General features: G+C 41.9%; 7 protein-coding genes and 1 non-coding gene across 19 annotated transcripts; 6 read left to right on the forward strand and 2 right to left on the reverse strand.

The window, feature by feature from the left end:
- Positions 1–11174: 11174 nt before the first annotated feature.
- Positions 11175–29796, forward strand: LRP11 (LDL receptor related protein 11). Of its 2 annotated transcripts, none has more exons than XM_040058937.1 (7): positions 11175–11712; positions 16555–16721; positions 19189–19330; positions 21370–21495; positions 22196–22405; positions 27832–27933; positions 28206–29796. In XM_040058937.1, the coding sequence occupies exons 1-7, from the start codon at positions 11190–11192 to the stop codon at positions 28358–28360; spliced, it is 1425 nt and encodes a 474-aa protein (XP_039914871.1). In that variant the 5' UTR covers positions 11175–11189; the 3' UTR covers positions 28361–29796. The 2 variants fall into 2 exon arrangements, with proteins under 2 accessions (XP_039914871.1, XP_039914870.1); XM_040058936.1 differs by having other exon boundaries at positions 11190–11712; positions 16558–16721.
- A 5717-nt stretch (positions 29797–35513) lies between these two features.
- Positions 35514–86301, reverse strand: PCMT1 (protein-L-isoaspartate (D-aspartate) O-methyltransferase). 6 transcript variants are annotated; one of them, XM_040057780.1, is made up of 9 exons: positions 86118–86301; positions 81296–81402; positions 58956–59060; positions 57777–57808; positions 55936–56040; positions 52624–52744; positions 47845–47930; positions 46081–46250; positions 35514–37734 (listed from the first exon to the last, which is right to left on the reverse strand). In XM_040057780.1, exons 3-9 carry the CDS (start codon positions 59020–59022, stop codon positions 37722–37724), a joined length of 594 nt encoding a protein of 197 aa, XP_039913714.1. In that variant the 5' UTR covers positions 59023–59060; positions 81296–81402; positions 86118–86301; the 3' UTR covers positions 35514–37721. The 6 variants fall into 6 exon arrangements, with proteins under 6 accessions (XP_039913714.1, XP_039913720.1, XP_039913712.1 ...); XM_040057786.2 differs by lacking the exons at positions 81296–81402; positions 86118–86301 and adding an exon at positions 71149–71339; XM_040057778.2 differs by lacking the exons at positions 81296–81402; positions 86118–86301 and adding an exon at positions 71149–71339 and having other exon boundaries at positions 46034–46250.
- NUP43 (nucleoporin 43) lies at positions 77740–85918 on the forward strand. The gene is made up of 8 exons (XM_040057777.2): positions 77740–77874; positions 78258–78380; positions 78660–78737; positions 79640–79817; positions 80471–80606; positions 81493–81644; positions 83486–83608; positions 84845–85918. Exons 1-8 carry the CDS (start codon positions 77755–77757, stop codon positions 85057–85059), a joined length of 1125 nt encoding a protein of 374 aa, XP_039913711.1. The 5' UTR covers positions 77740–77754; the 3' UTR covers positions 85060–85918.
- A 466-nt stretch (positions 86302–86767) lies between the features above and the next one.
- LATS1 (large tumor suppressor kinase 1) lies at positions 86768–108022 on the forward strand. Of its 3 annotated transcripts, none has more exons than XM_040058413.1 (8): positions 86768–86820; positions 90690–91195; positions 93299–93449; positions 95237–96765; positions 101117–101699; positions 102389–102571; positions 102823–102929; positions 103893–108022. In XM_040058413.1, the coding sequence occupies exons 2-8, from the start codon at positions 90845–90847 to the stop codon at positions 104406–104408; spliced, it is 3420 nt and encodes a 1139-aa protein (XP_039914347.1). In that variant the 5' UTR covers positions 86768–86820; positions 90690–90844; the 3' UTR covers positions 104409–108022. The 3 variants fall into 3 exon arrangements, with proteins under 3 accessions (XP_039914347.1, XP_039914348.1, XP_039914349.1); XM_040058414.1 differs by having other exon boundaries at positions 95240–96765; XM_040058415.1 differs by having other exon boundaries at positions 93299–93434; positions 95240–96765.
- A 1890-nt stretch (positions 108023–109912) lies between these two features.
- Positions 109913–109983, forward strand: TRNAG-GCC (transfer RNA glycine (anticodon GCC)). The gene has a single exon. It is a non-coding gene; the product is annotated as a tRNA-Gly (tRNA).
- A 239-nt stretch (positions 109984–110222) lies between these two features.
- KATNA1 (katanin catalytic subunit A1) lies at positions 110223–129456 on the forward strand. 4 transcript variants are annotated; one of them, XM_040059884.2, is made up of 13 exons: positions 110231–110337; positions 110791–111515; positions 112402–112505; positions 116217–116391; positions 117091–117248; positions 118047–118230; positions 120087–120208; positions 121588–121693; positions 122018–122176; positions 123277–123403; positions 124922–125056; positions 125319–125445; positions 129120–129456. In XM_040059884.2, exons 3-13 carry the CDS (start codon positions 112498–112500, stop codon positions 129316–129318), a joined length of 1500 nt encoding a protein of 499 aa, XP_039915818.1. In that variant the 5' UTR covers positions 110231–110337; positions 110791–111515; positions 112402–112497; the 3' UTR covers positions 129319–129456. The 4 variants fall into 4 exon arrangements, with proteins under 4 accessions (XP_039915819.1, XP_039915818.1, XP_039915821.1 ...); XM_040059887.2 differs by lacking the exon at positions 112402–112505; XM_040059885.2 differs by lacking the exons at positions 110791–111515; positions 112402–112505 and having other exon boundaries at positions 110223–110337.
- Positions 129457–132655: 3199 nt separating this feature from the next.
- On the reverse strand, positions 132656–151630 carry GINM1 (glycosylated integral membrane protein 1). The gene is made up of 8 exons (XM_040060397.2): positions 151364–151630; positions 142676–142735; positions 142403–142499; positions 139509–139660; positions 137184–137340; positions 136296–136426; positions 135415–135578; positions 132656–133599 (listed from the first exon to the last, which is right to left on the reverse strand). The coding sequence occupies exons 1-8, from the start codon at positions 151469–151471 to the stop codon at positions 133491–133493; spliced, it is 978 nt and encodes a 325-aa protein (XP_039916331.1). The 5' UTR covers positions 151472–151630; the 3' UTR covers positions 132656–133490.
- Positions 151631–173496: 21866 nt separating this feature from the next.
- On the forward strand, positions 173497–236031 carry FNDC1 (fibronectin type III domain containing 1). Its single transcript, XM_040060268.2, has 20 exons — positions 173497–173572; positions 196384–196593; positions 196981–197079; positions 198847–198961; positions 200063–200250; positions 200907–201014; positions 203217–203405; positions 204183–206519; positions 208253–208368; positions 210131–210242; positions 211235–211618; positions 216737–216802; positions 218671–218832; positions 220850–221080; positions 221471–221579; positions 228606–228685; positions 230373–230402; positions 232083–232244; positions 232947–233069; positions 234512–236031. The coding sequence occupies exons 1-20, from the start codon at positions 173497–173499 to the stop codon at positions 234625–234627; spliced, it is 5013 nt and encodes a 1670-aa protein (XP_039916202.2). The 3' UTR covers positions 234628–236031.
- Positions 236032–287363: the final 51332 nt, after the last annotated feature.

Consider the following 287363-nt stretch of genomic DNA (forward strand, 5'->3'; position numbering starts at 1 on the left):
CAAGAACAGCAGTGAGATTTTTTTTTTTTAGGATGTCAATGATATGAAAGGAATTCACTTAGAGAGAAAGTCATGCCATTTTTCAAAAGCTCTTGGATGTGGAAGTTGTTTAAGCAGGTGTTCCCTTTATTCTTTTTGTCTAAAAAGTGTTATATCCCGTAATACCAAAATAATAACACCCCCTTAGATAAATAAAATTCTATTAAATTCTAATGATAAATTATAATGATAAATGCTATTTCTCAAATTCTAAAGCTGAAGTGTTATGTAGGCATGATCCTGCTGTCTCTGGTTTTGAAGAGGCAGCCTGGATTAGCACGGCTACCTGGATGTTGAAAGGCCATGAGCTAGCTGGGGCACAGCAGGGTGATGGTTGGGCAATATATTGTGAGCATTTGGCAGCTTTATTACAGGAGAAAATTATACTGGGTATTCATGAAGGCTATTGCTAAGCTCTTGAAGCAATACGCAGATTAATAAATAATTGAAACAGCCTAAAGGAATAGGAGGATAAATTTGCTGTAATCAAGGGACACATGGTGCAAAAAAAGGCAGGATCCCAAACTCCATTAAGAATAGGTGCATGACTAAGTGGTATCTTGACCAAAGGCAATGCCAGCCTATGGGTAGGTGTGTTATAGTCACTAAACAGCCTACGGGAGCTTAAGCAATTTTTAAATTGTATAATTGTGTAATACATCTGCCATTCCTTTCTGTGTCAGACCAATGCAGAGACAAAGAGAGAATATCCAGAGGAATACCAAGACATAGTGGAGTCAGATCCCAGGTTTTAAACAGTCTTTACCTTGAGATAATACTCCATCTCATGACACACTGAATATGGAGTAACACCGAAGAAATGATCCTTGGACTCAAAGTTTCAACGACAACTCATAGAAGGGGAGTAAGCAAAGCTGAAATGCCCTATTAATACCATAGCTGACAAAACAACAGTAAAGTCTTTCCCTCTTTGCCATGTATGTTGTAACTAAAATATTAACTGGCTAATGGCACTATTCTTGAAAAAAAGATTACATTATTATTATTATTTTTGAGGAGGATGCTTACTCACAAAAATTGTATTTCCACTAAGGAGAGGACAGTTTTGCTGTAGGAGCTTAAAATTTTTCTATGAAGTACGGAAATTACCTAAATATATTTCACCTAGTTTTTTCTTGAAAATAGGAACTGAGTAACAATTACATAAATAAAATATTATGACACTGTGGTTAAATTGCTAATTCATATAAGCATTAAATTACATTATGCTTCTCCCCCTTTTCTTGGTGAAAAAAAGAAGAGTAAACATATTGTTGCCTCCTCTGGATTAAAAAAGTTGATGACAAAAATGGAAAAATTAAGGAATTAGAGGAGAGATCTTTTTTAACAACATTAAATGAAGCATATAAACTTTCGTGAGAGCTATTCAAAAATACCAGAAAACCCTATAGCACATACCATTATCACTTTAATCTACCTCTCAAATAAACTGTCAATCCCACACACTATCCAAACTTTCCATACCATCTGGCAGGAAGTTTATACAGAACCTGAGAAAATTCCTCAGATTCCAGTCTGGACGGACCCAACAGTGTGATTTGTGAGGGTGACCTAACTAAGCAACACATTTGAATCTTTGTCCCACACATAGCCAAATTTCTTAGCTCTCGGAGAATTTCATTTTTTATTTAGAGAAAGGAGAATGGAAAAGAAAAGGTATGCATTCCAGTATTTATCGAAATATTAGAAATCTGAACACTTGTAGACTGTATATTGGCAGAGAGAAGAGGTTGGAGTCTGGCCCAGCTGGAAGAGATCCAGCAAGATCTACTCTACAAGATTTACTTAAATAAGAACAAAAAAAAATCAGTAGGTTTGTCAAAATTACCTTTTGCAGTGTGTGCATGCTTTACAATCAAACAATAATGAAGACGTTCTACAGTCAGGTAGCTCCATAATATCCTATAGCAATGCCTCAGTATCTCTGCTGAATGTGGTATGAGTTCCAGTCAGGAGTACGAGTTAAGAGCAAAAGACATCTCACTCAGCTAACATTAGTCCAGTGACACAGGCTCAGGATTTGTCCTTTGGCTTTTCTGTAGTTTCCAGACATGTAAAAATATGGACAGGCTTTCAACTCCAGAAGTGCCAAGCATGTATGCACTACACAATAACCTGACTGTGCAGGGAAAGCCTTTTAAAATGGCTTCATGATTCAAATCGAATACACTGTATACTGTGTATTACACCACTTCTAATCTCAGTTTCCCAGTTTCAGGTATAAATAACTTCTGTACAATATTGGCAATGGGAAAACCACCTAGGTGAAAATATACTGCGTAATGTATTTAAATTGTTCTGTCACCGTCCTTTACACTGGCTAAAGCACTGTCTGGTTTAAGTAAGAAAGTAGTATCTTCATGAAATAGAATCATAGAATGATAGAATGTTTTGGGTTTGAAAGGACCCTGAAGTTCATCTCGTTCCAAACTTTCTGTCACGAGCAGGGACAACTTCCACAGACCAGGTTGCTCAAAGTCCCGTCCAACATGGCCATGAAAACTGCCAGGGATGGTGCATCAGTAAGTTTCCTGGGAAACCTGTTCTAGGGCTTCACCATCCTCACAGTAAGGAATTTCTTTCTATTATCCAACCTAAATTTCCCTTCTTTCAGTTTGAACCCTTTACTCCTCATTCTATCACTGCAGTTCCTGATGGAGGGTCCCTCTCCAGCTTCCTTGTAGGCCTCCTTCAGATACTGGAAGGCTGCTATGAGGTTTCCACTCTCTTCTCCAGTCTGAATAGCCCCAACTTTCTCAGCCTGTCTTCATAGAGGAGTTGCACTAGTGCCCTTATCAACTTTGTGGCCCTCCTTTGGATTCACTCCAACAGTTTCATGTCTTTCTTATGCTGGGGGCATCAGAGCTGGATGCAGTACTACAGGTGAGGTTTCATGAGAGCATAGTCAAGGGAGAAAATCATCTCCCTTGACTTGCTGCCCACACTCCTTCTGATGCAGCCCAGGATATATATATATATATATATATATATGGATATATGGATATGTGTGTGTGTGTGTGTATGTATATATATACACACACATACACACATACATATACATATGCATATATATATATACACACACATACAAACATGAAAAATCAGTATTGATTAAGTCCAAGTATTTTCTTTTTCTCACTCTGAAAGAAACACAAGAAGGGACAAACTGATTTGGTCAAACCATTAATCTGTTGGAACCTTTCATGTCCTGACATAATTGAGTTTCTGGGGAGTTGTTTCTGAGGATCTGAAATAAATGGTTAGCTCAGATAAGAAGTGTAGAAACTGAGAAAATTGTTGTTATCCCAATATTTCAAGTCCACCTTTGAAATAATAAAAGGTATTCATGTGCATTTAAAAAGTATTTTTCAATAATATTACCAGCCAGTTCTAGAAATTGTAATATGCAATAGCTCACATATGTATTCAAGCTATGGGTTTTTATTAAATAATAATGAAATCTGAAGTGTTGGGAACACTTTGAAACTTACATTCCCTGAAACAAAGTCTATATCACATTTAGGACCTTTTTTTGGTTAATGCAACCAGTGATTTCATTGCACAATTACCCTGGGTAGTCTGTATCAAAATGCAGATATTCTCCCACCACAGTGTATATACTGTGAGAATGCTTAAAATACAGATGACTGAGATAATATGACTGGGATTTTTTATGCTGACACCCTGTGTGTTATTTGCCTAGCCCAGTTTGTCACCTGTGAGGAAAAATATGCATCCTTGGAGGCACATACTGGAGAACAGTAAGAAGAACATTGGAGGATTATTTGCATTCAAGTAATTTTGCCTCAAACTTCCACACAAAATCTGTGATTTGCAGCCCTGTTTAAAGAAAATTCCACTCTCTCATCTGTCTAAGTTAATTTAAGAGCCCTCCTGCTTTGAAGTCCAGAAAGACTTTTTTAATGAAGATAGAAGTTAAATGCTTGGGATAAAACTCATATAAGTGCTCCAATTAATAGGCCAGTTTTGACACACCTAAAACCTGTTTCTCCACTGCTAGCAAAGCAGAAACACCACTACACATGCCACTGATTTCACCTGGCGAGATTTGTGTGTGTGTGACCTACAAGGCAACTGCTAGAATTGTACAGGCAGAGTGCTTAAAAAAACCCCCACAGATATCCAAAGAGAAATCAAAGGCAAACACAGTCAGAACAACAGCAAAAGAGGAACTGAGTAGTAGTGAGTGAGAAAACCGACAACAATATTTTTAATTGCATCACTTAATTATTCAACACAATGACCTCAAAGTGTGTTATTAATATTAATTAATTTTTCTATTGAAACACTCTCTTTTATAGATGTCTATTAGCATTTCCAATTTGCAAATAAGAGATGCAGGTTTTGAATCTTACCCAAACAACTAAAGTCAGGAGAAGATTTTTGTCGGAGCTGGGAGGACAAGCTACGTGATCTGCTCTCCAAGACAGAGAGAGGATCTACCCATCTTTTTTGTATACCTTCAGACTAAGAAAAAATGTTGTGCTTCCAGCTATCATGAGTTCATTTTTTATGCCTGCAACAGAAAAATACATTGGGCCCTACATCTTTGAAAAAATACTAGCTAGGCAAACCAATGTGACAAGGCTATAAACTATCCCTTCAATTTTTAAAAATTAAGTGAAAACCTAAGAACAGTCTTCTATTATTTTTGAACAAGGTTCAGAATTCCTTTACATGGATTTTATTGTCTTTCCTCCTAATCATGGCTGCTTGCACTTAAGACAGTAGAAGGATAGGAAAGCATCAACTCGGGTGACTGACTGAACCAAACTGCACATTATTCCAGTGCTAGCCATTTATTAAACCAGCCAATGCACTCTCAGTGTTAAGAGACAAAGCTTTATCCAAGAAATTGCTTTAGAAATGTCGCTGAGAGATCTATTAGCTGTAACACAATGGGTAAAATTATATGCAACGATTACTACACTCATTACCATTATTTAACAGCCCAGAAAAAAGAACAGAAAACAGAGAAGTCTGGAAGAAAATGGAAGTATATTTGAGATTACAAGGAGTTCTGTCTTTTGCAATGGAGGTCAAAAGGAAGCCTTAAAAAGAATGGAGTGGAGAAAGCTGATTCCTCTCAGTATAGATCAAGCTGTCCAGTCAGCTCATGATTTTTACTGTCAGCAGTAAAGAAAACATTATCATCATTATATTTCTGTTTTCCTGTAGAATCAAGATACAAAGGCTCTACTGGCATTACAAAATATTCCCAAAGAGTTTGGAAACTGCCAAAAAGGAAGAAGTGCTGAGAAGTTCAAAACAATTCATGTAAGAGGAGCATACTAAATGATAGAGTTCATAAATTAAGAATTTCATATAAAACTGCTCCTAGTGACCAATTCTTTGGTTTCTTTTTGTCCTTTCTATGAAAATCGTGAGGGATCACTTACAGAAAAGGGAATGTTGGTAGTTACATCCAATGTCTTTGCTAATTCAGTGGCATCTGCAGAGCCCGCTATTATTTTGCAACCTGTTTCAAAATCTTGACATTATTGATCAATGTCAAGGCTGCCACCCAGCTCCCATTGACTCACTAATCATGAGCATATTACCCAACTGATTTTTATCAACATGCTGTGCTGCAGAAGAATCCATGGCTAAAATAACAAAGAGTAATTTTTTTCAGCTAGATATTTTCCTTCTGGGAAGCGATCCTTGGTAGTTTTATGCATATCAAAACTTTACGCATGTCAAAAAAACATCTCCAAAACCCCAAGCATAAAGGATTTGGGCTGTCAGTTCTGTATGTTCACACAGTACATGAAATAGTTTTCCACACTTTCAATATGTAGCAGTAATTTTTTTCAATGACTGATGGACACAGCTTATACAAATCTTCGTTTGGCTAACACCTTGGAGTACAAGTTGTTCTGCTACAGTACGAATACAGTGTCTTCAAAGGTGATAATATGCTGACTGTAAAAAATGCATAGTATTGAGTCATCTTCCTTCTCTCAACTGTTCCTCTCTTAATGACACTGTTTGCAAGGCAAATTAATTTTTCTGCTCCTAGCTTAACCTGGGCTCTGGCTGTTAAATTAGGTTTTTGTTGTTTGTAAATCATTGGTAACCTATTTCTACAGAACTGGCTGAAATTCTGGGTAAAAATCTGCAGCTCTAATCCTAACTAACCATTTCCCAGAGAACTACTTTATTTTATATATTTGTTTGTTTGTTTGTTTGTTTGTTTGTTTAAATAACTTTCCTTCATCCCTCAGACTGTGGTTTTACCGGTTTAATGCCCCAAGAAGCAGCTGCCACCGCTGTTGCACTGACGAGAAGAATGCTGAAGGAGTATTTGGTGTATTCCAGTTGAAAAGAAATGTGTTTTTCCAAGATCCAGCAAAGATATGTGACAAGAGTGGTATTATTCTGTCAGAAATACTGGGATTTATTTGCTTAGCTTTGCCCTACCTCTCTTTTTACCCTGCCTGATTTCAATTTTGGTGAAAGAGTCAGTTCACCCTAGTAATGACTTAGGAGAAGGCAGCAAGGAGCATGATGATTATGTGACCTCTTCTCAAGGGGAATTTCACCTTACACCAGTTAATAAACACTGCCAACTTCACTTTACAGAAATGGCTCCCCTCTTCTCACCCCTACCCATCCTTGTTCTCTAAAAGGAGGTGGGTTTGTTATTTTTTTGGAATATTTATCTCAGCAGCAGAGCCTCAGTGCTTTTGCCGTCAGAGTATTTGTGCTGATACCACGTGGTGCCTGGCTAATGCTGTGCAGTCAATTATGCAGTATCTGGGCAGAGAAGCAATCGCAGCACGTATGAGCGTAGTGTTAAAGCAATCACCTGATGTCTCAGCCCCATCCTTACTTCTGCTGCTAGAGGGGAAGGGTCTCTAAAATGCCACCTCCTGCTTTTTTTTTAGTCTCTGACTCCTTCCCAGTTTTGTAGTAAAATACATGCTTTGTGTTAGGCACAAATGCAGTCAGGCATACAAAAAGGAGGGGGGTTGTTAATAATATTCCACTTTATCCATCAGGAGAGCTCTCATTTTTAGTACACTGGTATTTAATACAGCAGTAGAAAGACAAGCACAATTATACACATGCATACACATTCCAAAGACAGGGTTTGGATATTTTTGTCTCCTTTTGGAGAGCAAGGAAAATGTTTACCATACTTGGACTAAAACCAAGCTGGAACCAGTCATACCTTTTTAATTTGCATCACCATGGGATGTTAACAAAATCAATATGATATGAAGCACTTTCACGATCACATTTATGTTTTTCATTCAGAAATTTGAAAAAGTATTCCTCCTGCTGTTTTCATAACACTAGTACCACAGCAGTATACATTTGCTTGAGAAGGATGTGAAATACAAAAAAACAAAACACAAAAACTGAGTTAAATACCTGAGTTAATTCCTTTGCCTCCACTTTAACATTTACCACCCTATCTTCTGTTATTTATGCAGAAGTCCTCTTACTCTCACGGTCAGAAACCTGAATTGTCAAGCTGCAAAGAAAAGGTTATCACTTCAATTCATTCGTGGGCAAATTGCTCAAACTCAGCTGTCAATCAACAGTCCACTCCAGGATCTGAGCTGATTTGTATCTATCATGGGTGTTTACTCGACAGAATCTCACAAGCAAACTGGAGCAGAGAAAATGTATCTAATGATAACATCATGCCGACAACACATTTTCTGCAGATAACATTTGCATTATGTGTTTACTGTTTGCAGAGCATCTGGAACACATCAAATGAAAAGGAGCACATATTCCAACCAAAAAAAACCCAACCAACCAAAAACCCCCCAAAAACCAAACAAACCTGAAAAACATGACTCCCTAGGAAAGCACTTCAGATGAGGAAACCTAGATATAACTTTGCCTTTTGCCTTTTCTCCCTGCTCCCTTTCTACATATTCCATTTCTTTTTCATCCTACTCCATCCCTTTCTGTCCCCTGCTTTTTAAATTCCTGTTAATTGGTTACTTTGGAAAAAATCAACTAGAGGAAGAGAAAAGCAGATGCACTCAGACTTTATTCCCATAGTTTCAGCTATTTTATGAATTTTGAATATGAATAGAGATTGAAACGAATCAACAGATGGTTGGAAACGTGAATATTCATGAATTCTGAAATCCTGTATTGCTTTGCCAGGTATTGTTTGGATGTAAAGAATATATGTGTAGTCTAATCTCTACTTTTGGAAAAGAAATCTAGGAGTCTCTTTAGCTGGCCCATGCCTGATGAAGTGGACATTTTGGACAATAAACTGTGGTACATGCATGTATCCTTTGAAAAAGGAAAAGAAAAAGTAAAACCTGACAAATATCTTTCTGAATTTTTAATGCCATCTACATGTAAATCAGCCATCCCAAAATTTCAATTTGATGAGAAACAAGAATAAAATATAAAATATTTTTAGTGTTACTATAAACTAAATATTAGTTTTGATTTGCAATTCCACAACCCAAAGAAAAGCTGAGGCACTCACAACAATGAATTAGTAAAGAAATGTGAAATTAAGTATAAGTAGTTATGAATCTAAGATTTCCCTCAGGCAGACATTGATGTTTTGAAGCAATCTGTTTTTTATAAGTAATAAGATGCTGCCACCTTCTGAAAAAAGTTCAGCATGGCTACAAATGCCATCCTCACAAGGCCAGGAAAACAACCTACATATTCTGAGCCAAGAAAATTAGGCAACAAACGAAGTTCTGCTCCTGCATCAATTAAAAAAAAAAAAAAAAAAAAAAAAAAATCTGGTGCACTTAGAAAATATAGCACAAGAAGCTAATCTGAGGGTTGTGTCAACATTTCCATGTAAAAATGTAAGCATGTCATCCTTATCCTGACTTAGGAAGATGTTCTGATATCCTACTAACTTTCAAACAAGTAAATGTAACACTGAACGAAGACAATGTGACCTCCCTTTGGCCAAATCCTTCTTTATCTTTTAAATGTTCACCTACTTGACGAAGAGTCTACTCTCCTTGGAGATACCTTCCAACCACAGCTTCCTCACTATAAAGCATTAGAAAGCGATCACTTTTCTTTGTATTTTCTGCAAGAACCTGCCACTTCAGCGTCACCACCACTGACAACCAGGGATCAGCTTTCTGGTAGAACTGGATACAACAAGGATGGTGGGATGAGTGATCCTCTGTGCCCTGTAAATGGGCCTCCACTAACAAATGCTGGAAGTGTGCTGATCCAGAAGGGGAAATTTCTGCTCAAACAGAGTAATTACAAATCTTTGATGGTTTTGAGAAGGGATGACCTGGTACATTTTTTCCTCTGCCAACTTCAATGTGCGCCATGCTGGCGTGAGCTTTATTTTGGTTTATATTCTGGAAGAAAAAGTAGTATCAGAGGGTACAAGAACAGAGCAGCAGCAAAAAAGTGTCACCTCTAGCAAATCAGTGCTTCACAGTCAGTATCTCTGTTATGAATAGATTGATCAACCCCCCAAAATATTCCTAAAAATAAAATTGTGGCATATTTGCCTGATTTTCAAAGCAAATGAGGATTATATCAACATACTGTCTAGCTCCTCCATCTTCCTATAATCTTGGAATGTATTGATCAGTTTCAACTAAAATTGACGGGAAATTGAAAGTGTCAAAAACATCATTTGTAGAAATTTAGAAAACCCATAGAGCACATAGCCAGAGAAAATCAATCTTCAACAGTTGCACTGCTGACAGGCCAACATGCTTCAATGAATCACTGAACTACATTTCTGTGATTTGGGAGAGGAGGAGGAGAAATCATAATCCAAACTACAAGCTGCATGTGAATTTTCTGGGCTCCCATGATGGCAGAATATTGAAGTGGATTTGTTTTGGAGGCAGTTCTGAGTTATACTGGGAACATGGCCTAAAACAAGCCAAAAATAGGAAGGAGTACAAAGATGTCTTAAAACCATTCCTAATATGTCCTTTTTTTTGCTACTTATTCTAAGGATCCTGACATAATGATATTTTTGATGCAGCTATTAAGCTTTTTCCAGTAATTTAAGAAATGAATGAGTCTGCTTAAAGATGCTTGGAAGAATGAACCAAATGAAAATGAAAACACAGAGCTATCATTTGACCCGTTATGAGATACCTTAGTGCATAGCTCAAAACCCATCACCACCTCTATACATTTACTGGCAAGTTTGTCTTTCAGTGCTTGTAGACAGCTCTCAATGTGCCATTCTAGCACTTCGAAGCTCCATACATCTGACAAAAAATAACAAAGCAGCTGTTTTGAAGGAGGGCTGATTTTCAGGGATAATACTGTTATTAATTTGTGTTACAGAAACAGCAAGTACTTCTCTGAAACTCATTTGGCAAAGACTTCAGAGACTTGCATGGGGAGTTTTCACCATTGTTTTGGGTGTTTAAATCCTATCTGGGATGATTTTTTTTTTTTTTTTTTTTTTTTTTTTTTTTTTTTTTGCAGGTCAAGAGGTCACAGCTCTGCACATTATGCTTTTGACTACTGGCTTTCTTTTTTTCATAATTTCTGAACAGAAATGCCATGCCTGGGATGGAGTCTTTCACAATTTCTTTTTTGTCTCTTTGTTTGTTTCCTCAGGTTCACAGAACCACCAGCAGTTTCAGTGACCACCACTCAATCCCGATTATTTGCAGCTGCCATCTCCCCGTGTGGAGTCATAGAATCGTCGAAATACAGAATGTTAAGAGCTTCCACAGAATGGAAGGGACCTTAAAGGTCACCTAATCCCAATCCCCCTGCCATGGATTGGGACGCCTTCAACTAGATTGTGCAAGGCCTTATCCAACCTGGCCTTGAACGCTTTCAGGGATGGGGCATCCGCAGCTTCTCTGGGCAACCCGCATCAGTTTCTCCTCGCGCTCACAGCAAAGAATTTCTTTCTAATACACATCTTAAATTTCCCCTCTTTCCGTTTGCAGCGCTTACTCCTCCTATCCCTGCGGCTCCTGAAGGGATGTCCCTCTGGGGGGCGGTCCCGGGGCGGGGCCGGCCGGAGCTGTTCGGGGCCGCGGGTGCTGAGCGCGGCCGCTCCGCCTGGTGAGCCGGGCGGGGCCGGCGCCTCCCCGCGCCGCGCTCGCTGGGGGTGCCCCGGGGAGCCGCTCCCGCCGCCGCCGCCGCCCGGGGCCATGGCGGCGCTGGTGCTGCTGCTGCTGGCGGCGCTGGGCGGGCGGGCCGTGCTGCCGGGCGGGCGCTGCGCGGCGCCGCTGGCCGACCTGCGCTCGCAGATCTCGGGCGTGGAGACGCTGCTGGAGGAGTTCCGCCGGCAGCTGCGGCAGGAGGAGCCGGGACCGCCGGCCGCGGCGGGCGGCGGAGGGGGCGGCGGGGAGCGGTGCGGGGGAAGCGGCGGCTTCTCCGCCAGGCCCGACTCCATCATCCGCACCAAGGACTCCATCGCGGCCGGCGCCACCTTCCTGCGGGCTCCCGGCGCCGTGTCGGGCTGGCGGCAGTGTCTGGACGCCTGCTGCGCCGAGCCGCGCTGCACGCTGGCCGTGGTGCAGGGGCCCGCCCGCCCGCGGGGCACGGCGGCCGAGCCGAGCTGCTACCTCTTCGACTGCACGCACCGCGGCCGCCCCGTCTGCCGCTTCGCTCCGCACCGCGGCTTCAGCTCCTACAGCCGCCGCACCGCCGGCGTCGCTCCGCCGCCCACGGGTAAGCGGCTCTCGCGGCGGGAAGGGCGGCACGGAGATGGCGGCGCTCGGCGCGGGGGCGGCAGGGCCGCGGAGCCGCCGCCCGACGGGAGCGGGCGCGTCCGTGCGGCTGCCCCGGCGCCGGGAACCCGCTCCCGGGTCGTGGGGCGTCGCCGGAGGGAGGACGGGACGAGGAGGGCCGGGCTGCGCCGTGCCATTCGGCGGGGTTCCCTCGGCCGGGAGAGGCGGCCCGGCCGTGCCGAGGGAACCTTACCAACGTGTATAAATACCTGACGGGGGGGGTGGTTCCAAGAGGATGCTTCCAGGCTCTTCTTGGTGGTGGCCGGCAATAGGACACGAGGCAATGAACAGAAACTGATGCACAGGGTGTCCCAGCTGAGCGTGAGGAAGAACTTCCTTACCGTGCGGGTAACCGCGCACTGCAGCAGGCTGTGCAGAGAAGTTGTGGGGTCTCCCTCACTGGAGATACTCGAAACCATCTGGACACAATCCTGTGCCGTGTGCTGTGGGACAACCGTGCTTCAGCAGGGAGGTCGGACCATATGACTCACTGCGGTTCTTCCTGACCTGAACCATTCTGTGAGGGCTTTGGGGGCGTTTGGGTTTGGGGAAAGCCATCCCTCAATACCTCTGCCTCTGCAGAGTCCCTGACGGGCATTGTGCCAGCCAGCTGGTGGCTGGGAGCCAGAGAGTGGGACGTGCATGTTCACAGGGGAACCAGAGAAGTCCCAGCTCCCCAGGAACTGTGCATATTGGGCACCTTGGAAAGCACAAAGTGCTGGTCCCAGCTATGCCATAACCTGGTGTGTAGCTTGAGAGCCAGCATATGCCCTTCTTGAGGCTGCTGTCCAAATGTCGTTGCCTAAGACAGCTTCTTACTCACTTAAATCAAGATTTTTCGTGCTTAAGAGCTCGAGAGCTAGACTGAAGAAGACAAGGATACCTCACCAGTAGCCCAGACGCAGCAAGGACATTCTCCACAAGCACCTCTGGAAACCAGGCCACATCAAAAGCAGCAGTTTGTTCAACTCTGAAGCATATTTAAGAACAATACAATCCAGAGCAAGCAGCTGTCGATGAAAACAAATCTGGATTTCTAAATTTGGAGTCTGTTTCCCAGGACCTGATTCAAAGAATTTATTTGCCTTTCCCTACCTCCTGTTGTTAAACAGTCTCCTCTTAACTAATTTTGACTTAATTTCATTGTCTCTGTTGACAATACTTTCCCAAATGTCATCTGCATCTTACTCAGCGATAGATCTCATCAGAAGTAAATTAGTCACTGCATGCAACATGAAAAAGTGTTGGTGTGGGTGAAAACAGTGCCCAGATGTGCCTGCTCTTACTGCTTTCTTGGGAGGGGAGACCTCAGGCTTGAGGTCCATTCAGTGCAGCATGTTTCATGAGAACGTCAATGGGAATCCCCATGAATGAAATGTGAGAGAGCAGGGGCTCGATTTCTAGAGGCATTATGATGCCTAGGTATTTTTTGCAAAGTGCATGGGCAGGTAAATTAGAGAGCTATAAGGAAGGCAACAGAAATGAGGCAAGCTTAAGGTGCCAGAAAAACCCAAGGTGTGATTTTGACATTTTCAACCGGAGTAGTATTAATTTTACAGTGTTATTTATGTAGCAGCTTCGGGGTAATTATATTTCATAAGCCTGTATGCACTTGCATGAGAGAAGGCTTAAAATGAGATTTTACGTCAAAGTCATACAGAATTAGTCTTTGTCTTGAACTGCCTTAATTCCGTTAAAACCTGGAACTAATTTAGAGTGCAACATAAATAGTATATTGTACAAATGATTCTCTGTCTATTAGAAATATTTCTTGAATTCCTTGAGTTCTTGAATTCTGGAGTTCTTAAACTTTGCCTTTTTGGCAGCTTTTCTGACTATCAGCACTGGATTTGCAAGGCAGTTCCAGTTCCTAGTCTGCAAATTTTAGTGTCCTGTTGGTTTTATTTAAAAGTCTGCCTTGTGAGTGATGGTGGTATTGGAAACAGGGGTTTATGATTTCTTAATGCAATTACACTGGAGCTGAAGCAAAGCCACAAAGGAGAATGAACTTTTATTCAAACATCTGTCATATGTGACACAGACCAGGAGAGATAAAATTAAGATTGAGTTATTTTGCTCTGATGTTTTGTTACCAGTGCATTCTTGATTTACATTGAAAAAATGATCTGCACAACAGGATGATGAAGGCACATCTCTTTTCCCTTCTGTCATGAATGAGTTTAGGAAATTTAGGAAAGAAGTTTTCATTTCAAGATTTTTTTCCATGAGGGGATCACATTTTAGCTGCTCCTTTTTTTTTCCTTTCAGAGTACTTTGTTCTTGAGTCTCCCACTGTTTTCTTTCTGATGATACCAAACCAACATTTACCCACAGATGTGGTGCCCTCATAATTCCAAAATATTTCTGTGCATTGGGATACAGTGATCTCTAAGATCACTAGAGGTGAGCAATGGGAGGATTCAACATCAAGGTTAACTAATACCAAACACATTCAGGAGCTGGCAATGAAATAACCTTTTGTAACAAAGCCTTCATTCAGAAAACTAACTGGAGGCTTTGTTAGTGGCAGGACAAGTCTATAGAAAGGATGGAAGAAGCAGAATAAATAAAGTGCAGGATAAAAAAAAAAGCCTATTGTGTTCACTCCCAAAGGGGAAAGTGCTTCACCCCTTCTTCTAGAAAGCAGCCAGCTCAAGCATCTCAGAGTGTTGACCTGGTATTTCAGTTCCATACTGCTTACTTGCGTTCAGCTTAAATGAAAATTGAAAACAGAAGTTAAGAGATGATTTTTCTGCTGACCTGTGTCTGATAGTGCTTTATTCCCATGAGTGATGGTTGCAAGTGCCTCCGTGGAGTATGCCTCCAATGAGTTTGCCTCCTTGTTTATTTATGCTGACTTCTTATTCCCCAGATGTGGAGGTGTTTAACTCTCTAAGGATCATGTATCCCATTGCTTAAAACTTTGCTGTGGAAAAATAATCTTCAGCTCAATAGGCTGTCTCCTCCCATGCAATATGTCTCTATCAGGCCAAATTTTCCTTTTTGCCATAGATTTACCTTTCTGAAGATCATCTGGTGGCTTACAAGCAAAGGGTGGTGCCTCCATCCTTTGGGACCAGAGGTCTGTGTGGTCCCTGACTCATCTTTAACAAAGGGCTGGCGTGAATTTCTGTGCCTGACTCAACGTGAAGTGGTCCTTCCCTTGCAACTCTTGCTGCTGGAGTATAAAGTTAGTCCAGGAAGAGAGTATCCTTATTGCTTAGGGGAAGTGGGGCTTGCCTCTGCCCCTGCAGGGCATTGATCAAGACATTCAAACCAGACAGGTGACATGAAACTCCTTTCCAAGATAGTAGCAGAAGACTGAGCTGTGCTTTTTGAGACCCAGGTCAGTCTCTTTTTGACTGTTACTTGTAAAGTAAGTAATTGTGTGAAAACTGTATGTAACTCATTTATATTAAATGAAAGTTGCCCTGGCACCATAGTGATGGTGGTTATTAACAGTGACTTTTGGGTTTGGGGGTTTTTTTGCACTTGGGTGTTGCTTTTTTAAACAAAGTTGGTTTAAGAAGCAATTAGGCAAAGCCTTCTTGTCATCAGATGAGCAAGAACCATTTCATAGTTTCTATTATTAGACCTGGTTTTAGTTATTTGTATGTTTTCCTAACTTTAGGCATTTGCCTTCAAATTTTCTATGCCTGACCTACTGCTGAAAAAAACAAGAAATAAGAATTTGGCTGTTCAGTCAGAGATAAACAGTTGTCCCACTCCTCCCATGAGTTCCAAGGCTTCAAGCACATTCATGATACTGTTGAAGAGCATGTGCAAGGAAGATTCCCCACACTGATGGGAAAGTACCTTTCCTCTGCCCACACGGAGTGCAGTTACAACCTTAATTTCAGTGACTGCTCTTTGGAGCACAACACCAATATCCTTTACAGGGTATCCTTTGCAGAGGCTGAAGAGCAGAGAGCACCCTGGCACTTCAGGGTGCCCAGAGAAGGACTGAAACTTGAGCGGGGAACTGTAGAAGGATACACTCTTGTGGCCAAAGTTGTCAAACACTGACTTGTAGAACCAGTTTTTTATCCCTCTCTCTTCCCTGCCTGAAGGTTGCAGAATAAGTGACTTAAACTATTTCTGACAAGGCTGTGCACCTAACAGAACCTGACTTTTGTTAGTCTAACCCAAAAGCTTGTGGTCTGATTAGCTCTCACAATTTTAATCAATAAGGATTATACTTTGAATATAGCAAAATGCTATAAATCCTAAATATTCTGAAAATCAAGCTTTCAAAGTCTCAAATGAGGCACTTAAAATTGGTGGTCTCCAATGATTTTTAATCATCATGTGCACTGCTTCATCAGGGTGCCACCTTATGCTAAATAAGTCTTTCATTCCTATAATGATGTATTATAAATTGGGACTATTGAATTATGCAGAGTACTATAAAAGGTATAAAAAAGGTGCTGTAACTGCCATCTGTATGTAAGTCATATTTAAACCTATTTTCCTGAGTTCGGATTTAAAAGTACACTGATGCTAATAATCCTGTTTGTTGTATTGCTGAAACATTCAGGTATCTAGAGAGGTTTTCTATGCCATGTGCTTCTAACGTTAATTCCTGAAGACACCATAGGACAATTAACTAAAATTGAAGCAGATACTACTTCACTTAACAAAGTGTGTGCTAATGAACACGTTCCTCTTTCAGGACGTTGCACAGAGGTGAAACTTGACCTTAACTAAGAAAAAAAAGTGGTCTATATAAATAATCACTCAGTCGCGCCTCACAAATAACTGATCTTCTGTGTTTTAATTGAAGAAGAAGAAGAATACGATGAGCCTCCGCAGTGTAAGGCGGGCCAAGACATTGTGCTGCAGTCACCGGTGGACTGGGTGCTTTTGGATGGCCGAGAAAGCTCCGACGACCGTGGAATTGTGCACTACGAGTGGACACTGCTGCAGGGCGACGCATCGCTTGAAATGCAGGTACGTGTGCAGTACTTGTGGCCAGTTACTTCCAGATCGTTGTGTTCAAGTTTTAAATGTACAGCTAAAAATATTAAATATATTCAAATCTGTCTACCAGGCACCAAAATTAGGATGCCTGTACAACTCGAACTTCTATTTCACGGAAATGTAGAGCAGCCCAGGTTGAAAAGGACCACAAAAAATCGTCTGGTCCAACCGTATGTGGAACAAGGAGCCTCGATGAGATTATTTTATCCGTCCAATCCCATCTGGAAGACTTCCAGTGAAGGAGACTACACTGTGTTCCTGGGTAGCTCCAGTGATTATTTCTAGTGGCTTACACAGTTAATCTCTATCCTGGGTGGCATGGGGCAGCCAGCAGCAAACAACCGTATTTGAGCTCTGCTTCATTTGTACTTGCTGCACTTGGTTTTCAGCTTCTGCCACCCCAGTTAAGAGACCTCTCAGTAATTCAGTTACAAAAAATAGTAAGGGATTTTCACCAACAGTCTCCTGTCAGTGCTTATGGAGGAGGTACAAAGAAACATGGTGAAGACCTTAGGAGATATTTTTTCCATACATTTTCTGCTGCCCTTTGGTTTCAAATTAAAATTACCCATGAAGAGAGGCATTCTTCATTTTAGTCTTTTTTGTGAATGCTCCAGGATCAGCAAGTCCACAGGTTCTACTCATAGTCTGTTCACAGCCCACGACATCCAGGACACACTGGGAACACCACCTAGAGCAAGAAGGATATGTAGAAGTGTGAACCAAAATGAAGCTTTAATAATAGTTGCTAGATATCATCTAGATAAAAGGAACACTTTGTTATCAAAGACTTGTTAATTTGACCCCTTGCAGCATTATTTTCTTCAAAGAGCAATTAAATGCTTTTTAAATTAATCTCTGATTTAGTAACATAGAGTAAAACAAAAATTATAATTTAATAAAAACATTTAAAGTTTATATTTTTAATATTACTCAAAGTCACTTTATAAAATAGAGATAAATCTTATATCCATTCAAACTTGTAAAGTTCACATGAACCTTGGTGGCTTCTTTGTATTTGTTAACAGAAGATGAATTTGACACACATTTATACTTTAATAAATACTTTTCCATTGTGTTGAAGTGAGCAGGGATTTCTCCTACAGATATGTACCCTGGTGATTAGTCATGATAATTTTAATTTTAGAGTTGAATTAAGAACTGTGATTTTTTTTCTTGTGCATTCTTCAGTTGATTTCTTTAGTGCTTTGGTTACTGCCCTGAAGTTACTGGATTTTGTGGCATTTATTCTTTGAGAATAATGTATGAATCCACAGCTACGGGGGAGAATGGGAGTGTGTTTAAATAAGATAAAAGGCAGCTGCTGCATTGCTCTCAGGTAGCAAAGAATAAATAGAAGGCAGAGGATGGGGGAAGGACTACTATAAAGAGATCTTATCATATTGTCAAAGGAAGCCTTTTTTTTTTTTTTTTTTTTTTTCCTATTTCGACCAATTATTTCTTTTTTAGATAATTTGCTTCTCTGATTGATACCCCCCCCTCTGTAGCTGCACAGCTCCTGGACACTTAGGGACAGTAATGGGTTGGGGTTTTTTAAAATGCTGATTATCTGTTTTGAGCCAAGGTTTCTGTGTAAAGAGCTACAGGCCAGTATTCTTCAGGGGATCATGAAAATATAAAGGAAAGCACAAAGGTCACTGGGAGGAGTGGTGGAGTATTCAGAAGTCAGTGGTATTTCTCTGTCTCTGCACTGGGAAGAGACTTGGGCTCCATAGCTCATGAGTTCTAAATACCACATTTGCTATCCCAACAGTCATAGTGAACAACAGCAGGTGTTTTTAGAGCATAATAATTTCTTTAACACACTAAAGAATAAAATTCTAAGGGGTCATACGCTCCATCAGGAGTACTCAACCGTGATCAGATAACAGGATACATTCACGTAAATACAAAAGGAAAGAAATTTCAGTTGGGACATTTTCTCACTGAGAGAAAAAAAATGTGTTTATCAATATACTCTTCCATAATAGAAGGTCCTGGACTCTTAAGACCATATCAATCAAAAATTCTTGTTCTCTTTCAGGCATGAAAATTTATTTCTGTGGATCCATTTTATTTTGTCTACAGACTAACTTGATAAAGAGTACAAGGCAAATATTTTACTGCCTATCCTCTAAAATTACATATCTAATTACTCAAAAATTGAGTTAAATGTGTGTTCTCCATTTGTGTGCTGAGATCCACAGCTCCAGGTAACTGAGTAGATCATGAAAACACTACCTGAATGTTGTGGGTTGTTTTACAAATGGATGCAAAAAAAAAAAAAAAAAAAGAAAAAGAAATTGTTCCATGCTGAAATCCATGCTTGTCTAGACTGCAGGAAGCATTTAATCTGCATGATGAGCTCCTTATTCCTGGAAGGTCATGGATTGATCCATTGTACCAATATGTTTTTTTACCCTGTGCCTTTACTCAGGTACCACAGCCAGGAACGCTGAAACTGTCCCACCTTCAGGAGGGCGGGTATATTTTCCAGCTAACAGTGACAGACACTGCAGGTCAGCGGAGCTCTGACAACGTCTCTGTGACCATTCTGCCCATGATTCATTCTGCAGCAGGTGAGAAAATGTCTGGAGCTGTTGCCTCTGGGACACCCAGGGTATGGTATTCAGAACAGAGCAAGGGTCTTGATAAAGGTAAAAATGCTATTCTCCATTTTCAGTGTTTTATTTTGCCCTTGTTCATTACATAATGACATCTCTTTCAGCTTTGAATCACTCTTTCAAAGTGAGGAAACAAGCAAGCAGGTATCATTTGCCTGTTAGAGCAATAGTACTTTCAGACACTGAGTATTTCCCCTTCTATTTCTAATAAGCCTGCAGGGTTGGAAGAGTGAAATATTGACACATATCAGATGCATTGTAGCAGTCAGATAATGTGGGCAATGTGACAGGGCTTGTGCTATAGGGAAGACCCAGTTAAAATTACTTAATAGTGTGTTTGAGGCACACTAATAATAATACTGACCTGCATCTGTAGTCTGAAAGCTGGCATGGTTTTTTGTTTTAATGTGTTTAAGTTTTTGTGTTTGATGGTTGTTATTGAAGCCTTATGCTACTGGGGAAGCTGAAACTGGAACTGACTCTGAGCTTCAGAAACATGTCAAAAGCATAAAAGGTAGAAAGTAAGTTGGATTTCAGTGGCTGTCAGTCCTGCTCTTAAATGTAATAACTTCTAATTACATTGTAATTAACAAGTTGTTAGTGCAGATCTGCTGCTCGGGCACAAAGTAAAAGTTAAATAGCATTATCACCATGTTCAGCAGAACCAGTGAAAATCTTGCTCTGCACCAGCACAATATCTCTGTGTGAGAGGGTAGTGGCAATAAAGTGTTATTACAAAAAAATCTGCTTAATTACTGCCTGTGTTCCAGTAATGGATGATAGAGTTGTGTTCATTAATGTTTCATTCAGCTAAAGCAGCCAGAGAGGTTTGCTGGTTTGTTTATTTGCTGCTGTGGGTATCTGGGGTATCTTTTGTGTGGAGCACGTAGGGAATTTGCTGTCTTTTTTATTTTTCTAATTCCCCAGCTACATTAGCAATTCAAGTGCTACTGCTATAGCTAAACCAGTTCCTGATGCCTTAATACATGCAAGAACATTGCTATTACTAGTGCTGAAGTTCAGGAGATGCATTTTCAGATTTTAGATGTTCTACACAGTTGTCTGCACTCCTGGCATCCTTCCCTTAGCGTGGTGCAGCGTTTGGTACACAGCAGGATAACAACCAAAGGCTGTGACTCCCTTATGCAAATTGATTTGCTCTTACAACACTAATCAGGCACTGAACTGGATAGTGCTTTACAAAGTGATGAACTGCACTGCTCTTGTAAAGACAAAAGCACAGATGTAAACACTTGATAATTACAGAATCAGAATGGGTTTCAGGAAAGCTTTGAGTATGCAGAATGGAACATCCAGGGATACTCTCCATTTCCAGGGGAATCCAAATGTTAAAGCAGGCAGCAGCCAGTTCTTTCTGGTGAAAGTAATTTGTGAGAACGTGACCTTGTCCTGTTCTAATCTGTGCTGTATTGAAGTCACTGAATTGTCGATGTCAAGAAATGACAAGCATTCTTTAAGTATTTTAATTAGGTTGCAGACAATATCTCATAAATGATCCCATATTGTCCAAACGTGTGCATGTAAAACAATGTATTGGTGTTGAATGGATATGCAGTAGGAATTATGTGTTGGAGGGATGCAGTTACAGCCACAGAGATTTAATTTATTTATTTTCAGGGCTGTTCTGCATCTTTTAAGCCTAGGAAGATCTCCTTTCAGCTTAGGCCAGCAGAATTCAAAGCGCTGTAAGGGTGCTGCACAAGGTGTAAGGTGCAACAGCCTCCAGGTTGAGTATTCCTGTAATAAAGAGATTGCCAGGGTAGAGATGAAGGTGCCAGGAACAGCCATTGCCCGTATTTGCTTCTGTGTCAATATGATGTCACGCAGCTGAGTCTGGACTTTCTGCCTTGTTCACGGTGCTTCTTGGCATAGCCTGGTTTTGCTTTTTCCTCCGTGCTGCAGATTTTAGGCACTGATTCAGTATTTGCCTCTTGGATTTCTCTTTTGGTAATTTGGGAATTGTTTCTCAACAGCCTGTGTTGGGGTTTGCTCTCGCTACCAGTTTATCTGTGATGATGGCTGCTGCATTGACATCACGTTTGCGTGTGACGGTGTGAGACAGTGTCCTGATGGATCAGACGAGACTTTCTGCCAGAATCGTAAGTGTGCCAGGCCACAGTGGCACAGTAGACTGTGAAAGTAATCACAGCCTCAGTGACCAAAGGGGCAGGATGGCGCTTCTGTGGCCTCTCTCCCTGTGAGCAAGCAGTTTGGTCCCAGCCTTTCACTGGAATTAGCAAATGGGAAGGTTTAATATCCACATACTCAGGTGTTCAAAAAATTTATTTAAAGCATATTAAAACTGTCAATGGTCCCTAAGTGACAGGTTTTGCATTCAGCAGCTAAAAGATCGGTTTTGCCCTTGCACGATGATTCTGGAAATAGGATCCATGGTCTCTGTCTGAAAGGGTGTCTCAGAGGTACCCTTCACAGTGCTGTTAGACACCTTGCAAGAATCTGAAACACCATGGACACACAAGGGAACCTGTTGATTCGCCATCATGCTGTTTGTTTTTGTTAGTCATCCCTCAGCATGTGCCCATGCTCAGCTAAGTGAACAACACCCATCAGAGGGTGAATGGCCACAGTGTTTAACCACTCTTTCATTATATTTTAGTCACTGGATTCCACTGCAGAGGTCATGGGTGCATCCTTGCAAGCGTTAGGTATCTGTGACTGATATTTCATACGTGTGAACCTGAGGAAGTTGGTTACTCTGCCTCAAGGCCCCTCTTTGACAGACTTCCTTAAGAACCATTCCCTTCAAAGTTGTACAAAAACTTTTGTTTCTGTTAACAGTCAGCTCAGGTCGGAAGACGGTGACACATGAGGCTCTTGGCACTACCCAGCAAAAGACTGCAGGACTGACTGAAAACACAGAGAAAAACTCTGCAGAGAACACCCTGAAAGCCACTGCCAGAAATCAACCACTTCTCCCAGTGGATGCAGATATGTCTAACCAATCGCTTTCTCAGGGACCAAAGAAACAAATCAGTGGATTTGTTCCAGGTAAGAATTGAATCAGGTTCAATAAATCATTCTTCTTAAAGAAAGGAAGTGTCTTGCCCCTTAAATTGAATTTAATTTTTTGTGCCTGGCTAAGAGGAAAAAAAAATTAAAATGTAAATAAATACAAAAGAAACCTGTAATAATGAAGTTCTAAGTAGGTTTTGATTTATTATTGTCAAGTCTGTTTTTTACTAGGTGCAAAAAGAAAGTTAAAATGTGGGAATGCTAGGGAAATAATACAGTCTAAACATCAAAATGTGCAGTGAACTAAATAAAAATTCTGCCACAGGTTTAGCTGTGTAGGCTGATGTATTAAGGCTCTTTAAATCTGCAGGAGAGTACATCAGGAGAACGTAACAAAGTGCTGTTCAACTTGGGTGAGAGTAATTGGTTTGCTCCTGGTGCTAAGCATTACCTCTCTCTTTTTTTTTTTTTTTTTTTTTTTTTTTTTTTTTTTTTTTTTTTTTTTTTTTTTTTTTTTTTTCCTGAACTCCGTCTCCAGAGCAGGAGAAGTCTTCTATCACTGTAGAAAAGTCTCAGGCTTTGGTAACAAGCTACCTCAGGTGTCCATGTACAGGTCCCCAGTATTGTTCTGCACAGCGGCTGCAGGCCTGTAGTGAGTCATTGTGTGATGTTACAGATGTTACAGACAGAGCCCCAGCCTTGGCCTTGGTAAAGTTACAGAAGCTGAAATGAAATTGATGTGTCTTTTATGGTTCATGCTGATGAATTAAAATGATCTGAAATGGCAATTATATGAAAGCAAAACTGTGTGCACAGAGTCTAAAATCAGTACAAACCCCCCACTTTTATTTCTTCATGGTTTACACTGATTCGTGTGCCCCAAAGACACAGCTATTTATAACCAGATTTCTTTTCCAGTTACAACAGAGCAGTGCCTCAGTGCCCTCTGCTGTCGACTCTGAAAAGGGCACTGCCCTCGTTGGCACCTGGGCGTTCCTTCAAGGTGCTTGTACTTCATCTGTGGAGTGCAGAAGGAGTGAAAACTCTGCAAAGGGAACACTCCGTGAGCACTCTGCAAAGGGAGTGAAAACAATGTTCTCAAGAATTTGATGGCTTCAGTGAATGTGTGGGGGGACTGACAGCAAAATCCTGTCCCAAATGTTTTCCCCTTTTCTGGCAGTATAGATCACCTCTACATGATTCCTCAGTGCTGACTAAAATTCTGAAGTCTGCTTCACTCACATAATCTTGAGTGACACCTGATATGGGGCCACCCAAATAAACATCAGACTTCCAAAGGACTTTGCAGGCTCCAGTGGGAGGTCAGCTGCTAAGTAGGTCTCAAAAATCATTTGGCTTGTGAATCCCGGCGTAAAACCAGAACTGAGGTCACCATCTTCAGCAACTGATAATCAAGGGTTATAACTGGAAGTACACTGCAGAAGCATTTTTGCATAATCATTTTCTGTGTTTACCCATTGCACAGTAACTTACTTGCACCAGTTTTGCTCCAAAGGTAGCCTTTTGCATAGCAGTACACAAGCAAAAAGATTCTTAGAAAACTAAACAAGTGTGGTGGGGGTTCAATGATTAGTGTACTACCAGTACACTACCACACTGTTCTAATCTTCTAATTTTCAACAGGCAAGATTTCAAGCTGTTTTATTTCTTATTTCTTACGGGTTTAATATTTTTCTTTTGACAGGGCTCAGTCAAAATTTGATTTTAGGTGCTTAATAATTTCCTCATGGAATAGAACTCAGGAGCCCAATACTTCTAACCAAAAAAGCAGCAAACAGCTCAGTGAGGTTTAAAATCACCTATGGATCAATTCCAGTTAGGGTGCATGCGGTGGGACCTGAAGAGGTGCTAGGCACATGCTAGGTACGTGGGTCTGAAGGGCAGCTGCCAAACACTGCTCTGCCAAAACCTGTTCTGAGCTGCTGTCTTCTCCTGCAGACACTGAAACTTCATAGAGTCCCATGCTGTGTGCTAATGATTCACAGAGGTCCAGAGAGGCTCAAGTCCTGCCCCACTGGGAAACACCACAGTCTTTATGGAGTTGAAGAGACAGGCATCTAACCTATTCCTTAAAATCCAACCAGATCCATTAATTAGACTTCCTTCCACCACTGCCATCTCAAGCAGGTTACAGACCAAATCTAATAATTACGTGATACAAAAATGAGAGGCACAGAAATGCTCCATGAAGCTCATCTGGAAATGTGTCCAGGAGGGCAATAATGCTAGATGCATTTTTGAGGAGAGGTAAGCAATGTTGAGCAGAAATCATACCAGCAGCCTCAAAAGTTCAGCAGCTCCACTGGCAGAAATCCTGTTCTGGGAGGGATTTCTGTCTCCTGCTGCTAGTAGCAAGGTAGAACCTCTGCCTCTGAATCACTGTAAAGGTCTTTGTTGGACTAAGGCAATCATGTTCTTGTTGGCCTGGAGCTGACATTGCAAACATCCAGGCTTCTTGTATACTATTTTACATAAATTTTGAAAATAAGCTTTAGTGGTTTTAATGTCACTGTGGTGAAAACTGTCTACTTAAGGTACATATTAGGGGATATGACTTTACAGAGGCAGCACAGGTTCCAGCTTTTCACTTGCAAGTGTTCCGTTCAGGGCCGCATTTTTCTTAATTCTCAGCTGACAGTTTCAGATCATCATGGAAAAACAATCCAGGAAGGAAAATGTAATGCTCTTAAATCCAGTGACTGCAAGGCAGAATAAGTGGTTTTACCTCCTGGAGACAGCATGTGGCACGTTCCAACTGGCTGCTAGACTTGATGCTTGATACAGGAGCTTTCAGTTGACTTTTAAAGAAGAGAAGTTTTTCCCAAGACATTCTGGGACTGGAGAGTTCATTTGTTTTCTTTTTTACATTTGTTTTTTTATTAGTCGTGGCTAAAGTACCGGTAAAGACCTGTCCCTTCTGCTACTTATCTCTCCATAAACAGCTTTCATCTCAGAGAATTCAATAAAGATGTCTAATAAAGGGACTTCTTTGTCAAGTACGACCATATTTATCTTTTTTCCTTTTCTCCAAAGGAGCTGGGCTAAATTGTAATGTTTTGGACTGTGAGATAGCTCCTGGTAGCAGATATATGAGCTGTCTACCTATGAGTGTGATACTAGGGGAACTTTTTTCCAGAATCCATTTTCTCTTAATAGTCTCTCTGTTCCAAATTTTGTTTAATCTTCCTTACAGTGGCCCTTCATGCTTTGCTCTGACTTGATACAAACTTTTTAAGGATTTACAGTGAAGTATGAAAATATGCAAGTCCAAGTTAATGACTGTTTAAAACTTCCGCCTGACCTAACAGGGGATCTATTCACAGTTAAGAGAGAAGAGAAGAAGAAAAAAAAAAAAAAAAAGAAGAAAAAAAAAAATCATTGATTGTTTACAATGGGTAAATCTTGTTCTGCACTCCTGCCTTTTCAATGGGATTCCTCTACAGCACGGCAAGTCCAGGGGAACAAACACCAAGTCTGACTTTGAGATAACCCCCTCACATACTCAGGGCACTGAATCTTCCACAACAGACTCATGGTCTACTTTTGTCCAAGCTAAAAGGCCAGACATTTTCTTTCAAAGTCGGGAGTGGATGGAGGAAGAGGCATTTGATGTCAATAAAAGAGTCCTTTCTCTCTCTGCAGACGTGTCTCCATGGTAGTGAAGTTTCCCAGACTGCATCTCCTGCAAAAGCCAGCGCAGCATTTCTGCATGGCTGCCTCCAAATAGCCCCAGTGTCCTCCAGGGAAACTCTTAATCCCAGCTGCATATTCTGGCACTCCTGAACTTGCAGATGAATATAGGAAACATTCAGCAGCAGCACAGCACTCTGGAGTGAGCAGTGGGCTGGTTTCTAAGCTGCAGTGGCCAGTAGCAGAGAGGGTCACGCAGACGGGTTGAATTCACGAGCAGCCTGAAGATTTGCACTCTCCAGCACTGCCAACCCAAGTGTATAAATCACCATAACAGCTTTGCATTCCCCTGGCACAGGGTCTCTGCCTCTCCCAAGCTGCCCGTGCAGTGCTGTTCTGGGCTGGGATTACAACATTTGACTCAGTGCCCAGGCCCTAGTCATGTTTTTACTGTGGAGGCACCCACTGCAGTAGCCGTAACCTAGATCTGTAATTTAGGGTAATTGAAAGGGCTGTAAATGGCAATTTCCTCGGAGCAGACTAAAAAATCAAGAGAAAGTGAAAACCAAATTAAACCCATGTAAAATGCCTTATTCCAGGCTGCCAAACTTCTTTGTGGAAATTACTCTTTGTGTTCTAGAGATAACAGATAAGATACTGAGCAGCACTGACTCTGATAGTCTCTCCAGTAATGTAAGAACAGCCACAATTCCTAGCAAAACCCTACGAGGTTTATTGAAAGGATTCCATTCTTTCTACCCTTCCAAAAATTTTCTGCTAAACTTCTCTCCATATTTGCCAAATTTCTTTACAAGCAGTTGACTTAAATATTCCCTTTACTTAAATGCCAGGGAAACAAATTTCTAAAGCAGGCATTTATATGCAGGCTGGAGCAGCTCTTAAAAAGAGCTGATGTCTTTTGGGTATTTCCAAAATAAAGACAAATATTCATTTAGTTTAATTCTGGAAAAAGAGAAGCAGAAAACAGCTGCTGGTTTTGGTGCCAGTTACATTCAGGTGCTCTTGCACATCTCTGATACCATACGGATATTTTAAGGCCAGTACATTTACTCTTAGAATTTTTTCAAGCCCACTTTACATGCCAGGACAACATCAGGAGCCCAATGAGGAGAGGGCCATGGGTTGTTTCTGCAGGTAAATTTAGTGTTTGTGCACCCTCAGCCAAAATGGCAGGGCAATAAACCTGCAGTCTGGGAGGCTGCGTTCTGCCTTGCAGTGGGGACATTAGCATGGACTTCCATGACAGTACCAGTGAAACAATTCAAGCTTTATTTAGCAGTCGTGTGCATTTGCTGCTGCCACTGCCAGGGACTCCTTCTGCAGCTCTTCAGAGCTGCTGGTGGTGGGTGGGACTTAGACACAGTGCACGTTCCAACCTAATTGACTTAAACACTTCCTTAGCACCCACCACTATATGTAATTCCAATGACAACATTTCACATTCATATTCTACAGATCTTGTAGCATAGTGTGTTTCTGCTAGCTGTGTCACAGTTCTGAAGGCTGCCAGCAAATGTATCACAGCACAGTCAAAGTGCCCTTGCTTTTGGTCGAGATGCATTGTGGTTTGGTATTTTACCCAGTTTTGGGTAAAATTGAATCTAAATTTTAGCTTTAGCTTCACAGTGAAACATTTCAAAAAAGTCAAGTTATACAGTCAAATTTCTTAAACTGTACTTTTGGGGTTTTTTCCCCCTAAGTTTAAGCACTTCACATTATTTAATACTAGTGGATAAGACTTCTGGGTAACTGAACTACAGTATTAATTTATCTTGCTTGATTTTGTGCAGATAACAGTTCCTCAGGGAAAAGAATAGATGATAAAAATGGGGATGGCATAATGATGCCAAAGAGAGATCAGCTTGGAGGCGGTCGCCCAGTCCCAGAAACAGGTAAGAACAACCATGTGAATTAATTTTGAATTACGTCAGTTTTTCAGCCAGGTGCTATAGATAGAGATAAAGTGGTCAAGAATTGAATAATGTACTTACATATTCTGAACTGGCCCTAACACGATCGTACAGTTTAGTTTCATAGTATGAGTTGTCCCAATTACTATCAGCTAGTGACAGGCTAGCTGTATTTTTAGAGAAAAAATTCAGGTTTTCCCTACCAGCATCTCACTGTGTTAAATAAAATGTAATTTCTCTTAACCTCGTTGTAGGTGCTGTGTTACCCTTAGCCTTAGGCTTGGCAATCACTGCTTTGCTGCTGCTCATGGTCGCTTGCAGACTGCGCTTAGTGAAACAGAAGCTCAAAAAAGCTCGACCCATTACATCTGAAGAGTCCGATTACCTCATCAATGGGATGTATCTCTAAAAACTGGATTTGGGTCAGTTGTTTTCTCCCCTTTCTCCTGTGTCCATGAATTTCTGCCTCTATTAAAGGACCAAAACCCTTAGTTTATTTTCAAGTGTAGAAGAAGCCTATGAGATGAAGAACATACTCTTCCCCTTCTGTAATAATATAAAAAGTGGGTAGATGTCCTTGCTCAGAAAATAAGAAACGTTCAGGCTCCAGAGAGTAGCTCCAGTCGATTGTTGTGCAGAAGACACTGCAAGGTGAGGAGACCCCAAGCTGGATGTGCGGTGCCCTTGCCCTCCCCACAGCAGCTGGGGCCTCAGCCAGGCCTCAGTGCACCCCAGGGCCCTGGAGCAGCCAGGGCTCCACAGCCCAGCTGTGTTGGCCGAGGTGTGGGGGAAGCCTGTGCCACCTTGCTCTTGTCAGGGCTGCCACCACTGCGGGGACCGGGAGGCTCCAGCCAACACATTCCTTCACTGTCCAGCAGAGACCAGTTGTGTTCTTTCCCCCTGATGCACTGGGAGGATTTTCGTGAAAGAATGTGTCTTGCTTTGTTAATTAAAAGCAATTGCTATCCAAGCACCAGCTTTTGCAAAGAAAATTGGGACTTAAGGAAGAAAGCATCTTATTTTCACTCTGTTTAAGCCTCTGTGCTGCTAGCAGACAGCCATGCTTGCTAAATGCTGAAATGAAAAAATGCAGCTCCTCAGCGGATGAGCTTGGACTTGCCAGCGCTCAACAGCAGTTGTGTACTGCTGCCTAAAGAAGCTGTGGATGCCCCATGGCTGGCAATGTTCAAGGCCAGGCTTGATGGAGCCCTGAGCAACCTGGTCTAGTGGAAGGTGTCCCTGCCCATGGCAGGGGGCCTGGAGCTAAATGATCTTTAAGGTCCTTTCCAACCCAAACCCCTCTATGATTCTGCATACAATCCCAGAGCTGTGTCTCTCCCCAGAGCTCAGGGCTTGTTCAGGCTTTTCCACACCCAGCCTCCCACAGCGTGAGAACACAGCACACAGCAGTTTCTACCTGAGATGCCAGAGTATAGGATTCCTGCTGGTTATCCCCTAGCTCCCTGCAAAGCTTGAAAGCTTCGGTGATCTGCCCTAACCCTAGAAAAATTCTCATAGAATTAGAGCAAGTAATTGATACGTGTGAGTGAACTGCAGATGTGTTACCAGTAAAATGTGTACAGTACATGTTATATATACATATATACACACACCCACACACACTGTGCTGTCTGTCTTGTCTGGCTGTCCAAGGATGTCACATTCCTCATGGATCTCAATAAAACCAGAGTCAAATGAGGCATGCAGCATTTTGTATGTCGTCTTTTTGTACTTCAGTAACTTTGAGTCAGCAAGAATATTGCCATGGTATACAAATAGTTCTTCAAGTAATTTGTTCTTGATTACTTTATGTAAAATAGCTCTAATAAACCAATTCTATTCTTATATTTATTGCATTGTCTTTCGTTTCCATTGGCAGCTCAATTTTGTGCTACAAGACTGCATCACAAGAGCAGACAGAAGTACATTTCTCCTTTCTGTGAAACAGCCTTATAAGAAGCTGGAATGTGTATTCCAGTGCGTGGCGAGTTGTTGAGATACTTGTTTCAGGGAGTCAGAGAAGGACAGGGCATCCACCTGTGTGAGCTGTCTCTCGAGCAGTGCTTGAGCTGAGCAGGACAGCAGTTGTAGAGAGCTGTGCCAGCCACTCGGGGAATCTGGTTGCTAGGGTTTGTGCCACATGAGGCAAAGTCTGTTCGTACTTCAGTGTTACTGTGGGTCCAGTACGGCCTCTCTTCCATCCCAGCCTCCAGCAGACATGGCAAATAGTGCAAGACCCAAAAGACCATATTTTAAATACAGCCTTCTAGGGAAGACTCAGTGCCCATTTGGTTGGGGTCTTATTTTCCACCATTGAAATTTGCGCTGGGTTTTAATTAAATACCTAAATGTCCTTCACCACCTTACCAAAGCAGCAAGAAAAGTGGTCTTTTCTCTCTCTGCCCACTGTGCTCCTGTTAACAAAACCCGTTACCCTGGCACACAGCCAGCAGCGGAACGAAAGCTTTGGTTTTGTTCTGCTGTGCAGAACAACAGCAAGATCTGGCACAAGGCACAAGCCAGCCAGTACAGCCGTGGTGCAAGAGCTCAGCTTTGCAACCACTTTACCCAACAGCAGGCTTTGTTTCTGTGCTGCTGCTGGCTGAATAAACCTTGACGGATTTTGCATCTGACAGCTGCGAATGAACGCCTCCAAGCAGAGAGCAGCAGACAGCAAGCACGGTGCAGGAGTCTGGCTAATGCTGCGTTAGTGCCACAGTCATCCCAGGGACTCTTCTTTCTGCAAGGGGAGGTGGTGACAGTCGCTGCTCTGCGGGCCACCAGCCTGAGGCCTGTTACTTCCCAGGTGACAGCAAACTCCGCGGCTGGAGTGAAATAAAACAGTTTTCACCTTACCAGAGAGAGCTTGGGGGCATTGTCAGCTGGATGGAGAGCAAGACAAAGTGAGCAAAGTAACGGACTGGCTTGGCAGCACCTGCAATTAACACACACACTGGTCGCAATACCACGTTTGCATCTAATAGCTTTCATGTTATTTGATTTTAAATAAGTCATAATGAACTACTGAGCTACAGCACATCGGGGAATAGCAGAAAATACTGTCAACATGCTCAGGATGCCTTTCCCCTTCTCCCCAGGCAGCTCCCAGCCACTGCCTCCTGCTGACACCACTTCTCTAGCCCCTTCCCAGCCACTCCCTAGGTTGGGGCTCTCCCTCTGATGTCAAAGGAGGGCTCAGAGCAGGCAGCACTTCTAGCTCATCTTCATGGCTGCTTTGCTAAAACTGCATTCATGGCCTCTCACGCAGAGCTGGGGAGTTTTTACAGTCACAGATCACAGAATATTCTGAGTCGAAAACGGACCTACAAATGTTTATCGTGTAGCAGAAGTGAGACACTCTGTGTGAAGGTCATCGCTATTTGAAGTCTGTCAGATCTGTTTTTCCTGTCCTGAACGCTGACATTTGTCTATCTACATATCTGTGAATATGCTCAGTCCATCTATTCTTACCAGTATTTTAGGTAAGCAGGTAATACTGACTAGCCTGTCTGCATAGCTCTGTGGATGTTGCTCCTCTGTGTATTAGGAGAGGTCATTAAAATTTATTTTGTCAGTGTATTTTAATGTTGATCGAGATTCTTACTTTACTTAGACTGTTTTTTAAAACTGTTTTGCCATTCAGAGAGCTTAAGGGTACAAATTACTTCAGAGTAGCAAACAATACAATACTTACCCAGGTTTGATCCATATTTAGAAGTAAGGGTGGGGGTTTTTTTCCATAATATGAGCTGCCTGCTGCCCACTTTTGCAGGGGATCCTAGCATAAACATCTTGCTGTAATCATTCCATAGCACTGTAGGATAATAGCAGGGGCAGTTCCAAGAGCACATTTGCAAAACAAAAAGGCTGAAATAGGTCAGTGTGATGCTCCATTTGCTTTTCAAATCCTAGATAAAGCATACGAGTTTCAATCCCAAACTGCACAGAGCCAGTCAGAGACAGGAACCAATAGCAACACAAACACGCCACCCCATAACAAAGGGAGAGCCTTTCAAGTAAGCCCTAACAGAATCCACAGTCATGCATCACCGAGGTCTGTGCTGGCTGTTTTCATGTGCATCAGGAATTGAGGTTTTTCAGTTTCTAATGGCAAAAGCTAAAAGAGTAAGAGCAAAGGGAAAAGCTAGAGAAGATTCAGAGAGCACGGGATGGGCATAAGGACCAGACAGAGGCAGTAATTAATATGAAAAAGAGCCCATGACACAATCAGTCTGAGCTGAGTGACAGGGAAACATGCTGTAAACAGAGAATATTTAAAGGGGGAAAAAATGTGTAAAAATTACTCTGCTCTATATTTAGCAAGGAATAGTTACTTAAAACAACTGAAAAAGTGAGCTGCACTCTGCACCGGAGCCCACAAGAAAGAAACACAAAGAAAGAGAAATCTAGAATGACTGGATCATCACACTTCAAAAAAAGTTTTTAATTTTTTAAAATAAAAATTTTAATTTTTGCAGTTATTAGGCTCCAGGCGAACACTTATAAACCAATGTAAATTAATGGAAAGTGTATTTTGAGCAAGCTGGCAGAAACCAGACACAGCAGAAAGATTTGGTGAAGGACTGAGAGTCACCACTTCCTTGGCCAACAGAAATAGAATCCTGTTCTAAAGAGGGCAGAGCAAGACATTTTAACATAGTTCTTAAAACTACCAGATCCTAATGCACTAAAGAGATGCATTTAAGATTTCTACACTCAAACCAAATGACTGGACAACACAGATATAGAGGGAGCAGGGAACTTGAATGACTACAGGACTGTAAAGGACTTGAAAGCAGGCAGCCCAGTAGAGAATTGGGCCTATAGGGAAAGCATCCCTGAAGGCTAATTCCATGCCCCAGAGATGACTGTCCTGAGGCTGCCTCTATATCCAGAGGAGAGGAGCTTCTCTAGAGCTCTGAACAGAGCAGTAGCCTTGGCAGGTGCTCTGAATCACCCGTTTTCCTAACCAGAGGCTTTCGAGAGTGTCCTCCTAGTCCATAAGGCATCTGCAATAAAAGTTACTGATTTATCTCAGATGCCACTTCTCCATTATAGCTGAAAAAGGATTTGGCAGAACATAACAAACAAGAAACATGACTTGTTCATAGTACAAACACATAAAATGCAAACGTAAGCCCAAACATGGCTGAAAAAAGGACTCCAGCTTCTCAGAAGCATTAGGGAATATTTTCAAAAGCATCTACCAGGTCAGTTGCTCAGAAGCATATGATGAAAATGGCTGGACTACAAAGAAACCTTAGAGAATCAAAGTGAGATCTCAGAGTAACTCCATCAGCAGTCTATGCAAATAGTCTGTTGTTGCTAAAAAGGTTTTGCTAAAAGCCATGGGATTGTCTCAAGTTCTAAATTTGGTATGATGAGACACAAAGTGAGTTATTTTAATTTCTCCTTCCTGAAGCTTTCAGGCAATTCTCAATGGGCAGCTGGATCTCCTCCATATATACTTCAGCAATAGCTATGTCCAGTCAATTCATAATTTAAAGAAATATGATTTTAGTTCCCAAGCACATCCTGCTGAGCATCTCCTTAACACCCTGCCAAGAGCATGAGAGAACAGTAACAGCATTTAATAGGAAAGTTCAGAGTCTATCAGCTGCATCATGAATTTGTGCTGTGTACCTGGAACAGAAAGCAGCCCGGTATGTCAAGGATGAAGTGTGGGAGGTAAATAGGCCAGGCAGAGGGAAGTTTACATCACCTCTGCCAGCATAAGGCCAAGTTTTAGTTCATGCTTATTTCCTCAGACCTGGCTGAAGCATGGAACCCCAAACATTGCCAGATGGGGGGGTCTGAGCACACAAGTGTGTGTTCTTTACAGTAAAGGCGAAATGGGTTTATGATAGCTTAAGAGTGTCTGTGCACTTACAACAACTGGTCTGCAGTTCACAACCTTTCACAGTTAAAACCAGATGGACAAAACTCAAACAGACCCAACAAAGGCAAAACGTATGAACCCATAAAACCAACTTAAACTCCATGCTTGAAGCACAAACATTAAAAAAAAAAAAAAAAAAAAAAAAAAAAAAAAAAAAAAAAAGGCAACTTAAACCACATTCTTGAACAACAATATAACTCTAATTTACCCTTCCTGATCTATGAAGTCTGAACATCCTGAAATGCTAAAGACCAGTTTCAGAGCTCATCATCTCCTGCATCTCCCTGGGCCATCTTTGTGGCAACACTGCCCCTCTGATTTTTTTTTTTGTTTTGTTTTGTTCTTTGGTTGGTTCTGCACCATGTGCTTGTGTGACCTCACCATCTGCCTTTGTTCTGAACCAGGACCACCCCTCATTCACTTCAGCAGAACACCTCTTCCACATTGCTTGGGACAGGGATCAAGGTTCCATAAAGGTAACTATTCATCTTTTGAACTGCACCCTAATAATATGTTTAAAATCAGCTAAATAGAACCAAAGTTACAAATCATGAGCCTGGTTTGCGTTACTCATCCTTTGTAGCATGTCAAAGTTCAGAAGAAATTCTCTCATGTCCTCCTTCTGTGAACTGCATTTAAATCAAAAGCAGCACAACCTAGGGCACGTTAATGAGCAGAAGGAAGAAAACACTGCTACTGTAAGAATGGATTAACACCCTTCTTCCTGGCAGGAAGGAGAATACTAGTCCAGAGTTTTCCTCAGAGTATTTTACTTTACCTCTTTGTGCTGATGTGTTAATTCCACAGTCCCTCTACACTCTAAAATCCTGGAACTTGTCACCCTGTCACAAAAACACCGCACATGTGGAGAGGACTGCTGCCAGCTGGAAGCTCCAGAGCCTACCACACAGAGCTCCCCTAGCTGCAGGCATTATTGTCCATTTCAAACTCGATGACTACCAACCATTTCAGGAATCATCCAGGTGGTTTCATCAGCAGAGCTGGTGCACACGCGCTGTGTGCTGGTTTCCCTCCAGAAAAGGTCACGTTATGGGCTGTGGCCTCAAGCCAGCTGACCAGTCTGAACAGAAAAAGCACACAGTCATCCCTGCTACATAAACAGAAAGCATCCATCCAGCACATCAAACTCCTCTGTGGAGAACCCACAACTCTTGGTGGGTTTTCAAAATACAGGTATTGGCCTTCCAAGTCTTCTGCTGTCTGGATCCCAGAAACAACCAGATAAACAACTCAGAGTCCAGCCAATCCATTCTCCCAAGCTTTTCTGTCTTAGAGGTAATAGTAACAGCCCAGTGCAACATGACTGCCCCTCCTATAAACAGATAAAACTTTAATCCTTGCAAGTGGCAAATCACACTCTCTGAGGAAGCTGGATTCAACTATGGACAGCAGACAGAACCGTGCACCAAAACACACAGATGTGAACTAAGAGAAATTTCAAACAGCCACCAAAAACCCCACTTATATACCAGGTAGTATTAACAATTGTAACTGCTGAAATACATTAATTGACTGAAAATGGACACATAGTTCCAGTCAGTTAAGAAATCAGTATTTTTATACGTTTTCTTTTAGATATGTAAAATCCTGTTGAAGGTTAAAAAACAACAAAACCAATGACAAAATCAGACAGACACCTAGATACAGCTTCCTCTCAATTTGTTTTATTTGGCAAAGTAGCAGTTCAGACAGTTCACACAGCATTTATTCAAGCTCTTCAAGACTTCTGCATTTCAACTTGTCCTTGTCTCCAAGTTTTTACTTCAGAACCATTGCTCCATCATGGAGAAGTTTCCATTTTCGACTCCTAAATGCTCCTCCTGGATGTTCCTTTCTGTCCGAGTACTTTGACTATCATCGACCCCTTCAGTGGAATGGGTGCACTATTCTCACCAGCCTTGGTCCCTGAAGCCTTAGACCTCCTGAAGTGGTTCTCCTGCAGAAAGCTGTCAACGGGTCTCAGCTTTAACACCACTTCCAAGTCAGGCTAGCTTATTACACTGTGTCCAGAGACAGGAATTTGGGTACAGTTGAGCTCATATTTTTCATTTAACGTATTAAATTAGTGAGAAGATGTAAATAAAGCTGAACTCAAACTGAAAGATACAGCGACCAAAAGGTTGAACGTTAGCATGCATCAGTTAAGATATTTCACTTCAACACCAAGAACTAGAGTCACAGTTGATTGTGGGTTAGTACAAATTTGTCAGAAGCAAGTGGATTTTTCTGGATTGTATTTTCTAGAATACACGCTATATTACTTTCTTTAGAAGAGTTATCTTGTGCATGTGCTCCCAGGCTACAGTCAAATCAGGAGGTGGTACATTAACTTCCAAATATCTAAATAAATTAAGTCATATAGTATCTTTTACAGAGGGACAAAATGGGGCTGGCCTTCAAAAGGCAGATTATTTAAAAAGTTCCTTTCTTATATTCAGAGGCCTTTGAATTTTAACCTTTATGCTTCCATTGATTAATCCTATCACAAAATTATTGCTCTTCCACCATAGGAGGTTGTTCTGTTTGGTTTTTTTTTCCCCAGTGATCACTATGGGTTGTTTTATTCTATAATCCTTCCTATAATAATAATAAAGATAATACGCTGTTTATTTTAATTCCTGGTTGCTCAAATATGAGCAGGATGACTGAAGACACACTTCGCCCCTTTCCCAAAGCAGCCCACCTTACTGTACTGCTTCGCAATTTGCTGTTGACATTTTACAGTCCAAACCAGAAAATTTAGGGCAGAAAAAAAGGTTTATAGCCTTCCAACTATTCTATATGAAAACTGAACAAGTCCATCTACCTGTACTTAGGAGTCCAGGATTCTTTCTGCATGCAGGATGTGTTCCTTTTACAGCAATTTAGAATTCACTTTCTAAAAAGCCAGAATTTTTCCTGGGTGCCCACAGTTATAAAAATAAAAATGTTAATACAGCAAATGGCTTTGCCAAAAGCAACTTTCTTTTAGAACCAAAGGGGGTTTTAGTTTTTAATAAAGAACCTAGCAATCCGTATCTCAGGCTACTTACCCATCCTTATCTTCCACACAAGCAGAACCCCCCGCTTTTGCTTTTACTTTATTTGGCAAAGCAGCATTGCGTAAATTGTCCAGTGATCGGAACACACCTCACCTCACATTTATGGAATTAGATCCATGTGTATCACACTGAGCTATGAACCACAACAGAATTTCAAGATTACATTGATCAATTTTAGAAGGAAAGGGAAAACCAAGCCTGTTACGTCCAGCTTGAACAGCCATGTTTGATAAGAGCAGCCACCCACCTCTGATGTCTGGAAATTTAATATATACAAATGCCTGGTTTTAAGGTAAAAAAGCAGCTGATTGTATCTACTGCATGCTAGTCTATGACACCATGTCAAAAGCTTAGAAAGGAAGTTTGTCTCCTTTTAGTAGCATCTAGCAGACGTTGGAACACAGAAAACCAGGTATTACCTACGTAGTGTCGGAAGGTGCACAGAAGCAGTTTTACCAAGGGACACAGGAGCTGAGAGAAGTGAGTGTTCAAGTTCTCCCATCAAAATCAGAGTTCACAAGCTACAGGTCTTTATCTGCAGTTTTGCAGAAATTCACTTTGAACAGATGAAAGTGAAATAAAGGCATGTTAAATAAAACAGTGCCCACATAAAACTTTCCACCATTTCTTTATCAGATTTGCCTTGAGCATCTAAAAAAATAAAATAAACACCACGCTTTTCCATGCTGATAACAACAGTATAACGAAGTCCAAAACAAGCTGCAATGCTGTTGGTTTTCAAAAAGCTTTTAGAACTGGAGATGAGCAGTCCACTGTAACACTATGTTTGGGTCAAGATGATGTAGCTTTTACAATTCATCCCTGTAGAAAGAAAACACATGCAGTTATGTTTCTTCTCCCCTTGAAAATGATATTTGAAAAGTTTTGATACTGAATCAGGTTACATTTAAGTGCTCACGCACATCGGCAAGACTTCAAAAATCTCTTCAAGCATTCGAGAAAAAAAAAAGAAACACCAAAGGAAAGGCAACAGCAATCCCATATCATCTCTTACTATTAAATGACTTATTGTGAAATATGGCTCCCTCTGCTTTACATTTAATGGATCACTTGCTTTAAGGAAACTCCACACACTGCACAGCTAGTAACACAGCTACCTGCCATCCAAATTCTGCTGGCTACACACTGGAAAGCAACTGAGCCAGCTTACTAGACAGAGTGTTGGCAAAACCCATCCTCTGCAGCTGCCAAAAAGGCAAGTTTAGCTTCAGCTGCACTCAAGAACTCTCAAGAAAGTGGGAACACAATCTTGCATCCCTGACATGCAGTTTTGTACCATGTAGTTTATTTATTTCTCCTGAAGGAGCTATGATAAATCAGGAGTAGGTTATGGAAAGGCTGGGGGCAGGGCAGTGTGTGTCTCTGTGTGTGAGCTAAAAGGAGATCTAGTTAGGAGAAAGAATGCATCAGAAGTCTCTCTAAATCACTGAAAGGAATCTAGAAAATGCAGAGGTTTGTTCCTGTAGGATATTTAAAACAGATTGAAACAAGAAGCCCATAAAACCTATATTGGAACCATAAAGTTATCATATAGTACTGATTTGTTTAAGTATTTCTAAAGCATTCATTTTAATGCAAAATGCCCATCAAATCTGAAAGCTGTGCACTGTGCCATTCTGATCACAGGAAAGCTCCAAGAGAAATGTTTTGGCTCTTTTTTTTTTTTTTTTTTTTTTTTTTTTTCCCCCACAAGGCACAAGTGTTCTATAAATTCAGAGTGAGTTTGCTGCAATTTTTCTTTTAGTAGGTGCATCAGCCTCATTAGCCAAAGCAAAGTGTCAGAATTAGAAAAAACCTCAGTAATGTGATTGCTGGCTCAATACATAATAGCATTTCCAGCTATCATGCAAACTAATGCACAAAAGTCTAGTTCTACATGCACACGTACAAAACTTTTAAGTTACAAAGACATTATTATGCTCCAGGAATCATACAGCATGGAATGACAGCATGCAAAACATGTAAAAAAGCAACTGAAAAGGCTGTAGAAACTAGTGCTTAAATGACTAGTTTTCTATCTAATGCAGTTGAGATGCAAACCTTGTGATTTGTAAGTGATAAATATTTGCATTCTTTGCACTTTGCACTGCCTCCTAATAGTAAGGTACTAATCACACAGCTTTAGAGCACTGGAGTAATTACAGACAGCAGAAAAAAGCAGGAGGCAGAAGAACACATCTTGGTAGGGATAAAGAAAAATCTGTTTATAGCTAAAGGTTTGGAAGCTCTCCATATTTGCCTATCTCACAGAATGCGTATTTGCTTAATTTAAACAGAAAAAAAGAAATTAACATCTGATACCCAGTTTAAAATGCAGTGCTAGTGAATTCAGGACAAGTGTTTCATTCATCCCTAGCAATTCCAGGAGCTGCATCATCAGTTAATTTTTACAACTTCAAGAAGTGTATTTAAGTAATGACTACTCTGTTGCTGGCTTAGTCTCATTGTGGGTGTGATTTTTATCCTGATTCCTACCACACACTCACAACATTATAAAACCTTGGTTTTTTTACTGTGACAAGTAATTCTTTATCCTTCAAACCCAAGATAGATCCTCAAGAAACTATAAGCCTAAGAAACATTCTGTATTTACTCTGAAACTATTAAACACAATGATTTTACCCAGCCACAGATGTTAGCAAGGCTTTTGCCTTTTTGCTAATGCACTTAAGGTATTTAAAGCGAGGGTTTGTTTTTTCTTTTCCAAAATGATATTTCTACTTAAAACATGCAAGTATTATATGAATATATAAATTAAAATAAATTATATTAAAATGGCAATGTTTAAATTGTTAGTATTTTTCATTGCTTTAACATATTCCCGATCACTACATCCTACATGTGACATTCAAAATAAGGATTTTCATATTTTATGTTTTAGAACATTAACAGTATTAAGGGAATCGGCTTTCCTCAAGAGATTTTTCACTTGCTCTCCACTACTCATTAATCTAACAACAGCATTCCAGCCCAAACCAATCCATGATATAAGTGTTAAAAATAGACAGCATTTATTTTCTACAGATAGAAGTTGAATTTATATGTCCTTTATTGGATTGTATGTATTAGAAAGCTCCAGATCACCTGATGGGTAACAGTTGTCAGCCTTCTCCCTCATGTAGCACAGCTTGCAGACATAAATACATATTGCAAACCAGCATAAGCTGACCTGAGCTGATCCTGTATGGATCGGAAGCTCCCAAGCTATGAAATCTACCAGGTTTCAGTGAGAATCAGGATACAGGTCTATCCTCCCAGTCCTACAACAAAATCTATCCTGCTACAAAGCTTAAAAGGAGACTCAAAAGATTGCTCTTTCCATGTTAAAACTATCCTGTTGTCCTCTAGAGACACAGGGAAGATCTACCCATTTGTATTCTTTCTGGCCACAGCTGTTTGCTGTGACTCTTATACAACTCACATAATTTCTCTCCACCTTCATATATGCCCTCCTTCCAATCTGCTTACCACCTCCTGCTTAGCAAGCAGTATACACATTTAGGGTTTAAGTCACCATAGTAGTCCTTCTCAGGCCTTTGGAATTGCAGCAAGAGAACCACTCATCTGTCAACTGAGGCATCAAAGCAACTTCGCAAGCTCAAGTTAAAGCAAATTTCAGAAGTCGTTAGCTCAAAAGTACTATTCTTGCAAAAAATGGAAGAAAGTTTGAAAAACTTTGGCTTACTACTAGGGAAAACATATACATGAATATTCTATGCTTCCCATTATGAATATCCAAAAACAAACCAAGAAACGTTCTCAAAAAAAAAAAATCTAATAGGCAGCACTTCAGGTAAATGACAGAGTTTGTGAAGAAATAAAGAATCAATAATCTTATCAACAATAAATTTAGGATACAAGTAAGTCATGCAGCTTTGCAATTCCTCACCACCTCTTTAGTAGAAGGCATTCAAATTAAGTATTTGAACAAATATTTATATATCTATCTGAAGTGCGTATCTCATTCTTTTAGACCAACTTCTATTTTCTTGCCATTAGGCAGCATTTGACTTTCCCTTTTCAATATGTCATTCATCTATGAAAAATATGCTGTCATTACTGAAAGTGAAATACAGAGTGTAGCCCTTTATGAATTAGAAATACAGCATCTACTCAGTGTTTCAGTAACCCATTATTTCTCACTTTATAATTTTAAGGATGCAATATTTAGACTTGTGAAATTTTTGTCTGGAAAGGTGCTATTATAAAATGTTTACTATTTGCTATACTCAATCATAAAATTGAGCACAAATTGAAATTATAAAGGAATTTTTTCTGTAACTGACAGTATCAGATATATCGCATGCACTTTTACATAATTGCATTGGGCTTGCCTGGCAAGGTTTTGGGGTGGGGCAGGGCTGCAGGGTGGTTTCTGTGAGAAGGTGCCAGAAGCTTCCTCCATGTTCTATAGAGCCAACACCAGCTGGCCAACACTGAGCCAGTCAGGAATGGAAGCAACATCCCTGCGGTAACACATTTAAGAATGAAAAAAGCGATTGTGCAGAGAAGAGCAGGGTGAGAACATGGGAGAGGAACAGCCCTGCAGCACCCAGATGAGGGGAGGAGGGGAGGGAGCTGCTCCAGGTACGGGAGCTGAGATTCCCCTGCAGCCCTTGGTGAGACAGCTGTGCCTCTGCAGCCCAGGGAGGATCACTGGGATGCAGAGATCTACCTGCAGCCCATGGAGGAGCCCCTGCTGGAGCAGGTGGATGCCTGAGAGGAGGATGTGAACCTGTGGGAAATGTGCTGGAGCAGGGTCCTGGCAGGGGCCTGCAGACCCATGGAGAGGGGAGGTTTCGTGGTAAGACTTGTCACCCTGCGGGATACCTATGCTGGAGCAGGCTGTGCCTGCAGGACTGCACTCCAAGAACAGTGACCCACCTTGGAGCAGTTCCTCAAGAACTGCAGCCCATAGCAAGGACTCGTGTTGGAGAAGCTCATGGAGAATTGTGTCCTGTAAGAGGGACCCCACACTGGAGCAGAGCAGCAGTGGGAAGAACGTGTGATCAACTGACTGTAAACTCCAGTCCTTGCCTCCTTGCACTGCCGGGGGGCAGGAGCTAGAGCTAGGAAGGAGGGAGAAGGGGTGCAGGAAAGGTATTTTTAAGTTTTTTTTTCTACATCTCATTATCCTGCTTCGATTTTGCTTGGCAATAATTTCAGTTAATATGCCCAAGTCAAGTTTGTTGTACCCATGGTGGTAACTGGTGAGTGGTCTCTCCCTGTCTTTAACTCTTGAGTCTTCTGGTGTAGTTATTCTCTCTGTCCAGTTGTGGAGGGAGCAGCTTTGGTGAGCACCTGGCATTCAGTCAGGGTCAAACCACCACAGTAATACATAATTCTTAAATTTAACCTGAAATATTTTGTGCAGAGATTCTTTCTGCCAAAGTAAAATAAAAACTTGAACCATAATCATTATTCTGCATGGCCTGAGGCATTCCAGCAAACAATACCTGCTAATTTCAAACTCAATTGGTCAACTAGCCCATCAGGGGTACTTGAAACACTGAATAAGAGTTTCTAAGCAGAAACATATTAAAATATATCCTAATAAATACATTTTCCAAAAGAGTGTTAATCGTGGTTGATGTACAGATAAGAGGGTACAGTAACAGCCCCAGTTTAGTCAGAAAGGTCATACTGTCATTATAATTTTGTATTTTATCAGCAAGTACAAATTTAGCATGCCATTTATAAATAATTTCTAATACAATGTGTAAGACAGAAGTAGTTGTTAACATTTTTAAACAGTAGCCTGTCTGGAAATCAAATCCAAATGCAACAGAGACTCATTGCAAAGTGTTATTTACATTGTCATGCATCCACATCAGCAACAGTGTGGCCAGCAAGACAAGGTATCCCCTGGAGGTATTTAAAAGATGTGTAGAAGCGGCCCTTAGGAACATGGTTCAGTGGTGGACTTGGCAGCACTGAAAAGTCAGACCCAATGACCTTAACCATGTTTTCTATCCTAAATAATACCATGATCCTGTGACTTTTAAAATTGTCTTTCCATGCAAGTAGTAAGTGAACTGTCAGAGAGAAATAAAATTAGAGAGATACTAATTTATACAAGACCTGCCAATAAGGCAGCCATCAAGTCATGTTCCTAACTGTGCAAGACCAAGAGGCCTTCTCTCCATCCATTTTTTTTCAGTAAAACAAAAACCCAAAACAATTGATAAGTTTTATGTGAAAGGACACCCTTATCAGTATAATCACACAACTGGGCATTGACTGCTGGATCTCTGGCAAACTGCATTGTTTTCTTTTGTACCAGAGATAGGGTTCCTGTGTATACTCTACTTCTAAATGTCCCAGCGAGTCACATTTGAGAGGACTCCCAGTAGTATCACGAGATTAAAAAAATACTACTGCAACTGAACCAAAACTAGAAAGTCGTGGCCTAAATTTAAAGAAATTTAACATTATTTACAAATAAGATGCTTTATTTAGCAAATGGATTGAAATCCAAGGAATCTTTTCCTTCCAGCTACCCCAGACTTCCTTTAGCTACAAGTTCCAGTTTTACACAATGAAGCATGATAGAAAATACCTGAAAATAGGTTTGACTTCAAACACCACTTAAGAGTGTTGTGCTGCTCTGCAAAAGCACCTTGCAGCCCCATTAAAGAACATTCCAAAATGTGAATGGCTCAGCAAAAATTTAAATAGCTTCTTTCCTGCCAATTGGAAGGACTGCTAGCCTAGGAAAATGCTGCTGGCCTATCAAGTATATTTTGTGAAGGGACACCAATTCTTCCTTCAATGTGATGAAAGAGTTATCTGCATTAGGAATGAAATCACATAATGTAAACTAAAAGAATGACAAACTAAACACACAGAATTGAGGTAATCTTAAAATGATTATTGTTTAATGAATTTGATATTTATAGCAACTAATCTCCCATACACTACAGATTTTTATTACAGAAACAATTAGAGATGCTTTTTCAGAGGAGTCCCTAACTGAACTCTGCTCACAGATCTTGAGCAATTTAGAAAAGAAAAACTGAAATTTAGGAAGTGAAGAAAAAACACTTCTTTCATCTTTGATGCCAGCATAGATAGCAAATGCTGATTTATAATTAGGAATTTCCTTAGCAGCAGCTGGCTGACAATACACTTCATAGTCACCAACAAGGAAAAACAACAAAAAGAAAGATGTGATCTCCTGTAAGGTCAGCAGTACACTGACAGTTATCCTAGCAAATGGAATGGGAATTTTCTTCAGATCACAAAAAGGACAATTAAAGAAATATCAAACATTACAAGTGGACTTCTGAGATTTTCTTTAACAGAGAGTTCCAAGACTGAATGAAATTTAAATGTGCATGGCAAGATACAGCCTCTATGCCATTGCAGATGAACTTATATTTTCTGATAACACCACTGTAAATTCTTAAATTAAAAATAAATAAATAAAATCAAGAAGTGTTTCAGAAAAGCACATAAATTGGTATGAATTTCTGGGGAAAATAACCCTACAGTATGCATGACTGAAGGCTCAAACTATTAGCTCTTCCCAAGCTAGCAGACAAAATGAAATAACAAACTGCACCGAAGAGATGCAAACCCCTCAGAATTCTAGTCCTTAACACAGTACCCTACCTTCACCTGTAGCAAGGGATAAGCTATCATTCATGAAACTCTTCTTAAAGTGTTTTGTGAACACACAACTGCTACCAACAAGTCCCAATTGCTACCATAATCAGATAAAGTGGAAATGGAGGAAGATCTATGAGACCTCTCTGAGAGAAGGAAGGCTTAAGAAGACAACTATTCTTTTTTAGAACAAACAAAGCATGGGCTCCAAACTTAAATAAAACATTTGCCAGAGGAGGAAACCAAACCACAAAGGAAAGCTTCCAAAGCCTTACAAGAGGCAGGAAACCCCTGAGTACCACACTGAGGGAATACTGGCAATATTCGAGGCCAAAGCATTCATCTGCATAACAAATACAAAACATTTGAATAACAAGCACTCTTCACAAGCTTTGAACTAAGCTGTATTTCACCCAAGTTGTTTTAAGAGTAATTTGTACACGGTAGCTATATAGTAATCCAAGAAACACTGAAATGAGGTTTCACTTAGCAACATTATGCAAACTGCATTATTTGTACTTATTATGAATATTTGGATAGGTTAGATTAAGTATTCATGTATTCAAATCACAAGCTATACTCCAGAATATTAAGAGAAAAAAAGCCAAAAATCTAAATTTAGGTTATAAAGCTCAAGAGTTGTTTTCAGAGCTCAATGCACATCTCTGCACTTCACTAATGCCAATAACACATTCACAAGCACTTTTTGCCCGGAAGCAAAACAGCAGTGCTGCTTTGTTCATTCACATACTAATGCCTAGCATGGCTTAAGCTGACAGATGCATTAAGTCTATTTATTTATTACTGGCTGTTCATTTCAGCAAACTGGAAGGTTTCCTGCTTCTCGAAAGGCCTTTAGAGTTTGCTTTATTGACAAACACAAATACTGCCTCTCATCAGAGACAGATGACAGACTTTTAATAACACGTCTGAGAAAATTTTCTGAACACTACTCAACTATATTCATACTTTAAGGGAAGAAGGAATTACCTTCTTTACTTTTTGCTGCTTGGGGGCTAAAGGAAAAGTGCTTGCAAGATCATCTACATTTTTGACAAATGATTTTGCAAAGATTTTTCTTCATTTGTACTGTTTCAGAAAAATAAAAAATGAACACCCAATTACCACTAACTTAAAGGACAAAACAGTATTTATTAAGTAAAATTTTACACTTCACCTTAATTATTGAGCAAAATAGTTATAAAAAAATCATTAAAAGTGAAGTTTAACCTTAGAAAATACTGTGTTTAAAACAACAAATAAGAATCTTCAAAACACCAAAGACTAAAGAAAATATGTCCACAAAAGACAAAGTGCAACCCATGCAATATTTTTCTTCTGTTTTTAATTTAGCTCAAACTTAGCATAACCTCCTTTGGGTGATGTAGTAACGCAGACTGAGTCACTTTTCATGGTATGGAGGAGCAGAAAGCAATGACAGCAGCAAAGGCAGGCCTTGCAGTCTATCTGCTTAAAATTCACACCCTTTCACCTTGCATGTGTGTGGAAGAAGTAAGTGGAACAGAAAATCACTTCCACCTGGACCACTGCTTCTCTTTATCTGTTAAAGGCACATATATCACTCCCATCAGAGGCTTCATTTTGACACTGCCATCTTCTAGTTTGTCATACTGTTCGAGCATCTGGTTTCCCCCAGCAGGGCCAACTGGTAATATCAATCTTCCGCCAGGTTTTAACTGGTCTATAAGCTAGAACACAACACAGAAATTAGAATGTAACCAGCCACTTCAGAGAAGCTGGATCCAAAGTTTGTTACAGTAGATTAATAGCTTTGCCAATATGTATTTATCTATTTTTATGCCGTAGATAACTACTTCCATTAGGAAAAATAAAAAGTGCACTGAAAATGGGAGTATCATAGCAACACGGTACAATAACTGGTATTACAATAAAATAATTTAATTAACTGGGTAGGTTGCAGTTTTATTTTCTATATATGTGGGGGAAACACGTAAATCACAGATTATTTTTACAGCAGATTCAATCTTTTGAAACTGTTTAACTGCTCAATAGTCATTGTGCATCAGTACAGGCCCATTGCCAAAAATTCTGGGGGTAACTGACCTCCCCTTACGCCCTCAGAATAAGATTTGAGATTGGTGACTTTTTATTTTTTCTCTTCCTGGAAAAATTTTGTCTACAACACACTCACTACCCAACAGCTCCTCTCTCATTCTGTGAATGGAACAGCCTTTTATGAAACTAGTCTAAAATATATGAATATGAGTAAGATAAGTGATACATAAACATAGTATGTGAGAAACGCTTGCTATTTTTTTTCATAGTTAAAGGAGGCTAATCACAGTAGTCTCAAGAAAAATTTCATAATTCCCAGATGTCATGAAAAAAAACCTTAATCCCCATTGCTAACAAAAGTTATAATTAAGAACTGTTTCATTCACAACTAAGCTTTCAGTTACTTTTTAAATTGTCCTCTGTCAATATTTTGCTGAGAACACCCTGCACACCCCCACCAAAAAAGAAAACCAACCAAAAAATCTCAAACAACAAAACCCAAACAAATAAATCCCCCTAAAAAAAAAAAAAAAAAGTCCTAAACCCACAACCAACTTAAAAAAAAAAAAAAAAAGGCAAAAAAAAAAAGCACCACCACCACTGGTCATTGTCTGGAAATGTCCAATCTGTCTATAACACCTCAAAACCCAGACTTTCACTACCACTCACTAAGATTTAAAAACCTTAACTGGCATCTAGCATATAAAAATCATGCTATGCATTACCATGTGCCTGATGAAAGGAAGAGAAAAAAAAAAATCTTAACTGCAAAAACGGACTATATGTATGCACACTCTAAAGCCCCTAGTTACTCTTCAGCTTCTCTAGTAAGAACTGCCCTGTATCCATTCTGAAAGCTATGAACAAATGGCACTGTTTGTACTTCCAGCTGAGCATTTTACTTTTAAAAGACTCAGTGCTTTGGAACTTGGAAAGCACACTTAAATTTTGTAACTCAGTTTTTGATAAACTTGAATTATCTTATTAAACAAAAATGCTCCAGTTCACTGTTGTAATAGAGGGTTGTACATGTCATTTTAAAATATGTTTATTTAGAGCAGAGTTATTAGAACATACAGCTTTATCAAACCAACAGGAAGCCCAATTGTAACAGAGACAAAAGCCCCACACCATACAGTAATACCACACTGCCCACTGATACTCCCAGCAGTGCAAGCTACCAAGTATTTTACATACAGATGTATGCAAAGCATTCTCTACAGCTAAGATATTATGGAAACACACACACAAAACATAAAGGCTTACTGCTTGGGGCACAACCGGGGCTGCAGCTCCAACATGAATGGCATCATAGGGAGCTTCTTCTGCATATCCCATCCGTCCATCTCCCACTGCAAGAAAACACTAGTTTTTAAAACATTTTCAAAAGGACTGGAGAAAACAGCTGTTTTCCCACATCTATATGTAAAAATAAACACATTTGTAAAATAAATGCAACAAAACACCATTGTGTATACACATGCTTACAAAATATACTAAATACTATTGAAGCATCTGAAATTAGCATGGATTTATAATGAAAGTTCTTGGAAACACATAGTCCACCTAGAAAAGATACTTGAGTATTTATGTGCCCTACCAACTCCAGTGCAGCTGAGCTTCCCCCCCTCATTCACCCTCTTAGAACACACACTTTGCTTTGCCTTGTCTTCATACACACCATTTCTAAATTTAATACAAATCATAAGTCCAAAGCATTAAATGTCAGAAGCACGTATCAAAAGACTCCAAAGGTGAGGAAAAGACAAAGGAAGTGCTCCCATGGACTGTATGCCTACAACTGCACTACCGGTTGGAACAAAAGCCCACACCTATATGCATACATTAATGCACTACTGCCGTAACCTCTGCACACCCCACATTCCAGCAGATGGGCCTATTCTTCCTGCAGACAATAATCATTGACTAACACAGAGAGATAAGTCAGACTCATGGCTAAAGCTCCAGGTGGCTGCTTGGAAGATGCTAGGAGCAATTAAGGTTTTCAGAGGTTATCAGCACTGCTTCAGCTTTAGTGGAGAAATCATGGAGAAGCACCCTATCACAGATGTCTCATACCATCCCAGTTATGCAGAAGGAAAGAGTAACAGTTTGGGGTTTTTAAGCCAATGAAATGTGACACACTAAACTGGACCTCAAGTTAAGTTTTGAAAGAAGACGATGCGAATATGGCATCCACAGGAAGTCAGAGAAAGTTAGGTAGGCTCTCTCTGGAGTTATTTAGAAAAATGTAATAAATGAGGCTGAATCATCCATAAATTCATACTCTGTGATTACAGAAGATCCACTAATCAGTCAAGAAAAAAAAAACATGGAGGTTAATGAGCATAGTCCTCTGATCAGCACAAGTAATTTGGAGTTTCCCATCTTCGGGCTAAGCTTTGACTATGAAAACACCATTATGACAGGTTAATTAAAACTGAAAAGAGTCAAAAGAAGTGCTACACCCCAGACAGAAGCTGAAAATCTGTCAACTTTTTGCCTTCCAACAATTCACAAGGCAGGAAAAACACATGGTCACCACAGCAGGTTTCGTTTTGATCTCCATGATAAGGAGGGCCATCTGGATAGTAAGAACACCCTTAGGTATCCAAGACAGTGCAGGAAGCACTGGACAGCTCCTCAAAACAATTACAACTGAGGTGTTTGTCATCTTCCTTATGATGTCCTAAAAGATGACCCTGGCAAGGACTTTCTTCACCCATGCTCTTTAAGAGAGCCCATTTCCTCAGAAATTGAGAAGTCTCTTAGAGGTCAGTGACATAGCTACTCATATCACCAATTCTGACCAGCACAAGCTCCAACCAAGGGGCACAAGCAGAATCTGCCAGGCAAAAAGTACCAGTGCTTCAAGAGAACTCATCCCTAACAATCACCATTTCCACTGAGTCAGATGGCAGAAGAGGTCACCAGGAACAGAAGTTCCAGTATTTCCAGGGTGTAATCCCTCTGACTGCCAAAGTGGGTTTTACTGGAACAACCACCTCAACGCAGTCAAGTATATAATTTATACTATATTTTAGTAGCACTGTACAACTCTTCTAAAGAAGCAGCAATGATGTGTTTGTTACTGTATCAAGCTGCTGTTCCACCAGAGATGGCAATGGAGAAACACTTCAGCTTATTCATACAGATACTGCTAAAAATTATGTTAAGTTACACAAGGAAGCAGATCCTCAGTCCCTGGGGTGCAAAGCAGGCATTAGAAGCAGTGATCTACCGTACTGCTGGCAAAAGAAGGGACTTCCAAGTTGAAGAAGCAGCTGTGAAAGAAACTGCTGTCACTTCTGAAGAAGAATACATGTACTCTGAGACATAAATGTCCCTAGTGCACTCTCCAGAGAAATCTAAGTGTGACTTTTGCCCATCGTATCACTTTACTGACAGTAGTAAAACAGACCCAAAACCAACTAACCCCTTTGCTCTTAGAATGAATAGCTAACATCTTCAAAAACAGCACACACCCAATCGGGGGGGGGGGGGTGGGAATCATGCTCCTTCATATACATCAAGCACAGCATGGTGCTTCCCTTTTTAAATCCATAAAAATTCTCATGGTTACAGAAGAAATATATCCATCCACAATGGCAACACACTTTTAGATAAACAGATTTAAAAAACAGTGAAGTTGGCATTCATATACTCAATGTCATTCAAATTATTCTGTTATTCAATGTCCAAGGGGAAAGAGCAGCCCAAATTTTCTGCTTGTGTTTACATCCTGAATAATGTCACCTATCCTACTCACACCTCCAGTTACATGCAGCCTGTCATTGAAATAATTGTGGTGGTGGGTGGCAGGTGGTGATGAGGAAAACCCTTTTTAATAGAAGGGGTTCTGTAGCTTGTTTATAAATCTAGACCTGATCTGCTGATCACCATACTCAGGCCTTCAGTGCCTCTATGCAGACCTGTTTCACACAGAGTTGTAGCAAGAGCACAGAAACAGAAGAAAATTACTTCCCTCAGTCATTTAGAATCCCTCATCCCTGCTGGCTATGGCTGCATCAGCAAATAGTGCAGTACAATAGAAGCAGATTTGTACAGCAAAAGTTTTTGCTGAGAACTTGGCATCCATGTAACATAGTGTTTCAGGATAACCGCCTCAGCCTAGATCTAAGATTAGATTATTGTCTTAATATCCACATAGCTAACATATTTGTTTGCTTCTTGGAACACATAATCTTGTCTAGTTTCATCCAAAAGGAATCAAATTTTGTGCTTTCCAGGAGTACTCTCATGTGAGCCAAAGAGTGGCAAGTAGAAGCACTTGAGAGATTCACCTCAAAGGCTTTCTCCTGATACTAAGAAACAAAACAAAAATCAAGCTATTAAAAAAAAAAAAAGAAAAAAAAGAAAAAAGAAACAAACAAAAAAAAAAACACCCTAAAAACAAAAACAAACCCACAAGCTAACAAAGACATGTTAATCCAAGTATACCTATTCCCAGCTTCTTGGTGCAGTTCTACTGAGACACCACAAAATAACTTTGGTGTTCCTCATATGCAATTATGGTATATGTGAGATATGACAAAGCAGAGTAGAATGTCTGAAGCACACTGTGAAAAGCCAGCAACTGACCCACCTGGTCTTATTTCATACAGCTCCCATCATCAGTCAACTGGTTTTCACAACCTTTTTTTGTTTGTGTTTTTCGGAGGGGGGTGGTTTGGGTGGGGTTTTCTATTTCTCTCTTTTTGTTTTAAACAGCTGTCTGGATTCTTGCTCCACATTAAAGAGCTCTCAGGAATCCAGCACAGCTGAACCATTCTTCTCCAGCTAATTCACAGAAGTGTTACTTGTCCATCTCTACTTTTTTAAAACGTACCTCACAACAAAAATCTATTCACAAGTCTTTTAGTCACCCTGCTATATAGTCAAAATCAATATAGATAATGATGTTTACTTAGAATACTAGACTTGCAAGAGCACCAGAGTTTGTTTCAGGAATGACCAGAAGAATACGTCAAAATTGCTTTAGTACAGCAACAATGGAAATTATTCCCTCATTCCCCCTCTACAGCCCTAGCAGCCTAACTTCTTTACCAAGAAGTTTTGAGACATAAGTGTTCTCAGCAAGATACATTGCATTTTATACATTCATACATGTTGATAAACTTATTTTAGAAACATTTGGGAAAGCCCCTCATTTATACAAAAAGACCAAGAATCAAAATAGCAATTAAGCTAAAAGACAAACATCACATAATAATCATTTTCCAAGTCTTCCTCTAAGAAGCCTCAAAAAGCATCCAGACCTTCAACTTCTTTTTTAAACTTAATGAATAGAATGACACTTTTCTCCTGCCAGCCTTGCGTCTTCTAAGAAAAACAAACAATAACCAAACAAAAAATCCCCCCCAATTTTTTTTTTTTTTTTTTTTTTTTTTTTTTTTTTTTTTTACTAAAAGCCCATTATTTAAAATAATTCACTGTCCTTGTATCATTTAGGCATTATTTCCTCTCAGTAACTCTAACTGAATTAGAGTATTTGGTCTCAATCACTTCTCTAATATACAACTACTGCCAATTTTAAAAACAAGTGAGATAAACTTCAGTGGTGCATACTGCCACTCTAGTACTTTTTCCACTTGAATCTTTGCATGCAGCTTTCCCAATTACTTTATCAGAAGCGTGAAGGCTTTGTTAAAGCACCTAAATTTAGACAACAGGGTATTTATTCAAGAACAGTTGTGAATTCAACCCAAATTTTAAATAGCAAATATAACATGACAGACCTTCAGCATGTATTTTCACCAAAAAACCACTTCCCTGTTAACCTTTTCTAGAAGAATGAGTGCATAGTCTTTGAGATCATCAGAAATCATATTCTGAAAACTGGGGGAAGATACTGTTTTTCAAAGGCCTAAAGACAATTTAGATTTTCAAGTTTTCATTTGGCTTCTCTTTCTTGGGTTTAACTTCTTAAATTAAAACTTTTAATAACATCCAATTCAGTCATTTTCAACCAGCTGCTAGAAAGAATATCAGTTTAATTAGTAAGTATATCAGTCTGATGCTCACCAATCAGTTTCACTCTTCCTGAAGACAGCAATGTGGGATCGTCTTTTTTGACATTATTTATTGAGTCATCTACTAGTTCTTTGATATGATCAATTCCTACAACTTGTCCTTTGGGACCAACCTGGAATAAAAATATACAGTTGAACAATTTCTGCTAGTTTTATTTACAGAATGAGTACTCATACTTCCTGATATCATTTCTCTAATATAAAAACAGCAAAGTGGAAGTATATTTTCCCAATGTTATTAAAACTACCATTAGAAATGACAAATCCTGACTGCTAGAAGCACCTGATGATTAAAGTGTGTCTGCACAATTTACTAAATACTTGTTACAGTGATCTTTTTGAGATGGTATTCAGTTGTGTTATATTGTTAATGGAGGTTTCTTCTTGAAATTTTTAGAAATTAAATTTGATCATATTTGTTTTCATTACCTGCAATAACATGTAACAATGTCAAGGACACAGACTAGAACTGATCTCCTTTCACACTGAACAAAACTAACTAAGGATTAAGGTTTTTCTAGAGAAGACATTACTTCAAGGATTAAATCATGATTTTTATTCAAAATCATCTCAAGAGTCCTATTCTTTCAGAAGCAAATGTTGCAATTACCAGTCAGGGACAAAATACCTTCCACTCACCCTTGCATTCATGAATCTACTTTCAGATTTACAGCTCCCCTCCACAGGAAGAGAGGAACTTCTGAGAGTTCTTAACTCAAAAAAGGTCACAAAAATCTCTGTACTCTGAGAAAGTGAAAAAAAGTCTACTAATAAAAACTTCTCCGTTACAGGTATTTCTTCCAGAATTTTGTCTTCAGCCCAGAAAGAAACATTCAAAACCAACCCAAATCTTAAAAATTCTGACCACTTTTAGCAGGATTCAGCTCAGAGAACACAATAGCAGAGTAAGTCCTAGCAGCAGCCCATGTTGTCTAACAACTTTGAACACATCTGAACACATTGTTTCTGTATCTTACATTTTAATATTGTAAAGACATGGAAAATTAGTAACTTGTTATCATGGGAAATTCTTTTGTTTGTTTTGTTATACACAAGTCCTATGTTAAAAATATTAAAAGAGCTTTGTTGTGTTTGAGTGAAAGAGCACCACCCCAGCCTTTGAAATAGGGCAAAACACAGAGCAAGCTCTCACTATGACAGCCATGGGTTGCTGTTCAGAGGAATGCCTGGCAGTCAGTTGTACTATAAGCTGGCAAAGATCCAGTATTTTCCAAACAATAATGTCACAGAAATGAAAATTCAGCAAAATGGTGAGAGCATGAAATAGCCTGATAAAGTAAGAGAACCTCATGGTGCATGTGACAGCCCATTATGCAATTTCTGAGCCCTCACCAATTACCTCTGTCTATTACCCCGGAACTGTGAAGCGCATGCCAACAGAAAGATGGCACAGTTTTTGGGATCTCCATGTTAGGAATAAAAATATATCCCAGTACTGACAGGATGAAAACTGTAATTCATTTAATTTGCCAGCAACCCTTGGAAGTAAATAAACTTAATTTTGCAAGCTATGTAGATAAGCTTATCACAGAAGTTTAACATGAAAATTCAAAGAATAATCTTAAAGATACTGTACTAGTCTAAGTAAAGATAAAGCTTTCCCAGAGGTACCACAAATGAGATTATCATCATAAGAGTAAAGTTGTCATCTATGCGCACTGAGGCACCTGTGCCACAAATGTGAGCTTCTAATTCTAGATCTCAAGTAGACTGACAAGCAACATCAGCATAGTCACAAAAAGCACATCCCCAACTGAATTTTGGTGGCAAAACACTATACTATTAATTCCCATAATATACTTCTTTTGAGGTTTTGTTACTGTTGCAGTGCTATCAAGTAGAATGAAAGCACTTAATTTTTCATGACACATGTCTTTAAGCCATTCCAATGCAAACCACCAAGGAAGATTCATAAGAGGCACAGGACATTCATATGGCAATAAAAAGATAAGAGGGATTAACTTCAGGAAATTTGGAAAGGGATTTCCTTTTTGTGCTGATTCTGACTTCTCCACAGCTGTTTTAGTAAAAAAAAGTGCACCAAAATTTAGCACATCCTGTTCAAAATGGCTATTCCTTTATGCATTCATAACGGACTGGCATTCCCATGCTAGCATTTGATTACTGACTTCACAGACCAAAAATAATAGGTAGTTGTTGAATTAAGTGCCATTTAAGATTTCCTCTAAACTGCAGTTTGGTTAACTTATGTCAGCTAATTTCTTTTTTTTTTTTTAAATTTTGCAGCTAACACTTAGAAACCTAAATACTTTTGCCAGTACATTGCCCAGTCCTAGACATTCTGAGCTAATTCTTAACACAGAAACAGAGGTGGTTGTAGACTCAGACTGGTGCTTGAAAACAGAAAACTAAGTAGCAAAGAAACCTAAATGAGAAATTATGATATGTTTCAACACATTTCAAATTAACTTTGCAAGAAGACAAAACAAAAAATCTAATTGGCAGTTTAATGAAGGTCCCTACTAATCATAAAGCAATTATAAAGCCCTGGAACAGAGAAAGAAGAACTGATTATATTCCTCTTCATGAATCAGTCTAACAATACAATAGCTACAGCCACTTAAACCCAAAATTTTTCATCTTTTTCCCCGATGTAAGATAGGGAAGAACACAGAAAATTCCTTAGGTACAGGATGAGTAACACAACTGAGATTAAGTTACATGGCAAAGACGTAAAATTCAAATTGATATCTAACTTATAAAAAGTTAAATGGACACCTATAGTAATGCTTCTGCAATATAACAAGAAAAGAAAGCAATTAAATTCAAAGACAATTTACATATATATATATATACACACACAAGATTTTTTTCCTGTGGAAATAGGATTGTTTTATGCTTCGCTAAGCTCTCATCATTAACAGGAATCCATGATAATTCATCACAATGAGAACAGTCACAGCTACACAAGGTAACAAAAACGGAACTGTTCAAGACAAACATCTTCTTCCTTCAAGACATAAAGCAACAACTAAAATTCAAACATTAAAAAAAAAACCAACCCAAAACAATCCAAAAACCCTAAGCTTCCTCTCTAGGCAGTTTCTTCACCATTACACAATTTACTGGACCATTTAACTTGAACATCTACAACCAGCAACCATAAGAAATGGGTACCAATCACACCCAGGAGAGTAAGTTATTTTCTGTATAATATACTTCAGTCCATTACAAAGCATGCTTTTTTTTTTCCCCTGTAATTCAGAGTTACACTCGACTTCAAGCAGTGTTGATGATCAAGTGATTAAACTAAATAACTCACCATTCGCGAAAAGCATGCTGTAAGAATTCCACTTCCAGATCCTACATCAAGTGCTTTGGCTCCTTCGTGTAACTGATCAGACAGAAGTTCAAGTGCATATGCATGCTAAGAGAAGACAGAGAGAAACTTTCCAATTATTTTAAGTGCCTGTTTTACTCAATATATATTAATTTCTTCAGAGATTTTGGGAATTATCCTGAGCATTTGTGTAAGAAATTTCAGAATCATTTCTATTACAAAAAATATGGGGAAAGGAGTTAACTACATTATATAATCATTGTTATTTCATTAGCTTCAACAAAGTTCATGAGTGTATTTTTTTTTTTTAATAACATCCATAAACAAAGCCCCATCTGACCATTCAAGCTTCTAGCACAGGCTCTATTTATATATTGGGAAAGACATTATAAACCAGTTTATTTCTCCTCATGTCTGGTGACTTACTATTCTGGCAGTATATGGCCAATAAAGAATTTAGTTTATCATTATACTATATGCATTGGAATAAGCTGGTACAAAAGCTAGCTAGGAAGAAGGCAGCTCTAGAGCATCAAGAAAAATGGTTATTAAAACTACCTCCTGTATTACCTGAACACTTACTGAACGAAAGAATAGGAAAAATAAGTTGTCTCTTACAAAGGCAGATAGCCAGGCTCATGTATGAAATGCAGTACACTGTAGACACACTTGATGACTTTTGCTTTGCTACGTGGTGGACCAGTGCACAAACTAAGCTTAGGCTCCACACTAAAAAACAATTTGTTCTTTCATGCTTTAGAGATAGCCATTACCACACTCTCTCAGCTTAATCCATCCCACCCAGAAAACACAAATTATTAGAGTGCTTTCTGTTAGAACATTCCTTGTTAATATTTGCTTAGAGGATATATTCCATTTTTGCTCTAATACTTCATATACTACTAGCACTAAGCATTGGAAAAATAATGACTTAAGGGACTTAAAATTTTGAAGCATAACATTACTTATTTTTCCCCTTAGCAATAGTATATTTTTCTGTCTTTTCTTGAATAATATCATTAACATCTCTATACAAAACTCCTGATTTTTTTTGTATTGATAACTAGGTAAATTCTAAGCCAACTACACAGTTTTTAGTCAAGAGAAGCAGACTTTTACTATTTTTTGACACTTTCCAAACATCACAAAGACAAAATACATGCTTCCATCCACCTTTTATATCAAATAAAGATACACAGAAAACTTCTATCTGGTTTAGATGTACGCAATGAAATCCCAACTGGAACACTCACCCTGGTCTCAAACCACTTGGCAAAAACCCCTGCAACTCAAGTACAATGCATCTTTTTTCCGGTCCAGAGATTTAAAGGCATTACAGCAGTACCATACTACAGGAATCACTGTCTTTCACTCCTGAATTCTTATGATTTTATAAACTACAGAGTAATTTACAATGGAAGGATCTCTGGAAATCTTCTGGTCCAGACCTCTTTCAATACAGGGGCATTTTAAATTAGGCTGCTTAGAACCCTGTTCAGTGAGCTTCTTTGTATATCAAAGAACAGAATTTCCACAAGCTGCAAAGCCTGTTTCAGTAGCTAATTATTCTCAATTTTTTTTTTAACTCTAGAAACTAATCAGAATTTCCTATGTTGCATTTTTTGCCCACTACCCCTCATCCTATTGCTGTACATCTGCAAGAAAATTCTTGATCCATCTTTTTTACTTCCTCCCCGTAGGCAGTTCACCAAAGTGTCACTGCAATCAACTGCTCATTAAATTTACTATGGCAAATACTTTATTTCAAAAGCACCTGGATGTTTATAAAATCACTATACTAATCACCTAGGTTTAAAGCTTACCATATGTGGAGCACTGATTGTTGCCTGGAAACCTGTAAAACAAGAGAGTGGAAGATGTTCACTGTTGTTCAGACAGCAACCTTACAATCTTTATTACCTCGACTGTAGAGTGCAACACCTTCACTGTCACCCCCATTCAGGGTACAACATGCACAGCCCAGAAGTTACACAGGTACTCTACATCAGAAGTGAGTTACAGTACATCAGCTGAAAGCTACACTGTGTCAACTCTCAACAGGAAAAAAAATAATTTTATCCTTGATCTCAGCTACAATCTCCACTTTGTCACTATACATGGAATGAATATCACATATTGAGGAAGTAGGTTTAATTCAGAAGAGTAATGTCTCCCAGAATAATGGGAGACATTACTGTATTACATTACTGGTCCTTTTTCACTCAACCCCTATGTATAAACCTGAATTTGTTAGTTTGAGTTTCATGTAGTGGGGACCACAGAACATCTGGAGAACAACCTCCTGTATTCTCCAAAGAGCAAATGGGGACAAACACCTATAAGAATGGGAGGAACACTCACCTATATTTGTTTTTGTAAAGATACATACTCAAAGGCTTATGTATCTTAAAGTATTTTTTAATTTTACTCTACAGCTAACAAAATCCTAATAAAATTCACTCACCACGTACTACTAAAGCAAGGAAAAAGAAATAGGTAGATACATAGCTCATTCTCTTGTCTTGGAAAGATAAAGCTGGGACCAGGATGGAAAACAACTGTCCTATCAGTAGACCTTCCCATTCAAAGCCTATCATTAAAGATTTCACATAATGATTTAAGAAACTTTCCATTGGTCCCAACTGAAAAATTTCTGTAAAGATAGGGAATGTTTCTACCATAAACTGGATGCAAATTATCTTTAAGTATTTACATCAGTTGCACCATCATAAGCTGCTGTGGTTTGAAAAATAAACACATATTTACACATACTAATATGGCTGAAAAACATCTCTCTTCCTGATGTATCCAAATATGCCAACTGCATTCCACAAGAAACTGAAGCTTAGTTAAAAGGTACACAATAAATTGATGAAGAACTAAACAACCTTCCAAACTAAAAAAAAAAAAAACTTTTTCACATTCTTAACACATAAATTACAAAAGCAGTCAAAGTAACACAAATGAAAACAATCTCAATCACTTTTGCAAGATGCTCTTACCTATAGACTGTGGAGAGTCCATGTAAGGGTTGTATTTTGCATAGTGGCAACGGTCTGTAGCCAGCATTACTTCAAATACCTTGTCTGTTTTGATTATTCCATTTTCTATAAACAAAAAAATATATAAAAATGAAGGGATTGTTTCTCTTCTGCAGAGCAGGAGTCTGTGAAATGTGTTAACATATTCATAGCATTGTGAGAAATCATGTGCCTTACACAGATCTCTAACACTCTTACCCTCATCATACTGCCCATGGCAGGGGTTGGACTACATCATCTTTAAAGGTCCCTTCCAGCCCAAACCCTTCTGTGATACTAAAATTAAAATTAAATCTGGGGTCCAGAGATCAAACAATGCTTAAGCCAGTGAATGTTGAACAAGACTTTCCCTGCAGTTACAAATCCTTTTCTGAAACCATTGGCAAAGATCGATGCCATAGGAAAACTCAACTTCATGCACACCTTTGATAAATCCTAAAAATACAGTCAGTAAGACATTAGTGTTACTATATACACCAAACAAGATATACTTCATATTTCTAAGAAGCTATAAAAGTAATTATTGAAAAATATTCAAAAGCAAGTTGGAAATGTGAGGTTGAAGCATCATCGCTCAGTACTTTAGTTTCCAGATCTGTTTGTCTTGCATTAGCAAAGAAAAAAAACCACCTTTTGTAAAGAAACTCCCACGGAATCTGAATTCTTATGACGGGGCAGACTGAGGCAAAAAAGTTTTCATATAAAAAAACCCTCTGAATATTTTTACACTTTTCAAAATAAAATACAAATGCACATGCATGTAAAATGTCAGAAGCAGCCATTTTTCCTTGCTGTTTTACTGCAGGCTTTTAAAACATCGATAATTTTTCTGATGTTTTGAAGAGCCCATTCAAGAATAATGTAAAATTTTGGAAAACAAATGCAAGAAATTAACTAATTACTTGCATTAGAAGATGATATAAACTACAAATAACTGACATTTCAATGATGGATTACTTCATTAACTTCTTTCTTTAAATAAGGATTTATTTGCAAAATTATACTTTGAAAGAAAAAAAAAAAAAAGATCATTTGAGCACCATTAATATCTAATCCAAAACATGAAAATCAGATTATGGAACTTCTGTAAGATTGTCCTGAAGTTGCACCAGTGAGTTTTTTTGAAGTACCACCAACAAAACATACCTGTGCCCAGGACTGGGCTGACTTCTGCAGAGACTTTCCTGACTGTTTACTGGGTACTCCCAACTACACCTATCAATCATGGGATTTTCTTGTCTTTTTTTCTTATCTACAATCTATGTCCAGAATTAATTATCCTATGTAACACAGAATTAAATTCAGAAAGGAAAATAACTCCTCAGATCATATTCCTTTTTGGTCTGAAGACAAAGTGTCACATAGAACTGCAAAAGGAATATACTATTACTATGGTAAATTTTCAGGAAAGCAATCCCTTTTAAAAAATATTATTTTTAAAAAATATTTCTGTATCTGGTAAGTTGCAGAAAAAGCATACACTCCACTTACAGTCCCTACACGTTAGACATATCCTGTTCTTTTACTTCATTTTGAACGGAATACTACAGCAGCTCCAGTTAGAGGAAATTCATTTCAATCCAAGGTTTTAAATCCGAGCCAGTAGGCATTTGTGGCAGTTCATAAGTTTACTTACTGAGCAAAACTGTACCCAAAAGAAAACAAACAAATCAATCCATTAATACATTGGCACTAACAACAGAGTATAGTAAGGAGAAAAAAAAGTTTTCCCTGACCGCTAGAAATTAGTTGGATTGGTTGTATAGCAGCTCTGTGACCAAAGCATAGAAACAAAAAAAAAATTATCAAACTTTTACTCTTAGAATCTCATTAGGAATCACTAAGAAGTTAGTATCTCCAAATCAAATGTACTTTAAAAAAAGGATAGTAAGCAAGGCTGATTATAACAAAAGTGAAGAGATAAAAGCTCTTGGGGGCTGAAGGGACGCAAAAAAGCAATAGCTGAGAAGCATTCACAAAGGTCTAAAATAGTGGTTTATTTCTTTACATGCAGATAAATGCATATATTCTAGAACTATAGTTAGCCACCTGCTCTTTCCTTTCATGTCTTGTGGAATAAACACGCAGATAACAAAAAGAATAAGCTTCCAGCTTGGAAATGCAACTGCAGGGGCCTATGATAAGGCCAAGAACCTTCTCTAATTTCACAAAACTTAGCTACAGTAAAAGTACACACAATGATGAAATAAGATGCTTACGCTGACAGGCAAATTACAAAAAAACCCTGAAAACAGAAACTACTAATATTCTACAGATTTTGAGCATTCCTTCAGCTCTCATTCATCAAACAAGCATGAAATTTGCTGACTGTTGTACTGTCTTTGATTATGGTCATCTTTTTCATCAGTAAGTAAGAACTGAAGAAAGTTATCCATACTCAAGAGTCCTCAGCAGAATCTGTGAGAGAAGCTGAATCTGCTGTCAACCGTTTATTTCAATTATTGAATAACGCTCCATCCTCATTAAAAAAAAAAAAAAAAAAAAACAAACAAACAAAAAAAAAACCACCCTCTCAGTTATCCCCCCCATAGATTAAGTCTGCTTCTCAAATTTGTTTATTCCACAACAGAAACAACATCAAATTTTTGGTGGGCAATAAGAAAAACAATCAAGCCCTAAACAGTAAGGTGAATACTGACTTAGTTGTAATTTTTATTGTGTTGATAACACTAAGGTTTTTTTTCTTAGTCTCACAGCTGAATATAGAGACACACAGCAACTGTAATGTACCAAACTCCAAAAAAGTCCTTTCTTTCCTGCAATAGTCAGTCCCAAAATGAACAGCTGCCAGGATCTTAATTCTGTCTGAAAGGTGTCTCTACTGAATTCTCAATTAAGTCCAGAAAACAAGAATATTCCCTAAAGAAGCCAATAATAGAAGCTTTTTTGCAAAATGACATTATAATTTAATGTCATCTCTACCAAAAAAATCCAAAATATATTAACTATTAATAAAATGCTAACTAAAACCATTCTCTAAATCTTAGAACAAAGCTGCATATTGCAAGAAAATAATTCAAAATTAAATGCATAGTAGAATATCCTTTCCAATTATAATATGCAGAGAAAACTCTCCTTGAGGACACTGTTGGATTTCAAGACCGATAATCAGTTTGCACTGCAAACAAATCAGGAATTAAAGTGTTTACAAGGAAAGGATAACACACAAACACACTGACAGCTTGAAATAAAGAGCAAACTCAAATAAAACAGAGTTATATCAGCACAACTTCCAAGCTTCAAAGGGCTGAAGCTGAAAAGTAAGAACAGTGGAGCACTGCCTGCCAAGTTCAAGAGTTACTCTGTGCAGAGGCTGAGGCAATGACAACTTGACATAATTGGAGCATGTTTTGAAAACTCTCTCTGGTCTGCCTCTTTTCCACAAATAACACCATGAAAACAGGAAAAGAGCTCAGAGCAGTCCTTGGACTTGAAGGTGGGAATACACCACTGTTGAATGTAACCTGGGAAACTGGGCAGCTAGCTGTCGGAGAGCAAGGAAAGAAGAGTCTGAAAAAGCACCATGGACGTGAAACAAGTAAACAGTCTATCTTTTTATTTTGTATTTTATTTAGCAACAAATGCTCAACCGAAGTGCTTATGTTTCAAAGAATTCCCTACTTCACTGATGGTATCCTGACTGTTGATCAAACACATTTCTAACCAAACCATAAAATACCAGCAACATTTATACCAATACTGACTTCCAGATCAGAAAAGAGGATGCGTCATTGCCACATGATCCAGCACACAAGCTTACTACACAAACCATTACACCTACTCAAACTCCTCCTGTGGCTGAGTTTATGTATTAAAAAAACGTTCTTGCAAATCCCAAAACCATTTACCGTGCAACTACTTCAGCATCCACATAATTGAACTTGGATTACTTTCTCCATATACATGAAGAATACTTCACTTAGAAAGATGAATTTTCAGCAAAACAGTGGTATTTTTAAATCGTACAAAGGTCTTAAGGCATGATGCAAAGCACGTACAGGTTTATGTTACAGAAGATTCATTCATGTAAATTAAAATGACTGATGTGACAAATCATAGAATGTTAGAAGAACCCTTAAAAGTCAGCTAGTTCCTTCTTATGTTGGGGGGCCCCAGAGCTGGATGCAGCGCTCCAGCTGCGGTCGCACCAAAGCAGAGCTGAGGGGCAGAATTGCCTCCCTTATCCCGATGGCCACGTCGCTTTTGATGCAGGACAGTTTGCTCTCCACAAACTTGCAGAGGGTGCACTCGATCCCACTGTCAATGTTAATGACAAAGATGTTAAACAACACCAGTCCAAGTGCCAAACCCTAAGGAACACCACTCATCACGGTCTATACTTGAACATAGAGTTTTGACCACAACTCTTCTGAATGCCACCAGCCAGCCTTATCTATCAAATGGTCCATCCCTCTGCTCTTACATGCCTCTCACTTTTAAAGACAGGGATATAGTCAAGGACAGTGTCAAATGACAGTCTCCATCTGACCCATGAAAACCAGCTAGCAGCTTTCCAGAGAATAGGCTGCAAGAGAACCACATCTTGATTTGCAAGCAATGTGAAGATTGTTGGTTTTAAGCACCTGATCAACTGACATTTAAAACCAGGGTAATTTGTTTGAACAGAAGAAAAAAATATGGGAAAGAATGTGGTTCACTTAATATAATTTTATTCAAGTAATGAGCATAGGAAGATTTCACTGTAAGCCAGGAACACAAAGACTTAGAACAAGAAGTGATGCATCAGCACCCTAGGATCCAATATTGGACACTGACCCAAAACATACAAAGCTTTTTGTGCTAAAGAAATTGAAAGTAGGTGTTCATAAACAAGTGTTTCTTGTACCACTCATACACGCAAACTTCTTGTGCTTTGCTGATAAGAGCTATCTGCTTCAAACATTCAGCTGCCCATCTACTGTCACTGTAGATTCACAATATCCAAACATTATCCAAACAGGATGCTGCATTCAGCTCACTGGAAGGAATCACTTGAGAGTCTATCGTTCAGAGACACAATGACAGAAAGACTGAGGAAAGCAAGAGTCCATCAGAGCTAATCTTACAGTCCAGAATTGAAAGACAAATATCAACTCCCATGAAAATTCTGAAGTAACAGAAACTAAAAATAATGAGAGTAATAATAGTAATAATAATAATAAATATTCAAGTATCATTTAAATGCTACTCAAAACCTGCACAGGTAAAACATGGGAATCATAAGCTAGGCTCAACACAACAAATTAGTATACAGCCTCAAGCTTCAGTTAAATACAAGCTTACCTATCAGCATCTCACTTTTACTTTAAGGCAGTATTCCTTCCTATTTAATTAGAATCACCTTCAAAACCCCATCCACTTTGGTGTAACATGTAAGAGTTTTCTATTAATTTTCATGGATCTGAAAGCCTGCAGTTAACTAATTTAGACATTTTTACCCCAGCTGTATTGCCCTCTCCTACTGTAGGCCAATATTGCAAAGCTGGTATTAACAATTTTCTTCTCCAGGGGAGGAGAAAGGCCTGCTAACACAACCTTCCAGCACACAGATTTATACAGAGGTTCTCTGTAATGTACTCACATTTATAATAATGGTTATGTTGATTTTATCTAAATCTGTATCAGCACCTGAATGAATAAGCTTTGAGGAGTTCACAAAAGAACAAAGTAACTTTAAGGTTGGTTTCAGCATGCAAAAACACAGAACTTCATCTTCCAACGAACTTTAACACCCGTGTGCAGATGAGGGAGACTTTAACGTCCGAGCACTCCTCAATCCCCCAACTTTGAGAGGGCTGAATTTCACTTACACATCACATGGAAAGTCAAAACTAAAGGGCTCAATACAAACTGGCAATGACCATCAGTAATAATGAAAAAGATGTTGCAGAGGTTTAAGATAAACTTAGCTGGATCAGACAGATAGACAGGGAACTCTCTTCACAGTAAAGCTTGAGGCAAAACTACTTACAGCTTTAGATCTGAAAGAAGGCAGATGGTGCACATCTCACACCTTACTGAGCAGATTCCATGCAACCACTCTGCAGCTTTCAGAAAAGGCAGTGCTGTTAAGACCAGCAGCTAGATCACATGAAGAGTTTGTTATTATGAAGGTACTAGTACTACACAGAAGTTGAGGAAAATCAGAAGATCAGCAAAATATAACCCTGACTCTTGGGACAAAAATGACAAAGAGCTGTCCTACTAGCAGAAATTAGGAAGAATTTCTAAAGCTGTATTTCAACAGTGCAAGCATTTAAAACTATTTTGTGCTGAAGTCCACTATTGAAGTATTCAGGTTCTGAAGTCTTAAAATATAACTCACAAGTCAGCCAGTCCAGGAGAAGTCCACAGTTTACTGATCTCAAGCTTTGAGTTCCCTCAGTTTTTGCCAAATGTTAGCAATTTAAATTAAACATTAAAACATTAACAAAATTAACCTAATAAAAATGAATAAAATTATTTATTTGAAGTGTTATGTAGCACTAAGGAACGTGACTTCACATAAACAATCACTCAAAAGAACATGAACATTATATAGTTCTGTCTATGCTTTCCAGTAGCTCTTAGTGATCTCTTGATAATACATCAGGATGAAAGAAACTAGCATTGAAAGAAAAGTTTAAAGTTATACTGAAGCTAAACCATAGGAGATTCCCTCTTTTTAAAATGCATGCATGCAGCAGTAATCACCTGTTTTGGACACATTTGCAGTATCATTTCCATTTTGCTATGGATTACTAGGCAGCTTCAGACAACCAGGAAAAAATCATATCATGCTATTATATTCACTACAAAAAAAAAAAGAGAAAAAAGTATCTCCAGTCAAGCAAAAGAAGTAAACATTTTTAATTAAAATTATTTATTAAGAGTTAAAAAAATTTGTAATGTAAATAATCAGAAACAAAATGCCCTCTTTTTTTCCTGAATGATCAAGGACTTGGATTTTGATGCACTGAATTTTGGGAGTTTCTGGGAAAGTATGGGTATGTTTTTAACATTACATTGAAACCCTGTCTATCATTAAGGGAAAAAAACCCATGACACCAACAAAGAAACAGTTAAGAACACAATCTTAATTTACACACCAATAACATATGATAAATGTTCTTAAATTTAGTTTGGGTTTTTTCTTTCTGTTATCATTTCCTGTTATCTGGGATATTTAGTTGTCTTGATGCACTTGAAAGCCCGCCTCTTAAAAGATCAAGGGTGTAGAAATTTCTTCAAATCATTTCACTGATAAGGGCGAGTCATTTAAAAACACTTAAATCTTACTTAAAAATAAAAAAGTTTCACAACAGCAATTATTCAAATCACTCGCTAACAGGTTTTTTTTTTTTTAAATCTCAAAGCTCCAAAAAACAGTATCACAGATTTCAAGTCTGCCACCTGAGACATGAACTAAATTTAAGAAATTTTAGATATTCTTAAATTAACATATCAGTGGATGCGTTAATTTTTAATTGAAAAAAATAGTTCACTTTCTAACCGTTTCAGTACCTGGTCATAAGTTACAATGCTTACTCACTGAAGCCTCAGCACATTTATGATGGAGGAAAGGGTGGTCACTGAATGCATACAACAGGCAGCACAAGTGTTTGTACAGGGGAGTCATTAAATTTGGTCTAAATTTCCATTATCATTTCCCCTTTTCATGTTCATCCAAGTTACATTACTCTTCCTTAAGCAAAATTTTATATAGAATAGTTTTGGATAAAACAAGAGAAAAGATGTGACAGGGGAAAACAAACAAAACAAAACTAATGTTTATTGCTTGCAGAACCTAGCTTAGGCTTACTATATCCAACGCTTTCCCATTCATGGCAGTTCCCAAAGAGAATTGTCCTCAGCAACCAGAAACCTGCACCAAAGGTGCAGATTCATTGCAGATAACCTTCATCATGATAATACGTGCCAAGATGACATTTTTAATTATTTAACAACTAAATTATTAAAACACTTGGAGAAATACCTTTAGCATGTTTAAAAATAGAATTCTCAGACCTCGATAGTATTTGAATATATACTGATTTGAAGCATCATTCACACTGAAAAAATAAGAATCTGATCTTATGTGAGGCGCAAAATTGTGTGGATTCTTGTAAATTAGAGTAGCTAACTTTCGTGATACAAGTTTATTAGGTGAAGAAGGTAAAAGAACGTAGCAAGAAACAAATCCACAGATAGTTAACAACTTCAGCCAGAGCCAAGTTAATTGACCTTCACTTTCACTGAGAAATGTGGGTTCAAGAGCAGGTATACGTGATGAAACACCATTGACACAACATGATCAGAGAAATAAGCAAAGCAAGCTTGCCATATGGCAGCATGACATTGACTGGAGGAAAAAGGTGCCATAAGGAAATTTAACAAACTTGGCTTGTGAATTGGACAGGGAACCAATTTTTCTGTCCTTCAGGTGGGAAAGAAAATCTGATTTCTAAGATGTTAGCGTGTAAAGCAACAGGACTTGGCAAAAGCCCAAGCATGAAAGACAGAAGATGAAATTATCTGATAGTGACCTACCAGTGGACAGCTGAAGATCAGAGAGGGGAAAAAAGTTACAGATTTAAAATCAAAATACTTTCAACCAAGTAAGACAACAGTAAATAACTCACCAATTCTTTTCCTCCTTCCTTAGCACCTCTGTATGACAGATTCATAATAATAATTTTAAAAAAACCCACAACAAACTCCTGTCAGACTTATTTATTTAAACACAGGCAATTATTTCTGTGTTTACCATGATTTCTAACCCTACAGTAATGTGCATGTCGAGAATTTCCTAAAAATGTTGTCTGCCAAAAGATCTTCCTTTGAATATATTTTAGGGGGAGGTTTATTCAAGTTTGAAGGCACATGTTCAACTATATTCAGTTAGGAAGAAACAAGGATTTAAATAATTACTCTGTATTTATTTTGGGCTTTAATGAAGAAAGAATCATTCAGATTAAAAAAAGGCATTTTTAAAAAACAAGAAGTATTTTCAGGAATCACTGAAACAAAGCGGATGAACACCTTGTAGCAATGGCACATTGAAGGACAGCATTTTTGTTGTGAAGAACGTGTTGTAAATAAGTTTATTTTGCGTGTGTCAAATTGTGCATCTATGATGCCTCGAATTAACAGTATAAAAACATGTTTCCAATGTGACAAGAAGTTAAAAATCAAAACACAAAGCAATGTACTGCAACATTCTTCAGCCACTTCTCCCTAAGCCTGTGCTGAAAAGCACGCCAATTTCCAGGGCACTATTAGTTTGTTCCTTTTATGACAGGACAGCAAAGATAAAGCCTATAAAGAATAATTGCCTAAATCTGCATTGCAAATACCCAAAATCACTTGTCACTGCCCTAACACAATGATTGTTACCACTACAGAAAAGTTAATTCCACAGTTAAAGCAACAGTGAAGTGAGCAGTAAAGCAAATGTCATGAAATAGAGAACTTTATTGCCACCAAACAGAAGCACTAGTAACTGTCAATAACATCTTATAATGAAGAATAATCTTTATAGCTGTTTTAAAGGAAAAGAATACGTAGCCTACAGGAATCTTTCGATGATATTATTTGGAAGCAAAACCACTTTGATAACAACCCATTCTCCCCAGCCCTCATTTACCCACAACCAAGTTCACTGCTTCTTTAACCATAACAGTACAACAGCTTACAGACATTGAGGAGTTTAAATCTTGGTGTTTCACAAATCATGAGAAAGTGACCCAGTCTTGCAGCACTGCCTCCCTCACAAGCAACTCTACAAGAACGGTCAAGAGAAGAATTGTGGCATAAGGAAAGAGGCAAGAACCTCTCCACCAGGATTTGCTGCAGACGAAAGTATACTTCTAAAAAAATAACCTGAATTATTTTATTTAAGTTATACAAAATATATACTACATACACGCACATTTACTAAGTTACACGTAAGATAGACACTGGACAACATCAAATTAACCTCAACCAATCTGCATTCTTACTTTTAGCATAAAATGCTGTAAATGCTACATGGCTGTTTTTAGAGAGGGGAAAATAATTGTTGAAATATATCTGGGGGAATTGTATCACATTAAACAGTACTTTCTTCTAAATCTGCTCCCAACTCTAGCAACAAGGTATCATCTTACCTAAGGAAACCTAACTTGAAAGTTACTGTCTTAATTCAGTGCTCTGCACTGATAAAGCCTTACACCACGACAAGAGTCCCACTGAAGTTGACAACACAGTCTTGCTGCAAGATCAAAGTCCTCTGTGCTTCCACAATATTTTATTGCAAATCCACTATTTCCCTGTTTAACACCCCTCAAAACATTTTGCCATGCATATGCAAAACAGAGAGGAGGAAATTACAGATGGTAATTTTCTAGAAAATTACCACCAGTGCTTATTTTGAGGTTATAATATTGAGCGCTTCTATTTTACTTTCCTCTTCCTATACAACTATTGCTGTATACTAACTACAATGGTTTTTAGCTCTGTCATCATTATTTGCAATGCCCTAAACAGTTTCCATGTGTTGAAAAACTGTCATTGTCTTCTGCAACAAAGAAACGGGTTTTGCCCGTTTGCCTGTACCATAGACTATTCTGGCAATAACTGCTTTTGGGATGTATTTTGGAGCTTATTGTTGATTTTCTATCAGAAAGTTTTTCCCTGCTGTGTAAGACAACAGTAGTATTTCACATAAAACAGTATTTCTAGCCTTTTCAGTTGCAGTACAAAACAAAACGCATTGCAACACTTGTAACTAGAGAAGTTATTATCTATTTATTAAACAAAATTTTTACAATGAAACTCTACAATAATTAGCAGTTTTTACAGGGAAACAGAAAGTCACTTCAGCATTTATTATTCTGCTGGATATGATAGTTTTCAAAAGAAATACTAGAAAAGACCACAGGATCAGATGATCTAACATAAGCAGAGAAAAGGAAAAAGGAGAAAACAACAAGGGTGATTCTCCTATGACACCAGAATAACGAGGCGGCTATACAGCTGAACTTGTCTGTGGCCCTGTAGTATCACTAAAATAGGAGACAACTGCCATAGTACAGGCTCCAAATCCTTTTACGTCTAGGACACGGACTTGAGAAGAGGAAGGCAAAGCGCTAGGAGCAGACATGAGAGAGACTGTAAGTACATTTAAGAGAAGTTAATTGTATTCTAATACGAAAAATGGAAGCTCCGAATACTCCGAATGTCTCTCCGTCCTCTCAGGACCCGCAGACTTCAGGATGTACTAAAGTACATCGGCGAAGAAACGCCCGCCCAACACCTTCCACGTTCAGCACGGGGACAGCACAAACCCTCAGCGAGCACAAGGGAGCGCCCAGGGCCGGGCAGCCACCGCAAAGCTCGGCTGTCACAAGCACGACTCCGCAACCCCGACAGCTCCTCTCCTGTCCCTGCGGTCCCAGCCCCCCCCTTGGAGCGGAGCCACTCGGGACCCCTCCGAGGAGGGGGGAGGAGGGACCGCTGCCACACGCCCCTTTCACCCAACACAAACAGCCGCGGCCTCTTCCGCGCGGTTCCCAAAACCGGGCGGCTCCCGCTGCGTTGCTCAGCCCGGGCCTGAAAGACCGGAGGGCGCCCGCCGACACCACCAGTCCCGCCGCCCGGCAGCGCGGAGCGAAGACAGACGGACGCCGATCCCGGTGCGTGCGGGGGATCACGGGCCCCCCGGCACCGCCGCCGCGGCCCCGCCTCAGCTCGCACAAGGCAGACGGGGACGAGGCGGCGGGAACGGGGCCGGCGAGGGGAGGACGCGGCGAGTAGGGAACAACCTCCGGGACCGCCATCGGCGCCACCCCGCCCGCCGCATTGCCTCCCGCAACAACGGCCCGGCCCGCCCTGCGACACCGGCCGTCGCCCGGACACACACCCCTCAGCCCGAGCACCCGGGCTCGCACGGACGCACCCCCGGCCGGACACAGAGGCACGCACGTACAGACGCGGACGGACGGACAACACGGACGCAGGCGGCCGGGCGCCGGTGCCGCTCCCCGTGACAGCTGGCGGCGGGTCGGGCGGGCGCCCCGGGAGCGCGCGGACGCTAACGGTCACAGGGCGGCCGTTACCGGCCGCCCCGCAGCCCAGGGGCCCCGCCTGCCCGCGCCCCCGCCCCGGGACTCACTGCGGAGGTTGTGAATGAGCTCGGAGTGGCTGGCGCCGCCCGACTTCCAGGCCATCGCTAGGCACACTCTGCGGAGCAGGTACAGAGCCGCCTTCAGCGCCGCGACTGCGCACAGCAGCTTCCCCAGGAAGGACACAACCTCCAGCGCCGACACAGGCGCCGCCTCCTCGCCGCCTCCTCCCGCGGCCGCCGCCGCTGCGGCTGCCGCGCGCTCGCCGAGGGGAGGGGCCACGCGCCCACCGCCCCGCGCGCCCGACATGCCCCGGCCGCGGCCGCCGCCGCCGCTCCGCCGGCCGGCGCGGTCCCCCACCCGCGCATGCGCGCCCACCGCACCCAGGGCCGCGCGTGGGGAGATCTTCGCGCGCCGGGGCGGGGATGTTCGGCGGCTGCTGCCGGCCCGCGCGTTTTATTGCCGGGGCTCTGGATCCCGCGCTGGGCGGCGAGACCCCAGTCCTGCCCTCGCCTCAGAAACGGCGGCGGGGCGGGACGGGTCTGGGGGCGCGGGTATGTGAACTCAGGATCTGTTAATGAATGAGATAGCGAAACGGCGCTTCGGTGCGCACACGCTTTTGCCCCGGCCTAAGCCGCTCCTGTGACACAAGTCGGTACGCGCCGGGCACCGGAGAAGGCGGTGTCGGTACCGGCGAGCCCTCTCGCGTTGGCTGCGCCGCCAGCTCCCCGCTCCGGCCCAGCGCGCGACCCGCCGCCCTTGCGACGGAGCCAATTAGCGGCGTCTCCCGGCGCGGTGTTTTGCATGGGGCGCGCTTATTGGCCGCGGCCAGCCCGCGCGGGCCAGGCCTACGTGTTGGGGGCTGCCATTGGTCAGGTGGCGCGGGAGCTGCGCGCCCCGTGTGCGTCCCGCGTGTGTCCACGGCAGGCCGCGGTGGGGACCGGCACCCGGGAAACAACGCGAGAATTGGAGCGGGGCGGAGGGACAGGCGGAGGTGGGGAAGGCGTGCGTCTGCTGAACGGTGCCCAAGGAGTCGCGTTTCACCGGAGCATCTGCCGGTGCAATGCCGATGACGTAGGACGGAGTTACAATTTAAAACTCTTCTTAAAAGGTGTGCAAGACAATCGCTCAGAATTTAGTAAGTGCCGATGGGCCTTTATTCTATGCCAGCATAGGCCCATGGTGAAGTAGCAATCGTAAGGGAAAAGCAGCACCTTCATATCCTCCCAATAGCCTGTAACAGAACGAGGAAAAGCAGGGAATTCCCTTTCTACAGTCATGCAGTATTTCTCCCTGCTCTGAATCTCCCTTGTGATTAATTTTGCTGCCAATACTCATTTGCCACCCTATTATTTATACACCTTTCTATTGTTTAAAGGGAAAGCATATACCATCTTTGCAATTTTGGGGGACCCGCTGTAAGTTCTGTGACTTCTGCATTTGTGCTGCCTTCTAGTCCCTGCAAATGGGCACATTGCAAATTCACACACCTAGGAATAGTTTTATAGCACTTCCTTTCTTAACAAGTCACACTGGCACAGGCATTTCATCTACATGGTATCAGACAGCAGGGTTTTCAGCTCTTGGCTTTTGAAACTTGAGAATAGTGATACATAACTATGGATAGGTTGGTTCTATCCATAATAGGTTGTGTAAACATTGGGGAAAATAAGGTGTCACCCAGCAGATGTAATTTCAATTTTATATTGTTTCTTAGAAGCATTTCTGATACAAAGACACAGCCTAAGATGTCACCATGGGAGATTACACAGATCTTCTGTGAGAAAGCCCATCTTGGCTGGGAGTGTTGAACCTGTTCCAGCTCCACACAACACATCTATTTCATCCAATCATTGCTGATTCAGGTGAAGAGGTGCAGGTGGGAATCTGCTTCTCTACTTTGCAGTCAGTCCACAGCAAATCTGGCAGTTGCTCAATGCATGTACTGGGTCCTATCCATAGACTTCCCATCTGATTCCTTTAATCCTGGAGACAGATCCACTGCTTCATTCTGTGTTCTCCATCTAACTTCTCCTGAGCATGATCTGGCAACTACAGTCCTTGCAAGGCTCCCAGCCTGTCCCAGAATATAAAAGGTCTCCCTGTTACACCCAGTGGGCTGAGGGAGAAGGAAAGAAGCCATGGATTTAGAGGAATTCCCAAAGGGCAGCAAGTACAGAGAACAGACAGACATTGTAAAAGTACAGCACAGAAGTACTTAATTGTTTGAAATGCAAAAGACATTTTTTGTTGTCAGATGCAAGCAAACTGCAATGCTGTCACATAGAGAGGTTGCTGGCAAGAAAATAGCTGGCCCATGTTTAAAAGCATTCCAAGGATACTTACCCCCTTGGGAAACAAAAAAACACAACAGAAACCATTTTCATACTAACTGATGCTGCTTACCAGGACCAGCTTGAATTAGGCTCAGGCTTGTCACAGAGCGCCAAGAGCAAGCCTGAATTTCTCTTTTAGGAGTTTGCAGTCTTGCTCAGTTGCTTTCAGTCGAATGTACCTATTTGCCGTGTTCTTGACATGAATATTCCGAGAATTAAGTGTGGGCCTTCCTTAAGAATATCTGGGGTGTCTTGGATGGATACCAAGCATGTGTGAAAAAAACAGCATTTGGCTTGGCAGGCTTCCAGGAGCTCTAAAACAAGCCAAGTTGCCTTGAAGGGCCCTGGGAAACTAACATGCGCCAGTAATGGCAGAATGCACCCATTTATACCGTAAACAAATGTAGGAGTCCCTAACTCTTTCAGTTCCACAATCCCAGGCCATGAGTCCATTTTGAAAACCTATTAGGAGCACATCCATTGAGACTAAACTGAAAGCAACATAGACATTCTTTACTAGAGTAAAATACAAGCATAAATAAATAAATAAACACATAAATAAATAAACAAGTCTTCTGGCCATCATCCATCATTCGTGTGGAACCTCTCCTTTTGCTCTGATACTCAGGATTTCTGTATCCTGTTCCCCGTCACTTGTCCAAACCAGTGTGAGCACCTTGGTCCCTGGATGTCCACTGTCAATTGCAGGCACCTCCATCTTCCACATGTCCATTTCCCTAGACTCTCCCAGGAGCTGCTGCATGGACAGTCCCCTTAGGGAAAAGGCACAGGAATGCCAGCAGCCAGAGTGGGCCACCATATGAATGTTCTGACATGAAGATCCTACTAACTGTAAGCACATCGGTTTGTCCTGTGCTGCACATTCACCCACATCCCAATCCTCCAGCTGTACTTATATACATTTATATATAAACCCCTCCAAGCTACTATTTCTGTTTCATTCCTTCCCTCCCACCTCATAAGCCCATTAGATTTTTTAAAATTCTTTGAATTCAGAAAGAATTTGAAAAATTGCTCATCACTGTCTGTTCCCATCTGCTTCTGCATACCACAAGCAGAAATTTCCTTGTGAAATGTTCCTGCTGTACATTTCCGCAGTTATGTCCCAAACCCTACGCTAATTGGCTTTTACACCTACGCTCCCTCCTCTTCTTGACTCCATTCTGTTTTTTAACTTAATCACTCTCCTTCATCACATTTCTTTTCCTATAAGCTCAAGCCAGTTTGGTGTGCACCTTCCTTTTGTATTACCATTTCAGAAGTTTACATTATTTTGAACTCCACATTCATGTTTTACTAGCTCTGCACTCAAAGATGAGCTGAGAAGGACTCAGTCACATCAGTGACTTTCCTCATTAGGGAGCAGCAGAAGTGGGGCCCCTTCAGGACGGAAGGTCAGCCTTCCAGATGAGACACCATCCCACAGCGTGTAAGCAAAGCAGAGCAGGGCTGGGGACAGAAGTGGTTTTGCCATCAAGCAGAGTGACAAGTGAGGCCCCAAGTCAAGCCAGCCACCAAGTTTGGGCAACATGGCTGAGCACAGGCCCTCCTACAACACAGCTCAGGCCAAGAGCAGGGTGCCCCAGCCCAGATGGGAACCCCAGCCAAAGGCAAGACTTTTCAGTGCACTCAGGGCTGGGCCCTCTGCTGTTTCATCTGCTCTGCAGTACCCTGCACTGTAACTGTACTCAGTTCAGAATGAACTGGGCACAGATTCAGGAATTCTTACCAGCTGTAAACATTGTTTTGGCATCTTTAAACATTGTTCAATGATGATTGGAGGAAAGCAGATTATAAGCAAATCCAGTTCAGAATTAGCTTTATCCTGCCCTAGTACAACCACTGATCTACTAAGTGCCTTTTTTCTCAGGCTCCGTACCTGCTCTCAGAGACAGGCATGCTTTCAGTTTTCTTCCCTTTCACTCACACTCCTAGCTTTAGCCATATTTAAGGGTAATCCATGGATGCTCTTTGTTGTCTCAGCTGATATGTTTGGACCCAACGCTGAGAGTCAGCTTCATCTAGGCTTAACATCCTTTTTGAAATCCACAGAAGTACTAGATGAGGTGTATTTTCTCCTCGTGCTTATTTCTGCCTTTTATATACTTATTTAAAGCTGCCATTATACTGAAATTATATACTAACACAGTACACATCTTTCATAGGGATCAAGCACAGAGAATATATTTAAAGGTTTACAAAGCAGCCCTAAATCTATCACAGCTCTCACTTCCATCATATAACATGCTGCCAACATTTTCTTTAAAAAAATGTAGGACAGGGAATAAAAACTGTGACTCTTCCTCTAAGTGAAAATAAGCCTGTATGTCCAACTTACTTCCCTTAATACCTCCCAAATGCTTTTGAACAAGCAATCCTGAGCAAAGAAATTAATCATCCAAAAGCACAAGGTAAAAAAATATACACAGAAATCGCAAACTAACGAACAAAAATATTTGCCTAATAAACCTTTTCAATAATCCCAAAGTGTTTTCTCTTCAGCTTTAGCTGTCTGGTCTGTAGCTGTATTCTGAGGCTGCCTATTGATATTTCTCACAAGTGTTATAAGAATTAGCTGAGGATACCCTTGGAGTCAACAGTGACTAGCAGAACTGCTGTTAGCAGCTTAATAAAGGGTGCCAGAAGCATTTGCTACTGTAGAATGATAATGCTACTGTCATGTGCAACAAGGGTGTTTTAAGATATGCTTGCAGTATGGTGGACTACTATAGCATCCAGCTTTTGGAATATGCTCGGTGTTGGATTCTGCTGAACGTCATAATGGAAAAAAAAAAGTTAAGCACATAAAATATCACTGGCTTGGTATCACTCCTGAGAGATTACAAAACAGCATAACAGACTTGAGGAGGAACTCAAAAATGCTGTATGGAAAACTCCAACAGATGCCTTTAGCAGGAGAACTGCAGTTACACAGCGGAAAATTTCTCCAAGCCACTGTTAAGTCCATCTGACAACCTCTGAGACTTGGCAGCATTAGCTTTGGAAAAAAATGCAGCAGAAAACAAAGTTGTAAAAATCTTCATGAGAAAGTCTCTTACTGGATTGCAGTGACTGGACCAATGGTCTCATCCTCTGAAATGACAATTGACAACACAACTGTGTCAGCCTTTAATTTTACAACTAACCTCTGAACTTTTTATTGCATAGTTGTTTAGGTCTCAAGTGAAATACTAGAAAGTAAGTACATGTGAGCTCCTCTTTGATTTAACATACGATTTGGGACCCAAAAAAAAAAAAAAAATCTGCACAGGAAGGAATCTGTCAGAGCAAGGAGAGTATCACTCAGAAGTACATTATCATGGTTTAACCCCAGGCAGCAAGTACCAGGCAAATATTTGGTCACATAAGCCCCACAAACCCCCTCAGCCCACCCCAGGGGGAATGGGGAGCATAACTGGAATAAAACAAAGGTAAAAAAATGGGTTGAGATAAGAATAACTTTTCTTTTAATAATTTTAATAATTTAAATCAAAGAAGATAAATAGCCTGTCCCTGGGCAGTAATTGGTCGCTCATGGCCAATGCCCCCCAATTTATACAGTGCGTGTGATATTATTCTGTGGTATGGAATATCGCCCTGGCCAGTTTGGGTCAGCTGTCCGGGCCATGCTCCCTCCTGGCTTCTTGGCCACCTGCTCATCTGCAGGGCGAGGAATGAAAAGATCTCCACTTGCGGTAAGCGCCATTGAGCAAGAAGTAACGCATCAGCGTGCTGCAACATTATTCTCACATTAAATCCGAAACACAGCGCTGTGGCCGCTACGCAGAAGAAAATTAACTCTGCCCCAGCTGAAAGCAGGGCATACTTAAAAGCAGATCTAAACGAGAAATGCTTAGTCGTTGTGTAAGTCACTCATTTTGAGGAAACAGAAATCGGTGCATGTCGTGGAAAGGTGACCCACGGACACAACGTTCCGCTGGACGAGGCCCGGCCGAGCAGACAGGTAACACAGCGGCACGATCACTTCTCCCCGTATTTCTTTCTCTCCGGACCCGACCTGCAACCGACGCCGAGCCGATACGCGCCGGTGCAGCGGCTCGCAGGGGCCAGGCAGGGCTCAGCCCCGCCCCGGCCCGTCCCGTCCCGGTAACGGCGGGCAGCTGGCGCCCACCGGCTCCTACAAACGGCGGGGCCGCCGCCGCCACCGGCACGGCCCGCGCCCACGCGCCCCCGCGCCCCCGCGCCCCCGGCCTGTCCCTCCGCGCTCGCCGTCGCGCCGCAGCCAATCAGCGCGCGCGGCGCGGGGCGGGCGGGAGCGGGCGCGGGGCGGGCGCGGCCATGGAGGACGTGAGCGCCAAGTTCGTGTCGCAGAAGATCAGCCGGACGCGCTGGCGGCCCCTGCCCGCCGCTGCGCTCCAGCCCCCCGACATCTTCGCCACCGGCTCCTGGGACAACGAGGTACCGGCCGGGAGGGCCCGGAGGCGCGGCGCGACTTTCCCGCCGGGGCGCGGGGCGGGCGGCGGCGGCGCCCCACGCCACCTCGGTCCCCTGCGCCTCCGCCGCTTGGTGCGGGAGAGCGGGGCCGGAGCGGCCGCAAGCACTGCCAGGCTCGGCAGTCCCGCCCTTCGCTTGACCGTGCCGTGCTCGCGTCCCCAAAGAAGCCGTGGAGCCGCCCCGCCGCACGGCAGCGTTATCCCCCTGGGCAAGCGCTTCCCTCCTGCCGGCGGCGCCTTCCCTAGGAGCGGTGCGCACCCCGCAGCCTATTGCTTTCCCTGGCTGAGGCTTAGTGCTAGGTACTTTCAAAGTCATTTTCGAGTAATTGTGGTACCGTTTCCGTTCAGGATAACAGGATCTCCATTTGGTCTGCTGGCGACCTTGGAAATGCGGGCCTCAATGGTGAATATCATGGAGAACCTCACCTGCTGTGTGACATCCAGCACAACGGTGATGTTATGGATATGCAGGTAAAATAGCTGTGTTGACTCGATCTGCACTTTTTAAGGGCTTGTCACTGACTCGATCTGCACTTCTTAAGGGCTTGTCACTTAGGAGAAGTGAAATTAAACTATCAAAATGCTGAAATTGGCCAAGGAATTCTTACGAAAAAGAATAAAAACAATCAATATTGCTTTGTGGGTTTGGTTTTTTCCCCTCCACCCACCAATAATTTAGGTTACTCTACGATCAAAATTATCATCTTGGTACTAACATTGACTTCTGGCATTTGTGTTATCTCTCTCTAGTTTCTGGATCAAGAGAGAATCGTGGTTGCATCGTCAACAGGAACTGTAACTATATTCCGTCATCATCAAAATAACCAGGTATGTGACATGCACTGGCTTTAAGATGCTGTTCTCTGTAATACAGGTCACTTTGATCTTAGCATTAAAAACACCGGGCTACCAAAATCAATTCTTTTTAAAGTCTGTTAAACAAACCTTTGATTTGCACATATGAGAGAAGAAAATAGCATTTTGCACACGTGCTACATAAACTGGATTCCAGAGCAAGACAGACTGGGGTATCTCCTTGCCTGTATCCGTAACCAAACAGCCCATTCACTGAAAGCATACTTTAGGACATTGGAGTGTTTTGGAGCAGTAAGTATTAATGGACTACCACCTGCTTTATTGGAGTGTTTGCATTCTTGAACTAAATGACTCACATTCAATTCCAACAAAGTGTGAATGAATTCTCATGAGTGTCATGGGAAGGAAGATATGTAAACTCCGTAGTCTTTTGCTTTGATTATAAATCACTAGAAATAAATGCATAATTACCTTTTTATATATGTTCACAATGACGCAGTAAAGGTGAATGTCAGTTAATATTTGGTGTGGTACCTAAAATAAACTTAAGTTCCTTGCAATCAAGATCTGAATCTGACCTTTTATTTTCTAGAGGTCTTAATTCTTTTCCCCTGCCCAGGGGAAATACTGATGACATCAGCCTAGTGAAAGACATTTTACAGTCCATAGTGTTACTTTTAATTGCTATGTCATGTGAAAACAGTGGTTCAGAGAAGAAATAATTAATGTTTTGTGAAGGGTTGTGTGCTTAAGAGTTGATGAAAATTTAGATTCATATTTGTATAGGAAGCTCTCATTCCCATGAAATAGTTTGTCTTTCCTGGCACATGTTTCTGGTTTCTGAGTATTCTGGAGGCTTTGTTTTATCAGGTTCATTATTTGACACCATCATATCATGTCTGGTTACTATTTAGACGTTATCTGCCAACCACCGATGGGAGAAAGCCCATTATCACGTGGATCAAGACACGTCTTGGGGTGGAGCAGCCTGCACCGGAGTTGTCTGCAACAACCCAGAAATTGTCACTGTTGGAGAAGATGGTAGAATAAATCTCTTCAGAGCTGACCAAAAAGATGCAGTAAGAACTATAGGTATGTGAAATACCTGGTTTTTAAAATTCGTCTAGTTTGGAGGGGGTTGTTTGGTTTTCAGCTTATAATAACAAAACAAAAAAGTTAGTTCAGTATTGATTTCAGTATTCCAGGTTGAACATATTTGTTCCAGATTATTCCTATATCCCTCCAGAATTCAAATACTTGAAGCATGTTTCAGATATATTTCTATATTAATCTAAGTAATTGTAAGTTCATGGTTTTATAGTAACAGTTGGAGAGGGAAGAGAGAAAATATCTTGGAAGATGCTCTCAGGTCTTTCGGGATGGCGTTCTATGGTGTAAGCAGTGTGTTTTATTGGTTCCCAATTCAGTGACACCTTGACATTTCCCCAGCACTAAGCTGAATCCTAACATGAAGATAGAACTCTTGCACCTCGTTCAATCGTTGCAAAGGAACGCCTTGGTATTTTTGTTACTGTTTAGTGGATTTAAGAGTGCAGTACAAAGTGCATAGGTTTGTAGTCAGTTAATGCAGGAAAAAAAATCTTTAAAGTTACAGACTATGTAAAAGTCTTCTAGAGCCATAAGCAGCTGTATTCTGGTCTCTCTTAAGAGAGTTATTTTGTTGCAGTTAAGTGGAGACTAGCATTCCATAGGTTTACCTGAATGTTTTCCCTCATCTCTTGCAGACAATGCAGACAGCAGTACGCTCCATGCAGTGACTTTCCTTCGCACAACTGAGATCTTGACAGTAAATTCAATTGGACAGTTAAAAATATGGGACCTCAGACAGCAAAGAAATGAGCCATCTCAAATATTTTCTTTGTAAGACCTCCACTTTTTTACTTATTTACTGAAAAGCATGTGCTACTTTATATAATCTGGTTCAAATCTTTCCTAATAGCTCCCTAACAACAGGATGATAAATGACCGATTTTTTTTTTTTCTTTAAAGGATTTTAATTTTGGTATTTAAATAAGCAAAGGCAGACTGTTCAATGGCTGAACCACTGTTGTGACTCAACATTGTGCTTAGCAGGTCTGTTTTATGATTTAACTTTTGAAGGACTATTACACCTGTACCCTTCTCTTTTTTTGAGGAAAAAAACTTTCAATCCTTAACGCCAAACTCTTTACCTGTTTATACTTGCTTTTCTCCACAGGCCTAATGTAAGTTTTGTGGCATTTGGAATGTATTTGAATAGTAATTTGTGCCTTACAAGGTACTGTGAGAAAACAAAAGGAACTAGATTTCAATCCTGTTGTTGTCTGTGTAATAATTCCCATTGCTGTTCATAGACTGATTTTGTTAGTGCCCAGTCTCCCTTTTTAACTCTTAATATATCCTAAAACTATAATTATATCCTGCATCAGATGATGATGATGATAGATATATGTGGAGTATTATTTGCCTGCAAGGCTTCTCACTCCTGTAAAGCTGTCAGTTGCTGTGTAGATGTCCGATGTGTACCACAGGGCACAGCACCCAATTGTAGCTTCATGTTATAGCCATACCTCTGGTTTCCAGTAGATGTCATGTGCCTTCAGCCCAGGGTGGTCAGATGTTGTGGGAATTGAAGGTGCTGTTGATACTGGTACCTCACTTGTCAGCGTTCCTGATGCTGAATTAGGGATTAAGAAGGAGAAAATAGAAGCTAAGTAAAAAATTCGCATTTGGGTTATTTGGTTGTTTCGTTTTTTCCTCTTTACAGGGCAGGTGACAGAGTTCCACTGCACTGTGTGGACAGGCATCCCAATCAGCAGCATATTGTGGCCACAGGGGGCCAGGATGGAATGCTGAGTATATGGGACATCAGGCAGGGTACTATGCCAGTGTCTCTGCTAAATGCTCATGAAGCAGAAAGTAAGTATCTGAAATGGAGGGGGGAGAAGAAGGTGGCATTTTAGAGAATGATTCCTGTAAAAATAAGTTGTTGTAACCATGGTAGAAAACAATCACATACCTGCTACTTCATTGAATCATGGAATGGTTTGGGTTAGAAGGGACCTTAAAGCTCACTTACTTCCAACCTCCCCTGCCAGAGGTAGAGGCACCTTCCACTAGACCAGGTTGCTCAGAGGCCAGTCCAGCCTGGCCTTGAACATTTCAAGGATGAGGCATTCACAGCTTCTCTGGGAAACCTGTTCCAGTACCTCACCACCTTCACAGTAAAGAATTTCTTCCTAATAAGATAATCTAAACCTACCCTGTCGGTTTAAAGCCATTCCCTTTTGTCCTATCACTATATGCCCTTGTAAGAAATCCCTCACATGTCCATGTGTTTTAGCATAGCTTCTAGGAGGATTTGTTCCCTGTTTTTCCTGGGACCGAGCTGAGGCTGACAGGTTGTTAGTTCTCAGGATCATCTTTTCTACTCTTTTTAAACATGGGTTTGTGCCCATCTTTCCTTTTTTCCAGTCCCCTAGTACTTCATCTGACTGCTGTAGCCTTTCAGATATGGAGAGTGGGTTGGCAACTACATCGTCCAATTCCTTCAGGACTCCAGGATGCATTTCATAGATTTATGTACATTCAGGTTCCTTAGATGATAATGAACCTGAGCTTCTCTTACACTGGGAAGGACTTTGCTCCCCCAGACCCTGTCTTGCAGCCCACCCACTTGAGAGGTATGGGAACAGGGGTTGTCATCGAAGACTGAGGCAAGAAAGTTGAGTAGCTCAAGCTTGTCCTTGTCTGGTGTTACCAGTTTTCGAGCATTGATTACTGGGGGGTGTACACCTTGGAGCTTCCTTTTCTGGGTGACATACCTGTAGAAGCCCTTCCTGTTCTTTTCATCCCTTGCCAGATTCAGGTTCAGCTCCTTCTTGGCCTTCCACACCCTGTATCCCCAACCTTCGTCTCTATACTCTTCCCAGGATACCTCCTACTGCTCCATGTGTTTTCATCCTGTTGGCTTTCTTCTCTGTATAGGTGACCATTCTTATCCAGAAGTGAACTCTCTCTAAACTAAAAGTAGACTCAGTAAGCAATTCTTTAATGAGCTGTTAGATGAATTTCATCAGAATGGCTGTGTTTCTAGCAGGGCAGATGTATAAATAGTCATGGAAGTTGCTGCAGTGTTAGGCAGATAGAGTAAAGCAGAATGCAGATACTAACAAACTTGAAAATTTGTGGAAGAAGGGGAGATTCAGCATTCATTTGGTGTCTCCACAGTGCTGAAACAGCTCACTTTCCTGGTAACTAAGTGAACAAGACAGCAATTAATTTTATGCTGAAAAATTTGTGATTTGATGCTACAGTTAAATTAAAGAAGTAAAAATATTTCTTCATAATTAAGTTTTACTGACTTAAATGTCTCCTGCAGTTGTGGTATTTAGACACAAAATAATGTGTGTCCTGGGAAGGAATGCATGCTGTGTGCAGTTTTAAACTTCATAGCAGGGAAGATGACATGATACTATGCAGAATGCCTGAATTCAGATAAGACTTTAACAATTTTCACAGTACTGAAAATGCAACAAAATAGGATATTTTTTTTTTTTTTCCTTTTTTCTTTCCACCTGCCAGCAGAGGGAAAACTGTAGTGTATAACTTAGGATGGAGCTTTGGGTTTCCTACCCACAGACGATCAAAAATGAAAGGTTTTGATGGAGGCATGGGTTCTTGTACATGTCATACTATCCAAATGCATTGATTGAAGTACTTGAGATTTGTTCTGAAGTGGTTTTGTTTGATACTTGCAGTGTGGGAAGTTCACTTCCACCCCTCTGACCCTGATCATTTATTTACGTGTTCTGAAGATGGATCTCTTTGGCACTGGGATACTTCCACAAACGTATCTGAAAAACCATCTTTTCTTCATCAAGGTAAGGATGTTTGAAGTCCATCTGCACCGACTTTGTCAGTTGGTAACATCATTAGTCAGTGTTCTCACGTGACCCAATTAATAACACAATGCTAATAGAGAAAATTAAAAGCAGGTTTCTTTTCTTAGAAGGCAAGTCCTGATAGGCACTTGAGGAAAACTACTTATACGGCAAACAGTTGTGCAGGGTTTTTCATGATCTGGTTTGGGTTTTTTAATCTGCCACCCTCTGACCAATGTGTGAAGGGGCACATCCATTATTTCAAAGGTAGACTTTTTTCACTTAAAAGTCGTCTGTATGTAGAAAAGAAACAGGGGCAGCCTGACTAACATTATTGAGTCTCTGAGGGCGTTATACTAAGTTAGAATACAAAAATAATAGACAGGTTAATGAGATTGTAGAATTATGAATTTACAATTCAGGGTAATAATTGGAACGTCCAATAAATGAAACTGGATCCTTTTGCATAGTGGCAGGATTTTAAAGTTATGATACTGACTTTTAATAAAAGCATTTGTTTTCACATTCTAATTACAAAGACTGCTAAGTGCTTGCCACTTTAGACTGTAAATAGTGGGGAAGCTTTCAGATGTCACCTGCTGCCTTTGGCCTCAAAGTTAAGTTTTATCTATGGAAATTATAGGATGACTGATTCAAGTTGGACTCTGCATGTTTTCAAGTATATGAAGTATCAATCATTTAGCATGATTTCTGACACTTGCTAATCTTGTGCTGAATGACAATGCTAATCTTATGCTTCAATTTGAATCTAAAATGTTATGTGGAAAAAAATTCAATCAAATATATCGCTTGCTGCAGAGTAAGTAGGGGGGGAGGAGCAGTAGGGAATAAGTGTTATTGAAGCAAAGCTGAAAACCCTAAATAGAGCAAGACACTGTATAAACAGACTTGTGTTCTTTTATCCTTGCTTTAGTATCTGGATAGAGAAACTTAACAGTCTGTTCAGTGAGATAATAGCTGTTGTGATGTATTTGTCTTAAATGAGGATAGGACTGGTAGGAAATTCTTCTAATTATTTCAAGTACTTGATTTCTTAGGCTATTTTTTCCTTAATTTACCAAAGAAATGACATCTCAACTAATTTGAAAACTGACTTAAAAGTAAAATTATATTTCTGTTATGTCTGACCCATATCTACTGTGTTTCTCCAAATTTTGATAATATATAAACTAAACTGAAACTTCTTTCCTTGTCTTCCCTCTTTCCTTCTTTCAGGAGGAAGAAGCACTGCCTATCTTTCCCACACTACCATTAACCAGTCTGTAGTAAGTGCCTGGCTGAGCAATGACCCGACCAAAGACCGCATGGAAATCACCAACCTGATTCCAAATCAGACTTTGTCTGTGAATAGTTTAGATGTTCTAGGACCATGCTTGGTATATGGTACTGACGCAGAGGCTATTTATGTGAACAGACAGCTTTTTGCATGAAGTGACTGTGGTATCCCTTTGAAGTATGGAGCAGCTTGAACTACTGGGAAATGTCAGGTTCATTCTCAATGCTACTTGTTAGTCTGTTATTGGCGTGTGTGGGAGAGGCCTCAGATTGGTCCTGGTGCTGTGGAAGAAGTGAGGTACTTGACATTCTCACAGCTTGATGCTCCAGGATGGGTAACTGAGCAAGCTTACATGCCATTTCTTCCCTGCTGCCTGCTTGGTTTTGACAAGCAGGAAGGTAGTCACCAAGGGCAAAATCTTTGCTGTAAAGTGACGTCCATAATACACATGCACATAAAAACAGAAGAAAAGGTAAACCCTGGATTTTTATTTTTCCCTGTAAAGGTATTTTTCAAGTATTATTTCTAAAGCAAAGCTGTGGGCTTCATGGAAATTTTTATGCCACCTGAAAGAGATGGGGTTTTTTTTAAGCTGAGTTTTTTATATATATATATATAGGAGAACATAACTTTTAATGTTAGTTCATGAGAGTTGGAAGGAAAACTGCTAAAGCTATGAAATATGAAAGGTTCTATAGGAATCTAAGCATTCTAGCAACATTATTTTGAATTATTTACAGCTTTGTCATGGATGCTGCATGTTAAAACTTGATAATGCACCAGTAAATCTCCCAAGAGAAAAGTGGGATTTATAATTAAGAAGTCATAACTGACAGATGTGTTGGCTGTGTTTTCAAGTTTAAGAATAAGACTTTCTAAACTTGAGACATAAGTTTGTCAAAAATTCACATCTGGTGTATTGAAATCTTACCTGCTAATTTTATTATTAGCGTTGTACCTGCTTTTTGTTACAAAGAACCTTTTCTCTTTTTAATAAAAAGTTTTGCACAAGAGTAGCTGTCTGACTTACTAAAATAATTCGAATAGATGTGTTTGCAGGGACTCGCTTGAATTGAGCCTGAGTATTGAATCTGAAGGATGCAGAGAAACCTCTGTATTTGGGCAAGAACAGGTTAGTTATGAGGTGTTACGTGGCATTTCCAGCACAACCACTCAAGAGGGGCTTGGGTCTGCTTGGCAGGAACACCTTACCTGACGCACATTCCGTGTGTGTCTGGCTGCAGGAGCTGGATGGGGCTCCGGGGACAGGGCGGTCCTCCCTTTGCAGGGCAAGGTACTGAGCTGCCAGTGAGCTCCTTAGAGCAGCTTAAATTTTGCTTCGCGATTTATTTGAAACACAAATGATGGAAGTGAAATGGATCACTCCGAGTGCTAACCGCGGGGTTTTCCTTTCTCTTGGTCTGTACCGAGTCCATCGTTAGGGCATCAGCTGAAACACGAGGCTCGGCGGAGCTTTCTCCCCCTCACGGAAAGGAAACGGGAGTTTGTGGGTGGTGCTCGGCGCTGTCCCGGGCGGGGCCCGCCAGCGCGGGGGCTGCGCTGTGCGTGCTGCCGGGCGCGCAGGGGTTACAGCGCGCTGCCGCTGCCCGCCGGGGCGGGCGGGAGCCGCCGCAGCTCCATCCGGGAGCGGCAGGAGCCGCGCGAGGCAGGCCGGGATCTGCCCATATCCGGGCGGCTCCGCGGCGGGGACACTGACAAAATGGCGGCGCCGAACTGAGCGGCCCCAGGCGGCGGCGGGCGCTGGCGGAGGCACCGAGCGGGCGCTGCCGGCATCGCCGAGGGGCGGAGGAAGGGCGGAAGGAAGGAAGGAAAGGGTCGCGGCCGGTCGGCGCCGCGCGGGCGGGGCCGAGCTCCGAGTGCCCGGGGCGCCGCCGCCGCCGCCTCCTCGCCGCAGGTAGAGTCTGCCGTGCGCGGCGCCGGAGGTGGGGGGGGTCAGGGCGGTAACGGGCCCGCTCCGGCTCGGCCCCGCGCCCCGGGCCCTCTGCGGGACGCTGCCGTGGCAGGAGCGACCTCGGGGCACGGCCTGGGGCCGGCGGGGCGACAGAAGCGCAGGTGTCCCAGCGGGGCGCGTTCGGGATAGTCCTCCCGGCGGTGAAACCCTCCCGGTCTGCGTGGTCCTTGGGAGGCCGGGTCCTGCTGTCCTGCCCGCCTGAGCCAGCGCAGCCGGGCTTTGGTGCTCAGAGGCTGCCCTGATCTTGTTAGCCGTGAAGATCGCTCCGAGGTGCGCCTGAAATAACTCCTGCTGCTCCCGGGAATACGTGTACGTAGAAGAGCTGTATCCGGCTGAAGGAGATAGCAGAGCGTAGGAATGGAAACAAACCGAGCGAATGCACAATGTTCCTAGCGTTCAGCTGCCCTCTGGTTCTTTCCAGCTCTGGCTTCTCTGACCGTATGTAGTTGTGCTTATGTGCTAATTTCGGGGTCCGGTTTTCTCTTCATCCTATGAAAACTATTGGCGTCGGACATGCATCCTTTGGGAAATGGATGTTGCAGCTCAATGACTTGTTACCTGAAAGAAGAGCTTCCTACAGTTGGTCTGACCCAAGTCGCTACAAACTTACTTTTATGACTTGCAAAGTCTCTGTTACTTTATTTATTCCCAGCAGTGAAGCATTGTGATTATGTATAAAATAAGCTGTAGGTACATGAGGTACTTAAGTACATTAATATGTGTTGTTAAGTACTCAGTTGGAAATACAAGCATTGAAAGTATTTTTATAAGGAATGTTAAAGTTAGATTATAAAGCTGTGTATTTTTTTTTCCCCTCAGAAAATCACGGGAGTCATTGACAGTTGCGTGTTGCTGTTTAGAGCATCACAGACTGGTTTGGAGTTGGAAGGGACCTTAGAGATCATCTGCTTCCAACCCCTGCCTCTAGACCAGGTTGCTCCCAGCCTCATCTGGCCTGGGAGCACTTCTGAGTTTTCATTCAAGCACTTACATAAATAAGTCTAATCTTTTACGATTATAATGTAAAAAAAACCCCAAAACCGAAGTGGGCTTCTTTTCCCTTTACAGTTTGGACCTATAGAAAAAAATATGGTATTCCCATATTTTGAAAAGGAGTGGAAGATTATTTTTTTCAACTCCTTTAGGGAAGGTAATCCACAAGAATCCACAGATGCATTAACAAAGACATCATTTGAGGACACAAAACTACAAGAGGGAATAGACCTCAGTGCCATTGTATACACTTGGTGTTTGGTAGTTAGAAGTACAAATTTGAGATCCATTTCTTACTCAGCATTCTTCTTCCTTTAAAATGAGTGCCAATTCTATAAGCGGAGGTGACTTGTGAATTTTGCGCTTCATATATAAAGGTGAACTAAAGTAATTCCTGCTTTCTGGAGGACTAATTTAATTTGTTTTCTAGGAATTAAGACTTAGTTTCACATGTACATGCTGGTAACCATCAGTGCTGCCAAAAGGAATGACCAAAAAAAGTTATTTATTTGTGTAAGTTCCTTAGCTTGGTTCATGCTGTGTGGCCTTACAAACAGTTATGTTGTCAATGGTCAGTGGTAGGAGATAAATGGACTGGCTGGTTTGCATTCCTAAACCTAAACTGCTCCTAAAAATTTAAGTTAGAGTGCAGCTTTATTTTCCAAGACTGCTCCTATGTGATTTATGATTTTAGTGTTCTGTTAATTTAACCTTGATTTCTCTTAGGGGTGTTAGATTTGTCTATCTCAGCCACCTGAGGTATAACCATAAAGTGAATACTGAAATACCAGATGAAATTTGTAAAATATGTAGGTGCAAACCCCCTGCTTTCTCCTGAATTCCAGGCCTTTGGAATTTATAAAAAGCTTACTTATGGGTGTTTTGTCAAGTTCTTACTTCATTTTCTTTGGAAAAAGTTCTCTGTGGAAAAAGTATTTTCAATGTGGTCTTTAATAGAGCATGTTTGGAAATTTGTTTTGAAAGTGGCCGAAATTAAATTACATTTTAATTGCTCTCATGCTGTACTTTCTGCTGATTTCTGATTTTCTTAATACTTGGAGCAAAATTTCACTGTTAATTATTGAAATTCACTATTGTGTCTGATGATCTCTTCCTTTTTCAGTGAGCACTGAAGAATTATATGCTATTAGACTGTATTAAAAAAAAAAAAAAAAAAACAAACTACCCAACTACACTCATTTAAAGTTTCAAAACTATCACAGTGCAAAGAAGGCTTTTGGATGCAGTTATACCCCTTAAGATTTAGAAAGTTTCCTAAGAGAAATTCTTTTATTTCTAAAATGGTTCTCCAAGGAGAATGGGATTAAGTGGGTGTCCCTTGTGTTTCCTTTCACAGTCCTCATTTATGTATTACTTCCCAGCTTTTGGGTTTTATTCATATATGGGTAGCATGAGTATTTAATTCATATAGTTTGCATGTGTTTCAGAGAGTTCTTTTTCCTGTTAACTTGTCATATTCTTCCTCAATTGCTAAATCACTAATTGGTTTGTGACAATGCAGGTGTTACAGAAACAAAACCTGAATGAAGAAGGGGTGACATTTTTGTAGACTGTGTAAAATTCAGATTGTTTAATTTTTGTGTAATATGAGAAACACTTAACAACACAGTAGTAAAGGAATAGCATGAGTTGAGGTTTGACATTTTTGTTGCCTGTGAAGAAAAGACAGCACTGAAACATTTAGTTTATCTTGCACTCTTAGTAACTGATCATCCTCTGTGAAACAGTAGGGACTGAAAAGGTTTTATTCTATTATATTCTAAAGAGACAAATGCTCTGCAATTTCTTCAGTGTTACACTGTGGTTGTGTTATCCTTTGCAGTTGCAGTAGTAATTAGTGCCCAGCCTGGACACAGAGATTTGAGTTCTCTGCAGACACAGGGCTCTTTCCCTGATGAGTCAGCGCCTTCAAAATGCAAACGTTTTTTATTTGGCTTTTGGCAGAAAATTCTGTTTCCCTTACCAAATGTCATAGCTATGCTCTCAGCGAATTTGATGCTTGAGTTGTTAAATAATTTTACAGTAAAACAAAAATCTGATTAAATTTTCTTTGTTTCTCTTCCTGCTCTCATTTTCCCTTATGTAAAATAAATTTAAAAACTACTTAACTGTTGAAGACTGGATCAAGGACACTTGAGCTAAAAGACTCTGAAAGCCTCAGAATCTGAACCCTTAAACAGATTCAGGTGGCAGATGGTACAAGAAATCATAAAGTTGCATGTGACGAGCTAGGCAAGTGTTTACTTTTAACACATGTGACTGCTAGAGAATGGATATAATCACTGCAATTACATGCTCTTCCTGGTGTACTTCTCACTTCCATCTTTTTCTGGAGCTGCATGTCAGTCATTGAACAGCAAGGTTATTTGGTCCATATCCTGGCTGACTGGAAAGTAGAGTTGGCTCTTCTGGCTATGAAGGTGTAGATGAGGAGAACATAGGGGACAAATGGACACAGGAGAGAGGGCAGGCAAAGAAGCAGTGCTGGGTCAGCATGCTCCAGTGGTCCATATCTGTTCTTGAAAGCTTTGTCCACCAGACAGAGGAGTTGCTCTTTACTGTGTCCACATCCTTTGTAATTCAGGACTGTTCAGATTTGAGGCACCTAAAACATTTGTTGTTGACAGTTAAAAACCGAACATGGTTTGTGAATTAGGTTGAGTAAAGAGTGCCTGAAGAATTTGCTTGGCAGTCTTTTAATATCTGTGAAGGCTGTGCTGCATGTGAACATTTCAGTGCTACATTGTGTATTTTTTTTACTGCTCTGTTAAATGTGATTTGTTCTGTTTTGTTAACAGAATAGCAGTTTTGGGTTGTGACAGACTCCAGCACTACAGGAACCAAGGTTTCACAGTGAAGAGCCACCGCTTTCACGAATTCTGACATCAGCCAGTCTTCCTTGAATTCTGGTGTGTGCGAGTCCTTGGTGGAGTTTGCCTATATACATGTTTTCATGAAGAGAAGTGAGAAGCCAGAAGGTTATAGACAAATGAGGCCTAAAACTTTTCCTGCCAGTAATTATACTGGCAGTAGCCAGCAGATGCTACAGGAGATACGAGAGAGCCTCAGGAATTTGCCGAAACCCTCAGATGCTGCTAAAGCTGATCACAGCATGGGCAAAATGTTACCTGAAGATCCTAGACAAGGCCGAAATCCCCCCAAATTTGTAACATATCATAAGGTTTTGCAGGAGATAAGAAATTCACTTCTACCTTTTGCAAATGAAGCAACCTCAGCTGTCAAAGGAACATCAGAAGTTAATCGACAAATGCTGCAAGACTTGCAAGCTGCTGGCTTTGATGAGGTGAAGTGTTTTATTTTGAAGATTTGGTGTTCTGCTAGGTATAAACTATGAATGCATGTTGGAGGGGTTGTTGGTCAGGGAATGTTTGAACAGCATGATAAGAAAAAGCTTCAAAATCTGGTAGGTTTCTGATTAGGACACGAAACTGGTAGTAGTGGGGGATGTCGAAGAGGACTAGAAGGATTTAGAGAGACTTGGCTTTGGTTTTTTAAGCATCTTGTCCAGGTTGTTCGTATATGGTAGGTTGTTTTAATTATTTATAATTTTAGGCAGAGAGGACTGGACTCTATAGAACATGGATTTTGCCTCTGATACTTAAAGTAACTTTGGATTGTGCTCAGTTAAAATAGGTTGATAAAATATGGCCGTTCTAAGTTGAAAGGCAATACCAATATTTTGGAAATTAATCTGAAATGTGGTTTCCGAAAAGGAAAAATGAATACACTTGCAGCTCCTGCGTTTTTACTGGGATCTGCACATCAAAGTAAATCTCACTTGTTTTTATGCCTTCTTTGTAAACCAGGGTACAAAAGCATGTTTAAAAAAGAGCTAGTAAACCACTCATCATTCCAAAGGAAAAAGGCGCAGTACCACAATAGGGATTAACTTCACAGGCATGCACTGCTTGCAGTAATGACCAGCTCATGAGCTCTGCTGTCTGTGATGCTTTGGGATTTACTGAGAGATGTACGTCTACCAAGAGTGAGCTTCTCCAAAGCTACCAACTGGCTTTTCCTCAACAGCATCCCAGTGTCAAGTACTGATAGTGGCTTTTTGTGTTCCTTTCACTTGATCAAATGCACAGTCCAGACTGTGTGTCAGGAAGAATGGAAGGATTTTATAACAAGAAATGATTTTTGTAATAATTTGCTCTAGCTCTGTGGTTTGTTGTTGAGGTTGAGGAAGTTTTTTTTGTTGTTGTTACATGGGATTTTGGGGCAGGGAGGGATGTGCATTTGTTTATTTCCAAGTAGATAAGTTCTCATCTCCAATTATTTTATAGACTGAACCTGCAGCTGGTTTTTCAAATTGAAGTTTGTGGTATATGGCTGAACAATAAACTAGAAAGTTATCTTAAGTTGGTATTTTTGTTGGATCTTTTGTATCTTGAAGCCTTTTGCTCCTACCCTTTGTTCTTGGATACAACTGCAAATTCCCGTGACACTTGTGATTGTGTGGGGCTTTTTTCAGGCACGGTGCCAGCGTAAGCCCTTTCTGCCATGTGTTAACCTACAGTTGTGTTGCCACAATAGCCCATATGGCACTCATCCACACACATCACTAGCAGCAGATACAGCTGAAGGAGAAAAGTATTTTTTTGGTTGAGAAGTTTCAAAACTTATTGATTTTTTTTTTTTTTTTTTTCAAATGCTATATCACAAACATTCTGGTTATTTCCCCCTATCTCTCATGTAGGAGGTGGTATTAAGGGTTAAAGTGGAGCAGATAGATATCAATAAGTATCAGGTGTGTGTATATAGATAGATATATATATATATATATATATATATAAAACTATGTATGTGTATAATAATCAGGATAGAATGCTGTTCATTGTATTTGGGGTTTTTTTAATCCTAAATAGCTTACAGAAAATCTCTTGCTTACTATGGTTCAAGTTCAATCCTGATATGTTCTGTGTATAGTGATACTCTTTAAGACATTGAATACTTTGTATCACATAGGTGACCAAATTTTTGAGCTGAAAATACTGTATCTGCTTTTTCTAATGTCAGCTGGTCCATAACGATTGTGATGACTTCATTGTATCGGGGTTTTTTTTATTATTTATTATAAAATCCTTTTTTAAGGATTGTATGACCTAGCTGTTATTTGAATAGCAAGATCACAAGATTTACATCAAACTACAGTGCTTCAACAAGTTAACTTTTCTTCTGAACATTGAGACTGCAGTGCTCTTTTGGATGATCTCTTCTGGAGAAGACATTTTAAAATTAGTTTCAAAACAATTGAGAGAAGTCAATACTTTGGAAAATTACTTTGGTAAAATTAGTGGAGGATGTTTGGCTAAATAACCATGATTTTTTGGTATTTTTTGTGATTCTCTAGTAAATAATTTTTTGTATATAATTTTCTCTTTAGGATATGGTTATACAAGCTCTTAGACAAACTAACAACCGTAGTATAGAGGCTGCCATTGAATTTATAAGTAAAATGAGCTACCAGGATCCTCGTCGGGAACAGATGGTTGCAGCAGCAGCAAGACCTGTAAATGCAGGTATGAAACCACCAGGTAAGTGTATCCAAGGTGCCTTAGTAACTCACTGAGTGCATTTTTTTAGGTGAAAAATAGAACATGGTAAATTTTGGCTTCACATGCTCACAGTAGAACAGAGATGCTGAGATGCAGGTTTTTTGCTTTTAAAAACAGCATTTTATGTATCTGATATAATCCTGAAAGATAGGTGCCTTTGACATGAGTTTCTTAAGCGTTTTTTATAAGTGCATGGTTTTATTACTGTGCGTAAACATTTTATACAAGGAATAGCATTCAGATCTCATTTTGGTAATTTCTATTACCTTGCTGTTCTATGTTAGGTGCCACTTAGAAATCAGTGCTGAGCATTGAATTCTTTTAATATTTTGTCTCTCTTTACACACAGCCACACAACAGCATTCTATATGTGTATTTTTGTGTGGGTATGTGTCTATGTGTGTATTTATATAGCATACTACTACGATATTTGTATTTTAGGATGTTATGTTTCAGGATCCCTCTTTGCTTAACTTCCTGCTTGGTTCCGGCTTTTGTTTGTGTAGTTTTTAAGGCAGGCTTCATATTCTTAGAGATGTTGGAGGACAGACTGTGTCTTTGTTAGCAGAGTCAAAATTTTGCCTCTTGCTATTATTGCTTTCTTAACAGATGCTAGCACATTTTTTATACAACTTGATGCCTTTTTGGTAGCATGCTGCTAAAAAAAGAGTAACTTTAAAATGCAGCAGAATTACTGAACTTTTATTTAACTAAAGTTGGGTGCTGAGCTGCTAGTGCTGGAGTTAGATTTTGAATTAACAGTATAGGTGGAAGGAGGAATTAGTCAAGAGTCGCAAAGAACAGCGTTATTTTCCTTTAGTCTGTTAAGCAGGATTAATTTGTGCTTGTATGAAGTTGGTAAGTAAAGTCCACCATTTAGACATAGTTTTCATTGTTACCTGCAAAAATACAGTAATTAACACATTCTTTAAGTGAGGATGGGGTGATTTTCAGCAGTTACAGTACTGCATGTATTTACACATATCTTAGTGTTAACATTATAAAAACCACATTAAGACTGCCTGCACTATCAGTTCCTTGTATATTTTGTTTGTATGCTACAAAATTGCATCTGTGAAGTAAATATATAGCAGGGTTTTGCTCTGTAAGTTTTGCATTCATACAGTTTTAATTCTTGCCTCTCTATCTACAACACTTTTACTCAAAAAGATACAACTTTTAAAATTAAAGTACTTAGTCAAATTCTATATAAAAGAATATAAAAAGTCTGGGTGATCTGTATGCATGTAAGGGTGCGAGCCTTGATTTTACAGCATTCAGTTAAATTTTAGTTTAAGAACACTAAGTGTTTTGCAGATGTTAACTGGAAGGGATAGCAGCATAACATTTTTCTGTGCTATTACTTTTTTTGCATTTGTGCTGAACAGTCTGAGTTTCTTGTACATGTGACTAAAAATACATTGTGTGTGACTAATAATTCCGCATGTTACCATTTTTTAAATTGAATTTTGCAGTTTTACCAAAGCAAAATGCATTTTCAGAAAAATTATTTCTAAAAAATCGCTTTCTGATATTATAGTTTTATAGTTTCAATATTTTTTTTCCTCTTCTATGTACACTGAGCATATTAGCATGCTGTGGTGTGTATTACTAGAAAAAGTTTCCATATGAAGTACAGTGGATTATATTGTCAGAGAATTCAAGTCCCGTTTCTGTAGTAAGTAATACAGAAGAACAAAATATTCAAAGCAGTAAATAGGAATAATACCCAGTAATGTAAATGCTGTGTTTTCTTCTCGTGGAAGCAGGGGCTGTCCAGCAGTCAGTTAACCGCAAGCAGAGCTGGAAGGGTTCTAAGGAGTCCTTGGTTCCTCAGCGGCACGGCCCTTCCCTGGCAGAGGGTGTCGTTTATCGCTCAGAAAGCCCCAGCTCCCAGCCTGACGTAGGAAGGCCGCTATCTGGATCTGGCATTGCGGCGTTTGCTCAGGCTCACCCTGGCAATGGACAAAGAGTGAATCCCCCACCTCTACCGCAGATAAGGAGTGTCACTCCTCCTCCTCCACCTCCTCGGGGGCAGACACCCCCTCCAAGGGGAACTACTCCTCCACCTCCTTCCTGGGAGCCAAATCCTCAAACAAAGCGGTACTCTGGAAACATGGAATATGTGATCTCCCGTATTTCTCCGGTGCCACCAGGAGCGTGGCAGGATGGTTATCCGCCTCCACCTATGAATCCTCCTCCTATGAATTCATCCACACAGGGTCAGAGAGGCATGAGTGCTGTCCCCATTGGCAGGCAACCAATAATCATGCAGAGTTCTGCCAACAGCAAATTTAGTTTTCCCTCAGGAAGAGCTGGAATGCAAAATGGCAATTGTCAGGCAGAATTCATAGTTCACCAGAATGTGGTGTCTGGAAATACGGTGAGTCGCCAGCCACCCCCGTACCCAATGAATCCAACTAACAGGCAGAGTCCCACGGCGCTACAGATGCAGGCAGGAGGATCTGCTCCTCCTTCAGCGTACACCAATGGGAATCTTCCTCAGGCAATGATGGTGCCAAACAGAAATAGTCACAACCTGGAACTTTACAACACAAATGTAGCTGGAATACCCGCGTCCTGGTCGCAGCCTTCCGCTGTGCAGCCGCAGTCGTCGCCGGGCAACGGGCACGACCTGCCTACGTGGCAGCCCAGCGTTCCCGTCCGGTCAAACTCCTTCAACAACCACCACGGCAGCAGGCAGGGTCACTCCGGCAGCTCCCAGCCTTCGGCCACCACAGTGACGGCCATAACGCCAGCTCCCATTCAGCAGCCGGTGAAAAGCATGCGCGTGTTGAAACCAGAGCTGCAGACTGCCTTGGCGCCCACTCACCCTTCCTGGATGCCGCAGCCCGTGCAAACCGTGCAGACCATGCCCTTCTCCGACAGTCCCTCTACCAATATGGCAGTTATGTCTCCTGTGGCAGAGGCTCCAAATTACCAGGGTCCCCCACCGCCTTACCCTAAACACTTGTTACATCAGAGTCCTTCTGTCAATCTGTATGAGGCAGGACCCAAGCTCAACAAGGAGGAGCCACCTCCTTTACCCAGGGAGGATGAGAATGAAAAGAATTACGAATGCGTTGATTCAGCGGATAAAGAAAAGAAACAAATTACAACCTCACCTGTTCCTGTTAGAAAAAACAAGAAAGATGAAGAAAGAAGAGAGTCTCGCATTCAAAGTTATTCCCCTCAAGCCTTTAAATTCTTCATGGAGCAGCATGTGGAGAATATCCTCAAGTCACACCAGCAGCGTTTGCATCGGAAAAAACAACTGGAGAATGAAATGATGCGGGTAAACTCTTATTTCTTTCTAAATCTATGACTGAACTGTTCCTGTGTTACTTTTATGAGAGATGTCTTAATTGTAGAATTAAACAGTACAAATAAGTAGAACATTTAGAACTGTGGTATTGAAGTCTGTTTTTAATCTTTGTATTTGAGGTGTGGCAAATTTCTTCCATGTCTTGTTTACATATTTAATTTTCTTCTTAGAAATAAATTTTTAAGTAGGTTTTTTGCATGTCTAAAGGTAATTCGTATGACCTACATACAGTTAGAACGCAGAAGCAAAATAATTGTTGCATGAACTGAGATGTAGCTACATGGCTCGTAGCTTTTTGTTATGGGTTCTATTTAATCCTGATTTTTGAGTTACAGGCAATATTTTAATGATTTTTAAAAATACTTCTGTTTTTTTTTTTAATTGGGGCAAGTTGCAGACTGGCTAGTGAACTTACGTAGACATGCAAACAGTGATATTTTTTACAGTTTGATATTTTCTGCAGTTTATTACCAGTAGGGATAGCTTTTTAAAGTTCAAATTAAAAAAAAAAAAAAAAAAAGAAGGTTAGTTGGGGTTTTTTTTTAGAATGGAAGAGACGGTATTTTTTGTCTAGTTATTTTGTAATCTGCACTGTAAATGTATCTTTTTAAAGAAGAGCAATTGAAGGACATAATTATAAAACAAATACATGTGAAATCAACTTTTTTGTGCCTGCATGGGGTCAGTGGTTTATTTCTAGTATTTCAATGTTCTCTTAAACCAAATCAAAAGGGTAAAAACTGGAGCTGACAAGCATATGTCATTTCAAAAGAGAAAACAGTAAGAAGTAGTGAAACTAAGATTTGCAGAAAGGTGGAAAATGAGATGTCACATATATATATTTCTTAACAATTGTAGTTGAAAGTTTGACAGTTTGACATAAGTGTGATGTTCCTTTTTATTTATTCTATGAGAGTATGTATTTGGCTTATGCCACTTTCTTGACATGCTGTTTTTTAAATCTATGTTTTCTTACTCTTTGAAAATTCTTACTGTAAGCTGTAGTGTTTTGTAAGTGTTTGCTTAATCACGAATATGTAAATGTTAGCAAGATTTCATCCTGAAACTCTTACTAGATCTTTATTCTTAGTCTTCTCTCTTTCCTTTTTCACTTCACTAACAGCTGATTTAAACTGTTAAGGTGTGGGAAGCTTTCCTGAACTCTGTAGCCTCCATCCCTGTGTAGACAAGTAAGATTCTGAAGCAACAGTGTTTCTTAAGAATAGCATGATCCCTTTTTAGAGGGCTTTGCATGCAATCCTGCATCAAAATTAAGCATGAATTTATTTTGGCTATTTTTGAGTACTTAAATGTAAGATTATAATTAATGTTGACTTGCAGACTTCACTTTCCCTTCTTACTGTGTTGTGTTCTGTAGTATCTCAGAATAAGTATTACTTATATGAAAGTACTGATATAACTTTTCTGGATACCTTTCTTGTGCTTTTAAAGCACCTTAGTAGGGATATTTTATAATACTTTTAATATTAATGCTATAGTTTTAATAGTTTATGCTAGATTTAAAGCTGGGATGTTTAATTACAGGCTGGAGGGTGGAAGATGGGTTATTGTGCTGCAGCAGACCTCTCCTTTTTCATAAACAAGTGGGAGAGGAATGCCACAACAATAAAGTGTACTTTGGGTCTTCATGAGAAGGAGAAAGGGAAACACATTCATTATTTATTTTCAGGAAGATTTAAGAAGATTAAGCAAGTACTGAATTCCTTCTTTTCTCCCTTTTGAATTTTAAAAGAAAAAAACCTCAGAGTGCATCCCATTTCACTGGATGCTGTATTTCTAACATATGTATTTCAATGGTGTCAAGTCTCCTAGGAGTTGAGTGGTCTCAAAAATGTTTGATTTAGATGTTTTAGTTTGGCCAAGAGTTACAGGAGGTGTCTTTTCTGCATAGAGAAACTTAAATCATCCTTTAAAACACTGCAAGACGAGAAGGAAGCAAAATGAGAGCAAATTGTGTGATGACAGACAGCAAGTCAGGAAACTTTTGGTGTCTGACATTTTCTAGAAATAATTGGAGATACATGTGTGGAAAAGTTTGCAGCTGACAGTTTGTTAATTTTCTGTAAATGCTGAAGCTAAGCAGAGTTCTAGGGAAAATACAGCAATTCAGAGAGAACGTTTGTAATTAACATTTGGTTTAGTGGATGACGGAGAAATGAAGGTGGGTTGAGGGAAGAGATGACAACTTGCAGTACTTGGGCTAGTGTTTTCTGATAAAACTGTTCAGATACAAGAGCTAGAGAGCAGATAGAAGAAAACAAAGCTACAAGGGTTTCTTCTGTGCCTTAAGCCTGTTTGTTCATAGAAAACTTCAGATGTTTGGGTCTTGGAAGACAATATGCAGATATTCCTGCAATAAGACAATCTTTTGATTAAAAATCTGCAGTTGAACCTATTTCCCACACCAGTCTTGAAACTACAGCTTAACCAGTCCTAACTATTGCCTGATGTCTATAAAAAAATTAGTCTCAAATTTGAGACAGCCCTCCCCATTTAAATCTTGCCAAATTTGTATAATTTGTGAAATTTGTTTGGGTAGACAAGCATTTTGTATGCGTTTTCCTAATTGCATCTCCTTTGGATCCATTTTTGCTGTGATGCCTGTAAGAAATTTTCTGTGTTCTAACAGTATTTTCTTTAATAGGTGACATATAGTAACTTGAGAAAGCATTTTTAAGAGACTAAATGATATCTTATTGATTTTTTTTTTTTTTTGCCTTTTTTCTCAGTCACATCTATTATATTTTGTTTCAAGTTATGTTGGAAGTCAGGCAAGGCCCAAGTCATCTATTAACATACATTCTATACAGGCCTAGACTAGTTACTTAGTCCTGTTGATGGTCCTGAATACTGCTATGCCGACAGTATCTCACATATTTGAGGCTTTAAAGAAATGGAAGCAGCAAGATTTGGTATCAAGAACTGATAAGAAATGGAAAGCTTTTAAAATAGTGCTTGGGTACAGTTGTGATGTTTGCAGGGGTTCAGTGTGTCCATGTTCAAGTTTATGATCAACATGTCCCTGAAAAAATAAGTATGCTGTAGGTTGAACTTGGAAATCGTTGGTGTGGGATGGTGATTTCAAGCCAGCTAGGCAGATAAAACAATTGAGATGCCATGAGAAAGGTGGCATACATTAATTTGAAAATGTTGTCAGAAAACAAAAGAATGAATAATCATCAAGCTACATGAGGATAGTGTCACAGAGAAAAAAATATAAAATATTGAAGGCAAATTCTATTCTCATTAAAACAACGAAGGGGGATTATTCTGATTCCAGGCCCTGAAATTTGCCAAGAAAAATGGCTGCCAGAATTGAATGGAACTCTTAAGGGACTTGAAACCAGCAAAAATATAACAGGAGGGCACACAGGTTGGAGTACAATGAGAGTGATCAATGTGATTCTTGTAGATAAGGGTTTCCACACTGTAGGCGATGAGTTGTGTGTGGCCTGTGAGTGTTTAGGCTGTCAGAATGTTGGTGGCATTGGCTGGAACTCCAGGGATGTTCAGTCAAAATAGGGATATTTACACAGATGGGAGCCAAGAAAAGATACTGCTGGGAGGAGTGAGTCACTTCAAAAGAAAGTGCTGTGTTCAGCTGGTTCCTGGGCAGAGTGGAGAGCAGTGGTGAGAGAGCGAAGTCCTGTTAGAAAGGGGTGCATTATATGATAAGAGGGAATATCAGGTCCAGGCTTGTGGCAGAGGCACGGGTTTGGTGTAGGCAGGCAGTAGGAAGCAGTGCCAGTAGAATCTGTTTTGGTAGCTACACGTGGAAGGAGGGAGTGCATACTCCCATCTACAGCTGAAGTTCTAGAGCATGGTCAGGAAATTCAGTGACTTCTGCTCCAGCTAGTCTCTTTCCCATGGCAGCTCCTTAGCCCTCAGCAACTTTCAGCTCCTAGACATGTCTTGGCTTTGTTTAGCCCTGTAAAGAGAATCTGGGAGGCAGCTGATATGCACTGTTACTCTGATAATATTATTTGCAGTGGTTTTTATCAGTAATTTGTAAGTTACCTTTCTGAAGAATGTAGTAATCCCTTCTCTAGAACCTCCTGGTGCATGGCACCTTGTGCATTTTGCTGTTGAAAATTATCACATTTCAGTTCTTTATCACTCCTATATGTTTTCATAGAATCCTAATGTGTAAATTAAAACCAAATCCCTTTAAGTAATATTTCTTGTGCTGTGTATAAGTATTTTGTTTGCTTTGCCTAAGCGTTGTAATTAATTATGAGAAGATCACCAAGAATTAAGAGTACTGTTCACTCTTCAGATTTAACTCTTGTTTGCTGCACAGGTTGGATTGTCACCAGAAGCCCGGGATCAGATGAGGAAAATGTTGTGCCAGAAAGAGTCAAATTACATTCGGCTAAGAAGAGCTAAAATGGACAAGTCAATGTTTGTAAAAATTAAAACCCTGGGAGTTGGTGCATTTGGAGAAGTTTGCCTAGCAAGAAAGGTGGATACTAATGCTCTATATGCAACAAAGACTCTGAGGAAAAAAGATGTCTTGCTTAGAAATCAAGTTGCTCATGTTAAAGCTGAGCGGGATATCCTTGCAGAAGCTGATAATGAATGGGTGGTTCGCCTGTACTATTCATTCCAAGATAAGGACAATTTGTACTTTGTCATGGACTACATTCCAGGAGGTGATATGATGAGTCTCCTAATTAGAATGGGTGTCTTTCCAGAAAATCTGGCACGTTTCTACACAGCAGAACTGACGTGTGCAGTTGAGAGTGTTCATAAAATGGGCTTCATCCACCGAGATATTAAACCTGACAATATCTTGATAGACCGTGATGGTCATATCAAGTTGACTGACTTTGGGCTCTGTACTGGTTTTCGATGGACCCATGACTCAAAGTACTACCAGAGTGGTAAGAGAAATATTGGTATTCTTTTCAAGGAATTAAATTATAAATTAGTAGAAAGATGACTGTGCTGTTTCCTTTATGAGAAGGTTTGAGCAGGCTTTTCAAAATCCTACGTGATTACTTTAGATAACAGCTGAAGAAAAAGAGCAAGAGAGAAGTCAGTCTTGAGAGTATTAAAATACAGATTATGTGATAACTTGTTTTCAGTTTCCAAAAATAAAAACATACCTTCAAAAACAAGGTTTAAATTACTTTTGATTAGTTTTTCTCAAAATGTCACATATCTTAGGCCTGACTGTTACACAGTCTCTGGTGAGAAGATAAAGATGTAAAATCTGATTTTATTTTTTGATGATTTAAATGTTAGAGGTTTTATGTTTATGTAAGTGTAAAAACAATATACACCTTATACACCCAATGTGGTGATGTTAAGAAAAATCAGGAGAGTATCTTGTATTTTCTCACGTCAAAAATTTGCTTTAAAAAATTGTGTCCTCAGAGGTTGGTATTTTATATCATAAACAAAAACCAACATCTTGATGCTGATTTCTGTTTTAACCCTTAGGTTGAGTATTGAAACTGAAACAGATTCTGTCTTGTAACACAAAATTTTAACGGATAAAAAAATTTCATACTAGATCAGAACTAAAGTAATCATCCTCCTTTTTGCCATCCTTGTCACTCCATGGCAGGTGATCATGCCCGTCAGGACAGCATGGATTTCAGCAGTGAGTGGGGTGACCCGGCCAACTGCAGGTGTGGGGATCGGCTGAAGCCGCTGGAGCGCAGGGCTGCTCGGCAGCACCAGCGCTGCCTGGCCCATTCCCTGGTGGGCACACCCAACTACATTGCACCAGAAGTGTTGTTACGAACAGGTAGTGAATGCCTTTTTGTACTGCAGTCTCACTGCAAAGTAACTGGTATTCAGGTGTCCTGCTTCACCTTTCCCACACCCCTGCTTTTCCCAAGGATGCGATATTTTAACAAAAAAATAAATAGTTGTTAATATGGAAATCTTAAATAAATATTGACTAGAATTGAATTCTCTTGTGAACGTTTTTGTTCTTAGAAATTCAAGATTCAAACTATACAGAGGCTTGACTACCTTATTTGAACTTTTTTTCAGGTTACACACAGTTGTGTGACTGGTGGAGTGTTGGAGTAATTCTCTTTGAGATGCTAGTGGGGCAGCCTCCGTTCCTGGCACAAACACCACTGGAAACACAAATGAAGGTAACTTTAGAAGTCTGGTATTAACAGTCTGAAAAAGGCTTGAAACTTAGATAGTCTTGCTAATTTGTAGTAGAAACAAAGGTCATGTTTGTGAGTGCTGCCTATCCAAGCGTGTTATAAACAATGGAGATTTTACATTACTGTGGAGGTGCACTTAATTTATAACTAGAATCACATTTGTATATTATCTGGTCGTACAGTAAACATGCCAACTAAAAATCACATTGCATCTCAGCCTTTCACTGTTTGTTCCAGTTCTTACTCCCTTTCCCCTTCCCTCTTCCAGTATCTGCGTGTTCTTTTTCCTCTTGGCTTCCATGCTTGATGCCTGCAGAGGATTTCCTTTAGTGATGTACCTACAGGTGCTTAGCATGGGAAGGTGGAGGAGCAGCAGATGACTACCTGCTCAGGGCTACTGATAAATCAGAGCCTTTAGTCCTTTCCTTCCTGAGCCCCTGCTGTTTCAGAGAAAGCATCAAAGCAGTCTTCTGCAGGTGTCATTTTTGCAAAATTGCATTCAGGTGGCTCAAATGTAATGCAGTATTGATTTTTTGTTTGTTTGTTTGTTTTTGTTTGAACTTGAAATCTGTTAGTCTTCACAGTACATCATATAACTCAAAACTCATCTGCCTCACCTTTTTACAATTGTAAGCCATGTGCCTGAGCTCATGTTCCAGGTGCTGGATTTTATGGTATCTTTGTTAGTTTATAGCAGGGGTCTTCCGTGTCAGACTCTAGTTTAGATTTGGAATGTGAATAAACTTAATCTGTGTTTTGCTAGGTTTCCAGACAAAATACTCCTTGTGTCTCTGAAAGAGCAGCTTCATGTTTTCCCCTCTACTGTGAAAAACCTTAGACATACTGAATTATTTCTTTGTGTTAATTTTTTTTGTTTCATTGTTTTAATGTGTTTTTTCCTTTTTGTGAAATTACAGATAAATAACACATCTTTTTGCTTTTAAGGTTATCAACTGGCAAACTGCACTTCATATTCCACCTCAGGCTAAATTGACTCCAGAGGCCTCCGACCTTATTATTAAACTCTGCCGAGGGCCAGAAGATCGTTTAGGCAAAAACGGTGCAGATGAAATAAAAGCTCATCCATTTTTCAAAACAATTGATTTTTCAAGCGATCTACGGCGACAGTCTGCTTTCTACATTCCCAAAATTGCTCACCCTATGGACACGTCAAACTTTGATCCAGTTGATCCAGATAAATTGTGGAGTGATGATGATAAGGAGGGGAACAGAAATGATACCCTTAATGGGTGGTACAAAAATGGGAAACATCCTGAACATGCTTTTTATGAGTTCACCTTCCGAAGGTTTTTTGATGATAATGGGTACCCATACAACAATCCAAAGCCCATTGAGTATGAGTATGGTAGCTCCCAAAACTCAGAACAGCAGTCAGATGATGATGATGATGATGAACAGGCAGGTAGAGGAGTTCAGAGTCGTGATCTGGTTTATGTTTAGTAGAGGAATAAAGGTCGAAAATAAAATAATCGGTTTCGCAGCTATAGCTTTTGGAAAGTCTCTTCCTTTAAGTGAATTAAAGGAAGATTGCTAGGGTTAAGTATGTGCACGTTTTTTTGTAAATGCTAAAAAATTATTTCTTCACTTTCCCTCTCTGTACGTTTTGTTTCCCCAGAATACAGGGGAATCCTTCTCAAAAATTAATTTATTCTGGTGATGTTAATTGTTTAATTTAGAAGAGATTTGATGTTAGGTTAAAAAAAATCACTTGCATATTGTTACTGGTCTTTGGTACTCTAAGTACTTAAAAATAGGAAATAGTGATTTTTTTTTTTTCCCCTAAGTTGCCTGGTATCTATTTATACATTTATTTAATAATTCTAGAGAATAGATCTCTGCTTCAGAATTTTTAATCACAGTTTTTCCATGCATTGACCAAATATAAAACCTACTTTACACTAATAATAAAGTTCTCTGATTAATTTCTGAAGAGGGAAAAAAAAAAAAAAAAGGCTGCTGTACCCTCACTTCTCATTGTATTTAGCCTTATTATTCAGTGTTGGAAAAACAGCCACCTATTTGGTGAAATGTTTCCAGCTGCTGTGGGAGTGGCTTAGTTCTCAGCTTTGAGACAAGCAAGTGTCAGTCTTGGCTACAGTATGATCATAAGATGATAAAACACTAGAACTAGCATTTTATTAAATAGTAATTGGATGTGATATTAGTAACACTGTAGCATGTGACTGGTACTCCCAAAGTAGGACTGCTCACTCAGAAACAACTTGATTGCCTCCTGTCATCAGTTCTCCCACAGATGTTAAGAGGAAACGAAGCATGAGAAACAACACTTTCTGAAATCTAGTTCAATTTTCTGACTACAACCAAGCTGTAAAGTGTGTACAGTGCTGCTTTAGCTGGAATGTTTAGTTTGAAAAATAAATTTTACTGTAGTGTCTTTATGATAAATTTGAGATAGTAATGGGAAAAGATTATAAATTACGACTGTTGAGACTGGTGGTGGAGACCCGTTTCCCTTGGCTGGAACAGTTTTCCTCCTGGTTGCACAGGCACTGAGGAGAAGGGCTGTGCATGGGTCTGTCTGAGCTGGCAGTACATTTTCAACGCTGTCTTTTACAGCCTGGTTCTGAACAGAATTGGGAACTTACCGCTGTGCCTGCTGCCTTCTGCATTACTACTTCCATAATTTCCAGATATCTCCTAGGGTCTTGTGGTGGGAGGGCGCTGAGCCTGTTGAGGTTACGTGGAGCGGGGATGTGGGAGCATCACTCTAAGCAGCTTCACTGAGACAAGACCAGGAGTTAGCGTTGAGAGGCAGAAAGAGCTGGTTTTGTAACTATCCTTATTTTTCCTAAAATAAACACAGTAGTAAAAAAAAATGCACTATTTTTAGTAAACTTAATGTCTTTTGAAACATTTCTTCTTCCTTGGAATTGAATTCCAGTGGATAATCTGGTAACATGCATGTAAGCATTACTGCTTTCCTAAATTATTTGTGCCATTGCACTGGCATTGCAACTATCTAAACATCACAAAATTGGTGTTCATAGCTGTTCTTGCAGCAAACATCAGTTACCAATTTACTTTTCTCACCAAGCTGGTTTGTTTGCTTATGGCCGTTTGTTCTCTTTCTGTGCTCCAGTCCAGTGTCTCTCTGTGCCACTCCAACCATCTCTAATCTAACTGGATCAGTGAAGAAAGTGCTTGTTGGTTAGCATTTGGAGTTTCTTTTCTTGTAAGCGTGGTCATTTGAGCGATCTAGGTTCTAGTGTGGTCCAAAAATGATTTATATTGACATAACTGAGGAACTGCAGCAGGTTGGCAGTGAGGAAACTTCTTAAACATACTTTGTGACAGAAGAAAATGTTTGTGGAAGTTCACCACTCTACTGTAAAGTGTTTATAATGGTTAGAAGATGGTTATGAGAAGTTGTTTTCTCAAACTAGTAGTTAGTTGCTTTCTGTAATGAAAATTAATTTGCAGCTTAATAAAACACTACCTGTTCTGCCTTTCCCACAGCTGTTGAAATAGAGTAGCTTTTAAGATTAATTTAGTTTAGCTTAATTATTATAAAATGGCTGCAGTGCATAACTACTCCATTTTATATATTATGTAAAAAAGATTGCTTTTCATGTAAATAAACTTTAAAGATTATCCTCCTTCATAGTAAGTATCCCAGTAAAACTGGTCTACTTGTCTGGGAGCAAAGTATAATATATTGCTGGTTAAAGGTAATTTAATCAAGCCTGCCTCACCATTTTTGAAGTGTGCAGAAAAAATAACGTCGATTCATTAAATTGACTCTTAAAGTTGCTTTTTCATTTGAGTATATTTCTCCTCTGCCTGCACTATACTATGGTGTATTCCTGTTTAATACTATTACTGATCTTAGGCAATTTTAAAATAATTCTGAAAAAGGACAGAAAAGTGTCCTGTAAAGGCACCATTGGTCTAAAAAGAAAAAACAATTGCTTTTATTAAAGGAAATTATTATTTTTAAGGACATGTGCAAGTACTGAGATACTAAGTACTCTTTTGCCTTTTTTAAACAAATACAGGAAGTGCTCACATCTTTAGAATTTGGTAGATGCTTCTGGCATTTTCTAATATCATGTGTTATGTAATGTACCTTGTTTGAATTTTGGCATCTTATGCTGCAGTATTATGTATATCCTTGCAAAAAGTGCAGTTTGTTACAGTCCAGGTTCTCCTCTGAGAAAGTTAGTTACACATGAATGTTGTCACAACTCTCCAGCATGCTCTGCCTTACCCATGTTTCGAAACTTGACGTTTCATACCTAGATTCAGAGTCTGTTGAGATTCTTCATAGTTGCTGCTTAAAACATGGGTGTTTCACTGGTGACCTACGATGGGGATTGGTTTGTACAGGCAGTGGAGAAGAGAAGCTCCTAGCCAGCAGCTGTGGAATTCTGCAGTAAGTTTTAGTTCAGGTTACTTTTACTTTGTAAAGCATGAAAACGAGCCTCTTTTATGTGCCCTTGTATACATTTTAATTGTATTTATAAAATGTTGTTCTATAATCCTATAACTTGTACTGTAAATACTATTTGATATTCAGTGGCATTCTATCTTTGGGCAGGCCCTCTTGCTGTATCTTTTCTATCCTCAATTTGTAATAGAATTTATAGAATATATGGCTAGAAAGTCTCTGAGACTGATGTACCTTCAGCTGTTGCAAAAACTGAGTGGGATTGATTTATTTAGGCTCCTTTTAATACTATTCAGCTGATAGGCAGTGCAGTGGGTGGGTTCTTAGATGATGCTGCTGTCACTGAAGATACTATTAGGCTTTTGTTTCAGATGTTGTGGGTGTTTCAGATATGACCTTTAAATCTGTTTGCTTTATTTCAGCCAAAGCAAAAAGAAAATGAATTGGGTCAATGTCACAGTAAAATGTTTGAATGCCTTAAGATGCTCATGATAAAGGCACTATTCAAGTTTACTGATTTATATATATCTATATAGATATATATAGACATATTCTGTGTGTATATGTATATATAATGTCTCTTTTGTATTATAAGACTATCAGTTCTTTTGGATTCTCCCAATTAAATACATAGATCATCCCACAATTCTGCTTAAGTGGATCATTCATATATTCTGTGTGTAGCTAGTAAATGTAATAATCTCACATTATCTCATGGCCATAGTAAGTTATTCACTGGTTTTTTGACTATTCTTTACTTGTCTTGATCATGACCTGAGTATCCCCTTTTGCCAGCTCCCTGCGTTCCTGCAAGCCAGCTACACGTGTGCCATGATCTCTAAATGCCCATTGGCACATTTTTGTCTTAGGGGCTTATGGGGTGGTGGCTTGGACCATGATCTCCGAGGCTCCTTACGTTTATATGAAAAGAACGTGCATCTTCACTGACTTTTCCAGTAGGTACACTGGAGCATCCATCCCCTTCGTCCAGGAGTGCCAGCTTTCCAGTTTGTCAGTGCCTAGCAGTTGAGCAGTGGAGGCTTCCTTGCCTCTGCTGACTGAACACACAGCATGTGTGTTTGATGTGGGAGATGGGATGTGAGTAGGTGGTTGCACTGACACCTTCTTAAAAGTTACTTCAGAATAAGAGAAAGAATTCTAGCTCTTCTGAACAGCCTAACTGAATTATCATCTACTGGTAGTGGGTGATTCATTCCTGAGTTAATAGAAACTGTTCCTGTTTTCTCAGAATAGATTTCTGTAGTGTTTCACTTGATGGAATAATAAACCCTACACTGAATCTTTACAAGTGAAAATCACATTCTTATTTTGGCTATTCAAATATGGAATGCAAACTGGTTGCCCAATTGCATTTATTTCTCTGTCCTTCTCCTTCATGTCCCTCTTCTGCATGTCCCATTTATGCTGCAACAGCTCTACTGTTTAACAATAAAATGGCACAAGTGTAACAGCAGGAATGCTATTGTACTTGGCTCTCACCTCATGTTTGTAACCTGTTCTCAAAAGTATACATGTTGGTGTTCAGGAGTTCAATTTCAGTGTCCTCTGCTGCCTCTTTCATCAAATAAGTAAATCTTATTAATTACTATTACTATTTTTATTATTTATTATGCATACATTATGTACCACAAAGCTGTTCCTTAAGAGGACAGTGTATCACAGCTTTAATCGGTATTTGTCTTTGTGAAAATCCCTTTCTTTAAGTGCACATCTCGAAGTGCTAATGCAGAAACTAATGTGTTATTGGAGACTGAGTTATATCCTAATTCTTCTACACTTGGGGAGGAGGTTGTGGAAGTGTTAGCACCATTTTTTATTCATTAGCCCACCTACAACGGGGAGAAAGGAAATTCCTCCAGCTTGCATCAACCAAGTCCTGTGACACACTTATGTAGGTACTCAGCAGCAGCCTTCTCTGTCTTTACAGCTGAAGTAATGTAGGAATGATTGTTTTAAACGTTAAAGGGAAAGACTAAAACTGCCACTTTAAGAATGGATAGAAATAGAGTAACAGGACGAGTAAGAAAGAATGGATGTGATATGCTTAATTAAAGGATGACATAATGCTGTGGGGGTTTGGAGTTCACCCTGAAAGACTATCATAAACCTCCCGCATTGTGCCCAACCTTTAGATCCTATTTGTTGCTAAGCAGCTGAGTCTATTTAGACAGGTGACGGGGTACTGCTCCATCAGGGACACTTAAGGGCACTTTCCTGGTCTGACTCTGCTCGGCAGCAGATTTTCCTCAGCACTCTCAGATGCGGTTTTTTCCCCAGAACAACATCATCTGTGAAAGTTTGAAGCGGTGCAGACAAATCACAAGCAAAGAACATGTAGATAAACGTGGGTGCCTGCTATTTACTCGGCAAAACTCACATTTTTGATTTACGGAAAGGAAATAGCCAAAGGAAAGCCCACGACCCTCAGGGCAAGAGCTCAAGCGAATGCAATAGGACGGGAAGATTTGCATTTATCACCTTCGAGTAATGAAGGGAGAGACACCCTCTCGCACAAGCATTGGTGGTTCAGTGGTAGAATTCTCGCCTGCCACGCGGGAGGCCCGGGTTCGATTCCCGGCCAATGCAGTTGCTGTTTTCTCGCTGCCTTTAATTATTATTATTATTTTTTTTTTTTTCCCTGCTACTCTTTAGAACTTAAACTCAAACCAGCTCTTAGCTTTTACTAATAACACTGAAAAAGACACCAACTCCCGGTCGGCCCGGCTGGGCGGACCTTCTCCGCCGTCCCACCAGGCTGGAAGTGACGCAGCCGGATTTGCCTTCAAAAATTGCCGGCGGCGGCGGCGGGAGGAGGCGGCGGGCAGGGCCGGGGCGGGGCCAGCGCCGCTGCGGGAGGAAGGGGGCGGAAGAAGTGAAGGGGTCGTGGCTGGTGCCGTCGGGAGCCGCTGCCGCCGCCGCGGGTGCGAGCTCCGGAGAGGAGTAAGTGAGCGAGAGGGGCCCGCGGGGCCGTAGGGACAGGCGGGCCCGGGGCGGAGGGCGATGGCCGCGCCCCGTGTGGCGGGGCCACCCCGAGGGTTCCCGGGCACGGGCGGGCTCCGGCCGTTCTGCCCCGCGGCCGGAGGGCGAGGGTCCGCGGGGGTTGCTGTCGCGACAGCCGTGACGGTGACCACGGAGCTCAGTATGTCAGGGCTGTGGCTCACACGTGCTCGGCGCCGCACGGGGCATCGCCGTCGGGGGCTGCCGCTGCCCGCAGGTGTGTGGCCGGCGCTCCCGGCCCCGCAGCCCGCCTGGGTGGGCTCCTGGGGCTGCTGGCACCGGCCCAGGCACGGAACTCTGCTTCCTGGGTCTCCCGTCACCCACCACCTGCTTAGTTGGTTTGGGGTTTTTTTGTTAATGTGCAGTAATCCGCGATGATGCAAGTTTTCTCTCCAGACAGGGAGAAGCTGCAGGCAGCAATTCCAGATATCTATTCAGCCGCGGACCTCACTAAACTTCTAGAGAAATTTGTTAATTGAACATTGATAATCAAAGAGAGTGCCAGCCCCCGTGAAGTGGGGACTAAGTAGCCTGGTTAATAAAGCCTTCTGAAAGGCTTAGCCTGGAAAACATAAAATCAACGTGCCGCCATTGATTTTTTTAAGTGTTTTTCATTTTCCAAAAACTACCAGCCTTGCTTATGTTTGTGACTGCTGCTGGTTCTTCTGCTACCGTTACTGTTAAATACAGCAACTGCACGAGAACCATTTTGTTTGGTGTCTGGTAAGCCCGGCAACTCTTCTTCCCGAGTAATCAGCACAATCACTTGTTGATACCAAATGTTGCTGGCCATGGATGTTAGGAAAAAGAATATTCAAGGTGGACGGGACCTCGGTGGTGATGCAGGCCATCGTGTCATCAGTAAAAACTGATTCCTGAAAGCTGGGGTGTTTTTTTCTCATCTGGCTTGCCAAGAGAACTTTGCAAATGTTACACGGTTGCTTTGATGTCAGAGCCTGTATAGCAGGCTGAAATAATGGAAACATACACACTCTGCCAAAATTCAGGCTCTGGCTTCGTCCAGATACTAAGGTTGGAGCGAAGAACTCCTTGGAAGTATTTTCCATGTATGGTTTGTGCTGTTCTTCGAGTCAGCGGGTCCACCATGGTAATTGACCAATGTTAGTATTCACTTTTAATATCTGCATGTCAGTTTCTTCTTTTATTTTTTAAGGTTTGGGGGACTTCTTTATGTTACAGGATTGATGCAGTATTCCTGGATTCTAACATATGACTGTGAGCAGAAATTACAGTAATTTCTACTGACAATTTTTTTAAGTTATTATGGAAAACATGAAGTATCCCCAGTGTTTTCTTGATAATGGTTAGGCTGGTATCTTTCAAATTAAACATGAAAATAAGTTCCAAAACCTCATTCTCACAAGCTATAGGGATCTTGAACTTTTGTTAAGTTCAACCCTTGCTGGATTTGGCTGTTCTATCCTCTAGAAATATTTTAGGTCCTTGGAGCAAATGATAAAATGTATTTTGTAATTAAAGGTGGGTTAATTTCAGGGAACCTTATATACTTACAGCTGATGGGAAGAGTATTATTATTATTGTGAAGTCTTGTGTGTTTGTACACAGTGAAGAATTAAACTTGGTTATTTTTCTTACATCCTGTTTGCTGTAAACTTTAAGAGCTCTTCACTGTTTCAGCAGCTGGTGGAACATAGATAACTTCACTGGTCATGATTCATGGAAAGGTCGTGGCTGATAAGTGCAGACCTGCTGCTTTGACATCCCGTTACGTGATAGCACCAAGTATTTGTAAACACGTGTGATACTGCTCAGTATTTGTAAATACTTTAAAAATTATTAAGTAGTGCCGGATTAGTTTTGTGAGAGTTTTAATCCCTTCAGTTCTGGTTTAACTCTGGATTTGTGTGTGGTCACGCCTCTCCCACGTCCTCCACCCTGCCGAGCTGCCCCAGTATGTTGTGACCTTCTGCCACAAACTTCAATCTGCTTCAGATTAGTACTCTAACTCTTCTTTTCCCCCCTTAGAACTGCTTTGCCATCTTCACTTAAAAGTGCAGCAGACCCATGGACTCTCATTAGTGTATCATCTCTGACACTGCCTGAAGTGGCAGCAGCAGTGGCATGTCCAGGTATATGCAGAGCCAGCAGCTTTTTCTGCCTCACTTGTACTGAAGAGCCTTGTATTTGGAAGCCACTTCAAGCTCTTTTGCTCTCATGAGTCAAGGTGAAGCAACAAATTAAATTGGTTTTCTGGCTTAAACCAAATTATCCTGCATTTTCAATAACACTGATGAAACAGGTAGATTCCAATAGTGTTATAAACTTGAGTGAGCACCTTCTTTTATCTTTTTTTTCTTCCCACAAGTTGCTAGATCCTTCTGCTTACATGTCTGTTTCTACTTTCTGTCCTTACATTCTCTGCACTTTCTTACCCAAAAATGCCACTGACTCTTATAATCTGCAGTGCTATCCTTTTGGTCCCAAGCTTTCATATGTTTCTGACTTAGCCTCTTTAGTTTTGTTGGTTTTGTTTTTTATGATTTCTTGGTGGGTTTTTTTTTTTTTACATTCTTGTTATATTCACATTTCTAGATGAAAACTATTTTTACAAACTTTTTTTTTTTCTTTTTCTGTGTACATAAGGTTGCTGTACTGCTTGGATTGCTCTACAGCATTCAGTGAAGAAAAAGTTACCTATGACTTCCCTCTGTATTTAAAAGTGTAGTTTGGTTTTAGTAACTTGCTATTACTTGATTTTTAGAATGTCTATTAGCTTCTTGCTCAACTTGTGATTTCAGTAGTGTTAGTCATCAGTTTGAATTCTCAGGACAGGCAAACAGGTGTATCTGGTAGGATGAGCAGGAGTGGAAAAGCTTGCTCCTAAATACAGCAGGGAAGACTTTGTTGACATCTGTGTGATGATCCATACAGCAGCTGACAAACATCTTCAGACTCTTTCTCCTGAGGTTAAAACCAACAAAACTCCCAAGCCAAACTGTGTCTCCACAGCCTAATTAGCCTGGGATGTGTTGGTCTTTGTAGTTGGTGGCCACATTAACTGTATCAGCTTGTAGACTGGCGAGTCTCTGGCCGGAGTGAGATTACACGGTGTAGGGTCTGTGATAGCAGGTTTCCTGCTCACCCCCTCGGGTCTCCTCTGCAGGGATGGGTGTGGGCTCTTGCAGGCCTGTCTTCAGCTCCCCTGTTGCCTGAGTTTTGCTGTTCTGAACTGAAAATTTTGACTGCAGCTGTTTGCTCCAGGGGAAGCGCTGGGGAAGGAAGAGAAAGGAAGCAAAAAAAGAAGAGGATGTTGGCTCAAGAATGCCTGATCTGTGTTGCTGTGCGTGAAACTCCTTGAGAAGGGGACAGAAAAAGGAATGAAAGACCTAAAATGTTTCATTTGTACTTAGCGGCCCCTCTTTACAACAGAGAGCTCACATTTTAGCAATAGGTTGGCAGGTGTGTGCAAAGAGTGGCTTCTGAAACCTCTGATAATGAGTCCGAAATCGACCGTGACCTGGTCTTGAAATATATTCAGTCTTAAGTCTCAGTATTGCGCATGTGAATTTAGTGCCTCTTACATTCTTTAAATAGTTGATCTGTATCAAGTATGCTTCATCCCAGGGCTTAGCTGGAATTGCTTGTCTGCTGTTGCTTCTTCCTGGCACTGGGTACAGGTACCAAAATGAGAGCAGGATGACTCTCTTGCAGGCATGGTTTTTTTTCTGATTTTAATGTTTTCTGTGCCTGCTTAGGAAATTATGAGGACAATGAGGACATTCTTGGTGTGTAAGAGACAAGAAAAGCGGAAACAGCACGAGTATCTTAGAGAAGAGGGGGATGGGGTGTATAAGACACTGATGGTAATGTGGGACGACTGCTCTATGGACAGTGGCACTGTAAAGAATGAGTCTACTCCTCTCAGATTTTTTGTCCTGAGATTCAGGTTTTAGAGTCTTTTTGCCTTCTGCAAAGCCCTGAGCCAGATGCAAGAAAGAGATGGAGTCTTCAGGTTCTGATTTTCAAGGTTGCATGCTTTGTTTATTGTTTCTTATCTTACAATTTCTCAGTGCTCAACTAAGGTCTGTGCAGCTGCTTGGGCATCTGGCGACTCCTCCTGCACTGGGCTGTCACTGCCTCTTATACTAATTGTTACGTACTCTTTATTTATCATTATTTGCCAGTACCTATCACTTGTACTAAACAGGTCATCCCTACTCTGACCCAATCTCCTTAAGCTACTTTGTGCCACCGTCACTGCAGAAAATGGAATGAATGAAGAAGAAAGAAGAAGCAGGAGACAATGCCTAAAATCCTCCATCTTGCTCCCATCCACTTTGATACTAAAAACCCAAACCTACTGTTCTTCACCTTGTGATAAGCTAAACTACTATCTGTCACACTCTTATAGCCTGCAATACATCCCGCAGTGCAGGAAGCCTTTCCCATAGACTGAGGTCAAAGCCACTGTCTTTCTGGGCTCTGTGCCAGGGTCCCAGACCCCCCCTGTCCAGGTCTCTGACCTTCCAGGGCAACCAAAGGAGTGCCCTGGACTCCAACATACTCCTACTGCTTCAACTGTACTTGTATAAATAACACTTCTGTGTTATTTCAGTCTAAAAGCACAGATTCTGTTAGTCCTGCAACGTGGAAGTAGTCACAGCCTACGATGTTTGTTCCAAAAAAACACAAACATGCACCACTGACAGGGAAAAATAGCATAGTTTGAACTGTATGTTAAATAAAATGGGTAGTTAAACACTAACTGTTTAATTGTGGCTTTTGCTTACCTTTTAGTGATAACTTAAACAGCCTTGATTTTTTTCAGGGGTTTTGTTTTAGGCATAAGAATGAAGGTGATAGGAAGGTGCAAGCTGGGCATGCGTAGTGGTTTCACGTTCACTAAATTCTGGTCTTAGTACTTACTCTTTTTGTGGGAGAGAGACTAGAAGAAAAACTAAGCAGGCTCCACTCGATGTTACCTGTCTCTCTCTGGCTGAAGGAAAGAAGGAAAAAGACCCACCTACAGGAAATCAAGGGGTTTTATATGGTATTTCCCAAAGTAGTAGCCAACAATTTTCAGTGGTTAGAACAGATGCCAATATTCCAACTAACCCTCTGATAGGTCCTTGTCTTTTCCAAAGCAATTCCCAGGTCCTGACCTGGAGAATTATTCTGCATTATTCTATAACTAAAAAAACCCAAACTGTACTAACCCATGACAGCATGGAAGGTAGATATTTGTTTCAAAGAAACATTCAATAAAATTGGAGAATTGTAAAATAAAGCTAATGGAAGAATAGTATTTTCCACAAGGCAAAAAATCAGGCTATTAAAACTCACATGCACGGAATGTTAAGGTGAAAAAAAAATTAATGAAACATAATGCATTAGGAAGAAGGGCTTTGACTTATTGCTTGTTTGGTGTTTTTTGTGGTGGTTTTTTTTTTTTTTTTTTTAAACCACACAGCACAGGCCAGGCACAGTAAAATACTGATATATCTTACAGTAGAATAAAGAGGTAAGGAGAGTATGTAATTCTGACTTGTAATAATGCATTTAAATCTGTATATCTTACATGGGCTTTTTGACAGAATCTCCATGACAAGAAACAAAGCTGTGACGTGAAAAGTTTGATTTTTACTAACAGAACATTAATTATCATTTTATATTTATGACATTCCTTTTAGGCCTTTTCTTTGTAACCAGTATTTTCTCAGCTACTATGTTTTGATATGACAAATGGGGTAATAAGCATATGAAAATACTTGCAAAAAACTGTTTCAGTACTCAGTTTTTTTTTTTTACTTCCTTAATATTCCCTTAATTTTTTTTTTCAGCTTCATGTTGAACATGAGCCTTGTTATGATCATTGAGAATGTGAAGTTGGCCCGTGAATATGCCTTACTGGGAAATTATGACTCTGCGATGGTCTACTACCAGGGAGTTCTTGACCAAATGAATAAGTATCTGTACTCTGTGAGAGATACCTATCTGCAACAGAAATGGCAGCAGGTAAATAGCACTTTTCTGGGACATTTTGAGGGAAAAACATTGAAGTAGCAAGAATTGCCTATCTGTAAACAAAAATATAAAAAGACCCCATTCTCTTATAAACTAGTGTTGTTATGTATAGGCTTCTTTTCATTATATAGACTTGTGTAAGTCATCTTTATGATTTCTTTGTCTGTTGGCGGCAGAACAGTCAATGGAACATGGCTCTGGGGAGCCAGTGCACTGTCTGCCTTGACAGCTATGCTGATGAGTACCCCTGTTATGCTCAAGTCTTTTAGCCTGGTATCATTCAGGTCTTATTTCCCTCAGTGTTTTAGTGGGACTAAGGTCCTTAATAGCAAGTGAGTTGCTATTTGTTCTCAACAAAAACCCTCAGTTTTTTTCACTGATAATCTGCCTATTAGGTACTTTTGATTGATATTTAGTTTATTAGGTTCTGTTGTATCTGTTTAACCTGCAAAATTTGTCAAAAGTCTCTTTGATGTTAAAACCAGAATCTCTTAGTTTGTTCTTTAAATGTGCTGAGGAAGGCAGAAAAACATCCTTAATATCTAATGTGTGTAATTCTTGCTTATTGAAGTAGAATTAGGTAACTTGTTAAACCCTGTGGAATCCATCCAGGCATTACATGTGCTTGAACAGAGGGCTGTTACAAACTTATTTCCAATGTGCTTAATCTACCTTTTTTTTTTTAATCAGGTTTGGCAGGAGATAAGTGTGGAAGCTAAGCATGTGAAAGATATAATGAAAACACTGGAGAGTTTTAAATTAGACAATACTCCATTGAAAGCCTCGCAACAAGAATTGCCAGCTCACGATGCAGAAGTCTGGTCTTTGCCAGTACCTGCTGAACGTAGGTAAGAGGAAACCTGAAGACCTAAATTAATATTTATCAGGACAAAGTGTGCTTTGGCTTCAGCCTGTTGTGTAGTTTTTGTTCTTGAACTTTTATGTGTAACACTTGCACCAGCAGTTTGACAGCATTTGTGGTGAAGGAGGTGTCATTTTGAGGCAGCCTAATCCAGAATGTTTTGGGTGGTTTGTCTTGCATAGTCCTGACTAGTGTCAAGCTTCTTCCCCCCACACACTGTTGCCCGAGTTGTTTGGGTTTTGGTTTTGAGTTTTTATTTCACTTTTGTCTCCGTTGGCATTAATTAGCTGGTTCAGAATGCTAAAGGCATTGTTCTGTGTGTCTAGTGGATTTTTGTTTGGTTTTTTGGTCTTTTTTTGTCATAGCTATCTGACCTGGTTCAGTGGAGGTTCTAACACATGCTAGTGGTAGCATGAAGGAGGGGACAGGAGTATGTGCAAAGCAGACACAGAACTGTGCATTTTGACAGAAAGTGACTGTTAGATTGATTACTTTAGCTATATTGCCAAATTATTGTTTGTTTGTTAATTTTTTTCTAAGCTCCGTGTTACTTCTACTGATGAAATATACAAAGCCAGGCACTTGTTTTAAGCAGGTGGACCCTGAGCTTGTGGCACAGGGAAAATGGAATTTTAGTCACTATCTAAAAATATGTCTCGTTTCTGACATATAGATACTTATTTTGAGCAGAATGGCTTTTCAGTTTGTAACCAGTTGATTTGGTTATGTAGTGCTCACCAGTGGCTTTACACTGAGGCTTTTTGCATATGTTACAACTAATTAGACCTTCGCCAGGACCCAGGAAGCGTCAGTCTGCTCCGTGCAGTGATTGCAGAGGTCACAATAATCGTGTAAGTGCGGCCGTCAGAGGCTCTCACCGTCCGTCCTCTCGAAACCCCAGTGATAAAGGGAAGGCAGTCCGCAGCCGGGAAAAAAAGGACCAGCAAAATAAAGGAAAAGAGGAAAAGGTAAACTTGCAAATAACTTCATGGAGTTGAGGAACTCAGCTGTGCTTTCTTACTGCGGAGTGTATTATAAAATGACATGCCTGTAAAATCTTTCTTCTGTTCATGTCATTGTGCTGACTTGAATCTCACCTTGTAAGGTGTCTTCTTTGTGCACAGTGTTGCTTATGGATTAATTAAAAACAAACAATTGCTCTGGGAAATTGAGATCTGGGAAATATATCTGAAGGTGGGTGCCAAGAGGATGTTTCCAGGCTCTTCTTGGTGGTGCCAAGCAACAGGACAAAAGGCAACAGGCAGAAACTGATGCACAGGAAGTTCCAGCGGAACATGAGGAAGAACTTTTTTACTGTGCAGTTAACCACGCACTGGAACAGATTGTCCAGAGAGGTAGTGGAGTCTCCCTCACTGGAGATACTCAAGAGACATCTGGACAATCCTGTGGTATGTGCTGTGGGGTGATGCTGTTTGGGCAGGGAGGTTGGACCAGAAGATCCGCTGTGGTCTCTTCCAGCCTGACCCATTCTGTGATTCTGTGATGTGTTTACTGCAACTTGAAGGCAGTTTAAAATGATACCACTGAATTTCTGAAGTAGAGCCTGGTGAAGCTCATTCACATGGGACATCCTTGTGGCTTAATTGGTTTGAGTATAATTTAAACCAAGATTGAATTGCCTGTTCCAAAGCATGTCAAGATTTACTTAATCCCTAAATGAGATCCTTGCCTTTTTTTTCTTCTTTTTTTTCCTTTTGAGATATGTTGCTAGCTCCATAATCTCTTCAGTTGTAAATGAACAAAACCCCAGCATATTTGAACTATGATCTGTTTGTGGCAGAGTGCTTTAATTTTTGCTTTGTGCTCTGGTCTCTGTAAATTTAGCAGATGACCAAGGTAAGAGACCCTACAGGAAACAACAGATTCATAGTTTTCCAGGGTCTAAATAACTCAAATATCTATGCAATAGTTTGTTAGCTTCAGCAACTTTAAGTTGTGGCGTGGTGTCATGGCCTGTGGAGATAGTCTAATCTCATGGGTGGAATTGTTTAGCTGTGTAAGCTACTACTTTTATTCGGAGCTAAATTAGATTATCTTTGAGTAATAATCCTCTATCCATCAGAATATACCCACAGAGAGACAGGATAGGTCTCTTTTTCTCTTTTACAGTTCTGTCATCACCAGGCTTGCTGTTAAATGTATAAAACTAGGGTATGTCTAGTGCATTTTATTTTCTTTCAGTTGCATGGTCTCTGCTCTTTGAGCCCTTTCAACTATGTATCTTCTTTGCTTTGACTCTGCAGAACTGCTTCTCTGCTGTTCATGTCCATGCTTCTGTATCAGTTAATTAGCTCTGGTTTTACCCCTGTGGTCTCCCTGCAGATCACCATTGCTCATTCATATGGAAGTCATGCTTTTTTTTTTTGTGTCCCACATATGTGGCATATGTATGACACTTAGAGAATTTGAGATACTCTCAGTGTGACACTTTGTGGTCTGGTATTACACATAATTTCCCTGTACTCTGTCTCAGATAGTGTCAGATTTCTGTGGGAGAAGAGGCAGAAACTCTTACACTGGGATAGGTTTATACAGTTTTCATTAGGTACCAAAACAAAGAAACTGAATCAGTGCAATATGCTGGCTTTGGGGAGAAAGAAATGGAACCAGGGCACTACAGAAATCTGGGTGAAACACACACATCCATCCTGCAGTGCAGCTGTAATATGGATGCTTCATAATTTTCATGCTGGTTTATGTTGCCACCTTCTAAAAATATGATGCCGTTGTGGACTTCTGTTAAAAATTCATTAGTGGCATAACCATTGCTATGTATTTACACTGTTGTATCCTTTATGTGTAGAACAAATCTACATCTGAGATTTCAGAGTCTGAACCAAAGAAATTTGATAGTACTGGATATGACAAAGATTTAGTAGAAGCTTTGGAAAGAGATATAATTTCTCAGAATCCCAACATTCGATGGTAAGTTTGAGTACTGCTGCTAGTCTCTTGAGTTGTTTCTGTTTCCTCTCCCTTGATATGACAAGAATTAAGTATTTTAGCAGATACTTAACATGTAAAAAGTTCATACAGGTTTTCCTATATTGCCTTTAAGTAGGCAACTAAACTTCTTATATAGTTGAATACTCCTAGAGCTCAAATTTTTTTTTTTCCACACATAGGTTCATATAATAGTTTGGGATGGATGGGACCTTTAAAGATCAGCTAAAGCAGTCCCCTGCCATGTCAGGGACATCGTTCTCTAAATCAGGTTGCTTAAAGTCCTGTCCAACTTGCCCATACAAAGCTTCTCAAAATTTTCTGAGAGTCCTAAAATCAATTTTGAGATACTCTTTTGCAGTGTAAAAGTTTCTAATGTCTGTCAATGTCTTTTCATTTGAAAATCTGTTTTGCTACTCTGGGGCATATCAAGACAGAAAACTGATTAACAAAGAAGGGATGTCAATATAGGAACCCTTTGAAATGTTACTGGATGTCATGTGGCCACTAGTATAAAATACCACCCTGTGCCAGTACCTTTACATAAATGTGTTAAATATTAAACCTTATATAAAGGTTGTTTTGTGTTCTGAATGTTTCCAAGCTTAGGTGGTTTTGTGAGGATTAAATGAGCAAAAATCTTCTGGCAAATAAAGTACGCTTTAAAAAAAAAAAGATCAGTCCCACAGAACGCTTTATGTGCACGTGACTGTCTTGTATTTTATTTTAGTATTTAAATATATGTTTCAGTTTTTATATTGAATCTTAAATTATGACTTCAGATTTGAAACTAATTCTTCATATGGATGTGTTTTGAAACAAAATGTTAATTGGGCACATGCTGATAAGAGGAATGTCCTGAAAGTTACTTTCAAGGAGATAAGACCATCCTATAAGGTATCTAAGAATCAATACTTTTGTAACTCTGAAAAAGAATTCTAAAAGTTCTGTTTAATTCTGCTCTATTTACTAGTCTTCAGCAGGTTGTTCTTATAACAATGAAAGATGGTATTTAAGTTTCAGGGACATCCAACCTCTCAGCAAAACAAGTAAGCATAATTGGTAGTTAGCCTAAGTTTAACCAACCTGCTTGCTTCTGCTTGTCTTTCTCTGAATACTGACAGTGGTGTTCTAGTGAAACAGTTCAACTTTTTTGCTTTTGTATCTATCTGGAGTCTGCCAGGAAGATGTCAATTGTAGCTGTTACAGGCTTTTGCCACTAGAATGTAAATAATTCAGGAAAATTAATTAGATTTATGGGAGAACCAGTGCATAGTAAAAAGTTTAATTGTGTGGGTTTTTTGAGCTGATTCTTTTGCCTCCTGTCTGAATCTGTCAAACAACTTTCTCTTTCTTGTCAGGGATGACATTGCTGATTTAGTAGAAGCCAAAAAGCTGCTGAAGGAAGCTGTAGTTTTACCAATGTGGATGCCAGAGTTTTTCAAGGGGATTAGAAGACCGTGGAAGGTACAAAAAAATCCGCTCCTATGATCATAAGTAGGATTTTGAGATGGCATCTTGGCAGAACAAGAAATTTAAAATGTTTTACAGTTTAAATAAATTCTTCCCACGATTTAGTACCAAAATTTATTGTAAACAATAACAACAAAATAAACAACCTATGCACAGTCTTCAGCTACGTGTTTGCGAGTAAGAAATTATATTCATTACTTACCTTTGAATAACTTTTCAAGGGAAAGTTTACATCCAGTAGTTTACTATTACACTAAACAAACTGTAAAGTTCTCTATTGATTCTTGTCCTAAAAGTGGTTCTTTCTCATTTTAATAGGGTGTGCTGATGGTTGGTCCTCCTGGTACTGGAAAGACCCTCCTAGCAAAAGCTGTAGCCACTGAATGCAAGACAACTTTTTTCAATGTTTCTTCTTCCACACTTACCTCAAAATACAGAGGAGAATCTGAGAAACTTGTTCGTCTGCTGTTTGAAATGGTGATCTAATTTTCTGAACATGAACAGTGAGACAATGAAGTAGAATCACCTCTGGAACAGTGAAACCTTATTAAGGTTTCAAACTCATAGCATACATAAACAGCTCTCCAAGCTTCAGATGCTTGGGACATTTTTGATTTGCTCATCTGCATTTCAAGATTATTCCTAAATGGATTTATAAAAGCTGAAACATAGGTTGTGTTACATTAGAGGTAGCTCACTATAAGCTGGTGTGTGCTGCAGAATATACTTGAATGTAAATCTAGGGACAGAATTAATTGCTTTCTGGGTGAGAACCCTATTTAGGCTGCATGTTTTGTTGTTTTTTTGGGTGGTTTTTGTTTGTGGTTAAATGAAGTGGCCTTCCAAACTGTAGTTGGCTTCAGAGCACATAATACTTGAAATGGGCTGAGAAAATAGTTGTCTTTTTTTATCATGTGTTACCAGGTGTGTATGCAGTGTTTTCTAGAGTGTCCAGCACTGAAGGGGACAACAGAGTTGCTATTACAGTAATCAGAAAAGGCAGGAAATAAAAGATCTTTTACATTATAGTTTGTTAGGCAGGATACCAGCTCGTAGTGTTATTGGTCAAAAATGGAGATAACATAAACAACAGCATCTCACCTGCTCTAATACAATAGTTTTTATTATTCTGGATCCTTGTCTTTAAATGCTCTTGTTTTCAAAAAGGTCGGTTATTTTGCAGTTGACCTATCTCTTGGACAGGTTCCGTGTCATGGTGTCCCAGCTTAACTTTCATCCTGGCTTTAACTGAAATCTCAATTCAAGCCTTCTGTGATGACTTTGACAGTTAAAAATGTTACTCCTAGTGTGGGAAACTGCCTCTAGCTTAGGAAATGTTTGTTTGTAGCCCGAACAACTACAGAACTTTGCCAAAAGCTCTTCCACTCAACTGCTCTGAATGAATGCACAGCTGTTCTGTACCTGAGTGCTAGGGTCCAAGAAGGGGAAGGGTGGGGATCATTTGATAGTTAGAAGCTGAGGTAAATGCATCATTACTCAGCTCTGAATATGCTGCTACTTCTTAAATGGGAGTGAACTGCTATTTCAGCTTCTGCTTTTTCCTTTGCTTTCTTCAGGCTCGATTTTACGCCCCAACAACCATATTTATTGATGAGATAGACTCCATCTGTAGCCGCAGGGGAACTTCAGAGGAGCATGAAGCCAGCCGACGTGTGAAGGCAGAACTGCTAGTTCAAATGGATGGTAAAGAACCTGATCACTGGGAACTGCTGGACTGGAGGAAACTTCAGGGACAGGAAAAAAAAAGGGGGGAGGGGAAACCTTCATTCTTCAGAAGCAGTTTTTTGAAAGCCTTGCATGAAATTTGGGTTAAAAGCTACAAGTGACATTATTTAACAATCTTTTGGCCTCTGAGCTATGATCTTGTATTAGTGACCCAGAATAAGGAAGATTCAGTGGAAAATACAAGATTTCAAAAGACCAGCAGAAAAAAAATCCTGCTTCTCTCTGTCTTTGCTAGGCATATCACTCATTTCTTCAAAAATAAGTAAAAAGTGGTTCAAAAGAACTGTTACTTGTTTCTATTTAAACTTCAAAGGCAACATTACAGTTAGCTTCTTTGGAATCTCTTTTTCTCCTAAGAATATGAATAACAAGTGAAGATCTTCTCCTTTATAGAAGTTGTTGTGAGAGTTTTCATTTTAAAACACTGAGTTCACTACAGATATGTGGTTAGTATTTCACAAATCAACAAAGTTCAAAAGTAGGTAACAATACAGAGTTGCTCTAGAGGCATCCATTTTATACTCTGAGGAGCAGGGAGAAGGAAAGGAGCTACTGAGAAGTGCTAATCTATGAACTCTTTTGTGATAGAATTCCATGAGTCAGAAGATTTGTGTATTTATTTCCACTTCTCTGATGTTGGTACCCTTTTATTTTTGTCTTTAAAGAGCAGCAGAGTTCTAATACTCTTCTCATATAAAGTATGTACATGATCTGATTTTATTAGTTAGAACAATTTGAATCCTTTTACTTAGGCATTCATAAAATGTGTTTTATATGCAGACTCTCAGGCAGACTAGGTACAGTGGCTATCCCACAGCCCAACCCTTTTGTTCTAAGCAAAAACAGTAAATAGAGTAGCAGCTTTACCAAAATTACCTTCCTCCTCTTGTAGCAGATTCATAGTATTTAGAAACTGAGGTGTTCTATCTGTCTCTAAGATGTTGTGATTTAGTCCACCAAATTTAAGCATTCACTTCAGCAGTTTGTACAGTCCACCTGTACACATGAGACCTTTGTCCTGACTTCAGAAGTGAAGAGATCTTGTAGGGGAGTCATGCTCCTTTGGTGTGGCTCTTGGTGAATACTGTGGGGGTGTTGGTTTTTGGTGTGGTGATGGTCTTGGGCGTTGTTTTGTTTCCTCAGCTGCTGCTACAAGATGTTGATGTGACAATTGAACCACTGTTGTGGCACAAGTACAAACAACTCTGCTGTAAAACCATTCTAGCCATGATAGAGAGGAACTTCCTGGTCTGAGCAGTGGCCTGTGCCCCTGCTGCTGTTTAAACCAAGCTTCCATTTATGCTTGCAGGCTGTCATAGAGATGAAAAAGCAAACTCTTGTGCTTGATGATTCTGTTAAACTTGGGCTCATTAAAATGCAGTAGAGTAGCTGCTTTAATACTGCAGAAGAGTTGTCTCTGTACGTGAAATTTCAAAAAACACATGAATGTTTTACCTCCTCTTTTCTCCACTGCAGGTGTTGGGGGAGCTACTGAAAATGATGATCCTTCTAAGATGGTCATGGTACTTGCTGCTACTAATTTTCCTTGGGATATTGATGAAGCTCTAAGACGGAGGCTAGAAAAGAGGATTTACATTCCTTTACCATCAGGTATGAAGAATTGGGGAGAGGAGTGGTTAAAAATTCTAAGATCTAAACTTTATCAACATTCCTTTAGTTTTGATCGCTTGGCTTAAAAATCTAATTGATACGCGTATGCAGATTCACTTCTGGATTCAGGACCAGCTTGAACATTTATTCTTGTAGCAAGTACAGCGTCCTTCTTCTCATTCTTCACTCTTATCCTCCCTTAATTTAGTATTTATCTTCAGCAAACAAATTGTACAGACTCAGTTTTCTTTTCTGTGATTAGCCAAAGGTAGAGAGGAGCTCCTAAAAATAAATCTGCGAGAACTGGAACTGGCTGATGATGTTGACCTTGCAAACATAGCTGAGAAAATGGAGGGTTATTCAGGTGCAGACATTACCAACGTATGCAGGTAAGCTGCATTGTGTCATTTGTGTTACTGCTGCTGCAAACTTTGGGAAAACTGTTTGTAAGATAACCAGTTTACATTATTAAATTTATTGGATAAAAATGGACTGTAACTTGTCTTTTATGTATGGCTAAAAGGTGAAATACTGCATTAGTATTTACCTAAATTTCCATTTGAAGAGTAGTTATAACCTAGTAACTTAATAAGCTGTGATTTAGGTAAAATTCCATCTTCTTTCATATAGACTAAATGCCATGCATGAGGACTATCCAGAGGATGGTAAACTTAAACTTGCAGAATTGCAGTCATTCTGCTTGGGCTATATGACTTCTGCAGAAATCCATATGGAAGAAGCAGCAGTGATAGAGGCTGGAATAACTAAAGTAAAAACATGGTGTTTTCTTCTTTCATGACATGGAAAACGTGTGGAGTCTTGTATGATGGTCCAAGAGCTGTGTACTCAGCACATTGGTTTTTTGTGATGAGACTGAAGTTTTCTGCTACCTTCCTTCATTTCCCTGTCTCATCTGTACTGTTGGCATACAGTTGTTTGTGGGCCTGTTCTCTAGCCTGGATTCCTGAAATAATTGGCTAAAAAATATCTTCTAATTCTTCCCTTACATTTTCTTTGAAAAATTGGAAAGGGAAGGATCTATTACGAGACAAGTGTCTGTTGTCCAGTTTACAGCAAAAGACTTGCGCTGGCACAGTTGTGGCAGTGGCAAACCCAGATCTACAGTATGGGACCAAGAACTGAAGCTGCTGTTATCATCTGATGTAATCTGTCACCTGTGTAACGCTGCTTTCAGGCTTTGGAGGTAGCACTGAAGTGTGGCAAGGCAAGGCTTGAGCTCCTGGTTGTTCCAGCCCAACTTTTGTGGGGCTGTGCTTTGAGCAGGATGAGAGAGCTGGAGTAAAAGCACCTCCTGGCTGCTTCCTCAATGCGGATCCGTTTCTTGCCTAGATTCTTAACGTGGCTCTGCAGACACGTGTCAGCACAGCTGAGAGGACAATGTGCCATGCCACAGGGATGAAAGCAAGTAGCCTGTACACAAAGCTGCCACCAAAGGCTCTGTCAGCAGGGCCACTGCAGGCTGAGCTAAAGGGTTGGAGCCCTCAGTATGGTTTCTCGAACAAACCTTGCGCAGTGTCTGGGAAAAGAATGGTATGTTAGTTGCTCTGAATCTGTGTTGTGGAGATTTGTTTCGTTTGTAGGTTTGTAAGATAAATTTCTGGTGTTCTTTTGATCAGTCTTGGTTCTGCTTTGAAAGGACTTTGTGCTAATAGGCTCGTGTTATATGAAAGAGATTATTTGGTCTGCTGCTTTGTGCATTTTAGCTGCAGTTTGTCTCCTCCAGTCTGTTTCAGTGTTTGTTGCTTGTAATTAATTTTATACTGAATATCAAAACACTTATTCTAGAAATGAAAATACTTGTAATGTTTTTCAGTGGATTTTATGTGTCTGTATTTGTGAACAATTACTTTTGATTTTTTTTAACCAAAGCCCCTTTGTACAAATACTATTAAACAACAACTAAAAAAGGCAAACAGATTAAAAAACCACAAGTAAACATCTGAATCTTCTATTTGTGGCAGTCTCTGAAGTGATGACTGAGGTGCCAGCAAGCAGAAATCCAGATAAACTGAGATTTGGATGTACATGGTTTGAAATCACTAAAAAAGTACTCATATTAGCCTGTGTGTAAATAATTGTTCATGGTGTAAAGAGAAATAGCTCTTGGATATGCTTGTTTCATTTACATTGAGTTAAAAAGATATGGATGATTTAAAAGTGCTTTTTTATGGTTCAGGCTCTCAGTATATAAGCATAGTAAAGTTCAAACCTGTATACTATGAAAGTCCTTGCTAGTGACACAAACAAAACATACGAATAAGTGGACCAAGAACACTGGCTTACTGAAATGACCCTCCTGTCTTAAAGAATTTGAGGTGAAGTGCAAAGCTGAGCCAGAGTGAAAACCAGGCAGCAGTAACACTACAGTTCCTAGCAGTCAGCATATAACCAGGGGGAAATGAAGGTGAACCTTCATTTTAAAATGACATTCAGGAAATACAAAATGCATCCAAATTGCAGATTAGATGTGAGTATGAACTAACTTTGAATTGTTGTTTCGAGTGGACTGTCAGTATTGCAAGGCCTTTAGAACAGAACTGGCCCCTGCTGTGTCTTCTACTGGGTGGCTGCCTGTTTTTTGAATAGAGCTTTGGTGCTTCTCCAGGCATCAGGAGTCCTTTTGAGAAAGCACCAGGAGTTCAGTTTGGAATGACTGTCCATAAAATGACTTTACAAAAGGAAGTGGTGGCAGCTGCACTTCAGTTCTGTCAGTGTGTTAAGGTATGAGGTTGGTTGGTTGGCTGGATTGTTTTTGCTGGACTTTCTGTTGTGGTTTTTTTTTTTTAACTGCTGTCTGGAAGCAAATTAGATGCATGGACTGTCCCCCCCATGCCACTGTGTAACAGTAGTTTATGGTTTACAAATGATGTTGTAACAGCGAAGCATGGTGATATTTGGTTGAGATGGAGTTCAACGAGGCAACTTTTTGGTTGTTCTGAAATTTTAGTTCCTGTACTAGAGATTTTATTTTATTAACACTTATATTAGCTCAGTTGGCCAGAGCATGGTGCTAATAATATCAAGGTTGTGGGTTCGATCCCTGTACAGGCTGTTCATTTAAGAGTTGGACGTGATGATCTTTGTGGGGCCCTTCCAACTTGGAATATTTTGTGAATTATTTAGTAAATTCCTGAAGTCTGACAGTTACGGTTTCCTTTAGCAGGAGTGGATGGTACTGAAACAGAATATGCTCAAACCATTTCTCTAAATCCTTCCAGAAGACAATGCATAAGCTTTTTTCTCTTCGGATTCTCACCTTCTGATATGACACAATATACTATTGTGATATCACCGAGATTACACTTCCATCCTTTTTTACTGCTAGACAGATAAGCAGCATTTTCTTGTTATTTTAAGATATATAACAATGAATTAGGAGGAACTTCAGCCTTGCAGTGTTCCTAATTATCATCTCACCATCTCATGACCTGCTGCTGCCAGATTTGCTGCTGGAAATCTAAATGTAGTCAAACCTAACATGAAAGGAAATGACACACTTTTAAAAACACTCTGTGCTCATTAATGCCAGAAGTTTGAGGAGCTACACAGAGAATGGATTTTGTTATTTAACATTTAGTTCTTGAGTGTACAGGTTGGAGGTAGATACTGTTGACTCCTCTGTCTTTGAAGTGGGATTCCTGTTCAAACCAGGAAACATTCAAAACACTCCAGCTACTCCTTCTGTATCTAGCAGTGAAATTGTTATTGCCTTGTTCCTCTTTAAAAATACTATAAACAGCAGCTACATCATAGGCATGCAGTGACATCAGCTAAAAGAGTTTGTCTTTACCTCTTTTGTCTAGCCTGTGAATAACAGCTGTTCACATATCTGGTGAGGACAATGTCATGTTTGAAAAATATGGATAACGTGGTATTGTAGCTTGCACGAGCACTTGGAGATCTTCCCATAAAAGTTTACAATTCTTTATTGAATCTTTTCGAATACAGCAGCGTAACTGGAATGCTGTGTTGAGCCTTTCAAACAACTGAACTCACCATCCTGTATTGAGTAATGATTTTTTTTTCTTACCCTCCTGACTAGAGATGCGTCATTGATGGCTATGAGGAGGCGTATTGAAGGCTTGACACCAGAAGAAATAAGAAATCTTCCCCGAGATGAAATGCACATGCCTACAACTATGGAAGACTTTGAAATAGCTTTGAAAAAAGTTTCTAAATCTGTTTCTGCTGCGGACATTGAGAAATATGAGAAATGGATAGTTGAGTTTGGATCATGTTGAGTTGTCTTCTCTTGAAGAAACCACCTTATGTCTTAAAACAGCTTTAGAAGTAATCGGTGATGTCAGTGCACTGCATGCTCTTTTTAACTTTTGTAATTTAAGAGCAACAGATGTCTAAATAAATTTTTTTTTCTAAAATGCAAGTTCTGCCTAGCTCTCTTTGAACTAGCTCAGGAGTCACCCATTTTTCTCAAATGCTGATGGTATCTGATTTGATTTTCAAGATTCTAAAATTACTTCAATACTACAACTCCTTTCATCAGAGTATTTACTCTTGAAAAATTGCTATTGTGTCAATAAAACCCCCAAACTAGCCCGGCTAAGTGAGTCAGGGATGCTGAGAACTTGAAAATGGGACAAACAAGATGCAGTTACACATAGTTTTCCTAGCTGATCTTGGAGAATTCTACCCTTAAACTGTTGTTAAAGAACCTGTGCAAAAGCTGAGATGTGGAACAGCAACCTTCGTGCTGGAACAGTCAATGGAGTCTGAAGTTTGAGTAAGGGGTAAGATCATCACGGGTTTACAGGAGCTGTTAAATAATATTAAAATACATCAAGCTGGTGTAAACTAATTCTGTGCAGCCCGCAGTGATGCTGTCACATGTATAGTTTCCTTGTTAGTCTGAGAAATCAAAAGCTTTCTGGCATTAATTCTGAAATGGGTGTTTCTTCCTTGACGGTCTGGTATAGCAAGCAGCAAAACACTAGACTGGTGAGTTGGGTCTGGTTTACATGGTTATTCTGGTAAGGCTGTTCTGATAAGGCAGCATGTGTTGCGTTTGTGCTCAGCTGATAACCCTGACTTTACAACTGACATAAAATCTACATTCTCATTTTTCATTACTTAACTGCTTCTGCACGCCACTTACTATCTGAGAATGGTTCTGCAGTAAACCATCCAGGTAATAATTTTAGATTTTGCTGAACAGTGGTAATTGTAACTAAACCACCTTTAATTTCTATCCATCTGCTGTTTGGGAAACACTTCTTCCTGCTAGCTCCTCCCAGTGCAGGCAGCTGTAGCTCTGCTTATGGGTAAACTTCATGATTTTTTCATGAATCCAATAGGTCTGGAGTTATTCCAGCTGATAGGTCCATGCTGTATAAAGCTGGCTGTGGAATTCCTGCTCACCTCTTCAGATACTGCAAGGTAGGTGGGAAGGACAAATGGTAACACAAAGCTGCAGTCTGAGTAGGAGGCAAGTGCCATTATTGTGAGTATCTTGTTCATGTGCCTGAAATTATATGTTGTGTGTGACAGCTGGACATGCTGAAAAGGGACTTCCAGCAGGGTCAGTGATGAGAGGTTCAAGTAACGTGGACCTGGAATGATGAACCCAGAAATGAAAGGAAAAAGCTGAGGTGAGTATAGTATACATTAATGGACTTCCATTTCCAGAACGGAAAACAAACTTACTATTTTCGGATAGTCTTATGTGTCAGAGTTAATAAAAACATGCAGTTATTTTGAAGATGTGGGTACTCTTAATACTTATTTTCCTGTTTGTATGCAAGGATTAGTGTGTAGCTGTCAGCTGCTGCAGATTTCTTCTCATAATTCACTGCAAATAAACCAGAATACTTAATCTGTCTCCCACATAAGAAGGGAGAGTTGGCAGCAGTCCACTTAGGGGCCACTTAGACTAAGTGTGATATATTTTGAGAACTCCTAAAATAAACCTCAACTTAAAAGCAGTAGTTTATTACTCAACCAGCCCTATTCACTCTGAATGAACAAAATTAACATCTCTGTAATGCATAGCACAGGAGAGAAAAGATGACAGAGGCTGAGTTTTAGCTCGGAGGTTCATTTTGATTTGGAACACGCACTGTGGTGATACACAGTTCTGAGGGCAGGAAGGGCTGCTGTGAGGTGCTTGCGAGGAGATGATGTTGCTGTTTCTACGAACTTACCACTATTTTGGGTAGATGGGTTTTGTTGGGGTTTGGGTTTTTTTTCAGTTCCCAGTCCCCCCCCACACCTTCCCCTAGAGGGCATGTGTATCCTGATCAGTTCATGTCCTGGAAAAATGAGACCTACCATGACTGGCATGCAGGACAGTTGCCCATTCCTTACTGCCTTCGTTGGGTGAGGCCGTTTTTTAATCAGTTTACAGAATAATTCAGAGTGGTGTCAGCTCAGAGTAGCACTCCTCTGAAAGGCACAAGACTGTGATTTGGGAAAACCATGTGCCTGCTAAAGCAGAAATACAAAAGCTTTAACTTTTTAAGGACTTGGTAACTCCAGCTCCATAAACCAGCAGAAACTGTCTGGCAGTTACTGTGTTCAAGATTTGCACTGTTTTTAGAATTCCATTAACCTGATGGTGATACTTCTTTCCTGGTGCTTTGTAACTGCAGAAATCAGCCAAGTTTTGAAGCAGCACCAACACTTTCAGGCTTAACCATGGATTTGTTGCAGCTGTTTAGAATAGCTAAATCTCCTTCTGGCTCTTGCAGGTGCTTGGTTTCCAGTTTCATAAGGAGAGATGCACAGAGCACATGCAAACAGCTGCTGAGTTTCCATCTGCAGTATAATTTTTTGTGCACTAAGGGAGAACTGCTGTATTTCTTGTCCATCCTAATTTATTTTTTTTTTCCAGAAACAGCTAACTTCAGTCTTGTAGATCACTTCTTGAACTATGCTAACGGAGGGGCAGGGAATATCCATGCACAGAGAAGTCTGTCTAGACGTTTGAAGATTTTTCTCTTCTCTGTGCAGTCACCAATCCTGTGCTGATCCTAGCAGGTTCCTGTTCAGCCATGGGTGGCAATCCCTCTGCCACCCACAAGGTACTAGAGCAAAAAATAAAATTAAACAAGGGGAAGGTTGAGCAGTGTCCCCATTACCTTGAGCTGCTGTGGTGTAGCACACTGCACTGCTGGGTGGTGAAGTTCGGTTTGGTTTTTTTACGAGGCCAAGTCAGTGTTAGAAATGTTCCTTTTATCACTGCAGTGCTGTCAGTTCAGTGACATGATGAGACCTGTTCCTGTCACAGACCAGCTGTAAGGATGAGCATCTGAGTAATATGGATCTTGTTAAACTCATGATCATGTTTCCTTAGGGCAGGAGGAGATGGGAATCCCAGCTTTTCTCCCTCACCCTTTTACAACTCCAGCTGAACACAGATAATTCTGATCACTCAGATGATACCTGTGCTCAGTCTAGTGCCAGGTAATTAGAGTTGTGAGGTTTTTTTACCTATTCATTCTTTTGACAAACAATTTTTTAAGTAAGAACAATGAAAAGGTAAGAAACAGAGAGTGCCCTCAGTCTGAAATGTTTGGCAAACTGCTGTCTTATCTAACTATAAATGCACACATGAACACAGTCTAATAAACAATTTAAATGTTTATTTGAAAAACGTTTACAGTACAAACTGGCATGAGCAGACTGGGCCTACTCAGCAAGAGTAAGCCAGTATTTCTGTAGAATTTAATGGAATTTTCATTTTTCTTTTGGGACTTCATAGAGTACTGCTGTCACAGATCCAAAAAGCAAGCTGATTACAACTGCTAACAATTTTTATGAGTGGAAGGGACCATAAAAATGTAAAGTGCTTGAAATATAAATATGCTGTTCAAATTTTTGTTTTGCATATATTATAAAACATTGTATCTTTTGAGTAACACAAATGTTTGGTAGTGGTATCTTCCTTGCAAGACACACTCAACCCTACGAGACCTGGAGGCAGGTGGGGCAGCTTTGCTTAGGTTTGCAGGCACAGCTGATGTTTGCAATATTCCCTCATCTTTTTCTGACAAATCCTATCTGCGGATTTAAGGACACCCTGAATTTCATCATCGTGTTAGTCAGGACAGCTGACTCGGTTTATGGGCATGAAGGCAGCCAGCATTCTGTCTGAGGTGTGGAAAAATGACTTCATAGAAGTTAAAACCAATGGCAGTCCTCAGGGTGGAAAGCTGCTCTATTTTGAAGCTTCTGAAAAGGCAGCTGTTCTATTTTGAAGCTTCTGAAAAGGCTGATTGTTTATGGAGAGGCACAAGGAAGTCAGCTTTGGGCCTCAGCCTGAGTGGCCCTTTATCAATTAATCAATTGATTTACTTTTCTTAGTAGGAAAAAAACAAGGTATTAAGATCAGGTGCCAAATATAAGATCAACTGAAAGTGTGTTTTTAAAATCCAGTAACTCCAAAGTAAATACAGTATTAAGTACATGCTTTCTCATCTAAATTATTTTTCGTGTCTGAAAGGTCTGAAGGCAGGCTGATGGTAGTCACAGGTACAAAGCTGACTTGATCCAGGAGGAGGATGCCTCTGAAAGGTAAGGTTACCTGGCATTAGAAAACAATACACAAAACGATTCTGTGTTCTAAAAATTAGACTTATTCCTAAACTCCCCAAACTTATATTAAACCAATGCATCAACTAAGTATTACCCTTATATAAGTAATATAATATTACCCTTACATAAATAATACCTCTTATATGAAGTTGCAATGAAAAATGCTTCCAAAGTGTACAAAGTGTACTGCCTGTGGTTTCTGAGGGCTCCCTTTGCCCAGTTTCTACATCTGAAACATCAGCAGTGTGGGCTCTATCTGCTCACTTTCATAGCCTAAAACTGTTTGCTGTCAGGACCTACAGCTGATTCTCCAGGACTCAGCAATAACCTCCAGTTTTATCAGTGTAATGCAGAATGGCATTAAAGACTCGGGATGAGATCCCAACTCACATCTGCAACTGACGTTCACCAGATGGCCTGTTCTGCTCATTCTAACTGGTTTATAGTCCTGAGTTAAACCTTAGAGGACCACTTTACACAGGTAGCAAGAAAATAACTGTGTGGTTTAGGGGATGTTTTTGGATTTTTTTTTTTTTTCTGGTTGGTTTGTTTTTTTTAAAGAGGAGGGGTGGTTCAAATTCTTTATACACTTTAACAAGGTATGAGCAAGTCCCATGTTCCTCAAGTGGAAGAGAAATTACTGCAAGCTGGTTCCTCTGCTCCATACTGACCTCTGCTATGGACAGGCCATCTTCCACTTTGCTGAACAGTCTGCTGGGATTAGAATTTTCTTCCTAGTTCTACTTAGTTCAGTTTCATACACGGCAGTGTTAAGCTACTTACTGCCAGTGGTAAGCTGCTTACTGCTGGGGAAAGTACAAAATGTTTCTCCACTGTTTCTGCTCTAACCAGGGAAGCCTTCCCATCTGACAGCACGCTGTGTGAAATGCCAGGGGAAGCACGGCCTCTTTTGTCACTGCAGTTTCCAGCCTTCCTGATCTGCCAGCCCTCCATTCTCCCGGTTTGTCAGAAGGCCGGGGGCCACTCATACCCCTGAGTGGATCCATAAATTAACTGTGTGCAGGGCCATTCAGAGGCACGCCTACCAGCTGCATTTGAAGACATCAGCTGTGCTTGAGGCTGGTGAAGCAAGCTGCGCTGTCAGTCGCTTCCCAAAGAACAAAAAGTTCAAAGGGTCAGCTCTTCCAGAGCTGACTTAAGTTGCTTTAAAGTGCACAGGCTTGCCCATTCCAGCAGTAAATCTACGCTGATTTCTTACCTGCAGTTACTAATTCATCCTTCTGCCCCTTGTTCTGACACCTTGCATTCCCAAAAAACGTTAGTGCTGCTGGTAACACACCGAGTGGATTCTGCCCTTGCAGGGAATCAGCTTTATTTGTGGCCTCTTGCCACTTAGGCCAGGGAATTCTTGGAGAACTCCCACACAAATTTGTGAAGCCAAATTTGAGGCCTTTCAGAACTACCGTACAACTCCAACATGGTAGGAGTATGAAAAGATCTGGAGATGCTGGAGTTGTTTAGCCCTAGTTTCTACCTTCCTTTCTTGGAACTATGTTAATAGCATCTCCCAATGTAGTCCTTAGAAGACTTGATAAAAATTTGGCAGTATGACAGCTCAGCTAAAGACTTTTCCAATTACATACTTTCCCATGTCTCTCTGAAATGTCTATGTGTCAGAAGTGCACTTGGAATGGAAAGCTACCAGTAGCTTTCTCATTGAATTCTTGCTACCATTATCCTACAGAATGGGCCTGCTTCTTGGAAGATTCCTTTAGTCAATATTTTGCCTTCATCACAGCAAAAAAAGAATTACAAAAATTACTTACTTATTTTCACAGGAAGGGAGAATCACCTTTAAGACTTTGATAATTAGAGCTGCTCCAACAACTCCAACAACAACAACTTCCATGAAACTAAACAAGATAGGTAAAGATTGAAACCAGAATCTGCACAACCGTTTTCTCAAGTCTTCTACCCACTGGCACATCACCTACAAAACAGGTAAAAATACAAAGATTGCAAAACGAAGCTACTGCTGGGTTTTTGGGTTTTTTTCAGCTAGTGGTAAATCGTATTACATGGTGATAATTTTACTTAAACTCATATATTCTTAAACATTCCTAAAAGCATGGTGGAATTGACTGGTGGCTCAGATATCTTTACTGTTCAAAGTTTGAAACAGGTGAAGGTTTAGTTCTCTGTTCATTAAGGGCCCCTTTGGCAAATAAAGGACACCTGAACAGAGCAGACAGTCGGTTATAACTGTGTTTTGGCCACAGAGGAGGCCATGAAATCCATCCTTGCCTAAGCTGGAACTGAAACTTCTCCAGCTGTTACTGTGTTTCCTTCAGGTGAGACCAGTGGTCCATTTCTCAGAGAGGTATGCGCTTGAGCAAAGTCAGGAGAAAATGGTGGACTTTAAAGCTAAGCAATATTTGAAATTGTCGTAAATGCTTAGCTTGGTATAATGTAAATATCACAACTGATTATCATGAAATTATCTGTGTGGTCAGAACGTGGCAAGATTTGGAAGCCCGATGGATTCCTACTGGACTTGTCACTGCTGAATGGTAATTTAGGAGGGGACATTTTTTGGTTTAATTGGGGTTTGTTTATCTGCAGAAACCCACTGGTCTTAGTGGTTGTCTGTGTTTAAATAATTATATTTATATACTAATAACTAAAACAAGCAAACAAACAAAAGCACCTTGTAAGAAGATGGAGGTTCTATCCTAAGGGGGGTCTCTGGTAACTTGCCAGGTAGTGTCTCCTCATCCACTGTAGTTTCTACTTGCTGGATGAGGTACTGACTGGTAGTTTGCAATGGATCTTGAATATCTGAAGAAGAAAAACGAGATTCAGTGGAGAGTTTGCTTATTGTTTGACTCACTCTGCAGGAAAATAAGGACATGCTGTGTTTCTCTACAGAGGGTACAGTTTTCACACATTTACAGCAAGAACACAGAAGTGTTTTTTTGACTTGAGTAGTGAATTTGATAAGAAACAGAAACGGTGCTGTAGTGCAGCCTTTAGCTGTGCCCTTAGCTGTAAATTTCAGCTGTCATCAGATTAAAAGGTGATGGACTAGATCAAAATATTCTACTCCAATTAAATCCTTGACAGTTTTTGATTAAACAAAACTGAAATAAAATTAAGGCATCGAATAACTTCTATTGCTTTCAAGTTATTCAGGTTTAATAACAGAAAACTGTTCTGTGGTTTGGAATTGACCCAGACAAGTATTTCCTCTACTGTTTTCTCTTTCATTCTCAGGAAACAGGGGCAGCTGTAAAGAAACTTCCATCACAGATCTGAGAGAGAAATTTATTCCTGTCAGATCGCTGGTCTGCAGACTGCCAAGTATCAAGTACTTCAAAGGAGAACAGATTTGAAAACAAACAAATAAAATACCTAATATGAAGAGCTAAATTTAGGTGTTTAAAAAAATAAAAAACCCAAGACATAAAATAACCCCCCTCCCTGATAATGAAGACATTCTTTCACTATGTAAAACAAGGGACAAATGATGCTCTCTTACCCTGTAAAGCAATAGATTGAATATGGATGAAGATACTACTTAATAGCTGAGAGATACCTTTTCCTGAGAGGTTGGGCAGTGTAAATAACACGTCGTTGTCCCTTGGCATGGAATACAGCATGCTCTCTTTCAAGGGGACGGTGTAGTTGGAATGTCTGAGTACTCTCAGGTCCTTCACTAAAATATCTATTTCTGTTACTTCTTCCTGATGAACCTACAAAAGATGCAAACATGACATTACTGAGTTTAAAGCAACACTGAAGAGGACACCAGTATGTCCCAGAAAATCCCAGGCCACTAAGATGTACATATAGGGCTGTTATATCATGAATTAGTATAGCTTTGTTTTCACATATGACACTTCTGTAGACCATACCAAATCAAAAACTATGCTGAACAGACCGGGTCTCTCTCCCTGCAGAAGCACATCGTAGCCTATACACAGGCTTTTAACCGTAGTACATCACTATCTTCTTGCAGGGAGGCATTTTAGGGCATGGAAAACTCAGGTATGTAGTGAAAACACTTGCAAACATTGAAAGTCTTGCTGAGTCAAGACTGACATTTCTGCTTTTGCAGGAACATTGCTTCTTTTCAACAACTGAAAGCCAAGTGTCACAGCATTTGTCAGTGTCCTGCTTGACATCCTTGTCTCCAGACAAGAGCCATGCACTTGACAGATGGACCAGGCAGTGGATAAGGCATTGGCTGGATGGCTGCACTCCAGAAAGTTGCTGTCAATGGCTCAATAGCTAAATGGAGATTAGTGACAAGTGGTGTCCTCAGGGATGGGTATTTGCACTGCTGTTGTTTAACAACTTTGCTGGCACCATGCACAGTGAGACTGAGTGCATCCTCAGCAAGTTTGTTGATGACACTGTGTGGTCAACCTGCTGAAGGGAAGAGATGCCACCCAGAAGCAGCTGAGAAGGCTTCAGAGGTGGACCTCTCATGAAGTTCAACAAGGCCAAGTGCAAGGTGCTGTACCTGGATTGGAGCAGTTCCAAGCAAAGGTACAGGCTGGGCAGCGAATGGATAAACAGCCTTAGAGAGAATGACTTGAGAGCGTTGGTGGATGAAAAGCTCAACATGACCTGGCAAAGTGCACTCACGTTCCAGAAAGCAAACTCTGTCCTGGGGCTGCATCAAAAGCAGTGTGGCCAGAAGGTTGAGGGAGGTGATTCTGCTCCTCCACTGTGCTTTTGTGAGACTGCTTTTGACTTAAAGCAACACTCAAATCAACAGCTCTAGCTTTCTGGTTATTTTTACTAGGTCCCTATGAAAATCTGAAATGCACTGTGATGTCTAGTTTGAGGCCTGAAATACAACGCCACTGTTGTGTAACAACTGAATCAAAGCACACTATCTTAGGCTATTGTCAGTAGGATAAAGACCTCATTGGAAAAGCTACAGACCTCTCAGTGGGGTTTTTCACTAACAGAGTAAAATTCTGACATGGTACAGATCCCTGTAAAAAATACTACAGGCCAACCATGCAATTAATTAAGGATCAAGTGGTCCTATCATCATTATCCTTTAAAAAAAGAAAAAGACAGCAGAACACAAGCCAGCTTCAAAAAAGTCTGGCCACATATAAGATGCAGAAGTGCAGAAACAGAAATATGACACAGAAATAAGCCAGTTGCTGGCTTCAGCAGCTGGACCTTTTCTACAAAATCTCTGTGGTTAGTACATCAACTCCACCATGCAGTTCATTTTGAGAACTCAGTTCTGCACATTTCAATCCCAGCTAGAGTTGTAACCTTTCACCTTGACTGCTATTTGTGCAAGTACAATTGGAATTGGAGGGGTGGAGGTGGTTGTTCATTTCAACATCCGTGTTCATTATCAGGATGAAAATTATCTTACATGCAACGTCTTCTAAGGCTAAGCTCTCAGGTGTAGTGGGCTTTCACAGTAAGTCCACTTGCCATGAAAGTTTCCTGCTGCAAGCTGTTCCCCATGCTACTTGCTTGAAACCTTTTGTTAGCTTGGCATAAACAATGGGGAAAACCTCAAGATGCAGAATGAGACCATGCCCCTTTTGTTTGTTTGAACATTATTTTATAAATCAGCTCTTGCTTGTGAGTCTGGCTTTGCTTGCACAAGTTCACTTATTCAAAGTGCATGGGATATAGTAAATGATAATTATTAAAATATGAATAGAGGGATTAAAACTTGAAGTTTCCTCATGAAACACCCCCACTATTATACTGCCAACTCTGCTGTTATCTCCCTCAGTACTGTGATAGTTAACATTAATTATACACTTTGTGTTCTAATCACCAGCCAGATACGTGGAAACCTTTTAATCCTTGGAAACTACTTGCCTCTCCTAAATTAAAAACAAGCAGAATGTTATAGCAGGGCTTTTTTTTTTACCTGTTTTCCATCAATTTCTGTCACTTCTTCCTGAACAACAATCAGCTGCAAATTAGAAGTGGATGCCAAAGGCCACTCGTGAACCATGATGCGAACACTGACAGTTCCCAGGCGCTGCTGATCCGGTAAGTTATCCAAGCTTCTGTTCTCCACTGTTAACACACAATGTTACGATTTTCAAAGAGAAACCACCTCAACCAGAAAGCAGTACCTAGCCATGGAGAAAACAGGTGAAACTCTGACACAGATGCCTTTGCACATGCAGCACCTGCCGGAATGGAGAAGTCAGAGTACCACTAGCATCAAACCAGAGATGCCAGGACAGCAGTACAGAACATCTGTGCTATGCTGATGTCCTTAACATTCCAGTAACTGCTTTTATAACCAGTAGTAATCTGGGCAACAGCTAAAACAGGTGCCATGATTTTTTTACCACTGTATCACCAAATCAGACTCAGAGCAGGTCTCATAACACAGCAGAGCTGTACAATCAATCCCCTGACTCAGGGAGCCTGCAAACAAGGTCACGTCTCTGCCTCTGAGGTCTGCATTTAAGCACTCTAACCAGAGCTCTTTGGCTTGGTTATTGCTGCATTCTTATTTCAGTTGTCCAAAGTAGTTCATAAGAGTAATGCCACAGCCTAGCCAGCCACCTGTGTAAACATCTTGGTTTGCACAACATTCCCCTTCCTCTGAATACAGAAACAAATATGCTCTTTTCCAGGCATACTGCATCTCCTGCTCAAGATGAGTGCCAGTTCCCTCCTACATATTTTTCTGTCCCCCTCTCTGTTTTCATATGTGACTGGTGACACCTCAGTCTCTCTTCCTACCCAAAAGCTTTCAGCTATTTCAACAACTTAATGTTCTACAAATACACACAGAACTGCCTTCCTACCCTGACTGTTTCTGCATAGTCTTAGTATCCTTCTCCCAAATACCCCACACCTCTGCTTCAGATGAGGGCATGCTGGAACTGAAGTCCTGCAGAAGCACAAGAGTGGAGGTGAGGAATTTCTCCAGCATGCAGATACCAAGAGACATGAACTGAGACCAAACCATCCCTACTGCTAAGCCACTGGTCACTTGTAGTGCTGAGCCTCTCAGGTAATGTGGGATAAGGCTCAACTTGGGTCTCTCAGTCACACAGTAACTACTCAGTGTGTCCACTACTTTTATGCTGTGATCCCTGTCCTCAAAAAGCTATTTTTCTTATTTAAAATATAGAAAAATACTTTCTGACATAATTTAGTAACGTCTTCCACTGCAAAAATAAGTGGCAGACAGCAAGTTCCCTAGAGGTGTGAGCCAGGGCACTAACTGGTTGCTGAATGTTTTCTCACTTGGAGCAGCAAGCATGAACTAAAAGCCCAAAGCCTTTAAGATGCCAAGCAGCTGAAGCTCCCTGTGTTCCCAGCTTACACCACGTGTCAGGCGGTTCAACCACCACTACCTTCGCAGGAGTGACAGATACACTTCCAGAACTGACGTGGGGGAACTTCAAGTGGGGATGTAGGTGCCAAGAATGATCTTACAATGATGTCAGAGTACGTGGCCTCTAATATTCAAAATCATGATTACTAAGGTCGAGCTTTGTTTTTATACACTCCGGAGTATTTTCCCCCTCTATTAAGTAAGTATCTTGATATTTCTTTAGCATTTTACAAACACTACCTGAATCTGTTGTCAATAATTTAGTAAGTAAGTAGCATAAACAGTACATTACAGGTGACAGAGAGAGGTGCTGTGCTGGGGATCCAGACACAAACATGGAGATAAAGAGTTCAGGTTTGTAGCTGCCAGGTCAGATCAGTGTTTTCATCACTGTTTCAGATTCAAAACTACTCACTGCAAGCACTACAACTATGCTTTGGGAAACTAATACGAACTACAGAAGAGTGCTCAGGAGCTCTCAGAATTAGTCAATAAAATCATATCTATTTTTCTGGAGTGAGTTATTTTGCAAGTAAGTGACATTTTGCCATGGTTTTGTACCAGAAAAAGAGAAATTGATTACTGCTCTCCCTCTCCAGAAAAAAAATACTGTCAAATTAATAATTGATCGTGTTTGGGAAAGAAGAGTTCAAGCAACAAGGTCACAGCTCAGAGAAGCAATTTCAACAAGTGTTAGTATTCTGTAAGTACCTGATGAGGCTCAGATATCAACCTAGAGATTGACTGCATCTCATGCAGCAGAAGACTGTTATCAATACAACAGAAGCTTAAATCAAACAAACCTAATGGCCCTTGTTTAATTAATTATACAGTATGCTCTGTGGATCTCCAAAAAAATCACAGCACTTTTCGTTTTTTCACAAAAAATGTAGCATTGAATCAGTGGAAAAACAGCAGGTTCAAGACAATTTGAAGTCATTAACTACTGCAGGACCCTAACAAAAGTGCAGTATTTGTGCTATAGTATCCTATCCAGCAGAAACTTAGTTGTCCAATAGACACAGAAATGGTACCATTAAAAGATCTTCCTAAGAACAACTCGTGCTTTTGTTACTGAATCTCCTTCTGGATATATGCCAACCAACCCAGGGACACAGCCATTAGCAGGGTGGAGTTGCATCCTTCTGTTTACATTGTCTAGCCTGTAGTGCAAAACATTCCTTTGAAAAGAGGGGCAGAGTCAGGATTTCAGATTAGACCATTTACACACAAGCCTGTTAATGTGACTCGAGATGAAGGTGGTAAGATGTTTTTGATCCATTTTAATACCAGAATTGTCCTACCTTGGGAAATGTTTTGCTTCTACAGTGTTCTGGTTTACAAAATATAGAACACACAGCCATTGTAAGCTTTGGTTACTAGACAACAGGGAAGCCAAATACCCCAGGGGAGGAAGTAAAATTTAAAAAAAAAAGAAGAAAAAAAAAGAGAATACTCACATATTATTGTCTGACATGTTATGTGGGCAACCCCGCTTTTCATAGGAAAGTCATTTAGATAAACCTGTCCATTTGCATAGGTGATGTTAAAAAGAACCTGAAAGAAAGACAGCCAGAATGAGTGTATGTTTCCAGCCCCAGTGCTGCTTTTCTGCTGTGAGAGGAAAACACTCCATGCTGACTGACGTCAGAATAAAGGACACACTTGCAGCTGCTGCAGGCTTTGTTTCGTTGCATATTAAGTCACTGAATAAATAGAAAAACTGGACAAACCTGTCCTTTGTGAGATTCTCCACTGGTGTTCAGCATCGTAACACCAACTCTGATTGCTTCCTGGAAAAAAAAAACAGTGAGAAGAGATGTAAGTTTGAGAGCCACTGCAGTCAACTTTTGTGTTGACTTCATTCTAACCCCAGGCTTTCTATCCAGCAGACAGAAGAAAAAGGAATATGCTTTCTTGTTTCATGTAAGGATTAGTCCAGTTTTTTCATCCCTCTTTTTAATAGAGAGGATTGATGAGAAAGAATGACATCTGCATCCCCCTATGAATAGTTTGTGTGTTTTTGTAATGAAGATAATAATAGCAACAACAACAACAACTTGTTTCACAAGGCTGTAAGGAAGTCTCTCACATTAGAAAAATAATAGACCACAAAAGGTAAAAATCGGATTCTCTGCTAACGTTTTTTTAAGCACTCCAGTTAGTCTTCAAAATGAAGTTTAATACATGTTAGTCTATAGTAAAGAATCAGTTTTGTCAGCAGAAATCCTGTTTCTTTGTTTATGATTCCCAAATTATGCCACATGGGACACCTCAAACTCACAGAAAATGGGGATTTGCTTCTTTCTTTCAAACCCTAATTTCTGTAATTTATTGAATCACTCATTCTGTCCTCCCATTTCTCCCTTACAATTTCACGGGCTGCTTTGCAAATGGGACCCTAAATCTCCCAGGTCCGTCCCTGAAAAAAACTACATACAAGAATCAAATCTTGCTTGCACATAGCCAAAGGTAATGATTGCCACACTGCTTTCCACAGACGCCTCTTCAAAAATAATATTAAGCTCCATATTTGGTTTGTGTGAGCTTTAAATCATTATAACTTCATTTCATTAACACCTGGACATGGCACTTCATGCTCTAGTGGTCAAGTTAACTGGGTGGTGGTCAGTCAAAGGCTGGACTTGATCTTGGAGGTCTTTTCCAACCTAAATGATTCAGTGATTCTGTGGATCCACTTTCCACTGGAAAACGTCTCCATACTTTCAGCATCTTCTTTAGCTCTGCAATTGAGTCATTGTTTCACAACCAACACTTAAAAAGTGAGTCATGTCTTAATAAGAAATTGAACATGTTCAGAATTTAAAATAAATAAAAATGAAAATACACAAAAAGACTTTTCATTTAGTATTTTAACACAACACTAGATTTTCAGCCAGAAAATACGTGAAATACGCAATACCTAATATACTACAGCCCCAGTTCATGGACAGAAAACTTCTGAAGCGTGACTAAAACGTCAAAAAAATCCTTGAAACAATGGGTGTTAATGAGCATACTCGAGAAGCCAGAACGGTCAAAAACTGAAAAACAACCTCCAAGTCCAATTCAGCTGGAATTCTGGCATCACGAGAAGAATGGTTTAAAACCTAACACAGATAACCTTTTGGTTCAAAGTGACTTGGAAATTCTTCAGACCCATTTGGCATATCAGTAGGAAAACTCTCTGGCCACTGGGACCAAAGACAAATCTCTTCCTCAATGTGCCTTATATGAAACAGGTTTTTATATTGACTTTCCTTCAAAACTTAAATCCTACCTATCCAAAGGAAATTAAAATGACCAAATTAGTCAGACAAGCAAAGTCTGTAACTGAAAATATAATCTGAATTAACAGTGTAAACACAGGATATAGTCTATCCTGTCTTCCTGTAATTTCCTCAAACCACTTATTATCGTCTCATATTTTAAGAATTGAGTACATTAATAATAAAAAACCACAAAACTTTTAGATCTTTTAGCTCTTAGCATTCAGAACTGTAAGTCTTTTACACTCTCAAACTGTTAAACAGATTACCAAAACTTTGTGGCATCACTTCCTTGGTTCTTCTGTTTTCTGGGAATTCAAAGGGCACAAAAGATGGATTTTCCAGGCTGTCTTAATAGCCCTTCACTTTTTAAGCCACAAATTACATCTGAGGGTTTTTATACAGAAAGTATTTCACAATCTTTTTTCAACATCTACAAAGGAACTCACTGAGATTACAAAAAGAAGGAAATGACTGATGAAAAATAGGAAAATCCCCTCCTTTTTTTTTTTTTTTTAATCAAATGCTTTATTTGAAAGTGAAGGGCATGAAGGAAGCTAGATATGCTCAACAATTGACTGTTAAATGCTCAAAATTAGCTATATATATAATGATTAATTTCCTTCAAAACAGCTGTTAGCTCTGTTGACACGGTATCCACAAGCACTGTTATGGATTCTCAAATATACTTAAACTTGCACTTGAAGAGCATGTTACATGTTTAAGAAATGAAGTATTTCAGTGGATCACTTCTGAGTGCTGTCAAAGGTTCAAAAATCAGATTGTAAAGGTGCAAACAAATGAGACAGTTTAACCACTTGCTGAGTGCAGATCTCTCCTGCACATCATCCTTCCCTCTGATCCATCCCAAGTCAGTGAGGTAATTTAGCTCAATAAATTGGCACAAAAATCTTCCCTTTTTTGCCAGACCATTTTCCTGTCAGTTGAATAAGCAAGGAAGAGCTGGACAAGCAGAAGAGATCCAAGAACACATCTGGGAATAATGAGCAGGGCTCCTTGTTCCGATGGACACATGTGGCACTGCCTGTGCTGTGTGATCTGTCTGTCCTTGCAGCATCTCCTCGGGAGATGTCTGTCCTCACCACCATCTCAGGTGATGGTGATGCATCTCCTTAATGGTACAGGTTCATAAAGCTCTGCAGTAACTCAGAGCAATGATCAGTATTCCCCTACAGCAGCTGTATCATGACCCTTGCAATTTTGTGTCCACACAACAGAGACCTCATACTATTACCATTCCTGGGACTAGTCTCTTCCCATCCAGATCCAACAAATTCTACAGGTATCTTCCCATATTCTGATATATTCCCACATTCTACTCAGCTGTCATATGCTCCCATTCTGCAATTTATGAACAGGTTGTTTATTACTCTTCATATCTTCCCAAGGAAAAACAGTGGTGTTCCAGCTCAGTCCTCACCCTTCCTCGAAGGTGAGTTTCACACTGCTGCCTTCCCATAGCTTCCCACTGGTGTCTCCTGCAGTGTCACACTCAAAACTCAATAGGGCCTGCTGTGGCCAATCTTCCTGACCCTACAAATACCCCGTAACAAAATCTACAGGATGGCAAAAACAACAAGGTGCATGCCAAATGCCATGAAAAGCTGGGCAGGAGTGCTGGCGCAGTTCACAGGAGAGTGGAGCACCATCCCTGCTGATCCCCTTTCATCCACAGCTGGGAAGAAGTGATGCATGGCACTGCCCCTGCTATCACAAGCCTGATTGGTACCCCTTCAGTATCTGCATGTTGCTAAGTGCTCAAGAGCCATGTGTTGTTTATGCCTCCTGAAGGGGAGGGAAACAGATGTGGAAGGCCAACAGCTCTTGTACCAGTCTTTCAGGATGAAATTCCTGGCCACAAGCCACACTTTTGCTAGAAAGTGCTCCAGTGATAATTCAAATCCCCATCTTTTCAGTCCTAGAGCTGAAGACTCACACGCTTACAGAACATCCTTTCATTTCAACAGAGGAATTTTTTTTTTCATGTTACCATAATAAAATTCACAACCTGAGGGTGGAGGGAAAGTAAGTGTTTTATGGTGCTTTGTAGATATGTCTTGCGGTTATGTACTTCAGTACTAAGAAAGGTAAAAAGCCCTGCATTCCTTATTTTGTAAAAGCATAGTAAGCCAATCCTGCAGTAACAAAGCCAGTGAGAGCAGAGCACTCAGTGCTATCTATCTGCAGTAGTCCACACTACTGCATTTTAAATTTCTGGAGAAGCCTCAACTGTGAGTATAAAACTTGGTTGTATAACTTACGATACACTTTTCAGTATTAACAATATGATAAAAGCTTCAGACAGGCCTGTAATTTAAAAGGTTCTGATTTCACTGGGGTATTTCAAAAAGCAGAGCTTTGACAGAGCCAGAATGAAAGGACAGCCCCAAGAAGCAATTCAAGTCCCTAAGAACTGGGGTGTGCTTTCCGCTTACCATTGACCCCGTTCCACACTTTGCTGCCCCTTGTACCCTTCTGTGCTGATAAATGCCTCCACACAAAACTCCAATCTGCACTAAAAATGGCACTATCATTCTTAATGCTCTTACAGGATCTAAACGTCTCTCCTGAGTTTTCCTATGATTTCTCACCCCTGTTTTAGTGCTCCAGCAGTGATATTTACAGTGGTAATGGCCACGGAACCTGCAAAGAGGACAGTGTCCCTACCACAAATATTAGTCACTCTGTTCTAGGACAGCTGGGCAGCAGCACTAACAGCATGACGGCATAGGTTACAGCCAACTGGTGAATTTCTGTGAGCTTGGATCAGCAGAGGTAAGCAGGTAGTGATCATTTTCCAATTCTTTTCTCTTTCACTGTGTGCTGGAACAGAATCCAGGACTGTTAACTAGGGCAGTATAATCACAGTAGCAACAGAAGAACAAGAAGGGGAAAAGACGTCAGCAAAGAATATAAAGCATCTGGCATAAGTTAAAAGGGAATATTCATTAATTATCAAAGACTAACACCACACAAATCTACAAAGAACATTTCACCTAATATTGCTTTTTAGGAAAAACACCGCAAAAGGCAAAGCTGATGGGTGCAATCACATAGGAACTTCAAACAGATCTGATTATCTGATTAAAGAATCATGGCAAAACTTTATCCACAGGCAGTGAATACCTGATGGGGTGCACTGTTCATTTTCTCCCAGTCCAGGGCAACTGTTCCGTCCTACACAGCTGCATCAGTCACACAAACCCCATCGAGATTCTGCTGCCAGCAGCCGGCCCACTTGAGGCACAGCTGCTCTCCACTGAGGCTCTCCAAACAAGGCTCTTTCTGCGCCACGAGGCCTGTGGGAAGCCGAGTGGGCAGCCCTAGGAGCAGATGGCACAATGCCTCACAAGATGGCCAGCTGTACAGAGCCTTGAAAGCAGACAACCCCCTCACAGCCATTACACAGGCACTGCTGATATCCTGTTTGCGACTGAAAAATGTAAAGTCCGATGCAGGTGGCCAAACAGGTAAAAAATAGACAAAACTAATAACTTGTTTCTAAATTTGAGAAGAAATTATGGGAAAAGGACTGAATGAATAGACAAACAAAACTACCACACAAACTCATACCACTTGAGTGCTGGCTCTCACATGGACAACTGGCTCCAAATAGTGTAACTACATAGTGCAATCCAGGGCTCCATGATCCATGCTTCACATAATTCTTTCATAAGAATCAAAACAGAAGTGTACTGTAGAGTCTTAACTGCAATCAGGCATAAGTGAATTGAGAAGTAACCATGGTTAAAGTTTGACACAACAAGTCAGAATTTCACAAGTTTGCAGGACGATAATATGTCCCTCACATTTCAGAAAATTTTTGTGCAAAATTTTCTCCATTAAGATTCGGCATTTTTAAATCGCGTGACAGAATTTAGGGTAAGATGACTACATCCAGTATTTTCTTAACTAGCTAAAGCTGAACTCTTTCTTAATATAATAATCTAACATGATGCTTTTGCTTTACTTTGCTTTTCTGAACAAGCACACTCACTTTCATTCCTTCCTTGTTTTACAGCGACTCATTATAACATGGCTTATCCTTCCCTTTCCTCCATGTGTGTAACTAGAACGAATTGCCTTTATATCCTCCCTATTAAACCAGCTCATACAATGATATTTTATCATGAGTTTTAAAGGTGAATATTCAGACTCACATCATGGAGACACAGTTGCGTGATACTGCTTTAATTTAATCAAATATACATAGGAAGATGATGTCAGCTCTTTTAGGCCTAAAATTCATATGTGCCTAGCTCCTAATAAAGAAACTGGCATAAAGTGATGGAAGAAACATTCCAGCACGCTGCTAGTAATAAGTTTCTTCTTTGATTACAATACATTGTACTCACTGCATCAAATGGTTGATGTAGTGAAGATTATTTCCTGCTGTTGTGAAACGACCCATCCACACAGAGGTTTCTTACAGGCAACAAATAATGTAATTTTTTTTTTTTTTCCCCAGGCAACTGCACTGAACTAAAAAGAAAAAAAAAAAAGTCTGGTAGGCAAGTATGTTATTTAGAAAGAACTCTGCTAGCCTAAATTATCAAGAGGTAAACAGAATAAGCAAATAACATGGTGTTAGTACTGCTTTTCGCCAGTTCCTATCGGCACATTAAAAAATACTCTAAAGCACAAAAGCTTATCCTGCCCTTGCACCAGAAACATTACTTTAACATGAAAGTTAGCTGTCTTATTGCATCATTCCCGTTATTTTTTTTAAAGAAAAAAAGCCCAAAACTACAAACCCCCAATTTTGTCTAAAACCAATCAATCAATTTTTAGTTCCGTTCTACATATCCAAATTTTATGAGAAATAAAAACTATAACAGACATGCTAATGTTAAAAAAAAAAAAGTCCAGATTTCAAAACAGCTTTTTAAAGAAATTACAAGTATTGCACAACAGTTGAGGCGTTCACATTCCAGAGCTGAACAACAGCATTTCAGCCTTACAAAACGCTATTCCAGTGTCACAAGGGTTTTCCTCAGTCCTTCCACTATGGTTTCTGTATCACCATTGCCCTCGGCAAGGAGGTAAACTTCAACACCAGCTTTAATCCCCACACGGAAGAGTTAACAAAAAGTGAAGCTGTCAGTAGAGTGCAGCCAGTGGGCTCACAGAGCTCTAGAGCACAGCTGTGGTGTCCAGCCCGAGAAAAGCTGACCATGTTGACGCTGCCTGCTCCCAACCAGCCTGCAATCCCAAGCCATTCTGAGGAAACAACACAGTTATTCCGACCCCATTGCCCACAGTCACTGAGCTCATGGCTTCTGAAGGCAACTTGACAGCATGGAATTCCCACTCTGCCCATTCCCACTGCCTAGGCACTTCTGTTCCTAACAGGCCCCCAGAAACCAGCTCAGTTTTTTACGATTTTATTGATTATTCTACTCAAAACTTTCTCAAGACACACTGTTCCTTCTGCAAAAGTGGCCCTGCAAAACTATCTAGTACAAAACTGAAGAGTGCAGGAGAAAACACAAGTTTTTATTTTGCTAAGTTTAACATCTAAAAAGAAAAAAACCCACTGAAGTAAAAATTTCTATGTCCCTTTTTGACTCTTAGAAGAAATTTTCTGTGTATACTTAGGTCACCAGACCCGTAAGAACTAAGAGTGCAGACACTTCCAAACTAGCAAACCATGAGCTCACAAGACCACCTGAGCAGTATGGCACAAATGGACAAACTCAGTCCCACAAACAGCACAGCTGTACCCACAAGGCATTACAGCTGCTAAGTCAATCCCTGCTCACATTCCAAAACAGACCTGTTCCATCTCTGACCCCAGGCTGCCTGACGTGGGACTGCCCCGGCACCCCTGTGCCTCACTCACGCTTTCACATCCAAAGACAGCACACACAAATGTCCCTCTGTGTCCCTCAAAACTGCCAGCAGTGAGAAAGAACTTTAATGCTACCAAGCTGTAGTTTCAGCGTGGAAGAGAGCCAGTTTCTGGGTAGCAGGTGAAGAAGAGCCTAAGTCTGTATTACACTGTCACTCCATGAGCCTTTCAGCAAATTCATGCCAGCACTCTCTTTCTCAGAGGGATAAGCCAAGTACCCAAGGACTGAGGTCCCTCTGCTCTCTTCAGCACACCTCACTTCAGGCATTCAGGCACTTTTATAGGTGTCTGAAGATCCAGACCCCGTTTTGAAGTCAGAGCTAAGGAGATCTCTCTTCAGAAGTTCATAAAGAGAAGCTGAAACCAGGAAGTAAGGCCGGGAATGAATCCTGCTTCGCAACACAGGATGTGCCAGTGCAGGGCCTCTGTCAGGCTTTCTTGGAAATGTTTGACTTAAATTACACTAATAAATAACTCTGGAGGGAAAAAAAAGACATAATAAATTTGGTCAGGTAACAGTAACGTCACACTGGCTAGACAAATTAACTACAATCCCCTCACAACTCTTCCCTCTGTGATCTTACACTTTGGGTTCACAATTATACCGATTTTAGAGGATATATCTGATAATGATTCAAGCTCAGGCAGAAGTACCCAGTTCTTCTGTAACTGCAGAGGTTAGAGCTTACCTGGTTCTGTGGCAAATCTTTTTATTCCCACTGGAAAGTTCTCCTATATAGTACCCAATACATTCCTCCCACTCTTTTAAAAAGCCACCAAATTTAAAACTGATGCCACCAAGATACAGCATAGATATTGGAATAGAAGAACAGACAACACAACGGCCTGTGTATTTACAGATATACCAATACACCAAAACCCTTTTCTCGGTTCAATTCACGAGAAGGCTAGGCACAAGTGTGGACCTAATGCAGCGCGTACTTCCACGGCACTGAACCACGGAGATGCAGGCGGACAAGCCTGAAAATACAAACACATCCACACTGCACGCAAGCAACGATCTCCCCCTCAGACCTGTCAGATACGGCAATCGAAGCCTACACACACGAACCAGCAAAGGGAGAGGGGAACCCCAGTCGCCCCGCGGCAGGGCCGGCACACCCTTGCGAGGGAGCGGGGCGAGGGCAGGGGCAGGAACAGGGACAGGGAGAGGGGCAGGGACACTGGCAGGGACAGGGACAGGGAGAGGGGCAGGGACACTGGCAGGGACAGGGAAAGCGGCAGTGGCGGGTCAGGGAATGGGCTGGCCCCGGCGGTACCTGTCCCAGCGGCGCGGCCGGGCCCAGCAGAGCGGCGGCCAGAGGCGGCAGCAGCAGCGACAGCGGCAGCAGCAGCGACAGATCGCGACGTCCCAGCGCCGCCTCCATCTTGCGACCCGGGAATTAAAAGCAAGTGAAACATCAACAGGCGGGGCCGGGAGGAAGCGGGGGAGGCGCGGGAGGGGGCCGGCCCTGCCACGGCCCTGCCCCGGCCCTGCCCCTGCCCCTGTCACTGTTCGCTGTCCCTGCCCCTGTCACTGTTCACTGTTCCCTGTCACTATCCCTACCCCTGGCCGGGCAGCGCCGCCGCCGCGACAAGCCGAGTTGGGCGTTTCGGAGTAAGGAGCGAGTACGGAGCTGCGCCTGCAGGAGCCCGTCACGCTTAATAAGCGACTGCAGCCTTTGAAAGCACTAAGGTACACGTGTAGGCAGTGTTAATAATTGCAGCTGTTTGTGAAATGGCCAGCGTGAGCCGTGAGGCGGCCGCTGTTGTCACCTGCTCTGCGTGGAGGGCTCGTAGGGCCGGAGCGCTGGCGGGCTGAGCCCGCAGCGCCACACTGCTGGAAAGGGCTCTGGAAGGCAAAAGCAGGCAGAGTACTTCAGGAGGGAGCAGAAAGTCAGCGGAAAGGAAGAAAGCACAAGATAAAGTTTTCAAGAGCTACAGGTCATCATCCGAAAGAGGAGAAAGCAGAGGGAAGCTTAATAGTGGCAGTCAAAACCATGGAAGTCTCAGGCAAAGACGAAGAAAACAAGCTGGACCACCAAGTCCTCAGTGGATTTGAAGATAACAAGTCTTTTGTTTGCGACAAGAAAGACTGCCATTACCTATTAGCAAAAAATAGTAAGCATGGTAAAGATATGAACACCTTGTCTAGACAGGTTTTAATACTGCCATAAATTAGCTGTCCTGTTGAAGCAATTTTTAGCCTGATTTTATATTGCTCTGTGATTCCCTGTTAGTTGATAATGAACATAAATCACAAAACCCACAGGAACTTCTTGTTTTGTATGCAGTTTGCGTTCATGAGACGCTGATACAAACATCTGGCACAAGGAATAAGGCATTGGAAAATGAAGCCTAAGAGAGTTGTATATTGTGAAGTATGTTTCACACACTTCCATGAAGCCCTCAAATATTTAATCCCTAAACACATTTATCATCAGCAGTTCCTACTGTTTTAGAGATCGCAAAAAAGCAAACTGACTAATCGCCTTTGTAACATCCACAGAAGTCAGTAAACAGAAGAAGGGATAAAAACTGGCATCTTAATTTCCACCACCTCTCTTCACCATCACCTGGTTTACCCAATTTCTCGCATACTCGTCCTCAAGATTTGTTGGGGTTTTTTTATTATTATTTTTTTTAATCTATTGTGTTTGGTAAACTGAAAGCAGTAGGTAAAAGGTCTGTTTCCTGTGCAGTCTCATGAGGCAGAGGGCTACGAGGTGAGGGAGCTCCCCAACACAGTGTTTTGCTGCCTCTCCTGAAGGCTGCAGGAGCATGTTCAGGGATCCGAGGGCTGTCAGAATGCAGCTCTTGTCAGTACTTGCAGTCATTTGCATGCGTTGGTGGGAGGAAGTTGAAATCACCGAAATTCTTAAATATTAGTTGCTTTCTCTAGAAGTCAAGAGTGGGGGTTACCTTCCAGCAGGAGAATAGTACAGTGTTTTGTGTAATAGAGTCATTACCTCAAATGTTTACAAAATGTACCAGAGGCATAATAATTAATGTTATCAGGGTAGGTTGAAATGGAGGGAAGCAAAGTTCCCTGATCTGCAGAATTTAGATTCGGCAAAATTCAAGCTGGGTTCTGATTTGACCTTGAGGAGTTTCTAATAGTACGTTCAAGTATTTCTGTTTTCTTCACATTTTAAAGCTTTGATTAGTCTCACAGCATAACAGATGTCGTAAGTTTTATTTAATATAAATAGTAAAATTCCTTGCAATAACTAAATAACTTATGATCAGTTTCACAGGTGAACTGTCCTTGGGTGAAAGAGGAGCTACTCAGTGCTAGGAAAAGCTGGGAGCAGCTCTGCTGCGAGGCTCTTAGGCTTGTCCAGTCTGCCAGTGAACATGTCCTGACATTTTGAACTATTATTAGAATATGTAACATTTTAAAGTATATGGTATTGAGACTGACTATTGCTGGAGCTGCTGTATGTCAGAGGTGCTATATTTCATTGGGTTTTTATTTAAGTTGGAAGTGTTGTCTTTGACCTTTCTAAGTAATTGTGAAAAGCTGTTTTTTCTTTGAACTTTCATTACAGGCACGGGTTATTAGGAGGCTGAAGCCAGTGTAAAGAAGAAGGAAATTTGGATTTAGTTTCTTTTATGACTAAAAAGAGTGTCAAAACCCTGCTCTTAGTTAGTAGTATGTTTTCTCACTGAAGTGCAAAGTAAGAGTACCTGGAGTAGCAAGTAAATAGTTAAATTTCATGCAGCACAGGCTTGTATGAGACTGATGTACCGCTTACATCTCTCCTAATGTTTCAGAATAATAAATGTAATGTGTGCTATAGTGCTTTCTTCTGTCAATAACTGCCATATGGATGGCTTAAAAGCAGCCTTGAATCAATTCTGGATTGACATACAGGCTGGGAATAAGCTCACAAAAACAATACGACACTGCCAACCACTCGATCTCAACACAAACAGGCTTTGAGAACTAGCGCAATGTGGAGGCAGCACACAGTGCCCTGCAGTGCAGATCTTGGCCCCAGAACCAGCCCACTACGTCTCTGGGACCATCCTGCAGCAGTATAGCATCAAAAAGTAAATTCCCTGCTTGGCTGTTTATAAAGGTGCTATTAGATCTGCTATTACTTTTAGTAGATTACTGCTACTTAAAGAGGTGATCCTGCTCTCACCAAACTACAAACATCGCTGCACTCCCAGCTCCTGCCCCCCCCCTTTCCCTTTGCTGGTTCCATTTTACTGTATGGTGAGACAGTTCAGGTCACTAATCTGGCAGAAAACAAATTCAGCGATAAAAAAAAGAGAAATAGTTTTACAGCAGATTGGTGACTTGGACCAGCTCATTATGTGGTGAGTACCAGAGCATGATCTAGGAGAAGGGAAGAGAGAAGTTCTCTATGCTGGGGAGCAGGATCCCCTCTTTTGAAGGCAACAAGCCTGTTTAGATGAGTTCAGCTATAACACATAAGCACAAGAATACACTACAGCATTTGCACTACAGGAAGGGAATCAATTCTGTTTGCTTGTCTGTCCTTTCAGAGGTGCCCACAGTACTACAGGTCATGTTGTGACCATGTACTCACAGTAAATACTGGGACTGTTGATCGTTTTGAAACCCTCAAATTAATATGAGTGCACCATGCTCAACAGCTGAGTGATCCACATCAAAATGTGTGCTCTCCCTAGGGGGTTGCTCCTGGGGTGGTGTGGATGTGTGACTTTCACTCTCCACATCTCCTCCCGGACAGGCTCCCTGGCAGCTTACTCACAGCATTGTCCACAAAATCAGACTCCTTACTTGATGTGCAACAAGCCAATAGTTACACGCTCGAAACAGGTGCCTTACTTTAATTGATAGAAGGTATGTCCTGCCTAGGAGGTGGAGATCAACTCTGAAAGGGGCATGTCTTATTAAAAACATTACAGTATTGTAAGTAACCATCATCTGTCTTACTTGAAGGGTGGCCAGTTTAGGACTAGGCAGTCTCATAAAAACCAGTTATTCATTGTATTCTAGTGCATATGATCCTGAATGGAGAAGAATCCATATCACCATCATCTCATTCCACAGGAGTGCAAATCCTGTTGGATGCTATCAAAGGCAGGAAATAGGATAAAATCCTTTCCCTCCCTGTGAATCAGTCCAGTGGCAATGTCCTGCACTGTAGCTGTGACACTGCAGCTGATTTCTTTTCAGCTAGTGGGATTGAAATTTTGTTTTGTACCCTCATGGAATGCATCTGAACATTTCCATGCATGTCTATGTAGAGGAGTTGCATATTTGGAAAGGAAATTTAACATGAAAATTATGTCAGCAGCTAAATTTATTTTTTTTTTTGTGTTTTGCGAACTAATTGTTTTGATACAGCGCAGTAAGCAATTAAAGCTCATTGTCTGTAATATTTTGTTTCCAACTTCATATGATTGTTGTGCATCTGCATAAGTGAAAAGAATACTGAGTTCCTAAATGCAGACTTTTGTTAAGTGTATACTTAATTTTCTGTGACAATCGACACAAAATAATAATCATAACCCAGTAGAACGACTGTCTTGCAAAAAGCATATGAAATTGAAAGTGAGATGCTATGGAAGCTGTTATAAAAAAATGGAGGACAGTTATAAAAAAATGGGGGACATAAGTAGCTTGGGAATTAAGGTAAAGCTTCTCTGCATGGGAGTTGGTTGTTTCTCCATGTTCTGACCTCATCACTCCTGCTGCACCTGAAATCTACTCAGAGTCACAGGGCAGCCAGTTATTGCTCACCTCGCTGTGACCTGTGCAGTCAAAAGCTGCCTTTTTGGTGCAACAGAAAGCAGCTCTTACAGAAGCACACACAGCTGAGGCCAGTGCTGATGTTGGGAAATTCAGCTTTCTCTCCCCTCCTGCCAGTCTTTACCTTTTTGTTTGAATATTGTCTGCTCCTGGGTGTTTTCATTTCCAAACTGCTGGGAACATGAGTCTCCATAGACCAAAGTACTTAGAAGTAGACCTGGTTAGAAGCTTTTTAGATGGAAATCAGAGGGAGATTTGTGTCCATTTATTTAGGACTCCTGTAGTCTTAGCAGAATGTGACAGCAGTCCCAGCAACAGAAAATCACAATGACTCTGGCACTCTCCTGAGAAATGAGAAATGCAGGGTAGGGCCTGCTTTCCTAGATTCCAACAAGAATCTTAATGGGAATCTGATAGAAAAAGGGATCATGTTGCAGAAGTCTCAGTGGTCTGGTAGCAGTGTCAGTGCTGCTCAGGCTCTGCAGAGCCCCGGCTGGAAGCACCAGGTGTCCTGTCAGTGTAGCCTGGTGTGCCTTTGGGGTGTGTATGCACAGAGGGCTGGGAGCCAGGGTACTGGGAGCTGGAACCTTGGGGCTAGTATATGGGATTTGGTGCTCAGAGAAACAAACAGTGACAGAGACAGACCAGAAAGAATAAGAAAAGCATTGACTGAAACAAGATTCTTTATTTGAGTGCAGTACAAAGAAATGGGAGTTACTTTGCTTTGAATGAAGGTATCAAAACTAAAAAATGAAGCAGATAAAATACATTTGTGTAGTTCTAGGAATCCTTGGATATCAAAGCAGTGAAAAATGATGGCTATTATGCTGCAGCACTCAGAAAAATATTTACATATCTTTAAACTAATGTACTGCTGCCTTGATTTATGCTATATCACTGGTAACTTAGTTTCCAGCAGTAAAAGATACTACCACTAAAAATGCTGTCTTAAACTATCAGTCTTTTAGCCAGTGATTTATGTTTAAAATGCTTTGGTACAGAAGTAACACTCTGTGCCAAACCAGCTCTCCAAAAGCCCAGCAAAATCAGTCAGTCTCTTTTTTCTTCTCCCAAAATAAAGAATTTTGTCCATTTTTTAAATTACATTGACCTTTGGTTATGTATAGTAATACTGTAAATAGTATCAGTTCACAATCGAGTAGCATGAACTCATTGTATTACAGCCATGAGAAAGTATTGTTTAAAGAAAAAACCACATTGTTCCACTGTCATCCTGCAGTGCCAAACACAATGGCTGCTCAGGACTGGGCTTTTTCAATTACCGCACTGTTTTTCAGCTGGAATCAGGACAGGTCATCTGTTTTCCTATTAAATTTAGAGGATTTTCATTTTCAGAGGTACCAAAGCAGATTGACACAGTGATTTGCAGCAGAGTCAATAGCCCCGTTTACTGATTTAGGGATTCTCTTTTAATAAACAAAGCATTAATTACACAGGTATTGCTGTGAACCAAGCCCATTTTTTTTGTCCAAAGGAAGCACATTTCTTGCCTATAAAAATCTTTACATAAGAATATGTTTTTATAATGGACTTGAGTAGCTGCTGTGCAAGTTACTAAAATCATGTGTCTTCCTGCTTACACTTTGTACACCACAAAAATAACCTTAAAACGAATAAACAAGCAGTAAAATGTAGCACCATTTAGGTAAAATGTAAAAAAGGTAGGTGTTTCCTAGCGCTGTGCTGGGACACCTTGCTTCCTTTGGTGGGGAGGAAGATAAAGGTGTTAGTAATGTGTTGGCTTCCCTCTCTTGCAAGTGTTCAAAGAAAATCAACAGATACTTTCACAGGTACATTTGGGTGAAAATGTGGTCTTTTTTTGCATTCATAATCTTCTCCCAGACTGTAGTGAATAAAGACTGTATAAGACTTCTGGTCTTCTACAAGTTACGGGTTCGGCTGCTTTTTCAAGGCAAAGTCAGTGAGTGTCTCCTAAGATCATGTTGAAAAGGAACATCTTTATTAAAGTGTTTGTGCAGTATGTATTCATGTGTCGTGATCTGCAACCAGCCTCTCCAGAACAGCGTTTCCAGTGGCTGCAGTTAATGCTGCTGAGCTGTCCTTTTCGCTTGATCTGGAAGTGATGAGCTTTAGCCACAGCATAAGCTCCAAGCTCCTCCCTGTGGCACCACAAATTTTATCGTTCAAGGAACACGCTTTGCTTTGAGGGATTCATAAGTGAGAAGAGCTCTGAACTTTGAGAAAGCACTTGAGCCTATGCTGGATCGATTTGGATACAGCTCATCCTCCTGAGCAGACCTCTGCCCCAGGGCAGGTAAGCCCAGGGGTTTGCTTGTGTAGCTGGGTCTAGCTTAAGTTCTTTTGAGTTGAGGTGAAGTGACAGACTGGGGAAGCATGAGTGAAGGAGGATGTCGCACATCATTATTTAATTGTATTTTCTTTTTAAATAGTAAAGTCTTGTAGACCTGAAAGCCTTAATTTGATTTCCTCTGCCATGATTGTATCCACTGGATTTGTATTTAGTTTCCCCACAAAAGTGAGAATAAAACCAGGTCACTCATCTTTCACAGCCCTTGTCCTGTTATAAATATTCTAAATAGTGCACTTTGTGTTCAGCTATATATAAGAGAAAAGTAATTTACTGGCCCTACATAAGACACCTGATCATCACTACCTGCTGCCTTCTCCCAGTAAAAGGGGAGCAGTTCTTGGGCTGAGAGATGGCAGTCATCCTGTGTGAAGAGAAATGTGTTTCATTTGATCTTTTCTTTTGCTGTGTGAGGATAGCACAGGTGGCAATGCATTTTATGTTCAGTTTCACAGCATCTTCTCTTGACAGCAGAGGATGTGGAACTTTGAAAGTCAGATTACAGGCAGAAGTAACATGTAATGATCCAAGCCATGGTCTTCCTAAGCAAGATATGGCCAGCTGTTTCTATTTGTGCTGAAAGATCTTCATGCCTCATTCCATATGGAAAGTAGACTTGGCTATTATTAGAGCATTTTCTGTTAAGAGAGGAATTTTCAGTTGCTCTCCAATAGGACTAATAGATGAAAGCATTACGATATTCTTATAATCCTTATTCTTGGTATTGGTGAGTGACTTTAAAATTTCTGAAACTACATTGCTAGGTGACTTTACAATAAGAGAAAATCCAACTGGCTTTTCCTTCCAATCTCTTTCACTGGGGTTATTTGGAAACATTTTTCTTCTCTAGTTCCATCAGGACTCGAACAGTGTCTTGTTGAGTTTGAGCTGCTGGGTATTAAAGACTTTGAAAAATTGTGCCCAAAGGAGCTGAAACTCTCCTCCATCTTTATTTATGGCCATACAAAAATTACAGATTGTGTTTCTGTAGCTTGCCTTAGTTCAGAGACACTTCACAGTGGCTAACAGTAGTTGCTGTAGTTTAAATGGGAAAAAAATATACTGATGTGATTTTGGCTTGATGTGGTATCTCTGGATCAGGTGTTAAAAATCTGTGCCTGAGGTTCTTCAGTAAATTTAAGAGATTTCATAAATGGATGCTTTGTCCTCTTGGTTAGCACAGGTTCGTAAGAAGCCTCTTTTCAGAGGGTGCTTTTCAACTGTTTCTTCCTGTTCCTCCACAACTTCCTAGAATCCTCCCACGATTCAGCCTGTGGTTATGATTGGAGTAGTTTTTGTTTGTGTGTGCTCAATGCCACTACTGAGAGGAGAGAGAAAACTGCTTAAAACACAAAGTTAATTTTATAGCATGACAGTTTATATCAAGTGAAGAAAATGGAATCCAATATGATAGAACTGCTTGATGCTTTTTAAAAAAATACTGTAATGCCTTTTAAAACTGTTTTTCTACACTTTGTTGAAAATCAGTGGATTCACCTAAAGAATCAGGCATTTTTCTATTTTAATAGTGTTGTCTTGAAAACTCTAGTTTTTACTTGACTCGGAGCGTTGTCTCTCCCTGCGCTTTAGTCATTCACCAGAAGGTGGGGCTTAAGGTATTGACAGTGAACTAGAACTGGAGGAATTTCACAAAATCCTTTGGATTGGAGACTTTGAAACGTGTATTCTCTCCTCCCTGTTTTGCATAGGAAATCCTGGATCAGCATGACAGCCCCTCAGGCCATAGCACCTCACACTCAGGAATCTTAGTGGTCCCAGACTGTCTGGTACCAGCACATTCTAATTAAGCCAAAATATCATCACCTAAGACACATCAAAGAACAGAATCATTGTACCAAAAATGAGAATCATTGAGCCCCTGGAGATGCTAGTGATGTTCTATGGGATTACTGGGAAACTAATGAATGGGAGAGAGAGGAGCGTTTGCCTCATGTTTCTACCCCAGTCTGAGCAGGCACCACTGTTACAGAATGATAAAACAGTTTGGGTTGGAAGGGTCCTTAGAGACCACCCAGTTCCAGCTCCCATGCCATTGGCAGGGACATCTTCCACTAGACCAGGCTGCTCTAAGCCGTGTCCAACCTGGCCTTGACCTGTCTCCCCATGGGCCAGAAGCTGGTCAGCTTGATTCTTGTATGGGGGTTTGCAGTGCTGGGCTCCATGCACCTCTTGGCAATCTTTGGCTCATGCGAGCTCTCGGGGAAGATTCTCTCTGGCACCCAAACCACTGCTGCCTTGATGTGGAGTTAACTTGGAGCTAACTTGTCAGCTGCAATCACTGCACTGCAGTAGCAGGAAGCCTTTTGGACAGCAGGGACCCAAACCCCACAGTGCCTCGGGGATGAGTGTCTCAGATGTTGAACCTGAATCAGTTCTCTGTGAGGCTGTGACAGAGCAGCAGGGGTGTCTGCAGTGACATGTGTTACCAGGATGCTGCACACCAATGGGCTGCATGGAAGGGAGCATTCTCATGGATTTTTGCTTATATGCTCAAGTTGATTAAGTCTAGTCTGGATCATGCTAGGCCATGTTTAGTAGATAACTGGAAGCTGGATAGATTTGTCTAGCTGGTTTATGGATGTACTCAGGATTAAGACTTCATACTGAGCAATACTTGACTAAAGAACATAGCATCTCCCTTAGCTTTCCTCAGCTCTAGTTTGGGAGGAAGGATAGATGCCTCCTCTGCAGGATGCAGGACGTGTTTGACTCAGAGCAGCCCTTGTTCAAGCTCTTTTATAGATCATAAAGATACAGTTTGGGTCCAGTTCTCTTTGGTGGAAGTCTGTGTAGATCTTTTTGCTGCATGATGTGGATGGAATGAGATTTTGATCCCTTGTCCTTATGTGAGCTTCCTACTGAAACTGTTTGATCAGAGTGGCTGCCCTCTGTAGTGGCAACTCATGTCACTGCACCAGTAATGTCTTTTTTGGGTGAAACCAAAGTTTCAGCTAGATCCTGTCTTTGTCACTGTCCTGTCTTTGGGAATGGCCAACTAGGGACGAGGGTAAGAATAGAGCAAATGTAAAGCAATTGTTAACTACAGTACTTCTCTGATCAGCAGTGATTTCCAGCTGCTGGATTCATTGAATTAGAGATGATGCCTTTATGTTCAATTGCCCTTTTAGAGACTTGGAACAATTCTAGTGGGCAGTTTTCCTAGGCCCTATTTGTCCTAAGGCTGAATTCTCACCACCTCAACTGAGAAGATGTAATGGAGCCATTGGAAATCACTTCAGTGTTGAATGCGATGTAAGATTCCCTTGGTTAGCCATTTAAGTGCTGACAACACTGATCAGTGAAGATTCAGTTCCTTCAGTTTTACACCATTCCAATGAATGGTGCAAAACCATTTGCTCAAGATAGCAAAACCCAAGACGGGTGGCAAAATTTTGACCTATTGAACCAGAATGAGTGGTTCAGTGTCCTCATGAAAAAGAAATGAAATAATGTTCTGCTTATTTTATTTCAAAACATTAGCTTTATCTCTATTTCAATTACATGTCCTTTTTGAACAGTGAAGATAAGTTCTGATGTGTATTAAAACATTCATCTCTTTCCTATTCTGAAAAACAATCAATAGGCTCAAAGCACTATTGGCACCTAGCAGAAGCTAACCACAACTAAGCGAGGTTAACAAGGCAAACCCACTTGCTCAGGAAGCTTTTGAGACAAATCTGAAACACAGTGTTCCTGTCTGACAATAAAGAATAAATTAAGTGTTTTTCTTAGCTCTTAAAATGCATTTAAATGCCAGCATTCTCATGGGGAAAATTGGTTTCCGAAAAGAATTTTCATCAAAATTATCTTTGTACCCACTTCTTTAGAAAAAGAGTTGATTGTCATTTATTTTCATAATCACTGTGCCAAGTATTCTAAGTATGAGGAAATTCTGAATTCTGCATCTGACTTGCAGCAGCAGATTTGCTCCAGACAGCCTCATCTCCCAGAAAATTGATGGCTGTTCCCCTTGCAGTGTGGCTTGGATGGAATGCAGCCACCCGTCTTAGCCCTTACTCTGAGGCACGCCTGCCACAGACCTTGTTCATTCTGGTGCTGCCACAGTCCAACAGGGGTGGAGGTCTGGTTCTTCTGGGTTTCATGTAGCAGGAGAAAAGAGAAATACAGGCAGAGAAAGGAAAGATATACAAGAGCAAGGCACCAGAGACTGCTGAGAAATGACCATGATATGGTGAGGGGTTTTGAAAGTCCTGTGGAGGTAATCTAGATTACCTGAAGTATAGATGCAAAGGAAATTAGTTAAATTTAACATCTGTCTTTCTGCACAGATGTTCATGTTCAAAGTGAAGATGACCTGGTTGATGCCATTAAGCCAGTTTCATTTCACAATTTTCATGAGTTCCACTGGATTTTTTTTGAGTTGTTCATGGTAGAGAGATCATGGTACTGTTCTCTTTTCCAAGCTGGGGCTGGAAGAAGGCAGAACAGAAGGAAGAGGAACCATTCTTCTTAGGGTCAGAAATGAGAGAATTGAATACCTTGTTAAAGATATGAGGCTTGAGCAGAGATCAGCCCTTCAGAGCAATTTGTCACTTGCAGAAAACCTACACAGGAGAAAGCAAGGCAACATAAAAGGCTGAAGAATGGCAGGGGCTGAGAATGGTCACCTAGGGAAGGTCTGAAAGGTAAAAAGAGAAGCCTTTGATGAGGTATAGCCAGTGGGTGCTAGGAGGCAAGAGGACAAAAATAGAGTTAAGAAAATGTTTGGGAGCAATGCTCTGAAGGGAGTGGGTGTAAGAGAGGACAAAACTGGAAAGGAGAAGGGCTGTGAAAGGATAAGAAATGAAAGATTTTGGAGAGGCTGAGGAAGGTAGGAAAGCTGAGACATAGAAACAGTCATATGCAGAGGATGCTGTAAGTGAAAGATGATATCCAGGAAAAGGTGGAGGGGACTTAGAGGAATCTGGTATTGACCAGTCAAACAGAGGGCAGTGCTAAAGCAGATACCAGCATCACAGCCAAGCAGAGCAGTGAGGGAGTAGCCCATGGCAAAGGTGAGATCCATTCCTGTGGATTAATTTCTGTATGAAATGTAGACCATAGCTGTGGGACAAATCAATGAAAGAAAGATGCCAGGTAATCAGATGGGCACCCGTGTGGAGGTGAGAGTTAGTGAGGGTGTGGTTAAAAGGTAATTGTGAGGGAAAGGTGATGACATCCAAGTTGTGACCTCCAAGAGAAGTCATCCAAGAGTTATCAGGGCACAGCAGTGTCAGGATGGGTCATATAGAGAAGTGGTAATGATGGGAAGAGGGTGAGAAAGAGCAGAATGAAGAAACGGTGAGATGTGATTTGAGGGTAAGGAGCAAAAGTTTATAAAAAGGGAGGAAATATGATTAGGCAAAGGAAGACTGAGGGAAGACAAAACAGTAGTGCTGGAGAGGACAGGGACGCAGGTGCAGTTGGAAAACACCTTTTGAAAATGATATTTGGACTCCAAGGTTCTTACAATTCTGAACAGAGGGGGAGGAAGATGCAGGTCCCTGTGACTCAGAGGTGACTCTGGCAGTCACAGTGTGCTCAAACCACTACTAGTTCTTCCTGTGACAGGCTGAGTTCCATCTCAATTTGTGGTACCTGCATCCCAACAGTCCATAATCCACAGTCCCGTGCCGCATGTTTCATATAAAAGTACCTTGTCACTGAAGTAGAGAGAGAACTTCATCAATACAAAACTTAATGATAGAACACCATAAATGACACAAATACCCCAGAAGAGCTTTGCCCTGTGCTGTGTTTCCAAACTGGTGCTTCAAGTATGCAGAGTTCATGCGTTGAAAAAACTTTCTTCTGAGTCAACAGCAAGAGAGCTGAGTCCCTCACAGCATGGCAGTGTCATATTCAGCAGATTATCCTCCGTGCCTGGGACACTGGCACAGCTGGCCTGTGTTGGTAGTGTCTTCCAGCCCCATTGAGCAGCCCCAAGTGTGCCCAGGGGCAGTTCTGCCCCATGAGCTGCCCCCGTGAGGTCAGCCAGGCAACACTGTGCCACTCTGGGGGCATCCATCTCAGGAAAACCTTCAGGCAACAAGTCCTAAGAGCCAAACACCAACAGCGACTGCTGCTGAGCTCAGGAGCAGGGGCAGCCAGCTCTTGTAGGGTGGCAGCCAGGGCTGCGCACGGATCTGGCCTTCCTCATGGCCCTGGTGACAGAAGACCATTCATAAAGAAATTAGGCACAACCCTTCAATGTGCTGAGGATCTGCTTGTGCAATGGCAGCATTGTTTCCAGTCACCAGGCTGACATGAAGATTCAGGCAATGGAGCTGCTCAGCAGGAGGACCCTTTCTGAAGAAGAGGAAGCAAAAACATCTCAGTGCTGCTGGAGACTTGCTCGGAGCATGTGAGGAACCTGTGGGGCTTTGGCTAATTCCTGTATGCAAAATGAGCAGGAGGAAGATGCCTTGGCCAGGATTCCCCTTGAAAGACAGCCTTAAATAGCCTGCTCTGTGTGTGGACCAGAGTATTTAATAGGTCAGAATGATACTTTATGTTCATCAAGCAGCATTTTGTAAAGCTCTTTGAGAAACCCTGACTTGAAAATATATATAACATTGGGGGGGAATGGTGAATAATATTTTGGGGATGATTTCTTGACCTCAGAAAGTTCATTTATACTTCTTTTCTATTTAACTAATGAAAAGTCATGTCTCTCCCATACTTTTTCAATTATCTGTTTAAGATCTGCAACCACAAATAACTCCAAATATTTTAAATCTACGCAAGTCACCCTAAAGGTTGAAAATCCTTTATCTTTCTTCCAAATGTATGTAGATACACCCACAGTTAATTTCACGTCTTAAATACCACAGATGCAAGGTCACCTAACTCTGCAGATCACCATCTGCACTTTACCATGTTTTTAGGGTACTGTTACTGGGGGATAACGTGACCTCAGCAATGTGACTGACAGTAAATTCATAGGGTCGTGCTGTGTAGCAACTGGAAGAATTAGTCTTGACTAGTGAGATGCCTGTCTGCCTTGTAGCTGTCAAAATCAAACACTAGTTTGAAATTCATCGCACTGGGTGTCTGCCAGAAAATGCAGTGCAATGCAGTTTATTTGAATTCCAAAGATCCTGAGTAGGGCTGAAGTTGGAGTAAACAATATCCCTAAAAAAACACTGTGAGAGCAAAGCAGTTGGAGTCATTAAGGAAACAATAAGCCTAAGCCGTTGATCAATCCTTGTTCTTTTCTTGCCAAATAGAGCCATAACAATAGCCTTCTCTTTTAAGAGAAGGATCTCAGAGACCAAATTTCTTCTACTGCTGTAAAATTAGAGTTGTCGTCTCACTCCTGAGTTTCCAGGAACATGAGATTTATGGAGGTGCCCATCAGAAATGGGCTGTCACTTGCTCCCAGTGGTGGGGCAAGGGGAGTGTTAGGGCAAACAAGCTTGGACAACTTTGTAAATCAGTGGAGTTTATACGGGCCCGGCAGACATTTATTAGTTGGGAGATGAATCCTCCAAGGCTCTCAAATTCACAAAGCACATCCTCTCACAATCTGTGACTGTTGAGCTTGGTGAGAGCTCATTCCTCACAGGACCAGAGCTCCCCATCTCTGTCTCCTTTCCCATGCCAGTCATCCTCCCTGGGCCAGCAGCACATGAGTGTCCCTGCAATCACTGCTCTGCTGCTGGCCATGGTCTCATCAAAGAGGAGCAGTAAGGGTAGCCCCTCCTGGACTATGTCCTGAATGCTCCCAGTTTCTGTCAGAGTTAAGGAGAGGAAGGTGAAAACAGGGGTCTAGAAGTCCTAAACTCTCCATCACGTAGACAGGCTGTGCTGCCAGGCCTGTCCATGCAACTCAGATGGCCTTTACCCTGTGGAATTTTCACAAAAAAAAAAAAGTTTCTTTTGGCAAAATGGCAAAAGTCAGGGTTTTGTGTAGAGCTTCAAACACAGCAAATCTCTACTGGAAGCTTTTTTTTTTTTTTTTCTTTTCCTATGTCTCAAAGTTACCACCATCTGCAGTGTGGGGACACAAGGACCATGCAGGATGTTTAGAATCACTCCATGTGCCTTTCCAGTTCAGTGCTCTTCCACTGTGGAGGATTCAGTACAGAGGGATGAGGCTTTTTTCCTGTTTTAGAAGCAGCCACAACCATGTTTAATTTGGAAGAACCCATGGTAAGAGTGGCCAAACTGACACACCTTTTATTAGACTGCTGCTTGCCATGATGAAGCTTTCAGGACTCATCACTTCATCGTGCTGACTGAGCTTTAGCAGCTGAAATGGCCTGGAACGTGGACAGACAGTGTTGCATCTCTGATGGCGCCCATCATCAAAGCCTGTGTCAATCAGTCTCTCTCCTGACAGTTCCCAGAGTGTGAACATTGATGTCCAGGCATCACAGTGGCAGAGATTCCATACCACTGGGGATTGCATGCTTCAGGCAGTCAACAGCACCCAGGTTTGACATGCTTCAGGGCTTTCTTCATTTACCCACCTTGCTTCTCATTAGGTTGTCATTTCCAAAGCTGGACTTGGGTTTTTGACACCAGGCAGGAACACAGGGAACTTGTTCTTGAGGCTTTAAATACAAATTAGGCAAAGACTTTCATAAGTAGCACTTAGATTCTGCTATTTTAATGCTGACTAGTTGCAGTGTTGAAAGGTGTTTGGCAAGGCAGCAATGGCTGAGTTGTACCAACTCAGTCTCACCAAGAGATGAGGAACAGGGGATCACGACATGGCATTATTACATTCACTGTTCTGACAAAACCGCATGGTAGAATAATACAGCCATTTCTATATGCATAAACACTCAAAGGAAAATATTAATTTGCTCCAGAAGCTGAAGCAGTTTAATGGAGAGGAGCAGCTCTCCATTACTACCACCATCTACTGTGGTATGTGAAAAGGAGTGGGAGGATTATAGGTGTGGCTTCTGTGAGAAGCTGCTAGAAGCTTCCCCATGTCTGATAGAGCCAATGCTAGCCAGCTCAAAAACAGATCTGCCAGTGGTCGAGGTTGAACCCATGAGTGACAGTGGCAGCACTTCTAGGATGACATATTTAAGAAGGGGAAAAAATTGCACAACAGCAACTTCAGCCAGAGAAATGAGAATATACAAGAGAAACAGCTGTGCAGGCACTGTGAAGGAGCAGAAAGAGAAGGTACCAAGTACTCAAGCAGAGATTCCCCTGAAGCCCCTGGTGAAGACCATGGTGAGGCTGCTGTCCCACTGCAGTACATGCAGGTCCATGATGGAGCAGAGATCCAGTAGCAGACCATGAAGGACCACATGCCAGAGAAAAATGCTTTGATGGAGGCTGTGACCCCTTGGGAAGCATGCCCTGGAGCAGGCTCCTGGAAGAAACTGTGAACCTATGGGGAGGGAGAGAAGCTCATACTGGAGCAGGTTTGCTGGCAGGACCTGTGACCCAGAACCCTGGAGCAGGACTGTATCCTGTGGAGGGGACCCATGCTGGGCCAATTCATGCAGCCTGTGGGAAGAGCTCACATTGGAGAAGTTAATGGAAAACTGTTTCCTGGGGGAGAGACCCCACACTGGAACAGAGGAGGAGTTGAGGAGTCCTCCTCTTAAAGAGGAAGGAGCAGGAGAGATAATGTGCTGAACTGACCACAACTTCATTCCGTGTGCTGCAGGGGCGGGGAGGAGGTAGAGAAAATTTGAGTAAAGTAAGCTGCTGAAGAAGAGAGTAGTAGGGGGAAGGTGGTTTTGTTTTATTTCTCATTTTATTTGATTTGTAATAAATAAATGAATTTTCCCAAGTCAAGCCTGTTTGCCCATGAGTGTAATTGTTGAGTCACCTCTCCCTACTCTCATCTCAACCAACGAGCCTTTTGCTATATTTTTTTCTCCCTTGTCCAGCTGAGGTGGGGAGTGATAGAGTGGCTCTGGTGGGCACCTGGCATCCAGGACGAGCTGCTAAAATGGAGCTCAACAGAAGTAGTGTTGGGCATTTCGTCCAAAAAGTCAGAGAATTATTTAGTTTAGAAAAAACCCCTAAGACAGATTTCAGCCAAAGCCAGAAACACTGACATTGCTATAGAAGAATGGCATGGAAAATACATGTTTTCAGACATAACACAAGAAACAAGACATGCCAGCTCTACAGCTGCCTAAAAAACTTCAGTTACTCCTTGTTTGTTTGCAGCATTCTTTAATGACATAATTGCCTCTTCTTTAGTTTTTGTTTAAATGAGTCTACCAGATGGGCATACAAGAATGCTGATTCCACTGACATTCATCTGGCAATTTCATTTAACTTAAGCAGCTTTTCATTTTCTTCTGGCAGTTTTGTTGTTGTTGTGGTTTTTTTTTGGTTTTTTTTTTTTCTTTTTTTAGATTTTTTTGGGGGGGAATTTCTACCTAGAAGCTGGATTGGTAAATACCCCACATATCTTTAAAAACACATGCCTGAACCATTTTGTTATTAAAAAAACCCCAGATTTGTTTGTTTGTTTGTTTAAGTGGGAGGGTTACTGAAACATACACATGTAAATAATTAACAGATACATTAAAGAAACTGTTTCTAGGCAAGCAAACCAGAACAAAAGGCAAAATTCAGCAAATAAATTATTGGTGACTTGTGATTTGCCCATAACAAGTATACCTTCTATGCTGTCTTATTTTTTAAAAATGAGCATTTATTAGCTACATGATGCAGCTATTTGTGCTTTTACCAACCTATAGGCCACACTGAAATAGGGTGACCCACAAGGAGAAGGAGTGGTTACCAGGTGCACATAGTCTTACACTGCTGGAAAGTATTTCCAGGCTCTCTTCTCTCCATTAGGGGCCTTCAACAGAATTATACACTTCAACTCAAAAGAATGACATGATTAACATGCTTAAAACTGTTTTTGTTTATTTTGGAGTAAAATGGACACTTAGGCATATGCATTTAAATATTCCTTGCATTTTGTGCAGGTTTAGTGTTAAACAGATGCAAAACATTTACAAGACAAGGGTCTTAGATTGTTTAAACAAAATTGTATGGAACAGTGGTTGCCATTGGAGTAAGTGGTCAGAAACTTTCTTGGCAGTGTTTAATGTGGCGTTCCTCCTTTCTTGTGCATGAATAAAGTAAATGTCACTGGAATTTAGTAAAAGCTGCTATGTTTTCACTTGGGTCTGAAGCTGTTGTTGCAGATTAGTATAGAATTATACAAGACACTCCACAGCAGATTTGGCTTTAGATGTTTGGTGCTGAACCCTGCCTGTATTGTAGCCCATGCAGCCATGCAGATGGCTGATGCTGGGCTGAATTCTGCTTGCTTGTATCCAAGTGAGCCGCAGCCAGTACTGTAGAGAATTACAGAGGAGAGAAACTCCCTGTACAGAGAGCCCTTGAAATTGCTTATAAGTATCTGGAAAATTTGGCTCACTAAGAGTCTTCCTTTATACATCTCTGTCTGCCTGTGTCTTCCATTTGTAAACCTGTTCTTACTGTTGGGAGGACCATTTCTATCTCACAGCCTTCAGCTGCCTTTCCTTTGCATCAATGACAAACATCCTAGAAGTCAAGAGTCAGTAAGTTTGTTCACCAAATGCAAAAAGCTGTTTCATTAGCTTCATTAGTTATAAATAAAAGAGCTCCACAGAGAATAAAAGGAGGTGAGGCAAGAAGCTGTGCTTGCCTATGCCAGCTGAAGACCTGTTGCAGCAGCCCTCTCACTAGAAGGTAGAAATGAGCTGAGACACAGATTTCTTGTTTATCGCAGCATGAAAAGGGTCCTGGTTTATTCCTCTTTACAGCTCGGCCATCCTGACTCCAACTATTCAGTGGCTCTGGCTGCAGCAAGTTCCTGCTGTAGGTTTCCCTTGCAGCCTCTGACTGCTGGTTCTTTCCTGCTAAACTGTGACTGCATGTATTGGTTTGCAGGCTCTGACTGCAGGCTTCTACCCAGCTAGACTGTGACTGCAGGTTACAACAACAGACTCTAACTGCAGACCCAGACTGACCTCACAGCAGGCATTCTGTCCCCAGGATCCTTCGTCTTCTTGACGATTCTCCCTTCTTCAAGGTTCCTCTTCCTTCATGAGCCTCACCAGCTAATCCACTCTCATTTGTCACACTTATCTTTACTGGTTATAGCTGTGACTCCTCAGGGGCTATATTGGATAATTAACACAGCTGTTACTTATCAGGGGCAAGGTCACCTGTGTTCCCTTCTCCTACAAAGACCTCTTTCAATGAGTTTTCTAGAAATCCAGAAAACAAACTGCTGGTGCATTGCACCTTCTCTGCCAGCATATAGTGATTATTTGTCTGGCCTCATATGGCTTCAGGAGGAGCATTTGCCTAAACAAGACAGAAGGAATTAGCAATCCCAAATACCCCTTGTCTTGATTTAAACTATAATTTAATCTTAAATGTTACACAAATATCAACTGGGGTAATTACAGAAAATTCTTTTCCTGCAAAGAAACAAATTTCATATTGCCATAGGAACAAGTCTATACTCATTGCAGTATGGCATCTTGGTTGTTTCCTGAATAATCCATATTCTCAATGGAATTCTGTCTTATAAATGAAAAACCTCCAAGACTGCACAGCCCATACAGGTGAGCATGGTGGGTAGTTTCATCTAGACAGATGGCTGCACCCCTGCATGTTCAACCTTCTGTCTCTTCTGGATGCACTTGCACAAAGCAAGCACTGAAGAAAGAACTGAGGAAAATAACACCCCTTCCAGATTTATGTACTCTGCAAAGATTCATTCCTTCCAATATACCTGTATACCATTTTGCCTCCAGTTAGTAAGGGCCATGGTTTTTCCCTTTTCAGAACTGTGATTTAAAAAGCAGTGAGTGAGCTTGAGCCTGCTGAGTAACATCAGCTTCCATGGGGGATCCCTCTGCCACCCATCACCAGCTGGGGTGTCAGAGGGGCTGTGTGGGTGCTGGAGGAGCATGCTGATGCTGTTCCTCCTGCCTTGCCAGGTACCATTTTGTCTTAGGGCAAGTTCAGACATCCTTGTCAGGGAGTACTGCCACAGTCACATTGTTCCACAAATTACATCCACTGCAATTCCCAAATGCCCACCATGTACAATGATACCTTCCTCACACAGAACAGCTCTTGCTGCAGATAACGGGCAGGATTTGGATTTCTGTGATGCTGAGATCACTGATTCTAATAGATATTCTTTACCTGGGTTTACTTGCTAAAACCTTTGACCCAAATATCCAGATCTTTCAGTGTGCTTGATTTTGGTTGGTGTGGGTTTTTGTTGTTGCTGTTGTTGTTTTTTCTCTAGCTATCATGCTTTGCTAGTGAAGTGCACTTTCTCTCAGAAACAGCTGGTGTCCCATGTGAGAATTGCATGTCTCTAACCAGTCAGTGTTCAAGTTAGTCCTTGATTCATAATCCAGAAAAGGCCTCTCAAAGCTGCACTTTGGCATTCCAGTCCTCACTATAGGACTGATGCTATTGCACTGCAAACCACATCCTCGAGAATGCCACTTAGGAAGGAGAGAACAAAAGCTGAAAAGGGATAATGAACAAGTGATGCTCAAGCAGGAAGGGCACCCTTCAGAGCAATGGGGGGTACAGTGACCACTGAGTCCTGGTGTGATGCAAAGCCAGGAGACTGCAACAGACAGCAGTCTACTAAAAATGTGGTATTGCAGATGTGCCTTAACTCGAGCTTCCTGAAACCCTGTCATCTAGAAACTCCTTCTGTTTGGTATGCTGCTTTGTTTTTAAAAGCCTCTCCCAGGCTGTAGCAGTCAAGTTCTAGGAGGAAATATTCCAGGAATGGTGAAAGACAGCCTTCTGGAGATGCCCACAACTCAGGACTCCCTTTGCTTGTCCCAGTGTAGCTTCCTGCTTCAATTGTGGACTATAGTCCCACCTTGTGCATGGCTGCTTCAGTCTCAGCTTGCTCCCAGGCTTCCTTACAAAAGTGATCACCTTGCAATGAAACAAAACTCAGGTGTAGTTCTGCAGGAGACTGCCCCACACATAGTACTGATGAGCAGCTGCCAGCTTTGTCTCCCTATATCCCCCAGAACTCTCCAACACCATCTCACTGTAACATCACCTGGTGTGTAGCCTACAGTGTTCTGCTGGGAACCCACATTCAGCTCATCAGTTAACACTGCACCTCATTTTGGATGCTGCAAACGATGAAAATGCACATATGTAACACGCAGGGCACGAAAGATACTGTGTATTCACTGATACCAGTGAGGACATGGGCAGTGTGCTCCTGTGGGCTGTGGGACCCTGAGCAGCTTGGCCAGGAGGGCCAGAGTGGTGAGCAGGGCCAGAGTCCCAGAAGCAGGTACATCAAGCCGCAGAGATGTAGGCGGGACTTTGGAGCCACTCGGTGCCAGTCCTCCGTGCACTCAGCCATGGAGCTGTGCGGCAGCATGCCAAAGCCGATGTCTGGGCAGAAGAGGTGTGGAGCCAGATTCCTGTGCAAAGCCTGCCCCTGATATTCGCCTTCCTTTGATTTGTGCTTTTGTTTGTTTCATCTGTTTGTTTCTTTGTTTTCCCCCCAAAAATATGGTGTTTATTTTTCCCAGTATCTTCTCCCTTCATAGCAGACAAGAACCTTTGTGCCCAATTTAGTTTTGTTTTGGTTTTATCTTTGCTTAGTTTCCACAGCAGGGGACCCATTATTAATTGTTGCAGAAATATCCTTAAATTATGCAACAATGCAGCAAAAAGTAGATTGGGGATAGGGGTTGGAGTGTTGTGGGAAGAGTCGGACTGCGAAGTGCCCTGTAGTTCCAACAGTGCAACTCTCCAGTGCAAGGCTTCTGAAGCAAGATACGGGGTGGAACTTCAGAAAGAACAAAAGATGATGAGAAGAAGGAAAGACAACCCAGTACAGAAAGTTCTGCATAGTGACCCCTGTGCCCACGCAGGACTGAACACCCACCCCACCTGGGAGGACACGGTGCCACCAGGGAAGAAGACAGAAGGCAGCACGAAGGTGCGCGTAACACGCGCGGGCCAGCTGAAATTCCCCCGGTGCGGGGGGGGGCAGCCTCGGAGCTCGTGGTCTCCTTGGGGAGACGTTTCCCGAAAGAGCCAGGTGCTCGCACTCCGAGGCGGGGGATGCCGCGGGCGCCGGGGCGGGCGGGCCGGGGCCGCGGGGGGGCGGAGGGCCGGCTCCCGCCTCCGCGGGGCCGCCCCGCTGCAGTGTCCCGGCAGCCCGGGAGGAGGAGACGGCGGGGCGCGCAGGCAGCAGCGGGGCAGCCCCGCCGAGACGATCGCCGGGCGGGCGGCAGCTCCGCGCCCCGCCGCTCCCGCCGCCCGCGCCCCGCGCCCCCGGCCCCATGGCGGGGCCCGCCGCCCCCTGGGCCGCCCTGCTGCCGCTGCTGCTGGCCGCCTTGCTGCCCGCCGCGCTGCCAGGTACGCGGGAGCTGCCGTCCCACGCGTGTCGCTGCCCGGCGGGGACGTGCCGCGGGGCTCGGGGGGGGACGCGGTGCTCGGGGATGCCCGGCGGCGCCGCTCTCCGCTCTCCGGCCCCGCCCGGCACGGGGACAGGCGCCGCGGGGTATGGCGGGGACACCCGGCCGAGCCGGCCGCTCCCCTGCCCCGGCGGAGGCACCTGCCGCCGCCCCTGTGTGTGCGCGACCCTCGGCCGCTGCCCCCCGAGCGGGGAGGGGAGCTGCAAAGCCGGGCGAGCCTCGGCACCCGCGGGTCACCCGGCTCTCGGGGAGCGGCCGCGACCCTCCGTGGGTTAGCCCGCTGCGTTTCGGGCGGCTCAGGAGCGCAGGGCTGCAGCCCGCAAGGACGCTCGTGGCCAGACGTGAGCAGATGGCACCGCAGGGTGACAGCCTCCCGCTTGCCTTCAGCCCGTGCGTGCCTTTTCCCCCCTGGAACCGCGCGCTGGTTCCATCGTCCCGTCCGGGCTCTGCTGAGGAGCCCCGCTCGCCTGGTTAGCGGCACTGACACCGGGCAGCCCAGCGCTGCATCTCCGCGGGAAGCCGGGAGAGAGCCCTCTTTTCATCGTTCCCACCGCCGGAGTCCCGTGGATCGAGCCCTCTGTCGGCCTGGGCGAGGCTGGCGCTGCTGTCAGAGCTCCCCCGGCCCGCAGGCTCAGGTTTAAGCTGCTCTGGAGGTGGCGTTGTGGGGACAGTGGCAGATCTGCCCCGTCCTTTCCCTCGTGGAAGCAGCGTGCGATCACTGCAGCCCCCGCGGCACTTTTTGCGCCACAGGCGATGCTGAACCGAATCTCGTCAGCTTGTGGCCACAAGGTCTGCCCCAGAGCACGGATAAAGACAGGGTATAGACACACGTACCGGAGGCATTTCAGATTGTGTCTCTTGGGGTTACGGTAGTCAGAGCAGCACAGGGACACTTGTCCCCGGGCTCTGGATGTGGTGGCTGTCCCATCTCCAGCCCCGTGCTGTAGTCGCAGAGGAGCCGGCGGAGGACGATCGCATCCTCCCCAACCCTTCCTGCAGCTCTGGGCTGTGCGGCAGAGCCCGGGACTTCATGTCACCCGCGGCTCCTGGTGAGTTTTAGCGTGCAGCTAAACAACCGGAATGATCTGCTTGACCTGGAACTGTCGTCTCACTGCAACTTGCTGTGCCCGTCCAGGTTAAACTCGGGATCACACTCCTGGAAGCGGTTTTACAGTAGTGCTCCCTTGTGGCAGTGGTAAACGGAGCGGGAGCTGGACCTCTGGGGCTGCCTGCCGGCGAGTGAGAGGACGAGGGAAGGGAGCAGGGGAGTTTGTGTTCTGCTAGTGAGGCAAATCGTGAGAAATGTCATAGCCTCCGAGGAAAAGTGCTAGCCGTCGAGTGCATGCAGACTCTTGCTTCCTTGACTGTGCAATGTCTAAAGTGATTCTTGGAGACTGTGACACTTCACTAAAAATTTTGTGTGTAATATCCATATAGTCTTTCCTTGTTTGCAGTCCCACACCAATGTACTGTGAAAATTAGGCCAATTTCTGAACAAACCCAAATGTGTTGGCATAGTGCTGCACAGAGCTCTGCGTGCTTCCCAGCTATGGAACTCTGGAGCACACCAAAACCTGCTGGAGTAGGAATGCTGCGCTGTTAACCCCAGAGTGGCTGGACAGGACTGAATGTGGTCTGCCTGTGTGCTCCCTGTCCTTGTTGGCGTGCTGGCTACATTGAGTGGGCACCACATTCCTTCTCCGGTCTAGGGAGTAGTTTATAAGCTGCTAAACACAGGCTGTGCCCCCGAGCAAGTGCAGTCTCAGGCAGGAGGGCTGGTGTGTTCTGGAGTTCTTTCTCAGGGTGTAAAAGCCGCTGCTGAGCATTTTTGCTGCCCTTGGTCCTGCTTTCTCACACTCTAGCTGTGTTTGAAATGGTCCTGCTGACCACCTTTACTGCATGTGCTCTGTCTCGGGGACCTGTCCCAAACTCACTGTGGATTTTGGAGCCGTTGTCTAAGTACCTTGTCTGTGAGAAAGGGAGGCTGCCTTGGCTCAGCAGACAGGCTCCAATGAAGTGAAAGAGCCCTTCAAATTTTGTCTGTGGAAAGAAAAGAAAGATTTTTTTTTCCCCAGTAAGGGTTTGGCATTGGGCTGGTGCTGTCATTGACTGTGTTCTGTTTATCAAAATAGAAAGTCAGTGTGTGGCCTGTGCCCAGGATTGTTGTGGCAGTCCTTGGGCCAAGAAAGCCTAAGAGAAGGGTGTTGTGCTGGAGCCAACTCAAGGGACAGATCTTATTTGTGTATTGCCAGTAGAGATTTGTTGCTTGCTGCCAGATCCCATGTGTGGAAGAATGGATACCCACCCACTCACCTTATTCGCTTAGACAAACAGTATTCAAGCACCAACTGTGGCCAACGGGAGAAATTTGGGGGAAACATTAAGAAGAGGCTATGGTCAGAGCAAGAGCCTTTCTGACAGCAGCACTAACTCTCATTTTCCTTACTTGTCTAGACTGTCTGACATAAACAGGGAAAGCAGAAGGGTCTCCAAAGGAATTTTCCACTTCATTTAGCTCTAAGGAATGTATCTTCTCAGTTATTTAGGACAGTGCTGTAATAGTTTTAACGGTATAGCTCTGTACCAGCCTCTGGGTGTGTCAGATGTATGAAGGCTCCTGTGCTGTCCAAGTCTGTGATTCCAGCTCTTCAGATAGCACATGATTTTGGCTCACTGTGTGGTTAAGAAGATACTTTCAGAAGCTGATCTATACAGAAAGAAATTAGAGGGGGGGCTGAGTAGATGATGCAGCAAGACAAAGGCACGCCAGCAGGGGGCATGGGATCTTGTGTCTATGATCAGTGTGTTGAGTGAGTGTTCAATTGCCCAAAAATATAGCTCAGACACATGCAGTGATCATATTTCCCATGCTGGACACATTTCCCACACTGAAATGTGACTTGTAAGTTCTCAAGATAACTGAAGTTGGACTTTATATCTGCTAGATGTTGTGTGCAGATGTCTGCAGGTGGGCTGTTGTCCTCACATGAAGGAAGCACAGCAGTATTTCCACCAGGCTCAGTTCTGGTGCATGTCTAGGACCCTGGTGTCTCTAGCTGGGTGTTAGGTAACACATCTCTGTCTGTCACTGAGGAAGTGCTCAGGAGTGTGGCCAAGTTGGCATTGGGATGTGCTGGCACCGGGCATTAGGTCTCTTACATTTACGCTGTTGCAGCTCAAGTATAATCAGGACTGGAACCTCTTCCTAACCAGTGACCTCTAGAGTGAACCTGTGTTTAGTAGTCTGGGTGTGATCCCAAATATGCAAAAACTGCAGCCAAATCAACACTTTTTTTTTTTTCCCCCCTCTTAGTTTTGAAGTGTCAGGATCTGCTTATCTTGTTTAACTTGAGTTATCTATTTTCATAAATTAGTATCCCTTTACTCCCCCCCTTGCCTGCCTGAGCGAACCATAGCTAGGCGCATGTATCATGGGAACATTTGCCTTTTGTCATGCTTCCTGCTGGGAAAGAGGAGGGGGCATGGATGATAGGCATGTCTCCCACAGACTGCTAATGCACTAAGCGGGAGAAGTGGTCGCTTCTCCAGAGGAAATGGTGTGGACAATGATGTGCCTTCCTCTTGGGAAGCTCCATGCTGCTATTTTCTCCTCCAAGCTGCAGGTGTACCACTCTTCTGTGCAGCCTTGAGAGGGTTCTCCCAGCCCTGCAGACTCTGTACTGATCCTTCAGTCAGGTGCCAGCAATCCCTGTTGTTGTTTTCTAGCCCTGAAATTGCCGTGTGTCATTTTTCTTTTACAGCTCCCTAAAGCAGCAACATTTTCACTGGTGTGCTGCACGGTGGGATTGTTTTTATTCCTTTGAATGCACGTGACATTTAATTCACTTGGAACTATGAGTGTTTTCATTATTCCCCAAGATGAGAAAGATGGCTTCACCTCTGCAGCCATTGCTCCTGCCCAGCACAAGAGGAAGGGATGCACTGCTGGGTTGTGAGGCAGTGAAATCCAGAGCAGAGCAGCAAATACTGAAGCTGTGGAGATCCTTTCCCTCTGTCTCATGAGAAGCCCAAGTATTTTCTTCCATGTGGGTTGAGAACTTGCATTTTGGCTATGTTTGCACTAACATCATAGCCCCTGAGGAGTGCTATGGCTTACATTTTCAGGTCAGTAGAGGAGTGATGGGTGTCTTGAAGAAATGTGAGGTTGTCTGAAAGATCCTTTGCTGTGCATGACCCAATAGAAAGCCTTTGAAATCATGTTTGCATTTTCATATATGTGTTTGCTATACAGCTGCTTATTCTGCTGCCCTGTTGGCTGCAAAACCTACGGTCTGTGTTGAATGTTCACAAACTGTCGTGCCAAAATAAGCACTGCCAAGATCAAGACAGTGGCTTAAATTGCACAAGACTTAACGAAAACTGAGAAGATCTTCTGCTTTGCTGTCTGTTCTCTGAGTCTCGGGACACACGTTTCTTAACTTTCCTCCACACCCTGGATGCCTAGGGATTTAGAGGAGAGGTGTGGTTTGGTCCTGCATCTACACTGCTTGCCTCTTACCAAAGAGGTGTTTAGATCAGCAGGATATTGCACTGCCCTTGTACCTGGCTACATTGACTCTGGACACTCTGATCCCAGCTCTCACATTTATTCTTACTTGAGGCAGCAGCTTTTGCCTGCAGCACCTCTGTAGTTGGATTCATTTCTTCTGGGGGATGTACTAGCACCTGGAAAGTGTCTGCTTTCCCTGGTTCCTCTTTAAACTTGAGACAAGCTTGTAATGAAAAATAACTTTTTCCACAGTGTACCACATGGTTGAGTGCTTAACTGCTATACCAGTAGCAGAGTTAACAAGAGCAACATCAAACAGTGGTCTTGATTTGCCTGGAGATGAGAGGTTGTGCTGGTAGCTCATGTGCTTCTGGTCCCCAGCAAGACCTGTGCAGGCTGCTGAGCTCCCTCTGCCTCCTCTCTGCTGGATGGGACCTGGTACCCACCTCTCTCCAGCCTCTTGTACTGTATCCTGCCCTCCTAAGGCACATGGCTTCTGGGTCATGTAGCTCTGGAAATGGCAAATTCTCCTCCCCAGTCCTCTGGAACTGCTGCCTGGGATGTCATATAAGGTCTTTTCTCCTACTCAGAGTTTCTGCAAATGTGTGTTTAGACTTCAGCATGTTTTGTACTGTTCACAGCACTTTCAGGGTGGTTAAAATCTCTCTGGGTTAAATTGTACCTTTCTCAAGCAGCAGTTACTGTACCTCACTCTCATTGAACTTGTAACCTCTGGCCCACTGTTAGCTCTTCATAAATGACACCTGTGCAGTGGGACACAGCAGCTTTTCCCACGTGCCAGGCTGGGTTGTGTACCCTGGCTGTGTCACATCTCTGTGCTGTGGTGAGAGCTGAGCACTCTTCAGTGCCTCCAAAATCAGTCTGCATGTGTCTCCATTTTTTTTTGCATTTGGCAGGTCTGTATTTAAAGCGAATAGTCTTAAGGGGTGGAGAAGCAAGGAAAAGTGGAAGAAAGATCCAAGACATGTAGAAATTGTGTGCTCTAAACAGAGCTCTTCCTAAACAAAGAGAAATTGTTAGTTACATCAAATGTAACACTGAAATCCAGTGGTAAGGAAGGCAGTCCAAGCTTCTCCCCATCCTGGAAGAACACAGGAAAAGTACATCCAAATTTAACGATGTACACATTAAAAAGTGCTCTGGAGAAGTGTGCATTTTAAATCACTCCTCTTCAGTGAGTAACTCAGTCATCAAATCAGCTCTTCATTAAACAGTAAATTGCTCTTTGAGGACTGTGGAGTGTGTTCATATTTCACAGTTCCAGTGCAGCTATTCCACTATTACATAGTTATTAAGTGCTCTTGGGCATCCTGCAATGGTCCAGGTTCCAGCAAATCTTTCCGACTGTTATATTCTTCCTGCGCTAAACTGATTGTTTTTCCACTGGAGGAGTTGGTTGTTCTTAGTATGTACACTTTCTGTAAAATGAGAGGCCACTCTTCAAATGGTTATTTGTCATGTTTACTGTAGTGTTGAATGCAATATTTTGGCTGAAACTTCTTTTTGGGGAAAAGCGAAGGACTGCTGGAATGTTAGTGTTTCGTTGTCTCTAAAAAAAGGAGACAGAAATAAGAGAAATTGAATAGTCAAAGTAATTTGTTTTGGTATTCTGTTATGAAGTGCTTAATCCCTTCTTTCAGAGTGATGTCCTTGGAAGGATATACAGAAGGGTTTAGCTGGCATCAGGGAAAAACTACTGAGAGTGCCTTAAAATTCCCACAACAGAAAGCAGCCAATATAACTGGCAAAACATGCTGCCATGGCTGGAAGTTTGTGGTACCAGAGACCAGCCCAAGCCCTGCCACCTGCCTGGTCAGCCCTCTGAGAGCCCCTGGATGCTCCTGCTTCTGAGAGAGGGAGTAGCATGTAGTTCCCAATCTTAGCACCCCTCCCACAGCCTGAGAAGTAGCCAGGCTTCATGCTGTCAGCCTCAGGAAGACAGTGTTTAATTTTGCCTTTGCTGCTGAGGTATTGGGGAAGGTCTGGGAGCAGTGCAGGACGAAGGCTACAGCCAGATACATGGATTTAGGTGCTGTAAGTCCTGCTGGGCAGTGTCTTGCTTCATGTGGAAGCACCTAACAGCGTCAGAGTCTGCCCCTGCACGAGTAACAGAGCTGCACTTTCACACAGCCTGCCATGTCTTTCCCTTTCATCCCTTTCGAAGCCATGCCGAGTTTGGTGACATAATTGTGTGGTCTTTAGCAAGGGCTGCGTGCAGAGGGCCCTCAGCTCACGTGCCAAGAGGCTGCAGCAGTGTGAAGCCAGCATCGATGCGGTGACTTGGCCGAGGGCTCGCTGCGCTTTGCAGGACCGGGTGCTCTGGGTTACGTGTTTGCAGCCGCGCCGTCTGCAGCGGCTGAGCTTCGTGACAGCCTCTGCCCCAGCTGTGCCATTGGTTTGATGTCCCCCAAAGCAGAGGTGCTATCAACAGTTTAAAACCAAATGGCAGCGATGCAAATGCTCCATTTGGCTTTGGTGGTGTGAGACTTCAGGATGATTTCAGGTTGCATGTATTTTTAATGTACGTATTTGATAAGTGTCTAAGATTGTGTTACTGGGGAGGTGGGTTGGGGATCCCAAGGCCTGGTTTCATTCAAAAGTCTAAGACAAAGTTTGAAAGTGACATCTCACCTTTCCTGAGCTCCGCTGGTCCTGTTTTAAAAATGAGTTGGGTGTTTTTTCCATGCTGCAGGCTGAAGAACTGCCCAAGCTAAGACGTTACTCTTTTCTACTTGAAATTTTCCAAACAAGAAGTAATGACTGATGTCTTGTGAATTGCCCAGTTGCCCAAAGCTGAATGTATGCAGAAGCAAAATTGCTGTCTTTACAAAGAAACAGAGCCAAAAGAATATGAAATTAACTAGAAAAGCTCTTCTGCGATGGCATAGCAACAGTATTGGAAACCTAGAAAGTCTAAACCTTAAACAGCAATATTAGCAAGCCAAATTTCTGTGTTAGATGTGTACAGTGATGCATTATTTTGTTTGCAGTGTGGTGATGGCTCTGCCAGGGCTCTGAGTTCCTTTTCTTCACTCTTAATGGCTACTGTAATTCAAACCGTTCCTCCAAGAGCCTGAGCTTAAACTGGAGTCAGGAGACTGAATGCTCAGTGGGCACTGTACATGTTTTCATGAAAGCCCTTCCCAATCAGATCAGAGCTGCTGGGTTTCAGTTGCTGAGCACAAATTTATTGCCACAAGGTGTCTCAGATCATATGTGCTCATCTGCCCTCCCAGCAAGTCAGCTCCCAGTGCAGGATGCGCCATGCCTCTTGGAAGCGCTGGTTGCTGAGGGCCAGACACCTCTGCAAACACACTTTCTATCCTCTGCAAAAGCAGCTGTTTAAGTTACCCTCAGGGAGGGGTGATGAGTGGCAGAAGACATTGTGGGATTCCGGTTTTGTTTGGTATCACATCGTGCAGGTCGGGCAGGAAACCTGCAGCTGATGATGTGACACGGGAATGGGAATGAGTGTGAAATCTTGGAGGGTTGAAAACAGATTTCAAACCACTGCTCAAGTGAAATTAAAAGAGAAGTGGCTTTGAACTGGCTTCAGTCTTTCCTCATAGTGGTGACGAGCCAGTGGTCCCGTGTTATGCTGGCACAGGCAGCGTGGTGTGGTGGGCACAGCTGTGCCTGCACAGTGGGAGCGTGTCTGGGAGAGGATGATGTCCACACTCCCACTGGGAGTGGAGGGAAGAAACCATGTGTGTGTCAACAGAGGGAAGGGAGAAGGAAATAAAAGCAAAAACAAGATTTTTTTTCCTAACACCAATAGGGAGAGAGGAAGGATTAAGCCCGTGGAGGGGGCTGAAGTGAGAGCTCAGATGGACCTCGGGATTTGGTGGGTGTAAGCATCAGAGTATCTGATGAGTCAGTATGGATGCTTCTGGAAGAGGGTGGTGTGTTTGAAGACAGGAGGAATTATTTTTAGCACATGCCTACCATTCTACCTGTTGCTTTCCTTTGGGAGAAGCAAGGTTTTTCGCAGGACTGGATCCTTACAGAACAAGCTGCTAGTAATTGTAGTAAGGGTGGCAGAAACAGACCCTATGAATCCAAACATAAGAGCCTTATAAAATTAGACATAGTTTGCAAGATTTTTTGCAATGTGAAATGAACCACTTGGCTTTTTCAGCAGTTAGCCTTTTACAAATACATTTTTTTCTCTGCTTGTGCTGTATAAATATATTTTTAAAACCCCCAAACTTTTCTTATGCTTGCAAGTAGTCCCTATAAAAACTGAGAAGGCAAATAGTGAAACTTCAAAATGTCTGTAGGAGCTTTTGAGTAATTTGGGGCCCCTTTGTATGGGAGGAAATCACTGTGTTTCGGGAAGCTTTGCAGCTTCAGCAAAATGTTGAAGGGTAGCAGATGGCCAACCCACAAAATGGTAGCAAGTTACTTAAGCTACTTGAAAAATAGTATTTCCTTGCCTTGCTCTTAGCAGCCAGCCTTGGTTTGAAGGATCCAAGCTCGGACCTTGTCTCTGCTGTTGCTTCAGGGCCGCTTCCCCAGCACTGGCTGCACGGAACACCCAGGTTCAGGCTGCCCATAGCTCTGTTGGGTAACCTGTCCTTGCCCTGCAGATCTGTCAAAGCCCTGTGAGAGTAGAGGATGCTACCATTGCCACAGAAGTAAGGGTTGGTTTTCCTCAGAAGCTCAGGCTCGAAGAGCGGTGGAATTATTGTTCATCATCACAACATTTAGGTCACCAGCAATGGTGATGGGTGGGTCAGAGCTCACAAGCAAAGCAGGCAGTGCTGGGTGGGTATTTTGGTGTTAGAAAGCTTTATTCCTCTGAACTGCACCAGTGCAAGCTTGGTGTCACAGGTCCTGACCTAGCAGCAGTCAGAGTGGGCTGCATTAATACACCCTTCCACTGCATCCTTCCTTCCAAATCTCCCACTTTGGGTGTTCAAACACCAAACATGAATAGCGTAAAATAGGAGTCCATGCACATTGGCACGTAGCTCTAGCGGGCTGCTAGCTATGGCATGTTAAAGGCTCTGGAAGTCCTTCCTGAGACTTGCTCTCCTGATTTTTTGTAGAGGCTTTGTTATCAGGAGGGATTGGTTTTCTTCCGCAGAGTCTCCTCTTGCTGTACGTTGCACTAGTCAGGGATATTCTGTGCTCTGTGGGGAGAAGCTGCAAGTCTTGAACCTCAGCATTGGGGACCCAAACCAATGTGTATTTTCAGTTCCAGATATCTCTGGGCTAACCCAAGGAAGAAAACATAGTTTCTTTTTTACAAACCTGCAGAGCTGTGACTGCATCTTTTTTATATGTTCAGATGCTTTTCAAGGTTATTAATTGGGTAAAATCTTTGCCAGCTGTCCCAGTACTTGACAAATCATGATGAGGCGAATCCAAGTGGCTGCCGTGTGTCTCAGCTCTGTCTGCTCAGCTATGATTGAACTGCTTATAATGTGTGAAACAGCCCAGGGCTTTGCATGAAGACATTGCTTTGAATATGACTGCTCTTTGAAAAAGAAATGAAATAAGGAAGTAATTTATCAGTAATGAAGATCTCTGCCTATCTGAGCCCAACCTAATACAGGGCTCCTAAGAACAGCCATCATAGTATTCAGTCCATTTCCCTGGCATGCACTTATCTAGGATCTATGAGTTTTGCACTTTGGGAGCCTTGGAGGGTGTGCCACCAGCTTCCCTTTTAGGGTACAATGCTACATGTGTACTTTTTGAAAGAACTGTTGCAATAAATAATGTGGAATAAAGTTAGAAGAATCAGAGTAGGTATTACTTCAAGGCATGAAACATGAACCGTTTTATATTAGAGGTAGGTAAGTAATATTTTAGTGGTTTTTATTTGCATTTTCCATTAAGAGAAGCAGCAAAGACTATGTTATTTTAAGGTTTATGTTTTCCAGTCTCTGTAAAGAAACTTAATCTCAGAGCTGCTAATGAAAGAGCAGAGACTAATGTTGAGCCTGAGTTTTGTTCTTAGTGAACCTGCAACTTGGGAAACTAACTTTTCTGATTTATTAAAGGCTTTGAAATGTGAAATAAAAATGGAGAGTTTAAAATTTTATTTTCCTTCAATGCATGATGAAGCTTGAATTCCTACTCTCTGACTTTGAATCTGAAGCATTTTTGGCAGTTTCAAATGGAAAGTTGAACATGCACTTCAGCTAGAGATGGAATGGAAAGACTTTACATAAACATATGAATCTCCAGTTGATTAAAAAATCTGTGCTATTTCACTGGGTAAGGGAGCAAATTTATCTATATTGAGGTGGTTTCAGAGAGAGATGTAAACCAACCACCCCAAATGTAAGTCGGATGCTGTGGTGAAGTCTGTGATATGTGTAAAGGAATGAACTAAAACCAGAGCCACAGCATCCAGATTGCCAACGCTTTGGGTTCAAACCCAGTCTTCATTTCAGAAGTGTCTTATTGATCATCTTTTCCCTTTTTATTTCTCTTTGTATAAGAGAAAATCAGTTTTCTGAAACTTTCAAAATCCTAGATTTCTGAGTAACAGTTGAAGCCTTGAGGTTTTTTTTACTTGTTGTGGCTTGGTTAACACTTGTTGCTGTGTCCACAAATGACTGATGTAGTCCATTAGCTGAGTGTTAAAACAGCTGAGATTAACAGGTTTTTCAGGGGATGTGAAGGTGACTGAGAGTTGTCACTTTCCTCCCCTAGTCTGTAACAAACCAAAACAGCGTAGGCTGTAGGCTACCATTTGTCTCCCACTTTGAGGATGGTCCATAAACCATCCCAGCAACCAACAGAGAGAAATTTGGAAGGAAATTGGGTGTTTGGATAGAAGTGTTTAATTAAAAATAGAATTCTCAGATAAAGTGAATAATACAAACAAAGCATGCAAAGGTTTGTGCTTTATGGATGTTGGTAACCACTGCCTGATGAGGTTGGAGTGAAACTGGTGCAGAAAGAGAGCTGTGCTTCCTGCTGTGACTTCCCGTAAGCCTGGTCCATATCTTCCATCAGGATAATTACATACACTGTTTTCTTTAGCCTTTGAACAAGCAGGGTGTCATGCTTCACTTGAGTGCTTCTATAACATGCCACTGGTTTTAATGAGATTGCACGGAAAGGAGAGCAGTGGAGTGAAGATTTAGGTTCATAAGAAATGATCCAGGTGCGCAGCATAAAGATGCTGCCACGGTTTAGTTAGCCTCCTAATGAGCAGTGCCATTTTAATAGGTGTGTTTTCCTTACTGGAGATCTATGGCCATAGCTCTGGGGAGCAGGACAGAGGTTGGCTCACAGAAGCGTGTGCTCTGGCTCTGACTTGTGTCCCCTGCCAACCCACTTCAAAGCTTCCTCAGGTGCGGGCACAGGGGGAGGGAGCAGTGGTGGAGGGGATGCCTGAGAGCCTAGAAACAATACTCTCTTTTTTTTTACTACCTCACCTGTGGGCATCCTTTGAGGTCCAGCTAGAGGGAAATAGGCTGTCTCATGTGCAGGCTTGTGTGGGGGTGACAATAACTGTGGATAAACTGCAGTGCAGTAACACACACCCAGGACCAACGTCCAGTCCGGGCAGAGCAGCATTGTGCAAGCTCTGTGCTGGTGTCAGTGCTGGAGAGAAGGGCATCTGTGGGCTTGTAATCCTGTCATCTTTCCCATCTAGCCATACCTGTGTGAGCATCAGCTGTGGAGTTTCACCTGCAACTTAAAGAAAGCTTTGCATATATTTCCTCATGTGGAAATGAAACATTTCCTCAGTGGCAGCTTCACAGAACATGAAAAGGCACTGAGACTGTCAGTCTGAACAAATATTCTGTCTTATTCCAGGTTTCCATGAAACCACCACAAACTTCAGTTAAATGGAGCAGTGCTAGCAGCTGATGTTATTTCTTCTTACTGCCATGCTGGATTTTACCGTGTGCATTTGTACCAGCAGTCAATTCTTTGTCACAGAAACGCACGTAGAGATTGTGTCTCAGAGGTGGCAGCTCTCAGTATGGGAGTCAGTATACTTCATAGGAGGGATAATTTCCATCCTGGTGCAATCTTTTTGTTGTCTTCATGCCACTTTCTGCTGTTGTCATGGACAAAATTGTCAGGTTAGAGGAGAATAAGTGTTGTTGCTTGTCACGGGTTATGCAGCCAAAATCCTGCCTGGGTCCCAGGTGGAACTTAGAGTGCCACTGCATCCCCATGCCTCTGACAGCCTTTGAAATGTTTGAGGGACAGGCAGTAGAGTGGGGTAGTGGCAAGCAAAGGGGAGCCCTGCTCCCTAGGAGCTTGCTTGGAAGAGCCTGTTGAAGCCCATGAGTTTGCCCCAGGCACCAGTGACAGATGTGTGAGTGCCCTTGGGTCTGCCCTCAGGAGCCGTGGAGTTGCTCAGGGAGATCCTGCTGCCTTTGGAATCTCTCAGGGATTTCTTCTCCTACCTTCTTGTGCAGTCAGAGAGAGCAATATGAACTGTGCTTAAAACTCACTTCTCCCCACTAAGGAGAGTGTTACCACTTGTGATACCAATGGGCTTCTTTAAGCTGTGTTTCCAGGGCCAATGCTGTTAAAGGTCGCAGCCTTTGCAGAGGTGGCTGTGAGGAGAGTGTGAGGATGGTGTGTGCATGCAGGTGGAAGTCAGGGATGTCCCAGGGAAGGTGTGCCTTCCAAGTATCCAGGACCCTGTTGTGAGTTTCTCTTCTGTGCTGTCCACTTCTCTTAAATGGACAGTGTGTTTTCAATACCTTCTTTGACAACAAAAATACACATTAAAAAGTAGTATGAGTCAGGTGTCCCTAATTTTAAAGAGGAAACTAACCAAAATTGTAGGTCTGTTAGCTTTGTGGCAATGTTATTTGCCTGGCACAGTTTTGATGTAGTGCGTGCTTCATCTTAGACTGTTAGAAACAAATAAATTACCACAGTTTGTAGTAAATAAAGAACACAAGTATGAAAACAAGAACAAAGTGTAGGTGAAAACAGTGTGGTGACGAAGTGGAAAGACACAGACTTTGAAGGGGGGTGTTTTATTCCTGACCATGTCTGGCCATGGCATGAGTTGCTTGGTGTGGGTTCATGTTGATTTCCTCAGGCAGGTTTCCTTCCTGTCACTGAACTTCTGACTAGGGCTAGAGGACAGCCTGTACAAGGATTATCTAGAGGAAAACAAGCTCGCTTCTAACTTCATCCTGTGCTTTTGTCATGTTTGTGATTGCAGTCAGATTAAATTCAGCCTGCACCATTTAAAGCAGCCTCAGGCTCTGATTTATCTCAGAAGCAGAGCTTAAGCTGTTGTAAGTTGGTATTTGTGCTATTTCTACAATTGAATGTCCAGTGAGGCAAAGAAGTGCGAGTTTCTTGCACACTAGGAAGAATCTGAGTGTCAAGGGAGCTGCCAGCTGAGACAGCCAGGAGTCTCGTGAGGCAGTGTGGTGTCAGCACTGGGAAACCTCAGGTGCATTTCAGCACAGAAACACTACTACTCCCTTTATCCTGCAGATGGGGAGTTGAAGGGGTGTATGTAGAACCATTTGAGATCAATGGCTTTATCAGATCCATTGACACCTCAGGCTATTCCTTCTTGTTGATGTGAAAGAAATAGGTGAGCTTTGCTATAAACTTATTTTTCTGTAAAATCAGTGAGCCCCTCTTCTTGCAAATCAAATTTCCGGTGACAGATGTCATGAAATAGAGGTTTCTACTGAAGCCAGAGAGCTTCAGGTCAAACAGGAGTACCACAGGCATCCAGTTCCTCCTTGCAGTCTTCTATTTTTAAATTTAGAAAAGGTGAGACTTGAAGTCAGTAAACAAAGATTGAAAGGATACCTGTGTTAACATTTGAAACTTAGTCAAATATTATAGATCTGATTTTTATTTGTTATCAAAAACTTAAAGGCTATAAGCCTAATTCTGCTGATGATACCACCTAATCCTCTGCCAGTTTTCTGGACTCTCAAGGAACAGCTGGAGTCAGAACTATGACTCTCCTGCATAGGTAGAAAAATCCTTATGTTGTCAGTCATTTTGGCAGTATCTCTGGCTGATACAGTTAAGCTATGTAAAAGGGAACAATCCACCAGAAACAAAATTATTTTCACCAGATGAAGAACTTCTAAGACTTCAGATGTAAGCAAGCTAATATTATCAGGACCTTGAAAGGTGTATTGATGATAATCCTAAAGAAAAGTACACTAATATCAATGTGAGTTAGTATTAGACAGCCAGGTGGAGGAAATGTATCTAGGCAAAGGGATAGTTTGATTGACAAGTTTAAAAGCCACCTTTCAATGCTGGTTTTGGAGTAGCTGGTTTCAAAAATACTTCCGAAATGGGTCTGCCAAATGTTCAACTTTTTCTGTATTTTACTTATTAGGGAATTGGGAATAATTAAAGTTTTTATGACATACTAAGTACATTCTTCATAAATGCTGCTCCCTTTTCTGTTAGCAGTTGAGGATTTTATTTTAGAAGGGTCACACCCCTACAATACTGTGCCTGATTTACAGAGTATGCTATATCCATCCATATCCATCTCACTGCCTGTTGTTTGGAAGCTTTGAGGAGGCCTGCCACTGAAATAGGTTTCATGTTTTGCTCTCCCAGAAGTGGCTGCTGAGTTGAGCAGTGAGTCGTATTTCTTCAGGAACTGAAACAGTGGCCTGATGTAAATGATGTGTTTTGGAGCCCAGGCCATGAACATTAGTGTGGGTGGCAACAAGGAGCCCTAGGGCCAGAGCTGTGCAGCCAGAAGAGCTTGAAAACCACCTGCTCAGTTCTTCTGGACTGTCAGGGGTTTCTGTCCTCTCATTGGACCTAAAGGAGCAATGACTTGATGCCTCTCCCTCTGGAGCAGGTGTAGGTTTCAAAATAAGTTGGAGACCAAGTGTGCTACCAACACTTCAGCTGGGAATTGTGGAGGTTTAAACTGTGAGAGCAGTGAAGAGTTTTGAATGCAGTCTTAAATCAAAAATATCCCTCACCACATACATTTGAGTTCTTTAAGTGCTCATGAGACTGATGTCAGTCTCCAAGTGACAATTATGAGTGAAAAATGTATGCTGTAGTGGCACAGCTATGTAAAATAAAGCAAGGGGGCTGTTTTTAAGGCATAGCTGTCCACAGCATGTCTTGAGAAGAATGAAAGAGAAAGATGGAAAATGCAAGTTTTAAAATTATAACAATGGTGTTCTGGGAGCTGTATGGCTCAGAATGGATGGCTTTTGCTGTTACAGCTCTGGGTCCAGTTGAAGGAACTGTTTCCATAAATTTTTGTTGCTTGGTTAATACCTACAGCAAAGCGCAGCTTATTGAGTCTCAGTTCTCCCTTGCCAGGTGTCCTGATTGTACCCCCTTGTCGTGCTGGCTGGAGACACTATCCATGTCTTTGTAGTTGTCATTTTAGAGGGAACCACAGGTGAGCCTTAATCCATCCCAACATTTCTCTATGTGGTACATTGTTGGTTTTCTCTGGAAGTCTCGACTGACAAACCTTTGCCCAGGTGTATGCTACGGAGGGTTGCACTGAGACAAATGACACTTTTCCATCACTTGCAATGCCTGTTCAAGCCAACCAGGTTTAGAAGGCAGCTCTGTCCTCATGGTGACTTACAAGAGGAGGATGTCCTGCCAAGGAATGTGCACAACCACGTACCTGTTGTCTGTGCCGCACATGTGGTTGCAGTGACCGTGCACTTCATCTGTTTTGATGCTGGAGTTCTTTGTAGCGCCCATACCTGCCTGGGGAGCGACATGGTCACCGATGTTGTCTTGCAGTTTAAAGGTTTTGGCTGTTTAAATATGCTAGCAGATGTAGATGAGCAGCATCATGATTAGGGCAAGATACCAAGGGTGCAGTTTCCAGGAGGGGCAGACAGACAATTATAGCTCAATAAGTTAATGGAAAGGAATTCCCGAGCTCAGCCTGTGGGTGAAGCCAGTAATGGTGAGGGCAACCCTGTACCTTTGCCAGCTGGTTTCACCCACTCTGTCCCCAAAAGGAACCCCCAAAGCTGTTGTCACTCCAGTACCGCCTTTTCTCCAACTCAGTGAACAGGCAGGTGTTTGACAACGCCCTGGATGGGCACTTGTAGTGTGCTCTGACAGCCTTTGTGAGGTTCCTGGGGGCCTTTGCACAGTGGTTTTATCACTGGAGAAGCCCAGATGTGAGGCATCCAAAGCCAGTGGGTGTAGGAGACAGACACAGTTCAGCCTCAGTGGGCTCTTTTCAAAGGTCACTGATGCAGAGGGAAGCCTGTGCATTGATGTCAACGGGAGAACGTGAAGCCTTCAGTAACTCACTGTTGGTTTTTCCTAAGTCGTAATACACGTGTTAATCGTGTAGAATTACATTCCTGAGTTTGAAAAATGCCCTGGTCCAATGTGCTTAGCATTCAGAGGGCTCTTCAAAGGGAGCAATGGAAACTTCTGTTGACGCTGTCAATTTAAAGAATGTCCTCTGGATGCCAGGTAACTCCTCTACAGATGTATAATGAATTGCTTTCCTTAAGTCAGACATTACCGCTGGATACTGGTCCTCTGCCCAAAACTCCTGACCGGAGCCCAGTGAATTATGGCACAGATTCCATTGTGCTTTGTAGGAACTAAAGTGTTCCAGTCCCTGCTTTCTGCGCCAAGCAGAAGTGTGTGGAAATGTGCTGAATGATTTTTTTTTTTTTTTTTTTCTGCAAGAAACAAAGGATTTTTATGTCCCTTGCTTCTACTGCTTTAACTGATTAGCTTATTTCCAGGAGGAGATCTGATGTTGAGCGTATAAATTAGTGGCATTACGAGAGATGATCAGTCCACACAGGGAAAAATTTAACAGTGCATTTTAAAATGTTAGGGGACCTACCAACCCAGTCAGCCTCAGGGTGGATTTGTTTTTCCATTTCAGTCCTACTTTCTCTGGTCATAGACTTTTACACGTGTTAACTACTGCAGTATTCTGAAGGTCTCCACTAGAGCTCGTGTTCTGCTCTGTGCCAGGACAGGTCTGAGGGAAATCACTGAGCCCAGAGTCTTGTGCTTTTAGAGCAGTCAGCACATCGCAGTTCGGAGGGCCACATCAGCACTGTTTGAGCTGGCTCACCCACTGCAGGAAATATCTTTGCAGGATGAACTCTTCTTGGGATGGCCCCAGTCCAGTCCTCATTGAATCTAGTGGAATTTCTCACATTTTCTTAATTGAGTTTGGGTCAAACCATTAACTTAAAAAAAAAAAAATCCAGTAACACATAGCCAAAGTGACACGGGATGTTAATTTTTTGGGTGGAAAACATCTTCCTGTGATATTGTCTTTGTCTTCTTACTTCCTTTCTTTTCTGTTGATGTGTCTTGGAGATAGCTGTATGGTGAAGGGTAACAGTCAGAGTATGTGAAGGTGAGGGGGAGAGCAGCCACCCCTGTTTGGATTGCTGGATGAGAAACTTGAGATGTTTTCTTTTCCCCTGTGCTTTTCACTTATAGTAAAATGACATTTTTCTTTTCCTATTGAAAGCCATAGGTTGCACAAAGGACTACAGAGCTTAGATGCCTGGCTTTGCTGGTAAAACTCTGCTTTCACCTTGTCAAATACACTGTGTTTCATAATCTATTTCAAAGTGGGTGAGGAAAAAAAAAATAAATAAAATGGTGTATCTGAATTGCCCCAACCCTTAAAGCCAATATACAAAGTTATTTACCTACTGGAAGATGGTAAAGCACCATGTGGAAAGCAGCACCTGTTAGGGGCGTGAAGAAGAAAGAAGTGATCATGTTGTAAAGTATTTTTGAAAACAATAAACTTTTTCCTGGTGAAGGTCTGGCCATGATACAGCCAGTACATGAGTGTGGGGCTTTACTCTCTGACTTACCTGGTACTTTCTGTGGGGCTGGCATTCTTCAGTCTTTCTGCACCCTGGGCGGAATCCTGTCTTAGTTTAACAAGCTACCCCAAAAGGGCACCTGTAGAGTTGCCTTAGGATGTGTTTGCCATGTGTCTCCTGAACTTGAGTGTCACCGCTCAAGCAGTTGCATTTAGGAGTGGCCAATACAATAGGTTTTATGAGTATGTATATTTTACAGAGTCTTACCTCACAAATGGAATTAAATTTAGAATTACCGGCTTAAGAATTGAAATACAGCATCTCTTTTTTTTCTGTTCATTAATGAACTATCATTTTTTGCTGCAAGTACAGCTGACATCTTCATGTAGGTAGGGCTTGGATGCTTACAGAAGTGCATAGTATACGGAGTGTTGTTTCCCAAAGAAATAGCTTAGAGATTTAGGAACCACATCTGTCTGAGTTACTCTTCTAGTCCTGGTGGTGGTTTTGTGTGGAACAGTGCAGGCTGTAAACTGAGTCAAGTGAGTTGCTCAGCTCTGAAATTGGAGTTAAGGACTTCTTAAGACTTCTTTTTGAGAAAGATGAATGAACTGAGCAGTTTAGTACTTTTTCTTTAACCTTTCATACTTACCAGTTCTGTCTGGTAAAGCGGCAGCAGTCTCAAGTATAGGGTTCAGAATCAGTAAGTCTCATTTGATACTTAGAACTTAATTTAAAATAATAATAAAAATTATTATTAAAAACCAAACACTACCTTTCCCCTAAAAAAACCTGCCAGTTTGCTGTTGCAGTGCAGATTCTGATGATTTTTGGTCAAGCTGTCCATTGCAGGATTTCATTTACCAGCTACCATTTTTGGCCTTTTCTCATGACTTTGTTATCTCCTAGCAGCTACAATTTCTGCCTCCAAGCTGTTACTTTGGCCATGGCAGGGTCACTGTACTCAGTCTCCCAGACTTCTGCCTGCAGTGAACAGAGAGATTGGTAGTTGTTTATAAACTGTATGGATGTTGTCTACTGACTGTGCCAAGTCATCTCTGTCATCTCTGCAGCAGAACACATTTTATAGGTCCAGTTTTCCAGTCCTGAAGTTATGGTGCACAAAGTGTAGAAAAAATTTTGGTGACTATGGAAGGCAAAAGGAAAAATTTATACCTAGACTTGTGGTGGTAAATTCAAGTGCCTAATTTTTTGTGGCCTCAAATTTCAACTGCTTTTTTTTTGCTCTTATCTTAATAGGTTTGAGTTGTTTCGTATGTTCTTCCCTGCAGTTATAGATTGATTGCTAGGGGTCAGTACTTCCCTTTTCTTCTGGAAAGACTTTGTATTTTTCTTTGCTAGATAATTGATGAGACCCCCTGAAGAATCTGTATGATTTGGCAAGTGCAAGCTGCCTCCTTGTGTGGTTGTTCAGAGGATGTTTTATCCTCAGCTTAGACCTTGTGCTTTGGGCTTACATTTGTAAAATGCTTTCCTGCAGTACTGAAAGAGAGAAATTTTGGCAATGCTAGTGGACGTTTCATCTGTGAAAAGTCAATACCAAGGTTTTAATCAGCCCTGAATTTTTGGGGCCAAGATACTGTACACAGATTCCTGCAGTTCAGTTCTAAGTAATGTTGGATTTCTAGACTGAAGAGGGTACAAGGCAGTGGCTCTTTCTCGTTTTCCAGACTATAGAAAAGCATTTTATTTTAATGCAATTGCAGGTAGCTCTTTAGATGAGTTCTGAAGTTGATTACCAGTTGGTCAGTTTGACCAGGGTAGAAGTCCAGAAAGCTGTTAAATCACTTAAATTGGGAACAAAAGAGAAAAAAATACTTAGAGATGTTTACAGGGGTAAATAATGGGCAGATGAGGAAGACTCAACCTTGAGTTCAGTCAAGTACTTGGTAGCTAATTGTTTTAAGACTGTTTAAGAGTATTGCTCCTGAGGAGTTCAGTATCCCCACAGGAAGGGGCCACATTGGGAGCTGAATGATTTAAATGATGCATGGGATTTATTACTTCCTCCTCCCATCCCTTCTCTGGCAAGTGTAGCTTGTTTGGCGACGGTTCTAATTTTTCTGTGTGATTTTTGAGGTGGTGGTGGTTCTGAGGGACTTTTTGAATATGAATGAGCCTGTCCAGGAGGACAAAACTCTGGTCTTTGGGATATGAGTTTTTCATGTTGCTTACTGTCTGCTGTCCCGGGGTTATCCTCCTTGTAGAAATTCAGATTTTTTTTCCCAGAGCCAAGACGAGAGCAGGAGACCAGGACAAAGGGGTACTGAGGTGCAGGAGCTGTGACTGCAGCAGACAGTGAGTCTGTTGGGGACTTAAGGAATGTGGAATTTCTTTCTGACTGGGAAGTGCCAACCCTTTGGAATGGCTAAACCTGGTGGGAGAGCAACTTGGTAGGTGCTTCTGTGGGGTGTGAATCCAGCTTCATCTTCCCCTGTGTGGCTGACGTCAGGGCCTTCAGCCTTTTTCCAGACCAGACTGATGGCTCCTGGGCTGTGGTAAGCTCCTGCTGCTGCTCTTCATTTTTAATGAGAAGTCCCTTTCTTGTAAAGCCTGGCACAGACTTCACACAAAAATGCTGGTTTTGATTGATTAGCAGTTATCAGTAATGCCATTTTAACAATTGCTGATAACTCCATCTTGGGTGCCTTCAGGTTCCTGCCAGTCAAACTGTGATGAGGAATGATAAATAGAAACTGGAACTAATTGGTGAAATGGGAACAGTGGGTAATAGAGTGCGGTACTACCGTGAGGAAAGTAACTGAAGCCTTGGAAAGCCCTGGTTTTAAAATCTCAGCTGATCCCCTGCATTCACTTAGAGTCGATACAATTCTCTTTGCCTAAAACCACATTTGTTTTAGACTGAATACTTTCCATATGGCTCTCTGGCTGGGCTGGTTCCTTTTGTATCCTTCATCCCTTGCAACGCTCCATTTTAATTGCAGATGAAAGCTGCAGCTTTGACTGGGGAAGCAGAGCTGTTGGGCTGCCGTTGTTCTTCCAGAACATACAGGGCTGCTAAGAGAAAACCAGCACAGTATGCTCCCACTGCAGCCTGGAAAACTGCAGGTCTCTTGGAGAGCATGGCTGGTCGAGGGGAGATGTTACTCCCCTCAGCCAGGGCTGGGATGATGAGGAGAAATGTTGAGATCTGGGGATTGGTGGCTACCAATGGCACATGGATTCCTTCCTAAGGGAGTGGGACTGGCCCAGTCTGACAAACAGGAGGACAGGGAAACATCTCTCAGCAGCCAGCTGCTCCTTGATGGGAGGCTGCAAGAAAGTCACTTCTTGGTGGGAGCAAGGCACATACAGTGCTGTAACGCTGGGCAGCATCTGCAGGTAGCTGTCTGGGAGGTTTGGGTTGGACATGAGGAAAATGTATGAGAAATAGCATGGCCAGCAACACCAGGAAAGGGATCATACTCCTGCACTTGGACTGGTGATACTCAACTACTTTGAGTTCTGTGTCCAGTTTTGGGCCCCTCACCACAAAAAAGACATTGAGGTGCTGGAGGAAATCCAGAGAAGGGCAACAAGGCTGGGAAGGATCTGGAGCACAGGTCTTACAAAGGAACATTGTGGGAGCTGGAGTTGTTCAGGCTGGAGAAAAGGTCTCAGGGGAGACCTTGTTAATCTCTACAACTGTTGGAAAGGAGGCTGTAGTGTGGTGGGAATCAGTCCCTTCTCCCAAGTTGCAAGTGACAGAAAAAGAGGAAATGTTCTCAAGTTGCCCAAGAGGAGGTTTAGATTGGATACCAGGAAATTTTTTTCACTGAAAGAGCTGTCAAGCCTTGCATCAGTGTCACTTCTTAAAAGAACGCTGCCAACTTGTCAGCAAATGTTAAAAAATACCTACCTTGCATGAAGTACCTTCTACAGTGCTCAAGGGATCATATAATGGGAGTTTGGGAAGTCAGGAGTTGAGGCATATGCTGAATGGACATTTTAGATAAGACTCTGTTGGGGAGCAGAACCATTATAGAGATGGGTTTAGCAGAAAAGAATCAGCTTTTAACAGTAAAACTGTTCTGTGCTCCATTTTACACTGAACTTTAGCTCTTCCCCCCAAAAAATAATGTACTGGTGTGCCTGAACTAAGGAAAAGGGGGTTTTAAAAAAAGGAAAATACTTAAACAGGAAAGCTACAAGACATCCCCAGTTTCTGGCAGGAGTCCTTGTATCATGATGTGTTTTTGCTTTCAAGGTCTTGCACCAGTCTGTCTGAAGGGCCTGGGAAAAGACACTGTTGAGTATTGTACATCCTGCTTGGAAAGCTTGCTGTTACTCCAATTTGGTTTTGCAGAAAAAATATAAAAGCTGTAAAATGATGCCCTTTATTCTTATCTTGATAGATGTGCTTGCAACAGGCATATGTTGGCTGCTGTACGTGTCATGTGCTTCATAGTAACTGTCCTGGGGTTTGTGTGTGTGTTTGCTTATCTTGTGAAGAGAAAGACATGCCAAGCAGACCTCTGAGATTCCGAGCCCAGTCTCCAGATGGCAAGTTACCTTTTCGGTGGAAACCACCTTATGGGGCAGGCTTCAGAGGTCCACACAGCAGATCCCAAGGTTATCCCCGTGGATATGGAGAGAGCAACCGAAGGATGGGCTATGCTCCAATGCCACAAGAGCGACAGAACCAGGAAGCAAGAAAACTAGGTGAGTCAAATTTGCCTGATGGCACCTGGCTTAGCTAGCACACTTCTGTAGTCCCCTGTGGCTGCTAGGTGAGCTCACATCACGTGCTGTCCTAGCTGTCAAAACCCCTTCTTCCTATAAATGAAAATACTTGTTATAATTGTGTTCTGTATCTTAGCAGAGGAAGGGTATTACGTAGAGAATAGGGTAGAAATTGTGGGAGAACTTGATGCTATGTTAAAGAGGCACCATGTGCAAGTGTGTCATATTAACAGCAAAGGGAAAGGGTGGAGAGAAGAGCCGTAGCTCAGATTCTGCTTGCATGTGGTGGGACTCCTCTGAAATCCATTATTTCTTTTAAATTAAAAAGGTTATAGGAAATCTTCTGTTTTCTCCCTGCATGCACAGCCTCTGAATCAGTTCATGTGGTTTCACTGTCATCACGGAGCTCACAAGGACGGAGCCAACCTGTCTACAGGTCATCTTTAACTAAAAGAAAAGTCACAGGTATGTTTCTTTCACATGTACCGTCAATGAGTGGAGACAATTGGATGCAAAGAGATAGCTTTGTGATTTTTACACTGGAAGCCTTTTGGTGCTGAAGCTCCTAGATTTTTCTCTGTGTGGTAAAGAGCTTGATGGATGTCTCTAATTCAGGCAGGATTAATAAAACAATACAACTTTGTAACATGGTTGGTTGAGTTTCTGAGATCCTGCTTGGGTTTTTTTCCTTTAATCTCTTCCTCTCTCTCTACTGACAAATGTTGCGCATTGCAGTAACTGCATGAGAAGACCTGATTAAATCAAAGCCAGGACCCCCAAAATGATATGCCTTATTTTTCTCAGATCTATAACCCCTTTCCTGAAGGGTCGATTACCAGAAGTGTCAACCTGGTCATCAAAAAAATTCACTTTCTTTGGAAAGAAGTTATTACATGCTGCTTCCACGGTTAAAAAGGATGAGTGAGATTCTGAGTCATCTCCATGCCGGTGTGCTTTTTTAACCCCTCACACTGTGACGTGAATGGCATGGGAATGGCAAAGTGTTTAGGAGATTTTGATGGTGATGCCGGAATTATGCCACCTGTGCCAGAACTGAGGATTGTGGTTGAACTGTATTGAAATCCCATTTCACACCTTTTCTGGAGGGGTGATGCTCACCCATTTCTCATGCTCTCTTTCTTCAGGTGCTTCCATTGCAAAACTTTGTAAATAGGCCCCTAAGCTACTTGTGGTTAGTAGATGAGTCCTCTTGGCCATTTTTGTATAGTAACTATTTTGGAAACCCTGGAACTGTCTGAAAACCCTCTGCATTAAAAACCTTTTTGGAAGAGGGGAAATGTGCCTCTCTGCTGCATGCCATCTTGCAGGCATTGTTGGGTTTTGGGCTAATGTGCCACTTGCTAAAGAGAAGGGCAATCTCTCACTGAATTTCAGTCATAGATGAGTAAGATCCCTAGAGAATGAGATCATTCTCCAGAGTTTACTGGCTCCTTTCCTTTCATGAGACTTCGATATTTTTTCCAATGTTACTTGTCTATAAAACTCTCTCTGGAAGGTCGTGCCTTGTACATTCTGTGCCTTTGGGAGACTTGGAAATAGTTACTGTTACGTTAATAAGGAAAAGTAATAAACCTTTCATTGGCCAGTAGACTTAAAACAACTTATGGACAGATAGAAAAGGGAACCTCGTCAAAATAAAAAACCTCAAAATATCAAATTAGTTTCACTTAATTTTAAAATTTTGTTAATTATTTGCAAAAGGTACTCTGATATGTCAAAACTGCCCACTTCAATGATTTTTTTCATTTTTTTCTTGTATACCATAAAAAAATTAAAGCTGAATTCAAACAACCTGTTTGAAGCACTCGAAACCATGAAATATACACTAATTCTCCCTTGTGAAAAAAATTTTGAAGAAGGTTTTATTGCCCTTCAAAATGAAACCCAATTTTAAAACCTCAGAATTTTCTTTAAGACAAAATTTCTGCTCTGCAGGTACCTCTAGCAGTGCATTTGCCAGAGATGGTGAATATGAGTATGTTAATAAAACATTTGCTGTGAGTGACAGTTTGGGGACGAATAGAATATTGAAGGACCGTAGAAGGTATTAGTACTGCGGTCTTGCAGGCATACAGCTAACAAAAGAAATTGCCTTTCTATGAAATACCATCTGTAATCAACGTAATTAGTTTTCCACTCCCACATTTGCTGGTTTTTTTTATGAGAACTCCAATGTTGCTAATGATGTGCTGTTCTGTTTTGCCATTTCAGAGGAGGAGGAGGTGGAGGTGGCACAAGACGTAACTGTTCGAGTTATGTCCTCTCAGTCTGTGCTTGTTACTTGGACAGACCCACTGTATGAAAAGCGGAAGGTTGCAGCAAATAGGTACTTAGCCCTGGGCTTATTAAATGGGTACTGAAGGGGAACTGCTGCCAATGCTCTACTGAATGCTTTTGCATTTATTTAATTGCTGTTGGTTGTGCAAATAATTTAGCTTGCTTCCTAGCGCCCTGCTCGTTAGCATTTAGAGATCTGTGTGAGTGTTGTACTACAGGGGTTTGCATCTCTTCTGAAACACTGCCAGCACCAGGTTGGGTGTTTGGCTGTTCCAGTGTTGGTATATCACCACAGCCAGCAAATCCCCAAAGATGAATGGGGAAAAAAGGAGTGGGGGACAAGGCACACCCCACAGAGGTGAAGTGTTGAATTGTCAAAACAGACTACAGCTTTGAGATGACCATACTGTGGGTGGAGGAATCATTGCTGCAGTGGGAAAGACTACCCATCATTGCACCCTGCATCCTCTGACCCTCCAAAAACTCCATAAAACTGAGGCTGAGGCCCCACGAGCTCTCTGTGAGTGAGAGCTTGGGTTATGGCAGCATGCTGCAGCAGTTGGAGACCAAAACAAACAAGGAAATGGGCTGGAAACTGCCAAAGATCTGAAAGCACTGGATTGTGTTGCTCAGCCTGGGAACACCGAAGAGCTGTGCAAACTGGTGCTGAAATGACCTGAGAGTCACAGCAGGAAAACTAGTCATTTTAGATGTTCTCTGTTTCTTTGTGGAAGCAGTTACCTAGGCAGACAGGGGGGAACTGAGCCACTGGTGCCACTCTGGGAGCAAGGGCCTGCCAGCAGTCCAGCCGTGCCCATGGCCATGGGGCAGTGAGATGGTGGTGTGGAAACCCCCAGGATGCCTGGCTCAGTTCAGGAAATCCTGCAGCTTTCCCCCAGGGAAGAGGGTGTTTTGAGTAAGAGTCTTGAAAGAGTGGTCCATCCTTTGGAGTGAAAGCAATCACACTCAGTTAGAGGAAGGAAAAAACGCGCTGGGTTTTGTTGTTGCTACTTTGTTGTTTGCAGCTGGGTCTCTTCCTCCCTAAGCCCCTGCAGGCTACTTGAGGGCAAAGCATCCCTGTCCCACTCTGGTTCTGCTAATGCTAGGCTTCCACACGCAAACTTTTCTTTTCCTGTGTTTCTGATGCCAGGCAGTATAATGTTCGCTATCGGGAAAAGGGGGAATCGGCCAGGTGGGATTACAAGCAGGTGTCCAACCGGCGGGCACTGGTGGAGAACCTAGTGCCAGACACTATGTACGAGTTCGCCATCCAAATCTTGGAGGGAGAAAAGGAAGGCAAATGGAGCGTGTCTGTTTACCAGCGGACCCCAGAGGCAGGTATGCATTCAAAGGGTCCTCGGGGTAACACAAGTCGTAGGGTTTGAGCTGTGGAATAGGGCTGGCTTGAAGGAAAGCCAGAACGAGACAAGTGATTGCTTGGGGCACCAGAGGGTTGAGATATAGGAAAGGCCTCAGTGCTGCTGCCTGCATCCCTGGGGTAGTGAAGCACACCAGGAGAGCACATCCAGCTGCTCTTGTGGTGCAAGGAGAACAAGGGGAGGCAGCTTAGGTATTTTGGTGGGACGGGTCGACGCCTTGGAGCCCTGCAGCTAGATGTTCCCCTTCCTCTGAGAGCAACAACCTGGCTTCCATTCTTCTCTGTGAACAGAAAATTTAACTCCTGCCACCTCCGTGGAGAAACTGTTAAGCCTCTTTGGTACAGGGAAGTAGTCCACAACAACCAAATTACCATGTCATTCCATCTAAACCACAATAGCAGTCTTCTGCAGACCTCCTGTTCCTAAAAATATGGAATAAAATTTCACTATGGCAGTTAGAGAGAGAGAGATGAGACAGAGACAAGCATGGACCTGAGCCATGTGTACTCTTCACATTTGTCTTTGAAGTAGCTGTATAGGAATCTCTGCTATGGAGCAAAGGGTGTATGCTGTGTTGATTCTTACTTGCCTCTTCTGCATATGGCTGTTTTTCAGCTCCTGCCAGTGCACCTGAAAATTTGGATGTTTGGCCATTAAAGGGGAAACCAACCTCTGTAGCAGCATCCTGGGATGCTCTTCCAGAGAGTGAAGGAAAAGTCAAAGGTGAGTCTTCACTGTTGGTTTCTAACTCCCTCAAGAAGTTGGTGTTCTCAGAGGCAGACTGCTGCCCTGCAGTAAGCTGGAACCTTGACTGTGCCAGGATTCTTTCACTTGATTAAACCCAAGCAAGATTTTCATGTTTCCGGCCCAGTGTCTCCACAGTGCCACTGAGAAGCCACTGTCACTGTCTGCCTGGGATGTCACAGGGGTTCCTGGGGTATCATGCATGCACATTTTACCTCTTCTTCCGTTAATAGGCAGGTCAAAATGAGACTCAAGAAGGAAGTTTCCAGAAAGATTTTTAAGAATTAGTTGAAGAGGAGAAAGTTGGGTAGTTGCCAAGAAAGTGAGTGGGTTAATGTTGTGTTTTAGTTTGTCATGGAAGGAAATCCTCAGCTTAAGAAGCAAACACAAATCTGATTTCAGCAGAGATCATGCATAAATCTTTGTACTGTAGTGTTATTGCACATAGTCATAAAGATAATTTGCCAGTTGGCTAAGTTTTTGCATAGAATTAAAGAAAAAGAAAAAGCTTGCTCTCTGATTTTTTTTTCCTGTTTCCCTCGGAAAATGAGACTGATTTTTTAGCCTCCTGTTCTTCAGTGGTTAACAGGATTCTGTTCTCAAATTTCCCAAGTTTTTGGAGGTCTCTTATCAGCACTACAGCATCTCAGGATTTGAAAAATCTTTGGCCTGGAGGGAGGTACGCCATGTCTGCAAGATCTGCTTTATGTGTTCTTCAGGGCAGTCGTAGAATTCCTTCCTTTTTTTAAGTCAGTAGAAGTCTGGCCAATTGCTTCAATGGAGCTGCAGTTGTGTCCAAGAATCATTATTTCTGTAAGAAGGGTCATGCAGGGACATTATCTTATATTTCAAGTCTGCTCCTAATTTTTATCAATCTGTAGCTCTTTGTGCAGTTTTGTCTGCATTGTTATTAGATGATTCATCCAAGGCAATCATTTTAATGATACCTAATATTCAAGGGCTGAATGCTTATACACATCTGATATATTGTTGTTTGAGTATGAAGTGTTATAGGAGAGGTCTTAGTTTTAAACTAAATAAATGACAAGATATTTTTACTGGCTAACTAAAATCATAGAATCAGCATTTCATGGTCATTTTGATAGCATGTGGTAATCAGGAATTTTTGTCTTTTGATCCTTTTGTTTTTCAACCCTGTCCTTTTATGTATTTATAACACATATTAAAATCATGAGAAAAAATGTTATCCAGTAGCCATTTGAGAGTTATCAGAAGCAACACCCGTGTCTGTGCCATGAAAGCAACTCCTGTGTAAAAAAATGGAAAGAAAAACAATTAAAAAAAAGAGATTCATGCCTCCTGATACCTTGATTTGTTTTTCAGTGGAACATTAAATGTATTTGCATATAAAATATTGATTTTTTTTCCCCCCCTTGATTTTGATAAACTGTGCATGGCTTATTTCTTAACACAATGAATATGGGCTCACCTTCAGAAAAAAAAGAGGTGCCATTATGTTCTAGAGTTTTCTCATTGTGGCCCTCTGGCTCCTCAGGTATTATTGTGGGGTTTTGTGTAGAGAGAGAAAGCTGGCAGAGAAAGCTCATGAAATTTATTATCAAAACCCTGGTTTTGTGTGATGCCTATGCCTCTTACAGAGGATTTGAAAAGAAAACAGAGCTTGCACATGTCTGAGATCTCACCTCCACTCTTTAGGAGTATAATGGGAAGATTCCTCTTCATGCCCAGAATTGTTCTATAGGGCTGAAATTTCTCTCAATACAGAAGGCTAAGACAGAGCACAGGTATCACAATAATTCAGAACTCAAAGGTGAGAGCAGGGTGAGCTTCAAAGTGGCAACCAGACCTTGCTTTGCTCTCTATGTTGTAGTGTTTGGCCCTAGCTCTGGTTAAGCACAGTGTGTCATACACTGATTTTGTTGGACAGACGTGATGTTGCTACTATTTGGCAAATCTGCAGTCCTAACATTTTCTCGTAGAAATATCTCTTCTGAATAAGAACAAATATTCAACTTAACCTACATATATACGTGTATCTCTCTCTCATGTCTTTATACTCCAGCTGTTGATTCGGCGTGCATTGCTAGTGTATTAATTTTAGTAATGCACGTTCTAATTCATCCTACCCATACAGTCTGTCCGCTGGAAACAGGACTGTTTTCAGTTTCCTCCTTCCAACCGTCTGCCAAATCATTTCAGAATACATTCTTTCATACGCCCCGGCTCTCAAGCCTTTTGGAGCAAAGTCCATCACCTACTCTGGAGCTACAACATCAGCCATAATAGATGGTCTGCAGGCTGGGGAGCGCTATATTTTCAAAATTCGTGCGGCAAACAGGAGGGGACCGGGTCCTCAGTCAAAAGCTTTCAGTGTCGCCATCCCAGCAGGTGAGTACCAAGCCGTGAACCAGTGCTGTAGTTCATCCTCTCTTGCCTTGGTCCCAGTTGTGTTAATTCTTACTGACTCACCTCTGCATTCTGTCTGACCCGTGGGATTTGACTTCCTTAATATTGTTTCTGCTTGCTCTTTTCATCACTACATTGTCCAAATAAGTCTTTGTCACTCTTCAGCATATAAAAAGACATCTTTATGGACATTTTAGCCTCTTAAATAAATGTATGCCATAATCTGTGACAATGTTATGTGCTCTTGTTATCCAAAGGCTAAAGAATGCGATGCTCTCTCTGGGTCTTTGGCTGTTCTGTTCCCACTCTTGAAAGTCACTTAGTGTCTTACTCAGATACTACTCCTTGTGTTTGGCTCTTGCCAAAACGTTACTGTTGTAGGGACAGAATATTTTCTGGGGTAGCTAAAAAGGTGGGCCACAGCCTTACATGGGATAATGTAGCACCATGCCATCAACATAACTAAATTTTGCTGAAGATTTGATTCTCCTGAAAGGGTGTTGCAGTCCCTGATTTTAGATATTTGATTTTAATTGGTCTATGTTTTATCCAAGCTGCAGTAATTCCACATAGGTACCTTCTTAGAACTCAAGACTTAGATTGGCTGGACTCCACGGCTTGGTTAATACAGAAATAATTATTGTCTCATATTCTCTGTCATAAATTGTTTTGTTCTTGCTACCTGCATGGTTTCTGCTTTTGGTCAGTTTTTGTGAATCTTCTATTGTTGCGAATAAACACTTTTCTTTTTGCCCTTAGCTGCTCATGAGGATTCAGTTGCTCAGCAAAAGACAAATATTCAAGATAATTCAGAGGCTAAAAAGACTGGGAATGCTGGCTCATCTCCTTCTCAAAGTTCTTCTGTTTCTTCAAAAGCCCAGCTGTCACCTTCTTCCAAGCATTCAGCTGGTGTTAGTGATAAGAAGAGTCTTCTTTCTGAATATAAGAACAAAATCTTGACTCGAGGGGTCCTAAGTAAATCTCAGGTACCTTCTAGGAAGACAGGAGAGCTGGAACCTGACCTCCAGTCCACTGAAGTGACAGATAGTCATGATTCCTCCCAGGAAGCTACAGCATCACCACCAAAAGCCCAGGACCAGAGGAGGAATGTTAAACCCTTATCCCCTAGTCGGCCAGTCCACCCTGTCCTTGCCTCAGGGAGGACATCTGTTCGTACCCAGACATCTGAGGTGTCAAGCCATATGAGCACAGAGAAACGTGAGCCACCAGCACTGTTACCATCATCAGCACAACATTCTTCTGCCTCTGTTCCCAGATACACAGATAATGAAACAAAGCAATTGAGGCAAAGCAACAACAATGTGCCTCCTAAGACCTCTTCCCATCCTCTGCCCTCCATAAATAATGGTCTTGCAAGTAATGTGGAAGGGAAGCCTGACCCCATCCTGGTGAAAGTGTCTTCTAAAACTTCAGAGCCAGGTCGCCATGCATCGCCATCAAATCGTCAGTCTGCTGTCTCTCATGAGGGTGTCTTAGGCCATCGCAGTAGATTTGGCTCTCTAGGTCATTCACATCAACCTGCTTCCAAATCAGCAGATTCCCATGCTCGTGACAGCCATAATGAGTTTGACAGTGAAGAAGCAGAGGACAGAGCAGGACAGCCCAGTTCTAGGTCACAGCAAACAAGGCTATCCTCAGGCTCCACTTCCCGCCCATGGAAGGGTTCGAAATCAGCTGCGGCAGCAGTCTCATCAAGGGCTGCTGCTCCTGGTTACACTTCATCTCACTCTCGCTCCTCCACCAGTGCCAAATCCAAGGGAAAGGATGTTGATAAGAATTATAGGGAGGACTCGCAAGATGAAAACCCCTTATTTCCTAATTTGCCCTCTTCCAGGCAGTCTTCTTCAGCAATCTATTCGAAGAGAAGAAATCCTCAGGTCGATTCTGATTATCATCCTAGAGAGACACACAGTGAAAAATCACCCCACTCTGACTCAGAAGAACAACAAAGTCAAACAGCTGCTCCAGAAAAACATTCTCTTTTGCAGTCTTCTCTTTCAAAATACAAACCAGAAGAGCAGGGCAATCGAGAGGTAAAAGAAACGCTCGCTCGATCAAAACCAAGCAAGTCTTTGCCTAGAATGACAGTCACTTCTCGTCTTCCAGTGGAGAAGATCTCTCACTCAGAGCCTGCACAGAGGGCACAAACCAGTCCTTCCATACTGCATTCAAGGGGCCGGCGCCTCCCATCTCACGTCTCATCCCAAAGTAATGAGGAGTTGCAGGAAGATGATGACGAGGATGGAACAGAGGGCAGTGACAGAGCAAGCAGGCGCTCTGTGTTTCTTAAAGATGTGTCCTCTTCTAGGGGATTATCTGCATCTTTCTCTCAGGGAAGCTCAAGTTCATCTCCATCAAAGCAACAGCAGCCAGGTTCTCAGGTACCTTCCTACAAACCAAAACATACTCAGCCAGACTCCAGTGCTGCAAAAGACAACCAGTATAATCAGAGATTGTCATCCACTTCGAGACAAGCTCGTCCTTCATTACCTACTCGCTCAGGAGTTGCTACAAGAACAGCATCCCAAACAGAGAAAAAATATGGCCTGTTGCCCTCAAAAATGTCTAACACTGAACTTCCTCAAAAAGTTCCCTCCCCCTCTTCATCTAAATCTCATCAGTCAGTTTCTAATGAAGAGGATGATTATTACAGTGAATATGATCAGAAAGAAATGGAAGAGAAACCCACATCTTTAGCAGCAAAACGGTCCCCTTCTGTTTCTAGAGGTAACAAAAACATATATGAAGATACTGCTAGCAATAAAAGAAAATCTATGGACACTCTTCTACCTCACAAAGTAAGTTCTGAAGAAGAAGAGATGGAAAAACCTTCAATATTAAAAGTGTCTTCTGAATCACCAAGAAGCTCTGCCATATCATCACAGATTACTCAGTCCTCTAACAAACATGCCCCATCTAAACCAAGCTTTGTCTGGCCACGTTCTTCTGCATCTATCACCACACACACCATTTCTCCAGCAGTTTCTTCCACTTTGTCTCCTCGTCAGCGACTACTGAACTCCAGGCTAGGGAGCCCTTCTCAGCGGCAATTTGTTAGACCTCCTTATAGACCAGGTATCCTGACTTTGTTGTACTAATGTCACTAAATGTGTTTTTCCTAAGATCAGCAGTTAGATGAAAAGTCCTCCAGCAGGATGCAGGTTCAATTACTTATATGTGTTGCTTTTTATTTTGTTGGTTGCTGGGAAGCCTAGTTCTCGAGGATGTTGACTGTTTGGTGTAATGTGGTGCTCCAGACCATTTCTCCTGTAGTCTGATCTGCACAAGATCCCATGATCCAGAGAGGGTGGCAGTTTGGTGGTAAATTGGAAAAGTTCCTTATTGAGCAATGATTTAATTGAATGCTCATTGAAAGCCCATTTGTACTCAGAATATGACTGCGTCTCAAGTAGCTCTTCATCATGGATGACTAAAAGGCCTTTGTGGCTTCCATAGTACCACCTAGACAGTGAGGTGTTTCCTCATGCCCTGGTATTCCATGTTTTCTTTGATGAATTTTTAAGCCACTTTCCTCTTTTTTCTAAGTGACAGCTCAGGGTTGCCCATACCTGTTGATGACTGTGCCCATCACAGCCAGGCCATCTGATACCTTTATGGCTGTGGTTTACCCAAAAAGTTAGAGACTTGCTTTCTGACAGAATATCTGAAGCCCTGGGTAGTAGAATAGAGGGTCCACTACACATTAAGGTAGTGATTCTTCATGTCACCTATGGAAAATCCCTGACAGCCTCAGTGACTTTGCTAGGTAGAAACACCTTTTCTCCCTCCAATGCATGGGCATACAAAATAGTATTTAGTGCCCTGAGTGTTTTAGTAAATACCTTCTGTGTTACCTGTGGGTAGTGATGTTTTGTTCAAAGTGGCCTCACTGTTACGCAGTGAGGACTGTGCAGCTGGGCTGTTGCATCTGATGTACTTCAGTCAGACTCAGTGTTGTGTAGAGGTTCAGCAGCTTAAAGACCTTTAAGATGGCAGTAGACCTTGAATAATACCATGGGGGATGAGATGTATGGCATGAAAAACACCCAAATTTCCGTACTGAGGTTATTAAGGTTACTACTAGCAATGCAGTTGTGACGTTATAGCTGCCAATTGTTCAGTTAATTTTTTTCTAGTCTATATTTTTTTCCCATTATATTTTTTGGAGGCAAATCTCTCAGATAAAATGTGAAAATTGCTGCCCTTTCAGAGCTGGGGGGCCTACAGCTCAGTGCTTCTCCACTTCTGACCTGAGTGTGCTTCTGTTTAGTGGGTTTTCAGCTAGAGAAGGAGATTCCTTCCTTTTCCAGGTTAAAAAAACAGTTGTAGAGATAATTCCCATTCCCTCTCCTTTCAGTTTGTCGCTACAGCTTTGTATAAGGATAGGATTGAACAAAGGGTTGTGTTTAATAATGGTTCCATCCTTCATCCCACTTCTGAAATGCTTACAAAGATCACAAACATTTTAATGACTGTAGTGCCATGAAGAAATGTTGCCCTGCTTTCTTAAAAAAAAAAAAAAAAAAAGAGCGGTGGGGGACAAATAAACATGATAGACACAAACAATGGGTGTTTAACCTCTTCAGTAAAAACAATTTGTGTTCTTGTGTCAGCTGCAAAAATCTGACAGTGTCACAACAGTTGCTCCAAGAAGAAATGGAGTGCCTGGTTTGTGGAGTATGATGAGGCCTTTTTCTGTTCTAATTTATATTCAGATGAACCAGAAAATGCTTTTACTTGCAGTTTAAAATATGGTTTGTAAATTGCACAGTTTTCTTCAAAATAGTGTGTTTTCTTCCCTGTTTCAGGTTATAATGGCAGACCAAATCTTACAACGAAAAATGGAAATGGAAAAGTGGTCCCTGGTAATAATGGAAAACCAAGCGGACAGAAAGTAATCAATGGCCCTCAAGGAGCAAAGTGGGTAGGGTGACCTTCTCTCAAAATTCAAAATGTTTTGGCCTTTTATTGTACTTGTATTTTCATTAGAAAAGACAGGCAAGCAGTGTCCTCAGTCTATGCAGCTGTAAAGTGAAGCTATACTTAGTGGTTTAATTTCCACTGTCCCACTGAAATCCAATGATAAATTTTGAGTTTTGTTATTTTAACCTTTTAAATTTAAAGCCTAATGGGCTAAATTGTAAACTATAACATTACTCCTATAAAATTTAGAGAAACATTTTTCATCAAAGTCAGTGAGATTGGTGCTCCGCAGTGACTCAGGGACTCCTGACACAGCGGGCTCTTGTCTGCTGTGCAACGTGAGTGGAGACTGCCAGGGGCAGCTGCTGGGAAAGATGTGTTCAGCAGTGCTTCTCCCAGACTCGCACTCCAGGTAGAAGCTCCTGAGCAAGACTTCTGAAATAAAAGTGACTCCATAACTGTCACTATGCTTAAAATGAACTCATGTAGGTTTTGCCATTCTTACAGATGTGTTTCCAGAGGTATATGCAGAAGAGCTCAGATGCCATTGATAGGAAAGCCCCACAAACTGCATACATGCCCACACCTTGTCTTCTGAAATCCTTTGCAATGAGTTTTTAACCAAGGAAAGCAACTGGTGCTTCCTGCATGTTTTCCCAAGTGCTGAGCAGTAGGAGTCTGTGATCAGCTTCCCTGGCATCAGCAGAGCTGCTTTCACATGGCATGATACATAAAGATATTTATTTTATGGCCACTTCAATCTTACCATTTTCATTAGAGGAACATTAAAAAGTGCATCAGGTGTGTTGCATTCAAGGGAGGCATTTTGAAAAGCATGCCCAAAGTCCTTCAAATGGACTTCAGAAAGTGAGCTAGAAAGGTCCTTGGAATGCCATGGGGCATTTCTCTGCCTCTCGAGGGGAAGGCATTGCTGCAAGCAGGATGAACACCTTGTAAAGCAAGAGGACCTATGCCAAATCTGGGGCCTGGAGGGCTTCAGAGACTGATCTCATCATCTGCTGCCCCTCCTGCTGCAGTCTTCCTCAGCACCAGATGTAAGTCTGTCTTGCCAACCTGGAACTGTTGCTTCTGTCCACTTCCCAGTTTCCTCACAGCACTTAACACCTTTTACATTTTTGTGTTCTGTGGCTCAGTGTCTGTTACCCCAGGTTAAAACAGCATACAGTTCAGCTATTTTGGGTTGAAATAGCAACAAGGACTGAATTTTAACTGCAGTTAGGTCTGGAATTCAGTCTAAGCTCTCAGATATATTTGCTTTATGAGACAGAGGCTTTTCTTCAGTCTCTTACGCCAATTAAAATCTTAGCTACTTTGTTTTCACTGCTGTTTCAATAGTAAGTAAGTAGTCTAATATTTAATTTTCTTTTAGTTAGACATAATTCTAAATTCCATCTTCAAAATTGCTCAGCATCATACTAAAATCAGCATTACAGGAATTCAGCTTTAGGAGTCGCGCAGCCCAAGAAAATCAAGGGATTTGCTCATTTCCCCACGAGAGCTGCGGTAGGTGATATGAATGTGGCTGTGCAGCTCTGGAGTCCAGTTCCTGTGAATCTGCTTTCTTCAGCAATGATATTTCAGTGATTATTATACACTTTTTTAGTTTTAAAAGCTCTAGTGTGTTGTAGCTATTCCTGAGCATCACACTTAATGTCTGAATTTCCCCAGGATTTCAGTTGCTGTGAAATTTCATTTCACCTCCTCTTGGGTTAGCTAAACTTGAGTCCATCTATTGCTTTTAGATTGTAGATCTTGACCGAGGACTAGTGTTAAATGCTGAAGGAAAATACCTCCAAGACTCCCAAGGCAACCCTCTCCGAGTGAAATTAGGAGGGGATGGACGTACAATTGTTGGTAAGTTACAGCTTCCTTCTCACAGAAAAAAAAGCTTGACAGTTTTTGTAACATAGTACAACTCTTTGAGCTCTTGAATGCTTCAGGCATCCCCAGGTCCCATGCAAGCCATTTGGAGTTGTTTGTACCTCAAGTTCCACCCGACAATCAGAACATTGCAGGGCCTGGGGAGGCTTTGAGTCACCCTGTGGGACTCCAGAGTATGAGGCAGCAAGAATCACTCAACTCCATCTCACTTGTATCATCATTAGAAAGGACTGCAGAACTGAGCCAGAATAAGGATTGAGGATTAGAATAAGGAGTGATGATTGTTTATATCTTTATATACATAGAAATAATTATTCCCCACTGCTAGCACCGTACCAGCCGCATGGATGTGTTTATTTCTTTTTTTTCTTCTAAAACTGACCACAAATAGTAAGAAACCCTGTTTGTGTTCTCTGAAGACACTGCTGTTTGCATGCCAGTGCATCTGCACAGATCTCTCGAATACAGATTCAGTGTCTATTGTTAACCTGGCTACCATGAATATTTACAGTACCCAGAATTTGGCACACAAGTTTATCTGCAGTGACAGCATTTTGCCAGCTCATCCCAATTTTTCCTTGCACAAGTTTGACATTAAGGAGCAGAATATGGATTCATCATATATTTCATCAACAGCTTTGAGAGTGACTTAGATGAAATGCCATAGCTGTCTGCACATTGTGATTCTGAAATAAAACCTCCCTGGAGTGTTTATCAAACAGCTAAAAAATGTGAACACCACTGTGGTATCTCTGAGGTTCTTCTGAACCGTTTTCCAGCTTCTGTAGCCATGGCTTTTTCCTAAGTAACACCCTCCTTATCTGTCAGTTTACTTACAGGAGGCTGTATTCACTGTATTCAGTGCTTTTGTGGCATCTACTATGATATAACACAGTAATGCTTAATGCTATAAGCCTAAAGTGGATCAATGGTGAGATTTTTTTGGGGTTGTTCTCTTCTCTTAGATGAAAAAGGTGCTCCAGTGGTGAGTCCTGATGGATTGCCTTTGTTTGGAAATAGCAGATTTAGTAAACCTGTAGCAAGTGCACAAGATAAACCAATAATAAGCCTCGGAGGAAAGCCTCTGATTGGTCTTGAAATGATTAAGAAAACAACCACTCCCTCAACTACCACTACAACAATACCAACAACAACTACCACGACAACTACCACCACCACTACGACGACTGTTGCCACAACCACCACCACGACCACTCCTGAACCGACCACCACTGACCCACCCACCGAGAAACCCGCACCAACCTGTCCTCCAGGCACCTATGGACAGTATGACGATGAAGGCAACTTGCTCCTGGGGTTCGATGGCCTGCCAGAGTGCGATGCAGAAGGTAATTTCCTTTCGTGCTGTTTGAATTTCCATGGCTGTTACACGGGTGCGGAATGGTAGAGAGTCTACCTCTGAAGATTTTGGTCCGTTTGATAAGGTAGGAGCCAAGATTAGAGCATATGAAGAACAGTTTGGGTGTTAAATGGATTTTCACGGGAAAATGCCAACTTTCACCAAAGCTGAGTTTTTTTGTGGCATTGTGTTATTTTCAGCAAATTTCTTACATTGTGTTGGATCCACTTTTTATCGCATATGTTCATTCACAGGGATACTAGTCTAGGCAGTAGCTTTGTGGTCAAAGCACTTACATAGAAGTTTTTCTCATTCCATTTCAGGCCAGTGTAGGACCCAGAGGAGCTATACATTTTGTCTATTTTGTGTTTGCTTATCACAGTGAATTCTGAAAAGTCTCTCTTTTGAGCCACGGTGGAAACAGCATTTGCAAACTGAGATTTTTGTTCTCTTGCCAGCCCTTGGAGATAGATTGTCTAGCAGGAATGCAGCACAGCACAGATGAAGCTGGTGAAAGGCAACGCAGGTTCTGCGCAGATAAGGCAGAGAGTTGTACACTGATTTCTTTAATATCTGAAGATATGAACCAGTTTCAGTGCACGTAATTTTTCCCTGTTGCAGTTATACAAGCTTAGGTTGTGGTGCCAAACTGAAATCCAAAGTAAGCACAAATAAATGCACTAGGGTCTTTGGGTGTTGAGCCTGTTCCCTATCATGTTTTATACTTTCAGCACCTGGATGTTGCATTGCAAGTGAGTTATCTACTTATTTTGCCAAGCCAGATCAAGGAGCACCAAGGTAGCCCTTACCCTTCCAATTTGTAGGTAATTCTCAACTCAGTCTACTAATGGGCAATAACAGCATAGCCATAACTTTACCAGCATGTTGGCAGTCAGACATCTGACAACTGCAGCAGACAGTTTTAACGGGTAATGAAGGGCCTTTACCTTTCTCCCATACACCTGTATCTCTTAAGTCAAAGTAGATTTACAAGCAGGTTACAAAACCATGGCCTAGGAAGCTGAACTATCACTTTAAAAAGGGTAGTTGATGCCTCGAGAGGCTACCTGGAAAAGAGGATAGACAGAGTTAAAGGAATAAAATAAGTTATTCATTAAAAAGGTCTTCCAAGGATACACCTTGGGCAGTACAAGAGCCTGGCTGTGGCTCTGCTCAAGATGGATGCAAGATGAATGACCAGTCACAAGTTTTCACACTTTTAGAGGTCTTGGTCCATTTGCATATTGGGGTTAATTGTCCAATTACAGCTTCAGGTTATGAAATCCCATCCTCCCAGTTTGCGCTCCTCAATTCGCCGTTGTTTATACCTTTTTGGGCTTGAAGCTGCAATGGTGTCCTTGGTTCTCAGGCTGGAAAAGGATTGTTTTGTCTAATTAAACTGTGAAGAGAGCTTGCTAATACTTTATATGAATTTCAGAGTTACACTCTTAGGCAGTAAAAAATATGAAAAATGTGAAAGTTAAGGCATCGTAGTGATTTAGAAAGGTGTGGCTTCAGTGACTCACTATGAGTCTAAGGATGACATCTTGGGAGAAGATCTCAGAAGCAGAAAACAAAATTCCCTTACCAGCAGTCCTAGGTAACTAATGAGTCAGAGATGTCAGTTCCTTGTGCAGGTGAAATGACAATGAGTTATAGTGTTAGTATTTATTAGCAATTAGCCATGTTTGGCAGTGTGCAGGTGTGGAAGCGTGCTTCTACATGTGTAGATGTGCATGTGTAGATACGCACAGATGTGTACACACACAAGAATACGTATGTAAAAAATATAATCATTAAATATTAATATGAAGAGTTTTGCTTTTCCCTATGGAAAGTTCATAGTTCTTAACTGTACTTGCAAAAATGTTAAAGTATTGTTGTATGTAGTCACTCTCATAGTTTCAAAGTTGCCTTTGAAAAGATGATGATGGAACCATGATTTTTGGTAGTTGGAATCCTTCCCACACCCCCCCTGCTCCTTTTGCTTATCTTAAATGTTGATTATATCCTGTAATGTTTCCTCTTTTTTTGGCCTCTGCTGTTTGGATGACCTCTTCTGAGAATACACATTGTAAGAACAGTGGATGTTCATGACATATATCTGGAGTTAAACTGGAAGTAGGCTCTAGAAGCTGAGCAACAAAATCCTTTGCAGTGTTACATTTAGCAGAATTGTGGGCTGGGGAATTTTCATGTGATTTTCTGAACACATAAAAAATTCTGCTTGCGTTCTTTGCCTTTTACCAGATGGGCTTGCTGAGTCTTGGAACTAAGTTTTTATTCAGGTTGTGTGTTCAATGAGAATGGCCTTTAAGTAACTCATAAACTGCCTGGCATTTGACAGGATGTCTGCAAATGCCTCACAGTGGAAAACTGAAAGGCCTGGTGCACCTGAAATGGTGCTGGTTTTCTGCTTTTTAAGTGGTTCTTAAGGCTTCTTACTTTATAGCTTGAGCAATATTAGTCCCTACCTGGGAATTTTGAAAGCTTCTCTGAAAAGTTTGTTTGTTTGTTTGTTTTTAAATCCTAGTGACCTGCTTCATGATTAGATAAACACAGCCTGCCTGTTCCACAAAGGAACTTGCTTGGAAAGAAAATACCTTTTTGGTATTTATTAATGATGGCTGATAATTGTTTAACAAGGGAAGTGTATATTTCAAGAGTAAACAACTACTACTTGAATTATCAAAATAATGCAATTTTCACTTGACCATTTCCAAATTATATTAAATTATATTTTTATCTTGTCTTTCCCTTTAATCTGAGTCTAGAAATTACTCCACATTGTTTAGTGAAATACTTTTTCTGCCAAAGCTTGATATTTGTTGCTAAGTTCTGTATTCACAAACATACAGGGTCCGCAAGTGCCAAAACCCAGCTCCAAATGTTCTGCTTAAGTTTTGGAAATTTCTTTTATCTCTGGCAAGATTTTTTCTTGATCCAGCAGAATTTATTGTCAGCTTTTCACTAGATTCAGCAGTCTTTAACTTTCAAGGAGAAATTTGGCCACACAAGTGTGATTTGTCAGTGAAATCAACTAGACTTTATTCATGAACTCACAAAGGAAAAAACAAGCGGAGGCTTAACCACAGGTTACATGTGATAAAATCAAATAATGGATTTTGTAAGACAAGTAAGACAACAAGACTGTCCTTACAGATGCCAAAAGTCTGAAGCAAGTGGTCACAGGAAGGTTTGGCCACATTTATTATGGGCAGGGTTTACTCAAGACCTTCAGCAAAGGGTGATGGAGCAAGGTGAAGAGCTGCAGCTGGAGTATGTACAGAAAATAATAAAATGAGAGGTCTGTTGGGAAGTAGTCTTATTGTCACCATGACACAGCTAACACTAAACAAGCACAGACACTGAAATAGAGTACAAAATACTAAAATGAAATTTGGCTTTGCTGGACTGTAGGTAGGCCAAGGAATTGCTAGCTAATTAACATGGATGAATTGAAATCTACCCATGAAGGATTTCAAATTTCTGCATATCTGATCCTCTTGATTACTTGGACGTAGACAGTCAATGGTAAGTGCATACATTATAGATGTTGGCAAGTTGTGGGTAGAGCTGCAGAATTCAGCAAAGAATCTTTGTGACTGATTACCTTCAGAAAGTCAAGTGACTTCCAAGGGGATCATCTCCTGAAGAGTGGCTGCAGAAGTTTAACATGAGGAAATGTCAGATTCTGATATATGAAAGTCTGACAAGAGTAAATCCATTTACTTTGTTTTAAAGCTTATTTTGGCATTGAAATCACAGAATATTTAAAAGAAAATTATTTTAGGAGAAAAAAAAGCAGTTTTACAGTAATTGTTGGTTCTAAAAAAATCACTAAAATGAAAATGTATCATTCAGATTATATTTGTGAACTGTGTAACACTGACAGTTGGAACTTTGTGCTGTTTGCAGTTCTGGTTTAGTAAAAATTGCTTCCATACGGAGTGTTACAGGAACGTGACCAATGTATGTGAAGTGTCCTGAGGTTAAAGCTGTCTTTCTCTTGCCTTTGTTCACATGCTGCCCACTTCCTAGCCCCAGCGTTGCATTGGAGACTTATGATGGTACCTGCAGCAGGTTACAGCACAATGCTTTTGCTTTGTTTGCATGGCTTTTCATGGCTGTGCTGAGCTTTGTGTACTTTTTGGCTTCCCTGAATAATGTGTAGAAACGCTTTCCTCCGAGTGTGCAGGAAAGACTTTGGGATTCAACAGATGAGGTACTTGATGATTGATGTATCTGGTGCTGGATTCATGCCCTGCAGAGAAAATGAGATAATGTAAAGGCATAGTCAGCTGGGAAGTCTACCGGTGTATCTGCATTGGATTTTGGGGTGGATCAGTAGAGTGGTTTTGATGCGCACATAATCATCTGTCCTTGCTATGCTTTCATTTGCATCCTGGAGCAATCTCACGCTGATTTCCTGAACTGAATTCATGTTGGTTGAAGCTAATGCAGAAGCAGTGCTTCAGGATTACACCTATGTGGCCCAACCTGTAATGGGCATCCATTCCATAGGATCAGAGTAGAGCTAGTGCAGAGTAAAAGCCCAGAAAATCCAGCACTAATTACTTCATTCTACAAATCCATTCCTTTTGGGCTGCATTCCTTGCAAGACCATTGACATGGTCTATAAATGTCATGGCTCTGTGGGCTGTTTGTTTTTATACCTCCACAAAAATATTTGGGTAGAAATATTTAATTGCTTGGTTGGTTTCTTTGGCACGTAATGTTTTCACATTTGCTGCTTCTGAGACTATAAAATATTGTCAAATCCAGATGTGATCGTTATGTAGTTGCTGGCAGCCTACTTTTGCTCCAGAGCAGCTGGGGCCTGGGGCAGAGCTTCTGGAAGGTGATTATTCTTACTTTTGTGTGGCGGCCCTGAACCCATTTTCCTCTAGCAAAACTCCTGACTACTTCACTTAGCTTCTCATCTGGTATTCTCGATGTGCAGAGCAGACTGTCACTGCATTATTTGGAAACCAGGAAGTTACCTTATTTCTTTACAACTCAACTGGCTAAATATTTTTATTTTAATTTTTATTCCAGAATTATTTTATTGACTTCTTACAGCGTTTTTTTCTTTCTCTGTCAATAGATACATTCTCAGGACTGGATTCAGATGTGACAGCAACTCCAGAAGCATATGTGATATATGATGATGGTATGGTATCACTGTAGATGTCTATGCAATTGACACGTTGCTTTTTTCTCTCTTCTTTCTTTGGAGCTGGGTTCAAGGAGGCAGATTGGTAAATGGGAACTTAAGCAAGTGATGGTGAGCTGGAAAATGGTTCTGCATTACATGTGAAGAGAAAGGGTGCAAAACCATCTGGACACAAAAGTTCCTTTCTATCAGTCCTGCAGTCTAAGAGGAACCTATTGAGGAAGTAAATTACTTTTCAGAGCTGTGTCATACAGACACTGCTTCAGTCCTAGATTCACTTTCTCTGGCACAACTTCTAACTCCAGCCCAGTCAAAGTCAATTACCTCCTCTAAAATACAAAATCCAAATAATATTCAAGCCCTGAATAAATGAAATACCTTGGTGCTTTGTTTCTTTAATGTGCAGTCTATGTTTAGACAATTAAGCATGCTCACACTGAATGAGATCACCTACATATAAAGTAAATAATCTGCTTAATTCATGTGGAATTTAAATCAGAAAGATTTGAAATCAGATGAAAGGAAAAGGGGGAAATATTTTTTTCAGTTATGTTCATGCCATCTTGATACTATAATCAAGGACATACAAAACTTATCTGAAGAGGAAGCGTCAAGTCACAGCATTTAATTGTAAGTTTGCATAGGGAATGCAAATTCTCAATTACTGGAACTGAAATTCACTTTCTGCTATCAGTGACATCTGACGTTCTATCCGTTTTAGTCCTCAGATTCCTGCTCCTGCCCCCATATATGGAAGTGGATAAGTACAGACCTCAGTTAAACAAAAAGGTTTTTAGCAGAATTTCTGGCTATAGAACAATGAAAGTTTTTTTTTATTATTTGTTGTTGTAGTGCTGGGATCTTAAGTCTAACCAACAAAACAAAAACATTTAAAAAGTGCAGCAGCTGAGTGGAAGATATTATGGACATTTGTACTTTTAATTCCGATCACTTCATACTGAAAATTACATTTAGAATGTGGGAGGGAGGGGATGAACCAGAAACTGCACAAGACATGCATCCCATATTCCTTACATCTCCATGGATGCAGAATACCCTAAAGTGCACAGGTCTTTTGCCAGGCCTCCTCTTAGGTACAGGTCACCTGCAGGAAACATACACTTTAGCAGTTTAAGCACAAAACACTCAAAGACATGAGTTGACTTCCCCAGCCTGCATGAGGTCATGGCAGGGATGCCAAATGCTACTTTCCCTTCATTTTGTGTGCCAATCAGGTATCACAGTAGCTTTTCAAAGAGTGCTGAATTTAATAAGACTGAACATAATGAGATTCGTGTGGGACGGCGTGCCTTCCTTCACGGCCCTGCAGGGACCACAAATGGAAAGTACTGGACTCCACACATCCAGTCGCAGGAGGGTGTGAGAGCAGTATGAACCACCTCTAGGGCTTTAGAACTGCAACACAGTTCTCTTAGAAAGCCATTTTTCTTCTCTCCCTTCTCTGCTTCCTTTGGCATCTAAGGCTTTGGCCAGGGATTCAGTTATTGTGCCATCTTCTCTTGGGGGTTGTGAGAGGAGGTGGCAGATGCGCATTCAGGATATGGCTGTACAAATACATTTGTTATTTTTCGTCCTGTTTAACTGTGTGAGTGAGGTCTAAATCATCAGCGACGTGAGTATTCTGGGGAAGGGACTATTCTCCCAGTCCATCAGTTTGGTAGAAACCATTGCAAGGTTGAAGTGTGACCAGTGTCAACACAGAGTTCTGTAAGCAGTGTGCAGTGGCTTGGGGTGTGTAGCACTTCTTTGGGACTGTGGTCAGTGACAGAATTGTTTCCCTTCTCATAGTTAAGCCAAAACTAGATGAAGCATGCTAACATTTTCATCTTATGTTTCCTCTGAAGACTATGAGTTTTTTGAGAGCACTTTGCCGCCAACTACGAGCACTGTCACCACTACCACTGCTTCTACGACGACAGAATTGGAGGTTGTCTATCCGGAGACCAGTGTTGTTGGCACTGGACCTGTGTCAGAATATGATATTGCTGGCAAGAAACGCTTCACTGGTAAGGATGTCCTTTGGTTTATGTAGCTTACTACCTGTGCTGCAAAGAATTCTCCTTCCAGCAAGGCCAGCCCTTAAGTGGAGGCCATTGCACAAACACATCCAGTAGGCATGTGTGTCTACTTTTAAGGATTTAAGGATTAAGGCCCTTTTAAGGATTGCCACCTTGGAAACTCGAACAGCAGTACTTTTTTCCTTGCTTCAGTGATTGCACCTCTGTGTGCGGGCCTACAATGATTTTGTTGAACCAGTAAAAACCTCTTTGTACTCTTCCAGTGTAAGTGCTCTGCTATGTGTTCTGCATTGTGTTTGGTCTAGCTGAAGTTAGTAAGAGAGCAAGTGTCTACACCAGTGCTTGGTTCAGCTTAACTGCATCTAACTTCGCACCAGTGATTCCAGCAGGGCACGTCTCCGTGGAGGTGTGAGTCTTTCTCTGGGGGACCTGATTATTTTCCACTGATCTGTTCAACCCCAGTGATTTCATCCACCTTGCACAAGCATGTATGTCAAAAGGGTGCTTTATAGTCAAGGAATGAATGGTATTTTGGATGTGAACTTTCCAAGAAATAAATCCAGTAGAGATAAATATGATTTTGGTATTTGAATGTTTTCTCAGTAGAAGACATTTGGTGAAGGAACCCCCATTAAACGAGCCATGTCTCCGGTGTACACGAGCCATTCAAATGTGTAGGTTGGTGTTGCAGCACTGACTTCAGAGCTGCTCTGCCTCTTTGTCAGAGAAGCCGCTGGGGAGCAGAACAGAGGGATATGGGGATTCTAGGGCACTGCATTCCAGCCTCCACCCCAGGCTGGTGACACCCCCTGCAGCCCTTTACGTATTTTTGGCACTTGAACTGAGGTCAGGTCAGCCTCTGACCCACCTGGCATTTCAGAATAGATTTCAGGGGATGGAGAATTATCTTTGCGATGTCTTGGCTTCCCTTCCAATATCCACAAGCTTAATGTGGCTTAGACTAGAACTCTACTGCTGGAGTAAAAGATTTGTTTTTATAGATGCCAAGACTTTTTCCAGTGCATCTTCAGTTTCCCTGTCCAAACAATTTCATGATGTTCCTATTTGGCTCTCTCGCTGACAGTGCTTCTTGATTCATTTAGCTGGAGAGGCTAAAATTAACTTCATTGCAAGATCTGGAAAAAATTCCTTTAGGGCATGAAATCCAGTAAGATAAACCAAGAAATGTTGGTTTATGAACATTTCAAGGCACTAAGGAAATAATATTACCATTTCAATGAATTGTATTATTGCAACTGAATAAACATTTCCAAAGCAAGTTTTATAGTCCTTACTTTGAATGTTATGGTGACTTTTAAGGCAATAAAAAGATGGTTTAATCTTTTCCTGAACTGAAGTGCAATTCCAGTCAGTATAAAGCTTTTAAAAACAGAAGTTACAGGTTGGGAGCACGTGCCTGGAAGGTAGGGACTCATGGCTCCTGGTCTCCCAGTATGCAGGGAAACACAGCAATCCCTTTAAACTGGTTGGAGTTCACCTTGGAATTACTCTTCACGTTTCTTTTGTTGTTTTGCTCCAGCTTCAGGATGTTTGTGTAAGAACCAACCACTTAGACCTATAAAGTCTTAGATGATTGAAGGCCCTGGCAGGGATCTGTTCCCATGTTGGAAAGGCAGAATTTGGCTGATACTTTCATCCCACCTCGCAGAGCAGCTGGAGGTAGCGTGCAGAGGGTGCTGCAGTCAGACTGCTCTCTTCTGCCTCTTATAGCAAAGACAGTCCTTCTGTCTTGGCATAAAAAAAAAATTTGGTACAGTTGTGATTGTGGGGTAGGTAAACCTGAATGTTGGCATCCCATTCCCTGTGCTCATCGATCAAATCGGCTGTAAGCCATGCTTTGTTGGCAGCAGTCTCTAGACTCGAGGGTGTGGAATTCTAAAATGGACCACAAAACTTGACTCTCTTTAGGAAATTGCCAGCCTGTGTGCTACTCTGGGATACCTCAAACTGCTAACTTAATGCCACCCTTCCCTGTCTTTTTTAGCTCCTTATGTGACCTATCTCAATAAGGATCCAGCAGCCCCCTGCTCCTTGACAGAGGCCCTGGAGCATTTCCAAGTGGAGAGCCTTGATGAAATCATTCCCAATGACTTCAGAGAGAAAGATCAGCGTCCCCTGAAAGCCCCTCACAACATCACAGTTGTGGCAGTTGAAGGCTGTCACTCCTTTGTCATTGTGGACTGGGCCAAACCTGCTCAAGGGGACATGGTAACAGGTACTCACCTGAGGGTTTCTCTCCTGGTGGGAGAGTGGAGAAGGAGGAGGTTTTCCTAAATGACCATTTGTACTAGTGTCTGCACAGTCAATGTATCACTTAGAACAGTGAATGACAGGTTACCTCTGTCATCTTTGTGCCTTCACTGTTTTTTAAATCAGAACTCACAACTGGGTCCTGTCCTCTGATGTAATGCTCCATCATTATTAGCTAATGATGAGAAATTCTTATAGGCCAGGATTTTCCAGGAGAGTTAGGCATGGAATCACTTTCATATTCAAAGATAGTTTGGCTCCTTTAAATCCTTAACATTTACCATGGCACCTAGGGATATAATTTATTTAAAATTTAATTAGAATCCTCACGACTATTTATCTTTCCTCTTTACAGGCTATCTGGTTTACAGTGCATCCTATGATGACTTTTTAAAGAATAAGTGGTCAACCAGGACTGCAGGATCTACTCACTTGCCAATTGAGAACCTGAAGCCCAACACACGGTAAGGATTTGATCCACTACTTTTCAGTTCTGTTAAGGAAATAAAACAAATTTTGAGAATTGTCCGTTGTTTTACTTGGTCTTAGTATAAATGTTTACATCTGATTTAGATTTTACTCATTCTGTTGGACAGCAAATTGTTCTATAAACTGTGCAACAACAACATGATATCTTCACTATATTAACGCTGGAGCAGATGGCAACGTATACATGTATATATGTTTGTGTTTATGAAAACACGTATCAGTAACAAAGAAAATCTTGTTTTAAAGTGCATTTTCTAGTCTTTTGCATAACTGAATCAAATTTGGACGGGGAAAGTATACTAAAATATACCCATGGTGTGACTTGACGTTAGGTGGGCCATTCCAACATATGTGTGGCCAAGATTTGATGCCTCAAGGCTGCTGGGGAAGTGCTGCCCACTGATCTGTTTTTGCTTTCTGTTCACATTAATAGTGCTGGAAGAGAAGGCTTGGTGGTATAAACTGGGGCTCTGGCAATTGCTCAGAAGTCAGTTTAGCAGGAGCTTTAGGTCTTTATCTTACAAAAAATCTGACTGAAATGGCAGGACAAGAAATGCATGCTTCACATGATACTGGAATAATTTGTGGCGGCTGGGGGGAAAGTAAACAGCTATAAAGGGACCACATTCAAATTACTGCTTTGGGGAGATGCTCAGTGTCTCTCAAATTCTGAGCCCGAAATTCTTTTGGTGCTTCCTTGGGCTAGGCCCTTCACATGCAGCTGTCTGCAGTCTCTTAGGCAGTGGTGGAAGGTGTTGCTCACACAGTAGAGAGATGCACTGGGATTCTGGGCTGGAATTAGCATGCCTTACTTGATGGTGAGCTGCCGATCTGAGGGTTGTCTACTTGGATAGGCACATAGGGTTTGTGCTAGGACAGCACAGATAAAAGAAAGAGTCAGCCAAAGTATCTTTTCTTTCCAAAACAATTCATAGGCAAAGGGAAGGTTCTGGGCTTTAAAAGTAGTTGATTGAGAACCTCAACCTAGAAAACAGAATTGTTTGAGTATGGCCTTCATCTGAAACCTTAATAGACAAAATTATAAAATAAATAAATTAAGAGAAGTCAGTGCAGTGTAGCCAACTGGGTGTCAAGTATGATGTGGCATATTTTTCTGACCACACTTCTCCAGACTTCAGCATAGACTCACAAAGGTTTGCCCCTGCAGCTGCTCCTGCTGTCCAGGAAACATCCAAGCACCAAGAAATCACAGTACATTTAAAGAAGGGGGTGCATTCCCCTCTCTTCTCCACAGAGACTTCCCTCCAACCAGAGTTCTGAGGATGTCTCCTTGGGACAGCCAGAACCTGAGCAACTTCAGCAGCAGTTCCTCATGCAGTTGCACAAGGGCCACGTTCAGCAGAAGACACTCGCAGTCTCAAATACCTGGAAAATTAGCAGGGGAATGCTAAAAATGGAGAATTAGGATAAGCACATTCAGAGCACTCACAGAGTTAAAAGTACAGAAATAAGATGTGACAGGAAAACATGGTCCATCTTATCCTCTCCTGTTCTGTCTACAGTACTGACAATCATACGCTTCATGAGGCGTTTTCTTACATATCCAAGAGCTAAAAAAAGGCCACTTATTCAGAAGACTGGTAATCTAGACCTAAGTGACAGTCTTTAAGGATGGTTCATGGTGTGTTAAAGCAAAATTATTTCACAGTGGAGAGCTTCAGTGGTATACTCTGCATCTGCTAGCACTCTCCTTACAAAGCATTATTGTTACAAATGTATACAGGGCGGTATGTGGCACAGCTCTCTGTGGGTTTCACCTGTTATAACAAGGTGGAAGAGGTTTGAGATCTCCCATTCCAAGATATTGATGGAAGCAATTGCAGACCATTCTGCCTTTATACATCTACATCCTTGTGACTTGAGGACTCCCTTTCCCTCCTCTTGCTGCTGGAACCTGTTCCTGCCTTCACATCCCCGACTTCTCTGTATGCCCAGCCCGTTTTCCCTTCACCAGTATTCATTCCTCCACTCTCACTTTGTCTCCCAAGCAGGCCAGGGAGGCATTGCCTTTACACCCCAGCTTCTCCTGGCTGTGCCTCTCCATTTCTTGCTTCTGTGCCATTTCTACCTTCCAGTTGAACTTCCTCACCTCTTCAGTCTTTCAGTCAATGTCCCTCTCCTGATGCCCAAAGGACAGTGTTGAAGGCCAGAGATAATTCTCTGTCTCATACCTGACTCCTAAAGGGCTCCAAAACACCAGAAGGAGTGGTTGCAGTGAAAGATCACAGGAGTTCTGCAGCTGCTGTCCATGCTATGCTCAGTGCAGAGGAATTGGTGGGAGATGAGCTGCCAACATGTCTGAGATGTCCATTAACTCCAGGCTTCAGAAGGTCGCAATTTGTCTGTATTTGAATGGAGTTTTATAGGAACAGCAAAGTTATAGATTCATGCATCTCCATGAACCTAGTGACTGTCTTGTCGAATTAAGGTTCTGTTTCATGATAGGGAGCTTCAAGGAAGTGCTATTTATTTAAGCATATTGTTTCACCAGCATCTTCCTGAAGATGGTATAATCCATTGGCCCCTATTGTGTGCTCCGTGAAGGCAATAAAGGCTTCATGTGGGGTCTGTGGTGGGGAACGAAGGATCTTTATAACAGAGAAATTATATGTATCAGCCATTCGTTCTCATTTACATTCTCCAAACCCACAGACTGAATTGATTGCATACCTTTGTCCTAAAAATAACTCCCTAACCACTAGAAAAAGATACCATGCCTAAGAAAATATGGCATGAAAGCTGCAGTTAGTCTAAAAATTGTGTGTCTGCACTGTTAGTGCATTTTGTGAGAAGTGTCTGATTAAGTCATTTACTGTAAGCAGAGGCTGTTGGCTACTGGGTGTCTCACAAGGAGCTATGGGTGGTGCAATTTTGCAGCATGCGTCGTGTACGAGAAGCAGGTTGGCATCTTGGCTGAAGTCAGCACCAGAGAATTCAAGATGTCAACATACCCTGTAAAACATCTGTCTGTTATTTAGGTTTTACAAACAAAACAGAAATCTATGTTTAATCCATGTCATAAATTTTTCTTCTGGGGCCTGGTCTGACCTCCATTTGAGAAGTGGAAGTTTTTCCATTAGTGACACTCTGGTCAGCTTCAGTGGGTACAGGAGCTGCTTCCTCGTGACGTGTGATTATAAACACTAAAATTACTTTAAACCATATTAAATCTTCAAACCAGTAGTTTTGACAAGGTCCCTTCCCTAACTTTAATTCTCAGCTGTTCACAGAAGATGATGCAAAGGGCTGGACAGCATCTACTCAACCATTAAATCCAGTCTTCTGCAGTCAGAAACATTATAATCCTTGCCATAAACGTTTCAGTCTACTTCCTGAGCATGGTTAGGCTTTCTCCTGCCTTTTTCAGGAAAGCCTGATGGGAGTAGCTGGGTTGTCAGTGCCTAATGGGAATAGCTAGGTAATCTCATGATTTAAAGCACTGTCCTTCACTCCCGTATCTCCACATCTCCTGAAATCTTTCTTTCTGTTCAATTGGGTTTTGTTCCATCTGGGGATATTTTGATCCCACAGTGCCTGCTACCAATTCCAGTGTTGTAGAGAGTATTTCATGGGAGGTTCTTAAACATTTACTCAGGGCTTACAACTGCAAACAGAGCCTGGATCTTCTGTTTCAAGGGGCCAGAGGCACAAAAAAATTCTATTTCTTTTCTATATCTCCTTTAAAACAAAGCCATGGTATGCCCAGCAAGCAGCATCAACCACAGGTGGGTGCTTTGTGCCACCAGGGCCACACCAAAGAGCTAAGATGTCCGTTATACCATTGTCCTCTGCAAGTGGTAGACCTCTGTTGCACATACCTGCCTCACACCAGCTCTGTGGGAAGCTCCTCTTCCAGCTTGGCTCTAATGTCTTATTATAAAATTATTTGTAAATATTGATGAGGGATGTAGTGTTGGGCTGTTTTAGATGGAGGGAGACACTTTGCATTAACCTGTGAATGTGCAGGCACTGATTTACACATTTTTCTTATGGAGGAATGGTGTCGTTGTAGGAAGAGGATTTTAGCCCTTGCTGGGGGGGCGTGCATCCTACCATCTCAGCCTGCCACTGAACAGAGTGCAGGGCTGAGGATCCATGTAGGCATGCCTTCAAAAAGGAATTTGCAGCTAACTAATTTAAAAAAACCCACCTGCTTCCCTAATTATCATGGTGAGTGATTATCTCACTTTGTGCTGTGATTGCCAGCTATTTAATTCCAACAGAAGGGAGACACTTTGAATTAAGTCAAAGAATAATTTTGCTCCAGATGACAGGTATGTTGAACAATTAGTCATGTAGCCTAAATGAAAAAATATGTTGTATATTCAATGCCCCTTTACAGTTCCCTGTATATTTTCTTGACATATCACTAGAATTGATATATAAAATCTCAAAGGAAGTTTTTTCTTAGGAGGGAAAAGCCTTTTTCTTGTCTGTATCAAAAATGAACAACAAATGGTACTGCATCTGTTGTGATTCTTCTCTGCCTAATGCTAACAATTAATACAGTTCTGCCTAAGCAAAGTGTAAATCATATTATATATTGCAAATTTTGTTCATGTATTTATGTGATGAAAACCAGTCGAGTTATATTGATTTGAGATTTCCTGGCAAATTCATCAGCTTAAGGATTCTGACTAATGAAAATGTCAGATTCCTGGACCTAGAATGGCTTTGGAAATTTCTTTTTTTATTTGTCATGTCTGAGAAAGAAATATATCCCGACTGCATTATTTTATTGACATTCTTAATACAGCAGTCATAGCATTGTCTATGTTTAAATCACAGGTCAGCAAGTCATGAGATCTGGCTCTCTTTCTGGTATGACTAGAGCCTTCTTGTGTATATAAAGGCTTAGGAATCAATTTTCCAATTTAACAGAGAAAAATGTACTCATGACTTCTTAGCTGTTTTTTTTTAGACAGGCAGACAGGCAACATGAACCATCATATGCCCTAGATGGTCTTCTATATGTGTAACAGGACAGCTGAATGCACTGTTGTCCTGATTGCATAGGTAATCAGTTCCTGCATTATGCATTGGATAAAAATCTGCGTGGTTTTCCCCACTTAAAGAGGTGCACATGGTTCTTACGCATCTCTTGCTCCTGTTTTGAGAGGGATTATGGCACGCATATGTCTGATGGGAATGCTTTGAGGCTACCATGAGTACATGTGTATTAAGTGTATTTAAAGGGTTACTCAGACAGTGTCACTGTGTTGAAAGGTGGTATCTGATTATACTTCTTTGGAGGCAGTGGGAAGTCAGGATCCACACTTTCCACTATGCTTTGAAGCATTATGGTAAAGGTATAGGCTGGAAAACACTTTTCTCCTGCTCTTCTGAAGCAGTTACAGCAAACACTGAGCTAAGTCAGGAAAGCTTGGTGCTGCAGCTCTTTCAGGAACCAGAGTGAGGAATTGCTGCCTCGTGTCCCTTCCCTGTTCATAAAGATCAGTTTGATTTTAAGGCAAAGCATTCACCTTACTTGACAAAAGATATTCCTTTTAATGGAAAAAAAAAAATTTAAAAAATCAGTGTTGCCAAAGGGCTGGTTCAACCATGTTCCCTCCTGTTTATTGTTGTGAATAGTTTAATGTGTTCTTAGCTGTGCTTAGGCCGGAGAAGAGTCTTTCAGGGGTGACCTCCAGGCCCTGCTATGTGGTTAAATCCAAGAGGAACAAAAAGAGCTGATGGTAGAGGAAGGTGCATGTGGTAAATATCGAGTGGCAGACTAAAACCAGCCAAGTCCTTGCGACAGGATTGTGTTGAATTTCCCTGCTGTCTGGTAAAGCATGAGCATGTCTCAGCCCAGTGTGGCCCATGCAGATGAAGCAGCACTGCAGGTTTTTGTGCAGGATGGGCAGAGCTTCACCAGGAAGAGCAGCCTGATGTTTTTGATGGCCCTTTTGACTCCCTTTCATCAGCTGTGATACATCAGGCCTGCTATTCAGGTGGGACACTGTCGTGTGAGGTAATCCAGTGCTTGGTGGCAACCATCCATGCAAGTAATCACTTGCCCTGTTATGTGTGTGGAGTTTTTGGACATGCATGCTTTTGGATGAGAGGCTAAATCAAGATCCAAGTGCTATGTGGATATTACAGAAGCACAGTAATTTTAAATTTTTTTAAAATTAATTTCTTTACAAGAATGAAATTGAGCAAGCAGGCAAGAAAGGAAAACCGAAACTCAGGAATTTAAAAAATTCTGTGCTGGAAATTTTTCAATAATCTTCCATTCTAGCTGGTTTCTGTTGGACTGATACCAATATAAAAGGTGAAAACATTAAACTGGGGAAAATATGTCAGGGTAGGCATCAACTAAAAATCATTGTATTTGAAAATGAACTAAAAATGTACTTACATATATTCTTCTCTAAGGGTGAGGATAAAATTGCTTCTATTGAGCAAAGAATGGAGTTCTAGTGGTGATTCATGTGCTTAGAGTTAAGCATGTGATTTAAATACTTTGGAGGAACCAGTAAGACATCATGTGATGCTTTCTTCTTTTACTTAAGTATTGTGATCTTAATGCTGGAGTTTTTACAGAAAGATCAAAAGCTTAGCTTCTGATCTCATAAATCTGATGCAGTTTCAGTTTGCAGTGTATAACCACTTCTTTCCCTAGGAGTTAATCTGGTTTAAAACTTTTCCTGAGATCAGAATTTGATTTCCTTGCAACTTTTTCTTTTAGTCTTTTGTTATTAGTTTTGTAGAAAGTGGATGTCATTGTATGTGGTTTTTGGAAGGGAGATGATATATAAATAAGTGTTCCAAAAATATGCTTGGGAGCAATTGCAAAAAGGAGACATTTGTCTGTAACAGCCAGCTCATACTCTGGCTCAGTATCCATCTCCATTCAATGCAAATGATACTCAGTAGAATTCTTCTGCTTTGATTCTTACCCTGTTTTAGTATTATTTTATAATTTAGCCATTGCAGTGGAATCTGTTTCAATATTCTTTCTCCTCTCTTCTCAGGTATTATTTTAAAGTCCAAGCAAGGAATCCCTTTGGTTATGGACCTGTTAGCTCTTCAGTCTCATTTATCACAGAATCTGGTATGGTTTGCATTTTATTTTCATCTCAAAACTCATAATAACAGATGTGGCAGGGAAATGACTGTAACCCGCATGCCAGTAACAGTGATTATTTTGGACTTGCTGCTTTCGTATTATGTTGGGGTTTTTTAACCCTAATTATTTGTTTTCAGTTAAGCTAGGAAAAAAATACGCACTCCTAATGCCACTATGAAAATCTAAGTGATGTTTAAGTCAGTTCCAGGGGAACAGGAAGTTGAATTTCAAATACAAAGGGATACTAATGTTCAACAATACAGAAGCAATGGGAAGTTTAAGGCCTTTGAGAGATTGACCAAACATTTAGTGAATTAGTTTCCTAATTGTGAACAGCAAAACAGTTGGAAGCAGTTGTCTCTAAAGGAAATATAGAAAGCAATAGTTTCATCAGATAGGCAAAGTTCTCTGTTGTTTTTTGGTGGTTTTTTTGACAAGGCATGCTGCTCTTTCACAGGGCTGATAGTACATTCCAGAGCAATACCCCCTTCTAAAAATAGGAGGTTAAATTAGCTATTTTTTGCCTGTTTCTTCTACTTCCATCAAGCCAGAGGCCAGTGACTCCTCTGAATAATGAAGGACAAATTTTTCAGTCTTTACTTGAGTGAAAGATCTTGTTGTTTCTTGCAAATTTTGCCCTTTCAGTGGCATGGGGTTTATGCGGTCTCTGCCCTTGCTCATTTGACTTCACTCTGTAGTGCTCACTTCAGAAGCTCCACTAAGAACCATGAAAGTAAATCATCACAGAAGGGAGACAGAAATGCAAGATAAGTCAGTGGTCCTGGATCATGTATTCAGAATTTCACTACATGAATAAGAAGCTCAAGTATATTAAGCATAATATTTGACATTGCCCTGGTGGCCAAGAAGGTCGATGGCATCCCGGCCTGGATCAGCAGTGGTGTGGCCAGCAGGAGCAGGGCAGGGATTGTCCCCCTGCACTCGGCACTGGTGAGGGCACACCTCACGTCCTCCATTCAGCTTTGGGCCCCTCGCTACAAGGAAGACTTTGAGGTGTCGGGATGTGTCTAGAGAAGGGCAGTCAAGCTTTGGAACAGGCTGCCCAGGGAAGTGGTGGAGTCCGCATCCCTGAAGGCATTTAAAAGACACGTAGGTGTGGCACCAAGGGACATGGTTTAGTGGAAGACTTGGCCGTGCTGGTGTGACAGTGAACTCATTGATCTTAAAGACCTCTTCACAACCTAAACAACTCCATGATTCTGTGCTGTATCTTGCAGATCGTTTTCCTGCTACCAGCATATGGCCCTGAATGCCTAGTTTTCCCATCCAAAACCAGCTCCTTTGTGATCCTTATTTAACATGTTTAATACAACAAATTTAAAGTTTTGTTTGCAGCACTGATCTTTCATTTGTCAGGGCCAAAGGTGGCTTTGCAGCTGGCACAAGTACAAAAACTAGTTGTTAAATGCAAGCTATAGTTACAGTGATGGAATAGGTCATAAGAAAAAGAAATTGCTAATTCACAGTGCTCTTCTAATGCAAGTGTAAGGTTTGAGCTGATGGGAATATTCAATAAAGAATGCCATCTTAGGATGAATCACCTTACTGAAAATGTTCCATCAGTTACTCCATATGTTTTATGTTATTAAAACAAGGTTTGGAACAAATTGCTAAATTTTCTATGTGGTTTGTTTTTTTTTTTTTCTTCTAGACAATCCTCTCCTCATTGTCAGGCCACCTGGTAAGTCTAAGTCTGTTGTTTTGTTCATGAAGTGCATAAAGCCTGTGCAAAACAGTTAGAATATAGGAATTGGAAACATTTAAACATGCAGTTTTAGGTACAGTTTTATGTGGGAACAGGTAGTAATTAATGGGACTAATTAATAAAACAGGTTTTTTTTCTTAGGAGCCCTTATTATATTTTCTGAAGAGAAATCTTGTAAAGACAGGTTCAAGTAAGCACTTGATTTTGGCCCATCTTTTTCCCTGGTACAACAGCTTTAATTGCTCGGTAAAAAGCAGTAAACTATGTTACTTCAGCATCTGTGTCCTTCAGTTGCCTAAGCATAGCTTGAATAGCACGATCAGGTTTCTCTCAAGTTCTGGTGCTCATCTGTACAAGTCATCATGCCCTTATAAATGCTAAAAAATTCAAGGATTTGTTACTGACCTAAATAATATGCCACAAAGCTCTTCAGCTTGCTTTGTATTTCCAAATTTGCAATAAGCTAGTTTGGCCCATAATCAGAAGATCTGATTTCCTGGTGCTGGGACTAACCTTGCTGACATAAACATTGGTTGTGTAACCCCAGGCAGTACGTGCTCTTAGAAGAGACGCAGGAAAAAAGACATTGTGGTTATCATGCTTTGTAAGCTTTCCTAAGGAGTTAAAATGGCTGGTTCTGGATTTTTTTACCACACTTTTAATTAAAACAGTGTCCAGTGTATCCCTTCCTTCTCCATTTTACTGTGCTTCCTAGTCTGGTTTCTTCGTGTCCTCGGAAGTCTCTGAGAACTGCTGATCAGTGATTGCTTCTCACATGCGAGTATTTGCAGGATTTGGTCCGCGAGTCTAGTGAGAGGAAGAATGACTAACAGAGGAAACTTCCAATCTCATTTGTACACCACCTAGAAATAGCAGAGTAAAAGCAGGGCTTTGGGCTCTAGCTAGAGAGAAGAAATACCAGTTATCACATTGGAAACTTTTTGTATCATTCTGTATACATTAATACAACAGCAATTTCAAAATAAATTATATTGTCTTGCTAGTACAAAGCAAATATTTAGGTAAGCCAATAGGAATATTTATTATTTTGCAATGCAATTAAGCAGTTTTTCTGCAGCAATGCTCTGAACTGATTTCCCCAGGAAAGGTCTCACTTGTCTATTATTGGAAACTAATCTGTTTTGATGTAATCTGGGAAAACAAAACAGAAAAGTACATTTGTGATAGGATCTTTTAAACCAAATAGCAAGAAGAGACTTCACGGGCTGTTGCTCACCACAGAGCTCTTAACATCTGTTCTTCTGTAAAAGGGTTATGTTTTATAGTCTTAAAATGCAAGTTGCTGTCAGACTTAAGATCAGGCATTAAGAAGAGAAACTGTGTAATACTAGGTAGAGAAGAAGTCTTACTGAGATAACTAAGACTGTTTACTTAAAGCTGTGGTTCAGTACATGAAATCATATTTTAATCATTTTAACAGTTATTTTTGTCTACTGCCTAGAAGGGATTTAATAAAGTCTCTGACTTTATTTTTAATAATTTTTTTCATGATGTACAATTTCAGAATATAAAAAAGTCATGCCTTAATCTGTTGCAGTATGTCTTGTGAAACATATTACTAGATGTTAAACTCTGCAAAATTTGTACTGAAGTGTTAAAGTCTGTCCCTAATGTGGAATTTATTTTTTCTCCAAGGCGGTGAGCCTATCTGGATCCCATTCACTTTTAAATATGACCCCACCTACTCAGACTGCACTGGCAAGCAGTACGTGAAACGAACTTGGTACCGCAAGTTTGTAGGAGTGGTTCTTTGCAACTCCTTAAGGTACAAAATTTACCTCAGTGATGACCTGAAAGGTAGGCACCGAAATTAATTTCCTGCTACATGATTACTTGTCTCTTCATCTTCTGGTTTTCTTCCTTTCATATGTGTCACAATTGTGTGACCACTGTGCGAGAGTCCTTCTCTCAAGAATTAGTGGTAGCTCTTACACAGGTGCATTGCCTGAGAGATAATGAAAAAAACTTCCCATATTGTTGAGCTGGGGTAATGGGATCATCTCAATGGTCTTTCAGACTATGCTAATGTCTACTCTAGTGCCTTGGTATAGTATCAATACAGGGTTTGACTAATAAGAGATAAAGAGTCCTGTCTGTTTGAGAAAGAGAGCTCCACAGTTTTTAATATTCGTGTGAGAATATTAAAACTAATCAAACTAATGGTATTGACATATTGAAAGTTTTTTACTTTCACATGATATATTTCAACTAATCCATTTGAAATTCTCTCCACCTGTCACCTGTGGTACACTGCCCATGAACTTGAAAGATGGGGACTACTCCTTACTGAGCTGTAACCCATTTATTTTCCATAATTTCTGCTTCCATACTATGAAGGTAGCATTCTCCGTCTTTCCAGTCACTGTTTGTTCATTGGTAATACTGTGTGTGTCACTGAACATTCTTCCTCCTTTCTTCCACACCTACTCTCCTGGTGGTAGAGAGCATCCCAAAGAGAAGTATTGCTGAGTTAAGTAATCTGTCTGTATCACTCTTCAGATACCTTCTACAGCATTGGGGATAGCTGGGGAAGGGGTGAGGACCACTGCCAATTTGTGGATTCACACCTGGATGGAAGAACAGGACCTCAGTCGTACATTGAAGCCCTGCCCACGATCCGAGGTACAGCAATGTGGGAGTGGGATGCTGGCTGGGAGCCTGTTATCCCATCTGTAGGATTAAGGGGTAAGGAGCAGAGCACAGAGTGGAGCTCTGTCCACAGCTGCTGGCAGTTCTCCGAGGAGTCCAGCTGATGCAGTAGCTGAGAAAAGATTATGCAAGTCCCAGAGGACTTGTGGGTGCAGAGAGACAGAGACACAGACAGAAAGAGAGGGGCATATGATGCAAGTACTATGCAGCAACAAAATGCAAAAAAACCCACCCAAAAATAATTGTATAAGTCTATGAAATCTTTCCTTTATTGGTAAGACCTGCTTCATTGAATTGAGATGCAAAACCTCTTGCATGTACCTAAAGAGACCAGCTACATCTTTGCAAATACAGCTTCTGTGAATGATTTCTATTAGTTCCTTCAATGCAAAACACAAAGGAATATGTCTAGTGACTTAAGGTCAGTACTTTTATTCTGGCCTGGTAGATACCTATCTCAAAGGGAAAATTCTTAACCTTGAAGGACTTCCTCTGTGCAAATTGCTCACCTCACGTAGCCAGGTAGAAGACAGGTTGCTTCATACAATGAAACCAATCATGGAAGTCAGCCAGTCTTTTCAGTAAGTCTGTTGGTTTAAATTATTCAGTTAGCTTTAGTGGTTTCCATGTTAAATTATGTGTTGATATTCTTTGCATGGTGGCGTTACCAGGAAGAAACTGAAATAGTCATTGATATTTATATATCACTGTGAAGTACTGCACTTCTTAGCTCAGAAAACAGATGATTAATCCAGATGTGTATATACTAGGTCTAGGAGACAGAGATAGAGAGCACACAGAAGTTTTATTATTGGCACAAACCATGGGTGTTTCAGATGTTCCAATGCACGAGCTATGTGGACAAGAATGCTGCACGTCTTCTAATGCTTTAAGCAGTCACATTCTTTCTGCAGATAAATTAGAAGGGGGAGGAAAGGCTTAAGTCAGTATTTACTGCATGAAATGATACCTTTTTGTTTTGTGGAAAGCTGACTTTTGCTGATAGTCTCTTAAGCCCTGTGAGATAATGTGATTTGATGGTATTTTTTGCCCCAGAGTCCTTCATATACTTAAATTGATTTAGAAACTTCATAAACACAGCTGAAATATGCCCACCTTTTGGAGTGAAATGCAGAAGCTCTTTGGCAGACCACAGCATTACGCAATAGTTAAAGAGATTTTGAGCAGTAAAACCAATCAAAGCTACAAGAAATATGAAGGACCAGAGTTAGATCATTCAAGAAAGATCTCAGCCAAATACCAGGGCTAGCCAATACCCTTTTGATACAACTCCCTGCCAGACAGTTTATAAATTTTCGTTTGCACTGTGGGATTGACTCTCACTGCATCTGCAGCCTTTGTTAAATTGCTGTGTCTGTGTTCTGGAGTACAAATGGGTGTTTTTCTCCCGACAGGGTATTACCGCCAGTACCGCCAGGAGCCTGTATCATTTGGACGCATTGGATACATGACACCCTATTACTATGTGGGCTGGTATGAGTGTGGTGTGCCCATCCCAGGGAAATGGTAGCAGTCTGCTTTCCTTAGGTCTTAGGTAGACCGTGCTTTTCAAATTATTTCTACCAGAGGACTGTGAGCAACTGATTTGGAAAAGGAAAAAAAAGATAAATGGGGCAAACCAGTGAAGACCAGCTGCGCAAGAAACCCTCGTGAAGACAAACATGGACACCTTTTACCAGCCTAAATCTGTGGTGCTACTTGATTTCTGCTTGGAAGCAGGGATAGGATATAAGTTTGGTGTCCTACCTTCTTCCTCTTCTGTGTCTTTAAGGCACAAAGAGAAGGTTGCAATGTGTGCAACCTGTGAAAATTAGAACTGTATTAGCCATGAAAATTTGGAAGTTTATTATATCTTACAGGAACGACCTAAGCATGCTGTGCTTGCTTAATGAGAGGCTAAACTGTCTTTTGCTGCCCAGTGGGGCTCCCCTATGCAATCATGCCATGTAACTGGCCACCCACCAAAGGCAGTATATTCTCCCGAAGACTTAACCCTGTGGGTTCACCCACTGCTGGACTAATCACCGGGTCACAGTGTAAATTCACTTTGAGATATATCTGTATCGATATCTATATAAATACAGTACTGTACATCTGCAGAAATACTTCTTAGAGATGCTGAGATCTTCTTGTTCACTAGATAAATATGTTTGGAATTTTTATGTAAAAGGTGCTGTTAATTCTTTGAAATATTGCTATGCACAATATATTAACCGAGGAAAGAGCTGTATTCTTCTTGTGAGTACTGTTGATATAACATTTGAATTATTGATCAAGACCTGTGTCCTACTTCCTTGGCAGCCTTTGGACTGGCTATGCAGTGGGATTCTACCCCTCTATCCATGTTAGCGTGGCACTGTATAGTCCAGCAAAAGCACATACACAGCACTTCAACAGCATCAGTTAAGCTTCATATCCTTTACTATTTAAAAGTTTTAGTGCAACTTTCCTTCAATCCATTCTCATCTTATTTTGTATGTTATTTATTCCTTGTCAGTATCTTTCATGTTACTGTGCAGAGGCATAGGATGAGCAATTTGGAAATTAGAAACTGCTTTTAACTTACTTGCTCTCCAAAAGGCAGCCCAAGTCACCAATACAGGAGTCAGCTAGCAGGAAGCTCATTTGATCATGGGGATAAATTGGGATACACTTCTTTTTAAGTACTACCAACATCTCTTCCAAACAGACAAGAAAGTGACATGAACGAAAGGTGTAATGATTATTTTTTTTAAAAGGCATTTGGAAGCTTGCAATAATGTTTCATGGTAACAACTCAACAGTGCTCGTGTTAGTAAGACTCACCTGTTCTAGCAGCCTGGGAGAGTAGCAGTAACCTGGGGGATAGATCCATTCTCTGGTCCATCTTTCACTCTTGTTCCAGCTTACATGTAGCATAGGTCCAACATCTCTTGGGTTGCTTCCTGTAGTTATTTTAAATTGTATGGGGGCAAAAAAGGGAATTAAATTAATTAAAAGAGCATTTCATTTTTCATGGTGATTTGGGTTTTAACTTTTTTTTTTTTTTTCACATATTTTTGCTTCAGTACAGTGCCAAATACATGGTCTTGAAGTATAACTTTTTTTCCCTAATAAACCTATGATACATGGTTCCGTTTCTATTTCAACCTTTCTGGTCATCTGTGTCAAGTAATCTAAGTGAGAAATTGTTAGCTTTCAAAAAGCCCTCCTTGGGAGAGGACTAAGTGTCAACTTTTTGTAAGGGACTGGAAGCATGTGAATGTGTTGTTCTCTTTCAAAGATAGTTAGCAGCTAGTGTGGCATTACCAAGGGCAAATCATTGTCTTTGCTGAAATGACCGCTGCCCTGCACAGGGGAGAAAAGGGAATGTCATTGGCTTCTGCAAAGCACTTGGCATGGTCTCCCACTATCCAGTTGGAGTGAAACTGGTGGAATATGGCTTGGAGAGCTGGTCTTTAAGGCAGATGTGAAATTAACTGTGTTGTGAGGCTCAAAAGATTGTGATCAAAAATAGCACAAAGTCCAAATGACAGCTGGTTGCAAGCGCCACCCCCAGGGGCCAGTACTGGCTCCAGTATGGTCTAATGACCTGGACAGGGGAATGGAGTGCATGGATAGAGTGCACCATCAGCAGGCTTGCCACCGATGCTAAACTGGGGCTGGGGAGTGACTTATGTGCTGAGAGCTGCTCAAAAGAGGGGCTTCTATGGGCCGGAGATATGAGATGTCAGGAAACTCATGAAGTTCAGCAAAGGGAAGTGAAAAGTCCCACATGTTGATCCTTGTGGCAATACACTGGGATGTACAGCCTGGGATGACTGTCAAGAGAGCAGCTTTGCGAAAGAGCTGCGTTGTACCTTCAGAGAACACAGGTAAATTCTGATTTGTTCATCTGAAGAGACATGGTTCCTTCATTCCCTGCTGGAAATACCTTTGGGGTGGGATATTCCCATTCAGAGATGTCACTAGCGATGAAGATCTGGGACAGTTGTTTTTTTCTGCAGCCTCATCCGAGGAGGGAACTGGGCAGTACTGGGGTAGGGGTGGAGGGCACTGTGCACTCTTCCCCTCCAGTGTAAATCTTCTCTGAGGCTAAACCAACCAGGGCAGAGCCAGCAGTAGGGCACAGCAGAGAAGCACATGAAGTACAATGGTATGCAGCTGGTTGCCTCCACTTTGAGGTCTGGATAAGTTCTCTGTGCTGTAGGAGGTGATCTGATTGACACGTTTGCATCCTTTGCCTCGTGCACAGGGTAAGCATATTGTCGTGATACTAGGTAAGAGATGGTGCTGATCTTGCACTTTGTTCATCTAAGAGGCAGTGGGATTGCAGAGGTGACTAAAAGCCATGTGGGCCAGGAAAGCTGTGTCCCAATCCAGATCCTCTCTCCAAGACCCTGCCAGCGTCCTGAATAACAGGCAACCCTCCCCTTTCCTTCCCTACTTCCCTGCTGTCCCCATGACATGCTGGTCCTGCCATGCCAGCATAGGAGATGCAGCACACCCACTTGGGAGCTAAACTGCCTCTCAACTGAAGTAGCTGTACAGTTTTGTGTCTGCCCTGCATGTCAGGGAGTGTCATACGACTTTGGGGTGTGCTAATGGGAGAGGAATGAGTCTTTTCCTTTCTCAGCTCTCCTCCCATGCCCCTCTTACTGGCAACACCACATCTGCATCTCGTTTTCAAGCTCTTGGCGCCAGCTCAGAGAATGCCATGTCCCTTCAGAGGCTCTGAGGGGTGTTGCACCACCCCTGCTTTCTTGCCTAAGTGACCTTGAGGGAACAGGATGGAGGAGAAGGAGGATCCCCATAGAGAGAAAATTCACACAGCTTGGGCCTGCATCGCCTCCGGTCCAAGTCTCTCAGGGGTGGAGCGATGCCAGGGCCCTGCCTAGTGGGGAATTGTGCACAGTTGAAAAAGAAAGGGATTAAAACACAACAGAGGAAGGGGTGGAGAGGAAAAGACAAGCAAGCTGCTCAAAGCATTGTCTGGCCTGGTCAGTTCCAGATGCTAATCTCTGATCACTTACCATATTTTTGTGAGAATTGGGATTTCTGCCTCAAAGGCAGCAGGAACAATTGCCAACATGTGACAAATGCCAAGGGTTCCCAGGGGCAGCCAAAGCCCTGCATGTGGACCCAGCATGTGAACAGAGGAACTCTTTGGTGATGAAGGAAGCACTGAGTGTCACTTGGAAAGATAATAGAAGGCCTTTGTGGGAGGTAACCCAACCCTCTGAGCAATGTGAAATGATCCTTTCAGTTCCTCTCTATGAGGAACTGAACAGTTTTCTGTCTGCAGACCCCATGTCCTCTTTTCTTACCAGGCAGATAGATGGTATTCAAGTGAAGAGCTCTCTCCCTCTGGCAGAAGAGAAAGAGGTAAATGCAGAAAGGAATGAGGTCAGTGTGGCAGTAGCCCAGCTCTGCTTCCTGAGGCAAAACTGGCATCTGTGGATGTTTAAAGTCCCACCCACAGAGTCCTGCCAGCCCGCCTGGGGGCCCTTAGCTGGTAACATTTGAAAACAAAGACAGGCCTTCTACTGCTGCTCCTTTCTCATCGTGCTTGTGTGTCCCATAAAGTAGGAAGCACTGCCACAGGACTTCTGCCGCATCACTTTGCCAACTGCATCACAACAGTCAGTGAAATGTATGACCCTGGTGAGAATGAGAACTTGGAGAGAATAACACCGGAATTGTAGCTGAGCGCAAAATTCCTGGTGTCAACACTGGTAGGTCAAGTGTCAAAGGCAACAGCCTGGGGGTCAGGTGCTCAGGTACCATCAGCTGCCATACCTCCTCAGGGCCAGTTGTGTCACCAGTGCCAGCGTCACCCAGCTCCAAACATGGCCTGACCAGCAGAAGAAGAGGTGAAGAACCTCCATACGTCAGGTGCCAAGGAAGCACGTATTTGTGGGAGTGAAGCTGAGCCACAGAGCGAGCTCCATGAGCAGGGACACAGACAGTGGGCTCAGGGATGCACTTCTCTCTTCAGCAGAGATAGGAGAGTCTGCACAGGGAGTATCTTCTGCCCTCCTGTACAAGGCCAGCTGGAGGACATCAATGAGAGGATGACCACAGTGGTTAGGGGACTGGTGCACAGGACGTACAGGGAAAGGCTGAGCGCTGGGTTTGTTCAGACTCAGGAAGGGAAGGCTTGGCTGCCTGTGATTTGATATCTCAGATGGCCTAAGGGAATCATAAAGAAGATGGACCCACGCTTTTGTGAGTGATACACACACTGAAAGGCTGAAGGGCAATGGACACAGACTGCAACGTGAGAAATTCCAAGAATTCCAATATTAAGAAAATATGTGTATCATCAAACTTATCAAGTACAGGGACAGCAGCCCAGAGAGGTTGAGAAAACTGACCTGGATAGGGCCATGAGTAACCTGATCTGACTTTGATGCTGGCCTTGCTTTGAGGTTCAAGTGTGTTGGATCTGCTTTTCAAAGCTTCCTCCAACCTGGAGAATACAAGTCTGTGAATGATACCAACCACTCTATTATGCAGCCAGACAAAACCAGAACCAAAATTTCACAAAAAACAAAGCTCAATCTCTACACATTTTCCACAGTGGATTTATTTATAGGAACAAAAATCATCATAAATTCACAGAATGGCTGAGGTGGTAAGGGTCCATTGAGAGACGTCTAGTCCAATCCTGCTGAAAGCTAGGCTAGCTATAGCAAGACCACGTCCTCTTGTATTTTGAAGTTCTCTAATGATGTAAACTGCACACTTTCCCTGCAACTTGGGTCTATGTTTAACCACCATCCCACAATAAAAAAAAAAAAATTATTTTGTTTAAATGGATTTTCCTGTATTTGAGTTTGTTCCCATTGATTTCTTCCACTGAGAAGAACCTGGCTCCATCACATCAGGGATATGATTCCACTGTGCTTTGTCTTCTCCAGAGAAAAGTCACAGGTCTCCCAGCCTTTCATTATATCAGAAGTGCTCCTATTCCCTCATCCTCTTCATGGCCCTTTGTTGGATTTTCTCCATTATGTCCATATCTGTTTTATACTTGAGAATCTGTCATTGAACACAGAGGACTTCCAGGTGTGGAACACTGAATAAAGGGAAAATAAGCATCTTCAATTTAAAAAAAAAAAAAAAAAAAAAAAAAAAGAGAGAGAGAGAGAAGTCCTTTTTTTTTTTTTTTTTTTTTTTTTTTTTCCCCTAAATGGAAATTGCAAGCTGACTCCCAAATAATACATGATCATTTGTGAGGAAGTGAGGGAGGGCGAAAGCAAGGAAGGAGTGTAGTCTCCTAGACACCCATGACTTCTGACCTTGGTTTCTTATTGCGAGAATAAGAATGCACATGCTTTCTAGGTGTGACTTGTGGAAGCTCTCAACTGAGCCTGAGGATCAGGTCATGCATGGGTGTGGGCAATACCCTCATGGTTTTGCAGAAAGCCTCTAGATGGCAGGAGATACTGTTTGGCCTGGCCTTACAGCAGGTCCATGCTGCAGGGTGTGAGTGGAAGGGCAGAGGAGTGGAGGTTTAGGTTGGATATCAGGGAAAATATTTTTCACCCCTAGGGTGGCTGGGCACTGGAACAGGCTCCCCAGGGAAGTGGCGACAGCACCAAGCCTGACAGAGTTCAAGAGGTATTTGGACAATGCTCTCAAGCACAGGGTGTGACTCTTGGGGTGTCCTGTGCAGAGCCGGAAGGTGGATTTGATGATCCTAATGGATCCCTTCCAACTCAGCCTATTCTGTGATTCTTTTCTGTGTGCATTCATCATTCACACACATTGTGAGAAAATTCTTTTAACGAAGGCACAATTTTGATTCAGGAGCAGCAAAGTCCATTCTCAGGTCCTAGAGAGAATCTTCAGGAAGAAATCCATCCCTCACAAGACAAAACTTGCAGCCTGCTCTGTCTGAAGCTTTGGAAGATTCTAAGTTGAAACAGGTACAAAAACACTGTGTGATCCTGCTGGGCTTTCATAGGTGGTAATTTTCCTAAGGTAGCAGGCAGTGTGATTTTCTCAGTACTGTGGGGAACATGAACCAGTTTATCTTGCAGTAAGGAATTACTGGCTATTTCCAGGAGGCTTTCAAACTCTTCTTGAATGTAATAAAAGTAGTGTTTCTGCCCACTTAATTGCTTTCCACGCTTTCATCCTCCCAAAGATCTTTGTTATGTGATGGTCTTCTTCATCAATAAAAATATGGGCTGCATTTGTTTAAACTGCTGATAAAATCCCAGAAGCTTTTGTTGATTCTCCATCATTTACCTCTATTTTTCCTTTAAATTTACTTTCTTCCTCTGGTAATTGGAGATTCTTTCTTGGAGCTGAGTGTCTTTCATGAAGCACCATGTCTTGAAAGTATGATCTAAGGTATATCCAAAAATATTCCACGATTTCACTCGGAGGCTGGTGTTCCTCCCTGGCACCCATGGGCATGAATCTCTATTGTCCCACTCAATGTCTGCTAGCAAATGTTTAACCTGCCCTTGCCCACACATTTCTCTCCTGCATAAACATAGCAAATGTTAATGCCACAAACTCCAAAACAAGTGTAGCAGCATTTTCCCCTTCTCTCTGGTCAGTAGCATCACAAGGAAATAAAACGGAGGCAGTAAAACACCGGAGAGGGCCTGGGGTCAGATCTTCTCTGTTCCTCCCCCTCACCCAGCACCCTTGTTTTCCTGCTGGCCCCTGTCTTGCCTGGTCCAGGCTGCAAAACCTTTCTTGTGTGTGCCCTTCTTGTGCTGCCCATGGGTGTCCCTACTGAGCAGGGGTGCCTGCATTGCAGATCTTGCTTGGGACAAGCTCATGAGCTGGAATCAGTCACCAGTGAGTCACCTTCTCCCAGAATACACACGCCATCACACTGGGTGATGAGGATCCTCTTGGGTAGCCTTGGAAGGTCGGTACTCATAGATCAGCTTGGGAGGGGAGGGGACAGGAGGGGCTGCTCGAAATGGTTCCTCAGAGTTGCAGCAGCCCTGCTCTTTGGTTGAGACAACCTTGAGAAAGACAGAGGCCATCTGCACAGCTGCACCTGTAACACCATCACACATCTGTGCACAGACACTGGGAGTCCCTTCCCCCAGGAAGGGCAGGGTGAGAGCCCAAACTTGGGCCATGGTGACCCATGGAGACAGAGCTGCCTAAAGACAAGAGCATGCACAGGAGGGGCTGCCCAGAGCAGATACACTGTTTATTTTTCTGTTGTCTACTGAAACAGCAGAGTATGTAAATACAAGTCTGCTGAGGTCTGTTTTGTTTGCGCTGTTAATCAGCAGTGAGTAAACAAGAGAAAATTGTTCCAAGCTCTGAGTATATTACAATTTCCTCTCCCTAAATGTGAGAAAAAACAAAACCTTCCAAGTGAATACTATTTTCAACAACAGCTTTAGGCAGTGCAACCTAAACGGAACAGAGAAGTAACCAACCACAATGAGGTATTGTGGTCCATTCATTTCAGGTAGCATTATGGGTTGTTATTATTACATCTACTCTTCTTTTTTTGGTACTCTCCTGCTCTGAAACTTTACCTTGCAAAACTGCACACTGGTGGTCTTGTCCACTGCACTGCATCAGCCTGGCTCCTGCAGAGATGCTCCTGCACAGATCATTTGTGGTGATGCTGCAGCCCCTTTGCTCTCCTACCAGGCACTCTGCTGGTCCTCAGCCTGCAAAGGCTCAAAACTGATCTTGCCAACAAACATGGAATGACTTTCAAGATGATGGGGAACCTTCCTCTGCTGGGAAGGCTGGTGATTCCCAGCTTTACTGCTTGCTTTTTTGCACTGAAGTGATCTAGGTTAGGTCAGGGCTGACCAACCATTTCCCAGTTACCTTTACTGCTGCTGCAGCTCTTATTTTACATTTTAAGGTTATATTCTTTTTCTAGACTTTCAGCTGCCCTACTAGAAATATGCTCTAAGATTTTCTGTTACAAAGAAACTCTGCTTTGGTTTCTTCCTTTTGAAATTTTCTTCTGAAAATTATTCTAGAACCATGTGCTAAGAAAACTGTTTGAACTGTTTGTCCTTTAAAACACCAAAGGTTCAGAAACCAGAAAAAAAGCCACGTTGCTCAGAGTAACTGACATACCATTTATTCATACAGTTAGTGAATTCTTATGTTTATTATGTAGTATATTATAATATTTTACACATCAATCAATGTATCACAAGACATTTGAGTAACCTGTACTGAAAACAGAATTGCTTCAAAGAGACAGCATATAAGGAATAGGGATAAAATGTTTTATAAGGATGGTTTGCATCTGAGCAGAAAAATATATAGCACTGAAGGATATAATATGAGCAACACATGGTATATAGCAAATTCCTTGTGAGTTCTAGTGATACGCTGATGTTTTTAACAAGTGGATTAAGTAGGTATTAGAAGAATTATGAAGTTTACAACTTGGAATATTCTGAAAACTTTTGGAAATCTTTCACTGGTTCACCTTTTCCAGCATTCTCAAGAGCCTGAATGTCCCTTGGTACTGCCAGTTACTCCAAATAGTTTGAGGTTAATTAAGCTGGGTGATCAAAATGTGATGCATTTCTTGTGATCCCTCAAAATTCTGAGATTCCCAGGCCTTGGCTTCCTTTGCAAAAAGAGACAGACCACAGTCCGCCAATGGAAACGTTCTTGGTTCAGACATCTTTGCTGTGTAGCAAAAACAAGCTGCTGAAGACTGGTGTCCAGTTTCTCTGTGCTGGTGGGTGTTCCTGGTGTATAACTTCACATTTCCTTTCCTGTCATCCAGATTTTCATTTTTACAAACATTCTGTTCACCTGAGAGGTCACAGCTCCAAAGAAGAGCTTCAGGCTTGTGAAAAATATTTTCTTGAAATAATCCTGTAATGTATCACTTGGGAGGTAAAAATGTTGCAGTGTGGGCTAACATCTGCACTGCCTAGAACACTGAGCTTTTTATAGCTGTTGTGTAAAACAAGTGAGATTTTCTAACTTGCCTCTCTCCCTTTAAGGCTTTGGTTGTTGTCTCCGTTATTGTGGAGGTCAGCGTGCTTCTACATGGTGGGCACTCACTTTTCTATAGCTGTCATCTTCCACCAGCCACATGAAAACTAACACATTTGTTTTCCAAACAGAAAAGGAGGCAAGAATGGGTACGATGGCCCAGTGCCCTCTGGGGTTTTGCTGATTTTGCCAAGTCTCCCTAAACTAAACTTGAGGTCTCCTTATGTTAAACACTTCATATTTCATTCAATAGCAGTACATCAAACCAATGCTGATTCGATCCTCTCAGTTCTCACTCTGCCGAAGAATAACAGGAAAGGAGATTGCAAGAATGTCAATGGAACAATCTCTTCAAGAAAGCCCCCTGATAAATATTATAATTTTCTTAATGTTGCTTCATGCAATTACAGAAGTATAAAAGGGACTCTTTGGAATCCTTACTTACTCCTCCTGATGCTTCACAGGACTGGACTTTGGGTATCTTGGGGTTCTCAGCGTGGGACAAAATTTGGTCCTGGGTTTCTCCAAGTTTCGCAGCTCTGCAGAAACTTGAGCATTGTTTAGGAAGCCAGTTATAGGAAAAGACCCTCAGTATGGAGTCTTCTTTTCAATCTTGCATCTTTTCCACAGGCTTTTGTTTTTGTTGTTTTCACTGAGCCTGAAAACACTTTGTACAAAGGCACTTTGGTACAGACTCCACACGCTTCACACACATGGGTCTGTAGTCCTTTTCAGGGTCTCAACTGCAACTTCCTCCTTCATTTGGGTCATTAGGGTGTTCATTAGTCAGCTGCCAACAGCTGCAAAGAGACAGTCTGGAGCTGGAGGCTTCAGACCACATGATTAATCCCCACCTCCTTCCCTATATTGCAGTAGGAGACCTTTTCACTTCTTGAAAATGCAAAATCTACCTTCTGAAAAGCTGAGGTTTCCTATTAAAAAGGGGGAGGCATTAATTAGTAGTTAGTTGACTCAGTACTGGGCTGGGGACAAGTTGTAGCTATACTTCATTCAGCCTCCACAGAAGAACATTTAGAGATCTTGAATTTAAATTGGTATATAAAATTGGACAACTAACTGTTTACAGATGCAATAAATTGAATGCTTTTGTTCAGTCTCATGTTGTAATTTCTGCCCCCATGCGCTGTCAGGAGGGCAGAGCAGCTGTGACCACAAACTCATGCCATGGGTCAGCAGAGATGGCTCTGTTGAGTTTCACCTGAGAGGGTCATTACTTTGAGGCTGGAAGTGACTAAAGAGGAATTAATATTTTAGAAGGAATGCACAGTGCCACATAAGGATCTGTTTGCCATTTACCCCCTTCCTGACTGATTCTAGGCATTTGTTTCAGTCACACAGCTAACGTGGCTTTCTCTACATACATACTATTGCTGCGTTTCCTTATTTTATGAGAAATGTTTATTTGACTACTGTTATGCTGCTTTGTGTTTTATGATGTTGAACTGGGAAGTGGTTCTCCTTCAAGATCTAATGGGAAATGATGCATGCCGGAACATACAGGCATGGTTTGACAGAAACAGTCAACCCTCAGATGAATTGCACTTCTTGCACTTCGGTAGGAAATGGACCCACAGAGAAACCAACAGAGCAATGCCGGGTTTCCGTTTGGTTCCCTTGATGTACAGGTGGTATAGTCCATGTCTGTGTTGACATGGACAACTTAACCCGCTCTTGCATTCCAGGAAGCACTCAAGGAATGGTGCATCCACATCTGAACATGTCCTGCTTCCTTAGACTTGTATTCCAGAGCTGTCAGCTTTTTGTACAGAGCTTAAGTAGCCACTTTCAGACACATGAATTTGCTTATCCAGTTTGTTCCTATGAAGCTAGACGAAGCTAGCCAGCTGTCGAGGGGCTGGGAGCCAGCTACAGAACAGACTCTGCTGTTCCTGAAAACAGCCAGTCAATCAATCACATGCGTTTTTCAATGCTGTGTGGTGGATACTTCATATGAACCAGCTACAGGGGAAACTCCATATAATAAACGTTGGCACCACTACCAACATTTGATATTTTCCACTTGCAAATGGTCTTTGAAACAAACTGCGCTGTGCTTCCAGAGTTTCTGAGCTAACATTCTCAGACAGTAAGTAACTATAATCTAGAGCAGCAGGAAAAGGAAACGGAGGGTAAAAATTCTTTCTCATCCTCCAGAAAATAGAAGGGGCACAAAACAAATTAAGAAGGTGAATGTAGGTGCTAAAATAGACCTTTTGGATGTCTGCCATTAACAAAGAAGAAGAGATGTGAGCTAGGGCAGTGCTGGGGTTGTGTCACAGGGAGATGTGGGAGTTGCCTGAGACCAATGGACTTTGTTTTACTGCAACATCTCTATGTGCCTGACACAAAGCAAAAGAGCTGCCAAATGCCAAGACCTTCACTAGAACTTTGCTTCCAGAGTGTTTCTCTCCAAGGTGGTAACACAGATGGTAGTAAGAAAGAGGAAGATATTTATGTATGGTTAAGATATATTCCCACAGGAGAAACAGTTGAAAGCAAGGAGATTTGAGTGTCCTTCAATGGCCAATAAAATTGGGACAGGCCCATAGCAGACTTCAGCTGTCCCAGGTATGATTTGGAGATGAGAAGAGTACAGCACAAGATGATTAAAAATCCATTGTCCTTCTCTTGAGGCTGGTGTGAAAAAAAAGTAGCAGAAAACTTGGCATCCAGTGTGTGAAAAGCCAATGTCTATGGAAGTGGGAGGAAGAAGAGTTAATTGTTGAGTGGGAGGGAGGCAGAACTTCACACTGGGAGGTTTTACTTATTTTATGGGGCTTTTTCTGGGCTATAGAACTTTTATGGGTCTCTGAGGCAAAATCTGAGCTAGCTGAAAGTCCTGCTGAGCTGGAAAGAGCACAAAAGTGCAGTGAGCTAGAGATAAGAAAAAAATATTTAACCCAATTTATATTTCTCCTTTTTGTAATCCACACATTATTCATATGCTGGTATTTGCTCTTTCCACTCCATCCCCCACCAATAAACCTTTCAAAGCACTGAAGCATCAGAATTTTTTCCTAAAGAAAATGGAAAAGTCCTTAATATGATACACTGAAAAATAATTTTACATTCCTAAACCTTGCCACTTCCAAGATGTTGGGGACAGGGATAAAAATCCCTCAAGAAATGAAAAGTCATCAACATGGTTTGGGGTTTCAGTGGTTTCACTGTTTAGCCTATGCTGAGAAGGCATTCCAAAGTACACAGCTCCTGCTAATGCCACTGCCAGAACACTACTCCCTCATCCATTTTTTAAATAGTCTTCCCAAACATATAAAGTAGGAGAAAGGGCCAAGAGTGGAAAGTGCAAATCCCTAACAGAACCAGAACATTCTGAGGTGGGTATCTAGGTTACAGCCAGACCATGGCTGGCCAGGAAGAGTTCGTGTCTGCTCTGTACTGCCGGTACAGCACAAAGTGGTGGTATAGGGCAGCCCTAATGCTCTGCTTTTCAAGCCAAATCACTTTCCTCTGTGACTGAGGCATCCTATTCCAGGTCCAGGCCTCCCTTGCCTCCTGCAAGTCATAGGTAAGTGTGCTGTAATAAGTAGTTTCTACAACTGCAGTTCATTTTCCTTTTTATAAATACAATGCTGAAACTAGGATGCTATTGAAATGCAGACCCATGTTAAATACCCTGTTTGGCATTTTGAGGTACTATAACGAGCCCTTTAGAAATTTGTGGAGCGCAGCAACCACCAAAAGAGCCCCAGCACCCCCATCTCTATTAAGTCTCACTGTGAATCTGCTGTTTTCAAAGACTTGTTCTGAATGTAGCACCTTCTGTCAAGGAAATGCTGAGTCATTTGAACACTTTTGAAAAGTGATCTTTTCTTCAGAGCAGGGGTGAGGAGGAACATGTTCCTTGCTAAGAGCCAAGTAGACCCAAGCACTCTGGCAGGCCAGGCCCCTTAATGATGCCCAGTAATGGAATGACATGATGATGAAGGGAAGTCAGACAGCTGGGGACCGTAAGACAGATGTCACAGACCACAGCTGTTCCCTAGCCAACCTGATCACCCACACCTTCCTTCACAAATCAGAACAGAAGGTATGGGGGGCTGCTCTCGAGTCTCGACAAAACTCTCTTCTGCAGGCTGAGCAAACCCAGCTCCCTCAGCTTCTACTCACAAGGGAAGTGCTTTAGTCCTGACCATACTGTTGGCCTTCCAAATTTCTTCAGCCTATTGATGTGTTCCTAGTATTGGGAACTTCAAAATTCCATGTGGTATTCTGCACGTGGTCTGTTCAGTGCTGAGTGGAAAAAGCAGACACTTCCCTGGATCTGCTGGCTGTGCTTCTGTTCACACAGGCCAGAGAGGTGCTGGCCTTCTCTACTGCCTTTGGACAGAAAGGACAAGAGAACAGTCCTGATTTTGCTCATGCTTAAATTAGCCACTAATTTTATCTTGGCAGACCTGAGAGCAGAATTTGGATCAGAGCAAACAGCTTTCAGCCTCAGTACTTGGGCTTTGTCTCCCATTATGAGCTAAGGAGGAGAACAACAAGGGGATGCAGAAACCAATTTAAAAAATAGGTAAAATATCTTGAACCACAAAACCCAGTGAATCTGTAAACTGCTAGCTACTAAAACTTCAAGGGATGAAAGTAGAGGAAACTGCTGTTTATCTGATTCACAGAATTAAATTCACCTCCCAGCCCTACACCAAGACCTTTCTGGGAAGGCACCTCCTCTCTGTCTAGCACAAGACCAAAACTCATGGTGCTGTCAGCCTGAATCTTTAACTGCTCATCCATTTTCCTACACATCCATGTGACTGGTGCACAAAACACTAGCCATGAGTTTTCTGGGACTTAAGAGATCTGCACCAGCACTCTAGGTTTCCCTCAAAGCTCTGCCTTGTGAGGCCCCCATGCTCCCTTGCAAGTGTGTCATATACTGAGCTGCATAACCGTACAGAGTCCCTGCTTATGATGGAGCTGTATCCAGCACTGCAAGACAATAAAGAAATTCAGAGAGGTGGTGAAATGCTGGCTTTATGAAGTCAGTGAGAGCCAAAGGAAAATGTTTGTATTCCTTCATCAAGCTGAGCTGACTGTTTACATCTGTGATTCCTTCTTCACATACTTTGCACTTATGGTCACGATGCTGCTGGGGAAACACTTGCAGGGGCAAGAGGTCATCTGCCTACAGGATCTTGCAGGCCTGGGAGACTGTTGCCACCAGCCACCAGGACAGTGGCATTACTCTGGTCAGGAGCCTGGAGCAGTAGCATGCTGCATGTCAGAAAACAAGAAGACTGAAGTTACAAATCTGCTGGAGGGTTGACTGCAATGAACCTAGAAAGGTTGGCCATTTCTGGTAATGTATCATATTCTTTCCATTTGCAACTGCAGACTGCAATATCAGCAGAGTTTGGTTAATTTAATTTCCAGTGTTTTTCACTTCTTCATGATGCTCTTTGCTCTTCAGGGGTCTGACTAATAGCAGAAATGTTACAATTCTTTCCACTTTCCTACTGCTTGTATTTGCAGCCAAGCATTGTCGATCCACAAGGTTTATGTAAGTATAACCAGCATTTTGCTGACCATTGCTAAAAACATCCTTTTAGGTAAACCATCTGAAACACTTACGCACAAGAGCAAATTCCACAGGTGATTTCTGAGTCGTCTTTGGCATTCGGAGAGGTTCCAGCTGACTGGAAGGTGTTGAACATTGTCTGGTTTTTGAGAAGGGAATGAAGGAGGAAGCCGTATGAGGAGGGGCTGAGGTCACTTGGTTTGTTCAGTCTGGAGAAGAAAAAACTGAGGGGAGACCTCATTGTGTTCTTCAGCATCCTCCCGAGGGGAAGCAGAAGGGCAGGTACCGATCTCTTCACTCTTGTGACCAGTGAGAGGACTGGAGGAACCAGCGTGAAGCTGAGTCAGAGGAGGTTTAGTATAGGTATCAGGAAGAAGTTTTTCACTCAGAGGGTGTTTGGGCACTAGAACAGGTTCCCCAGGGAAGTGGCGACAGCACCAAGCCTGACAGAGTTCAAGAGGCAATTGGACAAAGCTCTCAGTCACAGGGTGTGATTCTTGGGGTGTCCTGTGCAGAGGCAGGAGCTGGACTCGGTGATCCTGATGGCTCCCTTCCAAATCAGCATATTCCATGATTCTATGACTTATTTACTTACAGGCATTTGCAGGTTCAGAATATGACACATTTGTATTCAAGGAATTTCCAACTTAAATGGAGTAGCTATGCCTTTATGGATTCTGGAAAATGTTTCAGGTCATTCAAGGTAAAGATTCTGAACTCTTTTCAGGGATGAGAATCCATTCCTGGACAAGAAGACCGCAAGCACATGTGAAGTACTCAGTTCAGAAGAGAGATTGGAAAGAATGAAGTGCTTAGATAGCCTTTAGCCTTAGAGTGTGATGTTTAAATATTGCAACTCACACTAAATCACCAAGTGTTAGTCTACTTCTCACCCCAAAGATAGTTGTGTAAATTAAACATTTTTTTAAACAACAAATTTAGAATTCTCATAATTTACATTCTTGAATTTTAGCATTTTGCTCTCACAATGTTTCCCGTGAGATTGCAAAACTGGTCCCAAGAAACAGAATACCTCTGATACACTTTTGCTACTTTGACTTCAGATGTTAGAGGGCAAGCAGAACGCCAAGCACTGCAAGAATTGCCCTCAGAGATGGCAAAGTCGTCCCTAAGAGCTGAGAGTGTTGCATTTGGGCAGCACTGTGCTCTTGCATGACAGCTCCATCTTCCACTGAACTAACTGCATCTGTCATCCCTGTAGGGGTAGAGATGGGTCAGTGATCACAGAGAGGACAGGGCTGCAGTGCGTTCCCTCTTTGGTGCCTGCTCCTCCAAGCAGGAATTGCCATAAAAATTACAATTAAAAAGAGCCTGAACTACTGACTCCCTTCAAGCTCAGTCCAGAGATTAGGTGATTTATGTTTTTACAGGCTGGATGAACTGCTAGCATCATGGCAGGTGTTACTAACATCCCAACAGGTAGCTCTCAGCACCTGAGTGCAAGCTGAGCCATTTCATTTTAGCTCAGCTCTTAGCACTGATTTGGGAGAGGTTGCCAGAAAGGAGCTTTCTCCCTCTCCCTTTCTTAATGATGACAATTTAATGTTTAAATAGTTGTTAATCACTTCCTACACACTAATTTCAATACTCACAGATGTTTTGGATGGATTGGATCAGCATGGTTTGTGTGGCTTGTGGAAAAAATAGTTGGAGCTGAATATAGTTAACGTCCTAATAGCAGCCACGTCCAGCCCTGCAGGCTCATTTCACTTCTGGTGCCACTGACACTTCCTGAGCAGTGTGGCTGTGCCTAGGAGCACTGTGGTTCTGTCTGATGCAATGAGGGCAAAGAGAGAAGTTACTCTGCTGCCCTTGCATTACAGAAATCTGGGGCTGTGCTGACTGACACCAGCATTCAGTTGCATCAGGAGTGTGTTTCTGAGGTATCTGCCTTCCCCATGCACAACCTGCAAAGACTTGTACTGCAGACTGGCCTCAGTGAACTCAGACTGGCAGGTGAAATGAGGCTGAGAAGGATTCCTGGGAATCCTTGTAGCATGTGCCACATCTTCATGGGCGTCTGAACCAGGCTGAAGGAGAGCTGAGTGATGTGAGGTGAGTCCTCAGCACTGACCCACTCCCAGACCTATTCCAACTGTGCTACACTGCATGTTGGTGCAGACAAAGTCATGGCCTCCTCAAAAATCCACCTTGGTCATTAAGCACAGAGTTCTGAAAATAGCTGAGCATTCCTTGGAACGATTTCATACAGCAGCAGGAAAGCTAGGAAATAATAACTAAAAAATAATCCTGCACACAGAGAGTGAATCTAGGAAATCTGGTTTGGATAAAGGCAGCACAGCCCCGAACTTTCACCGAGTTTCGAGATGCAGTCTCATGCAGTTCAGAGAAATGTCTTCACCTTGCCCTCCTCCGACCCCCTCCAGAACCACTTCTACTCCTGAGACCCTCCTGCAGTTTTTTATCGCTCTACTGCTTTAAAAGTCCCTTGTAGCATCCCTGTGCAAGCATGTGATCTTTGAGGGCATTTGTATCCCCCTTTAAGATCTCAGAGCCACTTGTCCGAATTTTCACTGTGGTGCCTGATCTAGTCCAGCTAACAAGCATATGCTGGAGAACTAGAATCTGTGGAAATATTTTGACCACAAAAATTAGGGGTAAAAATCTTGCCCTTACTGAAGTTTATAGGAGACTTTCCATAATTTTTTGGCTGGATTAGGTTTCAGCCTACAGCACTGCTTACTTTTAACATCACTGTGAGGAGTGAATGTGCAGTCACAAAGTTTTCAGCTGAATTCAAAACTAAAACCAGAAAGAAATGCATGCTAGTCAGTATTAAAGAAATTTGTCAACCTGATATTTTTTTTAGAACAAACAAAATAATTTCCCTCAATTCTCCCTACCTTAAATGACTAAAACATTTCCTTGGAAAGAAGTCAACACTTCCAAAGAATTTTGCCATGCAAACATGAAGAACCCTTCAATGTTCACCTGTGTGGTGGTGGTCACAGCATTCTCCTAGACAAGGGGTCTCCAGCACCTGCAGCACAGCTGGATGGATTTCCTGGGCAGTTAAAGAAAAAATTGACAGGTTTTATGGAAAGACTCATCTCAGCCTGAAGTGGGGGAGGGATGTAGCTCTAGGCAAACACCTGGGTGTTGGTGCCTGCTGCTTCCTAGAGGTAGGACTCAGATGCCTAAACACAGGCCTCTCCCTAAGGTGCAGTGGTGTATCTTGTGTGGTCCCTAGACATGATCATGGGAAGCTGTGGATCACCTGTAGGTCTGGTGTTTTACCCCCCAGCCCCACAGGGTACCTGTCTTTAAGCACCTATATTTAGGCAAGGGACTGAAGGTGAATGCATGGGGTGTGAAGAGAAAAAATTCTTTCTGGCAGCACCCCTAACATTCTGGGAGCATCACTGTGAAACTTGCACTTATGGTAGGACTGAAATATTTGTTGTGGCTTCATCATGTTTGGTGTATCAGATGCACAGTGAGAATAAAGGTAGGGTGATTAAGCCTGTATTTGTCAAGAGCGTGGTCAGTGAAACCAAGAGATATCCCAGAGTGCTGCCTCCACAGGGTCAGAGAGAGGGCACCACCAATACCTTAAAAATCCCCACTTGTCAGGGGATCTCTTTTGAAATAGAGATGTCTTAAAATTATTGCCAAGGACAACAAACACATGACTAAAGGACAAATTGCTGGATGACTGCAGACGCAGGCTTTCTCTTTTATTTCAGAATCCAAATGCCATAAGGTTTTTTACCAGTTATAGACTTCAGTGATTTGATTTTTTTTTTTTTTTCTTGACTGGAGGGGAATGATGAAAACCAAGAAGTTACTAATAATATTCTGCATCTGTTTGGCAATCAATTTCTCCTTGCTTTAAGTGTGTTCAGCAGCTCTACATCTCTGCCGAGTCAAGGATATTTAGTGTGCAGCAAGGGTGAAATATATTAACTTCTAAATAACTCCATTAAAATTACAATGAGAAAAACAGAGAGAGAAAACTTCAAAGTTCTAACTCTTGTATGGCTTGGCATGTTCTCCTTTGTTTATTATCTGTACTGGTACAGTGCCTGCATCAGGGAGCAGTAGCCTGCTGTGCTTTGGGAAGTGGCTAACAAATGTGTCCCTGCTCTATGGCCCCGAGAATCAAAGTTAGAGAGGGAGTGTAAACTTGGTGGAATTCAGGTGACACATTACTGGGAGAAAGATAAACTTTACGTCAAGCCTGCGGAAGAGAGAGAGAGAGAGTAGAATCTTTGTTTTCGAATGACACAGCTGTAGGAAACGGAACACAGTGGAAGCTGTTTTCAACACTGATTTTCTTTAAGACGTTAAACAATAACTTTTGTTCTCGGCATCTTTTTCTACTCTGGTGGTGGTTTCCTCTTGGAAGAAAATTGCTCAACTGGTTTATGGTCCAAGGGCCCGTTCCTGATATGAATGATGTGTGCACACAAGGGCTGGGTGGGAGAGGCTTCTCCAGCCCCATAAGGACTGTCAGGATCTGACCAGAAAAGAAGAAATGTTGAAGTCCTGGGAAAAAAGAAAAATTATATATAACAATTCCAAAGGAAATGAACATTTCACACTAAGTGACTGGATTCTCTATTTTCCAAATCTTTATTTTGATTTTGACCTTTTAAAAATATTTCCAAATCTTTTTTCTTCTCAAATAACAGATCTTTCAAAAGGGAATGCCATTTCAAATGCTAGAAAGGAAATCCTTGGGATGCCAGAGAATCCAAATGTTCCAACAAACCCCCAAGTTTTCTTTGTGCACTGAGCCGTAGAGGGGTGTGAGGACCCTGTGCAGTGGCAGCTCCCTGTCACCATGTGGGGAAGCCCAGAAACAGGGGTTTGCCCATAGCATGGCTCTGGTGGCCAGGCTGGAGCTGGCAGCTCCCACAAAGGCCAGCTTCAAAAGGACCCTCACCCAGCACCCATGTGGCCTCCCACTCCACGCAGAAGGTAGCTGTGAGTGAGGTTTTGTCCTAAAACCTTAAGGACTTGTCTTCCTTCCAGCAGCTGTGTCAGCAGCGACAGCTGGAGGTACTTACGGTCCTCAACAGCCCCATTTTGTTCCAGTTTGCTTCTGACCACATCAACCCCTCTTAAAAGACAGGTGTTGCATCCTGTTCTTTTCAGACATGACACATGTTCACTCACTGTAGAGATGAGGCTCTCTGCTGCCACTGGCTGCCATTGTGTAATTTCAAAGAAAATGGTTGCAGAATGATCTGGCAGCCAGCAGAGCCATGTAAATCTGCCTGGGAAACATCCTCGGTTCTTCGGAAAACCTGATGGGCTTCAGTGATATGAAACGCTTCCTGAACTGCTCCAAGAATGGGATTTCTTAGCTTTAGGATTGCATCTCAGAATGATATGTCAAACAATTTCATTGTTTTTATCTACCTGTCTACCAGAATCAATGATTCTCCAGCTTGCCTCCTCTGAAGTACAATTCATGTCATCTTGAAAGCCCTAAACTGAGTTGCATCGCATTCCCAGCATCTTCCAGGCATCTCAAAACTGAGTTCCCAGAACTGCTCTCCCCTAAATCCTTCCAAGCTGGGCTCCCTTACTCAGTGGTTTTGGCTGCCACAGGGAATTTGTGGCTTGAACCTTGATGAAGTCTGAGTTCTGCTATCAATCAAAGGAACGTTTTGCTGCCACTGTGAAAAAAAGGAAAAAGAAAAAAGAGAAATGGAAAAAGGAAAGAAAGTGATGAAAAAGGAAAAGAAAAGGAAGAAACCCAGAGGATAACATGTAAAATTTGGAAAGTATTGTGACTTGGAAAGCTAGTATAGATTGGAGATTTAAGGAAAATTTCAGGAACATCTCAGTTTATGTCACAAGACTTCACCCTTCTGAACTGGAAAGGACAATAATGACAGAATGAATCATGGATAGAGCTACTGGCTGTGAGGGGTTTATTCGCATTTCATCAAGCAAGTGAAATACTGGACTGCAGTCACTTCCATTCCAGAAGGGTTATCTCTGCAAGTAAGTGGAAGAAACTCAAGTCCACCAGAGGAGGATGACTCCTTATGGCAGTCAGCAGTTTTTAAGCTCATTATCTCTTTCTTTCAGCTCATGAGATTGTTTTCCCCATAAATATTCCAATATCCAGGAGAATGTGGTTGGAAGCCAGAAGCCCAGCATGTGTTCAAACCTGCTGCCATAAACCTGTCCCACAACGAAGTTGTCCTGAAGCCTGACCCAACTGTGAGCATCACAAGCCAGAAGACAGGAGGACAGCTGGACACTTTCAGATGCCCAGTGTAACTGTCTGCCTTAACCAGATAATCTGATGCACAGAGACGGAGGGTAAACCTGGCTCCCATCCCTCCTTCTGGACAGCAGAAGTGAAACCAGGCATTTGCCTGCTGCTGCTGGTGGTAAGTGGAAATAATGTCACATGCTTCCACATTTTATCCATGTGGCCACTGAGAAGAAATAGTCCCAAAGAGACTACTTCAGATTCTTAGAAACAAGATCTACAGTGGAAGGACCAGCACATTTTTGCATTTAAAAAAGTAGCTGAGCTTTCTCCCTTTCCTTGCAGTGGATACCCTGCTCCTGCTCACCACCTCACTCCCTTTCTTTTCCAAACTTTCATTTTCCACAAATCTATACAAGCAGTGTTAGTCCTTACATGTAACAATAGTGCAACAAGCAAAAGAACCTCAGTTATGACCAGGCATTCTTCCAAGAAGAAAATTAACAACTGTGGCTCCAAAACTCTTGGAAGGACTGCGTTGAACATACTTCTGTGGCAAACAGAAATTTCCAAACCTTAGTAAAACACCTTCCTTCTTATAACACAGATGGAATTACTGGGAACTTGCTGTGCTTGGTAATTGATCAAGCTGTTTAAAATAGTAAGAGAAAACATCAGTTGCAATGTCAGTGAAAAATATTTGCAAAAGTGCTGATGAATATGATTTTAATCCCATATAAAATTGTGGTGAGAAAAAGGAAATTTCTTTTGGATACTCTCCACAGTAAACCTTAAGTTTTGCTTGGTATTAATCCACCCTGAATAGCTTCTGATCTGATCATATTTACAATAATGTGGAAAGGCACATCAGGCAAATCATTTACTGTCCTTTGTTCAGGTAACTTCTCACATGAAAAGAGAACAGGAAATTAATGCTGGGGGAAAAAAATTATACTGATGGACTTCCCTGATCATTTGAAACCTTCCACAGTCCTAGAGGAGAAGGTGGTAACAAATGAGTGGTCATACACTGGGAGACTGGTACATTTCACAAGACCTAGCTCTGCCAAACCCTTGAAGGAGGCAGAAATTTCAAAGGATAGTTTAGAATTCTTTTCCTTGGAAGGGTCGTGGGGTTGTAATTGCAGATTCAGTTGAGTTTTTGCGAAGCTAATGCAGAGCTAAATAAAACAAGGGAGTAAATTTCAGAAAAGTTCAAGTCTGGCTTCCGTTTTTGTTCTCCTAAGTCAGGAAATTAGATTTCTATGGGAACATCTACATAGACCTTGGTTTATTCAGTCTAGAGAAGAGGAGACTGAGAGAAAATTTCATAAGAGTCTACAGCTTCCTCACAAGGGGAAAGGGAGGTAGGTCTCCTTCTCTCCGGCCACCAGCTGTAAGACCGGAGGGAATATGGATCTGTCAAGGGAGGTTAGGAGAAGTTTCTTCACCCAGAAGGTGGCTGGGCACTGAAAAAGGCTCCCCAGGCACATGGTTATAGCACCAAACCTGACAGAGTTCAAGAAGCTTTTCAAGATGCTCTCAGGAACATGATGTGCCAGAAACAGGGCAGCCATTTCAGCACGAAGGTTGCCATCAATTGCTTTGGAGATGCTGGGCTCAGCTGAGGTGAAAGTGGCTGTGTCCCCCTTCCCCATAAGCTCTGGGGCAAACATACTCCACTTCAGTCCCATCAGCCCCTTCCCCAAAAGCAGAGTCTGGGGTGTGGACACCAGACATTTTCATGCAGAGGTTCCTGGGAAGGGTTGTAATTACAAGATGCAAAGACACAGAGGTCAAGTTCTTTGCTGCTAGGACTGTTTTGCCTAGCTCATCTGAACCTTAAAATGTTGATTATTAGATCCCATTTTTTCTAGTGGCATTCCCACTAGAAGCAGCATTGTTTAGCTCACTACGTTATGGGTCCCACTTATTTTAATGGTTCAAAAAACTCAATTTGCAAAGCAATTATGATTTGGGTATCTAAAGCAAAGATGAGAAAGTGCTCGCACACAAAAAAAGACCCTCAGCTCTTCCAGATTTAAATTCTTCACATTTTATGCTCTGAATATGAAAAGAAAACGTGGAGGAGATCAGATTGGAAATGACAGTGTTCTTTTGAATTACAAATTACAATTTTGTTACAGAGGCACTGAAGAGACATTACCAACAGGGTGTCTATAATTTGTTGACATGTACAACAATCTGGAATTACATACATTTTAATATAGATGCTTACTTTCATCACAGTGTGCTATGAAGGATTTTCGTGCTGGGATTTGACCTTTTCTGTGTGAGAGTTATGTGTTCCCTAGTACCAAAATGGATCAAAAACACTTTTAGCTGCCCTCCGGGGTGGAGCTGATGGTTCTGCACAATGGTGGAAGAAAGATCTCTGAAAAGTCATGCAGCCCTGTAGCTCTGACTCCAGGCAGCCCTTTCCCTTCCATTTATTTTTTCACCTATTTGTGCAAAGTTTCAGTTTTCCTTTATTACCCATTTGCAACAGCTTTCCTGTAGGGAAACAACAGTGTAGGAAAAAATCTTTCATAATACCCATTAGAACATCCTTCTACCCTCTGCAAGCTGTACCACTTTCAATCCCCAGGACAAAGGATGAAGTGAAATCACAGGTATTTCTCTTATTATTTAAAGAATTGTTCTTTTAACAGAAGATGAGAGAGAAGGGTGTTCAAAGCTGCATCTCGTACTTGGCCTTTTGACTAGCATACATCTGCTGAGAGTTTTGGTATCTGTTCTCTGTGGTTGCTTCACACCACATTCAGCATCAGAACTAGTATTGGAAAGAGTCCACATGGAGCCATTTGATAATATTGATATGGTTTATCTTCTGCATTTGTATGACATCCATTAAAATGTGCACTTGCCCTGGGACTGTCCAAGAAGGGGGCACTACAGGAGTTCCAGCTCTGCTTCAGGAAGAGAAAAAGTCAGAAAGTCAGTCATGGGACCAGCTCCTGAGTAGTGTGCTGCTGAGGCAGCAATTCATAGTAAATGAAGGTGGTGAAACACACAACCACTCCACACACCTGATCACAAAATTACCAGGAAAAAAAGCAAGCAAAAAAATTGTCTCAAGATCATGCCTCATAGAGAAGATTTTCTTAGAAATACACAGGTCAGCATGGGGAAGTAGGGAAATTGCCATGGGGAAATTGGGGATGGGGAAATCTATTGGAGGCAGCAAAAATCCCTGCCTCAGCTGTCTGAGTTTGGCTCATTGCAAACCAACCTTCACCATATTCCCTCAGTGTGGCAGAAGAGTCTGAAAATAGAGCTTAAGTCTGAGCATTCCTAAACTACTTGAAATGTGAAATTGCTTTAGAGGACATTTCTAAAGAAAGAGGTGAGAGAAAAACAATGCCCTGTATAAAACTGTTTTCTTTTTCCCGAACTGGGGTGGCAGTAGTCAACTTGATTTGCCTTGCTAAATCCCTGGAGGACTCTGAAACAGTGAAACCCACCTCTGCTGTTATCTGGGACAATTAAGCAATGTTGGGTCAGGAAAAACATGGGCTTATGAGTCCTGTCTTTGAGACTGACTGGTGACCAGGTCTGGTCTGTGTGTGCTGGGATGGGTGGCAGACCCCATATACCGAGTGCTGGTAGCCGCAGTGTGCTGTCCAACACCTTACAGCAAAATTCAGACCTTCAGCAGGTAAAGCCAGAAGCCAGAAATTCATCGTATGCCTCAGGAGGGCAGAAACCAAGATTAGGTACTGTCAGTGTCCTCAGTCCATGTAAGAGCAGAGAATTTATGAAGTTAAAATGAAGGTGGGGATTTCACCTTTCTCCAGCTTTGCAACGACACAGTCTGTAGAACAACTGGAGTTACTCTTCTGCCATGTCTAAATTTCAAACCTCAGAAAGCAAGGCTTTGATACCGATGCTCACCAAGCTGGCCCCACAATGGTCTGTTCAGAAGGGGGCTTGTTTCCCTCTCTTTGCCTGAGTCATCAGAAACAGTTGTTAGGGCTGTCCTGCCAGGAGCAAGGCTTAAGTCCACATTAAAGCGCCCTGGGGCAGGGTGTGACACACCCTGTGAGTGCACACGTGTGCCAGACTATGGCTAGCCAGGTATGGTGCAAATTCATCCACATGCATCTGAGCCTGCTCAGTCTCTCCAGATGGATGAACTGGGGGGTGGAGACATTCACAGGCACAGTACATCCCCAACCTGCTCCCTCTGGTTTTCCTCTCATCAGAGCTATGCCGCCTCTGTATCCCTTGCTGCATTTCATCTCTTCAGGTGCCAGTGGACTGGGAGCAGCCTCCCCTGCACACTGCTGGACATCGCTGGCTGGCAGCCCCTTGGCCTTTTGCTCTGTGGCTGGTGGCTGAAGTCATGCAATTGCCTGCAGCACAGTGGAATTTGAGACACCAGCCCAGCTCTAGGCTGTAAACACATCCATCTTAGTGCTGTTGTCACTTGCATGATTAAAAGGGGGAAAATGGAAAAAGACAAAATGTCTTTGGAAGACCAACTTGATGAAAAGGGAAAAAAATATCAAAAAGGAGCTTGATTAATGGTCTTGCATCCAGGCCAAGAGATACATACACTGAGAAGCACTTTGACTTATTCCTGTCCACTTCCCATTTTGAGGAACATTGAGGTAGGGCTTGACTGGCTCGTGCCACGTGCACACTGACACTGCACCAGCAGTGATGAGGAGATTTACACAGGCTCATGTTGCCTTGCCATCTCTCTTTCCTTGGCTTTCTCAAGAGAGATCTGACCAGAGATGGGAAGCAGACTGATAAACTTTGGTGTTATGTCTCCATTCTTATCACACTAGTTTCCAGTTTCTTGTGCCCCTGAAGTGGCTATGGCCCAGGGTGAACAGTCAAAACTGCCACAGCAAGTAATGAAGTGAAAACTTTGCAGTCACTGAAAGCTGCTTCTCACTCACATTTAGGCATCATAGTGTGTCTTTCCCAGACTTGGCAATAGTATGAAAAATTACATGTCCAGCAACACCTCAGCAGTTATGAAAGTGCAGAGCTCTGTGCATTGCTTAGTAAAACCTTCACTTCTGCTGTCCAGGAGAATTTCTGAGCCTTCATTTGGAGAAGATTAGCAAAAGATAATCTCTCACTGTGGACTCGCCTGCCTGCCTGTGTATTAACAGCAATGGAGAAGGTGTGATTTTTCTGTGTGAGATTTGCCAAAGACTAAAAGCAATACTGTCAAAAAGCTCCATGGGTAAAACTTGGCTGGACAGTGAAGGAGTGACGATCTTTGTCACAAAAATTTGGCTTCAGTCCCATACAGCTGTTGAATACTTCCCTTTCCAGCTACAAAATGTAAGGTTCTAGTTCTACTAGCTGGACAATGCCATCAAGGTTTTATGCAGAGATTATGCTTGGAGTTTTGCCTTGCTAAAAGGTTGATTTGTTTTCCAAGTCAGAAGACCTTGTTCTAACGCAGGTCTGAAGAGCATCTAGGCTGTCAGCACCTCTCAGAACTATTTTTTCAACTTGACATGTACTAGAAAGACTGATCTCTCCAACCCCTTCCTAGTGCCTGGGGGAATTCTGCCGGTGGGGTTAGATCAGAAGAAGGCAGAGCAGCCTTAGAGTGAATGTCAACCTACTCTTCTTGCAACATCATATCAGCAATACACTGAGGGCCTGTTTCACTAATTGACTCCAACCCTGGAAGACATCCAGTCATTTCTAAAAAGAGCAGCATGTCATGGCTTTTGCTTTTAAGAATCTGCAAATGGTCTGGATGCCCAGAAGAACAGATGCTGAGGCTCATCAGTAGCTTGAAAGCAGGGAGCTACCACTGGCAGGCAGAGCTGTGAGAAGTTAACATAATGGAAAAAACAACACATTTTCCATGTAAAACTTCTCTGTTAAGTAGAACGTGGCTGCATGGATTTTTTAAGCATTAAATAGTCTTCAAATCTCATTCCATCTCCCAGAAAAGAGGAAATATAAACAGGTCAGATGCTGGGAAGATGGAGGAGATGGAACTGGTGACTTGCAGTCTGGTTGCAAGGAGACCTTCGCACCATGGGTGATCAGAGATATTGCATTAAGTACAGACTGTTGAACTTCTTCTCTGGCAGGCACAGTCCATGGAGCTGAATTCTGGCTGATGTGAAACTAGCTGAGGCAACTGTGTTCGTGCCAACGTGCAGAACCTTGGATTTGTGCATGGCAGTTAGCCTTGGCATAGCATGTGTGATGTGAGTCCTGCCTGCCCCTCCACACCCCAAGGTACATAAACCCTATATTCTTGCAGGCTGAAGCACATCTAGATGCATGAAGAAATGAATGAAAGAATGCATCTGAAGGGCATTGCATTGCATGGCCCAGCCAGTGACACTGTCTAGTTGATGTGACTGAAGGAAGTCACTTGGAGGACAGTTTCCCTTAGGGCAAGAACCAGTTAAACAAATGGAGGATGCCTGACGTGACCCCATCATGGACTCTTAGGGAAGTATGGGAGCCTCATTTCCCAAACAGGCAGGAGTAGTAGAATGCCTTCCAACTCAGCTATTCCCAAACTTGCTAGCACGGCGGCTTGTCAAACTCAAGCTGCCACCCACATTGGGCACAAATCCCCCTGGCTTTGCCTTTCGAATTGGCACTCCAAGCCTGTTTCCAGAGAAAATCCCTGCCTGCTGGCTGAGGCTGCCTGCGGTGTTGCTTGCACCAGCCTGGGCCCCTGATTCTTTTCCTGAGACGAAAGGGCTTGACAGCTCTTCAGTCTGACAGCTCATTCTTCCAGGGCTTTAATGAGGCCTGTAATTGTTATGGACTACAGTAGTTAATTTTGGACTGTATAAGCAGCCAGTAATTGGATAGGAAAAGAAGGGGTCTTTATATTGCCTGTCAAATCGACCTCCCTTTCCTTCTCGCTCTCGCTCTCGCTCTCGCTCTCGCTCTCCCTCTCCCTCTCCTTCTCCTTCTCTCTTCTCCCAGAGTCCCAATTGTGACTTTCTTCTACTTCTCTCCTCATTGGCTCCAAGCGCTCATATTCCAGCGAAGGTCCATATGGCTTTCCCTTCCCCTGCCTGCCCATAATGCCAGATTTCCCCAGGCCTCTTTCCCAGGGGTGCCAGATGCCATCTCCCTCCCTGCTGGTGCACTCCCCTCCCAGCCCAGCCGAGCCCAGGGCGTGCGGTGGTCGCTGGGCGCTGGTCGTACCGCGGACAGCGGAGCTGCCTGCAGAGCCAGGTCAGCCCAACGGGACGTGCCAGTCTGAGAAGAGTTTTAAATTGCTTTCATTTTTCAATCTGACTGAATTACGCAGGCACAGTTCCACCGCAGGGAGGACTCGTGCTGTTAAGCAAGCAACAGCCCAAGGAAGGCCAGGAGACTTTCCAAGGGCAGAAAACGGTTTCAGCTCAGCGAGGCCATTACAAAGGTACTTCAAGTCAGAGAAGTGATTGAGTGCTCTGCTGTGTCAGAGCCTCAAACCCTGCCACTTCATGACAGAAAAGAAAGATATCCCAGCAAAATGGAGCCAAGTTTCTTTCACAAAACTTGTGACATTCTGGATAGAGTCTCAGAGAAAAGCAGCCAACTAGGAGGGCATATATGACTGCGTGTTGATATCAGTGTGCTTATATATCAAGCTCATTCCCTCATGGGGTTCGCTTACCATGAGGCAACTTTTAGAAGTGAGAATTCCTCACAGAAAAGAAAAAATTTAATTCTGCTTGAAGCAGGTTATCAGAGCAGAAAAGGCAATTTCACATGTAAGGTCAGCTGTCAAATTCTGCTTTACTCTACCCTGGGATGGCAAAATGAGAAGAAGGTCTGTGTCAAGTTTGGGGTTGCCCTGCGTCAAAAGCCCTCAGGAAAACAGATGGGGCAGTGCTGAGGCACAGCATGGCATAGGCAGAGCTGAGCACAGGGCCCTCCTCTGCCATCAGAGGCCACAAAGCACCCACCGTGCTCATGGTGGGCTGGAGTGCTGCTGGTCATGGGCCTGGTTTTAGTCTGGGAAATGCTGGTTTCTGCTCCTGTCCCAATGGCCTAGTTCTGTATTTTGCTGGGCAAGACAATATCTTTAGGGGCTGTGCAAATTTCTTTGTTCAGTCAGGTCCTGGCAATCTCAGTGCTGAGACCTGTTGATGCTTAGTTTGTCCAGGTACCCTGAATTCAACCATACTGGGTGCAAATGCTCTGGGAGGTTACAGCTTGACATAGATCTTCAGAGACCTCCAGTGTGTCTACCAGGGTAAATTAGGCTTATGCAGGTGCCTAATTTTTATTTTTACTTCTGGGCCTTTTGTATAATAACAGTGTAATGAAAAATATCCCTGTGGGGTCCAAGGCCCACAGATTTTTGCAAGATTTTTGCATTACAAGCTCCCAGAGTTTCAGAGCAAGGAGCTTGCTCTGGAGGCTTTGAGATGAAAGGCGCCAGCTGAGCTGGCAGGTGCAGAGTTAATGCTGCTGAAGCCCCCAGGACTTCAAAGAACAGAGGAAAACTAGGAGTCAAGGAGAAGGGGGAGTGTGGAAAGGGGCTTAACCAGCTGTGTCACTTGGCAACTCATTTTATGGGCAGCATCACACACAAGCCTGGCAGTACAAGGCAGACAGGATTCTGCTCCTGTCCTATGCAGAACTTGTGCAATTGATAGGGTGGCTGTTTCTGGTGTGTCCTGTTGATGCCCTTTAGGCTTGTGTGGAGGGGTCCCTGGGCTGGTGCCTCAGTTTGAAGGTGCCAGCCATTCCATAGACCGGGAAGAGAACACACTTCTGGTATCAAGGCTTTTCCATGCCTGCCCTGTTCCCCTTTGACGGGTTAAGTGCCCTCTGTCCTCAGTTTGCTCTTTGCTTGCACAGCAGTGGCACTGCAGGCTGGAGATGCCCCATGCAAGGCAGAATTGGACCAAACCCCTGGGCCCTGCTTTTGCCAGCTCTGACAAGCAGGTTTGTCAGCAGTTCTCCATCTGAACAGCTGTCTTGTTATTACTCCCAGTGAAACAGAGATGGGGGACATACTGTGAGGGGCAGCAGCAGCAGTTTAAATCTGCCAGCAGCTGAGGTGCTCTGGCGCAGGGGTGTGCAGGGGAGAAAAGCCAGCCCCAGCATTCTACCCCTGTGTGCAGGGGCTGAGCTGTGGCTGATGCTGAAGCCCAGTTCAGTGAGGTGTTCTGCACGCCCACCTGCCATGGCCAGGGAACAGCTCAGCTCTGAAGGCTGTACTGCTCCTTGGGCATTAATGCATGGGTGTTATGGAAGACGGTTTTTCCCCCTGTTTTTAATGAATTAATTTTAATTCCTTCTTCTCAGCCTAGCTGATACCTAGTAAGCACTTTCCTGCCTCCATCATGTCCTGTCAGCAGATTCATTGATCTCAGTTCTGCAGAGCGTAATCGGATTTGATCTGTTCATTTTTTCATGGTTGTTTTCCAAATGGTCCACTGTAGAGTAACACGACTTCTTCCAGTTCTTCTCGCAAGTATTTTTTGTTGGACACATTCAATTATGGGCCATTAGTTATCCCAGCAAGACACCCCTGGATCAGAGACATGGGGCTTGGATTCCTCACTAAAAAAAGATGCTGGTTTTCACAGAGGTGTTTTAGCATGAAGACAATCGACATCCAGCCTTAACAAGGAGGCATGGCTGGTTTCTGGATGAGTATCACTTTTTCCTGTATGCTGTATTCTCACAGCTCCCAAGCAGACAGGAAATTTGGACTCTGGGAGTGGAACATTTTGCTGCAAGGAAAGAAGTGGATTACTAGAGGCACATGACATTGGATATCAACTTGTGAAGGGTAAAACATTAATTTTTGTTTTAAAAATGTGCTGTTATAAATTACTCTCCTAGCAACAAACCACCTTAGTTTGCCAAATGCTGAACCTTAACAACACCATGTTTGTGCTAATTCCATTTGTTTCAGTTTAAGACAAGAGTTACTAAGTGAATCAACAGCAAGCAGTACCAGTGTAATAAAAAGGATAATATCATTTTCATGTAACCTATAATATCTTTGAAAAACTGAAATGCAGTGATTGTCCCAAAGTTTCTGGATCACAGGGAAGAGGCATTTGAAGGAGGGGAACACTGGTATGAAGTGTTACTGACTTTATGCTGCTCGCTGATACACTGTTGGACTTAATGCAGCTATAAATCCCCATTTTTATGTATTTCCCCAAAGTTGTGGTTAATACAAATGGAAGAGGCTGAATGATTAGATGCACAGAATAAATATTTTCCTCATCTTTTTACTGTGTTTCTTTAAATGGCTTTGCATCTCTTCTGGCTACTCATGCTTTCCTCCAGGAGAAGAGACTGGGCTAGTGGTTTCTAAAGCCTGCAGAAGTGAACATCACTACAAGTAGCTTCAGCTGTGGGCAAGGCTACATTGCCTACTTCATGGAGAACCCACTGCAGCTGAGGGGGATTTGATCTCAGCAGAGACAATTCATGTTTCTTCCTTCCATCTTCTTGGAATTTCAATTGTTAATTTCACCTACCAACAAGCCACTTCTTTTTCTTTCTCTGTAGTGGCTGGTGTCCCTTCTTAAACTGCAACACATATTGTTCTGAAAAGAAATCAGGATGGAGCAGGAAGTCGCTTGGCTGTGTAAATTTTAATACTGACCTGGTTTTCCTCTAAGGCCTGGGGGACATCTTTTAATGATTCTCTTCATATTTCCTGTCTGCTGGATGCTTTCTGATGCACAAAGGCTTAATTAGGAACATGCTGGAAAAAGTTTTGAAAAGAAGTGTCAAGCCTCTGGATAGATCCATTGAGGACAACAAAGGTCTTCTAGGTCTGCCCTACCGAGATGCAGATTTTTCTCCTTGGGGTAAACCTGTGGAACCAGAGACACAGAGGCTGAGGAAGATCTTGGGAATTTTTCACTGTGAGGGTGGTGAGGCACTGGAGAAGGTCGCCCAGAGAGGTTGTGGATGCCCCATCCCTGGAAGTGTTCAAGGTCAAGTTGGATGGGGCTCTAAGCAACCTGGTCTATTGGAAGGTGGTTGAAACTAGCTGATCACTAAGGTCTCTTCCAACCCAAACCATTCTGTGATTCTACAAATTTATTTTGAGATGCAACACTGAGCATCCCCATCTGTAGCACACCTTATGCCTGAGCAGCCCTGTGTCAGCATCATGTGATCAGATAAGAGAGGCAGAAAGTGTCTGAGTACTTGCAGAGCTGAGGAAGGGAGTGCATTCCTGTGGCATTTCCAGAGGAGCAGATTTCACTGATAGTGTCAAATATAAACTTATGTTGTTACTGTTGTTTGTTTCCTTTTAAAGGAGAGTTTACAGGGAGATATTTAGAAGCAGTGGGAAATTATTATAAACTTAAAAGCTTTGCTTGAAATTGTCAGTCTCCACAAGCAGGTTCAAATATTACTCCTTCCTTCTTTCCTGTCATTGCCCTTCAGTAAGAAGTGGATGTTTTTACACAGAGCTGAGTGTGTGTCCATTTGGTGTGACTGGTCTCATATAAGCAGTAAAAGAAGGTGCTAGGATCAACTCTAAACCCTATTCTCTTGCCCTCACTAAAATTTACTTAAGAAATATTTGTAAACTACATAAAGTCATAGGTCAGGGAATGATTTTCAAGTGTTCATACATTAAATAAAGTGAAGATCCTTAAAAATGCAATCTTTAAGAAGTATCTTTTTCCATAGTAAGACATGGTTTGGGCTGATTTATTTATTTAGAACAGACATTTAGAAAAATGCACAGCTGAAAATGTCAAGAGTTTTAGGACTGTGTGAAGTAATGCTGGTCATGGCAGAAACAGTAAACACATCTCACCCAACAGAAACAGACTGCTGCTGGCATAATGAAATAACCACTGTTATTCTCTTACCAGATGAAGCTCAGTTTAGTCATTATGTTAGCTGTGCCTTCCATCATATGGGCACTAGAGTCTCCAAAAGAAAATTTGCAGAGAAATAAAACAGGCAGGGGATTACAAGGAAATTGGTTCATATGTTTTGAAGAGAGCTGAACTTCTGGGCTTGCTCAGTGAGCACTGACTGCAGGTCACCTGGGTTTATATCAGTCTGATTACACCAATTTCCACAAGGAGAACTGCATTTTGTTCCTGCTCTGATATCCAGAAGCTCTTCAGTGGTTAGCTGAAGTGTAACAGACTGTAAGCATTTTCACTCTCTCGTGTTCCAAATAGCTTAAGAGAAAGTTTGTCAGGAGAGCTGGTTCAAATTACCATAATTATTTCTGCTGCAGCTTATTACACAAACAGGATATTAAGCATACAATAGGAATAGAGATAAAATTAGTTAAAGGAGCCTACTCTAAATTTATTCTCTAGTCTAAAGTGTTTAGTTATATTCATCTCAAAATGAAGATGTAGAAACAGGCTGCAGTCATTTTCAGTGGGGACAGCTTGTCGTGACATACACGGAGGAGCATTGCCCAGCTGTCAGTGTGTGACAGCCACAACAGCCAGCATTACACAGGTGGGATGTAGAAGGCTTCCAAAAAGGCATTCCAGCTCTCTGAGCTGGAAAACAACTCTTCCGGTTATCAGAAGGCTGTCAATATGTGACAGGCACTGCACACAGCACCACACAGGTGGGATGTAGATGCTTCCAACAAAATATTCCAGCTCTCTGGGCTGGAAAACAACTCTTCCAGATATCAGAAGGCCCTCAAGGCTAGATCCAAAAGGGATTTAAACAAAGTCATACATGGGCTAAAAAACAACACAGGATCACATGTTCCTTTTAGGGAGTATTTCATTTTTGTAGGTAATGGGAGCTCTTCTGAGTACCAGCCTGCACTACTGACCTGACAATTGTCTTTTTCCCCCCAGAACTTCTCAGACTTTAGGCCCTTCAAATAAATTTTCAGGTCTTTCCCAAACCTATTTCCCACTTTTCCTTGAGATTTTTCTTTGTATTTTAAAGCTGATTCTAAGGACTAATTCTTTTCTGTTTTCTCTCTCACTTTGCGTCATCACATAGTGATTAATACCAGCGTCCATAAATTCCCCTTTCTAGGTCACTTTATAGCCTACATGCTAAACTTCATACCAGCTGAGTTAATAGAGTGCATGTTTTTTCTCTCATGAGGCAGCTCCCAGTAGGTTGTAGGCAAGTATTTGTGTTTCACAGTATGAAGACTTCATAAGCATCCTTTTAATTGAACACTGGTACTCAGCAGAGATCAGTCAAGACTGCTCATTTTGGGCTGTGTGGCATTGCAGGAATAAATTTTTCATTTATTCCCTTCTGTTTCCAAAATAGTTTTTTCTCGAAAAGTGATAGGGGCTTTAATGAAGCCTGTGAAATGTCAAAAAACAACATCTCTAATTGAATGTATTCTTGGGAATTCACTTGGAAATAATCCTCTTAAATTTTTTGTCTCCCTTTCTGGCTGCCAGTGTTGAACCACAGAGTTTATAGCAGCCCTCTATAATAAGCTGCCTTGTGTGTTGGGTCAGCCACAGTCATCTCCCTCTAAACCTCTCCATTTGCTGATAGCAGCAGAAAAACAGAGGAGAAGCATGCAGCTTGAGGTGGAGTGTTAAGATGTGCTGCAGGTGGCCTAGCTGGGTATGAGAAATGCCTTCCTTTTGGCAGTAAGCCCCTGCAGTCCATATGCAAAGGACCACGGAGTGAAAGGAAAGGGCAGATGATGGTTGTTTCAGAAGAAAGCCCTGCTCCCAGGGTACAGCTTTTCCTCCAGTTGCCTCTGCTGGTCTCAGGCTGAAAAAGCTCAGACTGAGGGAGACAAGCATGTGGGGCTCCAAAACCCAAAGCAGGGGATGACAAGCAGTGCACAGCAATCACCACCTGGCCAGGCAGGAGCAGAGGTCACTGTGGTCTCAAGGGGAGGGAACACACGCAGCGCTGTGACTGACTCAGGCTGGGCTTATCCTGCCTTATCCTGCCTCTATCAGGAGCAGCCAGCTTGCAGGGCTGGTTCAGAGCACTCCGCCAGGTTTGCCAAGAGGCTGCATAAACAGCAATTAGCATCTCCCCCATAGCCTAGCTTACAGTGAATGGAAGATGGCCAAATCCCACATGATTTCCTGCAAACCCTCATTTCAACATCTTTGGTGCTCCTCCAGCTAGTGACAGCTACTGAATGGTCCTCCCATAACTCCAGCTTCAGTGATGAGCTGAGTTCCAGACATGAGGATTTTGTGTCATCTGCTGGCAAGTCCCTGGAGACGTCCAGTCACCCGTAGGTTCAGCCATGGAAACACCATCCTCTTTTAATTTCAAACTGGCAGACCGGAAAAGAAATGCCATTGAATTAGCGTATTTTAGTGTGCTGCCAAATTTTCTATAAACTTGAAAAACTTAGCTCTGAATTAATGAACAAGCATATTCAGATATCAAAATTCATTTCATAGTATTTGAGACATTCAGCTTCTAAAGAGACCTTATTTTTAACAGGTGAGATTGGCCTGATGTGCTTTCCTTCAGCCAGCTCGCTCTCATTTTTAAAAAAGCTTTTTGAATATTTTACTGGCAAACAGGGGAAGATTAATACTAAAGCAGTATTATGGCCAGATCCACAAAGGCCCACAAAATAAATCAAACTTTTGTTAATTGTAAGAACACAGGGATATATATGTAAAGGCTGCTTTCTTGTGCTATAAACTTAACAAAATAGATGAAAAATGGTCTTCACAGCCTTATTTGTGTTGCTGTAATGATTCAATTCTGTGGTGTTTTATACTTCACCAGTCCTAGCAGCATGGGGATGGTTTACCATTAAGAGGGATAACATGAGAGTGGGTTGTATTAATCTCTTCTGAGCCACCACAAGCATTTGGACAAGCAGACTTTTTCTCATCAGGAAATAAAGGAATTCTTAGTTTCTACATGAGATTAAAGCTATGGTGTCTGTCCTGCATGGCAGAGCTCTTGCCACCCCCCAGGACACAAGTCGCCAAAACCCGCTGTTCCAGAATTTCCTATTTGAGGACGCTGACAGCGCAATGCAGAAACACCATTCCTTCAGAGTGTGATACAGCGCTTGGAAGCTACTCAGCCAGGCATCACACACAGAGAATCATACTATTTGCAGCATTTGGTTTTGGTGTCCCATTGGGAGCTTTCAGAGAGCCAGCACTTGGCCTTGTAGCCTGCAGTTGGGCTCTGATCATACAAACGTTCCAGTAGGATTTAATTGAGATAATTCATAATGCACCAAAAAAGAAAGTGGGACAAGTCAGACTCTGGACATTAGTAAGGGAGAGCAGCAGTCAAGTGAAGGTTGTGGCCAAGTGGTTAAGGCTCCATTGTGCATTTTTTTCAGTGCTGGGTCTGCCACCTCTGAAGGGATGTGACAGAAGGAATGCAACAGACGTTGGGATAATTGCTTGTCATTCCTTCTCCTTCTCTTTTTCTCTCCTGTAACAGGCATGATAAGGTCTCATGGTTCCAGACCTGCCCCTCCTTCTTGCAGCAACCACTTTGAATTTTCCTCCACTGCTAGGAAGCCCAGTACAAGTTTTGGCATGAATAGTTCAGCCAGTGAAAACACTATCTAAACTGATTTTCTCCATTTCTACAGCCATCCTGGAAGGTCAGTGCGGTGTGAAAAATGTCCACTTTTATTAATTTCTCTAGAAATGTCAACTAGAAATATACCTAGAACCATGTGTACACATGAACATACCTGTGAAGATTTTCTAAATTAATAGCAGAAGCTTTTCTCTTTGATCAAAGCACAGATGTAGCATGATTTTTTTTTTTTTGCCTCTGTGCAGGGAGAGATGGGAAATATTGTCCTTTTTCAATAAAATCCAGCTGTTGATTTTATAATACAGTCAATAGCTCTGCAACCTCAAGAGACACGTGTCCTTGCTGCAACTGCTGGATCCACAGCTGTTCTCTTAATGTTAACCATTGGAATGTGGGACTGATTTAGCCCTGGGAGATCAAGCCTGACAGATGTTCATCACATCTGCTCTTCAGAACTTCCAGTAGACAAGATCCCATGATCTCTCCATCACAATCTTCTTTCATATTGATCCAAAAGCTCCTTTGTCACAAATCAAGTGGATTTCTTCTTGTCCTCCACTTTAAGTTATATAGGGAACTTGTGAAAGTGTTATGAGGCAGAAGTGAAAGGCACAGATACAAAGAGGAAAGCATTCAGCCAGGCAAGAATGCAACAGAGAAAGGTCAAATAGCTACACACAATCAAAAATAAAAATTGCTCTAATTCAATTTTGGTACTGTCTCTCTTTTTTATAAAAGTAATTTTATAATTTTTAAGATTTGTTGCCTGCTCCTGTCTGTCTTGTGAATAAATTTCACAGGAGTTCTCTCTATGCCAAGATTCAAATGGTAAATAGAAAAAGATACAGATCAGACCGTAGGAATTCCTTTTTGAAGATGTCTGTTTCATTGGTTCCTTTCATATAATTCTAAAACTATATGGTTGTGCATGGTGGTTCAACAGAGACTATTTTGGTTTTTTCCCACGAAGAGTAATCAGGGTGGACAGTAAAAAAACGCTAAGCAAGAAAATTTTACTTGTTTCCCCTTTATTCCCCAGATGGCTTATCCCTTCAGAAGAAGAAACTAGATTGGTCTGAGGCAGCCAGTTTTTGACAAGGTCATGCTGATGCTTTTATACCCCGTCATTCTCTTTCAACCCTTATTAATTGTTTTGATAACAACTGTGGTGCGATGGACATCATGCTGATGTCTGAGTCATTAAAAAAACATATGATTGTCTGCTTCCCACTGCTGTCCTTTGATGAAGGGGTCTGGGTACTCTGGGTTTAAGACAGCAGATGGTTGTGAAGCACCTGCCAAAAGAGCAGGAGGGGATAGAATGATGCATGTGGTCGTACCCTGCACCAGAAAATTAATAAATCCCAGAGCATGACTCTTCATTACTTTAACAGAAAACCACAGCTTAAATGAACATCAGAGAGGATCTTAACACATTCATGTGTGGCATCACAAGCATGCTGCAAGTGTCCTTCCAAACTGGTGAGTTCTCTCCAGAAGGATGCTGTCTTGGGCAGTGTCTCTCAGTAAACACAACTTTTCATGCCACAGATGACATGTTCTCTGAGTCACCCCAGTACAGCACACTTATCCAGCACACCACAAAATCCACTGCACTGTACACCCTGATCTGTGGGGAAGGCTCAGCATGAGGGCATTTGCTTTTGAGTCATTTTGAAAAGTCTAGATTTCAGTTAAGATTTTATGCCATGCAACAAAAAGCTGTCTTGGTCCTCACAATTTCCCTGCTTTTGAGCCCTTCTTAAACTCAGTGGATGCCCTGCCATGAGAGGTTTGGACTCCCAAAGGCTTATAGCTTGAAAATACCCTCTGTTGCTTGTTGTTTGCTGAGACTGAACAGTGCAGTTGAACGACTGGCTTTCAGACTGTCAGCACCTTGGCAAAGCTCTCAGAGGACAGAAACCAGAAGAGTTTAATAATTGAAATCCAGACTTTTCAAAATTACTCAGAAGCAAATGCCCTCATGGGTGTGGAGAGAATGGGAAAGGGACCTAGAGAAAACAAAAACAAAAAATTTATCTGTAGGAAAGGGGTCAAATTCTGCTACTGGGGGCTTCTGGAGACATGTCTCTACAGAGTTCTCTAAGATTTTCTTGATTTATAAATTCTCTGATGCAGATGCAACTGATCCAGTCTCTTGCTGAGAATACTACTAAAATGAGGAGTTCTTCCAAAATAAATTTGCTAATCCTTCAAACAGTAATTTTACTTATGTTCACTCATAATTACTTAGTTATGAAGAAGCTGGAGATCCAATTTATGCTTGGAGATTTTTTAAAACCATTGTCCTGGAAGTGTTGCAATACCTTTGCCCTCAGGTGCTAACATCAGCATATAATAATAAGACCCATTGCCATCAAGGTATCCAGCCCCCTGAGCTGCAAGACAGAGACAGGGAGCAGAATGAAGCCTCCACAATCCAGGAGGGAACGGCCAGTGAACTGCTATGCGACTTAGACCAGCACAGGTCCACGGGGCTTGATAAGATTCACCCAGGAGTACTAAGAGAGCTAGCAGAAGAGCTCACTAAGCCACTTTCAATCAGCATTCCTGGCCAACCACATAAGTCCCAGGTGACTGGAAGCTGGGAAATGTGGTTCCCATCGACAGTAGGGATTGGAATAAGGATCCGGAGAACTACAGGCTTGTCAGCCTGATCTCGATGCCAGGGAAGGTCGTGGAGCAAATCATCTTAAGTACCACCAGGCAACAAGTACAGGACAACCAGGAGGTCAGGCCCAGCCAGCATGTGTTTGTGAAAGGCAGGTCCTGCCTGCTGACCTGCTCTCCTTTCATGGCCAGGTGACCCACCTAGTAGATGAGGGAAAAGCTGTGGCTGTTGTCTGCCTGGACCTTAGTAAAACACTTGACACCATTTCCCACAACATTCTCCTGGAGAAACTGTCTTGCCATGTTACAGATGGATGTATTCTCCTCCGGGTGGATAGCTGGGCCCAGAGATTGACTGTGAATGGAGCTAAATCCGGGGGGTGGGCAGTCACTAGTGGGGCCAGTCCTGTTTAACATCTTCACCGATGATCCGGATGAGGGGATTGCGTGGACCCTAAGGGAGTTCACAGACAGCACCAAGGTTGGTGGGAGTGTCCATCTGCTGGAGGGTAGGAAATCTCTGCAGGAGGATCTGGAAGGCTGGATGAATGAGCCAGGGCCAATTGTATGAGGTTCAATTATACAATAAGCTGAGTCCTGCGCTTGGGTCACAGCAATCCCATGAAGAACTACAGGCTGGGGGATGAGCGGCTGGAAACCTGCCTGAGGGAAAAAGACCTGGAGGTGCTGGTTGACAGATGGCTCACCATGAGCTAGTGCATGCCCAGGTGGCCAAAAGGCCAATGGTATCCTGGCCTGTGACAGAAATAGTGCGACCAGCAGGACCAGGGCACTGATTGTCCCCCTGTATTTGGCACTGCTGAGACCACACCTCGACCCCTGTGTCCACTCCTGGGTCCCTCACTGAGTCACTGGAATGAGTCCAGAGCAGGACAACAAAGCTGGGGAGGAGTCTGAAACACAAGTCTTACAAAGAGTGGCTGAGGGAGCTGGGCTTGTTTAGCCTGGAGAAAAGGAGGCTCAGGGGAGACCTTGTTGCTCTCCACAGCTACCTGAAATATGTGTGTCAATCTCTTCACTGAGGCAACTAGTGACAGGACAAGAGGAAATGGCCTCAAGTTGCATCGATGAGGATATTAGGAAAAAGATGTTTTGGGAAAAGGGTTGTAAAGCATTGGAACAGGGAAGTGGTGGAGTCACCATCCCTGGACATATTAAAAAATTAATAGATACGGCACTTAAGGACATGGTTTAATGGTGAATATAAGTGGTGATGTTAGATTGATGGTTGGACTTGTATGTCTTAATGGTCTTTTCCCATCTTAATCATTCCATGATTCTACTTTCTTGAAACAGTTTCTGTGCCAAGTTCTTCTCTGCTTATATCATTACCTCTTCTATTAACTTTTATGGGCTGGAATGGGCACAGTTCTTCCCCCTGTAAACCAAATTAAACTCTTGTTTTTAGAATGCAGATGCTGAAGAACAGAGAAATGCCAGTCTGTCATACTGGCAGTTCCAGCAGTTCAAGAAAACCACCCAAGGGTTCTGTCTGACTAAATGTATGCCTTATTATCACCATAAGCATGGTAAAACCGTAGTAATATTTAGAGAAGGCTGGGACACTGGGAAAGCAGATTCCAACGTGAAGTTTAATAAATCTTTAAAGGCAGTATTTGACAATGAAGGAGGTTCAATAGTTCATTTCATAGGTCATGATATCCTGAGACTTGTGTAATTACCGAAGTTGTTTTAAGTTTTTAGGCAAACTGGAGTAATATAAACTAACACTATAAAAATGTGGGTGAGGTTTTCAAAAATACTTGAACAGGGTTTAACAGAGTTCCTTCCTGTATTGCATCGCATTTTGATGCGAGACAAGTCAGAACCAGACATGGATTTTGAAAAATCCTTCATCTTTTCTTCAGCCTTTAGTTTCAGTGCTCTCGTGTAGGAAAATAATACACTTTCTTATCTACAGACTGTAAAATCATGTATTTCAATCATGCTGATTGAAAACAAGCCTATTTTGGCTGAAAATAAAGGCTATCTTGCACTTCCTACCACTAAAGCAGATGGATGCATGGATGGAAAAGATGCTCAGATGATCATGACTAAGCATTTTATTTCAAACTTAAACACAATTTCTGAAGCACAGTTTTATCCCACCCATACTGAAAGACCACAGGTGTTTCATACCTCTGCTCCTTCAGCTTCTGCTTGTGGCACATGAAAGGTCCAAAAAGACAAGTCTCCATTCTTCATAAAGGCTTTTATTACAAGGTTGTTCAAGGTGCATTGCTGAAAGCCAATAGATGAGAGGATACATGTAATATTGGTAAAGGACGTTGACTAGAAAAAGAATAGGCAAAGGCTGGGGCATTATTAAAAAAAAAAAAAAAAAATCTGAAACAGAATATATTTCCTTTTCCTAAATTAAGTCCAAGATTGCACCTAGTTTGTATGCTGAAAATGAAGATAATGCATGAGTTGGTGGGTAATAGTGCCAGTGAAACTTGATTTTCTTCAGATTGCTCAGGCTCAAACCTGGAGTTTCTGGGCTCCTTCTAGTAAGGGAAGGGCTATGCTGAAGTCTTGTCTCTTTTGGTGGCACTAATAAATTCAGCAGCTCTGGTGCAGTCATGTCTTTCCTGAAATACGAAATTTATGTCTGCATCTCTCCTCTGTCAAATCTGAGAAAAACTGGCTAGGAGATTCAAGACTAATTAGGGATACATATGCAGAGGTATACACCTATATTGCTATGACTACAGAAGCTTTAGTTCTTTATGGACACAGGTTAAAGTGTGACAAATTCAGTTGAAACCAAAGCTGAGTGAGGAATTCTTCTAAGATTTTGGTCAATGCTAAATCTATTAGGATTTTATTAAGTTTCCTAATATTGCAGGCAATGGTGGGGTCAGCTTTTGTTTTTGACAGCTGCAAGCCAGTGCTGATTAATCACATAAATACAATATTTTCAACAAGCATTGGCTGAAGAGACACACAGTGCCCTATGACTTTGGCTAACTAATTGGGTAGCTCAAATATTGGACCTCAGATATATGAACAAATAGCTGTGGTGAACAACTTGTGTGCCAGTCATAGACAGCTGTTTACTTGTGAAAAACTTTCAGCTAATAGTACATATTTCTGGAGAAATCATAGTCTGTTTGCAGGCAAATTCTGGCATGAAGGGACTATATTCATCAATTAAAATGTTTAGTCTGAACTAGTTTCCAACTCTGATTGAAAGTAAATGAAGAACTGGCTAATTTGGGTTGCAGCACTTTTCTTTTCGAAAGCTCCAACACATATGCCTCCTCTTGATGTATCGGTAACTATGCATGACTTTGTTCAGCTTTGCCTTTTCTCAAGGGTGTGATAAACATGCTGCTTTTCTTGATCTGTGCTTGTGGTTGACAGGTTCTTGGTGAAGCCTCTCAAAGCTTGAGAAGAAAATCAGCAAGAGCAAGAAATTGAAGCATGTCCAAATAATGCTATTGATATTGCATAGGTTTTCCAAACTGTGGCAACTCACAGCTGATCACAAAGTGGATGTTCAGTTTAAGGAGGAACAACAACCTTACCTTGTGCTTTCCATGGAAGCTTCTCTCTAGCAGGAGCCTGGCTGGGACTCCTTGGCAGGCTGCACCACTTGCTCTGCCAGCAGTAGCTGTTACCCAGTCACAGAGACCCTACTTTCCCTGGTGCATTTCTCCAGTTTCTGTTGATGCTTTGTGTTGTGAAGGACACAACTCATGTAGCCACGTAATAAAAATAATGTAGACGTCAGGATGCTGGCTGGCTGCAAAATCACTGTAAATAGAAAAATGTTGATGGCAACAAGAGCCTTGGGGTAGGAGGGCAGAAGACTCTACAGTTCATGGATGTTGCCAAAATTCATGGCCATCTATGAAATGAGAAGCCCTTTGAAAGATCTGCCCCGAAAGAGAGAAGGCATTTGGGCTATGGACCAGAGGTGAGAACACCCCCAGAATGCTCAGCCCACCACATGGTATTCCTCACTGGAAAAGTCCAAAAGGGTTCCCCAGGAGGGGCCAGACTGGGCAAAATGTGTGGGTGCCCCCTCCTTCTTGCTCTTGTTTTCATGCAAGGGGCCTGGCGGGAGACAAACTGTGCACTCTCAAGAGAGTTTAGGCCACTTCTCATTTCCCTGCCTGTAGAACAGGGCTATCAAAGGTTCATACAGGTTGGTTCAAATTAGTAGCATTGATGAAACTAACAATTGCGGTTGCTCACTCCTGTGGTTTTCCAGGCTTTTGAGAATGCTGGATCTGTCTATAAGGGAAATACGACACACTGTTTCTTAGTTTTGCTGTTGTTTTTGGCAACATGGAAGTATCTTCAGCATGCTCCATTACCCAATACCAGAAGACACACAGCCTCCTCATAGATGATATGGTTTCAGCTTGTATCTTACTGTGTAATGAGCAAGACAGACTTGTGTAATGAGCAAGACAGACTTGAGAAATATTACATTTTATGGCAGTTTAACTGTATATACACTCTTTGGAAAACATCAACAGTAAAACTGAAAACAAATATTGGTACTCAAATGTGTCTAAAACCAGCAGTTCGTGACTGGAGCCAAGAAATAAAACCAGTATTCCCGCTCTGTGTGGATTTAAACAGGAGTCATTTGGGATCCATGGTGTTGACCGGGCTGTTGCAATCATAGAGGGGCTGGACTAGTAACAATCAAGTTAATGTCTCTTAAAATGAAAACTAGTTGGTGCTTTTGGGTAAAGTTGTTGAAAGCTGAAACGTTGGAAACCTCTTTGCTTTCTTTGCCTTTTGTTTTAGCAGGAAAGCCAGTTGCAGTAAATTAGGCAGGTTTGCTGGGTGCAGATCTCAGAACAAAGGTTTTCCTCTTGGCCAGCATTATTCATGCCAATGATGACAAATAACAGAGGTTTCAGCTGACTAGAAGAATGTGACTAACCTTCCACAAATGTGTCCCTCAACTCCACAGTGAAAAATTAATAGAGGAAGCAGCAAAGGCAGTGACTACTTTAGTGCAATACACAATGTAATTATTTTCAAGACACTGTTCCATGTGAGTGAGGGAATTCTGGCCTAGATCTTCATTAAAAGGTAATCCAGGTCAATGCAGGCTAATAAAATACAGTCTTGAAGACTCAAAAACCTCTAAGCAAGGAAACAAAGGCGAACCTTCATATTATTTCTGAATTCACATCATCTCCAAAACTGATCTGACCTAGGACTTCTGGGCATTGGGGCTTGGCTGCAGATCAGAGAAATAAAGAAAAGAGGTGGCAGAAGGTGGTTCAGTTCTCTCACTGAAGTTCCAGTGGAGCTGGCTTGGCTGCTAATGCAAACAGAAAGCAAACAACACTCTGAGCCCCTGCTGGTAAATGGTGTTGACTTTTGCCAGTGGAAAGAGCAGACCTGAGCTCAGTGTACACTTCTGTGTGAAGACAAAAGACAAAAGCCTTCCAGGCAGACCAAATAAACTAAAGAAAGTCAAAGAGGAAATTCCTGTGGGAATGCTGTCAGCATTACTGTGATGGATGGTGACTGTGGTCCCGGGCATGGGCCCCGTACGGCTCAGACACAAACACCCTTCAGCTAAACACTGTCCAAGTGCTGGTGCCCTGTGCCCCTAGAGAGCCTCACTGCTGTCCATACAGTGCTTTGCCTCTGCTGGTGTCCCAGTCCAACATCTCCACATCTACTGGTTTGTGTTCCCACCAAAAGAGTGCTGTAACCCAGGACTGGCCAGGGGTATGGCTGATTGGGAAGCAGGCTGTGACGGGGCTAGAAGGGTATCAGCGAAACATCAGCTCTTGGAAACCTGATCAAGATTTCTCAGTATGCTGGCAGATCTCTGAGAGAAACACAAATTACGGAGCCTCAAAATCTTCTAAATTATATAAAATAATTGTGAGATTGGAGAGTCTAGCCAAAACTAGCTGCACAGAGCTTTTTCCCAGAAAGCTGGAAGCATGTGTGTATGCATGTTAGAGATTTTCTCTCCTTCAGAGCCCCAACACCTGCTTCCTCCTCAGTCTCGGCAGGAGAGATGTGAGGCTGAATTCAGGCACAGCCTGTCCTTTAAAGGTATCTGAAGATGGGGCATGCCAGGGGAGTGCTGCAAAGCCTGTGCTCCCATGTGCTTTCCTGTCTGGCACCAAACATCCTTGTTAGTTTGAGCGACAGAGGCTATGCTGCCAAAAGGAGATAGTTTAATTACTGTTTTCCTCTCTTATGAAGTGGCTGTAAAACTACTCACTTCTGAACTGAGTCGTTCCAAGGAACTGACTGAGTGAAATATTTGAGTGGGCTATTTATCTAGGCGTCAGCTTCACATGCTCCCTTCATAACTGTCTGTATAATTCTGAAGCTACTGAGTATTTCCATAGCAAATAATACGATTTATGAGGACTGTCTTGGTTCCTGTGCACACACTCTCAACCATGCACAGATGGATGGTGTGAAATGAAGTCAAATACCAGATGAGCTGGTTCAAATCAAGGGACCTCAATATGAGGCCACCCCTGACTGGAAGGCACTCAGACCTGGGTTTCTGAGCTCCCCCCTCTGGAACACAACAGCTTGCATAGAGTCTCCAAGGGTGGGACAAAATGGGATTAGTTTATTGGGAAATAGGAAGTCAGCTTGCATGTACTTGCTTTGAGCACTAGCTTGCTCATAGCATCCATGGACATTTTTCCTTCTGGTAAAAAGCCACTTTAGCTGTTTCAAGATAGTAATTCCCTTGTGCAAACAGTATATGGAATATGCTGGTAGCCCTTCAGCTAGGGAGCCCCACAGCAAGGAAATGGGTGTGATTAGCAGACAAAAAGAGCAGCAGATGGGAATAAACATCATGGAATCCACAGACCACCAAGAGAGCTGGTTGTCCAGAAAAGATATTTTGAAGCATTACCACAATGATTTGGGTCACTTTATTGAACTTTGAAGGCTTCTGGTAAAGAAAATGGAAGGAAAGCACTTTTCTATCTCCTATATGGGGTACATGAGCAATTAATACAGATATCTCAAAGGCAATTTCAAACCGCTCCTCATCCTTTCAAGGACGGAATGACAGGTCTTGAGAAGGAGGTGAAGCACAGATGCAATACGTCAGGGCTTTGTAAGGTTTTCTCCTAGTGTTTTGCAAAATATTCTTATAAGACAGCTTGAGAAATAGGAACCAAGTGGTTGCAAACCTGTTTTGGAAGCCATATACAAGGAGTAGCTGTCAGTAGTGCAACACTGCAATAGAAGCTGGGTACAGAAACAGACCCCTCCTGTAGACAGCATTATTCACTTCCTTCCTCAATGACCAGAAAGATGAAAGAAAAACTATGCTTATTAAATTTAAATCTGTTGCTAACTTTCCAAAATACTGGAAGACAGGGTAAGAGTTCACAATGATCTTGACCACTTGGAGCAGAGGCATGAATTGGTGGAAATGGGGAACTTGGGAAGCAAAATGTGAACTATAGAGATGGACACAATTCTCCTGTTTCTTCAGGTCTAGCTACAATTAACCAGCACCTTTCTAAATCCCAGGATTCCTGTAGCTCCAAAAATATTGGACAGGATTAGCACACATCATACAGGGCTTGCTGTCCCAGATAGCTCAATGTTCTGCTTGTTCTCCAACCAACTGCTGCATATAGCAAAAGGTACCTCCTGGTAAAGCAACTGCTGTAGGAAAGAGGATGGGGTGATTTAAGTCTTCAGTAGTCTGTTTTGTAAAAGGTGCAATTTCTTCAGTTTTCCTTGAGGAGGTACAGAAAATTTTCTGATTCACATTTTAAAATTTTCTTCTCATGGGGATCAGATGTTCAGATATCAGCCAACCCTCCACTCAGGATGTTTCTTGTGGAGACTGAACAAGACAGTCTCCGCTTCAGAAGCCAAGAGTGAGTGGGCAATCCTCTCCACACAACATAACTGAAGGGCCAGTGGAGGCAAGGGCATCCAGGTGACCCTGCCAGGGCACTGTGCCATGGGGACAGACAGCAGGTGTTCCATGATGGTGGGATGCCCTGGGCTCTGGATGCATCCAAAGCATCCCTGAAAGAAGGAAGCAGGGGCAGTGTAGATAACCACAGAAGTCTGAAGGCTGGATGTGATGCTTCTGTTGGGAAATCAGTGTACTCAGCCTTTCCGGTGGGGTGTAACAAAGACCAATGGCTGGAAGCTGGAAGCAGGCCAATTCATACTTGAAATAAAGAAGTCCCTACTTTTTGAAGCAGGAAGGTGACTGTAGTGCAGATTTTTATTGCCCAGCTTCTTGAAGGAGAGATTGGGTGTTTTTCTAAAAGATGTACTTTGATGCAGTCCCTTGCCATCTGTGTGTGCAGCTGGTTCAAGCCCAGATGTTAGCAGTGTCGCTGAGCTGGTACCGACCCTTCTAGGGAGGAGTGATACCCGCCACGCTGGCCACCTCTAGCCCCATGGACATTTTTCCATGGCTACTTCCGCCGTGGGATGGGTGTGTAGAGCTTGAAGGTGGCGTGCCATGGCTGACAGCTCCTGATACACAGGTAAAGGGTGTCCCAGCCTCCCTGCAACCCATGCCGCAGCCACCAAGGGACATCTCTGTCCACCAGTTCCTCACCTTTCTACTTTTTTCTTGGAGTATGGACTCTGCTGAAATCATAGCCCTTACTACGGGACAAATGAGTGAAAGGTAACAAACGGCCCACGACACACGGGAGGAGAGCGAGTGTCCCTGGAAGGCGCACCTGGCTGTGGACAATCCAAGCACATAATGAGTGCCATCTGCTGGCAGATGGGAACAGGGTCCTGGGGATGCCGGCGGAGCAGAGGCGGACGGACAGCCCCGAGAGCGGGAGCATCGCCGTGCCGGTGCGGCCGAGGGGCTTGGCTGGTGGGATGGGGCGCAGGAAGGCGGGGCGGGGAAAGGGCGCGACACCCCACAACGCAGGATCCTTACAGCCTGGAACGGGTGGGCAGCGGTTCGATCTCCTAACTTGGCCTGAGGACTTCTTTACATTGCTCGCTGCTCTATTTTAGGCCAAAACAAATGGGAACTTTAGAGTGTATATGGAGGTGTCTATGTGGTTTCTGTTTACTATATAAAAATCAAATTATATGCAAACTAAATAAATCCGTTGTGTATCTTTGTTGGTGAAAACCTCAAAAGATAAGAAAATACTGGTCGCCAAGCATCAAATTTTTTTTGTGCAAATTCAGAGCTATAATAATGCAGTAAACCCTAACGTTTTGACAGGCAGAAGTATTTCTGTGCAGACACTTCTGAAACAAGTGCCATTGGAATAGGATTCTGTAGGAGGTGTTTGCTAACAGATGTGAGGACTGAGCAGCACTTGGAGGAGTAGTTTCTGTTCACTGACAGGATGGTGCTGATCCCACTAGAAAATAAGACAGCCATGTACTATCCATGAGATAATTATACTCAGTGATGGGAGACAAAGCCTAATTTTATATAACTTATCAGCTAAAAGAACTGAAGTGTTGTGTTAACTTGGAAGGGAATAAACTGCAAAGCTTTTTTGGGGGGGGGGTGTTGTTTGTTTGTGTGTGTGTGGTAGTTTTTTGGGTGTTTTTTGTGGTTTTTTTTTTTTTTTTTGTTTGTTTGTTTGTTTTTTGGGTTTTTTTAATAACATGCATTTATTACCCTTTTTATCTGGCAAAGCATTTGTTTCCTTCCTGCCAGTTTTCAGTGGAGTGTTGCTACTGTGCTTTCTGCCTGAGGATGCTGGAAACTTCTCAGAGAATAAAGACAAGTGCAATGCATATGAAAACTCCTGTTCATGGTTTTCGAGTGAGCTTCCTAACTTAGGCATGGCTTCCTTTTCCAGAGCAAGTAATTCCTAGTGCAGGTAGGTGACTCCACCAACATGACAGATTTTTGGATTTTTCTTGCTTCAACTATGCAATGAGATAAAAGATTTAAGACCTAAGTCAAAGAAGGTTGTCAGCCTCAAGGACCTCAGTCCATCTTGAAACACCCTTTGGGTGTGAATGTGAAAGCTCTGAAAAATGAAAACCATGAGCAGGATTTCTACTGTTGGGCTTGAATTCTCACTGGAATGTTTATTCCACATATTTCAAAACAGAACAAATTGAGCAAACACTTCCTGAATTAAGATCTGCAACAGACCTGTGAAGATGTAACATAGACAAAATGTGGAAAAGAGGTTTTTGACCAAGTCCTTCAAAGGCCAGTTTACTCCTCTGTCACATTAACATGTTAAGGGCAGTACTTATAAAAACATTGCTGCCACAAACATGTTTGGATACATGGCTTTTGTAAGATGCAACAACAAATTAAAACAATAAAAAAATTGAGAGGGAAAAGTCAAGAAGTTATGTATCACCATACCCAGCAGAACACAGAGCTCAGACCTGAGCTGAGGTCAGTGGAGGTTTTTTTTTCCCCTGGCTTGGGTGGGTACCCTATGCAAGTCCATTGAGAAAAGGCATGTGATATAGAACATGCACATTATGCTCCAGTACAGACCTTAGTTTTGCTCAGGGGCCTAAGCAAGCTCCATAAATAAAATATGCTTTACAAAAGGTTTATAATCACAGGAGCACATTTGCACATGAGATCCCAACTGAGAGAGGAAAGGCTGTTAGTGCCCTGTGTCTGTCCTTGCTCGATGGGATCTGTATTTATAGAAGCATGAGTGATTAAGAGAACAGCTTGCCAGTTGTTAATGTAATAGCCTCTTTCCACCCAATTTATTTATGCTTGAAAAGTTAAGAATGTAAACTTCTTCCACAAGAAAAATATTTACTGTTTATTTTTATGATGTGTGTTTTTATGAAAAGTGATCAATCTCCAAGTGAATTTTGTGATGACTGGTTTTGTTCATGTGGTGCATACACGTGCAGCAAAGGCAGATGCCTTGTGAAAGGGACTTAATTCTTGGAGATGAATTTATAAGCAGCTCAAAGAGAGGAACTCACTGCTTCTAACTGAGAAAGATGGAGAGATCCCAGCTACATAGAGCCAATTAAATATAATCTAAATAGATTTGTAATAATTTTTTAGAGATTGTATGTAAACAGAAATGCCTTGTTTATAGACAAACCTGTTAATTTCAGAGAAACATGCATCTAGTTTCAGACACCAGTTAGTCTTCCAGAGGTTTTTGATGTTGCTCTTGTGCTCTCATGTGCTTGAAGTGGCACTCAGTTTTCTGCTCCTCCATGCTTAGAATTTTAAATAATAGCATAAAAATCTGAAGTGGCTGAGAATGAGCAAAGTATGTTGGACTGGGTTTTTTGTAACACATTTCCTCCCCTTGGAGTCTGTGCTGGTTGAAAATGGATGGACTGAATTCAGTGTAACATGGATCAATGTGTGCAAACTCCAGCTACAATTTTTAGGAAACAGATGTGAAAATCTGGGCTTCTCGACCTGTGTTTGTTTCCCCTTGCCTTAGATGTCCACAGTGCATTTTTCCAGAGGCAATCATCGCTGTTTTAGGAGGAGTTTAGCAGCGCCCATTTCTCTCTGTGTGAAGGCAGCCTGACCAGCTTGTTCAGCTTTTTGGTGAGGTGGATCCTACCCTCCCTGGGGTGCACCAAAGGTCTCACTTCAGCACTACCAATGCTTGCTTGGGACTACTGGCTTTGCACGTTCACTTACCTGAGTGTCCCCACGTCCCTTTAGTCCAGCTCTCTGTAGGAAAGAGTGAGTTGGGAGGACAGAGCCTGAGGGCCCCCCAAGAAGGCACAGAGGGTTGGGGCAGACTTGTAGAGCCCATGCCAAAAGTCACACACACACTGCCCTCAGGGCCACCATCCTCTGCCCCACCAGAGAGCCTGGGAAGCCTGGCTGCACATCCTGCTGGGGGACTTGGGCGTGGGAAGGCAGTCCAGCCCACACACAGAGATCCCTGCTGTGCACTAACACCACACTGGAGAAGATCTTTCACAGATGAGAGCACCCTGCTGCTCTTGGTCCTGGAAAGGCCTCTTTTACACATCTCTCCCTGGAAGAGTGAAAAACTCTTTCCAGACATACGGCCTAAGAGTCTTTGTCCACTCCTCCGTTTGCATGTAGATACCCTCTACCCTTCCTCTACCCCTCACACTGTTCTTTTACTTTTGCAGGAGCAAAATTGGAAGAAGATAGTTCACTTAATTTTGTAGTGGATAGCTGAATTTTCTGGGGGGATGAGGAATGTGGGAAAGAAAAGTTTGTTTTTGTTTCAGGGTGAATTTTTTGGACCTTGCTACATGTTCTGGCTTTTTCCTATAATTCTTGGCAATAAAGACTTAAACAAGATGATGAGAACTCCAGATGAATAAATCTGTGTGAAATTAAGGAATCATTGATTTTCATTTGACAGAGGCTAATGAATTAGTACATTGGGATTATCTGTTCATCGTGTCCCTGACTTCTGTTTTCCAGACACTCAACTCTGAAAGCTGGATAAGACCTTTGTACAGAGGTCCTTGCTTTTAAGACTTCAGTTTTCTAGATAATACAAAAACTGGGAATCCCAAACATATTATAGTAATTTTCAATACAGTTGTTTTTCCTAGCAGATGTCTGAATGTTTATAATGTACATATGCACTTATGTTGCACATAAGCATCTTCAGCTTACAAAGGGGAAGTTAAAACAGATAAAAGGAGAGTTGGCTTGCGTTGCTCCAGAAGCAAACCTGACCCAACCACTTCTGTGTCAGCTGACAGGCTGACATAAACTTTAGATTTTTCTCTTGAATATGACAATGTTTCTTCACTCAGTTTGAAGAAATGTCATCCAACAAGAAATGTGGGTTCTAGACCTGCCATATAAAACAGATTTTAGAACCCCAATGAGGAAAAAAAGGAGGAAAGGTGTAAGAAAAAGAAAAAAAAAAAAAAAAGTAGATGGAGAGATAAACTCCAAGTATATTCGATAAATGAAGTAAAAAAGTTCACGTCTGGCTATGTACTGAAAGTTCTGGGGAGTTCTGGCAAACAAAACCCTTAAACAGTCCTGTTGAGTCTTGGAGATAAAAAGAAGATAATGTTCATTCTTATATCTGAACCACTTGGATGCTGACAAGTCACACTAACAGAACTTGTAGCTGAGTTGCCCTTTAGGCATGAGATCAACCATCAGTGAGATGCTGGCTGCCTCCCTGCTCTGCTGACTCCCTTCTCCAGCTCTTGGGCTCACCCAGGAGCAGAGAGCAAGGGAGAGCTGCAGAGATACTGCTCAAAGTGTTAGCACAGAGTCTAGGTGGGGGAAATAAAATCCCCTTACTGCAGATATTGGGAAGGTTTGAGCATCGGTGCAGAGTCACACAGCGTGAAGATGGAGTGCACAGGTGGTAAATGTTCACGCTGTGTAAGCAGTGGAGTATGGAGCTGCTTAGTGATGTGGAAAGGAAATGCAGGGATCAGGATCATGCAGAATTAAATTCAAGTTTCCTTTAAATTAACGTTATTGAGTAGGGAT

This window comes from Hirundo rustica, chromosome 3, assembly GCF_015227805.2.
Source record: "Hirundo rustica isolate bHirRus1 chromosome 3, bHirRus1.pri.v3, whole genome shotgun sequence".
Lineage (NCBI taxonomy): Eukaryota > Metazoa > Chordata > Aves > Passeriformes > Hirundinidae > Hirundo > Hirundo rustica.

Excerpts from the sequence above, each read along its gene's own strand:
- LRP11 (XM_040058937.1), top strand. The coding sequence starts at position 11,190 with ATGGCGGCGCTGGTGCTGCTGCTGCTGGCGGCGCTGGGCGGGCGGGCC. Across the intron at positions 11,713-16,554 it reads CGTCGCTCCGCCGCCCACGG|AAGAAGAAGAATACGATGAG; the intron begins GTAAGCGGCTCT and ends TTTTAATTGAAG. Across the intron at positions 22,406-27,831 it reads AATCAGTGGATTTGTTCCAG|ATAACAGTTCCTCAGGGAAA; the intron begins GTAAGAATTGAA and ends GATTTTGTGCAG.
- PCMT1 (XM_040057786.2), bottom strand. The coding sequence starts at position 71,203 with ATGGCCTGGAAGTCGGGCGGCGCCAGCCACTCCGAGCTCATTCACAAC. Across the intron at positions 57,809-58,955 it reads GGACTCTCCACAGTCTATAG|GTTTCCAGGCAACAATCAGT; the intron begins GTAAGAGCATCT and ends CTTGTTTTACAG. Across the intron at positions 46,251-47,844 it reads CCCCGGTTGTGCCCCAAGCA|CTTATAGACCAGTTAAAACC; the intron begins GTAAGCCTTTAT and ends GTTGTGTTCTAG.
- NUP43 (XM_040057777.2), top strand. The coding sequence starts at position 77,755 with ATGGAGGACGTGAGCGCCAAGTTCGTGTCGCAGAAGATCAGCCGGACG. Across the intron at positions 80,607-81,492 it reads CCATCTCAAATATTTTCTTT|GGCAGGTGACAGAGTTCCAC; the intron begins GTAAGACCTCCA and ends TCCTCTTTACAG. Across the intron at positions 81,645-83,485 it reads AAATGCTCATGAAGCAGAAA|TGTGGGAAGTTCACTTCCAC; the intron begins GTAAGTATCTGA and ends TGATACTTGCAG.
- LATS1 (XM_040058413.1), top strand. The coding sequence starts at position 90,845 with ATGAAGAGAAGTGAGAAGCCAGAAGGTTATAGACAAATGAGGCCTAAA. Across the intron at positions 91,196-93,298 it reads AAGCTGCTGGCTTTGATGAG|GATATGGTTATACAAGCTCT; the intron begins GTGAAGTGTTTT and ends TTTTCTCTTTAG. Across the intron at positions 101,700-102,388 it reads CTCAAAGTACTACCAGAGTG|GTGATCATGCCCGTCAGGAC; the intron begins GTAAGAGAAATA and ends ACTCCATGGCAG.
- KATNA1 (XM_040059884.2), top strand. Across the intron at positions 117,249-118,046 it reads CCAGTACCTGCTGAACGTAG|ACCTTCGCCAGGACCCAGGA; the intron begins GTAAGAGGAAAC and ends ACAACTAATTAG. Across the intron at positions 125,446-129,119 it reads GACATTACCAACGTATGCAG|AGATGCGTCATTGATGGCTA; the intron begins GTAAGCTGCATT and ends CCTCCTGACTAG.
- GINM1 (XM_040060397.2), bottom strand. The coding sequence starts at position 151,471 with ATGGAGGCGGCGCTGGGACGTCGCGATCTGTCGCTGCTGCTGCCGCTG. Across the intron at positions 142,736-151,363 it reads CGGCCGCGCCGCTGGGACAG|GAAGCAATCAGAGTTGGTGT; the intron begins GTACCGCCGGGG and ends TTTTTTTTCCAG. Across the intron at positions 133,600-135,414 it reads CTCCCTTCCTGTGAAAATAA|AGGCATCCTCCTCCTGGATC; the intron begins GTAAGTAATTTT and ends CTTACCTTTCAG.
- FNDC1 (XM_040060268.2), top strand. The coding sequence starts at position 173,497 with ATGGCGGGGCCCGCCGCCCCCTGGGCCGCCCTGCTGCCGCTGCTGCTG. Across the intron at positions 196,594-196,980 it reads CCAGGAAGCAAGAAAACTAG|CCTCTGAATCAGTTCATGTG; the intron begins GTGAGTCAAATT and ends CTGCATGCACAG. Across the intron at positions 210,243-211,234 it reads GGATGGACGTACAATTGTTG|ATGAAAAAGGTGCTCCAGTG; the intron begins GTAAGTTACAGC and ends CTCTTCTCTTAG.